Below are 272,637 nucleotides of genomic sequence, written 5' to 3' on the forward strand. Positions count from 1 at the left end.
CGCGCCTCACTAAATAACGTTCTAGCGTTAAACGTTGCCAGGTTCATATTCCAATGGCGGCCTGTCCGGAGCCAGTGATTCTTAGCACCCTCTGCAGCGTCGCAGGTCTGACCGCCGCCGTGGTCAGTTGCTTCGCAGCTGCTGGGGACTGAGGGCCGGGGTTTGATTGTGTTGTTCATATAGGAGGTTGTGGCCATGTACTGCACCAGGGTGGCCAATCCTGCTCTGGTGAGGGAGTGCGTTACCGGTTCTGGTCACCGGGATCAGGCCACACTCCAGGCCTGTTTATGCAATTTTATCAACACGCGGATTTTTTTTTAAACCGGTGAAAAATTGCCGGCACCGGGATTCGAACCACGGACCTCTTGCACGCGAAGCGGGTGTTCTACCTCTACGCCATCGCTGCATCGCTGCAGTTCTTCAGATACCTCGAAACATGCATCCAGAACACCATCGAGGCAGACGGCTCGCCAGAGTAAACGCCATCAGACGCAAGCACCATAACAACCCGCAGGCGCTCTACGTGGATGCAGCCAAGTATCCGGGCCGAAATGCCTTCGCCATCAGCGTCACAGAACACAAGGGTACGACACTGGCGTTGGCGACCATTCTCGCCAAACGAGCCGACACACCTGAGGAGGCCGCTATAGCACTCGCCACCCATACAAGCGAGCATGCCATAGTGGTTTTCACCGACTCTCAAACAGCGGCACGTAACTACATAAAGGGCAGGATCTCAACAAAAGCGATCAAGATACTGAAACGTGGCGACACTCCTCCCCCCTACACCTGCATCATGTGGGTTCCGGGACACGAGGGACTCGAGGGGAATGAAGCGGCACTCACCGCGGCCCGTGCAAGCGTCTACCGGGCCTCCCCGCACGAGATTCTAGGCTTGTCCCACCCACCCAAATCAGCGGAGGAAACGGCAACAATACCGCTAACTTATCAAGCACTACTGCGGCACTATCGCCTTGGACGCAGAGTATACCCTCCACCACATCCTAAACTAACGAGAAACGAAGGCACTGACTACAGGCGACTCCAGAGCAATACCTTTACCCATGGAAGCTTACTGCATCATTTCCACCCGACGCTATACAGCTACACCTGTCCACACTGCAACGTGCCAGACAGCCTGGCGCACCTCCTACCGCAATGCAAGAAAACCCGAGATACTACCACAGCGGCACAACTAGTAGCCCCAGCGGACGCAGACCCAAACCTCCTCGCTGAAAGGTGGGAGGCTGCGATCTCCAAGCCTGACCTGGTCGACCAGCGCGAACTCGTCGCCCGGGCCCGGAGGGCGATCCAAGCCAGAGGGTTCCTGGAATAAGGGACCCTCCCACCTTGAGTGACAAGTCACTGATTCAAATAAAGGTTTCGTTCTCTCTCTCTCACGAGGGGATATGTTATATAAGGTGTCACTGCCTACCGCAGCGCCATGAGAAGGCGCGCGCTTGGAGCCGCCCAAGGGAGAGGAAAAGGAGGATAGAATAAACGCAGAGGATGAGTAATGTCTCCATTCCTGTCGTACTGATTTAATATACACGATATAACAGTCACGTGACAGACAGCTGAAGTGAGGGTGGTCCAAAAACGTTTTTGACCAATCGCGGAGGGCTAATAGCAGAAATGGAATAGAAAAGTTTGGAATACTTTTACGTAATAGCGCCCCAGTTTCCTATAGTTAACATACTTGGTGCAGCAAGTGTAAAAAATACATGCACTTCCAATGATCATGCTGGAATCAATGATAAGGGAAGCTTAAGTAAAGTACAATTTAGTGATGACAGGCGTGTGCACAAAACAGTACGACACATAGCAAGCAACATTTTAACGGATCCTGCTTTACTTCTTGTGCTGGAATGGGAGAGTTCTGAAGCATTGGCTAAGAATGGGCACACCCGCAGTGGCATAAGCCGAATGACCGCATGAAAAAAAGTTAATTGAAGAATTCTTGAAATATAATTAGCCATTCTATCACTAGATCCGTGTGTTTTAGATATGCCCGTGAGCCAACATTACATGTCCAGGTTTTATGTAGGGAGCTTTTATTTTACCACGCAGAACTGAACTGAACATACCTGTTAAGCATTCAATGTTTTGTGTGTATATATATATATATATATATATATATATATATATATATATATATAAATATATATATAGATATTGGACGAGACTCCTGGCCGCGGCGACCATTTTTCGATGTGAATGATATGCAAAACAAACAAATAACGCTCGTGTATCGTGCATTGCACGTTATAAAGTGTTACGTCTCATCATGGCCATGGGTATTAATTCAACTTTTACCACGAAGCAAACCCACGCATTCATCAGCGCCTATCGAGAAATCCACGCAGCGTTAACGCCGCCTGTTGACAGGTCAACAAACGATCCTTCCATCGGACCCTGACAACCTGAGCTAATTGGTGAAAAGGACCAACATCGAATGCTACCGTGGGATCAGCTTCACCCTCGGATTCCGATGTTGCTAAATATGCGGGGGCGAAGGTACAACATCGGAGGCGGAGCTCGGCGGAATGGTGCGATATCATTGGCGGGATATTGCTACCGATTCGACGATTCTGGTCGACCACGACGCAGTCATCAGATTCCCTACTCCAGTCACCTAGGGAAGACGAAGGTATTAAAACGAAGACCTTTTGTACAGTGAGAGGCGCTGATGTGTTCTGATGCGAACTCGGACGCTTAATATGCTCCTGCATGGAGTGGGCTCCCGTATCTGGAGCCAGCGTAAATGAGCTAAAATAAACCCTTTTTCCTTCATGCCTGCTGATGGACGTATTCGTCGCTGGGCTTGGTGTATTCCTGGTCCAAACGCCACCTCGATCCGCAACAATAACCCGGCGAAGAAAATAAGGTGGCACGTAGTACCCAAGAATTTTTTTAATACTTCCGGACTGCAGCAACAGAAGCACCTATAACGGCCAAGAAATCCTGAGAGGGCTTGAAAAGAAAGCTGCGCTTTAAGAAGAATTTATGGGTAATCACGCTGGCAGTTGCAAGGCAGTCATGTATATTCTACGTGTTATAAATACGTCATAAATATTTTTGAGTAAGGTTACGCATACTCTTCCAATCGGCAACAACGTTGACGAGTGCACGTACACAGGTGCCACAAAGTTGTACAATACGAAGCGTCTTGTTCAGTTTGCCATAGCACTCTTGTCTCCGAATAGAGACCGAATGAGAGCACGGCGCGAAATCCTGGCGCTTCGTTTACGTGGACATTTAGATCTAAGAAAAATTTAAAAAAGTATCGGAGAAAAAAGTTTCTGGCAGTATCAATGGAATCGCGTCGTCGCTAACGCGAGGCAGGCCGAGGTACAACGTAGAAAACTGGAACGGGCTGGGACATTCAAACAGACACTCCAAGTGACCAGGCCGTCTCTGCAAGTTCAAACCGTTGCAGCAACGTAACAAGACAAAGTTCTACAAAGCTAATACACAAGAAATACTCTAACTGAACATCTAGTAACGCGAACGTGTGACAAACTGTGGCAAAATTCTGAACTCCTAGATGCCACAGAAACAATGCCGTGGTGTACAAGCAATATGTATCTCATGTCCGCGCAGAAAGTTCTAGTATGTCTTTTCGGGAGCTGTTCCTATTGGTAAGTCGCTTTATGTTGCTCTGTCCTTCGTGATGGGGGTGCCCCGGTGCTTCACGGCCTCCCTTGGCATACGCACCAGTGTCTCTTGCATGGCGCGCTTCCTATCCTCGCTTGTCGCGAGGCCGGAGCTCTTGCTGGGCGCTAATTGGTATTGCTGCCTAACGTCAATGTGGCAGGGCACAAGTTCGGCGCCCACCACGAAAAGTGACATGAAGGCGGCAGCAATGGCAAGCTGCAACGTTGTACGGCGGCCACCAAGCAGCGCTGGACTCATCTGGGCCAAGGTATCACCCAAGCGGCTGAAGGCGAGACCCACAGAGATACTAAGGCAGCGGGTCATGACCGGGTACGCGACGACGTATATGATGAGATAGAACGTAAAGCAGGCGGTTCCAGTTGCGCGCATTATAATTACGAGCGAATCACGCAACGCAGTCTGCTCCCGTAGGTCAGTGGCCAGGATGGTCAGTGTTACGGCAAAGACGAGTGCGGAGGTGCTAACGGTGTTCCTGTAGCCGAAGGTAGTAATGAACGGCGACGAGACCACGGGCACACTGAAGGCCACGATGCAACTCAACGCGGTTGTGGTTTCCCCGACGGGAAAACCGTCGTTAACGACGAAGGCGTCGAAGGCGTAGCTTATCGCAGCCCACATATAGCACATGGTAATGGTGCAAGCTCTGAACTGTGGGCTGCAGATACCGCTGCTATTTCCAGCCTCCCGACTACGAGCCTTAATCTCCGCTGCCTGAGCTGCCATGAGATCTCGGCAGTGCTCTGGGGAGACCTTGTTTATACTTGCCGCACGCAAAGCGATGCGCTCAGCTTCTTTGACGTGGCCGGTCTCCAAAAGCCAGCTGGGTGACTCATCGACGATGTAATAAAGTAGCAGGAGAAGGCACGTTGGAACCATCAGTATCAGCTGTAGCGTCGCCCATCCTGCCGCCATGAGTTGAGCGGTAAACAGCGTGATCGGTGGTAGCATCAACGCAGATAGCGCGATCATGATTATGTAATCAGGATATTTTTCAATCGGCGACACTTCATAATTCAGCCCGTACACAGGTACCACGGGGGCACTCGTGGAGACTGACACGACGGCACGCACACCCACGAAGAACTGGAAGTCATTCGGCATCGCACTAGCGGCGCCCGATATGAGGACTACGGGTACGGTGAAGAAGAGTACCACCTTGCGGCCGACGCTATCCGCGAGCGCTCCGACTGCAGGCAGCGTGGCTATGCTGGCAGCCGCGTACACGAGCCTCGCGACGTCGATGAGCCAGCGCCTGTCGCACACGAGGTTCCAGTGGCTGACGATGTTGTTGCCGTATTGGTCGAGGTCGAACTCCCACGATGCGCAAGGCACGATGCGAGCCGCATGGCCACCGTCCGGGGGATCGCGCATTGTACAGTGGCTGTGCTCGCCTTTCTCGTCCACCGGTATGGCCAGCTGTTTCCACTCGTCCACGCTGAGGTTCTTCATGGAATCGGGCCGCCTGCACCAGTGATCCATTACGCCAGCTGTTATCCTGAAGCTCTCGTAGTGCAGCCCGTAGTTGTAGAGTGCGATGACTGTGCCGAATATGTGTAGCATTTGGTAGGCGCCGTAGCCATACGGCTCCTGATTCCCTAACCGCTTCAGCGCTGGCTTCGCCAGGGCTGATTCGCCGTGCACAGACTGTGGAGTCATGGCCCGTCGGTCGTGGCGTGCGGCCATCATTGAAGCTTGCTTCTTCTTCTATTGTGACCGCGTGCGCGCAAGCTAATATGCACGAGCAAGGCCGTGTGGCACATGCCATGGATCAGCCGAAATGAACCGGGTACATGCACTTTAAGAAATGAGAAAGCTACTGTGGGCTAAGTCAATTGCCGCTCTTACTTCAATATGATTGCATTTACACTACAATAAACTTACATCGCTATACGGCGTTCCACTCGATAATAATCTTCATCACGCGTAAACTTCATTTATTTAACCTATCGGCGCGCTACTTTTCTATCAATAACGCTATGTCACGATAGCGATATGTCACGATAGCGATATGTGACGGTCGGCGCGTTGCATTCTTGATCAAAAAGCACTAGGCAAGCAGCGTTGACGAATGTAAACGCATTCAATAGGTATTGCTACGCTTAAGAAAAAAATTCTGAAAGGTGAACAATTTTTTGCCTCAAAGGCAGAAAGTTTCACACTCTTCAGAACTTACCTTGTGTTTCAGTGGCAACGAATTTCACAGCCTATTGGGCTTAGACAATGTATTTTAAATAATACAGTCTTACACTGTGTTCTTCTAGAACTGTTTTGTGTTGATGAAGGAAAACATCACAGTTTTTCTAGGTTCCTAATTCATCATATGCACAAGATACTTCTAATCGAGTGCGACAACTCCATAATCCGCGAGCTTAAAGGGACAGTAAAACGATACAATAAATCAGTTTAGACTAATGAAGCATTATTTGGGAACCCTGCAGGCAGTCATTTAAAAAGTATAGTTTGGTTGTTAGATGAGAAAATGAAGGTCCAGGAATCAGTATTTGAATTTCGCGCCGGAAACCCAGCGCCGGTATGTCAGCATGACGTCAGGGATACAAAAGTATGTTTTCGCGTTTGGGCCGCGTTGGCTGAATGAAGGTTCCCGAAACTTGCCATGTTTAATATTTTGTACCTTTTGAGCACAATGTAGTCAATCTGTACCGCCATAGATAATTTGTAGGCCCTAGAAGATGCCATCAAAATCCGTGACGTCACTGCCCCAAGGTGCGGGAACTAAAGTAGGCGTCGCCACCCGTATTTCGTTGTTGCGCTTTTCTGGCTTACCAAACGTGTTAACATTGTAAGTGTTGTTTTTGTTGTTGTAGAACGGTAATTTACTTATGCAGAGGAAATCATTTTTCACTTTAGTGTCCTTTTAAGGAGTAAATTTCATTTTGTGCTGCAGGGAAGCCACCGAAAAAGTGTTAGCCCTCTTGGCATTGGCTTGTCGGTCAAAGGAGAGTATACGGACCGGGTAATGCCCAATGCGTTTTTAATGCGAAGCCTGGTGCCAGGCAAACTAAGATATAAATGGTAGGCTCCCGTCTTGCCTCGTTTAGGGCCTCTGCAAAATGACAAAAAATTGTCCGAATGGGATCTAACTGATGTTTCGCAGCCCAACAGCCCGACACTCTAACAATCAAGGCAGACGATTTTTTCTTCCCTCCTTTATAGTATTCCTTGCAGAACTCATGACTCTTGCAGGCGAGTACAAGCAGATAAAAAAAGTTGAGCACAATCAACCAGCACAGCAACAGAGCCATGTAGAGCGAGCCGCAAAAGTTCGTATTCATCCTTGATACATCTTTCTCAGGCTGAGGTCAAGGTTAACAGGAAAGCTGAAACTTTTTTCGAAAAAAATGAGTTCCCTGTGGCATTCTACAATTTTGAGTCCACTGAATACGAATATCTCGTTTAAAAAGGGCGAAAACAAACGCAAGCGGCTGTTTTTTGCAAGGAAACGCCCACCAGCGCCTCAGGGCATCGCGCGAACGCCGCTGTTGCCCGTGATTGGTCGGGACCGCTTTGACGTCATTCACGGGGATCGCCGGATGGCGCCGCCGTTTCAGAGCGTAGCATGTTGTTCTGTTCTGGCTTCACAGCTGAGTTGTAAGCATTATGGAACGTTCTCGCTGTCACAGAGAGCTTGTATTTTCGTCGTACATGTTCGAACCGACAGCCGATACAGAAAACGATGGCGGCAACGGGCTCAACAACGATGTTGGGTGTGCCAACAGCGAGAGCGATGTGTGCACCTTCTCGCGTGTTGGAAATCTTAGCTGGTACATATGTCTTTTCGTGTAGCTGCACGTTCCAAAGAGGGGAGAAAAAACGCGCTTAAGTGTCACTGGGAACATGCTGCTGGAAGCATGCCGAAGCACTAACATCTCATTAGATTGTAAACACGGGTGCAGTTCCGCGATGTCATGCACCTTGCCGCTGCTTGTCTAAAGTTCCGTGGTTTTTGCGTGTTGACACACGATCGCGAACATAAGTGCCGCGTTTGCCTACTTCAAACTCTTCAACATTATCTGCCTGTATCACACTGGCTGCTTCAAACTCTTCGATTGGTGATGGTAGTGGAACAGGTTCATCAGGGGCTCGGTTCTCAAGGTGCTCTGCTTTTAACCTGAAAGAGTGAGAGGCATGGATGTCATGAACTTCAGCATATCATGCATATCAGCCAACATGACAACAGTTGGATTACTTACAGTAATTGAAATACTTTGTCAGTAATTTATATTTTGGATTAGTTGTCTAGTGATTAAGTAATGTGAAATATTTGGCGTCTGTAATTTCATGGCTAAATAATGTATTAATTGCGTTAAATATGCACCAGTAAGCTGGGTACGGCGCCAGAAGGTTGGTAGTGTCGTGAGGCGTGGTGGAGGCATATGGGGGGGGGGGGGGGAGGGCATGAATTGTTAAACGCAAGAAAACTTTTTTTGTCCAGCAGCGATGCTTGTATTGGGCTAGACCACGTCGAACACTGAGAAGTTCAATACCTCACAACGTTACTTCATTATTTGAGACCGTTCGCCTTGCCATGGGCGCGGCTGTGCCGACGCTCGTTATTGCGGCATTTCGCTGCTGGTAGCATGCTGTGAGTGTGAAATCTATGAACGAAGTTTTCACACGACGAGTTCAACTACTCTAACGCGAGCATGAAAATATTACCGTAATGCCTTATGTCGTGCGATTTGAACACGAATGCTGAACAGCTACACCTGCGGGCACCGCGTGGTTGGACGAATAGCAAATATCACTCAATGCGCAAGCGTACCCTTGGCCAGTTATTTCACCGCACCAAAAACAGCGCCGAACAAACAGCCGTAGTACAGTGTTCCGTGAGAAAGCGCAGTGGACAAACAGGCTGAAAACGGCAAGCACTTTGCACGCATGTGCATATTCCCGGCTGTGCATCCACCTCGCTTCGTCATAGGCCACTGTAAGGCCGTTTGTTCAACACTCAGGTGATCATCCGTTTAAGAAATTGCCCGTGTGCACATTAAAACCCTTACCTCACCCTTTCTCCTCTTTGCGAAGGCTGCTCTTGGAAGTGGCGAGGTGTTTGTCTTGTAGAATATAGACAGAACGACGCCGGCCTCCAGTCGCGCCCATTTAATTGGAATACCCATTGCCCGCATCGTTGTCAAGCTCCGATGATAATCGCTGTCGCGGTAATGGTCCGAACACAGCACAGTTGATTTCGTCGGCAATAAATTATCTCTCCACACCGCACGAACCCACTGCGCTGCAAGTTTCTTGTCCTTCGGGAACATGTGAAACACCACATCGTCTCGCCCGCCTGTGTTCGCACAGCTGAATGCTGCACAGAACAAGGGCACGTTGGGCGCCCTTGGCTGTAGGCACTCACGCAGCACAGAAAGGAAACACAGTTCACGAAAATCGCAAATGAAAACAAACGTGAGCGGCGGCAGATCTCTCGTAGAGTCGTTTAGTAAAGCGCTGGATGGAAAGAAACATGCCAGCACATGTCAGCCCACCGGTCCGGCAGTACGGTCCCAGGGGATGACGTCACTCTCGCCAGTTCTCTCATCCGGCTGCCTTCTCACCCGGCGCTCCGGGAAGCGATGGGGGCGTGTCCCGGGGGGGGGGGGGGCGCATATAGAAAGCGATTTCTGCCCCTTATATTGACAATACAACAAAATTTTCAGAACCGTAAATTAACAGGTCTGTTCTTCCCAACCCAAGCAATTCATGGAAATTGAAAACCGTTTCAGCTTCCCTTTAGATATATCTAAAGGGACCCTGAAATGATTTAGATAATTGCTTACAGACGCACATGGTCGTTGGGGTAGCACTTTCGTATCATTAAGTGATACATGAAGGTGCTCCGCGTAAAGCGTGTAATTTATTACAAGGTTTTAGGCATGTGCATTGCTACCGATTGCAGCGGTGCCGCTCCCCTGTGTTTTCAGCCGTCGCACCCCAAGCGGCGCGTTCGGTCCGATTGACGTCAATTGGACGAGCTTTCCGCTTGGCTAGCCAGGTCGCGTCATTGATAATTTTTCCAAATTCATGATGAAAAAGTGTTGTTCGCAATAGTTAGAATGCTGGCTAATTTGTTTCTATAAAGAAAGTAGCAGAAAGAGAGTACACAACGACAATCTATCCCTACTCTCAAGCACTTCCGGCACACAGCATGTGTCGTCTGCTCGTGTTAAAGCGTGCTGCCTGTTGACGCGAGCTCTGCGATCAGTCTTGGTCTCGAGCTTTCTTTACTTGAGTACCACGGTTCGCCCTTGTTACGTTAGCGGTTGAAAACGTAGCGATCGGCGATATGCCAAGCTGCCACATCGTGTCCCTCTGCAAGGCAGCAGATCAGCGGACTGGCTGCAGCGCATCGCTCTGTCGGTATACGATCGGCGCCATCATCTACGCGTTCGCAGCTGTCACTTCACTCGAGAGGATTACTACCCAAATAGAGAGTTTTCGCGTGTCCAGTATTTGGGTAAACGTTAGCTTAAGCGGACCGGGCTTCTTACTGGATGAGTGTAGGCGTAAACGTGAACGGCCTCCACGGTGTAGCCACCTGGTGGCACATAGCTCAACGAGAAAAACACACAGCTAATATAGCAGTAACCAAGTGAACGTTCCGACAGAACGCCACAGCGCACACTGCTTGGATAGCGGTCACGGGGGATTGACGGCCAGCGAGGCAGCTAGTGGAGAGGTTGACAGGCTTCGCGCGTTGGCTCCAAGACGACCGGAAGCAGCCGATACGACGTCACGTCATGACGCAGAACCGGTGAAGGCGGAGCTTAGCCCCGGTTATTCGACGAACGGGTTGAGGAGAAAAAGCATGGCAACGAAGGAGGGTAACATGTAATCGTCCGTAGCTCTTCTAATATAAGATGTTTTGCCTAAATTGTGGCTCTAAAGTTTTACTGTACATGTGCCCTAAGCATCCACAAAAAATGTCCATACCGTTTCAGGGACCCTTTAAGGGTAAACCACCTTACTAATGTAAAATACAACTCTAATTGACCGATTCACGGGTGTTAACGATCCAGGTCTGTAAGAGACGTCGTATTGGAGGACTCCTGAATAATTTTGACCGCCTGGGGGTCTTTATCTTGCACCTAAGTGTAAGTACACGATCCCTTTCGCATTTCGCCTCCAGCAAATTGTGTCCATCGGGAAATCAAGCCCGTGACCTCGTGCAAAGTACGAGAAATTGCCACTGAACCACCACGGTAGGCGAATACCAGTTTTAGTTAGCTTCAGTAACATGCCGGGACCGAACGTGGTTATCATGCACTCAGAAATCGGAGTCACAACTTATTCTAGGTGTCTACACAAACTTGTGTTCTAGTTGTTGCCTCGGGTTTTTTCACTTTCCTCGTCTGTAGTGATCATTCGACAGAGTGCTGGTACAAAATCTTCCATAGCTACTGGTTGAAAGCGTACTCGCTACGGTGTTCCTGTCACTGCATGCCAACGCCTTAGCTACATTCTTGATGTATAACCCCCAGGCTGAAATGCTATCTTCCCAACTGAATAAAAAAGCACGCATTTTCTTCAAACACCACATACACACTAAATACGAAAATTCTCGTCCTTAATCCATACTTCTCAACAACAAAGATCTACCTGGAATACCGCAATATTTTGATGCATTACCATTCTCAGGGGGCTTCACGCACTTTCGGGAGGCGAACTATCGACATCTATGTATATACGTATCGAATTCCTTTTCCTGCCTGCACGGTCACCGTGGTGGAATCGGTAGCGCATCGGGTTGCTGTGTTGAGGGAACAAAGTTCAAGACTGTCTATCGGACCAAATTGGGTCACTGAGTATATAAGCGGCAATGTGTACATATTTGTACAACGAACCTCTCGCCAACGTGGGTCGCTCAGTGTATGTGTCACTGGCTGTGCGACAAGCGAAAGAACAATCCTCAGCGTTCGCAGTCACCGGCGATCCATGCTTCGCATCTCGGGGCCACGCACAGACATCTCGGCAGTGCCACTAGATCGCGCAGTGTGCCCAGAAAGAAGCGTGAGAGAGGAGTCCGGTTGCCGCATGGCGCGTTCCTCAGCGTTCACACACACCTGCAGGATTTTCATTTGATAGGCCAAAAGCGCTATGCTAACTACGCAAGTACTGCATTGACAAAATATTTTTAATTACCATTTTAAATTTAGCCATTGCGTTATGTATTTATAGTTCATATTACTTCATATATTTAGGGTTAACCTATAGGTAGTTAATATACTTGTATGTACTAAATTAAAGACAATAGAATTTGAGGGTAGCTTAACTTTATGACCCTTCCAAGGCGTTTACGTTCCGAGAAATTCGTAAGCAATTATGGCGCTGAATGCGCGGTGACTTCACATTCAGAGGCCAAAGTCCCGACATAAAGATAAATCGCCAAAAATGTCAAAATGAAGCTTGTACCTAATAATACGCCCCAAATTAGGGTAATGTTATCTACCGAGTCGTAATAATTAAGGCGTAATTAGCGAAAGAATTTCGGAATGAAGCACCAACGAGCTTTTTAAAGGGTAGCGTTACTCAACAACAACTGTTGGCCAATGTCGGTGTTATAAATATGAAGAAAGTAATGTAAACGTTAAGTAAAACCCTTTATGCAAGAGTGATATCGTAATAAAACTCGTTAAGGTGACAGAAGTGACGTCGAGGTGTCTCAACAGCGGTTGACATCAAAGAAGAAAAATATTCTGGCGGTATAACCTCTCTTCCCTCTCTTACAGCTGACATGGAAAAACATGGGACAACACAGCACATGGTCTACTAATGCGGCTCATAGATCCCTGTCTTATTTCGGTGTCAACCGCGGTTGACTTGCCTGTCTTTCTTGTGTAATAACGGCACCGCTGTTGCGGTGCTACACACTGGTCACTCGTGCAGGGCCTGCTCGAGTTTCGAAAGTCTCGCGTGCAAATGCTGTGGAGCGAAATGTTCACGAACATGGCTCGGGTGAAGAAGCGCTTCAAGCTGCACGACTTCTTCATCACGGACACGTCGCTGGAGCAGATCTTCCTCAGCTTGACGCGGAAAGAGGCCAGCGAGGCAGCAGCTAAGGCGGTCAAGGCAAAGGCGCACCACAAGTCGAAGATCGCCTCTACGCTTGGAATTTGACTTGAGATCTGTGTAGTAAACCGCGTACGAGTTCAATATGTGTTACCATCATTTCAGTACGAACGCCGGTGTGCGTGTTCATCAGCGTTCTTTACTGAGTTCTCGGACTCTTGCGAATTCTGCGGGACCCTTTTGATCGCTGAGCTGTAAACAGTCCTCTGGCAGCAGCGTGAAGCGCGCCGGTGTCGCCAGTGTTGATAAGCTGAATTGAATTCTGGAGTTTCGGGTGCAGAAACCACGAGTTGATTACGAGGCGCGCCGTAGTGGAGGACTCCGGGTTAATTTTGACCGCCAGGGAATCAGTAACGTGCCCCCATGCATGGGACGCGGGCGTTATCGCATTTCGCCCCCGTCGAAATGCGGCCGCCGCAGCCGGGATTTGATCCCGCGACTGCGTGCTTTGCGGCGTGTTACCATAGCCGCTAAGCCACCGCGACGGGTGTTGATGAGGCGACGTGAAGAAGCCATGTCAGAAGAAGAAGTATTTTAATGATTGGAAAATGTAGAGAGGTCGGCCGGATAATGGAGCATCTGGCCTGCTACTCTACGTAAGGGAAGGGCAAGAGGGGAAGAAAAAGGGTCACAATGGAGGATGATAATGGCAGGCACGTACCCAGGATTTTTTTTCGGGGGGGGGGGGGGCACCACCTCCACCACCACCACCACCACCACCACCATCATCAGCATCATCATTATCATCATCATCCTGTTTTTTGTCCACTGCAGGACGAAGGCCTCTCCCTGCGATCTCCATTTACCCCTGTCCTGCGCAAACCGATTCCAACTAGCGCCCGCGAATTTCCTAATTTCATTGCTGCACTTAGTGTTTTGTCGTCCTCGATTGCGTTTTCCTTCTCTTGGTACACATTCTGTAACCGTAATGGTGCTACGGTTATCTAACCGGCGCATTACATGACCTGCCCAGCTACATTTTGTCCTCTTGATGTCAATTAGAATATCGTCTATACCCGTTCGCTCTCTGATCCGGACCGCTCTCTGATCCGGACCGCTCTCTGATCCAGACCGCTCTCTTTCTCTCTTTTAACGTTATGCCTAGCAATCTTCGTTCGATCGCTCTTTGCGCGGTTCTTAACTCATTCTCAAGTCTCTGCCCCATATGCCAGCACTGGCAAAATGCACTGATTGCACACCTTACTTTTCAATAATAATGGTAAGCTACCAGTCAGGAGCTGGCAATGTCTGCCCTATGCGATCCAACCTATTTGTATTCTTCTGTGAATTTCCTTCTCATGATCAGGGTTCCCTGTGATTAATTGACCTAGGTAAACGTACTCCTTCACAGTCTCTAGTGGCCGACTGGCAACCCTGATCTCTTGTTCCTTTGCCCCGCTATTTATCATTATAGTCATCTTCTGCATATTAATATTCAACCCTACTCTTACACTCTCTCTGTTAAGGTCTCCAATCATTTGTTGTAACTCGTCTGCATTGTTGTTGATTAGAACAATGTCATCGGCAAACCGAAGGTTGCTGAGATATTTGTCGTCGATCTTTACTCCTAAGCCTTCCCAGTTTAATAGCTTGAATTCTTCTAAGCACGCAGTGAATAGCTTTGGAGAAATTGTGTCTCCCTGTCTGGCCCATTTCCCTATAGGTATCTCCCTGGTTTTCTTGTGTAGAATTAAGGTAGCTGTAGAACCTCTCTATATATTCTTACGCGAAGGACGAGCCAGTAGGACGAGAAACTATTTACAGATTATATTTACAACAACGGATGCAGCGCTGACCAGTCAGATTCACAACGCGAGCCCAGTTCGTTCTTCCCCCTCTTTTCTGGAGTGATGGCGCCCACGCACCTCGTTCAAAGAAATACCACACGCATGTAGCAATATTTTTCAAGCTCTTTACGTAAGCGTTCTGTAGTCCTTGATTACGTAGTGCCTCTAGACTGCTGGTATCTCTACTGAATCAAATGCATTTTCGTAATCTATATAAACCACATAGAGAGGCTTATTGTACTCTGCAGATTTCGCGATAACCTGATTGATGACATGGATGTGATCCATTGTAAGGTATCTCTTCTTGAAGCCAGCCTGTTGCCTTGGTTGACAAAATCCAGTGTTGCCCTTATTCTATTGGATATTATTTTGGTAAATATCTTATATAATACTGGGAGCAAGCTAATGGTCCTATAATTTTTCAATTCTTTAACGTCTCCTTTCTTGTGGATTAGTATATTGTCTGCATTCTTCCAGTTTTCTGGGACCCTCACAGTCGATATACACTTCGTATAAATAGCCGCCAGTTTTCCAAACATTATGTCTCCTCCATCTTTGATTAAATGGACTGTTATCCCACCTTCTCCTCCCGCTCTTCACAGTTTCATGTCTTGCAGGGCCCTTCTGACCTCATCGCTAGTTATAGGAGTTTCTGTATCCTGTTCATTACTGTTTCAAAGTGAGGTATCGTGACTCCTCTGGGTACTGTATACAGGTCAGCTTAGAATTTTTCCGCTGCTTTTACTGTATCTTCGAGATTGCTTATGATATTATCCCTCTTATCTTTTAGTGCATACATCATGGTTTGTCCTACGCCAGGTTTCTTTTTTACTGATTTCTGGCTGCGTTCATTTTTATACAGCTTCTTCAGTGTTTCTCATGTTATAGTTTCAAATATCAGTTATTTTCGCCTTGTTTATCAGTTTTGACAGTTCCGCGAATTGCGTAACGCTGTGCGGCCGCCAGTCCCATACAACCACGTAGAGCGCAGGACTCTGCGATTCTAGACGTACTGCGCTCACAGAGAAAGGTTAGAAAAACACCCACATAAGCACAGCAGAGAAGTGGCTACGTGAGGCGGTTCGACCGATAACTGTAGAAGCATTCAGTAATTATTCTCCACTTCCGGCGGCGTTTTCTCTACTTCCTTTTTAAACAAAAAGATGTTGATCCATAAATATTCGCATAAACAACGGTTAACATTTTTATTATTCAATTTTGCTTGCAGTTTGTTTGTTGCGTTGGCTCTCTCCCTTTGTAGATCGCTTAATTTCTCAACTCCTTGCGATTTTTGTTTCCAGTTTCCAATTTTGCAGGAAAAGTGCTATACAATTAAGGAAAAACAGACGAGGTAACGGGCGACAGTCATCTTGCTTATGGGTTTAAGCTTTATTGCAGGGTTTCATGATGGACGCTCTTTCACATCATTTTATTTCCCACCTTATCTAACCCATATCACGTGTATATGGTTCCGGGCATCTGCCAGCGTCGCGGCGAGCCATAACTCAAGGAAATAATGAAGCAAAGGGAAAAGTTAAACGCAATTGGCGTTTTCTCCGGCCACAACTTGTTCCATGAGAATACAGACCAGCTGTGTAACAGCCGCATCCCTATCCTGGTCCCAGGATCAGCCTAAACAAAGAAGGTTGAACTAACAAAAGCAACAGCTATGCGCGTGACGGTTGAATAGATGGTGACAACTGAAAGCATCTCGAGTTGATCGCGCGGGTGCGGAATCTATGAGAAAACTGTCCTTCACCTTACAAGAGGTGCCGATAACTACCGCCATCTAAAAGGAGTGGAAAAGGCAGCATAAGGCTGACCGATGAACAGCTGCCAAGTCTCAACATTAATCTGGCGGCGCTTTCTGAATGTGTGAGGAGTGGTGGCGTGGGTGGGGAGGGGGGGGGGGTATGCCACTTGATTTCGGGGGGGACCCGGGCTCCCCCGGCACCCCCCCCCCCTGGGTACGTGCCTGGATAATGGGAAGAACGAGGTGAATGACACATTACACAACTGGTATCACAGGCGTGAGTCCAGGCCCATGTCACCTAGGAAACGTGAAAGTGCACGCATTGTCTCTGTCGTCTGCCAACTCTGTGGCCACGCGCCTAGCAAGAGGTCCTCCGACAGTGGTCCATTGTGTAAATGTCTCAATGTATCTGCCAATGTCAGTCTTTCTCGCGCATACTCAGGGCACACCACGAGCACATGTTCTATAGTCTCTACAGCGCCACACACTGAACAGTCCGGAGAGTCTGTCCTTCCAATAATGTGCAAATATTTGCGCGTGAAGGCGACGCCTAATCGCAGTCTGTGTATCAGGCATGTATGAGGGCGTAGAATTCACGTCAGCTTCAGCAGCTTCGGGCCCAAGCAAATTACGCAGGCGCATCACCGCTGTGTAAGTGGCCTTCAAAAGACAGGTGCGGCAGTATTTATTTTCCGTTTGCTGATGGCGCTACCCACAATGTGGGATCGACCAAGATTCGAGTGATAATAGAAAAAAATGCATTTAGTTTCGACAAAGAAAAAGCAGGAAAAATTTGGTAATGAAAGGGGCAAATCAAATGACTTGAAAGTAACAGTGTAATAACAATTCAACAGAACTGCCTTCAAATAATGAAATCCTTAGAACTGCAGAGCCCTCATCCCTGCGACAGCTTTCCATTGTTTCCCAAAAGCTGCAAAGGTAGGTTGTGAGAGGGAATAAATGCTGTCCAAAGATTTAGCAAAAAAGCCTTGCCCGTGTAGTTTTAGATAACACCCTCAGGCTGAAACACTCACATTGACAAAAAGACGGAAACCAAAATCAAGAATAGGGACGTCTATGGCCACCCGATACTTAGATAAACCATTTGAGCCACAGAAAGGAGTGTTGCTTCATTCGACATTACATAAGAGCACCACCTAATATAAAGCTCCTAACAACATGTAAGGCCATGCGCCACGGTGACCTAAGTGCTAGCGCTCGCAGCCAGCTCGGCCAAGCTGAGTTTAGAACCGCATATCTGCAAACAAAAAACTAAGGACTAAAGAAGACAGACAAGCACGTCGTTATTGAGAGTCCTTGTCTGTCTTCCTTAGTCCTTTGTTTTTTACAGTTAAGGCGTTCAAAAAACTATGTACAAACCAGATTAGTTAAATAAAATTCCAGCGTGGTTTCTTCGCCGCCACACCATCACAACAGTTCCATTGCACCCGAACACATCCAAGGGTGGCGGACTCGCCCAGTCATAAAAAGGCGTCTTCTTTTCCACTTGCAACATGATTGGTGCACTGGAAATGGTGATGACCAGGGGCCCTATAACGTAAAAGTATTCCACTATGTTGTTATCCCAATCTCCTGACGTCAAATTTGCGTAAGCACCGACGCAAGCACCGGGTGGTCAACCGCAGGGTTGTCTGTACAGACCAATCAAACGCTCTCCTCCTTCATAGGAGGTCAATTTTGTTTGCTTGAAAAACGAATAACATTGCCTACACTGAGCGGCTTCTCATGCCTAATTGGCTGACAAGAGACGAAGAGAACGCTCAAGTGGAGCGCTCAAGGAAAATTGATAACCGGATGAAGAGGGTTCTGCCAGCGTGTTCGTTTGGTCCGTTTTCGCTTTCTGAGATTACGGTAGCTGGTCGAAAATCGCGGTGGCATACAACTGAAGATAAAGAATGACGCTAAAATTGATCCTCAGCAAAGAAGTGTTGGCAGAATGAGGTCGCAAACGTGCCGAGAGTGCTGGAAAACGTTACACGGCCACGCAAGAAGTTTTATTATACGAAAATAAACCCATGCACTCCGGCAGGTGCGAGTAGCCAGCGCCTGAGCGATCGATGGCGGCCATCGTTTATTCCTTTCGGAACGGGGCAGCCTGCGGCTATTCAGAAGAAAATGCAGTTTTGTTCGGCATATTAATGCATCTTAATTGCGTACACGTCACCTTGACGTGGTGAGTTTTCGCGGTTTTGTGACGTCGCGTGACAGGCAGCTGAAGTGGGAGCAGTCCGAAAAATTTTGACCAATAGCCGGGGGCTAATGGCGAAAGGGTGTCGAATCAGAAATACCTGCTTTTGTTTTTTCGGTAAAATCATGCATAATCAATGTGTACACATCATATAAGATGGAGAGGTATCGCAATTTTGGTGACGTCGTGTGACAGACAGCTGAAGCGGGGGTGGTCCAAAAACGTTTTGGACCAATCGCGGAGGGCTAATAGCAGAAATGGAATAGAAAAGTTTGGAATAGTTTTACGATATAGCGCCCCAGTTTTCTACTGTTAACGTACTTGGTGCAGCAAGAGTAAAAAATAAATGCACTTCCAAGGCTCATGCTGGAATCAATGATAAGGGAAGCTTAATTAATTAAAGCACAAATTAGTGATGACAGGCGGGTGCACAAAAAAGTACGACACGTAGCAAGCAACATTTTAACGAATTCTGTTTTACCTCTTGTGCTGTGGTGCGACAGTTCTGAAGCTTTGGCTAAGAATGGGCACACCCCCAGTGGCACATGCCGAATGACCGCATGAAAAAGTGAATTGACGAATTCTTGAAATATAATGAGCCATTCTATCTCCAGATCCGTGTGTTTTAGATATGCCCGTGAGCCAACACAACATGTCCAGGTTTTATGTAGGGAGCTTTTATTTTATGTCGCAGAACCAAACTGAACATATACATGTTAAGCATTCAATGTTTTGTATATATATATACACAAATATATTGGACGAGACTCCTGGCCGCGGCGACCATTTTTCGGTGTGAATGATATGCAAAAAAAATAACGCTCGTGTATTGTGCATTGCACGTTTTAAAGTGTTAGGTCTCATCATGGCCATGGGTATTAATTCAACGTTTACCAAGAAGCAAACCCACGCATTCATCAGCGCCTATCGAGAAATCCACGCTGCGTTGACGCCTCCTGTTGACAAGACAACAAACGATCCCTCCATCTGAACCTGACAACTGGAACTAATTGGTGAAAAGGACCAACATCGAATGCTACCATGGGAACAGCTTTGCCCTCGGATTCCGATGGTGCTATATATGCGGGGGCGATGGTACAACATCGGAGGCGGAGCGCACGGCGGAATGGTGCGAGATCATGGGCGGGATATTGCTACCAATTCGCCGATTCTGGTTGGCCGCGACGCAGTCATCAGATTCCCTAGGCCAGTCACCTATTGAAGACGAAGGTATTAAAACGAGACCTTTGGTACAGTGAGAGATGCTGACGTGTTCTGATGTTAATTCGGACATTTAATATGCTGCTGCATGGAGTGGGCTCCCGTATATGGAGCCAGCGTAAATGGCGTAAAATATACCCTTTATTCCTTCATGCCTGCTGATGGACGTATTCGTCGCTGAGATTGGTGTATTCCTGGTCCAAATGCTACCTCGAGCCGCAAGAAGAACCCGAGGTGGTCAAAAATAATATGGTGGCACGTAATACCCAAGAATTTTATTTTTTAATACTTCCGGACTGCAGCAGCAGCAGCACCTATAACGGCCAAGAAATCCTGAGAGGGCTTGAAAAGAAACCTGCGATTTAAGAAGAATTTATGGGTAATCACGCTTATAAATGCAAGACAGTCATGTACATTTTACGGGTTATAAATATGTCATAAATATTTTTGAGTAAGGTTACGCACACTCTTCCAATCGGCAACAGCGTTCACGAGTGCACGTACACAGGTGTCACAAAGTCGTACCATACGAAGCGCCTTGTTTAGTTTGCCATTGCACTCTTTTCTCCGAATAGAGACCGAGTGACAGCACGGCGCGAAATCCTGGCGCTTCGCTTACGTGGACGTTTAGGTCTCAGCAAAATAAAAAAAAGTATAGGAGAAATAGGTTTCTGGCAGTATCAATGGCATCGCGTCGTCGCGAACGCGAGGCAGGCCGAGGTACAACGTAGAAAACTGGAACGGGCTGGGACATTCAAACAGACATTCCAAGTGACCAGGCCGTCTCTGCAAGTTCAAACAGTTGCAGCAACGTAACAAGACAAAGTTCTACAAAGCTAATACACAAGAAATACTCTATTTGAACGTCTAGTAACGCGAAAGTGTGTGACACACTGTGGCAAAATTCTGAACTCCTAGATGCCACAGAAACGATGCCGTGGTGTACAAGCGATATGTATCTCATGTGCGCGCAGAAAGTTCTAGTGTGTCTTTTCGGGAGCTGTTCCTATTGGTAAGTCGCTTGATGTTGCTCTGTCCTTCGTGATGGGGGTGCCCCGGTGCTTCACGGCCTCCCTTGGCATACGCACCAGCGTCTCTTGCATGGCGCGCTTCCTATCCTCGCTTGTCACGAGGCCGGAGCTCTTGCTGGGCGCTAATTGGCATTGCTGCCCAACGTCAATGTGACAGGGCACAAGTTCGGCGCCCACCACGAAAAGTGACATGAAGGCGGCAGCAATGGCAAGCTGCAACGTTGTACGGCGGCCACCAAGCAGCGCTGGACTCATCTGGGCCAAGGTATCACCCAAGCGGCTGAAGGCGAGACCCACGTTGATACTAAGGCAGCGGGTCATGACCGGGTACGCGACGACGTATATGATGAGATAGAACGTAAAGCAGGCGGTTCCAGTTGCGCGCATTATAATTACGAGCGAATGACGCAACGCAGTCTGCTCCCGTAGGTCAGTGGCCAGGATGGTCAGTGTTACGGCAAAGACGAGTGCGAGGGTGCTGACGGTGTTCCTGTAGCCGAAGGTAGTAATGAACGGCGACGAGACCACGGGCACACTGAAGGCCACGATTCAACTCAACGCGGTTGTGGTTTCCCCGACGGGAAAACCGTCGTTAACGACGAAGGCGTCGAAGGCGTAGCTTATCGCAGCCCACATATAACACATGGTAATGGTGCAAGCTCTGAACCGTGGGCTGCAGATACCGCTGCTATTTCCAGCCTCCTGACTACGAGCCTTAATCTCCGCTGCCTGAGCTGCCATGAGATCTCGGCAGTGCTCTGGGGAGACCTTGTTTATACTTGCCGCACGCAAAGCGATGCGCTCGGCTTCTTTGACGTTGCCTGTCTCCAAAAGCCAGCTGGGTGACTCATCGATGATGTAATAAAGTAGCAGGAGAAGGCACGTTGGAACCATCAGTATCAGCTGCAGCGTCGCCCATCCTGCCTTCACGAGTTGAGCGGTAAACAGCGTGATCGGTGATAGCATCAACGCAGTTATCGCGACCATGACTACATAATTACGATATTTTTCAATCGGGGACAATTCATAAACCAGCCCGTACACAGGTACCACGAGGGCACTCGTGGAGGCTGACACGACGGCACGCACACCCACGAAAAAGTGGAAGTCGTTCGGCATGGCACTAGCGGTGCCCGATATGAGGACTACAGGTACGGTTAAGAAGAGTACCGCCTTGCGGCCGACGCTGTCCGCGAGCGCTCCGACTACAGGCAGCGTGGCTATGCTGGCAGCCGCGTACACGAGCCTCGCGACGTCGATGAGCCAGCGCCTGTCGCACACGAGGTTCCAGTGGCAGACGATGTTGTTCCCGTATTGGTCGAGGTCGAACTCCCACGATGCGCAAGGCACGATGCGAGCCGCATGGCCACCGTCCGGGGGGTCGCGCATTGTACAGTGGCTGTGCTCGCCTCGCTCGTCCACCGGTATGGCCAGCTGTTTCCACTCGTCCACGCTGAGGTTGTTCATGGAATCGGGCCGCCTGCACCAGTGATCCATTACGCCAGCTGTTAGCCTGAAGCTCTCGTAGTGCAGCCCGGAGCTGTAGACTACGATGACTGCGTCGAATACGTGTAGCATTTGGTAGGCGTCGCACCCATACGGCACCTGATTCCCTAACCGCTTCGGCGCTGGCTTCGTCGGGGCTGATTCGCCGGGCACAGATAGTGGAGTCGTGGCCCGTTGGTCGTGGTGTGCGGCCATCCTTGAAGCTTGCTTCTTCTTCGATTGTGACCGCGTGCGCACAAGCTAATATGCACGGGCAAGGGCATGTGGCACGAGGCATAGATCAGCCATAATGAACGAGGTACCTGCGAGTTAAAAAAATGAAATAGCTACCGTGGGGTAAGTTGCCGCTCTTACTCTAAAAGTATTGTATTTAAACTATGACAAAAAAAATACGTCACTAGGGGTTCACGGCGTTTCAGTCGATAATATTCTTCATCAAGTGCTAGCTTCCTTTATTTAACCTATCGGCGCGCTACTTTTCTATCAAGAACGCTACGTCACGATAACATGCCTGTTGCATTCTTCATCAAAATGTACTAGGCACGTAGCGTTGAAGAAAGTAAATGCACTCACGAGATATTGCTGCTCTTGAGGGAAAAGCCCTGAAAGGCGAAAAAGTTTTTGCCTCAAAAGCAGAATGTTTCACTCTCTTCAGAGCTTACCTTGTGTTTCAGTGGCAATGAATTTTACACCCTATGGGGCTTACACAGTTTACCTTAAATAATACAATCTTAGACTTCATTCTTCTAGGTCTGTTTTGTGCTGATAGAGCAAAACATAACAGTGTTTCGAGGTACTTAATCTATCACACGCACAAGATACTTCTAGCCGGGAGCAATAACTCCATAACCGTCTAGGAGTAAATTTCCCCTTTGTGCTGCTGTGAAGCCACCGAAAAAGGCTAGCCCTCTTGGCATTGACATGTCGGTGATAAGATAGTACGGACCAGGTAATGTCCAATACGTTTTTCATGCGAAGCCTGGTGCCAGGCAAACAAAGATATAAATGGTAGGTTCCTTTCTCGCCTTGTTTAGGACCTCTTCAAAATGTCAACAAAATTTTCCGAACGGGATCGAACTGACGTTTCACAGCCGAACAGCCCGACACTCTAACAATTAGGGCAGAAGATTTTTCCTTCTTCTTTCCTTTAGAGTATTCCTTTCCAGTATTCCTTGCAGGACTCAGATGACTCTTGCAGGCGAATGTGACAAGGATATAAAAAAAGTTTGTATAAACAAGTTGTACAGCAGAGCCATGTACAGAGAGCCCCAAAAGTTCGTATTCATCCTGGATACATATTTCTCAGCCTGACGTCAAGGTTAACAAGAAACATTAAAATAGCTAAAGGGACCCTGAAAGGATTTTGATTATGTTATACAGATATACATGGTCATTTGAGTACGGCTTTCTTATCATTAAGTGACACAGTTAAGCACTACTCATAAAACGTGTAATTTATTACAAGGTTTTGAACATGTGCACCGCTGGCGATCGCAGCGGGGCCGCTCCCCTGAGTTTTCAGCCGTCCCATCCCAATTCATGCGTAAGGTCCGACTAACGTCAATTGGACGAGCTTTCCGATTGGCTAGCCAGGTCGCGTCATCGATAATTTTTCCAACTCCATGGTGAACAAGTGTTGTTCGCAATAGCTGGAATGCTGGCTAATTTGTTTCTATAAAGAAAGTAACAGAAAGAGAGTACCCAACGACAATTTATCACTGCACTCAAGCACTTCCGGCACACAGCAAGTGTCGTCTGCTCGTGTTACAACGTGTGGCCTGTTGACGCGAGCCGTGCAATCAGTGTTGGTCTCGAGCTTTCTTTACTCGAGCACCATGGTTCGCCCTTGTTAGGTTAGGTGCTTCAAACGTAGCGATCGGCGATATGCAAAGCTGCCACATCGTGTCCCTCTGCAAGGCTGCAGACGAGCGGAGTGGCTGCAGCGCATCGCTGTGTCGGTATACGATCGGCGCCATCATCTACGCGTTCGCGGCCGCCACTTCACGCCGGAGGATTACTACCCCAATAGAGAGTTTTAGCGTGTCCGGTATTCGGGTAAACGTTACCTCAAGCGGACTGGGCTTTTTACCGGCTATGGTATGGTATGTTATGGTATAGTATGGTATGAAGAACTGTATTTAGGTCTTGAGGGATCAGTCTGGGACTGATGCGGGCCGTTCCCACGTCGGTGCAGAGAGGCCGAGCCCCTATGCCATCACACGGGCCCTCTGGACAGCCCTGAGTTGGTCCACTAGCACTTCATTGTGCAGTATGCGCTGCCACCACTGTTCACGTCGAGAACCATCACCGGCCAACGCCAAGCAGCGCCAAAGCATGTGTTCTAAATCGAGCGAACCCCACACTTACTACTATAGACTGAAACCACGCAGTCCGGATTTATTTTATTCATTATGACCCGGTGAGCGGAGACGCAAATGTGAACGACCTCCTTGATGTAGCCTCCTTGGTGTAGCTCCTTGGGGGCACATAGCTCAACCAGACAAACACACAGTTAATATAGCAGTAACCAATTGAACGGTCCGACAGAATGTCACAACGCACACTGCTTGGATAGCTGTCGCGGGGGATCGACGGCCAGCTAGGCAGCTAGTGGAGAGGCTGACAGGCTTCGCGCGTTGGCTCCAAGAGGACCCGAAGCAGCCGACACGACGTCACGTCATGACGCAGAACCAGTTCAGGCGGAGCTTAGCCCCGATCACTCGACAAACGAGTTGAGGAGAAAAAGCATGGCTAGGAATGAGGGTAACATGTAATCGTCCGTAGCTGTTTTAATATGAGTTGTTTCGCCTAAATTGTGGCTCCAAAGTTTTACTGTAGCTGTACCCTACGCGTCCACAAAATTTGTCCACGCCGTTTCAGGGACCCTTTAAGGTTTACCACCTTATTAATGTAAAATACAACTCAAACTGACTGATTCATGGGCGTTAACGTCCCAGGTCTGTGAGAGACGTCGTAGTGGAGGACTCCTGAATAATTTTGACCACCTGGAGGTCTTTATCTTGCACCTAAGTGTAAGTACACGATCACTTTCGCATTTCGCCTCCAGCAAATTGCGTCCATATGGAAATCAAGCCCGCGACCTCGTGCATAGTATGAAAAAATAGCCACTGAGCCACAAAAGTATGTAAACGCCAGTTTTAGTTCCCTTCAGCAACGTGCCGGGACAGAACATGGTTATTATGCACTCAGAAATCGGAGTCACAACTTATTCTACATGTCTACGCAAACTTGTGTTCTAGTAGGTGCCTCGGGGATTTCCACTCTCCTCGTCTGTAGTGATCATTCGACAGAGTGCTGGTACAAACGTATTCAGCTTTTCTGGACACAAGGGTTTAGTTCGCGTGAATGCCACCACGTGGCGTACTCACCTTAAGCTTTTTAAACCTCCCGCGGTGACGCGTGATGACGTCAACCGAACAACAATAAAAAAGTAAAAGCTATTCCTGCGCATTGAACTTCGCCACAATGCTTGTCCCGCTGGCGTTATTAGTGTTCTCGATCAAGCGTCACCTGGAAATTACTCGTCATCCAGCGTTTACTCGCGACGATCAATTGTTGGTTCTGAGCTTTTGATGCGTTTCTTTTATTTTCTTCTTCTCTTTCCCTTTCCTTTTTCTTTTTTTTTTTCATTTTACGGAGTAAAGAAGCTAGCCTAACCGTCAGAAGCACTTCGGGGCAGCCTTTCATCAGTCGGCACACATTGTTACCGTCCGAACATCGCACAGCGCCTACTAGGGACGCCGTCGTGGACGGATTTTGATTTTCCCCTATCGAATTCGTTAAGGTGCACACACTTATGTCACTAGCGACTTTGCAATGTACACTCATGGGCTACCGCCGCAGCTGCAAATCTAGATGTGCTTAAGTATTAAGACATATACATGGATATGTTGGTTTTTCACCTTGACACAAAAGTCACGAAACAAGTGTTGAGCAAACCGTCCCTCTGTCGTCGCAGGATGTGAGACCGGGCTAGTTGGTATTCCATGCTAATGTGACTGGCGCAAGAGTGGACACGGGACGCTAAAGAGGCGACAAGGATAAGCGCAAACATCCAACTGGGCGCTTGTCCTTGTAGCGTCTTTAGTGTCCCCTGTCCACTCTTGCGCTATTCACTTCAGTCTGTGTCATCCGTTAGCGTGCTATGGCCGAAGCTGCTCGCAATATTATGTCACATTTACTGGGCACCAGGCCAGGTACACCCTTGGGTGCGACATAGACCGTACTCGCAGCTAGTTTTCAAAGTAGTTTTCTATGGCAGTTATCCATGTGCATGAAGCAAGAACGCTATTTAAAATTATTGTGCAGTAATATATGCGGGATTTGTATGTTCTCCACATTCTGTACCATGCTGCCGTTCCGCCTTTATTATATAGCCGCAATGTAGACTAGCAGCTATCGAACGCCATAAAGGCTATCCACATATTAAACCCTTAATGACCATCGGTTATCTTCCCTCCTCATTACATGTCCTGCCCGTGCCCATTTCTTTTTCTTGATTTCAACTAAGATGTCATTAACTAGCGTTTGTTCCCTCATAGAATCTGATCTTTTCTTATCCCTTAATATTACACCCATCATTCTTCTTTCAATAGCTCATTGCGTCGTCCTCAATTTAAATAGAATCCTTTTCGTAAGCCTCCAAGTTTCTGCCCCGTAGGTGAGTACTGGTAAGACAGAGCCATTATACACGGACTGGATTCCAAGGGAAGGGAAGCGTAGCAGGGGGTGGCAGAAAGTTAGGTGAGCGGATGAGATTAAGAACTTCGCAGGGATGACATGGCCACAATTAGTAGATGACTGGGGTTGTTGGAGAAGTATGGGAGAAGCCTTTGCCCTGCAGTGGGCGTAACCAGGCTGCTGATGATGATGATGCTGATGATTATGATGATGATGACATGTTCAAAGGGCTCACGCGCAACTCCTGACACTTAATTATATTCAACAGTTGTGCGACTGCCGAGGACATCCTTAACGAATGTTACATAATACATTACGAGGCTTTACTTTCCAAAACCACGATTTTATTATGAGGCACGCCGTAGTGGAGGATTCGGGAATATTTTAGACCACGGGATTTTTAACGTGCGGCTAACCCTAAGTACGCGGGTTTTCCCATTTCACACCCATTGAAATACGGCTGCCGCGGTTGGGATTCGATCCCGAGAGCTCGTGATTAGCAGCCGAACCCAATAAAAGCTAAGCAACTACGGAGGGGAAGGAATGTTGGCAGTAGGAGGAAGGTGACAACCGGCACGTGAGACAATTTGTTCCCATCCTCATTGCGCGAGAATCGGTACCATCAGTCCAAGAATGACACCGTAGAATGCACTGTATTCAGTGTGATGCAGTCCGCGTCCAATATTTCTAACCCGAATCATACTGTAACTACTGACGACCAGACATCTCGCTAATACGTGCAGTCGCTTGACAGCTGCCGAGCGCTGGCGTCAGCCACAGGATCTACGTGACCTTTATTCAACACTTACCAACATTCCCGCCTTATTTCGCACCATTGCGTTTCAGCTGAACTGCTTCAACAACCGATTTATTTGTGCCAGAATTTGGCCACCCTGTCAATGTTATGGTTTCTCATTTTTAAGTCATCTTTTATATTTAGGCTAATGCTGTCCTGAATTTTCTAGCGGTTTCGCCTTTCCCGAAATGCCCGCATTTTTTTCGGCTTCTGTTCATATTTTGGAGGATTTTTAGTAGACGTGGAAACCATTACGTGGCCCCCTGACCAAGCTGCTCAAAAAGTCATTTTATATCCCTGAGGTCTTGTGCAAGCTTCCGCCTTTTTGCCGTTCATCAACCTCCTGATTTCCCTGTCAACTGTATCCCGTTTTGACTACTCCAATCCCACGGAAATTGGCAACGATATAATGTTTATGGGATTAAAGCCATTTAAATTAATTTTACTGTGGATACGACAGCCGCTTTTGCTCACTATGAATGGAAATGTTGCGTTAATGAGCGCCATTCTTAAGCATTTAAATTGACAGCAAAAAATTACGCGGGTCCCATGTATGTGCGAATCGATGTAAGCAAAACTTTCTGTGTTTGTTGTCATTGTCACACGCAATCTCCACAGAGTAGACAGGCACTCTCTAATGAAATGCTGTCGATATATGCCGGATTACGCCTGCCATTGTGATGCAAATAAACGGAACTTTCACTCATTTTCTCAAAACTAAACGCTGAATGAAATGCGGACGTCATCCTAAACAAGATCAACAAGCGCCGTTGTGCTCGATCTTATGATGTCCCTATTCGTAAGCTTATATTCGTGATTTTTTTAGGGGGGGGGGGATGTATTCTTGAACCCTAGAAATGTCCCTCGGGCGTCTCTGATGTGCTCGTTTTTATTCCCAAGTACCCAATGAAAACTTTCATCGCTGCAACTTCACGATGTCCTGGTGGCAGGCCACTATGGCGTGTCGCTCAAGTATGACCACTCTGATTCATTAGGGTTGACATATACTATTTTGTGCGTCATACTTCGCCACATTCATTTTTCAAACTGTGCCAGAGCTCGAAAAGGGCGGCCAACTGACTACGTCCCTTTCCTCTGTTTACTTCCGCAAAGTGTGTGTTTATCGCTGTGGTTACCAAATACGCCCAGCGGTATGCTACCACTCAAGCCTTTCTGGCGGCTGAGCAACTGAAGTCGCAGGCTTTATTCAACATGGCGTCGACGTTCAATATGGCTATCCTTCCACCGCTTTCTCTCTAGTGTCGTCTCTTACACTACCCGCTCCTGCTAGACACAACACAAACACGCAACGACCTTAATGAAGTATCAATTACACGCTAGTTGACACGCTGTCGATGTATACTTCCGCTGAGCACCGGGATTGGACTGTGGTCCTGTCTATGGTGACATTATCCGTCTACAGCATCGCTCAACAACACCACTCGTTACTCATCACATTTTTTTTTTACAAGAGCATAGTGTATTTCCGCTGAATGTGCTTTCGGCTTTAGGGGGGACCTTGCACAACCGCTTATTCTGTTACGTTGACAGCGACCATTGTCGTCAGGATGCCGCCTCATTATGAGCTTCGCAGTCACCAGAGAGCACAGAAAGCTGTCTTTACAAACACACCACCGGGATTCGAGCCCATCTCCCAAATGCACCATCTTGCATTTGGGAGATGGGCACGCTAACTATTACGCTACCACCTTCCTCCACCAATTTCTGTTTATCTTCCTTCCCACATCATGCTTTTTGCCGCAGACGCAGGCAGAACGGATGCAGAAACGAAAAAAAAAAGTAAGGATTGCTTGAACCGCCAGCTGACACATCACCTTAACTTTGGCAGGTTATTCTCATTGGAGCGCATGTAGGCCTGCGGCTGCGTGCAGATTGTGGGTCGCCTTAGCTTTATTGTAAATTTGCTTTCACCGACTCTTTTGAACTAGAACTGAAAAGCCGGACAAAAATGAGACCTACCGTTGAATATTTTTTTCTTGTTTTCCAGGTTTAAACCAAAAACGCTCATTTACACATATAGGGATTTTTAAAAGAAATGGCATAAGGATACTATATTTCGAGGTCACGTCGTTTTGTAAATACGGGCCGGCACCACATATCGACGAAAGGGCATCACAGTGCCGATGCACACGGCAGGTTACTAAATGTAGAAAACAGGAAACGAGTGCTTTTCAGTTCTCGCAACATATTGTGCATAGAACACAAGGCACCCACTGCCGCAACATATTATTTTTGACAACAGTGACACAAAGTGGCAGACTGATATACTTCCTAAAATGATTTCATTTTATTTTTTTTATCGCAGAACTGCAAGCACAGGTTGCGTCGTGCGTATATCGCAGCCACGTACGGTGGCCGCGCTCCTTTTCCTCAAACAATGTGGCCCCCGGAGGCTTCACGCGCTCCCGTAGGTGGCGGATTGAACTGTCACTCCAGAAGGTTAAATACACAACCTCTTTGCATAGAAATGACGGCATGATTTTTAACATATTGTTGGCTTGGATATGTTTGGCACGAGGCCCAAGACCCTGTTTTCCAGCGCGTTCTTATGTTTGCGTTCGCGTCTCTGTCTTGAAGGGACGCGCATCGTAACATGCTGCAATGGTGCTTGCGTTGAGCGTATGTATGGCAAAAAACGCGGTTTTAAAATGTCTGTTCACCAACTTGTGCAGTAAACCCATGTTTATAGTATTCGCGCAGTATAGTAGTAGTATAGTAAGAGCCACGAGTATGGCATTCGTAACCGCAAGCGTCACGTTATGGTCGTAACTTGTCGGGACAGCGTAGTTGTAATCCACCGACCCTGCCACTAAGGAATACGTGGCAAGGCATGGCTGGTGAATAAGTAATTGCGAAGATTGGTTTTCAGTAAAGGTTTGTTACCAAGAACGGTGGGAGCTTATACTGCCGCAAAGGATGGATTCTGGGCGGTGTCTCCAATCATTTACTCGGCACATCACACATCTACACTAGAATTCAACTGGCTTCGCCAACTCTTGCTTATATTCTCTCGCCCCTATGCTGCGACTTCGCCTGCCACCCGGGCCGCAGCTTTTCCTCTTTGTCCCCCGCTTCTTTCCCAATTTGCTGAGACGTGAATCCACTGATGCTTGCTCCTCCTTTTTCTCAATAAATGAAAGCATTCATTCATGCATTCCTAAGTTACTGCAGAAAATAGCGTGTCTTTATCTCCATAATCACCCTGTCCCTAACCTGGGCTCTCCCATCGCAAAACAAAGTTGCTGTGTGTTGCAAATGGCTGGGCGTCACATAAACAATTTTGTAGGAATGGCCAGTAACAAGGCGGGCAATTTTCGGTGGGTGACGAGACAGTATATAGAAAACCTTCTCTGCCATATCCACACTCAGTGCTCTGCTTCGTGAGCTACTATTAGCCGCTACGACGAAGCACGAAATGAAAGAAACCTAGCTAGGCTGGTCGCGGGCAGCTCTTTTTGGATTCGTGATGCGTCGATTTAAAATATATATATATTTCTTATCTAAGCCTAAATGACAGCGATATAAGCAAGGAGAGTTACGGTAGCTCGTTGGCTTGGACTAACGACGCTCTTCACGCAGCACTATATGCGTGTTTGCGAACGGGAATAAAAGACAGGAGGGTAATACGCCTTCCTGAAATGAAACATTAAGAATAACCCTTTGTTTGGCGGTTGGACATATGTCGGCGGTCCCCGATACTAACCAACTGCAAGTCTGTGTCACCTTGCAAAGGAGAACTCAGATGAGACGTTGTCAAACGGATAGGCTTTTAATTATCATAATTATTTCTTTGTTGAAATTCCCATGAGGTGAAATCCGACTAATAAGCATTTAAATTCTCTGTGTTATTAAAACACCCTGTTAATAAAAGGTTGCTGTGCTTTAGAGCGCCTTAAATTAAAAATTAATTTATGAAAAATAATTTGATGTGGTAAATGTGTAAACACAGACGCAAGAAAAGGCCTAGTCCGTTTCCCAGTACTCATTTGATGAAGATGGAGCACCTCTATACTCTTAGGTTGTAGTAATGTCAAGAGCAAAACACTTCCAAAAGAGTCAGTCACGAATGTTACTCATTATAAGATGAGCTTGCGCTGGAAAAGAAAATAACACTCAAACATAACGATGGCTGCGCGCAAAGTGCTTCCTCTGATTGGGATCTACGGATCAAGGCGTCGGTTTGTTAGATTGGAATGCTCGTACATTGCAGCGCAATCTCGGGTCGTCAAATGTGATGGAGAATGTACGTCAGTATTCGCTTCACGCGTGATATCTGATAAGATAGCGATCTTTAGCTATTGAATCCGTGACAACATACTGGATATTAGAAACACATGCAGGTGCATCTTGAGCTAACTAATAACTTCGGAACTGTGGTTAGACGCTAAAAAAAGCCCCCCTAAAAAAAGGAATACATTTGCTTTCAATATTAGCTGAAACATAGTGCTTATGGTTTAAATAGGGCCCCCAACACTGCACAGCGGCGCCGACATACAGAAAATTCAAGAGCGAACCGCTTTCCAATTACTGGTATTTATCAAACGAGCATATCATGGTTCAATGTAGCCCTGTAGTCCAGGGGCCAGTTCCGCCACGGGTACTGTGTCGGAGCTCATATTTCATGTCAGCATTAATTGTCTCAAAATCACAGTATTTTTTTTAGATCTTATTATTAGACAGCTAAAATACATCCAGCGAAACCCTCACCTTAATATTTCAGTACTTTTCGTTCTAACGTACAGTCGCGGACAGAATAAAATGGACCACGGGATCTCCGAACACGTTCAATTCCCGAGCAGCCTGTAGCACTAACCAGTAAAACTGCCCACGACAACGTTGTTAGCATATTCTAGTCGAGGTCCAAAATGCAAAAACCAGATTGCGTTGTGATGTTGCGGAGATATTCAGCTTTTGCTTAGATTTGGTGGTTCATAATACTCTGTCCGCACTGTACATATCCGTGCTGATCCATATGTTACAAAGTACTGAATGTGTGCCCAATGCTTTCCTCCAGGAGGGAGGAGGGAGGGAAAGAGATAAGGAGAAGGCAGGGAGGTTAACCAGAATAACGTCCGATTTGCTACCCTACACCGGGGGAATGGGAAAGGGGAAAACAAAGATAACAAGGAAAGAGAGGAGGGAAGGAAAGAAGGAAATTGCGGTGAGTTCGCTGACGTGTGTGGCCTTACAGAAATTGCATTAATAGTCACAGATGGTCGCACAAGCCCGTCGTCCTTAAGTAGCACAAAAGTGCCTTCACCGCTTTATGGGCCGACGGGCGATGGGGGCGGTGTTCCAACAGCACCTGCACAGAAAGCGGCCGATTGTCCAGTTTTTGAAAATCTTTGGCAAGTTCTTGTCTCTCAGGGGTGTATCGTGGACAGCGGCACAGCAGGTGGTCGATGTTTTCTTCGGTGCCGCAGACCTCGCATGCTGCGCTGGCAGTCATTCCAATTAATGTAGAGTATGCCTTTGTGAAGGCAACTCCTAACCAAAGGCGACAGAGAAGCGTAGCTTCACGTCGAGGAAGTCCGAGTGGAGGTCGGAGTTGCAGGGAGGGGTTTAGTCGATGCAGTCGTGTAAGTCGCAAGTTTGGCGAGTTCCACTCGGTCAGTGTGAGACTGCGTGCCAGGTGTCGAAGCTGCATTGCGGCGTCTGTCCTCGAAAGCGGAATTGGAACGCTGTGCTCTTCGTGATGTGCTGTGCGAGCAGCGTTATCGGCGCAATCATTGCCACTGATTCCACAATGGCCAGGTACCCATTGAAAAACGACCTCGTGACCTTTTTGTTGGACATGATGGTAAAGTTTCGCGATTTCATATGTCAATTGGTCATGGCATCCGTGTCGGAGAACTGACTGCGTGCACTGTAATGCCGGTTTTGAATCACAGAACACAGCCCATTTTCTAGCTCTTTCACATTCGATGAATTCCAGTGCTCGACGCAGGGCCGTTAGTTCTGCTGCCATTGAGGTCGTGACATGCGATGTCTTGAAGCGTAGTGTCATTCCTCGCGTTGGTATAACCACGGCACCACCAGAACTGCACGACGTAGTCGATCCATCGGCATAGATGTGCACATGGTTCCTGTACTTTTCATGCAAAAGAAGTAAGCTCAGCTGTTTTAGAGCAGGGGCCGGTAGATCTGTCTTCTTCTGTAGTCCTGGAATCATTAGATGTACTTGTGGACGGCTCAAACACCACGGAGGAAACGCTGGCTTGGCCGCAGGTGCGTACCCTGAAGTAAACGACGCACGATGTGCACTGACAATGCCGCTAAATGTCGAGCAGGGCCTTGCAGCAGTGAGGCTTGCCAAGTGGTGGGAAGGGGTCCTAGCCCAATGCCTGAGATACATACGCAGCGTCTCAGCGGTAATGTGCGTCGTGAGTGGGTAATCCTGCGCACGGGCAATGGTTTCAGCCGTTGATGCACTGCGTGGTAAGCCAAGACATATCTTAAGGGCTTGGGCTTGAATACTATGAATCATACGCAGGTTAGCCTTGCAGGTGTTGGATATTGCAGGCAGGCTGTATCGCACGAATCCAACGAACAACGCCATGTACAGCTGTAACATAGCGTGTACAGATACTCCCCAACTTTTTCCTGCAAGGAACCTGAACAGGTGACAGATAGCAGTCAGCCGCTTTTTCACGTAATTCACGTGCGGAGTCCAAGATAGGTCTCTGTCAATTACGACTCCCAAGAACCTGTGACTTCTGCTGTATGGTATGATTTGCCCGTCAATAGATACGCCGTAAGCAGACATTCGCTTCCTCGTGAATGCCACCATTGCGCACTTCCCGCATGAAATTTCAAGTCCTTGTTCACGAAGGTAGCAGGATGTCATTGTGGCAGCCTTCTGAAGTCGAGCGCGAAGCTGAAGTCGTGTCCCACCTGATGCCCAAATGCAGATGTCCGCATAGATGGAAAGTCGTACGGTGCTTGGCAGGTTGTCAACTAATCCACAGAGGGTAAGGTTGAAAAGAGTCGGGCTAAGTACTCCGCCTTCAGGGACTCCTCGGCTACCGTAATGCTCGGATGTCGGGCCATTTTCTGTGTCGACATAGAATGGTCTTCTCTGTAAGTAGCTGCACACCCACATATACATCTTACCACCAAGTCCGACGGCTTCTAACGTGCTAAGGATGGCTTCATGGGTGACATTATCATAAGCCCCTTTAACGTCTAGAAACAGAGCAGCAGATAGTCGCTTACAGGCCTTTTGGTGTTGCACAAACGTTATCAAGTCAACAACGTTGTTTGTTGACGAACGGCCACGTCTGAATCCAGCCATTGCATCTGGGTAGATTTTATAGTACTCCAAGTACCATTCTAGACGTGTTAAAATCATTCTTTCCATTGTTTTTCCAACACAGCTGGCAAGTGCTATCGGACGGTATGAGGAAATGTCCAAAGGCGACTTGCCAGCTTTCAGAAGTGGAATGAGGCGAGTTGACTTCCATTCTTGCGTAACCGTACCCGGAACCGTACCAGGAAGCTGTTCATATTCCTTATGATGCCAGGAAACCGAGCCTGATGCCACCAACGCTCAGAAACCTATTCGGGAGCGCGCACAATGTTTTCGCACACCTTGTGGGATGTACCGTAGCGCCGAGGTGCTTCTTGTATAATGTATGAAAATTGGTTGTAAAGACAGAAGTGCAAGGTTTGGCCATGTGCTTAAGCTCATGAAGTTGATTTGTGCCATGAAAAGCCGGCCAAGCTTTCACACTTTATAAGAAGCCTGCAGCACCACCAATGTGCCGGCTGCTTTTAACTGCGCCAATGAAAACTATTAAACCAATGCAAGCATTGGTGACATCATTTTATCATACGAGTGTTCAGATTGGTAACCTCTAGATGCGGAGTAAGTTGAGAAGTTGTTTGCGTAATTAACGAAGCTACGTTAATTAAATGTTCAGTAATGGTTCTTACGTGGCTAAAGAAAATGAGCAGTTTGGAGCCCATCCTCGAGATTATGCAGCCAAGCGAAAAAATTTTGACTGAAAGTGCTTCTGTAAGAGCCATGTGAACAAAAATTTTCCGAGTAAACACCCTTGGAAGACGTAACTGACGCAGAAAAAGTACATCTGTAAAGTCACAGAAAGAACAGCACTTCGCGACGGGACACAAAGGAGGAACCACACACAAACTGCGCTAACTTTAAGCGCTGTTCTTTATATGATATGAAGCAACTAGACCGTCAGTCATTCTTTCCAAACCTGTAAAGTCAACCTGACCACATCTAGCCTTTTGTGATGCTGTCATCAATAGTATGGCCCCGTGAACATGTTCCCCATAGCCACATAGTCGCGTTCCATCTCGAAGGCAAGTATTTTAAAGTTTTAGTGTCAATACGGCAGTGGACGTGTGCCGCCGAAAGCTTGCTTCGTCGCAGAAGCGATGCGTGACGGAATGATGGTGCAGATTTAGTGCGTCGCTGGCATCAAGACAATGCGCTGCCGCCGAGGGAAGGAAGATAACGAATATGAACAGCGTGGTAGCTGCTCACGGAGCCGTGCCAATGGTGGCGGTGCCATCATGACGAAATCTGAGGCGGCGATATTGACGGCTGAGGCGGTTTTTTTTATGCGAAGCATATTACTAGAGCTCAACCCAGCTCCTCAGGCGCGGCGGTGTCGCCTTCAATACCACGTGACACCGTGACGTCATGACAGAGGAGAAACGGGGCTCCAACTCGCGCCGTCGCTCGCGGCGTCGCCTTCAAGGCTGACCACGTGACACCGTGACGTCACGACAGAGGAGAAACGGGGCTCCAACTCGCGCCGTCGCTCGCGGCGTCGCGGCGGTATATAAGCAGCTGCGCTTGCCTCTGCTAGACACTCACGAGGTGAGTTGCCTCCTAGAGACAGAGCTGCTCGTTGGAATGAGACGCGAAGGTTGCGGCGTGCTACAGAGACTGTTTCTAGGTGGCTTTGCTACGGCGCAGCGACTACGCGCCCGGCATCGGACGCGGTGAGCGGCGAGCAACGCAGCGTTCGGCGCGACAACGAAATGTGCGCCTGAGCAAGCGCCGCACGCCTGAGCCGACGCCGACGACACCGGCTTTTCTGCGACACGAGCTCATTAACGCTGTCGCGTTAAAATAAAGGCTAGTATGCTTCGCATCCTGGGCTTAACCTTAGCTAAGCCACAGCCAGTTTTTTCCTTTATTCCTTTTTTTTACACCGAAGTCGCTAAGAGTAAGCTTTAGCTCGGGCCCAACTCCGACGCGGCCTATTCAAATAGATGTAAAACGCCAAAACTCTTTTCTGAGATAACCCCTGGGCCGATTTTAATGAAATTTGCTGGATTCGGGAGAGAAAGGTAAATTCTAGTGACAATTGGAAGCGTAATTTCTATTTAAGGCTTGAATTTTGGTAAAAGATTTTCAAAAATTCGAACGCGCGAACGATACAGAAGCACGAATATTATAAATTAATAACTCTGCATTAAGAACTGATATTGCGGTTCTGTAAACAGCATCCTTTAGACAATTCAAAGCGGACAAATGCAATATGCCGATTTATATCTTACGTGAAGTCGTTACGTTGTGAACAAGGGTTGTGGAAAAGCTGTATTTCCACATTACTCATTTCTTTAGATTCATGCGTAATATATCAATTTTGACCGCTTTAGATGTGCTGTTAGATGCGATGTACAGAATTGTGATAGTTTTCATTGCCCAAAGACAGAGTTCTGAAGTTGATTGTTTAGCTTTCGGAAAATTTGCAATTTTGCCAATTTTGAATAAACAAATGATGACCTAAATCAAAAATTCTAAACCAACAGTCACTAGATTTTAAGTTTTTCTTTAATGTGCAACAAACCTGGTAAACTTTCATGCATTGGTTGTGGAGAAAAGAGAATTCTCCTTTTACATGTATTTAGATAGGACCACCAGAGCTAAAGGTTCCTCTTGAGGGCTATTTTCCCCACTATCGCGTCCACGTGTAGAGCAAAATCCCGAAGATAGCGTAATACCGGCCTGACCCGCAGCGGAGGTGAAGCATCGCCATACGTGGGCTGATCCCGAATGTAACGCCATGCCAGGCCAACCTGCGGCGTAGATGAGGCAGGCATTAAGCACTCCCCATATGTGGGCCGATCCCTAAGACAGTGCAATGCGGGGCCGACATACGGCGGAGGTGCAGTTCGCCATAAAGGGGCCCACATACACAGCTTTGCTGGTCATCTTTCTTCACAGAGTGCCTCCCACTCTGTGAAGAAAGATGACAAGCAAACTGAGATTTTTTACTTATCAGACATCAGGTCATCGACGGTGAAACCAGGGTAACCAAAGCCGTCCTCGGGCTCGACCTAGAAAGCGCCTTCGACAAAGTGACGCACTCTGCCATCCTACGCAGGGATCCCATCCAAACCTAGGCGAGAGGTCGTACGAACATTTCAGGCTTCCTCACCGGCAGAACGGTGAAGCTCAGAGCCGGAGACCTGAAGACGAACGAGAAGACATTAGGCTGCCAGGGCACTCCCCAAGGCTCCGTCATCTCACCCATGCTATTTAACCTTGGTATGATTCAAGTTGCCAAAATACTATACCTGCTTGAAGCACTGAAGCACACGATATACGCGGACGACATTACGCTGTGGTTGGACGGGGGCAATGATGCCCGCATAAAATTCACACTACAGACGGCCGTCGACACGATCGAAGAAAGCATGGAAGATACGGGACTGCGTTGCTCTCCAACTAAGTCGGAGCTCCTGCTTCACCAACCAATCAAAACGCACAGAATCAAGAAACAACGGAAACACGAAAAGATCGATATCCGCACCAGGGATGGTAACACAATACCGATGGTCAGCAAGATCCGAGCCCTAGGCATGACGATCGAAGCGCTCAGCAGGAAAGGAGACACCGTCAGCCGCATCATGGCTAAGGCGGCCAACGCCCCCAGACTTCTCAAGCGCGTTACCACCAAGAAGGGAGTCATGAAGGAGCAAAACTTCGTCAGAGTTATACACTCCTTCGTACTCTACCACATAGTGTACGTGGCAGCCTTCCACAAGTTGGTGAAAAGCGAAAAGAACAAGCTAGACATTCTAATCCGGAGGGCTTACAAGACACCCCTCGCTCTACCCGAAACTACCAACAGGAAACGTCTCCTCCAGCTGGGCACACACAACATGCTGGACGAGATTGCCGAAGCGCAAAGAGCCACTCAGTTGGAAAGACTGTCATCAACAAAGGCTGGCAGAAAGATCCTATGTAGCCTAGGCATCGGTTATCACGAACAGCAGGGACCAAAATGCTCCGTCCCCGACCATGTACGGTGGAGCATGCGGATTGACCCCTTGCCGAGGAACATGCACCCGGAATTCAACAAAGGCAGAAGACGCGCTAGAGCGAAGACACTGACGGCCCTGCATGCGGAAGGCACTGGCGCCACAAACGTGGAAGTGGCCGTATATGCCGGCCGCAACGGCTTCGCGATCGCGGTGGTCGACTCCGGAGACAACGTGCGGGCGACCGCCAGCACATCGAGCATGCAAGTGGAGGAAGCAGAAGAAATAGCCATCGCCCTGGCTATCGTAGACCGAGAATGCCACATGATCCTCAGCGACTCCAGGCAGGCGGTGAGGAACTACGCCAAAAGAAGAATTGCCCCAACGACGGCACGCGTCCTGCTCCGACACGCAGACCGCGACAAGAGGACTCGAATCAAGTGGTTCTCGGCGCACGCAGGACAAGCGTCGGAGAAGCATGCCAATCGCAAGGAAACGACGCACGCTCGAGCGCGAAGACAAACCGACCGCACCCAAGGCAACTGCTGCCCGCTATGGTCCAGAGCCAAAGACCAGATGACCAGCTATAACGAACTGACCAAGGCTTTCGGCTGGCCCGAAGACTTCTCCCGCCGCCCTGCAAAGAGCTGAGCAGGTCGCAGGCCGTGCTATTCAGGCAACTACAAACGAGAACTCTTCAAAGCCCCGCGCTATTGCATAGAATGTACCCAGAATCGCACCCCCATGACAAGTGCAGAGCGTGCTGCAGGGAGACGGCCACATTCAAGCACATGCTATGGGATTGCTACAAACATTCAAGCGAACCTAACTCAGGCCTAGACGTATACCGCCGCAGCTTGAGGAAGCAACGCGGAGCGACGACCAAGAAAAAAAAAATGGCTGTGGCTTAGGTAAGGTTAAGCCCAGGATGCGAAGCATACTAGCCTTTATTTTAGTTGTTGAACCACTGTTTAGCCTGGTGAACTGCTGTTGCTTGGCTATATTTGGTTCGGCTAGACGAAGAAACAACTCATGCATTACTTCTTCGCCTTCAAGAGTGGAACGCGACAGCGTTCCCGTCGACCCGCCAAGGGGTGTAAGACAATGGGCTACAGGGCAGCGACTACGCGCCCCGCATTGGACGCGGTGAGCGTCGAGCAAAGCAGCGTTCGGCGCGGCAACGAAATGTGCGCCTGAGCAAGAGACGCACGCCTTAGAAACAGCGCGTTTCTAAGGCAACACCGCATTCACTAGAGGCGCTTTTGTACCGCTTTGAAGCGTTGTACTCGTGGCTCAGTGGTAGCGTCTCCGTCCCACACTCCGGAGACCCTGGTTCGATTCCCACCCAGCCCGTCTTGCAAGAGTTGAGCCAAAGCCACTTCTCCTCTGTCGTGACGTCACGGTGTCACGTGATTTCATGGTCACCGCCGCGCCTGAGGAGCTGGGTTGAGCCCTCGTAATATGCTTCGCATAAAACAACTCCAGGCCATCCAGCAAGTCATCGAGGCGCTGGCTAGGCAGGAGCCTAGCGAACCGTCAACGGCGAGCGGGGATCCTCGCAGAGCACCCGCCACGATGACGACGTAGGCCACGTGCGAAGCGCGCCTTCGCGCTTTACCCGCTTTGCTGCAGGCTTAATAAACGTTTTCCCAATCCAATCCAACTACTTATTCGCGTTTTTCCTGCATGCGTCTGCGATGAAAACAAGAAGCAGGTATACATAGAAAATCTGAGGTGGCGGTGGCAGCTGGTACTGCTGAATTTAGCATGCCCAGCCCCTGCATGTACTTATATCTGCATTGACATGGGTTCGTGGCAATGTTAGCGACCAAAGCTTCACTTTTTCTGCGTGCTCTTGCGATTGTGAAACGAAGAATGTAGTTAGCATGCCCAGCCACTGAATGCAAATTGCAGCAGTTACGAGTGGTGGAATCCCGCTGGGGCTGATTGTGAAGAAAGCTTCCTTTCTCTGTCAACTCTCGCGATGGTGAAGCTAAAATGAGGAGGAGGCCTTACGGACACAACGTTGATGGTCACCATAACATAATGGATGGACGACCTGCTGAAAGGACAAAGCACACCAAGTTTTTAGCACTTGTCCTAGAGTAAAGCGCTACAATGGCTAGCATGCCCCCATGGGGATGGTAGACCGAAGTGCTTCTCACTGCTAACACTGGACTGATAATAAGAAAATACTCCGTTCGCAGACACCAAGCTGCACTGAAATTAGCAAAACAGTATCAATCAGTTTATAAACTGATAGTGTCAATTATCTGGTGTCCTTCTTGTGTGTGTGGAGGGCATAAAGGTCCTGGCAATCAAATGATAGTATCTTTGTTTTTGCTGCAGTTGCACACAAACAAAATTAGTTGAAGTGATCGGACAGTGATCTATCAGCGGAGAAGACCAACCCGCAAATTAAAAATAATTGCTGGTTTAAGATCTTCCCATGTACTTTGCGCTTAGCTACTATCTGCAATATTTTTTTTCTTTTTGTGCTCCTATGAAGAGGAAAACTCCACATTACTACATTATCAACAACAGTACACAGTACTGGGGCAACAGTAGTAGTGCTACAATACTACACAGTAGTATTGGGGCAACACGTTTGCGCAAAATGATTAGGTTTTCGGTCAAAGCACTGTGACAGGCGGGAAGAAATCGTTGTCATGCCTGGTCGAAACAATACCATCTGAAATCTTATTTACTTATACATATTTTTTGATAAATCACTATAACCCTTTATACATTAACTTGTATGAGTTGTATACTAGCTTGCCTCGTCAATCGCAAAAATGTATTCTCTTTGCGGGAGAAGGCTTTCGTGAAAAATGACGCAAGATAACAGTAAAACATCCAGCAACGTTCCTATTTATATGATTGACGAAATTGTGCACTGAGAACGTGTCGACTACCCTGCGATTGAAAGTTGAATTATGATCGTTGTAAGCTTGTGTTGCGTCTAGCATGAGCGAGTAGTGTTAGCGTTGACATTGCTGTGAAAGCGTTCAGCTTGGTCTGCGATTTGTTCTTGTGGATCTCCACATTGAACGTCGCAGTCGTCACGATGAGAGCGCTCCTGTGACATTAGTTCAGTGGGCTGGGAAGGCTCGAGTGGTAGCTCACCTTGAGGCGTATTGGGCAACAATTATTAATATACGTACTTTGCGATGACGGAAAATATGCAGAAACAGCACAAGTGTTGTCTAACTATTCGGAAACAGGCCCCCAAATTTCAATTGGCCCACCCCAAACATTAAGTAGGCCCACCCCCAAATTTCAAGTTGGCACACCTTCAAATTTAAATTGGCCCACCCTCAAATTTAGAGTCGGTCACGCCCGATTTTCTTTTCGCCCAGCCTTAAACTTCAAGTCGGCCCAATCCCAAATTTCAATTGGCCCACCCCTAATTTTCAAGTTGGTCCACGCACGAAGTTCCATAAATCGTCCTCCAAATTTCGAGTTGAGGCACCCCAAAATTTAGGTTGGCCCACCCCCATATAGCCCCCAAATTCAGAGTGGCCGACCCCGAGATTGCCCCCAGATTTAGGTAGCACCAACTCCATATCATTCCCAAATACAGATTGGCCTGCCTCCACAACACCACTAAGTTTAGGTTGGCCCACTCCACTACCACCTGCAAATCGAGCTTGGCCCATCCCCATATCCGCTCCAAGCTAACGCTGGCCCACACCTCGATCACCTCAAATTTGGGATGGCCCACCGCAAATCACCCACCAATTAGGTTTAGTCCACCCCTATATCACCCCCCAATTCAGCTTGTCCCAGCCGCACATCCCCCCCATGGTTAGGTTAGCCCGTCCCTATGTCACCCCCAAATTTAGGTTGGCCCACCCTGATATCATCCCCAAATCCAGGTTGGCCCATCCCCATATCAGTCCCAAATTTAGCCTGGCCCATCCCTCTATCACTTCAAATTTAGGATGGCCCACCGCAAATCACTCCTACATTTAGATTAGCTCATCCCCATATCACCCCTGATTCAGCTTTGCCCAGCCCCATATCCCCCCGTGGTTAGGATGGCCCACCCCCCATATCCCCCCAAATTTAGGTTATCCCACCCCCCTATCATCTCCAAATCCAGGCTGCCCCCCCCTCATATTCCCTCCAAACTTAGGCTTACCCACCCCTTCATCACCTCAAATTTAGGTTGGGCCACCCCCATATCAGCCCAAAATTCAGCTTGGCTCATTGCCATTTCACCCCAAATTTAGTTTGGGCCACTCCCATATCACTAACAAATTCAACATGGCCCCTCCCTGCATCACGCCCAGATTTATGCTGATGCCACTTCCGATTTCATGCCGGCCATCCCAACCCTTTTTATAAAGACCTATGTATTCATGTGGGAAATGTGTCAAGTTTTTTGGGGTTACAGACACGACTTTGCACGATTTTGCTACCAAATTGCTGGGTACTCGCCAAAGAACGCTGCGCATTAAAAGCAACTGCACCGAACGAACGACGCCATATGTTGATCCTAAATACTGACGGCTAACCAAGCCAGCTTCTCTGTAGAGCGAATGGGGAGACACAGCACGGGACATTTATTCAAATGGTTTTTTTACGGCCACACCTACGGATTCATACCACTTGGTTGTATGGAACACATTAACAGTAGCTATTTATCCACACACTGCACATCTTCTCCTAGTTGGTGCATTTCTTATTTGGATGAATCTTTAGAAATAATTAACGTTGGGGTAGCGACTCAGCTTAGCAAACCCTTTGTTCTGCACGAATGTTGCATAGGAATGGCACTGGCCATCGGGTGGCATTGTGGCCCAGGTGGACCTGATTCGCTCGGAGTACATGTGCCATTAAGGACAGGCGAAAGTCGAAGAAAACGGACCTCCCAGAAGAACGCAATAGGAATACCCATTTTGTTCTCCCAGGTTCCACGCTACAAAGCACGAAAGCTATTTTTTTTGGCATAACGCAAAGCTATGCGCATGCTTCTAGTTATGATGTCCAGTTAATAAAATCTTCATAAATGCGATGACTTAACAAATGAACACGACACTGCTATGTTTTAGGAAGGAAAAATATAAAACATAATATTTCGAGAGAACCACTGTAAAACCAGAACCGAAAGCAAATCATGAGTTTTGTGTTTCTGCCACCTGGTGGGAGACTATAAAACTAAGTCCTATGCGGCTTTAAAAAAAAAAAAACTGAGCCGCGGAAAAACCAGAACCGAAAGCAAATGTTGGGTTTTGTGTTTCTGCCATCTAGCGAAAGACTACAAAACTAGGTCCTATGCGGCTTAAAAAAAGAAAGTGCGAAGCAGGAATCGAACCGCGGCCACCGCGAAGCGAGACTAAAGGTGCGCTGCGATCCTACCACACGGCCGTGGCTGCCGAGGCTTCGCCCGGTGGTACGCTCATTTATTTATAGATACAACGTGAATTTTCATGACTGTGTGAGAACAAAAAACGCTTTTGGGAACAGTGTTACACCAAGTGTGGAGAGTCGAGATAGGCATCAATCGAAAGCTGAGTCTTCGGACTACATACGCTGCACGGGGTATTACGATAGAGGCAGTAGTGTAATCAGAGGCACCGTTCTCGCCTCGAAAATCGAGTACAAATTTTCGTCGTTTCCATAGGCTTCCATTGCTAAATCTTTAACCGCCGTGGGAAGAAAATTCTTACGTGCCATAGAGTAATGACTGCATTTCGCTCGTGGGGATTGTCTTCCGGAACACGTCTGTCACCCGCCTTTTTCGATAATCGACCTGCCGCTTTTATGAGTGAGTGAGTGAGTGAGTGAGTGAGTGAGTGAGTGAGTGAGTGAGTGAGTGAGTGAGTGAGTGAGTGAGTGAGTGAGTGAGTGAGTGAGTGAGTGAGTGAGTGAGTGAGTGAGTGAGTGAGTGAGTGAGTGAGTGAGTGAGTGAGTGAGTGAGGAAACTTTTATTCGCTTTTATTCGCGAAAAACCCGCTCGTTCCATTGAAAACGCGCTAGCTTCGTGCCGGGGCCGCTTGGGGCGCTAGTTGGTACGTTTCCACTAAAGCTGGATATGACCTTCCATAGCTGCTGGTTGAAAGCGTACTCGCGACGGTGTTCCTGTCACTGCATGCCAACGTCTTAGCTACATTCTTGATGTATAGCCCCCAGGCTGAAATGCGATCTTCCCAACTGAATAAACAAGCACGCGTTTTCTTCAAACACCACATACACACAAAATACGAAAATTCTCGTCCTTATTCCATAGCTTTCAACAACAAAGATCAACCTGGAATACCGCAATATTTTGATGCATTACCATTCTCAGGGGGCTTCACGCACTTTCGGGAGCCCAACTATCGACATCTATGTATATACGTATCGAATTCCTTTTCCTGCCTGCACGGTCACCGTGGTGGAATCGGTAGCGCATCGGGTTCATGTGTTGAGGGAACAAAGTTCAAGACTGTCTATCGCACCAAATTGGGTCACTGAGTATATATACGGCAATGTGTACATATTTGTACAAAGAACCTCTCGCCAACGTGGGTCGCTCAGAGTGTGTCACTGGCTGTGCGACAAGCGAAAGAACAATCCTCAGCGTTCGCAGTCACCGGCGATCCATGCTTCGCATCTCGGAGGCCACGCACATACTTCTCGGCAGCGCCACTAGATCGCGCAGTGTGCCCAGAAAGAAGCGTGAGAGAGGAGTCCGGTTGCCGCATGGCGCGTTCCTCAGCGTTCGCACCCACCTGCAGGCAATTCATTTGATAGGCCAAAAGCGCTATGCTAACTACGCAAGTACTGCATTGACAAAATATTTTTAATTACCATTTTAAATTTCGCCATTGCGTTATGTATTTATAGTTCATATTACTTAATATATTTAGGGTTAACCTATAGGTAGTTAATGTACTTGTATGTACTAAATTAAAGACAATAGAATTTGAGGGTAGCTTAACTTTATGACCCTTCCAAGGCGTTTACGTTCCGAGAAATTCGTAAGCAATTATGGCGCTGAATGCGCGGTGACTTCACATTCAGAGGCCAAAGTCCCGACATAAAGATAAATCGCCAAAAATGTCAAAATGAAGCTTGTACCTAATAATACGCCCCAAATTAGGGTAATGTTATCTACCGAGTCGTAATAATTAAGGCGTAATTAGCGAAAGAATTTCGGAATGAAGCACCAACGAGCTTTTTAAAGGGTAGCGTTACTCAACAACAACTGTTGGCCAATGTCGGTGTTATAAATATGAAGAAAGTAATGTAAACGTTAAGTAAAACCCTTTATGCAAGAGTGATATCGTAATAAAACTCGTTAAGGTGACAGAAGTGACGTCGAGGTGTCTCAACAGCGGTTGACATCAAAGAAGAAAAATATTCTGGCGGTATAACCTCTCTTCCCTCTCTTACAGCTGACATGGAAAAACATGGGACAACACAGCACATGGTCTACTAATGCGGCTCATAGATCCCTGTCTTATTTCGGTGTCAACCGCGGTTGACTTGCCTGTCTTTCTTGTGTAATAACGGCACCGCTGTTGCGGTGCTACACACTGGTCACTCGTGCAGGGCCTGCTCGAGTTTCGAAAGTCTCGCGTGCAAATGCTGTGGAGCGAAATGTTCACGAACATGGCTCGGGTGAAGAAGCGCTTCAAGCTGCACGACTTCTTCATCACGGACACGTCGCTGGAGCAGATCTTCCTCAGCTTGACGCGGAAAGAGGCCAGCGAGGCAGCAGCTAAGGCGGTCAAGGCAAAGGCGCACCACAAGTCGAAGATCGCCTCTACGCTTGGAATTTGACTTGAGATCTGTGTAGTAAACCGCGTACGAGTTCAATATGTGTTACCATCATTTCAGTACGAACGCCGGTGTGCGTGTTCATCAGCGTTCTTTACTGAGTTCTCGGACTCTTGCGAATTCTGCGGGACCCTTTTGATCGCTGAGCTGTAAACAGTCCTCTGGCAGCAGCGTGAAGCGCGCCGGTGTCGCCAGTGTTGATAAGCTGAATTGAATTCTGGAGTTTCGGGTGCAGAAACCACGAGTTGATTACGAGGCGCGCCGTAGTGGAGGACTCCGGGTTAATTTTGACCGCCAGGGAATCAGTAACGTGCCCCCATGCATGGGACGCGGGCGTTATCGCATTTCGCCCCCGTCGAAATGCGGCCGCCGCAGCCGGGATTTGATCCCGCGACTGCGTGCTTTGCGGCGTGTTACCATAGCCGCTAAGCCACCGCGACGGGTGTTGATGAGGCGACGTGAAGAAGCCATGTCAGAAGAAGAAGTATTTTAATGATTGGAAAATGTAGAGAGGTCGGCCGGATAATGGAGCATCTGGCCTGCTACTCTACGTAAGGGAAGGGCAAGAGGGGAAGAAAAAGGGTCACAATGGAGGATGATAATGGCAGGCACGTACCCAGGATGTTTTTTCGGGGGGGGGGGGCACCACCTCCACCACCACCACCACCATCATCAGCATCATCATTATCATCATCATCCTGTTTTTTGTCCACTGCAGGACGAAGGCCTCTCCCTGCGATCTCCATTTACCCCTGTCCTGCGCAAACCGATTCCAACTAGCGCCCGCGAATTTCCTAATTTCATTGCTGCACTTAGTGTTTTGTCGTCCTCGATTGCGTTTTCCTTCTCTTGGTACACATTCTGTAACCGTAATGGTGCTACGGTTATCTAACCGGCGCATTACATGACCTGCCCAGCTACATTTTGTCCTCTTGATGTCAATTAGAATATCGTCTATACCCGTTCGCTCTCTGATCCGGACCGCTCTCTGATCCGGACCGCTCTCTGATCCAGACCGCTCTCTTTCTCTCTTTTAACGTTATGCCTAGCAATCTTCGTTCGATCGCTCTTTGCGCGGTTCTTAACTCATTCTCAAGTCTCTGCCCCATATGCCAGCACTGGCAAAATGCACTGATTGCACACCTTACTTTTCAATAATAATGGTAAGCTACCAGTCAGGAGCTGGCAATGTCTGCCCTATGCGATCCAACCTATTTGTATTCTTCTGTGAATTTCCTTCTCATGATCAGGGTTCCCTGTGATTAATTGACCTAGGTAAACGTACTCCTTCACAGTCTCTAGTGGCCGACTGGCAACCCTGATCTCTTGTTCCTTTGCCCCGCTATTTATCATTATAGTCATCTTCTGCATATTAATATTCAACCCTACTCTTACACTCTCTCTGTTAAGGTCTCCAATCATTTGTTGTAACTCGTCTGCATTGTTGTTGATTAGAACAATGTCATCGGCAAACCGAAGGTTGCTGAGATATTTGTCGTCGATCTTTACTCCTAAGCCTTCCCAGTTTAATAGCTTGAATTCTTCTAAGCACGCAGTGAATAGCTTTGGAGAAATTGTGTCTCCCTGTCTGGCCCATTTCCCTATAGGTATCTCCCTGGTTTTCTTGTGTAGAATTAAGGTAGCTGTAGAACCTCTCTATATATTCTTACGCGAAGGACGAGCCAGTAGGACGAGAAACTATTTACAGATTATATTTACAACAACGGATGCAGCGCTGACCAGTCAGATTCACAACGCGAGCCCAGTTCGTTCTTCCCCCTCTTTTCTGGAGTGATGGCGCCCACGCACCTCGTTCAAAGAAATACCACACGCATGTAGCAATATTTTTCAAGCTCTTTACGTAAGCGTTCTGTAGTCCTTGATTACGTAGTGCCTCTAGACTGCTGGTATCTCTACTGAATCAAATGCATTTTCGTAATCTATATAAACCACATAGAGAGGCTTATTGTACTCTGCAGATTTCGCGATAACCTGATTGATGACATGGATGTGATCCATTGTAAGGTATCTCTTCTTGAAGCCAGACTGTTGCCTTGGTTGACAAAATCCAGTGTTGCCCTTATTCTATTGGATATTATTTTGGTAAATATCTTATATAATACTGGGAGCAAGCTAATGGTCCTATAATTTTTCAATTCTTTAACGTCTCCTTTCTTGTGGATTAGTATATTGTCTGCATTCTTCCAGTTTTCTGGGACCCTCACAGTCGATATACACTTCGTATAAATAGCCGCGAGTTTTCCAAACATTATGTCTCCTCCATCTTTGATTAAATGGACTGTTATCCCACCTTCTCCTCCCGCTCTTCACAGTTTCATGTCTTGCAGGGCCCTTCTGACCTCATCGCTAGTTATAGGAGTTTCTGTATCCTGTTCATTACTGTTTCAAAGTGAGGTATCGTGACTCCTCTGGGTACTGTATACAGGTCAGCTTAGAATTTTTCCGCTGCTTTTACTGTATCTTCGAGATTGCTTATGATATTATCCCTCTTATCTTTTAGTGCATACATCATGGTTTGTCCTACTCCAGGTTTCTTTTTTACTGATTTCTGGCTGCGTTCATTTTTATACAGCTTCTTCAGTGTTTCTCATGTTATAGTTTCAAATATCAGTTATTTTCGCCTTGTTTATCAGTTTTGACAGTTCCGCGAATTGCGTAACGCTGTGCGGCCGCCAGTCCCATACAACCACGTAGAGCGCAGGACTCTGCGATTCTAGACGTACTGCGCTCACAGAGAAAGGTTAGAAAAACACCCACATAAGCACAGCAGAGAAGTGGCTACGTGAGGCGGTTCGACCGATAACTGTAGAAGCATTCAGTAATTATTCTCCACTTCCGGCGGCGTTTTCTCTACTTCCTTTTTAAACAAAAAGATGTTGATCCATAAATATTCGCATAAACAACGGTTAACATTTTTATTATTCAATTTTGCTTGCAGTTTGTTTGTTGCGTTGGCTCTCTCCCTTTGTAGATCGCTTAATTTCTCAACTCCTTGCGATTTTTGTTTCCAGTTTCCAATTTTGCAGGAAAAGTGCTATACAATTAAGGAAAAACAGACGAGGTAACGGGCGACAGTCATCTTGCTTATGGGTTTAAGCTTTATTGCAGGGTTTCATGATGGACGCTCTTTCACATCATTTTATTTCCCACCTTATCTAACCCATATCACGTGTATATGGTTCCGGGCATCTGCCAGCGTCGCGGCGAGCCATAACTCAAGGAAATAATGAAGCAAAGGGAAAAGTTAAACGCAATTGGCGTTTTCTCCGGCCACAACTTGTTCCATGAGAATACAGACCAGCTGTGTAACAGCCGCATCCCTATCCTGGTCCCAGGATCAGCCTAAACAAAGAAGGTTGAAGTAACAAAAGCAACAGCTATGCGCGTGACGGTTGAATAGATGGTGACAACTGAAAGCATCTCGAGTTGATCGCGCGGGTGCGGAATCTATGAGAAAACTGTCCTTCACCTTACAAGAGGTGCCGATAACTACCGCCATCTAAAAGGAGTGGAAAAGGCAGCATAAGGCTGACCGATGAACAGCTGCCAAGTCTCAACATTAATCTGGCGGCGCTTTCTGAATGTGTGAGGAGTGGTGGCGTGGGTGGGGAGGGGGGGGGGGGGGTATGCCACTTGATTTCGGGGGGGACCCGGGCTCCCCCGGCACCCCCCCCCCTGGGTACGTGCCTGGATAATGGGAAGAACGAGGTGAATGACACATTACACAACTGGTATCACAGGCGTGAGTCCAGGCCCATGTCACCTAGGAAACGTGAAAGTGCACGCATTGTCTCTGTCGTCTGCCAACTCTGTGGCCACGCGCCTAGCAAGAGGTCCTCCGACAGTGGTCCATTGTGTAAATGTCTCAATGTATCTGCCAATGTCAGTCTTTCTCGCGCATACTCAGGGCACACCACGAGCACATGTTCTATAGTCTCTACAGCGCCACACACTGAACAGTCCGGAGAGTCTGTCCTTCCAATAATGTGCAAATATTTGCGCGTGAAGGCGACGCCTAATCGCAGTCTGTGTATCAGGCATGTATGAGGGCGTAGAATTCACGTCAGCTTCAGCAGCTTCGGGCCCAAGCAAATTACGCAGGCGCATCACCGCTGTGTAAGTGGCCTTCAAAAGACAGGTGCGGCAGTATTTATTTTCCGTTTGCTGATGGCGCTACCCACAATGTGGGATCGACCAAGATTCGAGTGATAATAGAAAAAAATGCATTTAGTTTCGACAAAGAAAAAGCAGGAAAAATTTGGTAATGAAAGGGGCAAATCAAATGACTTGAAAGTAACAGTGTAATAACAATTCAACAGAACTGCCTTCAAATAATGAAATCCTTAGAACTGCAGAGCCCTCATCCCTGCGACAGCTTTCCATTGTTTCCCAAAAGCTGCAAAGGTAGGTTGTGAGAGGGAATAAATGCTGTCCAAAGATTTAGCAAAAAAGCCTTGCCCGTGTAGTTTTAGATAACACCCTCAGGCTGAAACACTCACATTGACAAAAAGACGGAAACCAAAATCAAGAATAGGGACGTCTATGGCCACCCGATACTTAGATAAACCATTTGAGCCACAGAAAGGAGTGTTGCTTCATTCGACATTACATAAGAGCACCACCTAATATAAAGCTCCTAACAACATGTAAGGCCATGCGCCACGGTGACCTAAGTGCTAGCGCTCGCAGCCAGCTCGGCCAAGCTGAGTTTAGAACCGCATATCTGCAAACAAAAAACTAAGGACTAAAGAAGACAGACAAGCACGTCGTTATTGAGAGTCCTTGTCTGTCTTCCTTAGTCCTTTGTTTTTTACAGTTAAGGCGTTCAAAAAACTATGTACAAACCAGATTAGTTAAATAAAATTCCAGCGTGGTTTCTTCGCCGCCACACCATCACAACAGTTCCATTGCACCCGAACACATCCAAGGGTGGCGGACTCGCCCAGTCATGAAAAAGGCGTCTTCTTTTCCACTTGCAACATGATTGGTGCACTGGAAATGGTGATGACCAGGGGCCCTATAACGTAAAAGTATTCCACTATGTTGTTATCCCAATCTCCTGACGTCAAATTTGCGTAAGCACCGACGCAAGCACCGGGTGGTCACCCGCAGGGTTGTCCGTAGAGACCAATCAAACGCTCTCCTCCTTCATAGGAGGTCACTTTTGTTTGCTTGAAAAACGAATAACATTGCCTACACTGAGCGGCTTCTCATGCCTAGTTGGCTGACAAGAGACGAAGAGAACGCTCAAGTGGAGCGCTCAAGGAAAATTGATAACCGGATGAAGAGGGTGCTGCCGGCGTGTGCGTTTGGTCCGTTTTCGCTTTCTTAGATTACGGTAGCTGGTCGAAAATCGCGGTGGCATAGAACTGAAGATAAAGAATGACGCTAAAATTGATCCTCAGCAAAGAAGTGTTGGCAGAATGAGGTCGCAAACGTGCCGAGAGTGCTGGAAAACGTTACACGGCCACGCAAGAAGTTTTATTATACGAAAATAAACCCATGCACTCCGGCAGGTGCGAGTAGCCAGCGCCTGAGCGATCGATGGCGGCCATCGTTTATTCCTTTCGGAACGGGGCAGCCTGCGGCTATTCAGAAGAAAATTCAGTTTTGTTCGGCATATTAATGCATCTTTAATGCGTACACGTCACTTTGACGTGGGGAGTTTTCGCGGTTTTGTGACGTCGCGTGACAGGCAGCTGAAGTGGGAGCAGTCCGAAAAATTTTGACCAATAGCCGGGGGCTAATGGCGAAAGGGTGTCGAATCAGAAATACCTGCTTTTCTTTTTTCGGTAAAATCATGCATAATCAATGTGTACACATCATATCAGATGGAGAGGTATCGCAATTTTCGTGACGTCGCGTGACAGACAGCTGAAGTGGGGGTGGTCCAAAAACGTTTTGGACCAATCGCGGAGGGCTAATAGCAGAAATGGAATAGAAAAGTTTGGAATAGTTTTACGTTATAGCGCCCCAGTTTTCTACTGTTAACGTACTTGGTGCAGCAAGAGTAAAAAATAAATGCACTTCCAACGCTCATGCTGGAATCAATGATAAGGGAAGCTTAAGTAAAGTATATATTTAGTGATGACAGGTGTTTGCACAAAAAAGTACGACACGTAGCAAGCAACATTTCAACGGATTCTGTTTTACCTCTTGTGCTGTAGCGGGACAGTTCTGAAGCTTTGGCTAAGAATGGACACACCCCCAGTGGCACATGCCGAATGACCACATGAAAAAGTGAATTGACGAATTCTTGAAATAAAATGAGCCATTCTATCTCCAGATCCGTGTGTTTTAGATATGCCCGTGAGCCAACACAACTTGTCCAGGTTTTATGTAGGGAGCTTTTATTTTATGTCGCAGAACCAAACTGAACATATACATGTTAAGCATTCAATGTTTTGTATATATATATACACAAATATATTGGACGAGACTCCTGGCCGCGGCGACCATTTTTCGATGTGAATGATATGCAAAAAAAAAATAACGCTCGTGTATTGTGCATTGCACGTTTTAAAGTGTTAGGTCTCATCATGGCCATGGGTATTAATTCAACGTTTACCAAGAAGCAAACCCACGCATTCATCAGCGCCTATCGAGAAATCCACGCTGCGTTGACGCCTCCTGTTGACAAGACAACAAACGATCCCACCATCTGAACCTGACAACCTGAACTAATTGGTGAAAAGTACCAACATCGAATGCTACCATGGGAACAGCTTTGCCCTCGGATTCCGATGTTGCTAAATATGCGGGGGCGATGGTAGAACATCGGAGGTGGAGCGCACGGCGGATTGGTGCGAGATCATGGGCGGGATATTGCTACCAATTCGACGATTCTGGTTGGCCGCGACGCAGTCATCAGATTCCCTAGGCCAGTCACCTATTGAAGACGAAGGTATTAAAACGAGACCTTTGGTACAGTGAGAGATGCTGACGTGTTCTGATGTTAATTCGGACATTTAATATGCTGCTGCATGGAGTGGGCTCCCGTATATGGAGCCAGCGTAAATTATGTAAAATAAACCCTTTTTTCTTCATGCTTGCTGATGGACGTATTCGTCGCTGGGATTGCTGTATTCCTGGTCCAAATGCTACCTCGAGCCGCAAGAAGAACCCGAGGTGGTCAAAAATAATATGGTGGCACGTAATACCCAAGAATTTTATTTTTTAATACTTCCGGACTGCAGCAGCAGCAGCACCTATAACGGCCAAGAAATCCTGAGAGGGCTTGAAAAGAAACCTGCGATTTAAGAAGAATTTATGGGTAATCACGCTTATAAATGCAAGACAGTCATGTAAATTTTACGGGTTATAAATATGTCATAAATATTTTTGAGTAAGGTTACGCATACTCTTTCAATCGGCAACACCGTTGACGAGTGCACGTACACAGGTGTCACAAAGTCGTACCATACGAAGCGCCTTGTTTAGTTTGCCATTGCACTCTTTTCTCCGAATAGAGACCGAGTGACAGCACGGCGCGAAATCCTGGCGCTTCGCTTACGTGGACGTTTAGGTCTCAGCAAAATAAAAAAAAGTATAGGAGAAATAGGTTTCTGGCAGTATCAATGGCATCGCGTCGTCGCGAACGCGAGGCAGGCCGAGGTACAACGTAGAAAACTGGAACGGGCTGGGACATTCAAACAGACATTCCAAGTGACCAGGCCGTCTCTGCAAGTTCAAACAGTTGCAGCAACGTAACAAGACAATGTTCTACAAAGCTAATACACAAGAAATACTCTATTTGAACGTCTAGTAACGCGAACGTGTGTGACACACTGTGGCAAAATTCTGAACTCCTAGATGCCACAGAAACGATGCCGTGGTGTACAAGCGATATGTATCTCATGTGCGCGCAGAAAGTTCTAGTATGTCTTTTCGGGAGTTGTTCCGATTGGTAAGTCGCTTGATGTTGCTCTGTCCTTCGTGATGGGGGTGCCCCGGTGCTTCACGGCCTCCCTTGGCATACGCACCAGCGTCTCTTGCATGGCGCGCTTCCTATCCTCGCTTGTCACGAGGCCGGAGCTCTTGCAGGGCGCTAATTGGCATTGCTGCCTAACGTCAATGTGACAGGGCACAAGTTCGGCGCCCACCACAAAAAGTGACATCAAGGCGGCAGCAATGGCAAGCTGCAATGTTGTACGGCGGCCACCAAGCAGCGCTGGACTCATCTGGGCCAACGTATCACCCAAGCGGCTGAAGGCGAGACCCACGGACAGACTAAGGCAGCGGGTCATGACCGGGTACGCGACGACGTATATGATGAGATAGAACGCAAAGCAGGCGGTTCCAGTTGCGCGCATTAAAATTACGAGCGAATCACGCAACGCAGTCTGCTCCCGTGGGTCAGTGGCCAGGATGGTCAGTGTTACGGCAAAAACGAGTGCGGAGGTGCTCACGGTGTTCCTGTAGCCGAAGGTAGTAATGAACGGCGCCGAGACCACGGGCACAATGAAGGACACGATGAAACTCAACGCGGTTGTGGTTTCCCCGACGGGAACACCGTCGTTAATGACGAAGGCGTCGAAGGCGTAGCTTATCGCAGCCCACATATAACACATGGTAATGGTGCAAGCTCTGAACCGTGGGCTGCAGATACCGCTGCTATTTCCAGCCTCCCGACTACGAGCCTTAATCGCTGCTGCCTGAGCTGCCATGAGATCTCGGCAGTGCTCTGGGGAGACCTTGTTTATACTTGCCGCACGCAAAGCGATGCGCTCGGCTTCTTTGACGTTGCCGGTCTCCAAAAGCCAGCTGGGTGACTCATCGACGATGTAATAAAGTAGCAGGAGAAGACACGTTGGAACCATCAGTATCAGCTGCAGCGTCGCCCATCCTGCCTTCACGAGTTGAGCGGTAAACAGCGTGATCGGTGATAGCATCAACGCAGATATCGTGATCATGACTATATAATCACGATATTTTTCAATCGGCGACAATTCATAAACCAGCCCGTACACAGGTACCACGAGGGCACTCGTGGAGGCTGACACGACGGCACGCACACCCACGAAGAACTGGAAGTCATTCGGCATGGCACTAGCGGCGCCCGATATGAGGACTACAGGTACGGTTAAGAAGAGTACCGCCTTGCGGCCGACGCTGTCCGCGAGCGCTCCGACTGCAGGCAGCGTGGCTATGCTGGCAGCCGCGTACACGAGCCTCGCGACGTCGATGAGCCAGCGCCTGTCGCACACGAGGTTCCAGTGGCTGACGATGTTGTTCCCGTATTGGCCGAGGTCGAACTCCCACGATGCGCAACACAGGATGCGAGCCGCATGGCCACCGTCCGGGGGATCGCGCATTGTACAGTGGCTGTGCTCGCCTTTCTCGTCCACCGGTATGGCCAGCTGTTTGCACTCGTCCACGCTGTGGTTCTTCATGGAATCGGGCCGCCTGCACCAGTGATCCATTACGCCAGCTGTTAGCTTGAAACTGTCGATGTGCAGCCCGTAGTTGTAGAATGCGATGACTGCGACGAATATGTGTAGCATTTGGTAGGCGCCGTAGCCATACGGCACCTGATTCCCTAACCGCTTCGGCGCTGGCTTCACCAGGGCTAATTCGCCGGACACAAATAGTGGAGTCGTGGCCCGTCGGTCGTGGTGTGCGGCCATCCTTGAAGCTTGCTTCTTCTTCTATTGTGACCGCATGCGCGGAAGCTAATATGCACGAGCAAGGGCGTGTGGCGCGTGCCATGGATCAGCCGAAATGAACGAGGTACGTGCACATTAAAAAAATGAGAAAGCTACTGTAGGCTAAGGTCCCGCACTTACTTCAAAATAATTGCATTTACACTACAAAAAAATTACATCCCTATACGGCGTTCCACACGATAATATTCTTCATCAAGCGTAAACTAAAGAGAGACAGACAAAAAAGCATCCAAATGAGCATCAAAGCATCAAATTGAGCAATATATGGGGTAATGTCCCTGTGAGCTTAAGCTAAAAGGCGGAGATGAAGTGACCACCGCAAATGACGCGTTTTCATTTTACACAGCTGAGGACTCCTTTCTCTGTGAAAAGGGTATATTTTATAAAATGAAAGGTCTTACGGAAACCCGAGTAGTCGGGGAAGATCATTGTCAATAAAACAGACGGCGCCTACCAAGGTAGAGTATATTAATATAAAAGACGTTTCGGCTGTCGCATAGGAGCCTAGTTCACAAGGACAGCAACCGGCGAAGTACACTCGTTTAAGTACGTGTTATCGCGTGCTGCAGGTATCGCGCATATACAGGAGGGGGGTATCAGTACTTCTAGTAAACCTATGCGCAGAGTTACAAATGATGAGTTACCAAGTGGAAGCGTCAGACCTTTTTTATTTCGGTGGAGATCATGTACGCGTCATGCGATAGTTGATCTCGTACCCAATTAGACGCAATATACTGTACTTTGGTCAGCGCCATGTGCTTGATTGACACTGATGTCATTTGTTCTTTTACGCATTCGCTAAGCCTTCATATAGCAAATCAATGTCAACAGCTACATGAAAAGAACGCTAATACCAAGCTTCCTCAGGGGCCGTTCCTGAGTGCAAGCCAAGTGAAAACGCTGCGAGCTAACGTCAGCTTCTTCAAGCGCATGACATAAATCCATGTTGCACGCTGCATAAGAAAATACGCTGCGCCATTGAAAGCGTACGAGGCGATGATGCTATGCGAACAAACATAAGAAATTATCTGCAAGAGAACACTGAAGAGCATATGTAGCTTGTGCGGAACAAACTTTAACACATCAGTTTGTCAACATAGCTGTGAAAAATCATTCTGTCGTCTCTCTAACAAAAGATCTGCAGGTGCGTAATAACAAACGCCTTTGTTAGTTATGGCACATCATTGTGAAAACATGATCCGTGTCAGTAGTGTCTTTAAATACATCAAAATACACGTGCAAAAATAAGCTACTGCATGTATGCAGGTAATCATTGAAGAGTGAAATTTTTGACAAAATAAAAACATAGAGTATCGCGCTTTTGACGCTTCTTCCACGTGCTGTTACTCGACTGGCCAGCTCGCATTCTCTGTTTGCCTGAGTTAAGTACAATGTTTCGTCGACTGAATATCATATAATGAAAACCACTCGAGGCGAGGAAAATACACACTAAAATATGAGAACATTCCGACGATCGCAGGCTGCTAAGTACGAGGACACCCATGCGGTAAACGAGGACAAGCTGGTGAACGGTCTAATCTACCAGCACCAGCAACCACCTCAGGACGTCAAGCCAGCCTTGATGGTTTGCCGCCTACAAAAAGCGTACGGCTATACGGACACCAACGTAGTGTTGCGGGCAAGTCTTCCCGCTACTTTTGTGTACACAGTGAGAACGATAAGGAAATTCGAGGGACTCGATTTTTTTTCGTTAGTCAGGTGATTAAAACAAAAATACACATATGCAATGGCGGCAGGTGTTGCACCTCACACCGCCAATGAGGTGAGGGGTGCTGGCTGACACTCCTAGGGCTGAGCTTTACATATACTACAGAAATACGCGAGAAGGTTTAGGGGAGGATGCCCTCTGTTGCAGCTTCATTCGCAAAGCACCGCACGCGTAACTATGAAATTGTCTCTTTATTTACTTTCATATATGTTGTGCTTGTTCTAGATTTCAATTAAACGTAATTATATTCTTTTATGCTTTTCCTGGCTTCATTGCTGTTTTCTTCATCATTGTAACTTGTTGTACTCAGGAATTTAGCACATCGGTCGCGTTATTACCAAGACATGGATAGTACTTTAGGAACCCGTTTACTGTATGTCGATGCTGTTAAAGAATTAAGGCCTTAAAAATATTAATTTTACAGACAACAATGCATCGGTAGAAAATTAGCTGCAAGGAATCGGCTTACTTCAGTGCTAAGCTTCAAATAAGTAGCGTGTATAAATATGCGGTACAAGAGAGCTAGAGCTAGCGTGTTATATATAACATGATGATATTTTTTTTGCGTCTGCAGTTTTCAGCTCAACTATAAAACAAGCAGTCGATGTTCAAAGAAATAACGAGAAACGATAAAAGTGTTCAGAGCAAGGAATAGTTATAGAAGAACGTTTAGAGAACGCTTAAAGGACACTCTATGACTGCTAAAACATAATACTAAACGAAAGTACCTTGAAAGTTCCAGCATTACGCGCGGCCCAGTGTGGCCTTCAGTACTTGAAATACTCGCGACGATGCATGCACTTTCGCGTATCACCCTGTTCGACTGCTGTGTTCTCCATGGTGATTACCGGCCCAATGACGCTTTTCAAAGACACGAAAAGCATGCCGTGCCACGCACTTTTCATTCATTTCGTTCCGAAGATGTTCAGTTTAGCCAAACTGCTACACGAACACCGGATACATATGGAGTAAGAGCACAACGCAAACGTGGCACTGTGAGTATCCTGTTCTTTCAGTGTCCATGTAGTAGGGACGTTGCACAGAACTTCTTCATGACGACATACCAACGAGCCAAGCCACAATCCTGATCGATTCCATTTTGTGAACACTGTCGAAAACAATGGAAAACCTGTCCTGGGGTGTTTGCGAAGAGTAGCATCAATTTTTTATCACATCCAGAAATTTCTTTAGGTTGGCATTTTGCGGTTCAAGTAGGAGTTTCGACCTGTAAGTGTATTGATCTGAAAGAGCATAATGCGCATTGGCAGAACTTTTCTTTTGCTTTTTTTTTCTCTGACGGATATGATTGTTTCTCGTAAGAATAGAAGTCATAGCTCATAACATCTCGCTGGACCGGAAAATGACCCCAGTCTGTATGTGCTGCTGAATATGCACTGTTGCGTCTCAAAACGGCGAGGGTATTCTTGGTGTGCTTCCCACGAAGCGAGCACTTCACCAGCACCCGCCTAGACGACGACGGGATCCGGCGCTCACTATTAAAAAGAAAGGACGCTCCCTTCGGGGTGACACCAACCGGCGCCATTCTCTGAAAGCAGTAGCAGCTGTGAATGCCAGGCTCCTCAAATCGCTGCATACTGACTGTCGCGAAGAGCCCTCTAATTTATGCAAGGAGCCGACGTCAACGGCTGGCGTGGGAACAGCGTTGATCCCTGATTCTCGACTGCCTAGTCATTGCTTCATTGCGAGGACGATTGCGCAACAACAGGGGTGGAGTCCAGTAAGTTAGTGCACCATCGTGAGCATAGTGCTGCGAACACTTCGACCCTTCTGATTGGCGGGGAAACAGTATAGTCGCATTCCCTCGTCTAGTGACGTAGGAAAGACGACGGCTTAAAAAGTGGATTGTGGATGCTTTGTGTAGCCTGCCCAGACACTTAGTGGGATCAGACATGTAAATTGCCCCTACAGGGCGTGTGCTCTCATTTGCATGGAGCCAGTATGGAGGTGTAAGTATGTAAAATAGACCGATGCGTTTCCTTCAAGCTCCCTCTCATGCTCTCACCAACAAGGAACTCTCGGCGATTGAGACGGACGACGGCGTGAGTTCGCCTAGCTTAGTGCGACGCCCCAGTACAGCGTAGGCCAGCTACCATGTCTTTGGCACTCCGGCGGCGTCAACAAGCTTTCCTCTGTGAGGCGCGCGAGTCATAACAACGTACCCCGGAACCGGACCTCGAATGTGTCCTCATTTGCAACATCCTGGCACAGTGGCTCCACTACTTTCAGATCATGTCATCTTTAACTGCTCTAAAGCAAGTTCTACGCTGTTTACGTGTTATCCGTTTGCTTTTTGTCCAACCTTACGCCATACGCGGGGCATCCAGAATTGCATGCTCAAGGTGACGGCGTACGACGCTAATATCATTTATCGCTGATGGCGATGTAGGGCCTGAGCTTCACTGTGCCGTCTGGCGAGTGCTTCGGCCTCCTTGCCGTCAACGGGGCGGGAAAGACTACCACGTTTAAGATACTGACCGGAGAAATACTTCCGCATGACGGCGACGCTTTCATTGATGGATTCTCCATATTTCGCGACCTGTCTCAGGTAAGGAGGCGACCGGTTCATTAGCCCATCTTGCAAGCATGGTGCATACGGTTCCACAGACGTTATAAAGAATCAATTCCAGAGAACTTTGTGCAAACTGTTCTAAGGGATATTCTGCATATACGACGTTAAATAGTGATTTCAGTGTGTGGCAGTCGACAGCGCGATGGGATGCAGATGGCGAGTCCGCAGAGAGCTATAGAAAGAAACGGTAGTGAAGTGAAAAAGAGGGAGGACATGGAGGTTATTGTGTTTGTGGGGGTTTTTCAGCTACACTGCCAGAGGAAGGGAAAGCTGTGTTGCAAAAGAGCCCCGGTGTTGGAACAGAGTACCTGAACAGTTACGTTGCTGAATCCTTTTTAGAAGAAGCCGCATGATCTGTATCAAAGATACCGCAAGACCTGACTGGTTTTGCGGCCGCTGTACTTCTAGGAGTAGCATTGGGATAAGAAATAGCGCGTTGCATCTTTTCCAGAGAACACCAACATTTCCTTTATACTGCAGCCTTTTCGTTTTCGTTTCGTATCTACGTTTTTCTTTCCACATCAATTGTGGCCAAACGGGAATTACCAAACCTATATTGCTCTGCGGCTGAGACAGCGGTATGTTGCAGCTTTTGATGAGTCATCTCTAAGTGCCTAAATTAAACTGCTCCATAGACGAACGCGGTCCCTCACTTTATTCTACAGCGACGTGTGCCTTGACGAATTCCCGCTGGGCTGGCGACGACTCGCAGATTCATCGCTACCTGGGCTATTGTCCGCAGCGCGGCGGACTTCTGGATTGGCTGACAGGCGTCGAGACGTTAGTGCTCTACATTCGACTCCGTGGAATCTCGCCGACCAGCGAGTACCTCAACACGTTGCTTTACATATTTCACCTGGATGAAATCGGTGATCAACTCGTGGGAACCTACAGGTTCGCATTGCTACGCGCTTCAATCAGCCTAGGAATTCGATCCGTCCACTAGCTCCTCGCAATGGTTGCAACATATTGACAGGTGTAATTGTTTGTCTTTATCGGGCGACACGTTTAACCGCCTAACAAATGTTATCGTACAGCGCAGGACGCGCCAGCATGTATAGGAAGTTTCTGGAATGTTATCGATGCTTCCATCCGCTGCCTGTGACCGAACCTTGTGCAATCTGATCACATTTGTGCGCGACGCGAATGATGTAGAACTTTGGGGAAGGCACGCGGGTTTCAGCGATTACTCTGGAACATTCGACGACTGATGTATAAAAGCCAACGCACTTGACTCGCTGATCAGATTTTCGACGATCGCCGACCGTGTTAGCCGCTATCGTTGTGCTGTAAGTGTAGCCTGTTTTTGTGGGCACAGGCTCGCCCAATAAAAGTTAGTCTTTTCTTTCACAGTATTGCTACTGTGTTCTTCAACGTCGTCACCACGTGACAATATAGGGAACAGCAACGCATACAATTACGCAAGACAGCGGTAGAAGAGGGCATCTGCTTTCGTGCATTGTTCGGTTTCTTTCATTCAATACCGAACATTTATTTGCCAGGAATTGGACTTGTTGGACGGATATGTAACTGTCCTAAATTTACGTTGGAAATAAAGCGAACCACAGAGCAAATTGGCGGAAGCACCACCTACAATAAAGGTGGCGCGACCCGCAGTCAACTAGCTGCACACATCCCAACACGTATTTTCTCTGGTTAAACAATGCATCGACGAGAACTCATCCCTCTACAAGGTCGTATCAGCTTCTCACTGTGCCGTGATAGCAAGGAGAAACAACTGCCAACGATATTGCAAAAACACGAGAAATAGATGAAGGCGGATTCTAGACTTACACTATATGTGGTATAACTCACTAGAAGCCGTGGAAAACACATCACATGATTTTTTTTTAAATTTTCTTTGCATCGAACAAAATATTCAACAAATTAAATATAAGCGAACAATGTTCTTTCGATTATCAAAATTGCGGAACAGGCTGACCATCTAGCATACGTAACAGTAGCCGATGAAGAGCTCCTTAATTCTGGTCGCGAAGAGAAAGCGAGAAATATAAATTTTATCGGCATTTTGGGCTTCAAAATGTGGGGCCCTTAGTCCAGGGCTCCAATGGCCATGGTGATGTTGCGGGCCTGACGGATCAGTGCCTGCTGAACCTGCGGGTTTCCGTTTCCTAGCAGCGTTTCCCAGCTATCCGGGGTTGGGATGGGAACATAGGTCGAAACAATCTACAAGACTTGATGCTATTCATAATTTTGTTATAAAAGACTGCGCTGTCACCATAGTTCCTATTTTAACGTATTTGTGTTATTTGTCCTTGCGGAATGCATTATTTCTTTCTCAATGCAAAGTTGCGACCGTAGTTCCAATATTTAGGCCGGGAATCACTTGTGATACGAAGAATTACTACCCTTCGTCACACCTTCTTAATTTTTCTGAGGTTCTTGAGATGTGAATGTACGACCTCTTACATCATTATTTCAAACGAGAAATCTCAGCTTTAGAACATGATTTTGTCAAAGGGGGACCGGTGGGAAATAAACCTTCAATGAGTGCAGCGGCCCATTGCATTTAAAGGGCCCCTGAAACGGTTCGGACAAATTTTGTAGACGCGTAGGGTACAGCTTAAGTAGAACATTCGCGCCACAATTTAAGTGAAGCGTTACGTATTAATGGAGCTACAAGCGATTAGAAGTTACCCTCCTCCCCAGCCATGCTTTTCCTCCTCAGCTCGTTCGCCGAGCGAGCGGGGCTAAGCTCCGCCTTCACTGGTCCTGCGTCACGATGCGACGTCACATCGTCCATTTCCAGTTTTGGAGCCCGTCCCCGCCCGCGCGACACCTCTCCGCTAGCCGCTTGGCTGTCGACCCCTAGCGAGAGCTATCGAAGCAGCGTGCGTTGCGAGCATTCTGTCGTAGCGCCGAATGTGTCTGGTATCCCGTTAACCACAGGCAAGCTGGTCATTTCGGCAAATGACTGGATGAAATTCCTTCATCACGCTGATGAAGGAACTTTGGCGTAGACGTACATGAGCGGACTGATTGGTCTGCACGGTCCAGACACTTGTTGGCGCAGCGCAGTTGGCGCAGGCTGGCGCACCAGCCAAACAAAGCGCTAATATTGCTCTAACCAAGCGTAAAACATTTTAAACATTTATAAAAACAACGTGTTGATGATTACACTCCTGCGAAAAATACACACCAGCAGCAAAGAATACGCTTCGTTGCTGCTACTGTGTATGGTTGAGCTCAATGCCACCAGGTGGCTGCACCGTGCAGACCATTCACATTTGCCCTTCTGCTCATCTCGGCTCATCCCGTTACGGCACAGTCACGCGGCCAGACCCTGTCCCCTTGCGCTTGCTGTTTGCCCTAATACGGGACTCGCGAAACGCTATTGCGTTAGTAATCTTCCGGTGTAAAGTGACGGCCACAAATGCGCAAATCCTGGCGCGGATCGGATATAGCGGCAGTCCGATGCGCCGCAGCCAGTTTGCTCGTACGCTGCCTTGCAGAGGGACACGATGTCGCAGCTTGACATATTGCCAGTCGCTACGTTTGCAGTCCACAAGGCAACAAAGTCGAATCATAGTGCTCGCGAAAAGACTGAGACCAACTCTGACCGCGGAGCTCTCGTCAAAATGGAGTACGTTGTAACACAAGCAGACGATACTTGCTGTGTGCCGGAAGTGCTGAAGTTTACTGAAAAATTGTTCTTGTGCATTCTCTTAATGTTACTTTCTTTTTATAAAAACAAATGAACTAACATTCCAACTATTACGAAGATTATTTGTTTACCATACAGTTGGAAAAATTATCGACCACGCGCCCTGGTCAGCCAATCAGATAGCTCACCCACGTGACGTCATATGGGTAGGGGCGGCTTAAAATTCTGCCGAGCAGTGTGCTGCGATCGGCAGCGATGTGCATTTTTAAAACGTTATAATAAATTACACGCTTTACGCAGAGCACTTAGATGTGTCAATGAATTATCAGAAGGACCTACTCTAATGACTCAGTACGTTTGTAGAAAATCGTCAAAAGCGTTTCAGGGTCCCTTTAACCCCAGTACCCGCCGCGGTGGCTTAGCGGCTATCTTGTTGCGCTGTTACGCACGAGGTCGCGGGATCGAATCGCGGCGGCGGCGGCCACACTGAGATGGGGGCGAAACGCAAGAACGCCCGTGTAACATGCGTTGCTTGAACGTTCAAAAGCCCCAGGTGGTCAAAATTATCCCGGAGTGCCTCCATCGAAATGCTCCCATCGAAATGCGGCCGCCATAGCCGGGATTCGATCCCGTGACCTCGTGGAAAATCTATCTCGTGCGGCACGTAGGAGCGAAGTGTGGCGCGACCGCATGCCTCGCTAATCGGGAGATCACGAGAGCCAGCACGTGGGTGACACGTAGGTGCGATTCACAGTAGCCGCCGCAGACACACCTCCGCTCATGCAGCGCTTTGTTTCCACACAAGGGACGCGCGCTACTCTAGCGCCATCTCATAGCAGTGTCTCAGCAAAGCCTGTCTTGCACGACATTGGGCTTTTCATCCTCTTCCTTCGCTTTCCTCCTGACGCTCGTTTCACTATCTCCGTCTTATCCCCAGCTGTGCTCCGCGTTCGCCTTCATCCGTCCCCGTAGTCGTTCGCTCGGTCGCGAGGGACAACAGCGACGCTCTAAAATGTATTATTGCGATGTCAATTATACTGCAGGCGCCGTCACCGTGGCGTTCCGTACAAAGTCCAAGGGCGATAACACCATCACAGCGTGCCGGGTGCAGTGCGTGCGAGTGAAAACGCGCCTGGGGAGCCGACGATCACGACTCAATCTGGCGCGCAAAGAAAGGAGAAAACTGAGAGGAAAGGCGCCGTCTTCCGTCGCGCGAGAGGCCGTGGGGGCCTGGGAAGAGAGGGAGGAGGGGGCTGGCGTCGTTCGCCAGTAACAGCGTATTTTGCGCGCAAGGGGAACCGACGATTGCTGCTTAATCTCGCGCGCGCAAGGGAAGAAAGCGAGGAGGCAGTGGAAGGGAAGGGGGGGGGGGGCGTTCTACTCCGGCAGCAACAGCGTACTTTACGGGGTCGCGCGCGTCTTCTCTTTGAAAACGGGCCCCAACACAGGGCCCCCCGACCCCGCACGGTACTGCAGGCGCATCGCCGCCGCCGCTGCCGTGCTCGGCACGGATCCCCCGCCCACAAAAGCTACGACTGCATCGCAGCCTGCGCAATCCACCACGCTGAACCCACAGGGCATGGACTTTGGTGACGCTTCGCAGGGAGCATTGACCTGCGTGACCCCTTCAGCACCACGGCAGGACGAGGCCACCACCATAGTTGTGAAGCTGACAGACGGCTTCAACCTCTCCACAGTAACACCAATCGAGTTGAGCCTACAAATTCGTCGGGCGGCCCACCTTGCCAAGTTCGAGAGGCAGGACACAGTTGTGAAAATTCGAACTACCCAAAACCTCATCGCCATCGACTCGTACCGTGCATCGGCCACCACCAAACTGCTCGCCTTAAAGCCGTGGATGTCTGCGGAAAATCGCACCCTGTGAGTGCGTACTGCGCCAACGACCCACAGAACGCCCGCGCCGTCCTGCACGGTGTACCACTCTCCTTTTCGGAAGATGCCGTACAGGAAGAACTCCTTATTCCGGGCCGAAAAATCCTGTCTTTTCGGCGACTTGGCAAGACGGCGTCTCTCATCATCACGGTAGAGGGGCCTCAAATACCAAAGAGCGCCATCCTGTTTTCAGCGGTCTACCGGCTTTACCCACCCAAGCCGAAATGCCTTCAGTGCTGGCATTGTTACAGCCTGAAACACAGATCTGATGTCTGCCCCAACGCCTCGACATATTCGTGCTGTAGATCTTGTGGGCAACATTTCCCCCCTGGAACTGACACGTCAACTACTCCTCACAAGTGCGATATGCGCTGCTGCAACTGCGGGGGTGACCACCCGGCTACGGACGCAAACTGCCCACACCGCCGCGCTGCAGAGGAGGCACTTCGCCGACGCAAACCACCGGCGCGGATCAATCCAAATCACCGAGCAGCCCACCACCTCCCACGACCGCCTACTCGTGAAGACTCCAGCGTGCCAACCAGCAACCGGTTTTCGGCACTCGACACCGACTGCAGCCGTAGCCGTAGCCGCAGTCGCAACCAGAGTCAAAGTCACAACCGCAAGCCCAGTCAAAATGGGCCCAAACAAAAACCGAAGCCCGCCCACAAGCAGAAGATGGACTTCAGACAGAGCCAGACAGCTAAATCACAAAGTGATCAACACGATCCGCGCCGTCCTTCGTGGCCGCAACTATCGAAACCCAAGCCTGCTGGTGACGACCCTAACTGGCCTGCGCTACCCAACCAGCGACAGACGCAGTCTACGCCTTTAAAGGTGAGTGGTACAGCTCTCCCAGAAACTGCCCCCGCTCTGCAGCCATCCCCATTGAGCTCAGGCCTGCTGTCAGAGGAGTTAGATGCACGTATTCGTCACATCGTGCAACAAGCGATCGAATCTGCTATCGCAGCTATAATTACTGAACAGATACAACGCGCCATTCTGACCGCTCTAACCCCCTTGTCAAACCAATTTGCGCAAATTTCCACCCGCCTCCAACATATAGAGGACACTATGCACCCACACAAACGCCCCATCCCCCATAACCCTTCTAAATCACAACATGGCCACTAACTCTAGGCAAACACCTCCGATCCCAACCCCACCATCCCCATCTCTCACGATATGGCAATGGAACTGTCGTGGTTTCAGACGCAAGAAACAACATCTGCAACATATGCTATTCATGAAAACAGAACCGGACATTCTTGTGTTGCAGGAGACCCACGGTGCCTTTCCCCTCACTGGCTATGAACATTTTGTTGCTCCTAGTATTACATACAAACAACGGGGCACGTCAGACCCACTTACTCCTACAGTGACGGTGACTTACGTCAAGAGCTCCTTGCCCACAGTGCAACTCGACACTACGCATATGAATACATCGACTACTGAGCACGTGAGCACGAGGACAGACGTTCATGGTCACAGTCTAGATATTTTAAACTGTTATTGGACGCCAAACCAAAATATCTGGCTGTTATCAAGCTACAACCCCTCCCAGCAACGCTTAACACCTCACCATACTGTCCTAATCCTCGGAGACTTCAACTGTCGGCACCCCTGTTGGGGATATGACCAAACATCAGCGCTCGGCCGCAAGTTAGACACCTTCATGTCAAACTACAAAGTCTCTCTCCTAAACGACATTACCACTCCCACCAGGCTGGGGAACTCACGTGAGAAGGACACAAACCCTGATCTCACTTGGTCAATCAGCCGCCACAACACTCAATGGGAGAATACCCAAGACACTCTGGGGAGCGATCACACTATTATTGAGATCCGGCTTCCCTTGCGTACACAAAGGCCAAGTCGGACACCCCGCCACAAAACCATCTGTCTCGTTGACTGGAACAAGGCGCGTAAACGACTCGAACTGGATGAGATTGATGAGAACACTGACCCCACAGAATGGACAAACAATGTACTGCAGGTTGTGTCCCAACATGCTTCCCGCATTGCCGCCACAGAGGATCAACCCCAGGTCGACACTCACCTCTTAGCCCTCTGGGAACGACGCCGCAGACTGGTGAGCTGGTGGCGCCGTGCAAAGAATAATAGGACGCTCCACCAACGTATACACACCATAACTCAGGAGAGCCAGGAATACGCTGACCAACTGGCATCTCAACGGTGGTGGCAAACATGTGAAGACCTCAATGGCCAGCTTCACGCACCTAGAGTATGGCAAATCTTTCGCACTCTCATGGGCCAAGCCAAACCTCGCTATCCCCTCCAACGATATCAAATACAGACCGGGCGCTCCACAGGAGAAATTATCCAAGAACTGCGAGAGACATTTTACCCGGAGTTCAACCCACCACCACTTCCACCCTTTCCGCAATCACCAACTAAGCCAGAAGGGATTTACTCCGCATTCACACTCCAGGAGCTGCGGTCAGCACTCATGCAGCTCCGACGAAATACGACTCCGGGTCCGGATCAGATAACACATACCATGCTCCGCAACTTGCCCGAAAACCACCAGAAGCACCTTCTACACCTCATTAACCATGCATGGGAGACGGGAACCTTCCACAGTCATGGAAGGAAGCTTAGTTATTTTCCTGCCCAAACCTGGCAAACCTCCCAACACGCTTAAAAACCTTCGACCGATATCCCTCACATCGTGCGCGGGAAAATTGATGGAAAAGATGGCCCTGACGAGACTAGAATGGCACCTTGAGAGCCAGGGCCATTTCCCAGACACACTCATCGGCTTCCGCAGGCACGTATGCGCCCAAGACATGGCCCTGCAATTTACCACAGATGTCTACGATCACCCTAGCTCGGCACAACTCCGGACAATTGTAGGCGTGGATATCAAACGTGCCTTCGATAACGTCCTGCACCAAGCCATCATTGACAACCTAGCAGCCACCAAACCCGGAGAACGCATGGTTCGCTATGTCTGCGGCTTCCTCAGTGCTAGGCAAGTGCGCTTCTTGGGTCCGGACACCCAGCCATCCATGTGCTTCCCTATAAACCGAGGGACGCCACAAGGTTCCATTCTGTCACCGACTCTCTTCAACTTGGCGATGAAAGACCTCCCCGGAAAGCTCAACCTCGTTACAGGTTTACGCCATGCAATATACGCTGATGACATCACACTTTGGTGTGCCACCGGAAACCCAGGGGAACAGGAAGCCACACTTCAAACCGGCTTAGACATCGTCGACACCTACATACACCAGCTAGGCTTCACATGCTCCCCGGAAAAATCAGAGTACATCGTCGTACTGAATTCCTCTACGCGCAAAGCAGCTGCTGAACGCGTCCACATCACCTTGACTATGACCGGAGAACCTATCCCGCGCAGAAAATCCGTCCGCATCCTCGGATTTCTGTGGCGAAAAATGGACGTAGTGCGGAGTGGCTACGGCGTATTCTCCATCAGGCAAATCAGATCATACACATGATGACACGCGTAAGCAAGCGCCACACAGGCCTGCGTGAACACGAACTCCGTAAAATTACTGAGGCAGCAATCTACTCCCGAATCCTCTATGGCCTGCCATACGTTGCACTTACACGCACCCAGACCAAACGACTCGAGGCTTCTTTGCGAAGATGTCACTGCATTGAAATGGGTATTCCCAGGTACGCCCGTAGCATCGATGTTGAACGCGCAACCCTGCACAACACCTTGGATGTGAAGGTCCAAGCACACCGACAGTCTCAGCATCTCCCTCTGAGCACCTCGTCCCAAGGACGCGCCATCCTGCGAATGTTGGGACACGACACTTCACCCCTTCCACCTCTTTCCATCGACCATCCACCATGGATAACTATCCCTCGAGTCGAAGTCCGACCGATACCCCGGAATATGCACTCCGAACGCAACGCAGGCAGGCGACAGGCGCGGGCGACCCATCTAACTGATCCAGCGCATGACACCTACTATGTTGACGCCGCCTTCTCGCCGACCGCATCCAAGACGGCAGTCATCGGCCCTCAGGGTGACATCAAGCGTTGGCATAGCGGAGTACCGTCTCCTACCGACGCCGAGATCCTTGCCATATCGGAAGCCATTACTATTCCCCCTCACTCCACGCCAACCATAACCATTCGCTCAGACAGCCAGGAAGCCCTTCGTTCTTTCGCAAACAACCTACTTCCCTCTCATATTGGGGCATCCCTCGCGCTACACATGCAACAACATCCCTCACTACACGTCCTCTTGGAGTGGGTGCCGGGCCATCAGGGGATACAGGGAAATGAGCGTGCTCGTTCCCTCGCTCGCGAGTCTAAAATACCGAGCGCTCCTATTCCATGGCCTGACACCTATTGCGCCAGAATGCACCACGCTGAACACCGCAAGCAAAGCCGCGCTAGGCTCCGCGAACTGCGCTCGTCTGCATGCACCCTTCCGACCCCCGATCCCTCCTTCACCCGCCGCGACAGTTCCCTAATTCGTCAGGCTCAAACTCTAACATTGGCGAATGACGCCATGCAACACATTATTGAACAACGCCGCGGCCACCCGGCAGGAGTCCGGTTGCCGCATGGCGCGTTCCTCAGCGTTCGCAGCCACCTGCAGGCAATTCATTTCATAGGCCAAAAGCGCTATGCTAACTACGCAAGTACTGCATTGACAAAATATGTTTAATTACCATTTTAAATTTCGCCATTGCGTTATGTATTTATAGTTCATATTACTTAATATATTTAGGGTTAACTTATAGGTAGTTAATATACTTGTATGTACTAAATTGAAGACAATAGAATTTGAGGGCAGCTTAACTTTATGACCCTTCCAAGGCGTTTGCGTTCCGAGAAATTCGTAAGCAATTATGGCGCTGAATGCGCGGTGACTTCACATTCAGAGGCCAGAGTCCCGACATAAAGATAAATCGCCAAAAATGCCAAAATGAAGCTTTTACCTAATAATACGCCCCAAATTAGGGTAATGTTATCTACCGAGTCGTAATAATTAAGGCGTAATTAGCGAAAGAATTTCGGAATGAAGCACCGACGAGCTTTTTAAAGGGTAGCGTTACTCAACAACAACTGTGGGCCAATGCCGGTGTTATAAAAATGAAGAAAGTAATGTAAACGTTAAGTAAAGCCCTTTATGCAAGAGTGATATCGTAATAAAACTCGTTAACGTGACAGAAGTGACGTCGAGGTGTCTCAACAGTGGTTCACATCAAAGAAGAAAAATATTCTGGGGACCCTTTTGACCCTTTTGCCTCTCTTCCTTCTCTTATAGCTGACATGGAAAAACATGGGACAACACAGCACATGATGCACTAATGCGGCTCATAGATCCCTGTCTTCTTTCGATGTTAACCGCGGTTGACTTGCCTGTCTTTCTTGTGTAATAACGGCACCGCAGTTGAGGTCCTACACACTGGTCACTCGTGCAGGGCCTGCTCGAGTTTCGAATTTCTCGCGTGCAAACGCTGTGGAGCGAAATGTTCACGAACATGGCTCGCGTGAAGAAGCGCTTCAAGCTGCACGACTTCTTCATCACGGACACGTCGCTGGAGCAGATCTTCCTCAGCGTGACGCGGAAAGAGGCCAGCGAGGCAGCAGCTAAGGCGGTCAAGGCCAAGTCGCACCACAAGTCGAAGATCGCCTCTACGATTGGAATTTGACTTGAGATCTGTGTAGTAAAACGCGTACGAGTTCAATATGTGTTACCATCATTTCAGTACGAACGCCGGTGTGCGTGTTCATCAGCGTTCTTTACTGAGTTCTCGGACTCTTGCGAATTCTGCGGGACCCTTTTGATCGCTCAGCTGTAAACAGTCCTCTGGCAGCAGCGTGAAGCGCGCCGGTGTCGCCAGTGTTGATAAGCTGAATTGAATTCTGGAGTTTCGGGTGCAGAAACCACGAGTTGATTACGAGGCGCGCCGTAGTGGAGGACTCCGGGTTAATTTTGACCGCCAGGGGATTAGTAACGTGCCCCCATGCATGGGACGAGGGCGTTCTCGCATTTCGGCCCCGTCGAAATGCGTCCGCCGTAGCCGGGATTTGATCCCGCGACTGCGTGCTTAGCAGCGCAAAACCATAGCCGCTAAGCCACCGCGACGGGTGTTGATAAAGCGACGTGAAGAAGCCAGGTCAGCTTCAGCAGCTTCGGGCCCAAGCAACTTACGCAGGCGCATCACCGCTGTGTAAGTGGCGTTGAAAAGACAGGAGCGGCAGTATTTATTTTCCATTTGCTGATGGCGCTACCCACAATGTGGGATCGACCCAAATTCGGGTGATACCAGAAAAAATTGCATTTAGTTTTGACAAAGAAAAACAGGAAAAATTTGGTAATGAAAGGGGCAAATCAAATGACTTGAAAGTAACAATGCAATAGCAAATCAACAGAACAGCCTTCAAATAATGAAATCCTTAGAACTGCTGAGCCCTCATCTCTGCGACAGCTTTTCATTGTTTCCGAAAAGTTGCAAAGGTAGGTTGTGAGAGGGAATAGATGCTGTCCAAAGATTTAGTAAAAAAGCCCTGCCCGTGTATTTTTAGATATCACCCTCAGGCTGAAACACTCACATTGACAAAAACACGGAAACCAAAATCAAGAATAGGAACGTCTATGGCCGCCCGATACTTAGATAAACCATTTGACATACAGAAAGGAGTGTTGCTTCATTCTACATTACATAAGAGCACCACCTAATATAAAGCTCCTAACAACATGTAAGGACATGCGCCACGGTGACCTAAGTGCTAGCGCTCGCAGCCAGCTCGGCCAAGCTGAGTTTAGAACCACATATCTGCAAACAAAAAACAAAGGACTAAGGAAGACAGACAATTACGTCGCTGTTGAGAGTCCTTGTCTGTCTTCCTTAGTCCTTTGTTTTTTACAGTTGAGACGTTCAAAAGAGCTATGTACAAACCAGATTAGTTAAATACTATTCCAGCATGGTTTCTTCGCTGCCGCACCATCACAGCAGTGCCATTGCATCCGAACACATCCGAGGGTAGCTGACTCGCCCAGTCATGAAAAAGGGTGACTTCTTTTGCACTTGCAACATGATTGGTGCACTGAAAATGGCGATGACCAGTTTCCTACTGTTAACGTACTTGGTGCCGCAAGAGTAAAAAATAAATGCACTTCCAATGCTCATGCTGGAATCAATGATAAGGGAAGCTTAATTAAGTAAAGCACAATTTAGTGATGACATGCGGGTGCACAAAAAAGTACGACACGTATCAAGCAACATTTCAACGGATTCTGTTTTACCTCTTGTGCTGGAGTGGGACAGTTCTGAAGCATTGGCTAAGAATAGGCACACCCTCAGTGGCACATGCCGAATGACCGCATAGAAGAAACTAATTTGACGAATTCTTGAAATATAATGAGCCATTCTATCACCAGATCCGTGTGGTTTAGATATGCCCGTAAGCCAATATTATATGTCCAGGTTTTAAGTGAGGAGCTTTTATTTTATTACGCAGAACAGAACTGGACATACATGGTAAGCATTTAATGTTTGGCATGTAAAACTATATATATATATATATATATATATATATATATATATATATATATATATATATATATATATATATATATATATATATATATAGTCATATAATGAGAAGCCAACAAACACTGACACCAAAGTACAACATAGGGGAAATTGCATGAGCTTAATAAATGAAATAAAGTAATGATAAATTAATGGAAATTAAAGTGGATGAAAAAACAACTTGCCGCAGGTGGGAACCGAACCCACAACCTTCGCATGTCGCGTGCGATGCTCTACCAATTGAGCTACCGCGGCGGCGTTTCCCCATCCACTTTCTTGGGTATTTATGTGTACTAGTAGAACCCTGGGAGTGTTAGCCAGCTACCCCACTCACAGACCTTGGCGGTGGACGTGGAACGTCTTTTTTGCCGCAGGCGTCACGAGAACGTGATCTTTTTCGGGTGAAGGCAACTGGTCAATAAACCCACATATGCTACCTGAAGGCATCAATGTTGCCGGATTCGAGACCCTCGTTATGTAATAAACGAGAAGAAAGGGGGTTAACCGAAGGACCCGATATTTATTAGTCATATAATGAGAAGCCAACAAACACTGACACCAAAGTACAACATAGGGGAAATTGCATGAGCTTAATAAATGAAATAAAGTAATGATAAATTAATGGAAATTAAAGTGGATGAAAAAACAACTTGCCGCAGGTGGGAACCGAACCCACAACCTTCGCATGTCGCGTGCGATGCTCTACCAATTGAGCTACCGCGGCGGCGCTTCCCCATCCACTTTCTTGGGTATTTATGTGTACTAGTAGAACCCTGGGAGTGTTAGCCAGCTACCCCACTCACAGACCTTGGCGGTGGACGTGGAACGTCTTTTTTGCCGCAGGCGTCACGAGAACGTGATCTTTTTCGGGTGAAGGCAACTGGTCAATAAACCCACATATGCTACCTGAAGGCATCAATGTTGCCGGATTCGAGACCCTCGTTATGTAATAAACGAGAAGAAAGGGGGTTAACCGAGGGACCCGATATTTATTAGTCATATAATGAGAAGCCAACAAACACTGACACCAAAGTACAACATAGGGGAAATTGCATGAGCTTAATAAATGAAATAAAGTAATGATAAATTAATGGAAATTAAAGTGGATGAAAAAACAACTTGCCGCAGGTGGGAACCGAACCCACAACCTTCGCATGTCGCGTGCGATGCTCTACCAATTGAGCTACCGCGGCGGCGTTTCCCCATCCACTTTCTTGGGTATTTATGTGTACTAGTAGAACCCTGGGAGTGTTAGCCAGCTACCCCACTCACAGACCTTGGCGGTGGACGTGGAACGTCTTTTTTGCCGCAGGCGTCACGAGAACGTGATCTTTTTCGGGTGAAGGCAACTGGTCAATAAAACCACATATGCTACCTGAAGGCATCAATGTTGCCGGATTCGAGGCCCTCGTTATGTAATAAACGAGAAGAAAGGGGGTTAACCGAGGGACCCGATATTTGTTAGTCATATAATGAGAAGCCAACAAACACTGACACCAAAGTACAACATAGGGGAAATTGCATGAGCTTAATAAATGAAATAAAGTAATGATAAATTAATGGAAATTAAAGTGGATGAAAAAACAACTTGCCGCAGGTGGGAACCGAACCCACAACCTTCGCATGTCGCGTGCGATGCTCTACCAATTGAGCTACCGCGGCGGCGTTTCCACATCCAATTTCTTGGGTATTTATGTGTACTAGTAGAACCTTGGGAGTGTTAGCCAGCGCCCCAGCGTCACGTTCTCGTGACGCCTGCGGCAAAAAAGACGTTCCACGTCCGCCGCCAAGGTCTGTGAGTGGGGGCGCTGGCTAACACTCCCAAGGTTCTACTAGTACACATAAATACCCAAGAAAGTGGATGGGGAAACGCCGCCGCGGTAGCTCAATTGGTAGAGCATCGCACGCGACATGCGAAGGTTGTGGGTTCGGTTCCCACCTGCGGCAAGTTGTTTTTTCATCCACTTTAATTTCCATTAATTTATCATTACTTTATTTCATTTATTAAGCTCATGCAATTTCCCCTATGTTGTACTTTGGTGTCAGTGTTTGTTGGCTTCTCATTATATGACTAATAAATATCGGGTCCCTCGGTTAACCCCCTTTCTTCTCGTTTATTACATAACGAGGGTCTCGAATCCGGCAACATTGATGCCTTCAGGTAGCATATGTGGGTTTATTGACCAGTTGCCTTCACCCGAAAAAGATCACGTTCTCGTGACGCCTGCGGCAAAAAAGACGTTCCACGTCCACCGCCAAGGTCTGTGAGTGGGGTAGCTGGCTAACACTCCCAGGGTTCTACTAGTACACATAAATACCCAAGAAAGTGGATGGGGAAACGCCGCCGCGGTAGCTCAATTGGTAGAGCATCGCACGCGACATGCGAAGGTTGTGGGTTCGGTTCCCACCTGCGGCAAGTTGTTTTTTCATCCACTTTAATTTCCATTAATTTATCATTACTTTATTTCATTTATTAAGCTCATGCAATTTCCCCTATGTTGTACTTTGGTGTCAGTGTTTGTTGGCTTCTCATTATATGACTAATAAATATCGGGTCCCTCGGTTAACCCCCTTTCTTCTCGTTTATTACATAACGAGGGTCTCGAATCCGGCAACATTGATGCCTTCAGGTAGCATATGTGGGTTTATTGACCAGTTGCCTTCACCCGAAAAAGATCACGTTCTCGTGACGCCTGCGGCAAAAAAGACGTTCCACGTCCACCGCCAAGGTCTGTGAGTGGGGTAGCTGGCTAACACTCCCAGGGTTCTACTAGTACACATAAATACCCAAGAAAGTGGATGGGGAAACGCCGCCGCGGTAGCTCAATTGGTAGAGCATCGCACGCGACATGCGAAGGTTGTGGGTTCGGTTCCCACCTGCGGCAAGTTGTTTTTTCATCCACTTTAATTTCCATTAATTTATCATTACTTTATTTCATTTATTAAGCTCATGCAATTTCCCCTATGTTGTACTTTGGTGTCAGTTTGTTGGCTTCTCATTATATGACTAATAAATATCGGGTCCCTCGGTTAACCCCCTTTCTTCTCGTTTATATATATATATATATATATATATATATATATATATATGTATATATAATATATATATATATATCCATTTTGCGATGTGAATAATATGCAAAAAACGCTCATGTATCGTGCATTGCACGTGATAAAGTGTTACGTCTCATCATGGCCACCCGCCGTGGTTGCTCAGTGGCTATGGTGTTAGGCTGCTGAGCACGAGGTCGCGGTGTCGAATCCCGGCCACGGCGGCCGCATTTCGATGGGGGCGAAATGCGAAAACACCCGTGTACTTAGATTTCGGTGCACGTTAAAGAACCCCAGGTGGTGAAAATTTCCGGAGTCCCCCACTACGGCGTGCCTCATAATCAAAAAGTGGTTTTGGCACGTAAAACCCCATATATTATATTTATTATTATCATCATGGCCATGGGTATAAATTCAACATTTACCACAAAGCAAACCCACGCATTCATCAATGCCTATCGAGAAATCCACGCAGCGTTGACGGCGCCTGTTGACAGGTCCACAAACGATCCCTCCATCTGAACCTGACAACCTGAACTAATTGGTGAAAAGGACCAACATCGAATGCTACCATGGGAAGAGCTTTGCCCTCGGATTCCGATGTTGCTAAATATGCGGGGGCGAAGGTACAACATCGGAGGCGGAGCTCGGCGGAATGGTGCGATATCATGGGCGGGATATTGCTACCAATTCGACGATTCTGGTTAGCCGCGAAGCAGTCATCAGATTCCCTAGTGCAGTCACCTATTGAAGACGAAGGTATTAAAACGAGACCTTTGGTACAGTGAGAGGTGCTGACGTGTTCTGATGTTAATTCGGACATTTAATATGCTGCTGCATGGAGTGGGCTCCCGTATATGGAGCCAGCGTAAATGTTGTAAAATAGACCCTTTTTCCATCATGCCTTCTGATTGACGTATTCCTCGCTGGGATTGGTGTATTCCTGGTCCAAACGCCACCTCGAGCGGCAAAAAGAACCCGAGGTGGTCAAAAATAATATGGTGGCACGTAATACCCAAGAATTTTTTTAATACTTCCGGACTGCAGCAGCAGCAGCACCTATAACGGCCAAGAAATCCTGAGAGGGCTTGAAAAGAAACCTGCGATTTAAGAAGAATTTACGGGTAATCACGCTTACAATTGCAAGACAGTCATGTATATTTTACGGGTTATAAATACGTCATAAATATTTGGGGTAAGGTTACGCACACTCTTCCAATCGGCAACAGCGTTCACGAGTGCACGTACACAGGTGTCACAAAGTCGTACCATACGAAGCGCCTTGTTTAGTTTGCCATCGCACTCTTTTCTCCGAATAGAGACCGAGTGACAGCACGGAGCGAAATCCTGGCGCTTCGCTTACATGGACACTTAGGTCTAAGAAAAATAAAAAAAAGTATAGGAGAAAATGGTTTCTGGCAGTATCAATGGAATCGCGTTGTCGCGAACGCGAGGCAGGCCGAGGCAGGCAACGTAGAAAACTGGAACGGGCTTGGACATTCAAACAGACACTCCAAGTGACCCGGCCGTCCCTGCAAGTTCAAACCGTTGCAGCAACGTAACAAGACAAAGTACTACAAAGCTAATATACAAGAAATACTCTATTTGAACGTCTAGTAACGCCAAAGTGTGTGACAAACTGTGGCAAAATTGTGAACTCCTAGATGCCACAGAAACGATGCCGTGGTGTACAAGCGATATGTATCTCATGTGCGCGCAGAAAGTTCTAGTATGTCTTTTCGGGAGCTGTTCCTATTGGTAAGTCGCTTGATGTTGCTCTGTCCTTCGTGATGGGGGTGCCCCGGTGCTTCACGGGCTCCCTTGGCATACGCACTAGTGTCTCTTGCAGGGCGCGCTTCCTATCCTCGCTTGTCGCGAGGCCGGAGCTCTTGCTGGGCGCTAATTGGTATTGCTGCCTAACGTCAATGTGACAGGGCACAAGTTCGGCACCCACCACGAAAAGTGACATCAAGGCGGCAGCAATGGCAAGCTGCAACGTTGTACGGCGGCCACCAAGCAGCGCTGGACTCATCTGGGCCAAGGTATCACCCAAGCGGGTGAATGCGAGACCCACGGAGATACTAAGGCAGCGGGTCATGACCGGGTACGCGACGACGTATATGATGAGATAGAACGTAAAGCAAACGGTTCCAGTTGCGCACATTATAATTACGAGTGAATCACGCAACGCAGTCTGCTGCCGTAGGTCAGTGGCCAGGATGATCAGTGTTACGGCAAAGACGAGTGCGGTGGTGCTCACGGTGTTCCTGTAGCCGAAAGTAGCAATGAAGGGCGTTGAGACCACGAGCACAATGAAAGAGACGATGAAACTCAGCGCGATTGTGATTTCCCCGACCAAAACACCGTCGTTAAGGACGAAGGCGTCGTAGGCGTAGCTTATCGCAGCCCACATATAGCACATGGTAATGGTGCGAGCTCTGAACTGTGGGCTGCAGATACCGCTGCTATTTCCAGCCTCCCGACTACGAGCCTTAATCTCCGCTGCCTGAGCTGCCATGAGATCTCGGCAGTGCTCTGGGGAGACCTTGTTTATACTTGCCGCACGCAAAGCGATGCGCTCGGCTTCTTTGACGTTGCCTGTCTCCAAAAGCCAGCTGGGTGACTCATCGATGATGTAATAAAGTAGCAGGAGAAGGCACGTTGGAACCATCAGTATCAGCTGCAGCGTCGCCCATCCTGCCTTCACGAGTTGAGCGGTAAGCAGCGTGATCGGTGATAGCACCAATGCAGATATCGCGATCATGATTACATAATCACGATATTTTTCAATCGGCGACAATTCATAAACCAGCCCGTACACAGGTACCACGAGGGCACTCGTGGAGGCTGACACGATGGCACGCACGCCCACGAAAAAGTGGAAGTCATTCGGCATGGCACTAGCGGCGCCCGATATGAGGACTACAGGTACGGTGAAGAAGAGTACCGCCTTGCGGCCGACGCTGTCCGCGAGCGCTCCGACTGCAGGCAGCGTGGCTATGCTGGCAGCCGCGTACACGAGCCTCGCGACGTCGATGAGCCAGCGCCTGTCGCACACGAGGTTCCAGTGGCTGACGATGTTGTTCCCGTATTGGTCGAGGTCGAACTCCCACGATGCGCAAGGCACGATGCGAGCCGCATGGCCACCGTCCGGGGGGTCGCGCATTGTACAGTGGCTGTGCTCGCCTCGCTCGTCCACCGGTATGGCCAGCTGTTTCCACTCGTCCACGCTGAGGTTCTTCATGGAATCGGGCCGCCTGCACCAGTGATCCATTACGCCAGCTGTTAGCCTGAAGCTCTCGTAGTGCAGCCCGTAGTTGTAGAGTATGATGACTGCGCCGAATACGTGTAGCATTTGGTAGGCGCCGTACCCATACGGCACCTGGTTCCCTAACCGCTTCGGCGCTGGCTTCGTCGGGGCTGATTCGCCGGGCACAGATAGTGGAGTCGTGGCCCGTTGGTCGTGGTGTGCGGCCATCCCTGACGCTTGCTTCTTCTTCGATTGTGACCGCGTGCGCACAAGCTAATATGCACGGGCAAGGGCATGTGGCACGAGGCATAGATCAGCCAAAATGAACGAGGTACCTGCGAATAAAAAAAAAATGAAATAGCTACCGTGGGGTAAGTTGCCGCTCTTACTCTAAAAGAATTGTATTTACACTATGAAAAAAAAATTACGTCGCTAGGGGTTCACGGCGTTTCACTCGATAATATTCTTCATCAAGTGCTAGCTTCCCTTCTTTAAGCTATCGGCGCGCTACTTTTCTATCAAGAACGCTATGTCACGATAACATGCGTGTTGCATTCTTCATCAAACAGTACTAGGCACGCAGCGGTGAAGAAAGTAAGTGCACTCACGAGATATTGCTGCTCTTAAGGGAAAAGTCCTGAAAGGTGCAAAACTTTTTGCCTCAAAAGCAGAAAGTTTCCCACTCTTCCGATTTTACCTTGTGTTTCAGTGGCAATTAATTTTACACCCTACGGGGCTTACACAGTTTATCTTAAATAATACAATCTTATACTTCATTCTTCTAGGACAATTTTGTGTTGATAGAGCAAAACATAACAGTGTTTCGAGGTACCTAATCTATCACACCCACAAAATACATCTAGCCGGGAGCAATAACTCCATAACCGTCTAGGAGTAAATTTCCCTGTGTGCTGCAGTGAAGCCACCGAAAAAGGGTTAGCCCTCTTGGCATTTGGATGCCGGTGATAGGATAGTACGGACCAGGTAATGTCCAATAGGTTTTTAATGCGAAGCCTGGTGCCAGGCAAACAAAGCTATAAATTGTAGGTTCCTTTCTCGCCTTGTTTAGGACCTCTGCAAAATGACAACAAAATTTTCCGAACGGGATCGAACTGACGTTTCACAGCCCAACAGCCTGACCGTCTAACAATTAGGGCAGACGATTTTTCCTTCTTCTTTCCTTTAGAGTATTCCTTTCCAGTATTCCTTGCAGGACTCAAATGACTCTTGCAGGCGATTATGACAAGGATATAAAAAAAGTTAGTATAAACAACCTGTACAGCAGAGCCATGTACAGAGAGCCCCAAAATTTCGTTTTCATCCTTGATACATTTTTCTCAGCCGGACGTCAAGGTTAACAAGAAACATTAAATTAGCTAAAGGGACCCTGAAATGATTTTGATTGTGTTATACAGATGTACATGGTCATTTGGGTACGGTTTTGTTATCATTAAGTGACACATTTAAGCACTCCGCATAAAGCGTGTAATTTATTACAAGGTTTTGAACATGTGCACCGCAGGCGATCGCAGCGGCGCCGCTCCCCTGAGTTTTCAGCCGTCCCATCCCAATTCACGCGTTCTGTCCAACTGACGTCAACTCGACGAGCTTTCCGATTGTCTAGCCAGGTCGCGTCATCGATAATTTTTCCAACTCCATGGTGAACAAGTGTTGTTCGCAATAGTTGGAATGCTGGCTAATTTGTTTCTATGAAGAAAGTAACAGAAAGAGAGTACACAACGACAAGTTATCACTACACTCAAGCACTTCCGGCACACAGCAAGTGTCGTCTGCTTGTGTTACAACGTGTGGCCTGTTGACGCGAGCCGTGCGATCAGTGTTGGTCTCGAGCTTTCTTTACTCGAGCACCATGGTTCGCCCTTGTTAGGTTAGGGGCTTCAAACGTGGCGATCGGCGATATGCAAAGCTGCCACATCGTGTCCCTCTGCAAGGCTGCATACGAGCGGAGTGGCTGCAGCGCCTCGCTCTGTCGGTATACGATCGGCGCCATCATCTACGCGTTCGCGGCCGCCACTTCACGCCGTAGGATTATTACCCCAATAGAGAGTTTTAGCGTGTCCGGTATTCGCGTAAGCGTTAGCTCAAGCGGACTGGGCTTTTTACCGGGTATGGTATGGCATGGTATGGTATGGTATGGTATGGTATGGTATGGTATGGTATGGTATGGTATGGTATGGTATGGTATGGTATGGTATGGTATGGTATGGTATGAAGAACTGTATTTAGGTCTTGAGGGATCAGTCAGGGACTGATGCGGGCCGTTCCCGCATCGGTACAGAGAGGCTGAGCCCCTCTGCCGTCACACGGGCCCTCTGGACAGCTCTGAGTTGGTGCGCCAGCACTTCACTGTGCAGCATCCTCTGCCACCACTGTTCACCTCGAGAACCATCACCGGCCAACGCCAAGCAGCGCCAAAGCATGTGTTCTAAATCGAGCAAACCCCCACACACTGCAATAGAGTGAAACCCCGCAGTCCGGATTAATTTTGTTCATGATGACCCGGTGAGCGGAGGCGCAAACGTGAACGGCCTCCTTGGTGTAGCTCCTTGGTGGCACATGGCTCAACCAGACAAACACAAAGTTAATATAGCAGTAACCAATTGAACGGTCCGACAGAATGTCACAACGCACACTGCTTGGATAGCTGTCGCGGGGGATCGACGGCCAGCTAGGCGGCTAGTGGAGAGGTTTCAGGCTTCGCGCGTTGGCTCCAAGAGGACCGGAAGCAGCCACACGACGTCACGTCATGACGCAGAACCAGTGAAGGCGGAGCTTATCCCCGATCACTCGACAAACGAGTTGAGGAGAAAAAGCATGGCTAGGAAGGAGGGTAACATGTAATCGTCCGTAGCTGTTTTAATATGAGTTGTTTCGCCTAAATTGTGGCTCCAAAGTTTTACTGTAGCTGTACCCTACGCGTCCACCAAATTTGTCCATACCGTTTCAGGGACCCTTTATGGGTAATCACCTTACTAATGTCAAATACAACTCTAATTGACCGATTCATGGGTGTTAACGTCCCAGGTCTGTGAGAGACGTCGTAGTGGAGGACTCCTGAATAATTTTGACCACCTGGGGGTCTTTATCTTGCACCTAAGTGTAAGTACACGATCCCTTTCGCGTTTCGCCTCCAGCAAATTGCGTCCATTGTGAAATCAAGCCCGTGACTTCGTGCACAGTACGAGAAATTGCCACTGAACCACCACGGTAGGCGAATACCAGTTTTAGTTGGCTTCAGTAACATGCCGGGACCGAACGTGGTTATCATGCACTCAGCAATCGCAGTCACAACTTATTCTGGGTGTCTACACAAACTTGTGTTCTAGTTGGTGCCTCGGGGATTTTCACATTCCTCGTCTGTAGTGATCATTCGACGCAGCGCTGGTACAAAATGTTCCATAGCTGCTGGTTGAAAACGTACTCGCGACGGTGTTCCTGTCACCTCATGCCAACGTCTTAACTAGATTCTTGATGTATAACCCCCAGGCTGAAATGCTATCTTCCCAACTCAATAAAAAAGCACGCCTTTTCTTCAAACACCGCATATACAATAAATACGAAAATTCTCGTCCTTATTCTATAGTTTCTCTACAACAAAGGTGAACCTGGAATACCGCAATATTTTGATGCGTTAGCATTCTTATAGGGGGCTTCATGCACTTTCGGGGGGCCAACTATCGACATCTATGTATATACGTATCTAATTCGTTTTCCTGCCTACGTGGTCACCATGGTGGAATCGGTAGCGAATATGGCTGCTGTGTTGAGGAAACAAAGTTCAAGACCGTCTATCGGGCCAAATTAGGTCACTGAGTATGAGGCAATGTGTACAGATGTGCACAACGAACCTCTCGCCGACGTGGGTCGCTCAATGTGTGTCACTGAGTGTGCGGGAAGCGAAAGAACAATCCTCAGCGTTCGCAGTCACCGGCGCGCCATGCTTCTCGTCTCGGAGGCCACACACGGAGTTCTCGGCAGCGCCCCTAGATGGCGCAGTGTGCCCAGAAAGAAGCGTGAGAGAGGAGTCCGGTTGCCGCATGGCGCGTTTCTCGGCGTTCGCGGCCACCTGCAGGCGATTTGTTTCAGAGACTATGCTCGGGCTTGAAAAATATATGAAAAATGAAAAAAAAGAGAAATATATTTCTGCGATCTGAAAAAGAAAGACAAATTATTTCATCTTTGAACTGGGCGTAGCTCCGTATTCTGCGCATTACCTCGGAAGTGGCAGTGGCATGCGGCGTGGCGTAGTCTACCGCGGTCGCCACGAGCCCTCTCGCCGCTTCGACACTCAGCTTCTGGCCGGGGCTTGGCCCTCTTAGCTTTTCCGCTGTGTAGCTTCCAGCGCGTTAGCGGAGGCGAAACGAGAGACAAAGCCGGGTGTATGTGCGATAACGCCACTTATAGATGAAGGATTTGAAAGTTTCCTGCAGCATAATGTCCGTGCGACAAGTAGTTTTATAGTGACGCCATTCTATGATTAGTTGGAGAAGCGCTTCAAGGCCTCTTTAAGGTGCGATCCTTTCTGCCAGGTGACATAGTAAACGGCTCTGCAGGCGGATATATCCCAGAAAACCGTGACAGTGTCGTTGTTGTTCTTGTTGCCTCAAAACATTGCTTGTATCCGCGAGTTTGCATTGCTAATTCAACCACTTGTTTCTTTCTCTCCCTCTCTCTCTATTTCTACCATATTCTTCTGAATTTCCAGCACTTGCACACACGTTTACTGGATTTGTTTTCCGCATGAAAGTTGCGCGTGCTCCGCGCAAGGAGCTTTTCGCAAGTGCAGCTTGCATCCAAGAAGATGCACGATTGTTTAAAAATCACAATGCTTATTTACCTTAGTATCATCTGCCTGTATTCTGGGTCTGATTTCTAATTAGTGATTGGGGGTTCTTTTATGTACAAGCTATATAAAGTATATCTGAGCATTTCCTACCTGAAATAGATGTAGATGTAGATCCTAAGCGAAAAGAAAAGGAAGACGAAGAACACTGTCGCCTGCGAGTCATTGAATCATTCACGAGTCCGTTCACGATGTCCTTCGAGGTCGAATACCCTCGACGAACAGGCGACGCAGATGCCGCGGCTTCCATCGACAGCACTGCGCCACCTGCTGCCGCACCGACAGGGCGCCGCCAGAAGACCCAAGGTCCTCCGGTGACAGTGCAGCCGGTGCTGTACAGCAGCGCGCTGGCCGTAAGTTTTCGATGCTGTTCTCGAGCACAACACAGTATGGTGTAAGGGCGGAATGTAATGATACATTCGACTGTTCGGTTTCGAGCGCTGTAGGACGCTCTCGTGCTGCGCTTTGCATTCCACTTGTCGAAATCGAACGATCGGAAGACATTATCCTAATTCATTCAGAGCGCCGCGTTTTACCCTGAAGCACTCGGACGCGTTTTCACCTTCTAGCTGGAAGCTGTACCGAGACCCGATAGAATTCAGACTACGTGGCCCCTTCAATTGTTCTGGGAGCAGGTGATCATTCGGCTAGGGCATGCATGCTTTCAATAGAACTCCAATGTCGAGAGGCCTCGGCATCGCCTACTTTTGCTCCGTTTGGCCACCTTCTTCATTTCCTCCTAACAATGCTAGCTAGCTATAAGTGTCATGATACGCCACACGTAACTCTGTGGCGTATTTATCCCACAGAAGTGAAAAGATTGGGGGCGCTTAAACTACGCCTTTATGAGCGGAACGCGCTAGCATTCCAAAATCCCTGACTGTTTGTCATGCTTCCCGGCAACTCTAACGTGCGCAACCATAATGTTTACCAGGAAACGCTGGCCGCGTACGCTGTGCACGAAGGCGGGCTTTCTGCTAGAAACGCGTCCTCTTGCGTGGGCCGCTATGCGGCGGAGGTGAGCGCCATCTTGAGGTATAGCAAGGAACCGGGCGCGTCGCTCCGTGGCCTCCAAAATACTCACGCGCCGCTGCGCGCGAATGACGGAAGCCGTGGCCGGTCTATGTGTGGCAGAAATGCTGGGAAAGGGGTTTATTTGACGTTTCGCGTAACAGAATTATGTTTTCTCGTATAGCCAAATTACAATCCGACGCTATCATATCTGTAGGTTGTGCGTAAGTCGCACTTTTCGATTTTTCTAGGTATTTTAGCTTGAGAATTTCCATTAGTTTAGTAGCTTCCTTGCGCCACATGGAGGGCCTGGGTATGAGTGGTTCGAAAATCATTTTGTCGAAATGAGATCCGACGCTGGACGCCGCACGCCGGGTGTTCTGTGACATACGGCATTTCACGCTATCACGTTAAAATCAAGCACTCGGGTGGAGCAATTACCGGCATTTCTTTGCAAGGTTGGATCCCTCGGTAGTTAACAGCCTTCCTTTTATCCCGCTCCTCAGGCTGTGCCCTCACTTAGCCTGAAAGTGCTTTTGAGTATGTAAGGAGCACTCGGCACCTGCTTGCATGGCACGTTCACCGTTCACGTTCACCTTACGGAGCTGTGCTGGTGTTGTCTGCAAACATCATGCAGGCTAATATTGTTTGGCTAGGTTTTTATTTCTATGTGCATGATTGCGTGAATGAGTTCATGAAAAGTGTATGAACTACCTAAACAATCTCTGAAGAAGAAGGAAGAGATCCTATACACGAAAAACGGTAATACTTTTGACGGAACCCAAAAAGAATGCATCAAAGTAGCACGTCACAAAATTTGAGGCTATGCGCCCACTCCGTGAACACGCGTATAAATGAGCTATTTTCCTGCTTCACTTGTCTTTGGAACATGCGAATCGGCAAATCGATATCCTCTAAAGCGAAACAAACCTTACGCCGTTGCACGACAGTCATTTCCAATTTTTTCAGGCCTTGGCGGCATCGTCGCCACCATTGGTAGAGTACGCAACGCCCGGCCGCGCACTCGCATCGTCCGGCGACGGCGGCGACAATGGCGGCCGCAGGAGGCGGAGCACCAACAGCGACCGTCAGCGCATGCGCGCGGAGATTCTGGCGCTCGCTCGATCCCCGGGCTGCTGGCGCCCCCTGCTGGTCTTCGTCTTCAGCCTGGTGATCGGGCTCACGCTGGCGGTGGCCGCCTACGGAATCAGGGGTTCCCGCCTGCACGCTAGAGCGATGCCTCGGCACGGGAACGGCACCTACTAGGATGTAGCAGGCGACCGCTGTAGAGGCTGCTGGCGCGCCGCAACCGCCCATGGTCAAGATGGTTAAAAATGATTTGCCTGCACGAGTTTGCGTGCCATCAGCGGTCAGGTGTCTCGGATTCTTTCTTTTTCTTCGAAATAATTTGTTTGTCAAAATAGTAGTAAAGTTGATGAAATCGGCAATTCTGCTCGAGTGCTTTCATTTACTTCTGGCTCCTTGCTCGCGGCGACGACCACACGAAAATTGGCAGTCATTAAAGTGGCCACCGCGTCAGTCAGTCAGGGGACATCGTCGATCAGCGCCAAAAACCACTCTCCTCCTTTTTATGCACGTAAAACCATGTGTAAAGTTCACGCGTCTTTTGTTTAAACACGTGAGGGTTGCGTCTTCCCAATTGATATCATGAATTTGCGAGAGTATTTATGACTGATGTGAAAATTTTTGTGCGCTGACTCGTTACAAACAAACTAAATGTATAGAAGCTGCGCAGTGAGTTACGAGGCAGCTGTAGCGGGGGGCTTCACAGTAATTCTCACCCCCTTGATTTCTTTATTGTGCACTCAATGCAGGGTACACGACCTTCTTTTGGTTTCCACCTCCATTTCAATGCATCAGCCGCAGCCGTGATCAAAGCCGTGACCGCGTGCCCAGAAACATTACACTAGTCACTGATCGAGCTACCATGGCAAACAGGTTCGACACGGCTTGCGAAAATGGCAACAGGAGGAGCAAGGGGATTGCAATTTGAAGAACAAAAGTCAATCGAATTCGGCATTACAAATTGCTCTGTGCCATGATATTTCAGTTTTTCCAGAATAGTCTTTGTTGATAGGATTTCGAATAAGCCTTTTTGTTACTGTTTGTAGCGGTCCGCGTGTAGGTCGTAAGTGATTCTACAACCGAGGTACTCGCGCTCATTCCTGCACGTCCAGCATCACCGCTAAACCTTTGTGAATAATTCAGCCTGTGTTTCAAATGGCTCTGTGAATTCCGAAAAAAGGTGAGAGAGAGAGAGAGAGAGATGGCGTATCCTGATGTCGAGACAAAATGCCAGCTTCTGACGCTCAATGTGAGTAGAAAATACAAGTTTCTTTTTTTTTCTGACTTCCTTGAACGCCAGTCATTGCCTTGATCGCCGCTGTAGAGGTTTGCCTCGTACGCGGAACCTGCCTCCTACGCCGTACGCTGGAGGTAGGTTTGCAAGGGAAGTCGGGGAACATTCGCGGCGAAGCGCTCAGCATCTGCCCACAGACGAGTAGTAAATGCGTGTAAACTTTCCTTTTTGCCCTTGCGTCCAAGGACTGACAAGGCTATATATTCCGACTATGGTGGGTTGTTTTGCGAAGAGCGAGGGTGATTGACGCCTGCTGGGTTTCTCGAGCCTGGCAGGTTTGGTCCGCTCAGTTACCGCGCTTTATTTATCTCAGCGCTCGCTCGACCTCTCCCGTTTTGTCTGGAATGTGCGTCCGCGCTCTTGCGCTCGTGAGCAATCAGTGCTGGCTGGCATGCAGCGTGACTGACGACGACTGAAAGGATGACACTAGTCGTTTTCTGGTTGTGTTCCAAATCAAAGCTTCCGGCAATTTCTATAATGAGCTGTACTCCTGTTGCTTCTGTGGGGCGACCAGGCCTTCGAAACGCTCGTGTCCAGTGCAGCCTTCGGGAACGATGAGCTGAGCCGAACTTAAGGCAGCGCTATAATGAATCTTATACACTTCGAATGACCGTTGCCGATGTAGCTTTCGCGCGGATGCGTTGGTGCCAGGGGGATGGAAACAGAAGAGAAACTAGGAGGGAGCATGACGCCATGCAGCCAGCTATAGCTGGGCAAGCCAGCCTTCTCTGACGCCGGGTCGTTACGATCTCTTCAGGACCTGTCTACGCAATGACTCTTGGGGAGTATGCCCTGTAGGTCCTCAACGGTTTCCTGGTCTATTAAAGACACTGTTTGCTTGACGGTAGCTATTAGTGGTGCTCTCGTCACAGCTGACCTGTGCCGCTTGCTCTCCAGGCTACTCTCTCCCGTTCACTCTGCATGCTCAGCAGCTAGAGATCACCGCTTGCCCACCACTTGGTGAGGGCTGTCAAGATTGGGGGCTCAATCCCATCGCTCGTGATCCGTTGTCAAGATTGGAGTCCGGCATGAATTCGAAGGTAGCTGGCCCATGCCGTCGTCCAACTTATCCACGCTGAGTTCGTTGATGAAGGGAAGGACTGCTTCTCATCGAGAACGAGGAATATGGGTTTATTTACAGTATCTACATCAGTCTAGCATGACTGCGAGAGAAAGTGCATCCGTCTAACATGACTGCTTGAGAAGGTGTATCAGTATAACATGACTGATACCCTTCCTGACTAATACATGACCTTCCCCGATACCCAGGTGACGGAAACAGCCGCCTCCTTGCGCGAGGGCTCACACACACACACACACACACACACACACACACACACACACACACACACACACACACACACACACACACACACACACACGCACACACGCACGCACGCACGCACGCACGCACACACGCACAAACACACACACACACACACACACACACACGTTCACGTAGCTCGTCGAGGTCCGACTGTATTTCCAGAACTCGGGGCTTACTTGAAGAACGGTGCGTGGGAAGGGGTCTCCGTCGACGTTCCCTCGGCATCTCCCCCGCTCATAGCAGATCAGGTCCGCGGTGGCGAGTGCAGGCACAAAGCCTGCTTCGTCAAAATCGGCTCCAGCGACGGAGAGTTGAGGACGCGCGTATTGTTCTCGACACACAGTCGACTTAGTCACGCCGTGGCTAGAGATTTGCGGCGACGCCCCAGGAAAAGTTGACGCCCGCGGTCGCAACTGGTTGGCAAAACTTGCACGTCAGCGGGCCGTTCTTAACAGGGCATATTTGGCATTAACTTTTCATTTATATTTTTATCACTAGGATTCAAAATGGTTATGTGGCAATCCCTCCCATCTTTTGCCTTCATCCGAGTTTGCTGCTCACCTTCGATGCGTTCGACAGCAAATGTGGATGTCAGCAGTGTCACTGCTGGAACCGCGCACCTGCATTTATGGCACGTTATGTCATAGACAAATCTACCGTAGATTCTGCGTACCGAAGCGTACTGACGGAATTTTCAGCGTCTAGCGTGATGTCCGACAACTAAAGAAGTAACACAGGGACCCAGACCATCTTTCCAGCTAGACATTATTCTGCAGAGTGAGTCCGAGTGAGCGTGGCTGAGTAGAATTCTGGCGAGTGTGCGTCCCAGTGAACCGCTAGCAAAAAAATATTATTTGCGAGCGAGTGTGAGTTAGTTTCTTTCATTTCAGTGACCTGTGACCACATAAACCACCCTAACCCAGCGTAACACACCATTTTATGCCCTTTGTTTATTCGCAGGCTTTGGTCACCTGAAGGAAGGTTTATATGTGCAACATAGATTCCATTATGTGCTAAGCACCATTTCACCATGTGGTTCTATATAAGCACTCAATAAACGGGTATTTACGAGAAAATGTCCGGTAATATTTGCTGTGAAATTTGTAACCATTATTTTGACTCTGCATTATCGTTCATTTACTGCCTTTATTTGCAAATCTTAGTTTTTATGTTGACGCGTCTCGAAATTTTGTTGCAGTTCATAATTTTTGTGTATCGTAGCCTTGCATTATTAACGTGCTTCTGCTATCTTCTGCCGGGGACAGTCGGACATGTCACTGCAGCTCGGACTGTCCTGTTCTACATATTATTAAAATTTGACGCCGAAATAAATATTATTATTTTAGGTCCTCCCGTGGCGATAAGTGTAGGATTTCTACGCGCCCTTCCACGAGGGGTGACGGAAGTGTATGTTGTTAGGCTTGCGATGATTTCTGCTTGCCGAGCATAGGGCGACATCTTCCATAGGCCAGCCTAAATAATATTAAGCATTCAAACACAAGTAAATTTTCGCCGCTACGAATGAGCGCGAACGCCTTGCCGGCGGCTTGGAATAGCAGTATATTGGTAGTTAGCCCACGTTATCAGGCACTCTCCGCTTATTTACATATCTTTGAGAACTATGTAACGAAGCTGCTAGAGCTCCATTGTCAAACAAAACGATTTCGCCAATGACACGTCTCCTCGAAGAAGGAATGTTAGGAATACAGAGAGAGAGAATAAACGTGTAATAACCTGGATCAGTGAGAAAGAGTGCTTCTTCTTTCACCCAAGGCGGGTGGCCTCCTCAGTTCAGGTAGCCATTGGCTTTTGCTGCTTCCCAGGCCTGGTTCACCAGCTTGCGCTGGTCCTCCAAATCCAGGGCGTGAGCATGGCCTTCCACGAGCTTTAGCGGTCTTCGTTTGTGGTTGTGTCTGCGGTTGCTTCTTTCTCCGTCTTCCTTTGCTTGATTATTTCTTTCTGCAAGGGCAGGACACCCCATCACCCTGTGACGAAGGTTGTCGGGCGCCCCGCAGGACCAGGAAAGGTAGGAGAATTGGGTTGCGTGCATTCTATTCGTTATAATGTCGCGTCCATAGGAGCACCATGGAAGAGACAGTCGCTCAGCGGCGTCTGCAAACAACGTTAGGAAGAGAGAAAGAAAGAAAATGGAATTTGTATTTCCAACGGACATCCCACGAAGAATATTTTAAGGGGCCGTGAAAAGAAAGCACCGGCATCAGTGAAAAATCTGGAGAGAACAAGAGGACGAATCTCCCCATAGTGGGTGCGGGCCAGTAGTAAAGCGAAACCGTACCAAATGAGGCAACAACTGTCAAGGCACGTTTTTCAGAAATCAACATCCGTCCGTGTCTTCTTTTTTTTTTTGCGCTGCCGCCTTTTCAAGTATGTACCAACACGCCCAATTCGCCACGTTAATTAACATCGATGTTTGGAGAACAGCTCTCGAGGTTCGAAATGGCGCAGACCAATAAAGGAGCGGACTGTCAAGCTGCGCTTCTCCAGGGTTACGCTAACCAAAAGCTGTCGTTGGTTCGCACTTCGGTGCAAATCACTCGCCTTAGCTCCTGGGGTCACTGTGCAGCCTCTAAATCTACTAGATACTAACCGTGTTTTTACAATTTTCTCCATGTTCAACATTTCCAGCCAGTCATTCAGGACGTGGCCGGTATTGGAGTCAACGAGGAGCAACAGAGGGCGAAAACGACGGTATTCAGATACCAAGATTAAGTGGCACGCTTTTCAGTCTTTTTCTTTTAAACTCTCCCCATGCTCTTTTACGTCACTATGGTTTTATCTACGATCGTAAGCACGAATTCCCTTCGTTAGTCCATTCAACCGGAACCACAGCCGCTAAAACCTGCAAGAACCGAATCATCTGTCGGACAAGCGAACGTGCTATCGCAGAAGACGAAGAACTGCACGAACGGTCGCGTGCCTCCTCGTGCCGATTTTTCTGGAACCCTTCCTCAGACGTTCCAAGCCCAGATCTCGGAAATGCAAGCCGCTCAGCCTCAGCAAGGTGAGTTGAAGGCTGCTCCAAACTTCTTGCTGCGTGTTGTTTTTCCGCAAGAATGTCTCTTGTAACCCTGGTGACGACGGGACTGGGTGAACGCGCGCAAGGGAGCTAATTTGAGGGCTCAGCAGCTCTGCCATTGATGGTTTATCAAATCGTAGCCCTTGCATGGTGCCTAGACTGTTTGCTGGTGTTCTCAGAATACACATGATGTGGATGACGAATGCGGTATAGATTGCAGTTTAATTAAATTATGGGCTTTTACATGCCAATTAAACCACGATCTGATTATGAGGCACGCTGTAGTGGAGGACTCCGGAAATTTTTTTTCATTAACGTGCACCTAAATCTAAGTACACGAGGGCTTTTGTATTTCGGCCCCATCGAAATGCGGCCGCCGTGGCCAGGATTGGATCCCGCGACCTCGTGCTTATAGCAGCGCAAAACCAAAACACTAAACAATCATGGCGGGTAGATTTCATTTCACTGATTTCGTTAGGGCTGCAAGTTCTCATTACATGCCAATCAATACGATTTAGAACAGACTTCACAGGCACTAAAAGGATGCAGTTTGCCGGAAACTCCATCGTATGTCATCTCATCTGGACGCGTTTCTGTTAGAACGTACTAAATTGCAGAAGTGTCGCCATTTGTCAGCTGGTAGAAAAGGCAAAAAAAAAAATAATTGCGACAGATCCAACGCACCTTGTTGAAATCTATGTACAGCTGTGTTTTGTTCAAATGAATAAACAGTCGAGAAATCTGTGTTACTTTCTGCGTTACTGCAATGCGAGTGCAAGGTCATACCGAGGGCCTTCGCCCAGAAACCACGTCATCCGCGTTACAAGCCATCCAAACGTGGCCCTTTCGCACGTGCTCGGGTGCGTGCGCATATTCTCCCGCACACCCGTGCTACGTAATGTGACATACGGGGTGATAATCTGAAAGATATAGTGGTGTTGGCACGGATACAGCGTATGTACGATGGTGGCCTAATGGAAGGAGCGTCTGGTTAATGTGTTGCGGGACCAAATGTCGGTCCAGCCTTCGCGCACGTATTTATTTTCGTTTTGTTTAAGTGTGAGCTATTCATAAAGACAGCAAGAGCACCCAGCAGCTGTCAGGAACTTCCGGTAGAGTTCGCAGGGAAAGCTTCGCTTCAAATATAGCTCCAAAGGTTAAATAAAAGCCGATTATCGAACTACGGTAGGCTATGTGGTACCAACACATGTTCACGCACGTTTGTGCACGTCTGCGAAATGACAGGATCGCGAGCACAGCGTTCTAGAGTGCACTGCTGCAGCAATTCTAGAAAGTAGTTTCATGTGTGAAGGTTAATTTTTTGCCGCTCCTCGTAAGAGCCAGTTCTTTTAGCGTAATCTGACAGTTCCATCGACATAACAAAATCCAATTTTTTTTTTCGTATAGCGCCATGACTGCACAATATATGTTGCCCCACAGGATTCACCGATCCTTCTCTCTGCTCTGTACTACACTGTTCATAGCCTGTCATTTTAGTTGGCATAGTTGGGAAAAATCTTGTATGCTAAGGCGAGAGTACTAGTGGAATTTCATAGCACGACGTCATAGATAGACTGAAGCACCGTGTGCGCCAACTAGAAGCGTACGCTATACGGTACGAAATATCAATATGGCAAATTATTACAGGCCCACCGTGGTGGTGCAGTGGCTTTGGCGTTGCGCTGCTAAACCCGAGGGCGTGGGATCAAATCTTTGCCGTGGTGGCCGCATTTGGATGCGGTCAAAGTGCAAAAAAAAAAGAAGGAAAGAAACAAACCTTGTACCATGCGTCGGGGCCACGTTCAAGTAACCCAGGTAGTCAAAATTATTCCGCAGTCCCCCACTACGGCGTGCCTCATATTGATATCGTGTTTTTCGCACGTAAAGCCCCACAACTTAAATTCATTATTGCATAAAAGTAAGGCCCAAGACACGTGCCCTCTTCAAATTACGTGCGCTGGTTCGTGCGCTCCCTAAGGTGTCAATGGCGCATGGGAGAAAAGACGCCGCAGAGATGCAGGAAGACACGTGCCTCTGTGCTGGGCGAACGCATGTACGATCGGTGTCGGGCCTTAGTGACCCGACACCGATCGGGTCGCTAAGGCCGTCACTAAGTGACGATCGGTGACCTTAGTCGGAGAACAGCGGACTCTCGATTTCCGAGATAAAATGATTACCTGTCGGACACAAGTTCGCCCGAAATGAGGTATTTCCTCTGAAGTAAACCACTTGAACAATTCACTACAATTTTTGTAAATATCACACATCTTTCATTGGAATTTCGCTCAAGTACGCAAGACTTTAGCGAACAAGTATTAAGATAGCCTATATCATACCCAGATACCCACACAGTTCATTCCCACAGAGTTTGCGCGATGTAAGTGGAATATACTTGCAAAAATTTTCCTCTTACTTGAAGTGGAACCTTTGTGAAACGAATCTCCTTGAGCGTCGACTCTTCCTTTGGTCGATGTCCTTGCCACTGTTACTGTTTGTCACTCTTAATGTGATTACAAATAAGTCTCACAATGGAAGTGGCACATCTTAATCTCCTTACACAGGTTCCAGCATCCTAGAAAGTGAAACGTATAAGAAAAAAAATGCTCCACTTACTCGGAAGAATGTATAGGCGACGACAAAAGGGGTATGTTGCTCCGGCTCCGTTGCTCCGGCTCCACGCAGCGGGAGCCGGAGCAACGGCTAACTGCATCGCAACGCCATCTACAGGCAGCATCTGGGATCGAGACAGCCAATGGGTGCCCTTTATTATCTGCAAGCATGTCGCTTGACTCGTGTTAATGTTTCGTGCTTCAGCTCGCCAAAATGCCGAGCGACGCCGCTGCAGTAGCAATCTGCGTGGAGTACACCACTTTTGTCGGCGCCTGTACATGTGTCTTCGATACTGTCAGTCGTGCTTCACGACGGCGAGTGCCTATCCGAATGACTCCCCTCCCTCAGAGGAGAATGTGCGTCGGCACCCAGAAATAATTTGTCGATCCGCAGGCCCCCCTCCAGCCGCAGCGATGGACCCTTCTGCGTTTGACCCTTCAGCCCGCCCCGCACCGTCCCCTTGGCGGCAACTGCTAATGTTGGTGTGGAAGAACGTCTACGTGAAGCGGCTGTGTCGCCGCTACACGACTACGCTGCTCGAGATTGTGCTGATGGTGGTGCTCCTGTTGGGGATCCAGGAGAGCGCCGTGGTGCGCGAGCCGCTGATTCGCAAGGGCGACACCATCTTTTCGCCCATCAGCCCAACCACCTTCTGGGACACGGAGCACGACATGGTGCAAATCAAACAGGTTCGCCACTTGTTTTGAGACAATATAGATGGATGTCCTACAGGGTTCAGCAAGCACTGTGCCGAATCGTCTTCCACTACGTTGCATCCGGGAATTCGCTTCATAAGCGGGTAGGGCGATCTCTCGATCAATATACGCATAAAAACGTCAATTGAACGTGCAAAAATGTGGGGTATCACCAAAAATGAAGATGCTTCCATAGATTTTCAGTGGCATGCGTCACACAAGGTATGCATTTCTTTCTCGTTTGTTTTTGTTTAAAATGCAACCATATATGAGCGAATGAATAGTAATACGGCAAACCTGAGACAGAATTCATTGTCAGACGATTCGCTCGCAGCAGCCTAACCTCGAATACCATTCGCAGGTTGTTCTGGCACTAGTTAAAGAACACGCAAATCGACAAATTTATGGTGCGGACCAACAAAGGGCCTGATAAAGAAACGGCAGATTGTGCAAGTTTCCAACCACGGAGATCAGGTCGAGTTATATCAGCTGTCAGAACGAAACGGGGGGTAAAAATAGAAATGAAAAATTATTACACTCGAAAGATTGAGGAATCAGTAAATACAGTGAAAGCTCGTTAATTCGAACTTCAATAATTCGAATTTATGGATAATTCGAACTGTACGATTTGGTCCGGCCAAGCTCCACAGAAGTCTATGTATAAAAACGTTCGTTAATTCGAACGCGAGAAGGTTCCCTCACGGATAATTCGAACTACGCTCGCCTGGCACACGGCCAGAGAAACGCGCCTACTGCCTACACACAAGGCTGTATTGCCTCCGAAACGGAGAGAACGGCGAGAGAAGGCAAAATCGGAAAAAAATCTAACCGACGCGGGGACATCCAGAAGGCAGCGGCGGCTGCCGCCTCTCCGTTCTACGTAACCTCCGAAACTTCTAGCCCGTTGCGAATCTCGGAGGCTTTGCAAATCTTGTACAGCTGCTAATGTTGCGTGGATATGGCACGGCAAGCGCCAAAACACAGCGAATCAAGTACGTCGCAGCTGCGCTTGCAATCAAGAACCAACGAATCAGGGCCTTCGCCGCCTTCACATGTTCAGCGTCTTTGTCTCTGCAGTCTTCATCAGCTGTGCACCTCTGCTTTCAGCTTAGGAGGTATCGGCCGTCGCGATTCATTGTGATGGTGTTAAGCCTCGGCTAACGTTCGTTTCGGTGGATATCGGTGGTGTGGCACAGTCGGACCCAGAGCTTCGACTTGATCACTTTCTGACACGCCAAATTTCTGACATGCCCTACTGCTTCCAAATTGCAGTGTACTGTTGCTCTCCTTCACTTTCGTTAGTTCGAACTTTCGTTAATTCGAACTGAAGCGGCTTCCCCTTGCGGTTCGAATTAACGAGCTTTTACTGTACTAGGAAACCATGAAATTAGCAAGAGGAAGGCTTGGCGCTGGCAGGAATAAGATATGCAAGGAGAACAGGGCAGCGGTCGCCAGCAATCTTGAGGGTATGAGGTCAGTAAAGGAAAACTACACTGTACTGCATAGTGTGCAGAAGAGTCACGTAGCTACGATTAGAAGTAGCTGCAAATCAGAAATGGAAGTTCCGTGTGCAACCATGGGTGTGCTTATAATGGCTTTCCGAGCACACTTTTCTACGTTACGGGAAAAAAGTAACCGATTACAATGATAATTACCTCTTTCAGTAATATAAATGATTACAGTTCCTAATTACTACCCCACGAAAGTAACGGAGCACTTAATAAAAGGTAACCAGTTACTTTAACGTTACCTTGCTCCCTACTTTTATTAACACATAAGCATCTTCGTCCAACGGACTGACCTTAACCTCTACATCTTACCTCGCCAAAGAATAGGAAAATATTCGATTCGATATTTGAAGGTAGTTTTTCTCCTTAACATTAGCAATCAATTCGATTAAAAAATATAGCTGTTCGAGCCCGCCCCTCTTCCTCAATCTCTCGAAACTAAACACGCACCCTGACCATCTTCAGATAGCAGCGCTGACACGGGCTGACATAGCGATGAGCGTGTCCTACGTCTCTAACTGCGGGGTCCAACATCAGGTCCTCACGGTCTGGCAATGTAGACGCTGCAAGCCGAAAACGGTTATTGCCAACGTGTGTACCCCACCTAGAGACAGGAAGGCAAAGTTCGACGTGCTAGTGACGGCCGCATTGCGCAAAGTGAAAAGCCACGACGGGTAGTTATCCTAGGGGATTATTGGTCCGCATTCTGATTGGGCCTATGATTGAGGCACACCTAAGGGCCAAAGGCTAGCCGGCCTCGAGGAGGACCATGAGCTTGTCCTGCTGACGCGACCGGATGAACCAACCAGAGCGGGAAGCAGTGTAGTAAAGGACACCATACAGGACCTAACTTTCAGCAACAACGACAGAGGCGTTACCTGGACCAACCTATGGGAAGACCTCAGACATCAGTAGTGTCTCAGTTAACACGACGCAGGTTCACCATAGATTAAAAAAAGCAAAGATAACCGATTGAACAGTTTATAAAGAGAAACAAAGGCCGACCACACCACCTGATAGAGCTGCAGAATGGATGGAATTCGTCAGGAGTGTACACAGAACGCACAGCACAGGAAATCCCGACAACTATCGAAACGCCGGCAGTAGACAGGCACCTCTACACCTGTGGGGAGCGTTCAAGATCAGGATAGCTAGGCTTGCGCAGGAAGCCAGTGATAACGCGCAGCAGCTGCAATATACCAATTGCCTTCAGTCAATGCACTCAATGGAACGCTTAGCACAAAAGGAACGTGGGCTAGTCTGCGCAGTATGATAGATGCGACAGGAACACTGAAATTAAATGAATACGACGGCGCGATCGATGCCTCCTCGCTCGGCCTCCTCCTCAAGAGGAAACTTTAGCTCGGGTGCTGCTATTTAAATACATGTAGAAGGGGCATTCGTTTTTCCCCGCAACAACTGCGCCAAATTTGACGATGTTTGTTGCATTTAAAAGAAAAACTTAAATTGTAGTGACTGTTGGTTTCGAATTTTTCATTTAGGCGGTCAATTCTTTATCAAAAATTGGCCAAAATCGCAAATTTTCAGAAAACGGAACTATCAAGTTTAAGACTCAGTAACTCAGCAATGAAAAATGATATCACAATTCTGTGAATTGCATATAATAGTAAATCTACAGCGGACAAAATAGATATGTTACACACGAATCTAAAGAAAATTAGTATTATGGAAATACGGCTTTTGCAGAACCCTTGTACACAACGTCACCAATTCACGTAAGATACACATTCACATACCAAAGTTGTCCACTTTGACTGTTCTAATAGTTCCCGTTTACAGAGCCGCGATATCTGTTCTTGGTGCATAGCTATTAGTCTGTAAACGTCGTGCGTCTATTTTTTCCAACTTTCAAATTTTTCAAAAATATTTTAGGCAAAAGTCAGGCCCTAAATCGAAATTCCGTTTCAAACAGACACTATAATTTACCTTCTCTCTCAAATGCGACAAATTTCATTAAAAGCGATTAGCAGAATTATCTCCGAAAAGTGTTTCTCCGCTTTACATGTATTTGAATAAGCCGCGTCGAATTGGGCTCGAGCTAAAGCTCGAGCTAATACATGAATAATAACTGCATTGCCAAAAATGCTGCAAACGAATTCTTGAACGCTACGCACTGTCAAAACAAGTAAAATATGTATTTTTTCATAAAAGAATATTCTGGTATGTGTCAAAAATTGTGCCCAAAGAAACTGATATCAATGCTTCCACGTTTTTTGCCTATTTAATAAGTAAAGAAAATATCACACGAACTTTAGAACTATATCAGTTCGAAACCAGGAAAGCCGTGCATACCGCTGATCTGATAAATGAAAAGGCCATGAAATGAAAAAGTTGAGGACAAATATGTTAATGAAATTTTGTCATTCAAGAACTGTGTTTGCATGCTTGTATATATGCAATGGCCAGTGAAAAATCTCAATGACGCTGTCATTTGTTCCAATGTGTTACGCAGTGACGCTTTTTCGCCCTTTATCAAGCTGTATCTTCGCAATTGTATATCTTATTGTATCTTCGCATTTCTGATGTACGAGTGCAAGTCAAATAATAGCTATGCACCAAGAACTGATATCGCGGTTCTGTAAACGCGAACTATTAGAACAGTCAAAGCGGACAACTTTGCTTTGTCACCGGTTGTGTATCGTTAGTAATTGCACCGAAATTATAGTCGCAACAGAGAGGACGTATAAAAAGCAGGAGTTCTGCAATATATGCGAGGGCGAGTCAAATGAATGTGAGCCAATGGGAATATATGACAGACGGGGTACTTTATTTAAAAGTAGACTTCATGAGAATTTAGACATTTGTCCCATTGACTAAAAGTCGCGCGATTCCCGTCTCGTAAAACTCCTTGGGTCGCTGCTTCAAAAAGTCTGCAACTGAGCCTTTTGCGTCATCGTCCGACACGAATGTGGTTCCCTTGAGCTGTTTGTTCGGTTGCCCCAAAATGTGGAAGTCGCAAGACAACAGGTCTGAGCTGTATGGCGGTTGCTGCAGCGTTTCCCACTTGAACTTCGCCAGTTTTGTATTAACCACATCAGCAAAATGGGGACGGGTATTGTCGTGGAACCAGGTGAGCCTATTCGTCGATTTGCCATGCAGTTTGTTCTTGATTGCGGCACGCAGCCGTTCCGGCGTTTCATCATATCGGAAACAATTGTTAGTCTCTCATGATTGAGCAAATTCTATCAGTAATGGCCCCTGACGATCGAAAAAAACGTCAACAACACCTTTCCGGTGACAATGACGGCCTTTGCGTTCTTGGGAGTGGTAAATTCGAATGTTTCCACTGTAAGCTTTGCCGTCGTGTTTCAGGCTCGTAGTAGTGGCACCATGGTTCGTCCCCGATCACAAATGCAAACAAGAAGCCGTCATCCTCATTGCGATACCGGATTAGATGAGTCAAGGCAGCGCCAAACTTCTCCGTCTTCTGGCGGTGCATCAAAATATTGGGCATCCATTGCGCACACAAGAGCCGATAACCGAGGTGCTCATGAATTATGGTGTGAAACGAACTCTGACTGATTTTCACACGGTCTGCCAGTTCATCGATGCTTATCCTCCATTCTTGTCTCATCTGCTCGTCAACCTCTGAAATTGTGTGGGGGGGGATTGCAAGATGGCTTTGGCCCGGTCTTGGAATGTGCTTGCAACTTCCCCATCCTTCTTTGAATCGTTTGCTTCAATGTTTCACAGTGACCAATGAACTGCAATGTTCAACGTACACGGCGGCTATACGGTGACTAAGTTCTTTTTTGGGAAACACCTTCAGCTGTCAAAAATTTTGCGACACCACGCTGTTCTGCTTTTGGAGTGTCCAATATGCCACGCAACCATGTTAAACCCAGTGTATGAGAGCATTAAAGAACATTTATCCTCACACATGCGTGCCACTTTTGTAAATGAGAGATGCCGCTGTGCTACGCGCATGCCTCGCAGATAATGAACCGAACCATTACAGCACGGCGTGGGTAGGCTTACTTTCATTTGACTTGCACTCGTACATCAGAAACGCGAAGATACAATGGGATATACAAATGCGAAGACACAGCTTGATACAGGGCAAAAAAGCGTCACTGCAAAGTTCACTGCACGTATACACGAAACCACGCCACAAGATATTTAAATATACGTATGAGTATCCAATAAATCTACGTATCTAAGAAAAAGTCACTGTATATAATGCGTCAAATAAAGCAAATAACCATGTTGCGCAATCACAGATTCACAGAATCCTAGATTCCGCCCCAATTCCATCCACTCCTCCCTATCTGTGGCGCGCGACGGTAGGCGGCGCGCTTCCTCCCCGCCTTTCTTCTTTGCGCACACGAGACTGAGCCACCATCGTCGGCTCACCCACTCCCCCCCCCTCTCCCGCTTTTCACTCGCACATACAGCATGCGGCGCGCGGTCACGAAGTTATCACCCTTGGACTTTATACGAAACATGAGGGCGACGGCGACGGCAGGAATGCGCCTGTAGTGTCCATATAATTGCTATCGCAATAATATAGTACGAGTATTCGGCAACTGAAGCGTCCCGTGGCCCACACTTTCCACAAAAGAAGAAGCAACAAAATCGAACTTTCACGATGAGACAATTCGCTGTGCCGCAACAATGTATTTTTTTCCTTCTGTGGGGCGAGAGCACCGAAATGAAAAAACCACATAGGAAAGTATGTTGGCCACAATCGAATGCGTACTTTGGGCACCTAATGTGGCTACGGAAGGAATCTCGAAGAAAACATGAGACGCTTCGCCCACTGAGAACCATACTGCTCGGTATCCTAAACTGGCGAGAGAAGACTTTCCGGAGAGGTTCAGCTCAAGCGAACGCGGTGCAATCCTTCGAGTCCCCACAGTGATGGCGGCGAGCGACCATTGTTTCTTTTTCTCGTCTGATAGCCAGAAAACGTCCAAAACTCTGCCAGGCGAAAATCCACTCGGCCAGAGCAAACCGAACGCGCACCGAAGTGCGCCGCGCGGTGGTCGGGGCCACGCGAGAAAAACGTATGCGCTCTGGCTGGCTCTGGTAGCCCGCCGGTATGGTAGCGAGAACAAAAAAAAAATTGAAGAGGCTCAATGTGTACTCGCGAATAAAAGTCAAGGTAGAAAAAATAAATAAGAACGTAGTTACCTTGGCTGGCCTTAGTGTCTTGACATGGGTGTTTCGGCGTAAGTTAAAAAAATGTTGATATCTTTTTTATGTGACATGGCGGCACAAATGAACCACCACAACGCTTCGACTCATTGAACCTCGCTGCGTGCTTTGTCAACTTGTCTGCTAGTGCGTTGATTTGGCTTGTCTCGTTGTATGTTCCGACGTAAGACTTTAGAAAAGTCAATGGACCTTTGGCGTCAAATGTTTATAACAACAATAAACCCACAAAGTTCCGCAATTGAATATGTAAAGCAAAACTTTGGAAATGTCAATGCACCTTTCACATCAAGAGTTTATGGAATTTATACCCGCGAAGTTTTGGAATTCACATCCATGCGCTCCATAGATTCCGCGGCCTCAGCGAGATGCCGCGGCGAGCCCGCTCACCATCAGAACGCCCTTGAAAACTTGTGGTTGAGTGGGGCTGCTTGGCATTATGTGACTCCCGGTGCATGGGCGTTGCCGCGAAATCCAGCCCGAGTTCGCTATCTTTGCGGTTAAATGTATTTTCGAGCGTCAAAAAGACATTCTAGACAAAATCCAGAATGATTTCCGGCGCTGGGAGTTGCTTTCGTCGGCGGTGCATGGACAGCACTAAAAGATCTCGGGGAGGGGGGGAGGGAGGTGAGGTTGAAGCCCCATAAGCCCCCCCCCCCCTAGATACGCCCCTGGGCACGTATGATATGGTGAGTTGGACGCAGCCGCAACGGTCTCGCGGAAGAAGAAACTATTAGGCTGGTGCAAGCATTTTCGATTAGCCGCATCACTTACGGCCTCCGTTCCAAAAACCCAACGAAACTGAAATGAAAAAGGTGGACACCCTTACCAGAATGGCATACAAATCTGCTCTGGGACTTTCGAACACAGTCAGCAGGGAGCGCCTGGAGCGGTTGGGTATCTACAACAAATATAAGAACATGCCGCGGCAATTATGATATCGCAGAGAGAAAGGCTGAGCTCTACGCCCCAGGGCCGCTCTCTCCGAACACTGGGATACAACCCTCGACCCCTGTTCTGCGGAGGCGAAACAGACTTGCTGTCTCGAGATTTGAGGGAGCTCGTCCATGTCTCACCCATACCAAGAAATATGAGTGCCAGGTACCACGCAGGCCGCAAACAGGCCAAGACGAGTACTCTGCAGAAGCGATTCAGCAAGAATCCGGCCGTCTATACACGGACGCGAATGCAACACCCACTGGGAGGTCTACGCGATCGCCGCAACCAACAGAGTCACCACGATGACCGCTGTGGTTAACACCATCGCGGTATGCACAGCCGATGCAGCAGCAATAGCGCTTGCGATACGAGACGCCGACTTCAAAGGTCAGTCGGCTCATGTGCTTACAGACTCGCAGGCAGCGTGTCGACTCTCCATGCGGGAAATGCTACCGTGCAGTGCCCAAAAATACTCGACTCACGCCTGGACTTAGATCGCGGCATTACGTGGTGCCCCGCGCACAACGGAATGAGCGGGAACGAAAGGGCAAACAGCATAGCTCGAGGAAGCAACGCTCGAGCGGCGGCCAGAAGAGGAACCTCCGTTCACAAAGCGCGACATATAGGAGAATCAAAGGAGGTAGAGACGGACCTATGGCCCTCCGCAATCCAAACTGAACAGAAGACAAGTACTAGAATGGCGTCGCATACAAACGAATTCATACCCACACCTAAACTCTTACACAAAAAAGCACTCGAAGTATTACACAGACACCTGACCGTGGTGCGGCGCAAAACCCGCGCCGTCCCACAGAACGCGGGAATGTACGGTTAGGCCAAGCAACGTCAACTCACCTTTTCTAAAGGTCACGGACTTCATACGGCAGTGGGAGGCACTCCTCACAAGCGAGAACAGGGGAAGCCAGTTGGCCTTACTGGACGAAGCTCAGCGAGCCGCAAGAGGCTGTGTAGCCCTGCACTGAAGGCCCCACCCAGATTTGCCATAACTGCAATTAACTGCTCAGTAAAGCTTTTCCTCCTCACCGAACGAAAGAACGGACGCTCACCGCGCACTTGTGCACATTCTCTGCGGCAACAGCTGATGGCCGCGCTGCCACAAGCCACGTCCAACGCGCCGAACAATACAGCGGGTAAAATTTTCGGCAATCATGGCGTCGCTGGCGTGGCGCATCCCTCTTCGCGGGCTGCTGCCTGGCGCTGGAAATGCCGGACTATATCCACGCCCCTCAGAAAAATTTGGAGGACGCTTAAGCTTCGCCTTCAAGAGTGTAACGCGATAGCATTCAAAGATCCCTGACTGCTTCTTACGCTTCCTGGCAAATACAGCTAATGCAACCGTACTGCTTACCAGGAAACGCTGGCGGCGAACGATATGCACGATGGCGAACTTTCTAGTCGGAACGCGGCCTCTTGCGTTCGCCGCGATGTGGCGGAGGCGAGCGTCATCTGGACGTGTTGCAAAGAACCGGGCGCGCCTCTACGTGGCCTCCGAGATTCGCGCGCGCCGGCGTGCGCAAATCTCGGTTTCCATCGGCGGATTATGAATGGTAGAAACGCTGGAAAAGGATGTGTGAGTTTACGCCTAACAGAATTATGTTTTCTCGTATATTCAAATTACATTCCGACGCTGTCATGTCTGTAGGTTGGGTGTAAGTCGTGTTCTATTATTTTTCTTACGTATTTTGCTTTGAGAAATTCAATTAGCTAAGTAACGACATGTGTGCACATCGCGAAAGACGAGGACTGAAGGAACACAACACAAGCGCCTGTGTTGTGTTCTTCCTTCGGTCCTCGTCTTTTGCGCTGAGCAGACATGTCGATATTCAATCACCAACTCGCCTAAGCTTCCACCTTATCTAGCTCAGTAACTTCTTTACGCTACACGGAGGGTCTACGTGGTTGGGTATGCGTAAAGCCCCTTAAACTTCGTAAAGTAGTGCCACGCTTTGAAGAATGCCGCCTCCTCCTCCAGCGCTCTGGTCGAAGCCGACGCCGCGTCGCTATTGGCCTAATGGCATCACGTGGCCCCTTGCGCCGGCTTTGTTTGTTTACAGTCGCGCTTCAGTGCCATCTTTGCTCGAGAAGCGGCGCTTGTTGGCGGCATTCCTTCCGTTCCTATTCTGTGTTGGTTTGATCTTGCGAACGCCTTGAAGGATGTTTTGTGGCAAGTGCAACGTCGCTTCACGTAATTTTCTGTTACCATGACCTGCTGCGCGTTCGGATGCCACTATAGTTTTAGCAAAGCCAAGAATATGTTCGCGATACCGTCCGGTAAGCGCAACGGGTTAAGAAGAAAGACATGGCTTCACCAAATCGGGAGGGAGAACTTCCGACCAATTTCCTCCGCGCGACTATGTGATGTAAGTTGTGGCTCCCTCAGAATATTGTATGTGCCAGGCTTGCGTATTGTGCTGCAGGCAATAACGTAGTAGATATTGCACAGTTCACTGTGCATGTTGTCATTTGTACGCACGCTTTAACAAGATTCTTACGCAACGTCTGCTTTGCTTATATGCGCACTACGTGGTCGTGTTAGTCATATTTGGTGCGCTTAATTGTTTTGAACGCCAACCGGCATGAGTTCGCGGGCGTGATAACGTGATTACGAAATTTTTAAGATTCAGCGCAGTCCTTCTGATAAAATTTCAGCCTCGATCATGAAAGCGCCTCAGGAGAGTAACTCTCTGCCTTTCGTGGTTACTTACTAGCCTTCTATAGATAGACTGGCTTTGTTTGCCACATTTGTTCGTGTTCCTCGTTGGCGATCGCCCGGTGGATTTGCGATACAGAGGCACCGATGAAAAGCGTGCGTGCTCTCCCGAAACCGTGTTACGCGGTGCGTTCGTCGTCGAGCGACCGCATCATAGGTAATTGAGGCGTATGTGCTAATTCGGGTGAGCTTTAGAGTGTGCGAAGCTTAAGATGCGGCGGTGGAGCACTCGCAAAGAAAACATGCGTTCGCCCGCCCGTTCGCTGGCTGGAAGTCGTTTGCTCGTTCGTTCGCGCGCTCGTTTAGTCGTTTGCTCGCTCGTTTAGTTCGCGCGCTCATATAGTCGTTCGCTTGCTCGTCAATGCCACTATTAGTTTCTACAGTCACTATGCCTAATTGAGGCGCGCTTGCTGTAGGACACTTAGGCTGGTGCGTTTATTTACGCAATGAGACAATAAATGGTGCACACGGACTTGTGACTGCAAAGGCAAATCTGTAATGCATCTATGCTGAAAATAAATTGTTAACTTGCATCTCGAATGCCGTTTCATATCATTTTACCCTATGGATAAATCATCATTTCACTTCTCGCAATTTCGGCCGCGTCATGGCGGGGAGATTTTTCACGCGATCATGACTTCACTATAATAAAGTCATGTTTCGCAAATGTTACTTTGAAGGGAGTGCAACCGTCCTCAATGCATGCACCTCAGTGCAACTCGGTTCGCGACACGTACGTCACTTAGTAAACGCACGAACCAACGCACGATGAAGTGTTATTCGTGATAAGTCATTAACCTGAAAAAATTACTGAAGGCCACAGTGGTCTTGTTTGAGATTGAGTCAAGCATTGTTATCGCGCTCCCGCTTCGCGCACGAATACTAAAAACTCATTTTATTTTCTTGTGTACGCACAGTCCCCACTCGATGATCGGCACGTGGTATTTCTGTCGGCGTTGAGACACGAGAAACATAATAGCACCAGCGCCCACCTCTGAGGCTTTGCGCGCGCTTAGATTGGCAGGCACGCACGTTGGCGGCACTGTAGGTTGTAATACACTTTCGAACCTCCAGAGCAGTGATCTCCGTCAGCCTTTGTACGTCATAGCTGATACACGCCGCGAATTCACATGGTAAGGGCGGCGCGGATTATTTAGGCTGAGGGCTTGCTGGAAGCCAAGAGCTTGTCATTCGATGGTAAACGTGTTATTTACAACCATTTGCTACAAGATCATGCGACACGCCCTTGACAAATGCTGCGTACCTAATTGTAGGGCACACGATGCATTCGCAGTCGTCAACGCACAGCGTTAACACTCCTTTAGGTACTTTTTTAAAGAAATAGTTATCAAAAAATGAAACAAAAGCTGCCGTTACCGAATTTGTAAAAGCATCCGACTAGAAATTCTATGCTGTACACGAAGTTACGCGGAGCTGGAAAGCCAACGTGAACGGCTAAAGAGCACTGCCTTGCTATGCGTGCATTCACTTTGCGAAAGGTCGTCTGCTGCGCTCGAGCATCGTAGGCGGCGCCATGGTCGAGGAGGGACTGTGAAAGAGAGGAGAAACGAGGAGGAGTGAAGGCGGAGGAGGAGAGTGTCACTACTTTACGAAGTTTCAGCGGCTTTAGGTATGCGTGGTTTAGTTTGCATGATTCGGAATGATTTTTGCCGAAACGACGGTTGACAGTTTCTTTCTCTGTGGGTCGACGCTGGACCCCGGATTTTCTGCGACAGGGGGCCCTTAACGCTTTTACTTTAATACATCCCTTCTCTCCAGCGCACACATAGGGCGAGTTTTCTTTGTCGCTGCAGACTTCTTCACGATGAAACGGAGGAAGATAACGGAAGAAAACTTTGAAGAGTCATTCTTAGTGAAGATAAACATCGTGTGAAGGGCTGCAGAGGATCCATTGAAAGAGCAAGGCCCGTTCGTTCTAGTTACTGTATTTGTGCAATTAAGAAAAGTAGTGAGGAAAGTAACATTAACAATCGTTTACTTCTTAGTAATTGCTCAAGTACTTTTGTGGGGCAGTAATTTGTAACTGTACTCAATAATATTTTTAAGGAGGTAATTGTAATCAGTTACGTTTTTTCTGTAACGTGCACAAATGTGCTCAGATGTAACCGTTGCGTGGACGTGGATTTGGGCACGAGCTATCGCTGTCTCGAAAGCGTAGCTTCAGCTTCGTGCACCTTTCTCAAATGGACACTAGAGGAATATATTAAGAACAGCTAGATTTTATTAACAAATTAATTAGTCAATCAAATTTGTTCTTTTCAAGAAGAAGAGAAAGCTTCTTTAATAACGAATTTGTCATTCGTAACAAACATGGGCTTGTGCAAATGCCAAACTGACAAAAATTTAAAAAAAAACAAAGTAGGGCCTACCTCTTGTAGATTATGGTACCTCTCATGTGAAGGCAGCGCTGGCTGATTCACAGAAAGGGGCTGCAAATTCCATTATTGCGAGACGCATCGGTTTCTCTGTTCACAGCCGCCAAAGCCATTACCACCACCGCCCCCTACAGCCGCTGAGACTTAAGTGTCCGCATCCGACGACCTGAACCCAAGCAGAGTTGCAGAGCCTGGATAGCGGCCGCCAAGCAGAGTGCTCCGTATATAAATAACCCCGGCATAGCGGGAGGTCATGCGGACATTGTGTTACCTCGTTCGTTTTGACGCGGGCGGTGGAAATTCAGAAGCAGCAGCGGGACCTTCGGGGACAATTTTCTACACGATAAAGTGGCATATCGGTGCACGGAAAACGATTATGGACTTCTAGATGAATACTCTATCGATCTAGTTCGACTCTTTCTCTATTGTGCCTTTAAATGTTTGTCGCTTCCTCCGGCAGGTGTTGTATGCGCCCACTGACAACAGGTACTTGTCCCGGCTGACGCGTGAAGCCATGAAGACGCTGCACGTGCCCGGCGTGATGGGAATGCACTCGGAAAAAGAGCTCGTAGCTGCCATGATGCTACAGAACCGGACGCCCGTGCACACCGTGGGGCTGCTCTACGGCAACGTGAAGCCCGGCGACAAGTTCAGCGTGCCGATTGACCTGCGGATCACCTTTTTCGGCAGCAGCCTGCCTCTGGACGTGCTCGTAAGTTAAACTGACTTTGATGTCGTATGTTTTTTATTTCGTAAAGATTGACGACGACAATACGAAACAGATCTATCTGCAAAGTTAACGCACTTGTAGAATGCAAGGGGAATCTGAGCTATCGATCAGAACTTGGAGCGCTCGCAGGAGGAGATAACGTTTGCCGGGGATTATGTACACTAACGGAAAGAATAAAACGACCGGGATAACGCTCAGCCTATGGACCTCGCCCTTTCGCAAACATCGTAACGTCACGGGCCACTCACAAAGTGTGGAAAGAGATGGCAAAGCAAAGCATTTACCTCGCGCCAAGGCTGGCAAGGCATCGGCTGCTTTGCAATGTGTCCGACTACTTGAGTTCGATGCTGGAAGCTGCACACCACGCTTCAGATATGCGTCGAGAAGCACTTCGCCTGCGGCGAGCAGTACTTTAATCATTTCCTCATAGATGGTTGAAAAAATGGTTCGAAGTTTTGGCCGAACGTGCGACTCGGTAACGTAGATGTTTACCTCGTGCACCAGCCTAGACCATTCACTACAGAAGCAATGAAATCGTACCACTCGCTTAAGGCGTACGGCTTCACCATGGAGGGACATACGTGGACGTTTGGTTGAGTTCACCGAACATTGAGGCTGCAGGCGATTGACATCTACGATCGCGATCAAGAAGCTAAATCACGATAGAATGGATCCGGATTGAACATCATCGCGATCGCAAATGAGGCAGGAGGTTTGAATCCTCGTCCGCTACAGTATCAAACAATTGTTCACATAGTTCGCACAAATCTAATGCAGTATGCTAAGTGCTAGCTACGCGGCATGTGTTGTTTTGATTATGTCAACGTGAACGTGGCCGTATTTGTCCCGTCGCTTGTGAAGTGGGGAAATAGCGTGGCAAGACGAAGGCTGGCAGAAAGACAACACAGGCGCTGTCCTCTTTCTGTCAGTTTTGGTCTTGTTGCACTGTTCCCATTTCGCAAAGCGTGCAACACCGACTATCTCAGCGTCACTCACTGCTGCTGTTAATTTGTCCAGTCAATTGCCATCGGTGTTCACGCTATAGAACATCATCATCCAGCAGTAAAGAAGCAGTCCAGTCAACCGTTTCTTTAACAGCACTGCGCCAGCGCCGGCCAGCACCTCCTAATGGCGCGAAGTGACGAGATCGATAAGAGTAGCGTATGCGCACAAAGTTAACTCGAAGTGCAAGTTGCGTCTGCTAGGCTGCTAGGCTCTTTCTACCAGCCCGACGCAGCACCTGCCACGACTAATTCGGCGCAAATCCCCCCCCCCCTCCTTATTAAGTATATCATAAGCGTGTACCCCTGGCTTGCGTCCTTCCCTCTCAATATTTTTTTTTGCGCTGCTCTTGCGCACATGCACAGGAAATAATGAAAAAAAAACGTGCCAAGCTGCAATGCAACTGTATGATACCTATTTAGCGTGCTTTGTACTTGCTCTCAACGCTCCCAAAACAGCCGCTTAGTTCTAATGTTGGAGAAAAGCGCAAGTGAACTTCACAGATAGTGTTAGCGTCTGAGGGGTGCCGTTTGTCACGACGCATTGCCTGCATCCACGTTTGTCGCCGCTTCTAGTCTCTCGAAAGAAAAAAAAAACATACCAAGTATTCCCGTACCGGAAAATAGGGGTGAGCGAAGCTTGTCCTTCGTGCACCTGACCTTCGTCACAGTTAAGCAACCCACAGGTTACGGTGCCGGATTGCTTCAGCCTCCCGCTGTCTCATCTCGGGATCTTCTCGTTGCTTTCGGATTGCCTTAGCTCGGGTGGCTCTAAAAGCGCGTTTACAGTCCGACGTTATCGGCACGTGGGCGAGCGTCGCTCGACGCCGGGCGCATCGGAGTGCGTTGGCCGCGTCCGGTTGCGTTGATTGCGCCAGTGCATCGAACCATCGGAAGAACTTTAGACGCCGTTGTTCTCGTCAACGTGACGTAACGTGTGCGCGCGCTCCCGCTACGTTGGACTATATTTAGCCCTTAACGGCTGGATCGGCGTGCCGATGGCTAGCCCTTCCACGGGCGCGTTCACGCTGCCGCTCGTAGTACGCTGCCCGCTCCTCGGGGCAGCGCCCAACGCATGGCCGACCCATCCGTTTTTCGAGCCTGAACAGAAACGAAGCCGGCGCAGCGCGCGCGATACCCTTTCCTGCCCTTTCCCTCCCCGATGGAAGGGAAACAGTTTTGATTCGTTGCGCGCATGGTGTGAGCGCGCGCCTACGCGGCTGGAATCCTTGCTAATGACTCGCGATCCGGCGCCGCCACAGTTTTCAACTCATCAAACCGTCCTTTCCCGCAGCTGCCCTGCGCTGGGAGCAATTGGGTTTTTGCGTAACCAGACCGCTGCCGAAACTTGTGAGCCAATAGAAGCTTCACTTGAAAAGTCGCAGTTTCGTCCGAAAGGCAGAGCATGGATTGCAATAGCACATATGTGGACAGCTATACGAAGTAAGGGTAGTAGTTTTATCCGCTGCGTAAACTTGTAAACATAGGCACACTAACTAAATTAACAAGCATGGTGTCACGCGCGCACAAGCAAACATGAACACATAGTACTCGATGACCGCGGAAGCTCGCTGTCAAAACGCTGGCGTGAGGAAACGCGGCAACAGCTGCGAGCGAAGTGACATTCGTGTTGTCTATCTCTTGAACGCAGCGTAAACGCCGAGAACAATGCATATAGAATATAATTAATTGACAGGAAAGACGGAGAGGTCGACCTGAGCTAGTGCGCTCTAGTCTGCTACTCTGCACTGGAGTAGAGGGAAGGGGAGTGAAAGTACTTAGATGCGTGGTGATAAGTGGTGAGTGCTTTGTATGTGAGACAGTTGCCTTGCTAGAGCCGCTCATCGAGCTTGGTGTCCTATAGAAACTTCAACAACATCTTAGTTGCACACATTGAAGTTGCAGTGTCAGGCCATGGGCCGAGGATAGCTTCCTCCGACAGTGCTTGCCTGCCAACGCTGGCTAGGAAACTTTCCAACGTCCTTCGCTCCGGCATATATGCTGGACAGTCGCACAATATCTCATTCCAGTGTTTCAGGCATCTGGGAGTGTTCACAATCAGGGCTGTTCGACTGGCCGAGAACGAACAGCACGCACAAAGCTACGAGCCACCGACGCACCTACACTCTGCGCCCAACGCAGATCGCTCTCGAGGTACGGCCGCGTGACCGCGCGCAGCCGACACATGCGCAGCTGCAGGCGGAGTTGTACGCCGCACCTCTTTCCCCTCCCCTCCTAGTGTCTCGCATCGTTGGGCACCTCGCGCACGACGGAAGATGGCGCGCTTCCTCCCCGCTTTCGTCTCTCTCGCGCGGGCGAGATTGAGCCGCGCTCCCCAGCTTCTCTGGCAAGCCTTCTCTCGTACACCCGGCCACAAAATATTACGGACCATGAAATCTGAGAAAAAGCTGACTATCTCTGCAACCTCACAACGCAGCCTGGTATTTGCATTTCGGGACTCAACTAGGATATGCTAACAACATTGTCGTATACAGCTTTACCGGCTACATCTGCAGGCTGCTCGGGGATTGAACGCTTTCTGAGATCCCATGATCCGTAAACTTTTGTGGCCTGGTGTACATACAGCGTAGGCGCGCGGCGGCGGTGTTATCGCCATTGTACTCCATGCGGAACCTCAATGCGACAGCGATGCCGACGCCCACGCCAACGATAGAAGTGCGCTTGGAGTGTCCATATAGTTGCTATAGCAGTAAAAAGCCCATCGCACTACCTTTTTCGTGCGACCTGCGCACCCCACTGCGCAACAACTCGCCCGGGTCCGCGAACGCGAACATGCCACAACAACAGCGAAAAATTCTCCCCGTATACACGAAGCGGGCAGTATACGCCAAGGCGCGTGATTTTGGCCACCAAACTCTACCGCGTATATCGGATCACGTCACCGACTCGTCGTAGCGTAGGCCGGAAGTGGTATATTATCGCATGCTTGCGTGCTTGCCGCCAATTTTCCCTCACCATAGATTAGTCGGTAGCTGTCCCGTCATTAGATTAGCAGCCCAGCACGCACCGCCCCGACAGCTGACGAATGGGTTCGAGATTAAGTGCGCTTGCTTTAAACGGGCGTGCGAGGGTATATAGGCTCTGGGGCCGAATTCACAAAACTCTTCGTTCATGAGCGTTCTTTGTCATTGGCCGTCAGCTTTAGCTAAATATATTCCTAGCATCAGGATTCGCTGAAATTTTCCCTGATGAACAAATCTATAGTAAATATTTTTGTGAGAACCAGCCCTAAGGTGCTATGCGGGATGCCTCGAATTTCGCGCTCGCCTGAGTTTGCTCGATGGTCGTCAGTCAACAAAGATGGCGCGGAGCGCCTGGAACAAGAAGACAATAGAGGTGTACGGGCCAGCGGGCGAGCGTAGACGGCAGCGCAGTGTCGCACGAAAGGAAGAGTGTTAGCTCAGCGATCTCTCGCTCAGTTTATTTTTATTTATTTATTTATTTATTTATTTATTTATTAAGTACTGCTAGCCTGAATTCCGGGCCTTAAGCAGGAGTGGGTTACTCTTCGGTACAAATGTACCTGAACAAAAAAAAAGAGCACACATACAAACAAATGGAACTGGAGAAAAAGTGAATGTTGTGTGAAGTACGGCACTGAATTATATAATTTCAAATGGTAAAGTGTTATATATATGAACACACATCATATCGCAATAGTAGATATATGAATACACATCAAGACATATTTGACAAGTGCGTTGCTCAACAATTGACAATGTGAAGGAAACAAGAGAAAAAAAGATATTTGGTTCGATGCGTTATACATGTCAATGCGATGCACAATATAAAGAAAACATAACTGTAAAAACATCAAAATAAAGAAAAGCGGGAGATAAGTGCGACGCTTTCATGAAACGTTGCTAGATCATTGGTGAAAAGACACTATCATTTCACATTTTGAAGTGCGGCAGTGAAAGTGGCAACAGAAGAGCTCTCGATTATTTCTCTGGGCAAACGATTCCAATCACGGATGGTACAGGGGAAGAAAGAGTTCATGTAAGTGTTGGTTCTACAATAAATTTCGCTAACTTTTTTTGAATGGAAAGAACGAGTGGAACGCTTCGTAAGAGGTTTCAAGTACGTGTTTTTGTCGATACCAAGGTTATCATTGTATATCATGTAGAATGTTTTTAGCCTTTCGCGGTACCGTCTTGTTTGAAGGGATTCTAGATTTGCAGAAGTTAATAGAGCAGTCGGCGATGTTTTGCTGCTGTACGAATTAAAAATGAATCTAACTGCCTTTCGCTGAATGCTTTCTAGTTTCCTTATATTTATATTTGTGTGCGGATCCCACACTGCTGCAGCGTATTCGAGTGTTGGTCGTATATACGTTTTGTAGGCCAAAAGTTTTACATCGCTTGAAGCTTTGGGAAGTGTTCGCCGTAAGTAGCCTAGTTGTCTCATGGCTTTCTTGTGTATGTATGTGATGTGATCATTCCATCGAAGATCGGATGTAATAGTTACCCCTAAATATTTGTAACTTGGAACTACAGATAGATTGTTACCGTTGATGCTATAAGTGAAAATGAGTGGGTTCATCTTACGCGTAAGTCTCATCGCTACCGTTTTGCTGTGGTTTATTTGCATCTGCCACGAAGTACACCAATTTGATATTTGGCCTAAAGATTTGTTAAGAGAAACCCGGTCGTCAGAACTGTGGATTTCGTTATATAGAATGCAATTATCCGCAAATAAGCGGATTTTTACCGGTATGTCTTGAGCAATGTCGTTGATGAAGATTAAAAAGAATAACGGCCCAAGAACAGAACCTTGGGGGATACCTGAATGAACGTAGGGAGAATCTGAACTGACATCGTCGATGGACACTGATTGCTGCCTAAAAGACAAGTATGCTGCGATCCATGCAAGGAGGGAATCGTTTTTGAGTATAGGTCTTAGTTTCGAAAGAAGTTTAGGATGTGATACACGATCAAAAGCTTTCTCGAAGTCAAGGAATATGATGTCAACCTGACCAGATTTATCCAACGCTGCGGTAAAGTTGTGAATGCTCTCTAGTAGTTGCGTTTTTGTAGAAACTCCGCGTCGGAAACCATGCTGGCGACTATCGATTATCTTGTTATCTTCAATGAAGCTGGAAATATGCTTAAAAATGATGTGTTCGAGTACTTTAGCGCAAGTACAGAGAAGAGAAATTGGCCTATAAGAGGTAACAATGGAAGGATCACCTTTTTTGGGTATTGGAGTTATGCTGGCGCATTTCCAATCACGTGGAATTTCGGCGTGTGACAGCTATTTCCTAAATATTAAACATAAGAATTTTGCGCACCACTCAGCATATCGATGTAGGAAAGCGTTAGGGATTCCGTCTATTCCAGATGATTTTTTGACGTCTAGTTTGAGTAAAATTCATAGTATTCCCTCCTCACTGATAGTGATGTCATCAATTGGTGGTACTGCTTCAAACGTCAAAAAATGTGGAACGATACCATCGTCGTCAGTGAACACCGAGCAGAAGTAGTTGTTAAGTGCATCAGCCATTTCCTTCTTATCAGTTCTAGCCGTGCCGTTAATTAGGAGACTCGCGATAGATTTCTTTTCCTTCGGAGATAGATGTCGCCAGAATTTTTCCGGGGATGTAGAAAGAAAACTTTTTAAGGACACATTTTGATAATAGTCCCTTGCCCTCTTTATGTCGTGCTTTAGTCGAGTTCGCAGTTCAGATAAATTATGGGTACTATCAGCAGAGGGGCGTCGCCGGTGCTGCCTACTTGCTTTTTTTACTTTTCTTCCCAGTCGAACAATATCTTTTGTTATCCAAGGATTCGTAGTACGTCGCTGTCTTCGCTTCCAAGGTACAAAATTGTTCATGCATTGCCAGACCGTTTCTTTGAAAAAACACCACAGGCTGTCGACAGATATGTTGCTTGATTCGTACCGGGACACAAAATTAGAAAATGAACAATCTAATGTATCTAGTATGTCGACATCGCTTGCCTGGTTAAACAGGGGTATTAGCCTATCTTTTCTCTGTTTTTCAGGCACGACGTTAACTGGGATTGTGAGACAAGTCAATTTGTGATCCGATATCCCCTCAAAAAGATGCACTGTCGGGTTTCGTTTGAGCAGTGTATCGTTAACGAGGAATAAATCTAAAACAGAAGCAGTAGTTCCATTGACGCGTGTTGGTAGCTTTACAAGTTGGGTTAAAGCATGGAGGAGGACAATGTCAACGAGAGGCTCAGCGGAAGCAGAAAGTGCATCAGGGAACTCGTCTGCCCAGCTGACTTCTGGAACGTTGAAGTCTCCGACTAATAATAAATTGCTCTTACAGTTTCTATGTACACACAGGAATTCGTTAAGTTTCTCAAAGAAAACACTGGGTGAATTTGGTGGGCGATAAAATGCCCCAACCAGAAGGTGGAAATCCCCTGAAACAAATTTTACTATAACACAGGGTGGTTTATGGTCGAGCGTACAGGGTGAGGCTTCTCCGTACAGGGTGGTGACACGTCCGCTTGTGCCGCCATATTGTGTCGGAACACGTAAATGCATGCTATGAGGGACAGCTGGAATTTTTGCTGTTCGCTCGCTGATAGAGCAAAAATCTGTAATTTTCGCAGTTTGAATGCCTAAGAACATTACAGTACTCGTATTTACATGTCACCTTAAATACAGATGGAGCCACTTAGACTAAAGCATTACAAGAAGTTTCGAGCCCAGCAGATGACTAGTCGTTTCTGACGCACTTTCGCTTACGCTCGCAAGTCTGATTCGAAAGCATCGTTAACGCATATGATGTATACTTAAAGGTTATCCTTCAGAATGCCTGACGTAACTTCGCCTAAACTATAGCTGAGTAATGCCATGAAAAGGTGTAGCACTAAACGAGGGGAATAAATACGGCAGCGTTGCCAATAGCTCAAGGTACTGTGGTTATCGAGATACAAATCCTGCTCGTGAAGGGTAATAATGGTAAAGAACACATAGCCGAAAACATAACATTAGCGATGTGCAAGAAAACTAGCTTGGTAGCGGTTTCGATCACGGCCGCAGCTTGCGAAACTCAATGAGGGCAAAATGCAAAAACGCTTGTGTACGCAGATTTAGGTGCACGTTAAAAGGCCCCAGCTGATCAAAATGATTTAGAAGTCCCCCACAGTGCTCGATAATCATATCGTAGTTCTGGCACGTAAAACCCCAGAATTTATAATTTTTCTAAGTGGAAAGCAAGGCACGCGATCTCAGTCCTGCGGCATTTATAAACACTGATAAATGAGCGCCGTAGTTGCAGACATCTAGCTTAAAGTACAAGTCCATGCGTTCGGCTTGTGAATATTTCCGCTCCTGTGGTATAGTATATTTCCTGCTTGTATAATGCCTAAACGTTCTGCTGAAGAACACGATTGTTCTTACGTTATGTTATGCAACAACCCATAGATGACTACAGCAAAATGTGAGAAAGAGCAGCAAATAGCGCTACATCTCACCAAACGAAAAGGAAAAGTTTACTGACAAAATATACAGATATCACTTCAGTAAAACTAGAGAAAGACCAACTCGGAATAACTGAGACGTGTTTCAAGGCACTTTCCTGAATGCACAGGAGGCCAAGCACATAAATGTGAGAGCATTGACAAAACAAAGCTCGTGTAGCATGCTTCCTACAAACATGAAAACCGATGAGACAAAGATTACACTTGCGGCGGTTTTACTTCCATATTCCATCCCCCTCGTTACATCTGAATGGGACAATGGGCACAAGTGTAAATGGTGGGCCGTAGCACGACAGAACTCCCCGAGAACATTTTCTTAGCATTTCGATGCTCAGTGCATGCGGTTGTCCGAAATTGAACATAGGGTTCGAGCACGCTTGTCATCGACTTGATTAAATGACTGCGACGGCAAACGCCTAGTGCTTCGGAAAATTTCCTGAAGAGAATTTCACACGAAGACACGCATTTAAGCATGATGGCTTAGTAGAACAAAGTGCTTGCAAACTTTTTCCCGAGTTCTCGGTCGCGGGAAGATCAAGTCAAAGGTGTCGTTCTTTCGTTTAGTTGAGGCACAAATGTGTATAGCAAATGGGAGTGACGGAGCGTTTTCAACTACAAAACTGTCACGCACTTTTCATCTTATGTCGGGAGCCCAAAAGGTGAACTTAGCGAAGACGTCCGCAGCACCGTGGAAATTACAAACACCACGCAAAACTAAAGCGCCACACTGAATTGTGCACGCACAAGTACGATCGCTTCAACAGCTTCGACAGCGGCGCGGGCCTGCTCAAAGGGTGTGACCTGTGTGACCAGCCGGGCGGAAGGCGGCGCTCACTTCGAGGCACCCTAGAGCGGAGTAGAGCAGAGCGTTTTGTTGGGCCGCCTGTCGAACAAGGTTGGAGCTACTGTGAAAAGATCAGTATGCTCGCTTCAGGCCCTCGATCGCAGTCATCCACTTCAAATCATCGCCAAACGGTTTCGTTGCCGAAACCTCTCGCAGGATACAGATGTCCTCTGCAGTGGTGAAACACATCCTGAAGCTTTTTCATCTGCAAGCGCGCCAGATTCAAGACGAGGCCGACGACCTACCGCTGTTCTTGCAGGTGCTCGCCATGTTTGTTTCGCAAAAAGGTTGGTCCGCTGCGCGCTCTTCTCCTGGGGAGAGGATACCAGCCAGCGAGCGGCCCACTTCGTAACAACCCAGGCAGCCCGAGCTGCGCATGCGCACATGCGCAGTGGCGTCTCTGCTCGCCCACTCGGCCCGCTGGCCCGTAAACCACGTAAACCCGCTGAGCTATATCTCTCATTAACTGCCGAGATAAATCCACGTACGTCAACACGAGCGCGCCTTGTCATGCCGCATCCTCGTATCAAACACAGAAGGCTGGGCAAGGTTACGCGCCAGCGCCGCTTTTTGTTGTCGACGCAATATCGCAATATCGCAATTCCCATGAATCTCGCGCTATCTATATACACACTCGGCGCAAACCACTTGCCATGCTTTTCTAGTGTGCGTCATGGGCGGGTCTCCTCCTTCGGACGTTATCCATCCATTTGCAGTCGGATGCGCACAGTGCAGACGGGGTGCGTTCTATAACGCCAACCCTTCCCTTTCTTCCGAATACATTGAGGGATAACATTATTTCTGTAACTTGCGCATATAATGCACTGGGTGAAGCAATAACCAAATGAGAGAAGGCACCGACGGTTTGACCACGCGACTCCTTTTTCTGCCGCCCGTGAGGTATACGCCCAATCGAATGTAGATAGGCCAGTGAAACTGGAAGCGTGCCGAACGTTGAATTTTATGTCTTCATACGATTAGCTCAAAGACCGATGGAACTAAAATGTTAGGCCTAACCTTAAGATAGCGGTGTGGAACAGAGAGCAAACGGGGATAGCCAATATTCTAATTGACATTAAGACAACCGGATGACGCGGATCGTACCTTACACCGTGCCATGGTCTTTACAGGTCCACTACCCCGAGCGGATCCTGTCTCAGCCGGAGGGACCATCAGCCGAGGAGCGCTTCCCAGAGATGAACACCTTGCTCCCTATCATTGGGACGCTACAGCAGCTGCACCTGGAAATGCTGGTGTCTCGGCACAACCAGTCCGGGCACTTGCTGCAGCCCGTGGTTCTGCAGCGCTTCCCTTACCCGAGCTACATCGAGTACAAGGACACGCATAACTACGCACTGGTGCTGACCCGGTTCTGTGTCGGCATGCTGATCCCCTTCGCTTTCTTCGTTGCCATGCTCAGCGAAGAGAAGGTCACAGGTATGACCGAGTTTACTGAATAACTGAGCGAGTCTTCTGCGGTGCCGTGCTCCCGTTGTTTGACGCGCAACACTAGGCAAAAGCAGGAGCCAATACAAAACGCATAGCGAAAGACTATGTGCTGAACGTGGCGGACTCGGGCTGCTTAGAGTTTCGCTAAGACGCACTCTGAATCATCATCATCATCATCATCATCATCATCATCATCATCCTGGTTACGCCCACTGCAGGGCAAAGGCCTCTCCCATACTTCTTCAACTACCCCAGTCACGTACTAATTGTGGCCATGTTGTTCCAGCAAACTTCTTAATCTGATCCGCCCACCTAACTTTCGTCGTCTGATTTTCACAAGGGGAAAGGGAGGGGGGGGGGCAGTATTGGAGAGAATAGATAGTCGAGGTACGTGGTAGATAATTTAGAGTCGTGATAGAGAAGTCATTGGAGAGACGTGATATCCTCATTATCATCATCCTCATCGACGCAATCGCTATCACGCAGGCATGAAAGAGATGCTCCGGCTGGTCGGCATAGGTGACTGGGTGTACTGGTCCAGCCACTACCTGAGCGTGGCCTTCGTGCACGTCATCATAGCGACTCTCATGATGCTGTTCGTGTGCGTCAAGAGGAACGAGGAAGGGCGCTCCTTCATCCAGTACAGCGACCCCATGATCGTGTTTTTCATCCTGCTGTGCTTCGGAAGCTCATGCACTATGCACGCCACGCTACTGTCCATGTTCTTCAAAAGCCGTGAGTTAATGCAGTGTATGTCTGCAGCTGCAGCTATACAGGGTGTTCAAAGTTAGACTTTCGGGGTTTAAAAAAAATGCGAACAGGAGTACACAGAAGCCATTTTCTACCTAGGTTATCGGCCAGGCGGTCGCAAACTGTGAGGGTAATTGTCGTCGTAATGTCAGCATTTAATTAAATTCAATAATTACCTTTTTATTTACTGCAGTTAGCATGTATGTTTATGTTGAAAACTCAGAGGCGGTGCCATTTGTTGACTATTCCATTTTGTATAATTTTAGTAATGCGCCGGCGTCCTGACATATGCACGTCTGAAATTTCAGCCCAAGCCGTCTAATTACGCATGCGAGGCCCCTCCCTAGTGTGACGCAGTTGTTTCGTATGGCGCTTCATCTGACAAGAATGCGGGGTGATGGGCGAAGGTGATTACTTTTCGTTCTCGGCCAGCGTCGCCATTTTTGGCCAGCGAAACCGAAGAATGACTGTGCGGGTGACGTGAGACGAGCGCTGTTTCTTAGAGCAATTGCTAGTAGAGTGGGCGACAAGACGCCGTGTCGCTTAAGACTTCTTATGCTCTCAGGTGCAGCAATACTGACCTGCTTTTTTTTATAATAATGAAAGGTTTGTTTGCAGAATGATCGAAATTGATGCCATCTCGCAACATAAAGCGACAGCGTCAGCTGCCTTACAGCAAATTATTAATCGCTTCAGTTTCCAGGGCGCCTTGCACATGTGTAAAAAGAATTTACCACCCTGGATTGTCAGCGTTTAGTAAACGAGTGGTAACGGCCCGAATTCTCTATGTAACCTTTTTAAAATTACAACGCATCTACCAGTCCTCATGCCAGAGCATGAAATTGTGCCAAAGCAGTCAAATTCATATTTATTTAGTTACACACAGCTCGGATTCCGGCATTACTTCGGAAGAAGTGGGATAAAAGAATAACAACTACAAGAAAAAAAAACAATTACAGTGTAAATTTATGTCCCACATACAAACAAAACGTACAAACATTTTAGAGATTTGCTTCAAATATACCATTGTTTACACAATAGTAGTTTCGAGTGATATGAAACCTTATTCAACTTAGAATTATGACAATGGCCAAGAAGCCAACGGTATAAGAATGTTCGAAATGCTTGCCTTCCACCGCAACACACCACATGAACCGCTCTCGCGTCGAGTCCAGAACTCTGCGCAGCAGTTCCGAGTCGAAGCTTCTACAGGCGGTAACTATTCTCATCTTCATGCCGTTGACATCAATGGGCTCAACTGGGTAAATGCGATCTTTCACGTAGCCCCACAAAACGAAGTCCAGTGGAGAGAGATATGGGAATCATGGCGGCCAAGACATCTCTCCTTCGCGTCCAATCCACTGCCGTGGAAAGTTAGTTTAATGAGTTCTTTGCAGTGGAGAAGAAATGCGGTGGCGCCCTGTCATACTAGAACCAAACTTGCCGCAGTTCGTTAAGAGGGCGACTCAAGGTAAATTTGTGGACGACACCAGCAAGAATTTCATGTGCATAATTCTTTCCATCAAGGTTCCCTTCGAAGAAGTGAGGACCAATGATTCCGTCCTCAAGTATGCCATTTCATACATTTAGACCGCAGCGAATTTTGTGGTTGTGTTGCGGCAGTCAGTGAGGATTTCCTTGCGACCTGTAGTGAGCATTGTAAATGTTCACTGTGCCGTTCCTGCAAAATCGGGGCTCATCAGTCCAAATCACTCCTTGCACGAAATCCTTGTTTTGGTAAATTTTCATTAGGGCCCAATCACAAAAGTCTGCCCGTTTCTCAAAATCTGCCTCACTTAGGTCCTGATGAAGACTCACATGGTACGGATGAAAGTCATGCTTTTTTGGAACGTTGTGCACTGTTCCCACGCTTTTCCCGCATTGTTTAGAAATATCTCTGATGCTTACATTTGGCATGGCATGCACGCAGGCAAGGACGTCCATTTCAAAGTACTCATGAATGATGCTCTTCTTGGGCTGTCTTTTTGGGTGAACTGAGCCTGTTGTGCGAAAACGTATGAAAGTGCTAACAAATGTTGCTCTGCTTGGTTCTCGCCAATCCGGTTAGCGAGACGCGTACAGACACATTGCTAATGAGGCATTGCCCTTCATCTCCGCCATTTATAGCACTACATCATTTTTTTTTCTGCCGTAGAATAGTAGCTCGAACCAGACGAAGCTGCCATTTTTCAATGCAGAAGGTCCCAACGCAGGGCTTGCTTCTTTCAACGGCCCAGCTTAGTAGAGGCAATCAGTGGCAAAGGCAAAGGCACATAATGGAAGCTCAGGGGTTCACTCGATGCGCCTGCAAGGCGATGCCTGATCTGTTCGGCACTTTCGCAAAACCGCGAAGAATAAAAAAAATCGTCAGGCATACATCAGTGAAGTGCACTACTCCCACCAGCGGTTCTATAAAGTAAAACTATTCCAATATGTTATTATTCCAATCTCCTGACGTCAAATTTGCGTAACCACCAACACAGCATCGGGCGGTGACCCTCACGATTGTCTGAAAAGACCTATCAAACACTCTCCTTGTTCATAGGAGGTCACTTTTGTTTGTTTGAAAAACGAAGAACATTGCGTACACTGAGCGGCTTGTCTTATCTAATTAGCTGATTATCTGATTAGCTGACAAGCGGCGAGGAGCACGCTTAAGTGAAAAGGGATTCTATAGGGCCGAACCACTGCACTGAAAATCGATAGTCGGATGGAGAGGGTGGTGCCGGCATCTGCGATTGGCCGGCTTTCCCGTACTTAGCTTGCGATGGCTGGTCGAAAATCGCGGCGGCATGCAACGGAAGCATAAGAATGACGCTAAAACAGATCCTCAGAAAAGAAGAGTTGGCCGAACGAAGTCGTAAACGTGCCGAAAGTGCTCGAAAACGTTACACGGCCACGCAAAAAGTTTTATTATACGCAAATAAACTCATGCTATCCGGCAGGTGCGAGTAGCCAGTGCCTGATCGATCGGCGCCCGCCATCTTTTATTCCTTTCGGAACGGGCATGCCTGCGGCTATTCAGAAGAAAATTCAGTTTTGTTGAGCATATTAATGCATCTTTAACGCGTAAACGTCACCTACACGGGGAGCTTTAGCGGTTTTGTGAAGTCGCGTGACAGGCAAGTGATGTGGGTGCACCCCGAAAACTTTTGACCAATAGTAGGTGGCTAATGGCAAAAAGGCGTCGAATTAGAAATAACTATTTTTCTTTCGATGAAATCATGCATAATCAGTGTGTACACGCCTTATCAAATGGGGAGCTATCGCGGTTTTCGTGACGTCGAGTGACAGAGAGGCGAAGTGGGGGTCCGGTCCAAAAAAGTTTTTGACCAATCGCGGAGGGCTGATTGCAGAATTGGAATAGAAAATTTTGGAAGAGCTTTACGTTATAGCACCCCAGTTCATAGTCGCCCTTCTATTTTACAGCAGTTTTTCAGGCGTAGGCAATACAGTGTCCTCAAATCACACGCTTCGGACAGGTACAGCGCCTCCGGAACGTCACTGGCAACTCAGGTGCTACCTGGCAGCTATCACCTTTGTTTCGTGCTTAGAGCTTGCATGACTTTGAGCCTCCGAAATGCAAAAATAAATAAAACCAAAGCTAGTATCGTAATCCTGCACTTGATTGCTTCGACAGTACGTGTACGGTGGCACCGCGCTCTGTCGTCAACTCTGCAAGACATTGCTTCAGAAAAAGAGCTCAGCCAAGACGCCGCGCAATGTCATCCTTCGGTTTCGCTGGCTACGAACGAAGACGGTGGCCAAGAACGAAAAGTAATCACCGTCGCCTGTCACCCCGCATTCTTGTCAGACGGAGCGTCATACGCAACAGCTGTGTCACACTAGGGAGGGGCCTCATAGCGGGTGCCGCCGTCTTGCATGCGTAATTAGACGGCTTGGGCTGAAATTTCAGACGCGCATATCTCGGGACACAGGTGCGTTACTAAAATTGCGCAATATGGAATGGTCACCAAATGGCACCGCCTCTGAGTTTTCGATATAAATATGCATGCTAACTGCAGTAAATAAAAAGTTAATTGTCGAATTTAATTAAATACTGACATTATGACGACAATTATCCTCACAGTTTACGACCGCCTGGCCGCATAACCTAGGTAGAAAGATGGCTTCTGTGTACTCCTCTTCACATTTTTTTCTGCACCCGGAAAGTCTACCTTTGAACACCATGTATATGAGCACGCTTCCACGTATCAATGACTGCTGGTTTGTTCTTCTACAAAGCGGGCACTACGCATAATATAGATTTAGGGATCAGACTGAAGCTCTCAATTTTTTTGCTCAAGCTGACTGGCTCGTTGGAGCTGACTCGTTAGAGCAAAAGCGAGACCTCCTGCTCTGAGCGCAAGCCTCGGCTGTGATGAGTTGGACATCGGCAAGGTTTCCATGCAGCTACCAAGAACACGGCACTAAATCAAGAAAGGGATTTCTAGCTGCAGGCGAAATCGCTATTGCGGCTCTTTGCTAAAAGGGCGAATGAGAAGGCAAGTCTATGTAATTTGCCGATCATTTTAGCTTCTGTTGATGGGCGCTCCCACGGGCAATTGGTCTTTCAGTTGGTTTAATCGAGTGGTTCGGTTACTACAACAAAGCCTTTAAAGGGGGCCATCGCATGCCCAGCCATATCGTTTTTTTATTCCAGCAAAAAATAGAGGTATTTTTCACATAATGCACAAGTTTCAGAGCTCTACGAACTATAATCATTCTAAAATTACACGCTCCAAGCTCTCTCCATCGGCAGCGGCCGCCATGTTGATCTACGTGTGTTGTGGAGAGCCATGACCCTCTGAGGGTTGTTTGCAGTGCACAGACCATCCGGTTACTCTGCAATGCTGACACGACAGGTAGATATTCTCACACTTCAGTAATAAAGGACTAAAAAAAAGGTTTTGGGGTTTTACGTGCCAAAACCATCATCCGATTAGAGGCACGTAGTCATGGGGCACTCCTGAAAAAATCTGACCATCAGCAATGGGAGCGGTCAGAATATTGTTTTGTAGTGTAACGTTTACGCAAATTTGTGTTTGTATCATGTGGTAATCGAGGTCATCTTTATTTGTGGTGCTGACTAGAAAAAGAAAAGGCAGAGACGAGTCAAATGCATTGTTTTTTACTACGAAAAACGATGTCATCAACTCATGGCCGCGTCTCGAACTCCGAGAACCCTTGACAACAAGGTAACCTAATTATAGATAACAAGATACACGGGAGCTATCTCCACCCATTATGGTTGTCGATATAGACTGGATCAGTTTACTTTTGCATAGACCTGCTACTGTCGCTGTATTCTAAACGAACATTCCGACCAAAACGAGTACAAATCCCGCCTTGGCTGTATATGTTCCGCGACCAACGTCTTACAAAGCGTTTAGATGGAATCGAGCAACTTTTCTCGATTCTAATACGTCAGTCAGTAATATTTAAAGACAAGGGACACCGTTTATGAGCAATGAACAATCGAAATAAAGTAAACTTCCCGCCGCGCGCTCTCTCGCCACGGTGAAGCGATGCTACGCGCTCCCACTTTCGACGCAAGAACGATCCCAGCGCTGGCGTCTCCATTGGTGGTCCTCGTACCCATTAATTAAGCGGAGTTGGAGGCAGTTATTGCACTGATGCGCGGCTTTGTCTCTCGTATCGGCCCACTGGCCCGCTGGAAAGCTACACAGGGGGGATAGCAAGGGAGTAAGGCCCCGACCGAATGTTGGGGTACTCTCGTTTTATTTTTCTTTAATTACGGTGCTACTTCCGATTCAGGCAGGCGCATCACTCTCACTACGCGAGATTGGTATTCGGGGTTTCTAGCGTCTGCAGACACCACCCCTGGATCTAGGTCAAATTAGAGACCAATCAGAGGACGCGGCTCTGAGACCGCCTCGCCAAGCAGAGGGCTCGTCGTGGCATGCCGTGGCGGGCGCGGTACCTACACGCGATGCAGCACGCTGAGCCGATCACTGCGGCCACGCGCAGCCATTGTGTGCAGCCCGGAAGTGCACAGATGACTACTTAAATTTTTTTTGTGATGGCAGAGTTTTTATATGTTTCTTATATTATACAAAATTTTAATAATGGTATCACTGAAAACGTCTTCGCGATCATGAAATCTGCCAATACTTGTGGAGCCCGGATGCCTGCTCGCGAGATAAGTTGCTGATGACATTACGAGGGAGATAGCTAGCGATTTTCTTCTACTCTTTTTGACACGAGTTTGCAAGTTCCCTGCAGCCTGAAGTGCCATAGTATTTGGCTCACATGTTCACAGGAGCCTCGTCTACAACATTTTCTAACTGCGTTCAGAGGGTCTTTCAGGACCACAAACGTTTTGCAGGCAGATTGTTCTTGTAGTATCGCTATATTAAACTATAGGCAATGAGAGGGATTCAGTCTTTTTCGTTGTGATATATTCCAAGTAAATAGCTCAAACGAAACACGCACTCGAGAAGGACACGACACATACGCACATGTGTCACTACACGTGGTCCAACCTATCGTTGCAGTCGCCCTGTGAAGCTCAAACCTTCCGTACGAACTGTCCATGAATGCTAGCCAAAGCAATAAGTTAGGTGGTACAGTTGCAGAGTTCCGAATTTCGATTTCCACACATTTACGCTTGTGGCCCTAAAGCATTTGCTTTATTATATTCTGTCGGCCAAGCCTGCATTTTCTTACGTGCAAGACTGTGCACAACTGTCATTTACACGATGAATGCTTCCAGAGAACAGTAATTATAGCGAATATTAATTTGCCGAAAACCCATTATATCAATAGCGCGGGGAGCGCACATGGGTGACACGCGTTCGGAGTTGTAACAAGTGACACTCCAGCACTTTCAAAAAGAGAGAAAAGTTCGCAGTGAGATGGAGGTTTGAAGTGACTAGATGTAGTTGAACAAAAGGTTGTTCGAACAAAAACTGTGGTCGAACAAAAGGTCGTTCGAACAAAAGGTTGTTCGACGACACTTCCGAAAGAGTGTATATATTACGTCCCCGACACTGTGCAAATGCAGCTCTACCCTGCTTATAAAACCACGTGTTTCACAAACTCCATATCATGGATCATCAATATCAGAATGGCGCATTGACACCTACAGCTCGGAATATTGGCAAAGGCACGATTTATTGATTGTAACATTCTTTATTATACTTCCAGTAATGAGAAGACTAATTGTAGTGTCCTAACTCTTCAACATACTGCGCAACATCATCCTGTAGCATAGCTTTCCTTTGAGTTAGTTGCCCAGACAAACGGAGACGAAGAGACACACATGACGCTCGTCCTGTCTATGTGTGTCTGTTTGGTTTTTTTTTTTCACGCCGTAATACTGATAGCAATTATTCAGTGACGCGGAAGATTCAGCTTATTTTACGCGTCTGCATACTTCGCAGACTGCACCTCTTTGCCTAGAAATTCCCTGTAAGTAATATGCGTTAACCGAAAATAGGCATAATTAATGTTGATTTTCGGTTAGCCCATACTTTCATGGTCTGTTCGAATGGTCCTGCCTGTATAGCGTAGACGCGATGGGGAGCCGTTCCCGGGCTTGCGGATACCACTTTCATCTAGCGCTGTTAGCTGGACGTATTGGCTATTAGCGCGGTCTACTGTATATATAATCACATTGTTACGGGTGTAAATACAGATTAACATACATTTACAAGCTATTTACAGAGGACAGCAAAACAAGCAAGTTGGCGGATAATCCATACACTTAAAGCTTCCCGCCATCATCTTCCCCACGAGGAGCAACGTCGTCGTCCTCGTAATGCCCGCAGTATCGTGACATTGGCCTTCAGTCCCGAAAGTGTCGACCCGACGCTCGCTAGAAGCTGGTGGGCGAAAGGTGGGCGTAAGTAAGTAAAATTGGTCACTCGTGGCAGTATGCGGTTAGGGTCGGAGTATCTCGACAGCAGCTTCTCCGAAAGGTCAACGTACCGAGTCGAAGACCAGAGAAGGACGAGGTCACCCGCAATTATGCAGGCGGGCCAGTGGTTGCGGTCGTGCAAACACGTCTGACGTTTTCGCTGCGCAGAAAGACAAAGACGGGCGATCTGAAGTGCCTTTCCTGCTGTAGCAATGGAGTCGCGAGCATACTCAGTTGACAACGGATTGCACTCAGCGGTCAACTTACGTACTCAGCTGAGTTGACAGTTAGGAGCACATAAACAGCTTACCAGTCGACGTGGCGAACAATGTTTATGCCGTCGCGCAGCACACAGTGCCGTGGCCGGTGCCATGGTGTACTGGACGTTCAGCTGCGTCATGCCGTTCCTGCTTCTGGAGAACGACGGCGGCCAGGGTTACCACTTCATCAGACGCTGGCACAAACTCGCCACCTGCGTCTTTCCCGGCATGAGCCTGCACTGGAGCTTCCGCGTGCTGGAGCGCTTCGAGAAGTTTGGTGAGCGCTGCGTTTCCCATTTCCTCGCTCCTTAAAGACTCGAGGACAGACATTTCGCAGGTCAAGCTAGAACTCGGGGTACAGGTCAGTAATGCCAAATGTCATGTTTCTGAATGCGTGCTTCGGACTGGCGGGAGCTGCAAAGGAAGCGGATAGAGAAATCTTGCAGAGACGCCTACAGCGATGTCGGAGTTTGACAAGTTCATTACCTGCGTTACAACATAGAGCAGTATGGGTTAAAGCCGAACAAAACACTAATGAGAACACCGCCAAACAAATCACATCACTTATTGGGTGTCCGTTTCGCTTACGAATTTCGCAGTGACTTTTGGAGCCAACTGGAGCAACTTCTACGACCGCAGCGCCACTCCAGACAACGTGACACTGGCAGAGATCGTGTTTATAGGCCTGATATGCGACTGTTTCATCGTGTTTGCAGTCTGGTACCTAGACAACGTGGCGCCCGTGGGTCCAGGAATCGCCAAGCCTTTCTACTACCCGTTTCAGGTGCTCGCTAATATCCGGCGCGGGTGGCGCAACCGTTTTAGCGTTTCGATTCACGGGACGAGGTCACAGACTGGTTTCCATGTTACTATGGCTACGTCTTGAAGACGTGCATTTAAAAAAATCTACATTCTTGAAGATAGTAGTCTGTCCCATGACTATAGCAGCCTTATCCTTAATTAAGGCTATAAGATAATTTATCTTAGACGACAGCCAGTTTAACCTACACCTATGATTACAGAAACTTAGCAATAATTCTAATCACCTCGTGCGGAACAATATATCTGACACGAGGGTCAGACAGCGATTACAAGCAACGATCTTTTTTCATGCACGTTTCGGGACGTCTGTCGCCTCTATCATAATGTTATGATGACAGGGGCAACATCATATTCTCGCCATGGTATCAAAGTAGGCAACAAAAAAAGAGAAAAAACCTAATTTGCCTTCATCAAAGCAATTTTCCTTGACCCGTAACAGTGAATATGTAAGCCATTGGGCAAATTAAGCACCCTTTATACACCCATTAGGATGCTAAAGTAGTGTCTATTGCTGAATTCGCACGTCCTTGCCTAAATGCCCTTGGATGCGTATTACTTTATGTGGCCTAATTTATTCTAGAGGACATCTATATGTCTTCGTAGTTGTCGCAATAATTCATATTCTTGGCAAATGATGAGCCATAACTCGCTAAATGTGCGTAGTGCTATTAGTAACTTTGGTCGTATTGATGATAGAGTAGGCTGCACACTGGATCACGATACGTTACGCTATCACTCGCGATGTACAAGTGAGCTGCAAGCAAGCAATGTGAGAACGTCTTGGCCTTTGTTAGCTGCTGCATTGATTCGTACCTCCCATTGATATAATTGATCAGATTACAAGGATTCACCTCGCGAGTACCTTTCCCCATGGCCTACCTTTCCGCAGCACCTATTCCACCCAATGAGGGAAGTAAGCAGCTGTATTGCAGCAGTCATGAAGCCTTTGCGTCAACTTGTTTTACGAAGGACATATTGTAGGTGTTACTTTCCCAAGCACTGTTTTAACAACCGTGGCTTTAACAATATGTAAATCTTGCACGAGAAACTCCACCTTTCAAGTTTCTGCCGTGGGCCATGAAACATTGGGCAAAAAATGCACAATAGTTTTTCAACGAAAAGCAAAACTAACATTTTTGCTAAGCCACATAAACATCGTCAAATTATTATCATTATCATCCAGCAATTTATTTACACTGCAGGATGAATACCTTTCCCGTCGATATTTATTTATCCCTGGTTTGCATAAGCACCATGCGTGCAAATTTCCTCATTTCATCGCATCACACCCGCCGTGGTTGCTCAGTGGCTATGGTGCTGGGCTGCTGAGCACGAGGTCGCGGGATCGAATCCCGGCCACGGCGGCCGCATTTCGATGGGGGCGAAATGCTAAAACACCCGTGTGCTTAGATTTAGGTGCACGTTAAAGAACCCCAGGTGGTCAAAATTTCCGGAGTCCTCCACTAAGGCGTGCCTCATAATCAGAAAGTGGTTTTGGCACGTAAAACCCCAAATATTATATTATTATTATTATTCATCGCATCACATAGTTCTCTGCCGTCACCAATTGCGATTCCCTTCTTCTGGCACCCATTCTGTGGATCTTACTAGAACACCGGTTATCTGCTCTACGCATCAGATGGTCGGCCCAGCTTCATTTTTTCCCCTTAATGCCAGCAATAATTTCGGCTACCTGTGTTTCCCCTCTAGTCCACACCACTATCATTTAACGTTAGACCTTTTAGATTTCTCGTTCCGTTTCTCCTTGCGCGATCCTTAACTTTCACTAAAGCTTCTTTGTTAACGTCCAAGTTCCAGCCCCTACGTAAGCACTGGTAGAATGCAATGAGTGTAATACTTTTCTTTTCCCGGACAGCGGGAAGGCGGTTGGTCATCACTTAATAATGGCTCCCGTTTACGCTCCTATCCATCTTATCCTTCTGTAAACTGCCTTCTCGTGATCAGGGTCCCCTGTGAGTATTTGGCCTAGATAAAGGTGCCCTTGCACAGATTATGGAAGTTTACTGCCAAACATAAATTCGGATATCGAACATTACCTTTGTCTTCTGCCATATTATATTCAACCCTACTCTTGCACATTGTCCGACACGATGCTCAATCCTTTGTTTTAGGTCATCTCCAGAATCGTTGAAGACAATGTCATCAGCTAATTTTTGAGACATACTATGCCTTGGAAGTTAGTTAATACTAATATATTACACGAATTTATACATAAGCTAAACATACGTAACTGCTGTACAGAAACACTGCGAAACTAGAACGTAGCAAGACAACTAGGAAATACACTAAGAGAAGTCACAATCTGTGTACGCATTGTAAATGTGCCATATCATACAAAAATCTTATAAATGGGGCTGAACGAGGAAGGAAGCTTTCAGGGTTGTGTTGTGGTCACAGTGTTCGACAGTATTTGCATGGCACCGGCTCCTGACCCCGTACGCAATTGACAACTAAAGAGAACCAGAGTGTCGGGCAGGGGGACGCCTGTGCCAAATTGGGTGGTAATTCATTTGGTGTTTTGTGGCGTAAGGACCGCCAACTTAGATAAACGGCCAATTCCGGTTTTTCATTAAGGTACATGTGAAACGGAGAATTGGTCTCACTAGAAAACTGCTGATATCATCACAATAAAATTTATTGCATGTAAAAGGCGCCGCTGAAGCCTATCGAATGTAGAAAGTAGAATTTTGATTCAAGGCCCGGACCTCCATTCTTTTACAAAAATTTGGCGAAACTTGGCAACACAACCACAAACTAAACCACCATGGCTACATATTTATAACTGCAATTACGGAAAACAGACATGGCAGTTTTGTAAACGGCATCTGAAACGGACAACTGTTATAAGAGACTTTGCACCTTGCGTGAAGCATTTACAATGTTTATAGGATTTTGCAAGTCCTAGAAACGAATCAGGACTTCTTTAGTACTCTAGGTGTCGGAAAAAGTGCACTTCACAGAATATTTTATTTTTTTATTAGTGAGATACAGTGTTGCAAACATAAGACAGGTATATTGTCTTTTATCTTGCGACTTTCAAAAAAAATTTTATTGATAGCCTAAATTACAAATCTGCTTTCGCCAGCCAGCAGATATTAACTTTTCTTTTAAATGCGTCGAAGGTAATCGAACTCTGCAGTGGACGTCGCACAACACAATTTCTCCGTTCCCATATATTTCTATAGGACGCTATGTGATAGAGCGTTCTATATAAAAGTGTATGCCCTTGTGAAGGTTACGATTCTACGAGTGATAAAAGTGTGCGCGGTGGAAACCCACTGGCTTTTATGTTTTGTGCTACTCGAAAGCTGGCCTGAGACAGAACGTGCACAGCACGTGGAGGTCAGGTGCCGACGCTGCTATAGTTCTTTTTCATCCATGATGTGAGCAACTAATTAACCCGCGATGCAGATGAGCTACTGGGTTCCAGCTATCATATCCATTACGCCACCAGCCATGACCACGGTCGAGATCCTCAACTTTCAAGAGGATCCGAAGGGCCTGCCAGCTGCAATAGAAATTGTGAAAGTCAGCAAAGTAAGCTGGTCACTTGATGCACACTCGATAAGAATGCTAGTACTGCGAATGAGAGTCATCGCCGTCACCCTTGTTTTCACTGAATGTTATGTATGAACTGTCAGATTAACCTATCACTGGAAGCCTGAAGGAAGGCAGAAAACTAGGCCGAGTGTCGCCTGACCATCTTGAAGTCTAACAATAAAAAAGTATCAATTAAATGATGATGGGAAGTACGCCCACGTGATAAAAAAGTGTGATATTGAGCCAACGAGCGTGCGGAACATATGAGGGAGGGTAGGTCTGAGAGTGGATGGCGAAGGCAGATCAGGCGAGGTATTCTGTGAGAGTCCACCTAGCGGACATGTCCGTTTCATCTGCTGTTGAAGCGCTGATTGGCTGTAGCGCCTCTCTGCTGCGGACGCGCAGCTCAGGCCAGCCAATCAGAAGGTCAACAGCAGACGAAATGGACACAGCAGGCGAAATGGACATGTCCACTAGGTGGACTCCTACAGAATAACTCCCCAGGACGGGGCCGTTACTAAAAGCTATTACGTACCAAATAATTCCTTGAAAAGCCCGGCAACCACAAGCGGGTCTATTTCCCCAAAGTCAACGCGCAAGTGTGCCCCCGATGGAAAGAAGAGGTGGCGTCAGAACAAGTATTTTATTTCATGACTAGAAATCAGACGTGAGGCGAACGCTGACTGCGTATTTGCTTGCTACGAGTGATAGAGAAATTTCGTAACTTCATTTTCCCGATGGTTGCTCGAATGGACATGCTTTTGCATGGTGAATACCGCGTAATGTAAATTCGAGCACGGGTGCATGCCCTTGCTGCGTATTGCGGTTGTAGCAACGTAAAGAAGTTAAGTAGCGAGATGGGGACGTCGGCGCCATATCTGACGCGTTGAGGTCAAGTAGTTCCAAATGATATGTGGGACTCGCCAGCCACAATGACTCCGCAGCTATGCTGTTCTGCTGCTTAAAATGACGTCTTGGATGTCACCGTCCATGGTGGCCATATTTGGGCAGTGAGAGAATGTCAAAACGCTAAGTCTGGCGAAATTGAGGTGCTGGCTGGAGAATCCTGCAGTCAGGTGAAGTATGAGTGCCAACTACTACTGCATCTTAGACTCCGCGCATTGCTTTGGATAGTTAAAAAAAACTGTAATAAAACAGCATACCTTGCATGCTTCACGCCCACACTCCTCTTTCGCATAATTGTGCCAGATATTCCTGAAGCAATATCTTGTCATGTCAAATCTTGCAGATGTCATGTCAAATCTTACGCCTTTGTTAACTTATGTTAGGCGTCTGTTTAAGAGGCTGCTGTTCATGCACCCCTAAGCCTACTGTTTCAATGGCGTCTATAGGATTACGATGAGCTCATCGCCATCCAAGACGTGACGCTGAAGATCTTCGAGAACCAGGTCACGGTGCTACTCGGACATAATGGCGCGGGCAAGTCGACGCTATTGAACATGGTCACTGGTGAGACCCCTCGATGCGGTATAAGGCTTCTGGTGTAGACGTACGTGTACTCGGAACGCTGAGCATTAAACCGCCGTTATCAGTCTGATATTACACGCGTGCCCATTTCACTATTCGGGACCGTATACTCGGCATAACGTTACGTTTTTAGCTTAATTTCGTGTTCCACACCAATGACCGACTTCTGGAGATATTCTTTCTGGAGCACTTGTGTGGTCGTCTCTTTTGTCAAGGATGATATGGGCGTGCAGTGTTCCCGATGGGATGGTTATCTGGCAGTAAGCCTTAACAAAAAGGGTTCCCTACAGGAGTTATGGAGATCATTGTTGTGGCACAAGGATACATTGCAAGGAAGGAGGAGTCGTGTGAGCGAAATGCGATGTGATGTTAACGTGGTTATATAGCACATGCAGCTTACAAAATGAGGTACCGCAAAGCTGGGACGTTGTATTGTGTAGTGCTAGGAGCACCTTGTGCTAAAGGCCAAAAATGCGTTTAGTTGCGGATGAGAGACTCAAGCAGAAACAGGAAAGCAGAGCCACGTTTACAAGGCTGCGTATTGGCTGTGTAACGTGAATTTGCGCGTGGTGACCATTTGGAATTGTTCCCTTCTGCCTAATATTTTATTTTTGTGACCGACCACTTGGTGGCGGCTATTACACCTTAGTACGGCTGTTACACCTAAGTCTGCGTGAGACGACTGAAAGCATATCATATAAGACAACCAGCTGGCGCGACGGCGCACACCGGAAGTCCAGCTTGCACAAGCGCCGCGAGCAGTCTCCAGCTGAGGCTGAAAGACTATAGAATGCGCTACGGGGTATTGACGCGACCAGCTTGTGCTAGCATGGCGCTGCTTAACGCTTCGTTGCGGCCATTCTTGTCGACCATGACGTGTTTGGGGAGGCAAGCGAGCGAGTATATAGTTCACAGCAGACACATGCTGAAATACACATGCCGAGCTCCTACGTTGATATTCCTCGCTGGCGAAGACCGCATGAAGTGTGTCAGGACGAGTTGGAGCTGGGCGGGAAAACTGTATTGCATGATGAAATGTCATGACAAAATCCATGTAGTATCACACTGGTCCGTCGATCAATACGCCAAAGACAAGTAGTGGCCACTCATAGAGCAGGTAAGCTGAACAGCACATGATAGCAGCTTGCGTATGAATGGACTGCCAAAGCTTAAAAGGCAACGTGCCAAGCCAGCATCTTCTCTTTTGAGCGCAACCTTCAGTGGGTAATAAAAGCACTCGAGAAACCCGTTGCTTACGGGGCAATATGTGGTCATCGTTATTTATGCAACACCTATAAGAGTTAGATGCGTGCGCAACGCTGATTATCATTTGTGGCTGTGCACTGATGTGAAGCTCGAAAGAATAACGAACTGGGCAATCCCAATTCTCGAGAAACTTGCAGAAAATATCCTCAGCAGTAATAGCCATTAAAGGTTAAGGCTTAAGCCGGCGCGCAATATGATAGATACACGTATGTAACAGCTAGCTGACATCACGGCACGCTAGCAGAGATCCAACAATGCCGGCATCACGCAGTGAAAGAGATTGGTCGGCATGGGAAATGGACCGCAGGCTGCTATATTGTGACGTTGCATATTGTGCCACTTGCACGTGGTGCAGGGACGGGTCCTATTGGGAAATTGCAAATGGCGTGGTTCAAGTTCATTAACCATAATATGCTACCACGAGCTTTCATAGAAAGAAATGCAGATTACACGCAATTTGTGAATTTCGTGTAACCAAAGGCTTGGTGAGCCATTAAGACGAAGCGGCGCATCACGATAAGAGATACACAAGGTATTTTGTTGACAAGTGCGCCCCCCAAAAAATCATGGTACAACCGCTCTCTGCCAGGCGGTGGGCCTTGCAGAAACGTAACACTTCCAACCAATCACCTAACCTTCAGGCACCACAAAGAATGGTTTACTAAGCACAACAACCATTTGCTGTCCGCTACCAGATAACGCTACCTAGGCAATGCAGAAGTATCAAGTCTACGACCGGTTGACGCCACATTTCCACGCATTTTTTTTTCTTAACCCGACGAAGATGTCACTCTGTGCTAGGCGCGCCGTTCGTGCCTGTGGCTATGGCCTAATCATTATTTACGTTTATAGAACATCAAGCTAGGATGCTGATGTACCTATGCCTGAATCCCACCACCGCGGGCATTTTTTTATAAAGCGACGCTTTCTTTGCCTGTCATCCTGTATCTGGGCGTTCGTTGATCGGTCGCTGGTCGGGGGTTCTTGACCAGTATAGACGCTCCCCTCATTATAAAAGAAGTAGGCGTTGATGGTGGGCTTCGAACGCGAGTAAAGAAGTATAGTAGTCCGATATGATACGCATTAGGTCATAGTCACAAGAGAAAAATGCACTCGTTGCTCTCGTTGGCATGTTCACTACTTGGCGAAAATGCAACATGCACGCGCAGGGGGTTCACCTGGTGGTGGGTTTCTGAGGCTTCTGGGCATTTCCAGGGTAGCGTCACCTGGCGGCGGCCGAAAACGCAAATACGGAAGGTACACGTTGCACACGGTTTCATCATCGGTTGAGCAAGAACCCGAAGCGCACTGAATAGTGGCGTCATGCGGCAGCGGACGAAAACTGGAGACAGGATAGGTGCTCATTTTATACGGCGGCATTTTCGTCGGCATTTTATCGGTTCACGAAGAATCCAACGCACACTGAAGGGCGACGTAACCTAACGGTGGAGTTTGGAGGCTTTTCATTGTCTGGCTGGCGTTACCTGGCGGTGGACGTAAAACGGCGGTGTGAATGAGGCCTAAGGCGGACTTTGAGATGCTGTGACTAGTGAAGCTTTCTTTGAAGCGTCTGAAGGTTATGGGCATTTGTCGCTGATAGCACCGCTGCAAAGTCCGCCGTCAACTGAGAACGGTTCTGGGACGCTTCGTCGGTGAAATCCGCTGTCGAATTATTATAGTGATGCGCCGTTTCGTCGTACCGGCTTACCTGAGCTTCGCTTACACCGATTCGCACAGTGCCTGGGATTTATCATTTTTCTGTATAGTGAAGAGGCGTCTACTCGGTTAGGCAAGAACTCGACCATCGATGGAACGACCAACGCACCCCAAACCACGGTATGGTGGACAAATGAAGCTTCGCTTTAAAGTTAATGTAGGGTACTCTGGCCAGTACCGCGGTCGCTCATCTACTTGCTTTAAGAAACCCTGTCTGTGCTGGCATCAAATTCCCACTGTTTTTCTCTCGTGTATCTACTCTGGTACCACCCTGTCTACCCGCCCCATTTCATCCACTCTCCTCTTTCACTTGTATTGCGAACGTTGATACGCTTTACGCGACTAGTGTCACTATATATGCTCCCAAATTATACGTGACAAACATGGCACGCACTCGCAGTCGTGTTAATACGATTTTGTCCAGCTTTCGACCCTTTTGTAATGCTTGCTGCTAGACTAGTAGGTTCATTCTGTATTCACTCTGTGTTAATTCTGTGTTAATTCTGTTATCATTCTGTATTCATTCTGGACTATGGTGAGCAAGAGCAAATGGGCATATAAATACGGGGAGGAAAGGACATGGTGAGTTCTTACAACTATCCTTCATAGCACTCACCTTGTCCCTTCGTCCCCTTATTTTTATGCCTATTTGCGCTAAGTGCTCATTGTTCTTGTGGTCTGTGATACTTCCTACACTTAGACTTCCCCTCTACTTAAGCCGCTCTCTTAAACAGACAGTGTCTTCCTCCCGACAGTAGCACGAAGCTACAAAAGAAACTCGCATGGTTTCCCCGAAAGCGGCACATCTTGGTAGGTCCCTTTGAAGCTTTGAAGTTCCTTTGTAGCTTCGTGCTGCAGTCGGCTGGGCCACAGATTTTACTGTGCTGAACCTTAATATGCCCTAGTTTGCTTCCTCTTTCTTACCTGTTACGAAGGCAACTGCCATCATGCCTCACACGTAAGCCGTTCTTTTCGTGAACTTGTTCTCGCATACAGCTCATCGGCTACGACAAAACCCCTCGCTTCGCTGAACGCGCTGTTGCGGGGAATATATGGTTTACAAAGGACTTTGCACGTTTTATCCATCGAATTCTACGATCATCAGGCGTCAGACGTTTTGTTTGAAATGTAAAAACATCGTTTTGACGTTTCAACTACTCAGATGTACCATAATATATGAACTCCTCAAAGTGATGCTTCTTGGCTTAGGCAACCGAGCAGATAACAAAGCGTTGTCGATGTTTTCGAGACTGGCAGGCAGTGCTCAATGACATTGAACAGAAAAGCATGCTTACTACTGCGTAAGAAATTGGCACACGGCTTGTCCACAATGTTGTTTCTTTGCCTGTTTCTTGTACATTTTCATTTATTCATGGAAGCAGACAATAAGCCTAACTTTTGCAGTTCACGTGCCGTATTATTTTTGTGCTCATGCTTGTGGGAAATCAACCCAGAATTTCAGAAATTCAGTAAACTTTGGAGATGAAGGGCTTTAGCGAATGCCTGTAGCCAATTATTGGAACAGTGCTTTGCGGATAAGGGGACTTTTTCTGCAATGCAGAAACGCTGAATTTGCACTGCCACGTAAAACGAAACTGTCTAATATTATGTAATTAGTGAATAATGCCAATCTTCATTATGGTGCCTTATGTAAACTAATATCCCAAAACTGACTGTAGCTTCAGAGACCGCACCAAGTATATAGTCTTCCTAGACTAAGTGGCACCGAAACCGTATGCAGCGTGTACCATGAAGTAATAAAATGTATTGATACATTATTTGCCATAACATTTACGAGTAGCTGACACACGATGTTGGCGGCCACCTCGAAAGAATGTTTTACTTTAAAAAATTGTCTGTTCATTTTCATTGCACTGTTTTCTGCAGGAATCTCTTAGTCTTCGATGAAACTCGCATCACATCAAACCACAGCAAATATCATGTCAATAGTAAATGTCCTGATTCCAGTCAATTCGCTTATCTCCAGGATTCACAAAATGTAGCTCGGGCAACATCGTAGTTGGCGGCTTTGACATCACGACCTGCACAAGGGACGCCCGCGAGAGCTTTGGTTATTGCCCTCAATATAACATATTCTTCAACGACCTCACGGTTGAGGAGCATCTGATCTTCTTCGCCGCGGTAAGTCAGCTTTGTTGTCATCTTTGTTGTCGTATCGCCATGCATCGTAGCCCAACTCGCTCATTTTTTTATCATACGCTTACTAACAATGGAACGCTGGAAACTTATGAAAGAGTAAATGCGTGTGTGTAAATATTGAATGATGTAACTCGCAGAGTTGTAAACACGTCCTTGGTTTTCAAAGTGTAGCGTCTTAGCTTAATCAGAAAGGGAATGACGAATACGGTTCATAATAGAACGAAGCGGAGTAACTTTGTAGAGTGTAACATACTTTTATTGCTTTGTCAGAAGTTTAGCCACTACTGATCGACTTTTCAGAGCAGTAGGTTAAGTTCGAGCCCCCTGTGAAGTAATAGTTCATTGAAAGCTTGTGCGAAAGCAATGGTCTGGGCCGGTATTTTGTAGCGATGCCTTTTTCCGATTCTATGCTTTTTCAGGCTTTTCGCGCTTGGCCACTGGTCAGAGCGACGGTCTGCCCACATTATCAACGCGATCAGGCGGCCGTGTGTGGTGGATGATAAGAATAGCATAGAATAAGGCATAAGGCATCGCTACAAAATAGCGGCCCTGGCCTGTATTCAATTCCATTTCCGAGAATTTTCCTGCATCTAAGATATCATCGGAGTTTCCGGACCGCGAGATCATAGAAAACCTTTACCTTCAGAGCAGTTTGCAACCGTAACCAATAAGATTGTACACCTCTCAGATGTACTGCGTTTGGCTAGACGTCTAAATATCAGGATGTGTGCTCAGGTTGCGGATATATTCGACTTTATCCCTCTAATGTTGTGGTCCGTAGACTTTGACGACTAGTGTACCTCACTCTTATTGCACAAAGTGTAAGCGTGCTCCATCGATGCGCGCGATAATCTCGAAGGGTGACAAACAGGTTATTGAGTGAGGCAATCACTCAGACACGAAAGAGTTGCGCGCACTTCACTGTTCGCTAGGTAAAAATGTTGTAATATAAGAATTGGTTGTGCCGCATTGCTACCTCTCTTGGAGCTGCGTGACATACTAGGCTACATGCCACTTGTCGTCATTTACGCGTGCGCATCACAGATGAAATTTATTTATTTATTTATTTATTTATTTATTTATTTATTTATTTATTTATTTATTTATCTATCTATTTAGTTCATCACGAGAATGAACAGGTCGAGTATTTAAGCTACAAGAGCTTGACTAGGCCACGGCCCCCACATATACGTTAACAGGGCAAGTGCACATAATACAAATGGTGACAAAGCAGCTGCATGTAAAGAAAAAAGGTACAGTTTCATTTTAACGAACAGAAATACAAGCTGAGATACAGATCATGTAGCTCTATTTCAAGCATACGATATACAGAAAATATTTATAAGTCGAAAAAGATAAAACAACGAGTGCAGAACCATTTGATATGAAAACTATGTTAGCCAGTGCATCATTGATGCAAATGCATACAGTAATAAGTTCTGACAAAGGTGTTATGTGTGGGTCGATGTTACTAACAGGTTGGGCAGTTGATACGAGAATAGCTACGTCCTATAGCTTGTGTGGTGGGTTTGAAATCGCCATGAGGAAGCGTGTCGTGTATTATAAACAGCGTAGTCAGGGTGGTGTAATGCTTTGTACTAAGCATATTGGGCTTTCCCTCTTTTTTGAAGTGAAGTATAGGATGCATATTGTACGCTGTGAATACATTACATATGTTGGCATTGTGAAAAACATGCTTTGAGCTTTGATTTGGTTCAAGGTGAAACATCAATTTCACGGATTTCTTTACGGTGTATATATTCTCGAGGTTGCTTTTAGAAGCATATTGGGCTTTCGCTCATTTTTGAAGTGAAGTATAGGATGAATATTGTACGCTGTGAATACATTACCTATGTTGGCATTGTGAAAAACATGCTTTGAGCTTTGATTTGGTTCAAGGTGAAACATCAATCTCACGGATTTCCTTACGGTGTATATATTCTCGAGGTTGCTTTTAGAAGTCCTACCCCAAACAAGATGACAATAGTTAACATGCGAGCAAAATAGAAAAATATATATTACATAGCTTATTTAAAGAGAAAGTGAGTTCTATAGTGATTTGATTGGCTAAACAACTCGCGCTAATTTGGGTGAAATAGAGTTGACGTGACAATTTCATAGCATCATTTCGTGAATATGACACCAATAGACCTAAATGAATCAACAATTTTATTTTATTAGCCATTTTTACGGTTTTCGTTATGAGTATTAATTACCCCGTTAGATTGAAGATAACTGCTTTACTTTTGTTAGCGTTTACATGAAGCCTGTTCAGCTGCATCCATGTATACATCTTTAGAGCTGTATTTACTTTTTTTTTCAGCCTTTCGCAGTTAATCCCTCTGTAATACATATGGGTGTGGCCATCGTATGTGCAATACACATCATCGTTGCCTATATTTGCTATATCATGTCCACAATTTGAATAGTTGTAAAGACCACTATTCAAATCCACTTGAATGCCATCTAATTCAAGTTTTGTTTTTATCAATGAGGCAATATATAAACAATCGAAAGCTTTGAAATCTACAAGAACATCGACTACTGTTTCTTTCTTTTCGAAGAGGCTAAGAATATTCGTTTTCGTGGAGAAGTGCTAGCGCAGTGGACTTCTTTCCGCAAAAAACCAAATTTCCATTTAGTAATAAAACTGTGTTTCTTTATATAAGGCGATAATCGGGATAGGGCAACTTTTTCGAATACTTTGACGAATACGGGAGACAGAGATATAGGAGGGTAGCTTGCCAGACAGTATTTGTCGCCTTTCTTGAGAATTACCATAACTTTACCGATTGACGTTTTGGTCGGGAAGCTTGCTTTTAGGAAACATACTTTAAATGGGCACGTCAAAAGAACAGATAGAATATTTATTACCAATTTAATCGATTTGATTTAAAGGCCACGTGTGTGGCATCCTAAACTGTTCTTCAAGCTTAAAAACGCTTCCGCAACTTTAGTGTCACCAACCGGCTCCAAAAGCAAGCTGTCTCAATTGGAACTATCGTTTTACGGATATGTACTGGCATCGCGTAGCGGCTCTATCAAGTCCACGTAGTCGTGGCACTGTTAGTTGCGCCGGAACTTCAAGCGCATCCGTGCAGTGTACGGTACAGTCACGACGGCGCGAACAGTTTGACGCTAGATGTCGTGCTGCCTTTTTGACACCGCAGTCCCTATTGCGGGGACAAGGATATGTAATAATGCATCGCATGCAGCCAAGAAAGCTGTTGGAAAAGAGGGTTCGAATGGCAACGTGGCGGTGAAAGGCAATGTCTGGTAGCAAGGATTCTGCATTTGGAAATGATGCTATCATAATACGAGTGACAAGAGTGAATGCACCTGCTTGCAATATTTTAACTGCTACCTTTTGTGTGTACTTGACAACGAATTAAAATTGAAGAGGCAGTGCCAGTCTGTACTTGATTAACAACTCATAGATAAATAGGTTGGTCGCCAAGAGAAAATCGACAAGACATCGAACCTGTACCTCACACTTGAGCTCATGGTGCTGACGTTACCTTTCCGCACACGGAGTTTGTTTGCCTACTATTGTGAAATTATTTGAAAACCACTGCAGAAATGAACAGAGTATTTCTTGTCGCCAGTCACCACTCTTATCATCGGCGTATGACGCAGGTCAAGGGCACTCCCTACCGGCACGTGCGGCTGGAAGTGGTCACCCTTCTATACGACTTGGATCTCATGCCGTACCGTTCAGAACTGGCCGCCAACCTTTCCCTAGGCTTGCAGAGGCGCCTGTGTATAGCCGTGGCTATTGTGTCCAAGCCAAAGGTAGTGCATTGCTGCGCATTGTCATCTGCAGGCAACTGTACTTCCTAGTGAGCGGGCGTGGGGAGATCTACCTGGGTGGCTGATTCCAATATCTATCATGTGGAGGGAAGCGGGACGTGATACTTAAGCAGAACGGGAATTCTTACATATTTGAAAGGTGAATTGGAATGCATTACATGGCCAAGACAATATATGAAATGTAAGTAAGGACTTACACTCATGCTCATGAATTCGCACTTTTCAACGTGCACTCACACCGTCCACTGGAGGAGCCATAAAAACGTAATAAGTGGACTCTCTTTAAACAGAACCTCCAGGGACCAGGCAAGTTGGTTCTGTTTATCAGGAGTTCCATTTGCTGATAGACAATGTAGAGAGCGTTGCATGAATACAAAAGCAACCAACCAAGAGAATGGTGTTCATTTAAGCGGCAGTTGCGTTTAAGCGATTTCCGTTTATCAAGATTACACGTACATACTCTATTAGTGAGCGCAACCTACATTCCATGAATGGCGAATTCCGCGCTTTGCTATGCATTACTGACGATAGTGGCCGTTTTGTAAGGAGTTGAAGCGAGGACACACTGGTGTTGTTGATACGCCATTAGATGCGCATGGTGATAAAGCCTGCCCCCTTTCATCGATATAAGTTCGTCTATACGTCATATCATTCAATACAAATTTGTTACGTGCAGACCACTCGGTGTCCCACAAAGTCGGCTTTGGCATCATTTCGCTGTCTTTGAATTTACTGTACCAAGAAAAAGGAAAGGAAAGGAATGTAGGAATTCGGAGAATGTGGCTATGACCCTGCTAAACATATGTCATGTATAGCCAAAGTGTATATATTTAGTTGTGAAAACGTACCGTAGGTACCGCGCTAAGCAAACCGATTATCATGCCTCATATTGTGTATTCTGCTCCTCGTCACCCTGGTGTCGTATTAGTGTCCCTGCTGTAACATGGCACATGTCCTGTCGCAGACTCGCGCTCGAGATCACGCTAGCATAAGTGAAATGAATGCGCGATATTAGGTAATATTAATCATAATACTCTTGTAGCGTACGTGATCAACCGGCTGAAAGAGCAGCGAAAATTTAGCTGGAATATTAACGCGGCGGTTTCATATTCATTCGGGCTAGCCGCGAATTCCCACTTGAAAAGCTGAAAGTGTCGTGCCCACAAAGGGGCATCGCTTTGGTTATATCCTACAAAAGATGTTCTTTAAGGAAGACCAAAATTGGCCTAAAAATTGCATTTTCAGCTTTCTCAATCGAACGCTTCCAAAACCCTTAATTTCCACAGGATTCATTCTGTAAAAACACCAAGACCCTGTATTTTCGTCCGTTTGATCCCAATAAAGATGCTTTGGAATCTTTTCTCTTGATTGTTCAAAAGAAGAATTTCTGTGCCCTTTGTGTTGTGGAGAAGCAATAGCTCTTGTTCTGATTAGGTTATCGCTTTATATATATTTCCCCTGAAAGATATAGATGTGATGTGTCGTTCAAAACTTGCTTTCCATGATCGAGGTGGGCATTTTCTGTTCAGTCTGACAACCTAAAACTTGGCTTCAAAATGACCTAAAACGACGACTTATAGTTACGACACACTATTAACATCCAGGTTTGAATCCGTGTGCCGTATTTTGCTATTAATTAGCTAGTTAGGCCCTAAGCATGGAGCATCCTGCTTTGTATATCATGTGAAATATTTGTCCGAGAAAAACAATAATTCGGTTTGTGACAGCAGTAAAAATACATTAGCTGCGTCGATTTCATTCAAATTGTTTCAAAAGATAATAAATTTATTTGAAGAGCCTCGTCCCCCCTTAGACGTCGTTGGTTTTGTTTATTTACAAATTCCTCGTGGGCTTCTACCCGGAATGCCTTGTAAAGGGATCAGTACGTTGATAATGGTGATATATAGAGCATGTGAAACGCAATAAAACCAAAATAAATGTTACACAACGGCCGTAAGGGCTGAAAAACGCTAACATTATAATCCAAAAAAGAGAGACGTTAAAGAATCGAAAAATTATAGGCCCATTAACTTAATCCCAGTGTTACATAAAATATTCAGCAAAATAATTTGCAATAGAATAAGAGCAACACTGGACTTTACTCAACAAAAGGGAACAGGCTGGCTTCAGGATGAGATAGTCTACAGTGGAAAACATCTATGTCATTAATCAGGTAATCGAGAAATCCGCAGAGTGCAATCAGCCTCTCTATGTGGCTTTCATAGATTACGGAAAGGTATTTGATTCAGTAGAGATACCAGCAGTCATAGAGGCATTACGTAAGCAAGGAGTACAGGCCGCTTATGTAAATATCTTGGAAGATATCTACAGAGATTCCACAGCCACCTTAATTCTACACAAGAAAAGTAAACAGATACTCATAAAGAAAGGGATCAGACAAGGAGACAATCTCTCCATTGCTGTTCACTGCGTGCTTGGAAGAACTAGTCAAGCTGTTAAACTGGGAAAGCTTAGGAGTCAGAATCTACGGCGAAAATCTCCGCAAACTTTGGTTTGCAGATGACATTGTTCTGCTCAGCAAAAATGCAGAGGAGTCTGTTCAACAACAATGCAGACAAATGCTTGAGGACCTTAACAGAGAGAGTGTAAGAGTAGGGTTGAAGAATAATATGCACAAGGCAAAGATAATCATGAATAGCCGGGCAAGGGAACAATAATTCACGATCGCCAGTCAGCCTCTAGAATCTGTGCAGCACTTTTACCTAGGTCAACTAATCACAGGGAACCCTGATCATGAGAAGGAAATTCATAGAAGAATAAAAATTGGTGGATCGCATACGGTAGACAGTCTCAGCTCCTGACTGTGAGCTAACCATAATCATTGAAAAGGAAGGTGTACAATCGGTGCATTTTACGAGTGCGTACATATGGAACAGAGACTGGAGACTGACCAAGACGCTTGAGAAAAAGTTAAGGACCGCGCAAAGAGCGATGGAACGAAGAATGCTAGGCGTAACGTTATGAGACAGAAAGAGAGCGGTTTAAATCAGAGTAAACGGGCATAGCCGATACTCTAATTGGCATTAAAGAAGAAAATGGAGCTGGGAAGGTCATGTAATGCGCAGGTTAGATAACCGGTGGGCCATTAAGGTTACAGAATGGGTGCCAAGAGGAGGGAAGTGCAGTCGAGGACGGCAGAAGACTAGGTGGGACGATGAAATATGGAAATTCGCCGGCGCTAGCTGGAATCGGTTGGCGCAGGACAGGAGTAATTGGAGATCGCGGGAGAGGCCTTCGTCCTGCAGTGGACATAAACTAGGCAGATGATTATGATGATGATGAGCGGCCGTAACAAAAACATCTATCGGTTATTATGAAACTTGTGGTTTTGCAGAAAAGAATATTACGAAATGTTCTTTTTCCCACAAATTCTTCAGCTTTCTTACATATAACCAGTATGGTCAGGAACAAGGGCGCCAACGTGCACCTGACTGAGGCCCTGACCTCTGTATAAGTTGTGCTCCAACGAAGCGGACATTAGGACAATGAATGAGGAGAAACGGCGGCAAATGGCGGGGATTTCAACAAAAGATTCATGAGGCAAAGTCGCGAAAAAAATGATACACTGCCATCTAGGAAAATCAAGTACAACGATGCAGAAACAGAAAAACATGGGCACATACTTTAGGAGCACGATTTGGGTCAATAAAAAAGTTAGCGACAGTTCACTTCGTGAGCGCGGTTGGCGCGCTAGCATATGGATGCTGTAGCGCACACGAGGCTATTGGCCCTCGGTGCTACAGTGACCGCATCACAGACCGTATTCAAGAAAGGGCTCGCGCGGCCGCGCCATACGCAGCAGCCGCCACAGAGTAGAACGTTCCGTTGCAAACATTGACCGGGAACACTCGCTGTCAAAACGCTGGCGTGAGGAATCGCGGCAGCAGTAGCGAGCGAAGTGACCTTCGTGCTTCTAACGCTTCAACGCAAAATCAGCGGTGAGACCACAGCGCACGCAACACTACGAGCCGTCGCCCCACCCAGACTGTGCCCTCAAAGAAGATCGCTTCCAAGATAAAGCTTGCTTGACCGTGAGCGGCCGAAGTAAACACCCCCACTTCAACCCCACCCCCGATGCCATGGTGCAGTGCGCGCGACAGAATACGGCGCGCTTTCTCCCCTTGCGCAAGCGAGATTGAGCCGCCATCGTCCGCTCACCATCGCGCGCTTTCACTCGCACACACTGCGTACGGCGCGCGAGGACGACGTTATTGCGAGACATCACCACGAGACGAACCCACTGCGTATGCACCGCAAAGCAAACGTCAACTCGGCGCGCATCCGCCTACCTTTCTCCTTCACTTCGCTCAATGTTGCGTACACATTCCTGTAGGTGGCGGTACTTTCCCGCCCGCTGAGCGCACTCCTTCCTACTATCCCCGGCGCGCGATTTTGTTCAGCTCCAGGTGCCTTCATCGTTCGCTTGCTTCGCGGCCTCAGACAAACGCCGCCCGTTTGAAGAACTGGCTAGTTACAGTCGCGCGTAAAGCGAACCGTAATGAATCATATCCGTAGTACTGCTATTTCAATTTTAACGCAACTTTTTGCAGCAGTACGCATCAGGAAACAAGCGTAGGAGTCAGGAAGCAAAAGCAAACATAGTTCGTCACTCAGGCTGACATGCAAAACACTCTACCGTATTCAACGTGTTCAAGCTGCCATGAATAAGCACTCTAAGCGTAAAGAAGTTGCAATGGGATTTCGCGAAGTAACTTTGATTTTAGCAATTAACAGTGTTAACAGTGTTATAGGTGGTTAATATTGATTGTCAGGGTAGATATGAGTATCAACAAGTTCGCCTCAAGGACTTCATTGCGCTTTCATTTTTCATAGTTCACAGCAAGCTGGGAAGGATTGCAGTACAGGGCACTACTTCACTCAGTGTTTCTTGGCTGTACTGCGCTTTCTTTCGCTTTTGTTTTATTCACTGTCGGCCATCTCCCTTGAAGCATGGGAGCCCGATACCTCTTGCAAACTTCTGGGTGAGGGAAGGAACGTAGCATGGTTTTCGTTCCCCCTTCTTTCTTGGCGTTTTCTTCTCTCATTCTAATCCATGAACGAAGTTATTTATCATGTCGTCCATGGCCAGCGAAGGAATGGCGTCAACAGCCTGAATTAACCATATCTGAATATTTGATGAACTACTTAGATCACTTTGCTTAAACTTCGAATTCCATCTGGAATCTCAATATGCGAGACAACCCTATTGGTCGGCTGCGGTTTGGAATACGATTTACACAGTATTATGCCTTCCGGATTTGAAGCACCAATAGCGCGGTGGGTTATGAATGGTAAAATAATGTTCTTGAAGGCAGTTCTGACTTGGCTTGGTCGGTACGTCATTTTTTTTAATGCATTCACCAATGAGGCTGATTGGGGTATGCGTCGCTATCACTTTTATATCACTTCTGCAGCTCTATGGTGCACGCGCTGAAACGTTTCATTCTTTCAGATGGGCTTACATATATGCCATCACTGCAAGGAATCTTGATGTCTGCTAGATTTGTAAGTCAGCGCTGTGTATAGCCCTACTAGTTTTTATTTTTTCCAACGAAGATTGGGCATATATGTTTGCTTGTGCTTATTAGAGTTAAGTTTAGGAAGCGTGGCTGGCGGCTGTGCTAGTTTGTATCGATGACAGACCCCTTTCGCAACTGATCATTTTGTGATGCCGAGCTGACCAGTCGTCTCAGCTGAGGGCGACGATACTGTTAGGTTCCTAATGGCGACAGACTTGTGTACATACTTCTATATGCCTTAGCTGATTGTTGCTCATTACTAGTCCCAGTTTTTTCTTATAGTTGACCCCTATTTTACAACTATTACTCTTTCGCTATGGTGGCAATGTGCTAACATATAATCTCCCACTGCTAAAGCAGAGCATTTGGCGTATTAAAGGCAGCTCAAGACGTGCATGGGATGGTACACACTATCACCATCGCAATGATTTCTACCATTCTACGGGCGATAACGAAGTCGCAGGTTCAATGCGACCCTGAAATATTCCTAATTTTGGGAGCGAATTGAAAAGAAATAGTACTTTTGTGGAAATATGCAGGCGCACAAAGGCTATCAGATCAACTTTACCGGATCTCTTTAACGTCGTGGGTCTCAGATACGGGAGTTTAAACCCAATCAATAAATGAGCGCCAGTCTTAGACAAACCGCACCCGCAGGTGGTCATCCTAGACGAGCCCACGGCCAACATGGATCCGGAAGGCCGTCGTGAGATGTGGGAGCTGCTCCTCAAGATACGCCGGTACTGTTCCGTCTTCCTCACGACGCAGCATCTCGACGAAGCCGACGTGCTCGGTGACTGGATCATCGTCTTGGCGAATGGTCATGTCCGGTGCGTGCAGTATTTCTTTCTGATGTGGCAGCCACGTGGAGCGCACATCTGTTTTATTTTTAGCACGTCGTATTGTGCATCTACACATGGTTTGCACTTTTTAGACGGAGCATGATTAGGTTCTGTGGTGGTTATCACCCGAACTAATTCTCTCCTTTAATGGGGCCATGGTGGTGCCGCAGCTAGTGAGCAGCGTGAAACATATCTGAATGGCCAAGTTTGCAGGTGCTGCCACATTGCATCTGGTGCAAATGGCCGCCGATATTAACAGTCCACACCTGCAACTTAAGCTTCGCAGTTTGTGATTTGACTGTGGCCAGGTGTTTTTGTTATGACAAGTAAGAAATAAATGCCACATGAGTTTTCTGAATCAGCGTAACCTTTTTAAGGACCTGGGGCAGTATTCAGTTTTTCGTTCGTAAGGACTGTTTCCTTTGACTGGTATCCTTCACGTATATAATGTATCCGACACAACAGTTTACTGGTGTCGGTCCGCAGGGACGATTTTATCGGGTTAAATATGTGAATATGTCCAACTTTATTTTTTTCTAGCGAAAAGTTGTCACGTCGGCGTTAGCTTGTGGGTGTATATATGGACGTTCAGAGGCAAGCTTGAGCTGCAAGCGCACCGATGTGTCGTCTCCTCGCTTTGTGTGCCTTCCCATCTGTGCGCTGTTCGCTCACCAGCGCAATAAAAATAACTTCTGACGCGGTGTGTTCTCTGTTCTTGTGCCCAAGGAAAGTGAACTAGATAAAATTGCCAAAACTCTCTTGTAAGGACACAAAGGCAACCGTTTGCGGAGGCGAAATCAAACTGAATGTAAGCACTCAAGAACAATTGGCTCTAATGCCAATAAGATAAAATAATGACTAGCTGGTTGAGTTTGCGGCCGAACAATTGATCGGTTCGTGTAATTTGCGCTCGACTGACCAAGTGAGACGGAGTGACTTCCTGATCGATAGATTGGTTTGTCATTTGATTGTATAGCTGATTAGATACGCGCCTCGCTGTTTTCATTGACTACTTTGTTTATCTATCCTATCGATAGGTGTGCTGGTTCCCCAGCATTTCTGAAACATCGCTTCGGCACGGGGTACCACATTATCATCAACAAGGGGCCGGAAGGTTGCGATATCACATCCATTGAGACTCTTCTCCGCAAGTACGCGCCCAAAGCCAAACTGGAGAGTGACTCGCCCAACGAGGCCGTCTTCATTTTGGGACAGATTGTCTCCACACGTCTCATCGTCACCATGTTCAAGGTGACTCTTGCATCGATAAATGACGGTGAAAGTTTACCGCTTTCTCATATAGCTGTAGCATGAAATCATTAAATGTCTGTGAAGGGTAATCGTATAAGACATCATTGACCGCCACCAGCTATTGGAGTAAGGCACTGCAGATTTTAAATTTCTACACCGATGAACCCAGAAATGTGTATACTGCATTATTTTCCGAAGTTAGCTTTTAGCAGAAACGGCCAGTAATCGATGTCTGGATGGTTTATAGTAAATGATGACGATTTCCGAAGTCCTCGCAGTGAAGAACCGGCGATAGGGACTACACTATGAAAAGGTATGTAAGCTAGTTGCTCTCAGGACAGAAATTTGGTTACATTTACAGGTTGTTCTTAAGTCAAATTTAGCAGAAGACAATACATCGGTATCTTGAAATGATTCTCGCAACGCGCATTATTTTATGAACATAATTTCCTGATTGTCTACATGCGAAGTGTCTAAAAATACGGTGGAGGTACGCGCGAAACCGTCAGGTCATGTGTTTAGGTGCATTCATTGCGCAGTTTTTTACGCTACGTTTATAACGCAGTTTTACGTGAGCTGTCTGGCGCATGTCAAAGCAGTGCATTAAGCTTACCTATGCAATTGACCCGCCGATGCAATAGATGTGGCTGTCTGGCCGCACTGAGGTTCCACTGCTGGCTATGACCTTGCCTTGTGAAATGTATATTGTTCACCACGTCATATAAACTGCCGCACACGTTCTTTTTTAAGGAGGAGACGTGGTATTGAAGCCAGGTAAACAGCGCAGCAATGCGAATTTCTATCGCAACGCTAACAAACAAAGGCCAACTTAGTATACATTCGATAACCGTAACATTAACCACTGACTGCAAACTGTTGAGTTTTCTGCCGCATGGTCTTTGTGGATTTCGGTGTTTCTTAAGCCTGATTCTTGTGCACCTTACGCACGGTCTACTATAACATAAAGGAGCGAGCCCTCAGTCACGATGGCAGTGATTGCCAACGAAGCAAGCTACTGCAGATACATACTCCTTCACACTTGAGCAGAGCCCCACCTAGACGTGTTTTAGGTACACGTAGAAGTTTGAAACTAAGTGTGTACGCACATGGCCGAGTATGCTTTTAAACCTACGTAGACGAAGGACATCCCATACGAGACCGTAACACGCGCTACCGATTTACAAGTTTTTTTATTAGTGGTCTAGCACAGTCTCCCGAATAAGCGTCAAGAAAGAACTGCTTCTAAGTCACATAGCAAACGGTGCGGCAGCAGCCACTCGCGCGTGTTTGCAAACGAAAGCTGAAGGTGGCTTAAAGAGCGGTCAGCCCAGCTAACTTGTCACTGAAGAGTTGGGCCTCCCAGCTTTAGTTAGTTAAGGTTTGTTTGTGGATTGCAGTGCTGACATCGGCTGTTCGTAACTTTCAAATGCTCCAACTCAGACGCTTTTCCACCACTCAACCACGTGCATGGGTAGTGGAGCGTAATTGGGCGAGCACGTCCAAAAGGTCGGGACTTTCCGAGTAGAACTGTAAGCGGGCGTGGTCATCTTTAAGCTTCCCACAATTATTAAAAAATCGCCTGTGGCAGATGGTAAATGGAACGCCCACGTATTTCGTCCCAAGCTTTGAGAAATAATACCTAAAAACTGGTGTCACCCGAAGAACTTCATTTCGAGTGGATACGTCTTGCAAACTCACGCTACGATTCGTAAATTTCAGTATGTGCCTTAAAGTAATTAAATAAAAATTTCATTAGTGATATGCTTAATTAGTCGAATATGTGTTTCATTTTCTCGTGCTAGTAATGTCCGCCTCTTTGAATAATCCAGCTTAAGGACAATAATTATGATATTCTTGTCCTTGAGCTGGAATATTCGAAGTGCCGCGCACATTACTAACATGAGATTTCGAAATGCGTATTAGACTTATTTACAAAAAGATAACAAATTAACGCCCCACATATTTACTTTATGGCACATATTGCGATTTACGATATGTACCCGGTGAGTTTGCGAGACGTATCCACTTGAAAGGAATGTCCCCAATTACACCAGTTTCTTAATATTATTTCTGGAAGTGTGGACGAAACGCATGCGCGGTCCGTTTACTTTTGTGGTTCGATGTATAAAAGAGCGTTTTGTGTGAAACCTTAGGTGGAACAACAGTGCATTTTTACGGCGACTTCAATGGCGTGCATCTACAAACTGGTGCCATTTAAGAAATTCATTTCTATGGATACGCCGTTCAATCTCACCAGCTCCAATTTGCAAACTGCTATGTTCTGTAAATTATTCAACTGAGAAGTTAATTAGTGTATCTTTAATTTGTGGAACACGTGTTCTGATTTCTCGTGCAAGCAATGTCCGCCTGCATGAATAAACCAGCTCAAGTACTTGAACTGTTTTCTGCGACAGGCGATATTAAAAATTTCTGGTAAACTTAAAAATTGTCACTCCGTATATTGCATAGTTTAGGTGTTCTTAACGTGTGTACAGTGTTACTTTGCTTATGCTTGTTTTGTATGATTGTTTAAATATAATAAGTGCTTGTTTCGTGTAAGCAAGTAGTTCCTGGGGAATTTATTACAATTGTCACGAATTCCGGCAGACTAGAGACAGACGTGGACAAGTTGCACGCACGAAAAGCGCTTCTTTTTTAATTAAAGAAAGGACGTAATACAACAGAACTGCAAAGCAAGCACTGCAACCGCTTAGGAACAAGAACATATACAATATATACACTCCTATAGTGCAAAGTCCTGACCGTTCGGACGTCCTGGCTCACTCGTGTCGGTCTCAGAGCAACCGCCTTAGCACAGGACTGGTCAGGCAGTCAGGAGGCTGCTGTTGCATAGGACGGTCGGGATCTGATGAGTAGGACGTACCTCGCGAGTAGCGAGATGCTGAAACCTGGGCTTGCCTCCGTGGGCACAGGCCGGGGCCGGAACTGCAGCGAGAACCTGCCCGGGTTCTGCTATGCAACGTCGCAGCACTCTAAGGGGACCGCGCGCCGGTGCGTTGCCGGTGTGTCCCCTTCCAGACCAGGCCTTGTGAGCCACTTGCGACTGTTTTCCGAGTAGCAGGTGGAGACACGTCCGCGCTTGCTGAGGGCCACGTCACTCACTCACCTGCTACCTCATCACATTATCTTTTTCTTCTTTACTTTCTACTTGCAGTCGCGTGACACCTTTCTGTTCTTTTCTTTATTGGTCGCGCGCCACTTCTCTGATTTTCCTGTTCCTTTATTTTTTTTGCCAAACGGCTTCACACCATGCGCACGGGGATCACTTGTCACTCATACGACAGGCCTCCTTTCCAAGAGATTTCTAAAAACTTCACCATTAACACTTTACATACGATGCGTTCGCACGCATATGATCTTGAAGTGCACAGGTGTCCATTGTTCTACACCAACACTTAACCATTTGACAATAAAATTCAACGTATTTCTGTGCACGTAAGAGATAGCTCACTAGAAAACACAACGCAACACAAAAGTATGGAAGCTGAGTGTTCCTCAAAGATGGTCTCACCACTACCGATACAACACCGAGCAAAATTAACGATCAGCCTTGACACTACTCTGCTTCGACCATTCATAGCTACATAACCTACCTCAACCTCACTCCTTTCCATTATGTATACCCCAGCAAACTCAACAAACGGCAAAGTACTATGCTAATAGCATCGTTTGCTCTTTCACGCGCAATCGGGAAACACTCTTCATTTTTTGCTGTTTGATACTGCTAATCTTGTTTGGCCGTATCTTACAAACCCCGTAAGGTATACCCTGGTCGCATTTTCCACTTAGCGATGCCGTATATAGAATAGAAAATGCTTCCAAATTTGTTCATTCCTACTTCACGGGGTTCTCGTAACTACAGTAACATGCTTTATAGGTTCAAGTGGTAAACTACATAATGACAACTGCACCATAAAGAAGCTAATAAATAAGTAGAGCACGACGTACATAATTTTTCATATCAATTATGCCAAAGCATTGAAGAACTCTGGTTCTATCAAACGAAAGCAATGCTCCCTATTAATTTCTCGTGTTTTTTACCTACACTTCAGAACGTCATGTATAATTCTCTATCCTTACTAAATCGCTGCGTTTTTAGGTTCTCATTACTAAAGTAGCTACCTCGGTCGTACCACTTTCAAAATTTCCATGATTTTCGGTTTTCTGCCTCGTTCCCCTTTGTTTCCTACGTGCCCTTTCCTTCACCTTGTTAAGAATGGCGAGCTGCGAAACAAGATTGCCACACAGTTACGACAGGGCGACACGACGCGCACCTCCCCCTCTCCGTCGCTGCAGCTGGGAGGCGTTCGAAGAAGCGGCCTTTGTGCTGAAAACTGCCTCCTTCCTCCAGCCCTTTCGACATTGTGACGGAACTAGTTCGGTGTATGAACAATGATTCCGTAGTTCTCCAACGTGGAGCTGATTTGACACGCATGGACAAGCTGCCGCGGGAACGACGTATTTTTATGCTTCTCACGCTTCGGCGTGGCGCAGAACAACGAGCGACCCTCGATCGGCACCGATAATTCCCGGAACGGCAACCCTCCAACGCCGTCGTTTGGGCTTCGGAATGTGTGTGCCTTTGTGTCTGTAAACTGATCTGCAGAGCAGCGGCGAGTTGGTGATGAGTAAACGAACAGTCGCCGCGTCGTATGACCGGCGGATCGAGTGTATAAAAACTGTGGTTGTGCGAATGCTGAGGACACTTCTCTTGAGCAGTCATGTTAGACTGAGACACTTTTCCCAAGCAGTCATGTTAGACTGATTTAATTTCTGTAAATAAACCCTTTTTCCTCGTTCTCGATGAGAAACAGTTCTTCACTTCATCAACGATCTCAGCGTAAATAAGTTGGACGACGGCATGGGCCAGCTACCTTCGAATTCATGCCGTACTCCAATCTTGGCAAAGGACCACGGACGATGGGATTGAGCCCCCAATCCTGACAACTGGCTGACAGCGGTGAGATGGACTTTGCGACATGGTGCTGTATCTGCGGTGAGTGCTTGGTTTTTGCTTTGACTCTCTAGGCTTCATTTTGTGGTTGTTCTGTTTAGAACAGTAGGGCAGCTAGATTGTTGTGTGTTAGCTAGGTTGTGTTTTCCTAGCTAGATTTAGAGAGCAGAATCAAGGCAGTAAAGCAGCAGTCATGGATTTAAGGACACTGCTGAGAGACGAGTTGTTGATTGTTGGTGAGGAACTGGGCCTAGATGTACGCAAGGAAATGCTCAAATCGGAATTATTGGAGCTAATTTCCAATCAGGCCAGTGAGGAAGATATTGAAATGGGAATGGAACTTCTCAAAAAGAGAGAGAAACGGGAAAGAGAAAGAGAAGAACGGGACAGAGAAAGAGAAGAACTGGACAGAGAAAAGCGAGAGAGAGAGGAACGCGATAAAGATCGCGAGTTTCAGTTAAGAAAAATGCAACTTGAACTTGAAAGCAAACGTTTGGAGTTGTCTCAAGGAAGTGAAGGCGCTCTGGGATGATCAAGTGAGGCAGAATCGTACCGCATGGACAGGCTATTAAAGCCATTTGAGGTCGGGACCGACATAGGCTTGTTCTTAAGCAATTTTGAAAGGACTTGCGAAAAGATGAACTTCGGCCCGAGTACATGGCCACAGCGGTTGTTGTCTATGTTGCCGTGTGAGGCGGCGGAAGTAATCGCCAGATTGAGTCTGCAGGATGCATATGATTATGCAAAAGTTAAGGCTAGTCTCCTGAAGAAATACCGCCTTTCAGCCGAAGCTTTTCGGCAAAGGTTTAGGAGCACAGGCAAGAAAGATAGCGAGGGCTATCCGGAGTTTGCATATAGCTTAAAGGCCAACCTAGTCGAGTGGCTTAAAAGCGCGGAAGCGTACGACAGCAGAGACATGATCATTGAATGCATGTGTTTAGAGCAGTTTTACAAAACCATCCCCCAAGCTGTGAAACTGTGGGTGCAAGACAGAGGTAATGTAAACACTGTGGAAAGGGCGGCTGAATTAGCCGAAGAGTACGCAACCCGCAGAAAGTTGAACGTCGAGGAGGGAAACTGGGACGGTCGAAATGGACCGCGGAAACCATTTCCGTTCAAAAAGGGTGCGCAAACTAGACGATCAGAGCCTGTAGACATGGCGGAAAAGCCCGCAGAAAAGAGCGAGGAGAAACTTAACGGAGAAACCGCACAAAAAGAACAGAAAAGAAAATTCGAATCTGTTAGACCAATTCGCTGTTACAAATGCCACAAACTGGGACATATAGCTGTAAACTGCGAGAAGTCTAGCGTAGTTTTTTCCTACGTGGAGGAAAAAGATGAGAATATGGAACTTTTAAGTCCGTATCTCCACAACCTGCAAGTTAATGGAAAACCATGCCGAGTGCTAAGAGACAGTGCCGCCACGCTGGACATTGTCCATCCGTCTTACGTGATGGTAGATGACTTCACCGGAGAAGTAGCATGGATAAAACAGGTTGTAGAAGAACACAGCGTGTGTCTGCCCATGGCCAAAGTCAAAATCAGTGGACCATTCGGGGAGCTAGAGACTGAGGCTGCAGTTTCCAAATTTTTGTCACTGCAGTATCCCTACATCTTTTCGAATCGTTCGAATCAGTTACTGCGTGACAGAGGGCTCAAACTGGGAGAGGGCATAGTACAGGCATTGACGCGAGGCCAAGCTCGTAAGATCGCGGCGCTTTCGGCTGAAAATGCTCAAGCTCCTCCAGCGCAAGCAGAAAAGGGGATAACTTCAATACCCGAATCCGAGCTAGGCCCGAGGGACAAAAGAACAGTTGAGGAGAGCCTGCCAGCTGACCAGCTCAATGAGAGCGTAGCACTAGAGTGTCAGAGTTCTAGCCTGCAGGAAGAGCAAGCAGACGCGCTCCCAAGCGAGACAGGGTCGTTATTATCACCGGCCTCAAAGAACTTTGATCAACTCTTACGCGTGGATAGAGAGTCACTGGCAGCTGAGCAAAAGAATGATGAGAGCTTAGCTAGATTACGTGACACAGCTAAAGAAGGCATTGCTAGGCGCAACGTAACGATACATGAGAGAGGAGGATTGTTGTATCGGCATTACAGAGATCGAAAGGGTAGGATTTTAGATCAGTTACTCATACCTACTAAGTATAGGGAGGACCTTTTGAGTCTTTGTCATGGAAATGGGTGGTCCGGCCACCTAGGCATAAACAAATCAAAGGAAAGATTGCTTATGGAATACTACTGGCCTGGCTGTTTCAGAGATGTAGAAAACTTTGTAAGATCATGCGACGCCTGCCAGCGTTCTGGTAAACCAGGAGAGACTTGGAAAGCTCCACTGAAGGTAGTGCCCTTAATAACAGAGCCTTTCGGACGACTTGTAATAGACACGGTGGGGCCTCTTCCAAAAACAAAATCAGGCTACAGGTACTTGTTTACCATGCTGTGTCCGGCTACCAAGTTTCCAGAAGCAATCCCTTTGAAAGAGCTCAGCTCCACCGAAGTAGTAGACGCGCTTTTGACAGTGTTTGCACGAGTTGGGTTTCCAGCCGAAATTCAGGCAGATCAAGGGTCAGTATTCACGAGCGCACTGACTTCCACATTCTTGCAAAAGTGCGGGGTAAAGTTAATACACAGTTCTGTCTATCACCCTCAGTCAAACAGTGTAGAGAGGTGGCATTCCGTGCTTAAAGGGAAGCTGAAGCGGTTTTCAATTTCCATGAATTGCTGGGATTGGGAAGAACAGACCTAATAATTTACGGTTCCGCAATTTTTTTTCTTCGTTTTGTTAATATAAGGGGCGGAAATCCTTTCTAAATCACCCCCGCGGACACGCCCCCATCGCTTCCCGGAGCGCCGGGTGAGGAGGTTACCAGAGGAGAGAACCGGCGAGAGTGACGTCACTGGCGGGGACCGAGCTGCCGGACCGGCGTGCTGGCATGCGCTGGCATGCCTCCTTCCGTCCTGCGCTTTACTGAACGACGCTACGAGAGATTTGCCGCCGCCGCCGCTCACGTTTGTTTTGCGATTTTCGTAGACTGTTCTTTCCTTCTGTGCTGCGTGAGTGCCTACAGCCAAGGGCGCCCAACATGCCCTCGTTCTGTGCAGCAATCGGCTGCGCGAATACACGCGGGCGAGACGATGTGGTGTTTCACAGGTTCCCGAAGCACAAGAAGCTTGCAGCGCAGTGCGGTGAGGAGAGATAAGTTCGTGCCGACGAAATCAACTGTGCTGTGCTCGGACCATTTCCGCGATAGCCGGATAGCCTTACGACAAATGCGGAAACGCGTTGTTGCTAGCGTTGCTATACTACGTTTCATACATCAGGTGCAACGCTGTGGAGGCTTGAGATACTTCTTGCAGTGGCTGCGTTCGCACTTAGAAAAAGTTCGGTGTTTCTTGATCCGATTTTTGAGAAAACTTTTCATATATAAGCTCAGTTCTGAATGAAAAAAAAAAGAATTTACCCATAGAAACAATCCGTGTACTTATACGGCTGCTAACACGTCCTTTTAAATCAATTTTCTTTTCGGCATTCTTTAATTGCAGCCCGTCGCGGCAGCTTCACGTGCATGCTCGCGCGAGCAAATGCCGCTGGCACGCTGCGAACCATAGACGGAAACGCGCGCAGTAATAAATTTTGGTAACCGGACTTCGTGCGTAGCTTCCACAGCGTTGCACCTGAGGTATAAATTTGAGTATAGGCTTGCCTAGTGACATTCGACGTACGGTTGCAGTTATCATGTTTACCACACGGCGGTGCTAAAACTGCCTAATATCTTTATGTCAACACTAGCATGGAGCGCGCATACCGATTCTTGATCGAGCCACAATCGCAAAGTCGTCGAACCATGTTCTGAATAGTGCACATATAATCCCCCTGACCATCTCGATCTGGATGTGTATGATAAGCAACTTCCATGACTGTACCTCGCAGCACTGCATGTGCGCGCTTTGAAACGCGGCACTTATGTTCGCGATCGTGTATCAACGCTCAGAAAACCACGGGACTTCATACAAGCAGCGGCAAGGTGCTTGACATCGCGGAATTGTACCCGTGTTTACAATCTAATGAGAAGTTAGTGCTTCGGCATTCTTCCAGCAGCAAGTTCCCAGTGACACTTTAGCGCATTTTTTCTCCCGTCATTGGAACGTGCAGCTACATGAAAAAAAAAAAGCATACGTAACAGCTAAGATTTCCAGCGCGCGAGAAGGTGTACACATCGCTCTCGCTTTTGGCACGCTCAACATCGTCGTTGCCGCCGTTGCCGCCATCGTTTTTTGTATCGGCTGTCGGTTCGAACATGTACGGCGAAAATACAAGCGCTGTCTCGCTGTCCGAGACAGCGAGAACGTTCCATAATGCTTACAACTCAGCTATGCAGCCAGAACAGAACAGCGTGCTACGCTCTCAAACGGCGGCGCCGACCGGCGACTGCCGCCACTGACGTCACAGCGGCTCCGACCAATCACGGGCAACAGCGGCGTTCGCGCGATACCCTGAGGCGCTGGTGCGCGTTTTCATGAAAAAACAGCCGCTTGCGCTTGTTTCCGCCCTTTTTGAGCGAGATATTCGTGTTCAGGGGACTCAAAACTGTAGAATGCCGCAGAGAACTCATTTTTTTCGAAAAGTGTTTCAGCTTCCCTTTAAGCGAGTTTTGCGTGCGCTCTGTTACGAGCACAAGGAGGACTGGGAGAACTGTCTGCCGGCAACATTGTTTGCTTTGCGAACGGTTCCACATGAGGCGACAGGGTTCTCGCCAGCAGAACTAGTGTATGGGAGGACACTCCGGTCTCCACTGAGAATGTTAAGAGAGATGTGGGAGGAAAGAGGGGAGAGTCCAACCGTGGTTGAATACGTGCTAAATTTACTGGAACGGCTAAGCGCAACCCAAGAACTAGTCGGAAAGAACATGGCACTAGCTCAAAAGAACGCCAAATTCTATTACGACAAGAATGCGAGGCTTCGTACGTTTAACGCCGGAGACCAGGTAATGATCCTCAAACCTTCAAGAAAGAACAAGCTTGAAGTTCACTAGGACGGGCCCGTTAAAGTGTTGCACAAACTTTCAGATACCAACTATGCTTTGAGAATGCCCGGTCGCAGGAAGGAAGTGAGGATATATCACTGTAATTTGATGAAGCCGTACGTAGAGCGGAGCGGAGTCGTTAACTATATCGTCAAAGAGCCGGATGGCATTGGTACCAAGTTTAAGGAGTATAGGGCAACCTCCAACTCTGAAATTGGCCTAGAAGAAGTAGTAGAACACTCGGTAAGCTCGCATGCTCTAAGACCCGAGCAGCTAGATGAGCTAAAAGGGGTGTTAGGGGAATATCTCGACAGATTCAGCGATCGGCCGGGTAGAACCGAACTGATAACGCACGAAATTGAGCTGACCTCTACCGAACCAGTAAGATCAAAACCTTACAGGGTGTCTCCAAGACAGAGAGAGATTATGGAGGCAGAGATACAGCGCATGCTAGAGTTGGGAGTTATTGAGCCCGCTGAGAGTGACTACACGTCACCGCTAATACTCGTAGAAACCCCTAACAAGGGACCCTCGTCCGTGTGTTGACTACAGGAAGTTAAATGCGATCACTAGGGATCAGCTGTACCCGATACCCAACATTGAGGAACGAATTGAAAGAGTTAGCGCTGCTAAATACATTTCAACTATAGATCTCGTGCGGGGGTACTGGCAAGTTCCCCTTTCAGAAAGTGCCAGCCGCTATGCCGCATTCATCTCGCCTGTAGGCACTTTTCGCCCTCTCGCACTCAGCTTCGGGCTGAAGAACGCGCCGTTTAGCTTCTCTAAGTTAATGGATATTGTCCTAAAAGACTTGCAGGAGTTCGCCTTACCTTATCTTGATGATGTGGCCATTTTTTCGGACAGCTGGGAACAACACGTATCGCACCTCAAACAGGTGTTCTCACGGTTGAGGGAAGCCGGCTTAACGATGAAAGCGGAAAAGTGTAGGTTTGGTTGTTCGCAGGTTACTTATCTGTGCCATGTTGTCGGTCAGGGCATGAGACGGCCGGCTGAGCTGAAAATAGCGACGACTGGAGATTTTTCTCAGCCGCGCACGAAAACGGACCTTCGTTCATTTTTGGGACTTGTGGGGTACTATCAACGGTACATTCCGAATTACTCGCAATTGGCAAGTCCATTAACAGACGCCCTCCGAAAGGGAGCACCGAGTAACGTACACTGGGATAAGGACAAAGAGAACGCTTTCTAAAGTTTGAAAACGCTATTGGTTTCTCGCCCTGTGCTTCGCGCGCCAGACTACACAAAGGAATTCATAGTTCAATGCGACGCAAGCGACAGAGGTATGGGCGTGGTACTTAGTCAGGTCGGCGACGATAACGAGGAGCATCCTATCCTCTACGCCAGCCGTAAACTAAATGTAAGAGAGGAAGCCTACAGCGCTTCAGAGAAGGAATGCGCTTGTTTGGTTTGGGCCGCCCAGAAGTTGTCGTGTTACTTGTACGGAGCGAAGTTCATCTTCGAGACCGACCACTGTCCTCTGACGTGGCTCAATCAAATGTCACACAAAACGGCCGCTTGCTCCGATGGAGCCTCACTCTCCAAGAGTACAACTTCTCCGTTAGATATAAGAAGGGAAAGTTGCATAGCAATGCGGATGGTTTGAGCAGGCTAATTTGAATTCTGCGTTTGAGGGTCCCGCCTAAATTTTAGGGTTACTAGTGTTAACTTTTATTAAGCGAAGAAGATCCCCTCTCATTTAGCAGGATTCCCTCCATGATTGCTGAATGTGTCAGCAGGAATTTGCTTCAGAAATTGGCATAGCGAAATGCAGCATTTTTTTGTTTCTGCACTTATGTTGTTCTTTTTTGAAGCCTAGCGAGTCTAAAGTGAGAGCCAATGCACGTCATCTCGGCGCAGAGCCGTGTTGTGGGGTTCGTTTTGCAGTTGCCTGTCCTTGGATGTTTTGGAGCGGTGACATCAATGCACAAGTGGTCGCTGCGAGCCAAGACATCAATCCCCCCCCCCCCTGACCAGCAGCCGTTCTCTTCCTGCCTAGCGGTTGTCAACGCTAGACAGTCGAGACTTTCCGGCCCATGGAGGCGCTGTTAAGAATGGCGAGCTGCGAAACAAGATTGCCACACAGTTACGACAGGGCGACACGACGCGCACCTCCCCCTCTCCGTCGCTGCAGCTGGGAGGCGTTCCAAGAAGCGGCCTTTGTGCTGAAAACTGCCTCCTTCCTCCAGCCCCTTCGACATTGTGACGGAACTAGTTCGGTGTATGAACAATGATTCCGTAGTTCTCCAACGCGGAGCTGATTTGACACGCATGGACAAGCTGCCGCGGGAACGACGTATTTTTATGCTTCTCACGCTTCGGCGTGGCGCAGAACAACGAGCGACCCTCGATCGGCACCGATAATTCCCGGAACGGCAACCCTCCAACGCCGTCGTTTGGGCTTCGGAATGTGTGTGCCTTTGTGTCTGTAAACTGATCTGCAGAGCAGCGGCGAGTTGGTGATGAGTAAACGAACAGTCGCCGCGTCGTATGACCGGCGGATCGAGTGTATAAAAACTGTGGTTGTGCGAATGCTGAGGACACTTCTCTTGAGCAGTCATGTTAGACTGAGACACTTTTCTCAAGCAGTCATGTTAGACTGATTTAATTTCTGTAAATAAACCCTTTTTCCTCGTTCTCGATGAGAAACAGTTCTTCACTTCATCAACGATCTCAGCGTAAATAATTTGGACGACGGCATGGGCCAGCTACCTTCGAATTCATGCCGTACTCCAATCTTGGCAAAGGACCACGGACGATGGGATTGAGCCCCCAATCCTGACAACCTTCCCGCGGTGAACAAGCGTGCAGGCTAATTAGGTGACAGACCGCCCTTCCTCGCCCCCTTTTTCCAGCCCTCCGCGCAACTCGGTTGCGTGGGAGCTCACGCATATATCTCCCCCCCCCCCCCCCCATCCGTCCCGTCACCTTCATATCCCCTCCCCGCGCCTATATGCAACTCGGTTGCCCGAGAGCCCTCGCCTTTTCCGGTGGCGCGTTTTACCGCCTTGCCTAGACCAAGTCCGACCACCGCCGTACCTCCGACCTACCACGAAAACGGACGATAGATCCGCCAGTTCCGCCAGTGGGATTCGAACCCACACCCTCCGCATTACGCTTCCGTTGTTTTACCCAACGAGTCAATGGTCAAAAAGACGTTTCACATCCGCCGCCATGGCCACGAGTGGCGCTGGCTAACACTCTCAAGGTTAGATCTCGCACACGTGCATAAATACCCAAGAACGTGCACGTGGTAACAGCCACCGCCGTAGATCAATTGGCAAAGCAACGCACGCGTTATCCGGAGAGTGTGAAGTGCGGCTTTTGCTGGCGGCAAGATGTTTCTCGTCCACTTTCCTTTCCCTTTATCTCATAATTTCTACGCTTCAAATAAAGAAACTGATCATTTCCCCTACACCTTGCTTGGCTTCATTATCTGTTAGCTTTATATACTTATTTGAGGTAGAAAACTTGTAAGTTCTCTGCTGTATCAGTTGGTCTTGCACTCCGCTACATTTATGCCTGTCCCGAAATTTAGTGTACACGAAATCGCTAAACTTTCGGCGTGTACCTTCAGAGGTATGTTAACAGGGGTTTTAAGAAAGAAAATAAATCTTCGTTCCAGGACTTGGAACAGCGCAGCAAGGAACTTGGCATCGACACTATCGGCGTCAGGGTGACTACGCTCGAAGACGTGCTCGTCCAGGTCGGCGAAGAGCACCACGATGCGAGGCAATTTGAGATCGGAGAGCAGCACGCCTCCATGTTTGCTGTCAAGGGTAAGTTCTCGCGTTCACTCTTCGCTAAAATAAGAACCCGAGCAACTTAAGTACGCTCCGTGCACTATCCGTGCGACAGTAGTGACGTGCCACTACGCACCATGTGGGACGAGAAATTGGGCGAATCGACTGGCTACAGTGGTGACTGATTGGAGCATGCCATTTTGCCGCAGCGCAGGAACTATGCTAGACGGCCGTAGCGAAATTTTTCCGTGGTATGTTAGCTCGTATTCGGGGATACTTGAGCGGAAATCTAATTCCCGGTAGTCTGTCGCTTTTGCATTCCACTTGCCAGAACGCACTCACTGCGGCCGGGCGTCGAATGTATGACCTTGTGCTGGGATGCAGAACTTCCTGACACGAAAGTCAGCTGAATCGCGAAGCTCTACGTGAGTGCGCCAAGTGAGTGTGTTCAGAGCGACGAGTATATCGTACGTTTAAATTGAGCCACCGGATAACGTTCGAGCACTCGAAGCTCAAAGAGACCTTTCGAACACACCGAAGTTCGTGCTTTGTAAGTTGGTTGTTCGCTCCACTATTCCAGGCCACCAGCCCTGTCCACGAGTTTCCACGAATTCTGCCGCTGCAGTTCTGTTTTTAAGGGGTATCAAGAAGTGGTGTGTCCTCAGGATTGCACAAACAGTTTAGAGAAGGCGGGGGCTCATAGCTGCTGTTAATAGCTGTTGTGTTCAAGTACGAGTCATTAGAATCAGCAGAGTATTTAACTTCCGCCCTTCGTGCTCTCAATAATCCTCCCCCACGATGTAATAAGCGGTCGGCATTGCCACGCTCATCTGTTGTGAGAAATTGCCGGCAATTACGGCAGACATTACAACCAGCTTGCTAAGATTTATATACCAACGAAGCTGTGGCATACGGCCCTCAGAAGGAAGCGCGCAAGGGCTCTCAAACGAAATTGCACCTTTTTGCGTCGTGCAGTTTGTTTAAAGTATTTTCAGGAAAAAAAGTATGGTGCGCAGTAATCTGCGCACCGCACTTATTTTAATTTTTTTTTGCAATTTACAAATTTGGTGAGAGGCCTCTTCATGCCCGAAAGCATTTCCTAGCCGTTATCCGCTATGTTTCGTTGTCCGCCATGGAATAAATATGTCTTCTAGTTATGGTGGAAAACTATACGGGGCAACAAATTTAAGCATCCACAGGAAAGGGGCCGTGTTTCATTGCTTTTGCAATAAATAACTTATGCAAGCGCTCCAAAGCGTTATACATGTGCCCAAAGAACCGTGTAAAGTGTTTGCATGCAAGACTAGGCGAATAAATATCTGACGCCCATTTATTTAGAAGAAACAAGGGTTACGATACGGCTGATGTGTCCGCAAACCTTTAAGCGCCTGTGTTGGTCGCAGTGTTTGCAGTAAATCACTGCGTCGATAGAAAGCGTTATAGAAGCGCTTTACACCTATATTTTTTGCAGATTCGTGCTAGTATGTGATGCCACGCCGAGGTTAAATTTACAGGAATCGTGGGGACTGTGTTTTGGTGTACTATGCGGAAGTAAGTTTACGGGCGTGTGTCTTTTTGTGGCGTCTATCTCATATCGCACTGCCACAATGAACTGGCCCACGGAAGAGAATGGCGGCTGTGGTGTTTCAGACGACCTAGTGAAGGTGATGGCCACCACAGTGTCCGAGAATCCGGGCCTGCTGACACAGATGTGGGCCGTGCTTGCCAAGCGCGCCACGTGCATCTGGCGCGAAAGGAAGCAGTCGCTCTTGAGCTGGCTGCTGCCTCCGCTGCTGCTGACGGTGCTGTTCCAGCTTGAGTACATGGCGCTGCGCCGCAGCAACTGGGACGTCGAGCGGGTATCCGACACGCTCGCCTTAACGTTCCCCGACGTGGTGCACTATGCACAGGTATGTTGCACCGCCTGTCCCCATGACTATACCGCGCTCGGCTTCTAAAAGCCGTTTGCGTGCACAAGAACGATACATGTAATTAAACAGTGAAAGGTTGCAAGTAATAGGGCAAATTGTGCACGCGTTGTGCCACACATAAGGTATGCACAGATGTCTTTTATTTTAGTAGGGTCTATAGTCAACACGAGCGCGGAGCTTAAATTGTGCGACCCCCGATGTAAGTCGTTAATCAGTGCGCCGTAAAGCCAAATATGCACTCGATGCTCTGCAGGAATACAAACTTAGGAGTCGTATTTGTTAGTGTCGACACTTGGTTCTTAAAGGATGCAGAATCTGGTCTTCATTAGCAGAACCCAGCAGTTAATACGTAAGTCATTGAAGCCCGGGTCACGTCACAAACCACCCGTAAAATCCGAAGCCACGCGTGGCTAACTGTCGTAGATCAGCACTTCCATTCACTCAAACGATACAAGTCATGATTCAATTCCGGCAGGAATGTGTGATATTCTCCGAATCTGATTAGTTCATCTTTTTGGCTCATTATATACCTCTGGATTTCAGAATTTTACACTGTTAGCCAAATGTATGTGATGATGTGCGTCGCGCAAAGTATCATATACACGAATGAGCGAAGAATTTACATGATGACAATGACGTTGATGAAAACTACCAGTGATAATACTCTTTTATGTTACCCCTCTAACGTCCGTGTCGTCGACAATAACGGCATGTCTGTCGAATATCTTGTCACATTATGAGTACATCTCACTGGAGCGTGCTCACGTTGTGAAGGCGGTACTTCCAGATGGTGATGCGGGGAGACACGGCTATTGATTCCTCCTCTTTGCTATCCTTCACTTCCTGTCTCACCCACACTGTGGCATTCCGGATGGCTTGGTTGGAATGATTGCGTTCACGAGCATTAGTCCAAGGCTCCTAGGGTAACGTCTACGCCATCAAGCCCAAATAATGCTATGGCAGGGCCGTCCTGAAGCAGTAAAGAACTGGTCTGATGGCTAGATACATTTTCTTCCCCATGGCGACACTGAAATGCCGAACATATAACGGCACCCGTGATATAGCAGGCATGCGGTCAGGCCAGGCCGATGAAGATGGTACAAGGCAAAACTCGAGTGGGTACCTATGAATTAGACTTGCTATCAATATCTGTGGCAGTAAAACGTATTTGATTTCTGTTTGGATGTCTTACAGGGACTCGTGCAAATCAAGCACCCGAAGGATGGAAAGTTCTTCTACGACTACATACTGCCTCAGCTGAGCGCAAGCTCCCATTTGCTGCAAACCATCGATCCAGACATGGACGTTACCGAAAAGGCTCTTAATATGTCGAAATGGAACCTGCGTTACTATATATTTGGCCTGCACTACGGATTTCAGTTTCTAGACGAAAACAGGTAAAAAATATATATTTTTTTAAAAGTGCCGTTTTGAATCTTTTTCTTCAGCGGCGAATATGAGTCCGGACGTGACTTCGTTGAAAGGCCTAGCGAAGTCAAAGAGGCGGCGATTCCAAAAGCTACATAGTTTTTTTTACACGAATTGCCGATACAAGAAATGGTTCTCTGCTAGTCAACCTACCATGATATGTACCAAACCTGGAGGAGTGACTTCAAAACCTTAATGGTGTCGTACACGTATTGCCAACACCGCAAACTGTGATTGGCTCATCGCAGTATAATGGCATTATTTAGCAGAAGGCATGGCTGTGAAGCCAAGCAACTGGTTGCTTTATTTTGTAGGATGATATAGGCCGCCAATGGAAACTGACCCAGGCAACGTATAACACCCGAACTCTCTCGAGTGAAGCTAGCTGAGCAGGACTCTGAGGAGCTATCAGGCATTGTTTGGGAAATCAGAACTGTTGAGGCTTATACAGTGCTGACTAAGGGCCTCCTCTGCTATATAGTACTTCCAGATAAGGAGCATACGGGGCAGAGTTCCTAATCCGTAAGGACATAGCGGGCAACATTGACGAATCCTACAACATTAATGAAAGGGTAGCAGTAGTCGTAGTAAAACTTAACAAGGGGTATATATTAAAAGTAGTACAAGGCTACGCTCCAACTTCCGGTCATGACAATGATGAAATAGATCGGTTTTACGAAGATGTTGAATTAGTGATGAGAAAAGTACAAACTCAGTATACTGTAGTAATGGGCGACTTCAATGCAACTGACTGGTGAACAAGCAATTGACAACTACGGCGTCAATTAAAATAATGGGCTACTTCAAAGCAAAGTGGGGGAAAAGCAGACTGGTGAACAAGCAATTGACAACTACGGCGTCAATTAAAATAATGGGCTACTTCAATGCAAAGTTGGGGAAAAGCAGACTGGTGAACAAGCAATTGACAACTACGGCGTCAATTAAAATAATGGGCTACTTCAATGCAAAGTTGGGGAAAAGCAGACTGGTGAACAAGCAATTGACAACTACGGCGTCAATTCCAGGAACGCTAGAGGAGAGATGGTGGTAGGATTCGCAAGAAAGGAACCAGTTGCGAATAATGAACACCTTCTTCAGGAAGCGTTGCAGCAGAAAGTAGACCTGGAAAAGCCCTAATGGTGAAACAAGAAATCGATTTCGTACTTCGCCGATCCCAGCCTAGTGCACGATGTAGAAGTGTTAGGTAGGGCAAAGTGCAGTGGTCATAGGTTAGTGAGGTCTAGGGTCGATCCATCACAATTTGAAGAGAGAAAGAGAAAAATTTATCAAGAAGAGACAAACCAACCTAGATGCAGTAAGGGTAAAAGTAGACCCATTCAGGTAGGTGCTTGCAAACAAATATGCAGCCGTAGAAGAGAGAGATGAAGATGACATAGAGGTAATGAATGAAACCGTAACTAGGCTTCAGAAGCAGCAGTTGAAGTGGCAGGTAAGGCACCAAGGCAACAAGTAGGTAAGCTGTCCCAAGTAACGAAGGACATAATAAAGAAAAGACAAAGTATGACAGTGTCCAACTCTAGAGATATAGAATACGCGGAACTGTCAAAACTGATCAAGGATAAAATAAGGGATATTCAAAACTATAAGGTAAGAAATACTGAAGAAGCAGTAAAAAAAATGAACGCAGCTAAAAATCGGTGAGAAAGAAACGCGGCCTAGGAAGAGCCAGTATATATGCACTGAAAGATAAGCAGGGTAATATCAGCAATTTTGAAAATACAGTAAAAGCAGCGGAAGAATTCTATCATGGCCTGTACAATACCCAGAGCAACCACGATACCTCCATTCGGAGCAGTAATGAACAGATTACAGAGGCTCATTCTATGTGAGGAAGTTATACGGGCATTGCAAGACATGAAACGGGTATAAGCGGCTCAAGATGGAATAACAGTCGATTTAATCAAAGATGGAGGAGACATCATACTTAATAAGCTAGCAGCCCTGCATACAAACTGTCTCGTGACCTCGAGTTTCAGAGAACTGGAAGAATGCCGACATTATAATACACAAAAAGTAGACGTTAAAGAATTGAACAATTATAGGCCCATTAGCTCACTTCCAGTAGTGTGTAAAATATTTAGCAATATAATTTCCAATAGAATAAGGGCAACACTTCAGTCAACCGAGAGAACAGGCAGGTTTCAGGAAGGGATACTCTACAATGGATCACATTCATGTCATCAATCAGGTAACCGAGAAATCCGCAGAGTACAATCAGCCTCGCTATACGGCTTTCATAGATTACGAAAAGTCATTTCATTCAGTAAAAATACCAGCAGCCACAGAGACATTACGTAATCAAGGAGTACAAGACGCTTACGGAAATGTCTTGGAAGGTATCTACAGAGATTGCACAGGTACCTTATTTCTCCACAAGAAAAGTAGAAATACACTTATAAAGAAAGGGGCCAGACAAGGAGACAATCTCTCCAATGCTATTCACTGTGTGCTTAGAAGAAATATTGAAAGCTATCAGCTGAGCTGGTGTACGGTCGCTCACTGCGATCTCCCCTTCGCATGCTTCGAGACTCGTGGGAAGGCAGGTTAAACTAGGAAGGCTTAGGAGTAAGGATCAGCGGCGAATATATCTCGGCAACCTTCGGTTTGCAGATGACATTGTCCCTTTCAGCAACACTGGGGATGAGTAACCGTAACAGCGAGTATAAGAGGGGTTGAATATTAATATGTAGAAGACAAAGATAATGATAAATAGCCTGGCAGGGGAGCAAGAGTTCAGGATCGCCAGTGAGCCTCTAGAGTCTGTGAAGGAGTTCATTTACCCATAGGCCTATTACTCACAGGGAACCCTGATCATGAAAAGGAAAGTTACACAAGAATAAAAATGGCTTGGAGCGCATACAGCAGACATTGTCAGATCCTGACTGGAAGCTTACCATTATCATTAAAAAGAAAGCTGTACAATCAATGCATTCTGCAGGTGCTAACATATGGGGCAGAAACATTGGAGACTGAGAAAGGAGCTCAAAAACAAGTTAAAGACCACGCAAAGAGCGATGGAAGGAAGACATTTAGGCGCAACGTTAGGAGACATGAAGAGAGCGGTGTGGCTCAGAGAGCAAAAGGAGATAGCCGATACTGTATTTGACTTTAAGAGAAAAAAAATCGAGCTGGACGGGTTATGTAATGTGTCAGTTAGTTAACCGTTGGACCATTGGGGTTACAGAATGGGTGCCAAGAGAAGGGAAGCGCAGTCTAGAACGGCAGAAGAATAGGTGGGGTGGTGAAATTAGGAAATTCGCAGGTGCTAGTTGGAATCGGTCGGCGCAGTACAGGGATAATTGGAAACCGTAGGGAGAGGCCTTCCTTCTTCAGTGGACATAAAATAGGCTGATGATGATGATGATTCATTCATCACAAGTGCCAAATATCGCAAACTACGTATAGTATTCGTCTGATGCTCTGACACTTAGGTCGAGTGCTGATGGCTCCCCTTCCACCGCAGTCTAGTTCAAGTGTCTGGCTTGAACCATACCGTTATCTCCACCTGCGTCATTTGATCACCCTCCCTTACATATAACAAGGTTTAATTTTGTTTTTCTGTTTGTTTCGTTGTCTGTGGGAATAGCCGAACGGAAAAAATTGGCACCAAATTCTTCCCATGCCGCCACGAATGCACTCGTTTCCTCGCGTGCGTGTATAAACCTGAACGTCACCTTGTCAATATCGGATACTCTCGGTGCATGCCGGAATGCTTGCACGGCGAGTGTGACAGTCAACTTCAAAATGGAATCTAGTCTGATCGAAAAGAATCATGAAAAAAGAAACTGTCACCCACCAAGAGGAACAATCATACAACTCAAGTCTCGGTCACGGCACAAAATCGTTGTTCACAATGAACGGTCCCTATTTCTTCACATCTATTCCGCGAGGGGGCAAACCATCAAGTGCTTAATAGTCCCTTCACCTTGTCAGAAGTCAGTTATGTTTTTTTTCAGACATGCTTGAACTTTCACTCGCTTGTCCACGACTTTGGTCACTGCTCATCTGTAGAAGCATCTGCAGTGGGTAAAGGCTCGGGTAAGACTCGCTTAAGAGGGCTCCACAGCGCCACGCTTGAGTGTAGCTCTCAATTGCAGCATGGCCCTCCTTTAGATTACTGAATACGCAGCTATGTCGCCTTGGAGTAGGTAATAATGTGGTTGCAATATGTCGCGCTACATAGAGAACGTGCGCAGACAAATGTTATTGAAACGGGCTCATGGGATAGTTGGTACTATCCCCATAAGTTCAAACACGAACAATTCAGGCATTACTTCAGTGTGTTGTTCCGTTTCATGTTTACCAGGGCTTGTGTAACAGTGGCTTATTTCAGACTCCAAAGAGACCGATTTGGACTACTACGTGCTTAGAAACCGGCTACCGAGGGGGATTACACGTCCCATTTCCATGTCATTACGTGTAACGTACAGGAGTTCTGATACAGCTGTGTAACGTACAGGAGTTCGCGCTTCGATTTACGCTGATGATACATGTTCATGCTTACGCAGCCGAACAGACCACGAAACGAAACAAGTCATGGGAAGTGATTCGATGAAGAGAGGTGCTCGCTCACAAACTAGCTGAGGGAGCACTTGACCACATCGTCTCATTCAGCTCACTTGCCTAGCATAGTTGCTTTGTTTCCTTATCGGTTGCTCCTTTTCGTAATCAGTTGCTTAGCTATGCCGAGATGTTGTTAGCTCGTGCGATGCTATTGTGCACGATCGGCCTACCATGACAGGTAGACCACGTTCGGCAAGTCGATAATTGATGATCATCTGTGCACTGTGGTCATAAAGGCATGAACGAAAAGAATGGCACAAGCACGCAGTGCCATGCACATTTGTCATTCTTCATTTTGCATATCGTCCTTGCATGCGATGTACCTAGTGCTTAGCTATGCCGAGATGTTGTTAGCTCGTGCGATGCGATTGTACACGATCGGCCTACCATGACAGGTAGACCACGTTCGGCAAGTTGGTAATTGATGATCATGTGTGCACTGTGGTCATAAAGGCGTGAACGAAAAGAATGCCACAAGCACGCAGTGCCATGCACATTCGTCATTCTTCATTTTGCATATCGTCCTTGCATGCGATGTACGTAGAGCATGGGTGTTTATGCATCAGTTAGATACCTAAATATTGCTCACAAGGCAAGGGCCACTGTCCCAGCCGCGCTCCTCAATGGCTGTGGCCAAACAGCTCCAAACGCTGCTTTACTCTGCATTGCCGCGCAGTGTTGACCACGTCGTGTTTGTCTTCCCAGTACCCTGCTGTGGTACAACGGCGATATCCCGCAGTGCGCGCTGATCATCACAACGATCTACAACATGGCGCGCCTGAAATACCTCACCGGCATCGATGACGCCGTTATTCGCGTTAAAGTGAAGCAGCTGGACTACGGCTCCAAGGTGGCGGAGGACGAGAACGTGAAGAGCCAGAACACGTACCGTGACCTGCTACCCAAGGTGCTGCGGTCCATCTTCCTGCCGTTGGCATCTAGCCTCATGTGCAGCAACTTTGTGCTGCTGCCGATCACCGAAAGGGTGCAGAAGGTGGGTCGCTTAACGCGTTCTGTTCAAATATAAGCCACTGCAACGCGAAGACAAATCTCAGACATAAGGCGTAAACGAGAGCCCCGCCGCCACGTCGCGTGCTTCGACTTCCATTGCTAAACAACGAGCGGTCAAAGTGAGTTGAAAGAATGCAATATTGGAGAGAAGTACGGAATGGATTCACGCCAGAGCGACATTTAGTGGATCGTAGCGTTGTGCTAAGTGGTTAGTTTGGTGATTCAAAGCGGAATATAACGAATATCGTTTCCAGATATTAAGAGAGCCTATGACAACGTTGAGAAAGGGTTCCCATAGAATATTTTTGAGGAGTGCAACTGCAACGCAACTGTAGGGATAACCAGTTACAAATCATATGGGAATGTTGAAGAAGCACAGTATACTGGAAATTCGCCGAAGTACTGGAGTAAGGATGCCCTCTATTCTGATCGCTGTCACGCTTTACATTAAGGATGCTTGAATAATAGTAAATTCGGCTTTCTTTACACACGTAAGGTGCATCTGCTGCCACAAACGGTTTTTCGGCCCACGACACAGCGGTACTAGCGAAACTGCAGATAATTTATAGAGGCTTACGGACAAGTGCGACGACAATACAAAATATCTCGACCTTCATTTTAACGCAGATAAATAGAGGATCGTATTCTGTAACGACGAAACAAATAATGAATTTGCACCAATTCAACAGGAATTCATACCCACAGTCGAACGTATACATACCTGTGTGTGCCCAAACGAAAAGAAATATCTACTTAAACAACCACCAAGGATGACGATGAAGAGAAAGCGGAACGCTGCTATGAAGAATGATAGAGGCTTTTGTGGCCCAATACATTTGCGGTAGTACACGGAAATTAGAAACATGTAACAGCATCAGTGCTAGCATTTTCAAACGCCGTAATGTGACAAATTACGATAGGAAACCTTCTCGTGCTTCGAAGTTAAGCAGATGGCGGTGGTCCACTGATCATTGGGCACCCATGATAAAACAACAAACGAGGCACTGCAATGTTACGTGGGCGTCAACTCTCTGGAATTCAGAGAAGAGCACAGGAAAACTTGTTTTGAGGAGAGCCGTAGAAACAAGGTTATCAAATAAATGGGCACTGAGAGGTCAGAAATATTCGTGCTTCGAAAACGTGATCACGTAATCAAAAAAAGAGATCGAAAATGACGTCGGCGATATGCAAGATAATAGAAAGCGCAAATAGGCAACCCGGAGTCACCGACGCAAAACAAGCCAAGATGGTAAAATGCATGCAAAGGCTTTAGGACGACGTTAAATAACAAATAACAGGAAATTAGTCTGGCTAGCCAAATGACAAATACTTGCTTTTGGGGCATGAGCCATCTACCTAAGCACAAGCTCATAAAGCCGCTGCCACTTACAACATGGCAAAATCTCTGAGGGCTTTAGAAAAAATTTTCAGACGATCCAGCTCATTGCGAAGACATTATTGCGATAGCAATTATGTGGACATTCCAGGCGCATTTCTATCGTCGGTGTCTCCGTCTTCATGAGGCTCCGTGTAAAGTTCAAGGGCAATAAAATCGTCGCCGTGAGCCGTATGCTATGCGTGCAAGGAAAGCGTGCGAGGGTGAGGGGGGCGAGGGCGGCTCAGTCTCGCGTGTGCGAGTGAGGAAGGCGGGCCGGTAGCGCGGCCTCTTCCAACACCAACTAGAAGAACAAATAGGTGTATTGCTCCTCATACAGCGCAACCACAACAAGAAACTGGATTGTGTAAATAAACGTGTTGCTCCTACAACTTCCTCGCGGTCAAATTTCTTTTAAACTAAATGCATGCTTGTTCTTAAGGAAAAAGAAACTTCCGCACGGTGCACCTGGGAGACAACCTCTCTTGAACAGCGCTCCGTATTTCTATCAATCCACGCCCTCATGTGACGTCACGGGGAGAGAGGTCGGGCCTCAAGAGGAAGCTTTACCTCGGGCCCAACTCCGACGCGGCCTATTCAAATACATGTAAAACGCAAAAATGTTTTTTTTTTCTGAGATAACCCCTGGGCAAACTTTAATGAAATTAATTGCATTTGAGAGAGAACGTTAAATTCTAGTGACTGTTGGGAGCGGAATTTCTATTTAGGTCCTGTATTTTGTTAAAAAGATTTTTTTTTAATTTGAAAGCTTGAAAAAAAAATAGAAGCATGAAGTATACAAATTAATATCTCTGTATCAAGAACAGGTATCGCGGTTCTGTAAACGGAATCCATTAGATCATTGAAAGCGGACAAATTCGGTATGTGATCTTATATCTTACGTGAATTCGTTACGTTGTTTACAGGGGTTATGCAAAAGCCGCATTTCCATATTACTAAATTTATTGACATACGTGTGTAACACGTGAATTCTGTCCGCTTTAGATGTACTATTAGATTCAATTCACAGAATTGTATTATAATTTTTCATTGCTCAGTTAACACAGTTGTAAACCTCATAGTTTCGTTTCTGAAAATTTCCGATTTTTGGCAATTTTTAATAAAAAGTTGATGACCTACGTCGAAAATTCGTAACCACCAGTCGCTAGATATTAAGGGTTTTTTTTTTTTCAGTGCAAGAGACCTCGTCAAATTAGGTCCAGTGGTTGCAGAGAAAAACTAATTATTCTTTTACATGTATTTAGATAGGAGCGCCGGAGTTAAAGCTTCCTCTTAAGCTTTGCTAGAGGGTGTTGCTTCGTCCCTCTCGCGCGAGGCATGAGGGTGCGGCGAAAGAGGGGAGGGGGCTCTTCTCCAGCGGCTGCTGGGGTGCAATCTTGTACGCGTCCCAAAATCGAACGGAGGCGGTCCGTTCTTTACGTCACGAAATCGGCGGTCCGTTCCGTTGCGTTCGTCCGATAGCAGACGACACGAAATGATTGAAATCACGCCACAATTGACGTCATGGCTTTCGTCACGGTTCAAATGGACCAATCGTGTGCGGTTCGGTGGAACGGACCGCCTCCGTTCTATTTTGGAACGCGTACAAGATCGCACCTCTGCTTTCGCTGCGGTCGTGCGGGCGCCGTACCTTGAAAGCGATCTGCGGCGTGGCCAAAGTACGCGCCCGCGCGGGCCTCATCTTCAACGCGATCAGCAATGTTTGCAGAGTGCACGTAGTGTAGGTAGGTTGGTATGCGCTGTGCTTTGGAGGTTTTGTTCGCGTTGAAGCGAGAGATGCACGAAGGCCCATCCGGGGATCGCTGCTGCTGTTGCGATTCCTCACTCCGGCATTCTGACAGCGAGTTTCAGCGTTCACTGAGCGGGATGTGTTCATGTATTCCTTGTGCGTGCGTGACACCGTGCTCGTTAATTTAGTTAGGACATGTTGACGGACTAGTTGGTTAGAATCCATGAGTGCTTGGAGCACTCGTGGATGTGTAGGCGCGACTGAACGAGGACGTAGAAAGGAACTGACAAACAGAGACAGCGCTGTATCTGTGTGTCTGTTTCTTTCTACATGCGCGTTCAGTCGTGCTTGCATAGTATATATTGGTTAATTGAGTTAGTAAGCGAATGTATACAAGTTTATACGGCCGATAACATTATCTTTACTTTGTATAGCCATCTATTAATTTGCTGTCGCAATCGGTGCTTCGCGTTTCAGGAGTAGCAGCGACTTTTCATTCCTCCAGCCAGGCGCCAAAAGGCGACTACTTGTTGGCAACCTGATTGAAAGAAAATATTAGAAATCATCATCATGCCCATCATTATAAGTTTCCTGTACGGCTGAACAGAACGGGATATTGGGAGAACTGCGGAATGGTTCTAGAGGTCACATCCACATAGTCGACAAAACGTGTAATCGCACACAGTGTAAAAATAGCAAGGTATGAGAAAGGCTGAATTTGTTGTACGCCAACTTCTTACGAAATTACTTTAAAGCCTTTAGCAACACTTCACATAGTAACAAACTCTTTCGTTCTTTTCTTATTTTGCAGGTGAAGCACCTGCACAGCATCGCAGGCATTGGCTCGTTCCTCTACTGGAGCTTAAGTTTTATTTCCGATTTTGTGTTTTACATGGGCACAGCCATCTTTGTATTGCCGCCCATTATCTATTACCAAGCGAAAACGCTGAACTACAGCTTCATGCGTAAGTGGTCAACGAGCGTGCCTGAGTTACATTTCTTTCGAAAAGAAAATCGCTGATGATTACGATACTCCCTAATGCGAAATTTGAGCGCAGCTCTATAAGTGTTTTTATTTCGCGATTTTTATTGGCTGGCACGGACTGCCTGTCTCGTGCGGCACGCTGCAATTGGAGCGAAGTGCGGCGCGACTGCCTTGCGAGCTGGCTCTCGCAGATCGGGATATCGCGAGAGCCAGCCCGTGGGTGACGCGTGCGCGCGATTCACAGCAGCAGCCGCCGATAGACATTCCCGATGACGCGCGCTGCTCAGGCGCCATCTCGTAGCCATCGTCACCGCACTACGCTTCTCACGCTTTCGCCACACCCTCCTCATCCGCTTTCTGCCTCATGGTCCACTCCCTCCCCCCCTCTATCCGCTTTCCTCCTCGCGTCTTTTATCCACCGCTGCGCTCCGTGGTCGCTTTCATCTTTCGCTGTGCTCGTTCGCTCGCTTGCGCTGAAGTACGACGCCGAGACACGCCGACGCCAGCCGCGGGAATGGGCGCCCGAGAGCTGCGCTCTAAAGAGATAGCTTCTGCGGTCTCGCCACTTGTTGAATTGACGTTCAAGCTGAAAAAAAACGGGGGGGGGGGGGGGGGGGGACGCGAGCTCGGAACACAGGTACCAGCACTTTGTAAAAAAAAAAAAAACTTTGAAGGCGGTGCTTTTGCGGTAATACGCTATGACGCCTCCCTCTAGATGGACGACGTACTCTATATTTTCAGCAGCTATGGCCTGCATGATTAGTGTCACGTCTAGGAGACCATATTTTTGAGCAGTGGTTGCCAAGTTCCCTTCGACCATACAGTTTCGTACAATATACTGGAAGAAACTCTGGCGCTGTAATCGTTGATCCGCCATGGGAATGATGGGAAGCACATGGATTTGTCTGATCTTCGTGGTTGTTAATACAGTAGTTTATGAGTTTGTTCATTACGCTGTGTGTGCCTTTATTGTCGTAAATTTCAGAGCAATGTATACTTTTCTGAGTGCAGAAGACGCTGCGAACGCACACAATTGCTACTAATTGCAACGATTCAGCTTGCCGAGGTGGCCAAATCGAAACGGACCAAGGGTCCCAAGGCACTGGCTTGCCCGCGCTAAATTCATAAGAGCGCTATATGTCGCTTGTCGGTGCATGCGTGCCTGGCGTAGTGGTTTCATCATCGGGCGTCTGTGCTGGATGTCCTGTGCTCGAATCCCGGTGTCGCACAATTTTAATAATGTTTATTTAATTATCTATTACGCAGTACATTGTTGAATATGAGGTGTTTACAAAGTCTCGAAGTCGTTTGAATCCAGAAGGACGAAGGTTATGCAAATCCACGTACATCCATACATAATTCACATGCTGGCTCGACAGCCCCCACTGCTGCTCCCGTGGACAGTAGCGCCAAAGTTCTCTCTAGTAATTATTGTATGAAATTCTATGCCTTCGACCAGATGGGTTGCGCCGAGTGCCTACGCCAAAAAGCGGCGGAGCTTGCGAGAGTCTCTATCCCGCGTTTGCCCGACCAAAATTTCCCAGCGAGACATGTGACGACTATTTTTCTGGGGAATCTTAACACCTTTGTGGGAACTTCTTGCTGGGGAATCTTACCTCATTCGTGCCTCAAGATGTGCCTTTGCGCAAATACTGTGGAGGAGGACGCGTTCTGCTTTGTGGACCGGTTATACATCCGCAAAACATGATCATAGTGGCCGATACAGAGTGTGTAATGGCGAAGCGTCAGTATTTTGTCGTCATTGGTTAGTCCCCGTGTCACGAGGGCACACGAAACAAGGTTTTCCGATTGGCAATGCGTCCTTGCGCTCATAACCAGGGGCATTGCCATGGGCGACGTTAGGAGTACGTGCCACATGGACACGCTGTGTGTATGCGCGGCTCAGCCATGAACGACAAGTTCAATATAAGGCGCAGTTGAATATTGAACACTGAACACATTCTCCAAAGTAACATTTCACTATTCATTGGTCTGCGGCCTCTAAAGTGGCATCTACCAAACAGCGCTTGTTAATTTAGTTAGAACACGCTGGCGGGCTAATTAGCTTGAATCGATTATATAATGTGTTAGTGCAACTGAATGAGGACGTAGAACGAAACAGACACAGAGAGACAGCGCTGTCTCCATGTGTCTATTTCTCTGTACGTCTCTGTGTGTCTGTTTCTATCTACGTCCTTGTCCAGCCGCGCTTATTCATTATATCATTGTTAATTTAGTTAGTTAGCAGATGTTTACAAGTTTATACGGCAGATAAAGTTACTATCTTCACTTGGTATAGCTATCTATTAGTTTGCTATCGCAATCGGTGCCTCGCCTTTCAGGCGAAACACGCGGCTTTTCTTAAAACAGCGTTCCCCACACTGCAGAGGGTTGTTCCGGATCTAACTTGACACACGTCCTGCCTCGACAGGGAGCGAAGTGCAACTTACGGTGGTCCAGAACACAGCGCACTATACATGTTGAGTCAGATCATAAGAAACCAACAGTTGTTTATTCTAACGGCCAGACAACCGTACGTCTTAAAATCCTTTCTTCCACCGTATTTTTTTCAAGCTCTTCTTTTTTTTTCTTTGTTGTTGTTAAACAGCTCGGCTAAATTTAGCTGGGAAACCCTATAGAGCAGATATTTCACTCTGGTTACGCAACTAGACTTTGCCTCCTCTTGGCTCCCGTGATGCATCACATCTCGTTTGCGTTTCGTGCGCCTAGAGTCGCGTAATTTTTCAATCGTGCTTACGAGACGCGTGCTTCTATTTCGCAGAATGGATCTTCTGTTTGAACATCCTGCACGGCTTTGCCGCTCTGCCGTTTATCTACCTATTCTCCTTGATATTTTCCCATCCTGGCGTTGGATTTTCCAAGATGGCGATATCGACGTTCGTCATCTGTGAGTTTTACCATCTTTCCTTTGGCTCCGTGATATTGCAACATAAAAGATTAAAACTTGAATTCGAGTGATTTGCAATGCTGGTAGCTGTGGGCTTTATATAAGGTTGCTTGCACGACCACTTGAGTGAAACTAAAGAAGAACGAGTTTATTGAACCGTTAGAATTGTTGCTCAGGATTAGAGCTGCCACTTTCGCACGCAAAAAGAATATTATCAATCGCAAAGCACGATTAGGTCTCGCACTATAACGTTTCACACTACCGCCTCCTGAAGCTCCCTGTGTTCTGCCCCTGCGTTTTCTTTTTACTGCGACCGCAACAACATGGACACTCCGGGCGCATTCTTGTCACCATCGTAGCCGTCACCTTTTTGCAGTGAAATCAAACGAGCAGCGCAATCTGGGCACCGTAACGTGCAATTCGCATGGCTGAGTGGAACTAGCCTCCACTACTGTCTATTGAAAGCGTGTGTGGCCCAGGCTTGAACCGTTAGTAACCACATTGCTGAGCGCAGCATATAAGGGTAGGATTAGCATTATTAGGGCATCTCATGCGCATTCGCTAACCGTTTTCTCGCCAACTTAGGCTGGGTCGTCCACGGCTTCATTGTATGAGTACAGGGCTGCTATGATGATGAAACCGCGTTAGCAAACAATAGTCTGCACAAGTTTGGTCACGAGTATGTGGCATTGCGAATGAACGACTCATCATTTAGACCATGAACGCGAACTTTCTTTTCTGGGTATGTGACACTGCTCATGTGCCGAAAGAGGAGAGCGAAGTCTCCCTGTTCATTCAAAGTTTAATAACGCTACACGCAAATTTGCGTTCTGCGAGTGAACGCCTGGAAGGTACACATTTTTCTGATAAGCGTATGAAAACTTCCGCAGCTGTCCAGTGAACAGTCACCTTATCATACAGGCAACACCAGGAGATATCTAGAAACACAGCGAAAGAATGGATGTGGTCTCGTGCCACTCCTGTGTCTATAAAACATGGCAACTAAAACAAAAGGGCTTTATGGGGCCAAGTTTTATACGCAGGAGTTACACTCGCCGTGTAGCACTCGTTCCTGTTTAAGCGTTTGTCCAGACGTCCTTACTATCACCTCTACTTAGGGGGAAAAAAATGTCGCTACCTAGATCATTCCAAGCCGCTCAAAGATCGCAGCTTGAAGCGATTGTTTAATGAAAAATCCATTTGTCGTTTGGGAATCAACACTTCCGAAACTCTTCTGTGAGCGCCCTATTACTCATCAGCTATTTCGAAAGCTAGCTCTACAGACCGACTCCTGCCAGATGCGTTCCCGCAGGGCGCTTCCTTCTGTGTGAAGGCATGAGGGGTACTCCGTTTACCCTCACTTGTATCACAGCGTAAGTGAAACCAGCTATGCGTCACATTTGAATAAACATCTTTGATGTGAATTTGGTCACTGGATACGTGCCACTGTGTGAACAGTGAACGGCGAATTCCCTTGATAAGCCCACGGTAGACTAGTTCATGCAATTTCGATTTAGTTTACTGCAGTTCAGTGGCACTTCTGGTTCATACAAAACAAGCCCGGCGGCACTTTTGAAACGATCCTTGCATTACCACTCCAGCGAGTGCAGAGAATGTTGGAAGTGTAATTGGCAGTGAATTCGTTCTGTGCGAAGCGTTCACAGGGTGTGTGAAACAAATGGCTACGTGCGGACGACGCCATGTTGCACGAGTGCAACGAGCAGTGAGGCGCAGCATTTCCTGAATAAGTTCAAGTGCAGGCGTATGGGAATAAGCCTCAAAGTGACGTGGCTCAGCTACACCAGTAGGCTATGTGATGCTCCATCCGTCGTTGATTAAATGAGTCATTCGCTCTGTCATTCAAAACTGCTATGACACAACTAAGCCGCTTTGTCTGAATTTGAGTGCAACGCAATTGCCGTGTCCATTTCTCGCCGTGCTTCTATCTTCTTTTGCGGCGGCAACTACCTTTGTCACCATTTTTTCTCCTTTTTTTTTTTGCAGCTTTGCTGGGCTGCATGGCGTCGGTGTTTATGGAGCACTACGCGTTCACCCTGGACAGCTTCCCGCTGACGGTGGTGATAGAAATAGTGCTACAAGTTCTGCGATTGCTGCCTTCCTTTTCGTACTCCAGGGGCATGACGAAGCTGTTGCAGCTTGCCAGTGAGAACTTCATCTGCCGCATCGGTGGACAAGTGCTCGAGGCCGCCTGCTTCGCCAAGACCGCCGAGTCAAAGCTCTCGTTGAAACAATGCTGTGCGCGTAAGGCTCTGCATCTATATTTTCTTTTCATAGCCGGCGCGATTATAGTTAGCATGGTAGCCAGAAATTAGCTAGCGGCCATGTTTGTGGCAGGACAAAATGCTGCTTGTAGCGTCATAGCGAATTCTCAGCGCTGCCTTTTTACCTTTGCACAGATATGCACGAACGCGAACTGCGGTTCGCATGATACCTCTAGAACAGCCGCTGCCATTCTGTACATTACAGCAGTGTCGCAGGACACATAGTACAATAATGCGTGCTCGATGCAAATAGATTGCATGGCAATTGACGCAATGACTGAGTATTCCGGGAAGAGCCGCTACATTCTTTTCCCTAACATTATCCACAATTGTACAACGCTTCCGAAGCAACATAACTCCATGTGCAAGCGTTTTATAAGTGATTCTCAACGCTACCTTCCGGCCTGTGCGCAGATATGGACGACCCCGACCCGGAGCAGTACGCAATCAATCCACTGGATATCCACCCGTATTCTGTATTCTACGAGATGCTAACGCTCGTTCTTGAAGGTCCTGTGCTTTTTATCTTTTTATTATTCCTTGACGGCTCCTGGCTCCCTCGTCTCGACCAACGACTGAGTGAAGCAGCGCCTGAACAGCGACTCCGACTCGAAGTCCATCCTGGTGCTCAAGGCCTCGCCGCAAACGTAGGCGGCAGAAAGGTACCTTCGGTTTTACCTTTTATGCGTTGCATATTGCAATCACTCAATTCAGCCCTTGGGCGCGGCCGGGCAGCCACCATTGGCCTTTAGCGCAACCACGTGACGTGACGTCACGACAGCCGGAGGAAAAGCTGGGCCCCAACTCGCGCAATATGCAACGCATTCTTGGCTTAACCAAGCTAAGCCTGGCCATTTCTTTTTACCTCAAGTGGTCCAGAAGCGTCCAATGTGTGTCACGAACTATACAGGACATCACGGAAGGGAATTGCAGGAAGGAGGGGGGAGGGGGGTGGCGAAATGCCGAAGGTGCTCAAATTCATCCTCCTCTTTGATATTAACGTCTTGGTGAGGAGCTTACCTGAAGTTTATTTTTAAGTTAGGAAAGGAGTACGAAAAAAATGGGTTGTTGCGATGTAAACGTGTGCTCATATATCCGATTTCATTGGCAGACCTTGGAATACGTTTGAAAGGTGCGTTTCCCTTTCTTTGTCTTTTTAATAGATGGATCTTCTATGAATTGAGCATATGTTCCTACTACAGATACTTTTTTTAACAATATGCCACATGAAATGCTAATATGAATTGTCTTTCTTGAAACAAAAAAAAACACATTGCCCAGTTCAGCGCTGAATGTTACTTACCTATGTGTAGCACAAAAAGCGCTTCACTTCGTAGGCTAGTTACTGTGTATTCGAGCGGTCTCTAGATTAACGGATCAGATAGGGTAGGATATGTATGGTCAGATGAGGGTACGCACACAATCACATACTTTACAGCGGTCATGGGCTAGTGGCTACTATGACAAATTGTCATGCTACAAGTTATCAGAACTTCATGCTGCCATTAGGAAGCTAGCAGAAACTTATCCAGAGCTGGTGCTGCGTTAATTCTCAATGATAGCAAACCTTCTTCATATTCGTTCAGGCATGGGCATGTTTGGTACTCGAAATTATGCGTTATTTTTAGTGCACATGTTCAAAACACTGGAGCTGTCTGTGCCACATCTGTTTGTCTTCGAGTACACGCACTGAATGATATAGTGGATGCTTAAATCAAAAAAAAAAAAATACCGGGCAGCTATATTTGCGAACTTGTGACTTCGTTACCTACGTGAATGCGCAATGTTCCGTTGAATTCGCGATATTGCGTCGAACCAGTACCGTTGAGAACGAAGAGGCCAGTTTATGTGTAAAAGGAGAACGGTCGGTTTTGAGATAGTGCAGGCTGGTACCTTTCAGCGAGTACTGCGTACCCGCTGGTACATATACTGGTATTCTCCTCGAGGACACACAGTGGCGCCATGTGCTGGAATCTTTCCATAACGTAAAATGCGGCATCACGTGATACCGGTTGCGAAGTGTTCGGCTTCTCCAGTGGTTCAGCCATGGTTAATTGCGACCGTTTGCATGTTTGAATCCTTGCCATACAAGGATAGCAAACCTTCTTCATTTTCGTTCAGGCATGGGCACGTTTGGTACTCGAAATTATGCATATGGCAAGACCTTGGCAGCAAAACAACTTAGCGCGTACATTCGTCTCGTGTGTAGGGCAGCAGCAAGCGAGCAACCCGATACTTTATTATTGGTTATTCAATTCGCGCGATCTTTCATACAAGTAGCTAGCTATGCGCGCTTTTGCCGCTAAACAGCACTATTCACGGCATTCGTAGCGGGAAGTACGGCTTGCCATTTTCGCCACAATTATCGCGGGGCGATGATTTACCACCTGTCCATTATTACGCGCGGAACTTCAACCACTTGTATTTTTGTCTCCCCAATCCTCGCTTCTAGCGTTTGCGCGCATGCAGGTTGCATGCTTCTCGGAGCAAAGTGCTTTGACTGATGCCATATAAAACGAGCACGCTTGAAGTCCATTTTCAGCGAACGTATCAGCGAAGCATATCGCTGCCGCTGCGTTTTGGGGTACGCGTGAAAATTCACACCGGGATCGGTCGGATACGTGCGGCAGTGCGGTATCAAGCAGTAAATCATGCTGTAAGGGTGGGCAAGTAAATGAAACACGTTATCTGCAACCCTACAGTCGAAGCTTCAGTCGCCCAGCCAATGAGCTACGTTGGCTGCAGCAAGGGCGCGAACGCTAGTCACGTCATGTTACTTTGTATGCCGTAGCGACAGTAGCGTCGGTATCTCCAGTGGTGGCCCTCGAAGCTAATGAGCCTGTATAGAGTGTGGTTCTTTGCACGTAACGTATTGGTGGAGGTGCGCGTTCCCCGTCCTCGTCGCAAAGTTTCGAAGTGGCACGTTATTTCGAGTCTTCCCCCGTAGACCCATGGTAAGAAATCTCGCCTAGTTTCTTACCTCAAACAAATATAACGAAGTTTAACCTTTTTTTTTTACAATAGAACAAACCGCGCTGGAGGGACGCCAGCACTTGCATTTCATACACTAGTATAACAATAATACACATTCGGATTAAATGATTGTACTACGATTTGCAGGCGAATACATCGCAGAAAATGTTTTTTTCGAATATCGTAAGGAATTGGATGGCAATCGACATGAGCGCGAGCTTTTATGTCTGTATGTATATTTGTATGATACTCTCGTATTTGGTGAGCACCAGGTATCAGAATAATTTGTACACTTAAGCCTTAAAAATGTATTTTTTTACTTTGACTTTATCTCTCGACTGTTGAAATACTTCAAAGCTGCATTTTTTTTTTATTCAGCAATTAGAGCGAAACTGTTAAGAGCTATAGTTTCCCCACTATCGCGTCCGCGTGGAGAATAAGATCCCGTGCAATGCTGGGCTGTCCAGCTGCGGAGGTGACGCAAGCGTTTAAGCACTCCCTACATGGGCCGATCCCGAAGATAGTACTATACTGGACCGACCCGCGGCAAAAGTGAAGCAGGCGTCAAACATTACCCATACGTGAGCCGATCCCAAAGATAGTGCAATACCGGGCCCACACGCGGTGGAGGTGAAGCAGGCATTAAGCACTCCCCATACATGGCCATTCCAGATAATTCCATAATACATTCCAGAATACACTCCAGGTAATTTTTTTAATGTCCTATAGTAATGCGATGGCAATTGACGTGAGCGCTAGCTTTTATGTCTGTATGTGTACTTGCATGATCCTCTCGTATTTGGTGAGCACCAGGTATCAGAATAGTTCATACACGTAAGGCCTAAAAATGTATTTTTATTATTCTGACTTTATCTCTCCACTGTCGGAATATTTCAGCCTTCATTCTTTCTTGTGGATTCGCCAATGTTCTGAAGGACATTCTCTGCGATTCTGAATCTAAATATAGGCATATACTTCCCAGAGAAAACGTCAGAACCGAAGATTATATCAACTTCTTCACAGGCTGCCAAGCGCGAAGACACGGACGTGTGCAAGGAAGACAAGCTGGTCACTGGCATACTCTACCAGCGCCTGCCGCCGCCACAGGGAGTCAGCCCAGCAATGATTGTCTGCCGCTTGGAGAAGGCGTACGGCTACGTCGACACCAACGTGGTGCTGAAGGCAAGTTTTATTCACCGCTGCCACTTTCACCAAGCTGAAATGCATAGCGGTAGATATGGTAATATCCCCATTGAAAAATTCGTTTGCCCCATAACTCCCATATCCAATAATTTGATTTGAACATACAAGATCCCCTGTAAAAACTCGGTTCTTCTATGTGTCATATGATGTTATTGGATATAAGATTTATGGTGAATACGGGAATCTTTGAGAAGGGATAGCTGATGTCTATTAATGTAAAAACGATCCTGTCGTTACCCGCCGCGGTAGCTTAGCGGCTATGGCGTCGCGCTGCTAAGCACGAGGTCGCGAGATCGAATCCTGGCCGTGGCGGCCGCATTTCGATTGATGCGAGGTGCAAGAACGCCTGTGTCCCGTGAATTGGGGGCATGTGCAACTGCCCTGGTGGTCAAAATGTATCTGAAATCCTCCACTACGGCGTGCCTCATAATGAAATGATAGTTTTGACACGTAAAACGCCAGAATTCATTCATTCATTCGATCGTTCGTCCCTTTACCTCACCGCCAGAGATTCTTGATGTCAGTACCAGTGGCAATTGCGGTTGCAAGCATTGAACAGGCACTCAAACTCTGTTCTTTAAACATAAATTAAATTGTTAGATTTTACGTGCCAGAACCACGGCATGATTATGAAGCACGCCGTGGTGGAGGACTTCGGATTAGTTTTGACGACGCGCGGTCATTTAACCTGCACCCAACAGGGGAGATTTTTTTTTCTATTTCGCTCCTATCTAAATGCGGCCGCCGCGACCGGGGTTCGATCCCGCGCCCTCTGGTTTAACATCGAAACGCCAAATCCACTACGCCACCATGACAGGTCACACTGTTCTTTACAAGTTTCTATAGAATAATCGATGAAATGAAATTTCTTCAACAACTTAACGTAAAGACATGTCTTAGAAATTTCATCGGAACAGGGAATGGGAATAATGTTAAAATAATATTAAATTCAATATTGTTAGTATTACTAAATAATATTGAAAGTGTAGACGCACAAAAAAACGTCTGGCAGTTTCTCCCGAAGAGCGAAGCACTGACAACGATAGCAAGGTTTAGCGTTCCTCTTGAACTCCTCAACGATACGCAAGTCCGACTAAACGGACGCGACATAATGCGGTTGAGCCGAAATTGCTGGCATCCTTAAAAGCTTTAACATGCCGTGTAGGGCTTGTAATGGCATCGCACAGGCGCCTCTACGCGGCCCGTCAAGAGCAGGGCCAATCAATTGTGACCTCACTTTCATGTTTGAGCACTGGTGTTGTTTTGCACGTTTAATATCTAATGGCGTGATAAGATTTCTGATAAAAGGAATGCACTGTGAACTTTATGTGTCATGTTATTTGCTCTTGGCCTGTCAATCAAGAACGTAATATCTGGCATAAACAATTTTAGTGACTTAATAGCGTATCATATATATGACATGAATAAGCATATAGCGTACATGTACCTTCGCGCAGCCCCACGGCGACGCAAACAACGAATGCGATGGCGACAATTCGATTCGAGTGCCCGTATATTGCTATATACGCATTTCCGCATATTGCGCGGGATGGGCCCATCAAGAACGTCCCGTAGAATGCACGGCTATGTTGGAACGCTAACACGCCGTAAAACGTTTACGTAGCCGCAGACAATAGGACATCGGAGAGGGAAGCATGATTGCAATAAAAATAAAAATAAGTAGGAGGGGGCGATTATTGGAAGTTTTTAATACGAATCCAATATTAAGCACTCACTATCGGTATTCCAAAATGAACTCTTTGGTATTTTCGATAGCCGAGACTAACCAGATAATTCGCAGCATTCGACTCTTAATGTTCGGTTATGGTTCTCCGTCTGCTAAATCAAACGTCGTAAGTTACCTGATGTGCAACGACTAAAGTGTTCGAAGAAATGCAAATCAAAATTGGTAATGCAAGCTTCGTTTTCGATTTCGTGGCGGAAGCACACATGATAACCTCTGACTTTTCCTTGCACTATTTAATTTATAATGTTATTTGCAGTCTGGTTATGTAGCATTTTATCCCTTACGCTGAAAGCGTAATGTTTTTCTTGCAACGGGCCCTTTCACGTGCTTCTATGGCGCACAAGTCCTTCAGCAACCTTTTCTTTTACTGCGATAACGATTATATTGGCACTTCAAGCACATTTACGTCGCCGTCATCGTTGCCGTGACACTTTGCATATATATATATATATATATATATATATATATATATATATATATATATATATATATATATATATATATATATATATGCGTGTGTGTGTGTGTGTGTGTGTGTGTGTGTGTGTGTGTGTGTGTGTGTGTGTGTGTGTGTGTGTGTGTGTGTGTGTGTGTGTGTGTGTGTAAGCATATGTATGCTATATGCCTAGGGTATATTGCTACACTGTTCTATCAATAAAGTTGCTCGTACCAGGCCTTACGTTGTATGAGTAAATTACTACTGTGAAGTTTGAGAATGGCAGGACCGCAAACATATGTAGGTAAATAATATTCACAGCGCATGCCTTTTACATTTAATCTTCTCAGTCTATTAAATATTAAAAGTGCAAATCATCACTTCTCTTTCGTTAAAGTGATGACAATTTACTAGCGCGGATTTTTACTGGCCGCGTAGTGGCGCCAGTGCAATGTCATTACAAGCCCTACGAGGCGTATTGAAGCTCTCAAGGGTAAGAGAGAGAGAACAACTTTATTGAAAATGCCTGCAGAATCGGTTAGGCTCCCTCCACGCAGGAAGAACAAGCTTTTACCGCGACGCGGCCACTACGTCAGTCTCGTGCGTTGTGCTCCTCGAGGTCTTGGTCCCTTGTTACTTCCGCGGGTCCGAGAGGGCCGCCGCCCCCTTCCTGGGGGTGCTGCCCCACTTCTCGGTTTCGCGCGGCCGCTGCCTCTCTAGAGCTGCCGAGACCTGCTGCACGGCCTTGAGTTGTGTCTCTTGGTCATAGCTCCTTGTTGCAGCCTCTAGCTGCGGCGGGATCGTCGTCTTCTCGCGTATGTCGCGTCTTCGTTAGTCGGAACCACGTATAGTTAGAACACCGTCCGAGAAGTCCAAGCGCAACGCTAAACCTTGCTATGTTGTCATGCATGCTACGTATGTTGCACCTGGCGCGACTTCCATGAATATTTGTCATTTTCTTTACCTTCTTTCAAGTAGTTCGGCTGTAAGGTGAACGTTATCGGTGCTTAATTACATGTTTCCCTAGCATGCACAGTGCTGAGACCAAGCGATGTCTATAGTGCGTAAATCTGTATACGCCTGGAACTACTCTTGGGGCCGAGCGGTTTTGACGTCGCAGATCTAGTTTTGCAATGACGAGAGCATGAACTCACTGCTTTGTTTCCAGCACCGGTATGCTGAACGCAGTGTCACTGTGTCACCGTAAGATCATGTAAATTACAAGCTTGAAGTTCTTGGTGGTGGTAGTCAAGATTATGTGGGCAGCGTGATGGCGGAGAGGGTGAACGGCAAGCAATGTATTACTGTGCATGGCCAGGGTGAGAGCTCAGAACGTTAACATTTACTTCGCGAAACTTCGCCCATCTTTGCTCGCACATGTGCAGGGCCTGAGTTTCACCGTAAGACCGTCCGAGTGTTTCGGTCTCCTTGGCGTCAACGGTGCTGGTAAAACGACTACGTTCAAAATACTCACGGGGGAGATACTTCCGCACAATGGCGACGCCTTCGTTAACGGATTCTCAGTCGTGAACGAGGTGACCCAGGTGAGCACACATGCCTGAACAACAGTGCACCTTCTAACCTACACGTGAGTAACTGTGTACGTGAGCCTTTACTCACAAGAATCGGCAGCTATCTGCAAGAAATTTAATGATTGCGGACAAATATGTCAAGATTTTCTCTCGGGGACGTGCTCCTGATCCAGTAACCATAGGATGATACTTGAGCGGTCAGAGTGATTCACGGACGTGATATGCGGTTAATCCTTTATTGCGACACTTCTTTGTTTAATTTGGGTCTTGCGAACATCAATTACAACTATGTCGTCATGTGGCTAAATAGGCGAAGTGTGGCGAAAATGGCCGGCAGGCAACATATACTTGCCGGTCTTGATGTTTGAAACTGGGTTTAGCGATCAAAAACATGCCGAGCTACCTCGTGTACCTTTGACTCGGTTTTAGTTTCCACACTCGCTCAAAAATCGTCCGCCTTTTCTTCACGCCAGCAGGTGTTGGAAACACGCCTTCACTGTCAAGCTGGGCTGATAATAATGCGATATACCTTCTTTTACCATGCGTATATGCTTCCCAAAGCCGATTCTTGGGCAGATGAGCGTCATGGAAAGTCACCGTTGCCACGATGTACTTTCTGTTATTCCATTTGATGTGTTTATATCTACATAGTGAGATGCTGCGGCTGCCGATTAGGTCTCCGCATGGTGTCTAGTATAAGTTTAAATTGCGGTTAGAGATATTTTTGCCGCTGATGCTTGGTTGGTGCCATATTAAAATGCGGAGAAATAAATAAGTGACATCTTCAAAATCGTGTGTAAGTACTCGATAACATCACTCGGACTCCATAAGACTAGACCACTGTAACATTCGTGGTGCTGGTCTCGTTCTATGTTGCGGCCTGCATATAATATTGCCCCGCTTGCCGCGATATCTTTTCCTTTGCCGCTCCCTCATTGGCTGCTTACCACACAAAAAGCGCGTCACTGAAGGAATAAACGCTATTGTCTTCCTGGCGTTGCGGGGGTCGTCTCTTGTTTAGGTTGGCCGTCCTGCCGCCCTGGGCGTCTAGACGCCGAATACGTAACACTACCCACGAGGGTCGCCAGAGACCAAGGGCCTTGTTGTCGGTGGCTCCCTTTTTTTTTTCGCATGGCGACACAACGCTAAGCGCGACTCCTCAGTGGAGCCGCAGGCATCCTCTAAGCTGGCTTATTCAAAAAATACATGGCGAAGGTGATATATTTGCGAAAGTGATCGACACATAATACGGTACCAAACCTCGCGTACGCTGTCAAGAACGCTAACGAGCTAGGAAGCGGATATTCCTTAGTGGAGCCACATTCACTGTAGAGGTTGCGTCAACGCTGGTTACGGACGTGTGGCGTAGTGAACATCCTCTTGATGCCCGCGTGATCACACCATCTGCTATGCTGCGAGGCGCTGTTTTTCGACAAAGGAACGCAATGTTCAGACTGCGGTCGCAACGTTCGTAAAGCGCATATCTGTCATATTGACCGAAGGTGGCGTCAGTATCTCAATTGCTGCTAGTCACTCACATTGGAAATCGCATCATCATTATCAGCCTATTTTTATATCCACTGCCAGGGTACGAAGGCCTCTCCCTGCGATCTCCAATTACCTGTCTTGCGCTGGCTGATTCCAGTATGCGCCTCAAAATTTTCTAATTTAATCACCCTACCTAATTTTTCTGCCGTCCTCTACTGCACTTCCTTTCCCTTGACATCCGTTCTGTAAATGTAAGAAGAGAGCAGATTGGGTGAGGGAACAGACGCGAGTTAATGACATCTTAGTTGAAATCAAGAAAAATAAATAGACATGGGCAGGGCGTGTATTGAGGAGGGAAGATAACCGATGGTCGTTAAGGGTTCTGGACTGGATTCCAAGAGAAGGGAAGCGTAGCAAGGGGCGGCAGAAAGTTAGGTGGGTGGATGAGATTAAGAAGTTTGCAGGGACAGCATGGCATGTAAACACGTAAAAGTGCGTTCTTGTGCCGATCTGAGCTTCGCAATGCCTAGAAGTGCTATACCGCATGTTGTCCTCGAAGGGGTTGCACTCCCTTACGTCTCGCAACAAATCCAAGTCGTTTTTAGAAAAAGGAAGGCGCCCAGATACCTTGTCGGCGTGTTTGGCTGCCATCTTGCAATGATGCTCTCACTTGTTCAAGATCTCGCGAGACCGCCGCGCGGAGCTCTCTACGTGCGCAAAGAACGCACGCAAACATTTGAGTCTCACGTATATCCGTGATACTCACGCAAACCCTTTGCGTTCTGCGCACTCGCACTGCTCACACGTAAGAGCTCTACCTACGCAAAGCATTTACGTACGTGGAACTAAAACTGTCTAACGACGGGGTCAATCGACGTCCGAAAAGTCAAGGAAGCGACACACACAAGTAAAATGAGCAGTGCGTACAGCCCAGCGCATGCACGTAAAATGCAACGCAAGTCACTACTCTCAAAAGTCTGCGATGCTTTTGATGGTCTGACGATGAGGCGTTGCTATAGATTCCGGAAGTAATGTGACTGGAAAGAAAATCAACCGAGAATGCTGCGCTGATTGACCGTATCGTGCTCGCGGTATCTGTTTCTGATATAAAACTAGTGGACTTCTCAACAAATACGCTCGCGGCCACCACGGCAGATGTGCGTTCGGCGATGGCAGTCCGACCAAAATGCTTACGTTCCTTGCGTTTGTGCTTAGGTTTCTTGCAAAATATCTGTTGATAGCGTCTCCGATACGAGCGGAGCTTAAGCGGCGTGACGCGTTATAAGCGAGATGGTCGCGTCTGAGGCACTCGACGCCCTCTTTGCCAAACGGCCGAGCTGCGAAAAAAATCTCTTCGCCTACTCTCCCACGATGTACTCAGTGCGTGAGCTTTGTTGACAGACATTTGGAATGTGGACATATCTGTATAAGCTGCAGTCTAACTTGGAAACTAAAATTGCAAGTGCGTATGCTGCCCCCGTCAAATCGGGGCTCGTTCTTTTTAATGCGTGAGCTTTATAGCGCTACTTTCGTCGGAAATCTGTCCGTCCGTCTGTAACGCGTGACTCGATGCTCTCCATAGCTATACATGGAGTAATATGGGAGTATAAAAGTATAAAAATGCCTTCCGATTACGTGCAACTACACAGATTTGATATATATACATATATATATATATATATATATATATATATATATATATATATATATACATATATATATATATATATATATATATATATATATATATATATATATATATATATATATATATATATATATATGGTGTATTGTTTTACTACACCAAATTGTTCAAAATTGTCTGCACCGTAACAAGTACTGTTTATTTTTACGCGCAGTACTACGTAAAAGCTCACTACAGCATTAGGGCTGTCGTCCGAAAAAAATGTCCCTGCCGCGTATTTGCACGTCGCGGAAGCTACTCGGTGAAAGAAGGAAAAAAGCATAGAATGAAAGGTACTATGTACTGAATCATCTGCTGAATTAAAAGCATAACAGCTTGCATAGCTGTCAGCTGCAACATACTGCCAATAACGAGTTTTGTGTCGTAAAAGTGTATGGTATGAACACGAAAACATTTAATTATGTATTTGTAAAAGATAAACATTATGATTGTGCTATATGCCACAGGCATTTTTCTTTAATTGGCGTGGCAATAAAAAATACCCTGCATATTGACTATATATATATGAGCGTTTTGAAAGAATGCTTAGACACTATCTGATAAATCCTACTAGGGAGCTTCTGCGGCTTTCTTTTTTCTATCAGCATTTGACCATGTTGCAGCGATGTATACATACGGACGCAACGCATACTTTTCCCTCATCAATATTTCAAGCAGCGTCGTGACAAAGTGTGAAAGCTACGTCACACCTCGCAGTTCCGTCGCTACCTGGGCTACTGTCCGCAGCGCGGTGGACTTTTAGACTTGCTGACTGGCATGGAGACCCTGATCTTGTACACCCGGCTGCGTGGCATCCCGCTCACCCAGGAGTACCTCAACACGCTGCTCTCTATTTTTCACCTGGAGGACTTCGCAGACCAGCTTGTGTCGAGATACAGGTGCGCTTAACTAACAGCCTTGGTCTTCATTGATTTGTATATTTCGTGAATCTAGGTGACAACTTGGCAAAAAAGAAGGGAAGGCAGTAATAAAAAAAAGAGGTCGTGCAGCAATTCTGACAATCGTACACTAATGCGTGAGCGTTCCGTGGCTGCACTGTTACTTCGCTTTTGCTTACTTGCTTTTCCGAGCTTGTGCGGGTCTATACATCGCTTTTCTGGCACCAAAGAAATGGAATCCGTGTACTGAACGGTGCGGAGATGAGTTGCCAGAAAGCTGCATGGCTCCTTCGACACGATTGTGTCAACTAGGCAGGAACGCCTTCACAATCGGTTTCACGACAGGTGTTTCTTTTTACAGCGAAGCTGTATACCTCTACCGTCCAAGGAAATTTTCGTGTCGTAAGAAAAAAAAAACTCCCTATGCGTGGGCCGATCCCGGCTACAGTGCGATGCCGGGCCGACCCGTGGCGGAGGTGAAGGAGGCGTTTAAGCATTCCCCCTATGTGGGCCGATCCCGAAGATAGTGCAATACCTGCTCGACCCACGGCGGAGGATAAGCAGGCATTAAGCACTCCCCGTGCGTAGGCCGATCCCGAAGATTGTGCAATGCTGGGCCGACCCGCGGCGGACGTGAAGCAGCCGTTAAACACTCCCCATGCATGGGCCGACCCCAAAAATAGTGCAATACCGGCTTGACCCGCGATGGAGGTGAAGCAGGCGTTAAGCACTCCCGATACGTGGGCCGATACCGAAGATAGTGCAATGCCAGGCCGACCCGCGACGGAGGTGAAGCAGGCGTTAAGCAATCCCCATACGTGGGCCGATCCCGAAGATAGTGCAATGCCGGGCCGACCCGCGGCGGAGGTGCAGTTCGCCATTCACGGGCCCACATACTCAGCTTCGCTGGTCATCGTTCTTGACAGAGTGGAAGGGCACTGAGCTTTTTCTTAATTGTATTTTAACTTTTTTTCCTTTTTATGAGCGTGGCGCGGCGACGAAGACGCTACCAATATTGTTTTAATGTCCCGAATAATTTATCATCATCATGTACCGATCAGTTATTCTTATACTCAGCAGCCCCACAGCAGGCTTCTCTGCAGAAGTGTTGTAATACGGGAAGGTAAGCTTTCAAGGCGGCTGGACGAGAACAGTTTTCTCTGTGATAATTTGTTTAGTTACAATTGTTCCTTATCGCTCATAATGCTAATATTCATCTATTACACTATTATAATGACTAAGTGTCGTAACTTTCCATATTATGCATTTTTGTGCACATGCAAGGAATTATGCTTTTCACGTGACAGACGGATGTTGCTGGGATACACGCCAAAGAATGCTTATGGATTAAGAATAACTTCTCACTGAGCCCACAATAGAATCACAAAATAGAAAGTTTGTCGTCCACCCGATAGTAGCCGAAACAAAACAGGCCATACAGACGTGTTTTGTATGGGGACAAACTAAAAGCTTAGCAGCTAAAAAATTTCGCCGATGATTACGATACTCCCTAATGCGAAATTAGAGCGCAGCTCTATACGTGTTTCGATATCGCGGTGTATTGGCTGGTATGGACAATGTCCCGTGCGGCACGTTGCAGACGAAGCGAAGTGTGGTACGACTGCCTCGCTAGTCTGGAAGGCGCGAGAGGGAGCGCGTGAGTGACGTGTGGGCGTGTTCATAGCAGCCGCCACCCGAAAGACCTCCCAGATGACGCGCACTCCTCTGGCGCCATCTCGTAGCCATCGCCGCCGCACAGCGATTTCATTCTCAACTTTTCGCCCTACCCTCCTCCTCCTCTTTCCCCCTCGTGGTTCCGCTGCACCCTCCTCTTCGGCTTTCGTCTTCACGTTTTTCGTACCCCACTGCCCTCCGCGTTCGCTTTCATCTTTCGCTGTGCTCGTTCGCTCAGCTACGCCGACGCCGACGCTCGCCGGAGCAACCGGCGCAGCAAAAAAAAAAGAAACTGCAAATTGCTCTGGGCATGGAAGCCGGGACCAATGTTTGTCCCAGGCAATCACGCTTTTATCTGATCTAACCAAACTAGCAGATCACAGAGCGAGGCTGAATTAATCGATAACTCGAAGCGCAGGAACACAAGACATTGCAAGTCAGTGCTGCGGAAGCCCAAAATAAGAAGGGAGAAAATTCGCTATAGCGCTATAAGTAGTCTCAAAACGCAAAGCACTAAGAGAAAATTATACAGTCGCAGCTGCTCATGTTGGAATCTGGTTTCACTTTACGAACACCAGTTTTGGCAGGGTGTGAAAAATTGGCATGCTGCAGCGCAAACTGAAGTCATTCAATGATGTAATCAAAATAAAAATTAGAATATAGCAACCTTTCAGTCAAGGTTAAAAAAAAGATCACGGTAATGAAGCTATATGCTTTATAATGACGCATAACCTCAGTCTCCCCGGAGGGATCTGAAAGAGTTTTAAACTCGGAACCGGTCCTGAAGAAACAAGACATGTTTAAATACAGGTGTTATTGCCGCCTAACTTAGGTATCGGCGAAAAGGAACAGAACCAGAGTTTGTTTAGAAGATATAATTAAATGCGGTCGTTCTGGGTGATCCTTTATTTAAAGAGCAATTTAGAGATTAAATTGATCTTTCTGTGGCTCGGTTCTCGCTCAAGTTTCTGTGCAATATTGAATTTTGGCCTTGATTTTTTAATGCTACCTTAGTTTCTTTGCTTAGTCTATTCGAAAAAAAGTACCATTGTTGTGCAGTGACGTGCGTTTCACCCTTAAAAACATTAAAAAACGTTTGGCGTTTACAAGTCCTTTGATGTGGTTCAAGTTTCCCAGAAAAACTATATTTTATAGTTCGAGTCGTTCAAAATAACACTTAATACTGTCACTAGCATTGTATATTTCTATAAAAAAGTGGAAAGGCACCTTCATCCAGGGTTCTCGACTTAAGTGGCGCTCAAAGCATGAGGGCTCTGACGTAACCTGTTAGCTTCCGTCGTATTCTGTTCTGCAATCATCGTCTTCAAGATTATTTTCCACTATTCACTGGGGGCGGGGAGGAGGGGTTATGTAGACATCGCAAGGCGTGCAGACAAAACCAAATCTGCATTCTTTTCTTGACAAGTCGGAAAGTAACAGGTACTACATCTCATTGATTTTGACCCCGCACCTACGCCAGATCTGTTGGGTAAAAAGGGTCATGGAAATTACTATATCGCGTTGAAGCGGCAAAGCTTTAAGAGAATGACGCTGGCTATGATGATGAATCGCAGTACGAATGGCAGAAGGCGCTGGCTGTGTGAAAGCTGGTTGCATGGCAGCAACGTAGGCATACGAGGTCGGCGATGTTGGAGGTGTACAGCTCGCAGCGCAGGCCGTCGAGGAGAGTTCCTCTTTGGTGATGTCACGCAGGCCAGGCACCGTAAATTGATATTCACTGACGGGAGTATTGAGTAGGCCATGTGCTTGGAGCTATTCGCGTATGACATCCCGAATCAGCATACGCAGGTCTCTATCCGGAGAAAGAAGTGCTTCACAGGCGTCAGGCTGTAAACGGATGGCCTGCAGGGAGTCCAGGAGTTGGGAAGTCGCGATGAGATCGTCAACGGTAGTGCAATTCTTGATCGACAGTGCACTGAACCTTTAGGATCTGAAGAACGCGATCGAATTCTCTCATGGTAGCGTCAGCACGGCGGCGGAGGGCGAGGACGTCTTCAGTATAAGAGGTGTATGTTTCACCGGGAAGTTGCGAGCTTCCGTCGAGCTTTTTCTTGGCGACCTCAGAGCAGACGTTTGGGCTGCTGAAAATCTGCCAATGCTGGTGTCTCAACGCCACCCAGTCAGGCAAGGTTTTCTCGTGGTTAAGAAACCAAGTCTTGGCAGCATCAGTGAGGTAGAAAGCGACCTTTCTGCCGCAAAATTCGCAGCATGATCGCTAATGGCGTTCCGCCTGAGCACACTGAAGCCCTTAGACGCATTGTCGAGTCGTATCCAGTCATTGCGACTTCGGTAATAAACCTTTGGGCCAGATGTCCGTTCGAGGGTGAGCCGAGGATGGTGGCTCGAACTTTCACGCGCAGGGGAGAAAAGCGGGGAGGAATGGCGCCGTCTTCCATCGCGCGCATCGGGCGTTCTAGTCCTGCGGCAGCTGTGCATGGCGCGGCTGGGTGTGGCCGCGCTGGCCCTATCTTGAAAGCGACCTGCGATGAGAACAGAATCTAGATGCGCCGGGGGCTGATAGCTTCGCGTGCGCGGTGTTCTCGCTGCTTAGTTCGTGTTAAGGCGAGAGGCTGCACGAACGTCAGTTCGCCTGCTGCTGCTGCCGTTCTTCCCCACGCCAGCGTTTTGACAGCGAGTGCCTGCAGTAAAGTTAAGAATTTATACAGCCGGTAACACTACTATCCTTAGTTCGTATCGCTGTGTAATTAATTACCATCGCAATCGATGGTTCGCATTTAAGGCGAAAGGGCGACTTTTTATCTATTCGCGCGAATATACTGCAGGCCTGAAAATGGCCCGTGCAGGAGGGACATCAAGTAGGATATATATCATTGTCAGAAAAAAAAACAGTCCAAATTGAATAGTTATACAAAGATAGCAAAGCAAAACAAACATGCTAAAAAAACCGCAGACAAATGCTGAGTTTCTTCTAAAGCTTTCTGTAATAAGACGATAAATAAACGTCCTAGGTCGATACAAAAGAGACTTAATATGTTCAATAGAGTCAGCCGTGTAGTGACGTCAGATGTAAACTGCTCCATTCAGAGGTGGTGCAAGGGGGGAATTATTTAAAACAATTGCTTTTGGTGCAGAATAATGATTCTGTAATCTGATCGTCGTCGTTATCTTTTCATACACAGGAGAGCTGCTTTTCGGTCAATGGGAATAATTGTTCTGCAGCGTTATTGAACGATCTAGGCCATAGAATTTGATGTTAATACAAAATACCTGCAGGAACAAAAGAGCCGGTAAACGTACAACTTCATTAAGGAACACTGACGAATTGCGATCACATGCTGAAGTTTTAAGGCACCGTCTGAAATGCATATTGTCACAAGAATTTGTCGACTTGGTTCATTATGAAGGAGATATAAGAAACTGAAATGTCAGGCCGCCATTCTTGCCATAAGGTGAGTTCTACTGCCAACGTAGTCACTTTGTTTTTGTTTCGACTACTGTCCTGAAGCGACATTCTTTTCCTGCCCTCTTCAATATGCTGTAGTCATGGGACCATGTCATCTTTCCGTCACCAACTTCGCATTTTCTTTTCTTCGTTTTTTCTGCTGCGCGTCGCACTACCAGTGGTGGCATTGCGCATTCTGCATTGTATGATTTACCGAAGCCGCGTGCCATAATCGCTGACGTTGCAGGTAGGCAGTGCGTCTGGCGTCGAGGCCTTTATGCTGCGTGTGTGTGACCTTGACTCTAGTTGGAAGCGGGACCGTCTGGAGTGGAAAGGCGCGCGGGCTTACGTTCGAAGTTTCAACTGTTTTCGCGCAGTCTTTTTGCAGTGCCATAACCTGGTAAGACGCAAAAGCTTAGATATCACATGTAATTTTTTTAATGTGGGGTTTTGCGTGCCAAAACCACTTTCTGATTATGAGGCACGCCTTAGTGGAGGACTCCGGAAATTTTGACCACCTGGGGTTCTTAACGTACACCCAAATCTAAGCACATGGGCGTTTTCGCATTTCGCCCCGATTGAAATGCGGCCGCCACGGCCGGGATTCGATCCCGTGACCTCGTGCTCAGCAGCCCAACAGCATAGCCACTGAGCAACCACGGCGGGCCAGTCACACACATGGAATTTCGCGCACTCTTCTTCGCGGGGAAGCACTCCTTTCGATCGGAGAATAAAGCTCACATGCATAAATGTCCCCACTTGAGAGGCATTGCTTGCCAACGTCATCAATAATATGGCACGTGTCTTCGGTAAATCACTAAATGCAAAACGCGAAAAAATTCCATTGGGAGTGTGCCACTCAGCAGAAAGAGAAAGAAAAAAATGCGGGGCTTTGTAACGCAAACGCCGAGCGGATATCCGGCTGGTATAGGAAAAAGCATGGTAGGTGTGCCGCTTGAGGACGCTAGTAGAGGAAAAGGGAGAGAGTGTGTGATGGATTTGAATCCTGTCTCCTGGCAGCATCGTAATGCGACGTTGCAATTTCTCTTGCCTGCTCTAATAATAAACCAATTTCAAATATTCTTGCAGCAAAATGCTCAGAACAAGGTTATTTACAATCTAGAGGGTATTTATTATCAACATTTCTGGTATTGCCTGGGGAGGGACGTCTTAAGGGTACTGAAATGTCAGGCCTGAAATTCTAGCCAGAAGGTGAGTTCTACTGCCAACGTAATCACTTTGTTTTTGTTTCGACTACTGTCCTCAAGCGACATTCTTTTCTTGCCCTCTTCAATATGCTGCAATTATGGAACCATGACTGACACACACAACATGTGTGTGTGTGTGTGTGTGTGTGTGTGTGTGTGTGTGTGTGTGTTTGTGTGTGTGTGTGTGTGTGCGTGTGTGCGTGCGTGTGTGTGTGTGTGTGTGCGCGCGCGCGCGCGCGTGTGTGTGTGTGTGTGTGTTTGTGTGTGTGTGTGTGTGTGTGTGTGTGTGTGTGTGTGTGTGTGTGTGTGTGTGTGTGTGTGTGTGTGTGTGTGTGTGTAAAGTGTTTTGTTTCAGAATGCACAACAAGAAATGCAATCTTGATGCGAAATGTGAACAAGGAAAACCAGCAGTAAGCTGAAAAATATTTTTCTTCTATAACTGTTCCAAAACATGCAGCGGTCTGTACATTGCTTTTTACGAAAATTGGCTTCGCCACGTATTCCAGCGTTTGTACTTCATTAATGGTTTCCTTGTTTTCACGCAGAACAAGCTTATGACTGAGCGCGTTGACCGCTCTGAACATTTCTAAGGCAGCTAGTGTGGGATCCGATGCCTTTACGCTTTCGAGAGTTGTTGCTCATTTTTTCCCCCTTCAAATAAACTTCCTTTAGTTTTCTTATTCGCGTGATCGCGCTCATTTTTTGAAAGTTCTCCACCTGTCTGCCGTTAAAGAAGTTCCTCTCTTCCTTCACCAATAAATTTGTTTTTTTACTGAAGCGCCCAATTTCCAAGGAAGCGAAGCATTGGCAACATTGTATAGCACTGGAATGTCGTTTATCTATTGTCATTTCTGGGACCGCTTCTTCACCCGTTACCTAAAACTGGTTATGGTAATAGTTAAATAAAATGGGGTGCTTACTAAGAGCGATGGCAGAGGGAGCAGCGAATTGGGAAGCAGGAGCCCCACCAAACGTCTCCATTTCCTGACCATTCGTCAGCGTGATAACATTCTCATGACGTGATGTTCGGTGCCAAAGAAATGTAGCCGAATATTACTTGTTACAACACCGAGATCAAAATGGCTTAGTACGCAGTCGATGGGCATTGTTCTTCTGACATGCATTCTGGCGCATAGCAATACAGCATGCTGAACAACGTGTTATCGCCTGTATGCTGTACGAAAAAGAAAAAAAAAGACCCAGACTGGAAGAATAAGACCAGTACTCTTCACGGCCCGCTATACTTCGTATAGAGCGCACCCTTTGTAGCCAAATCTAGTAAGTAAAACAGATTCGTTCATGAACTATGCGTGCCTTCTGGAACAATTTCTGAAGGTGGTAGGCCACTATACTGCGTAAACTTAAGACAGAAATAAGCCAGTGCGTGAAATATATTAGGACCTTCACATTTAAATGTTTTTGTGGTTGTTCATAGGTGCAATGAGGCAGCGTCTCGGTCGGATAACTTGGGTGGCTGCTTCTATGTCTTGCCGCATTTGCATGTTTCTGTGTCTTGCCACATTTGCATGCCTGCTTCTATGTCTTCACATTTGCTTGTTTTTGTGGTTCTTCATAGCTGCAACGAGGCAGTGTGTCGGTCGGATAACTTGGGTGGCTGCTTCTATGTATAGCCACATAATTCCCGCTTTCCATCTAATCTTGTTTCTAGCACAAAACACCGTAAGCTCAGTTTCAGCCACGTGGCCTTTGCGCTATATAGTTCGCTCGCTGCATTTCCAAAAAACCCAGTGGAGGATGACACAGTTCATTTGATTTATTTGACTGTGAATAATTTTCCGCGTAGTCATGCTACGCCTGTCTCCGCACAGCAATACAAGTGCCACTCGAAACTTCCGTAACGAGAGGGTTATGTGTACGCGCTGAGTGTGCGTATATTTTGCAGTGCCGGCAACCGGCGCAAGCTGTCCATGTGCATCTCGATGATCGGCATGCCTAACGTGCTGCTGCTGGACGAACCCTACGCCGGCGTTGGGACCACATCGCGGAAGCGCATCGTGAATTACCTCAGCGCACTCCAGCGTGTGGCCAAGATGTCCATCGTGCTGACCTCGCACAGGTAGGTGCTCTTTCTTCTTCAGTACTTTCTTTTTTCACTTTCTGAGCGCATGTCCATGTGGCATAAGAAAAGCGTGTGATGGATTTTTATTAACGCTTGTAACAACTTGACATAAACTGCCCTCAGCTAAGCACTATATAGAGAACACAACTTGACATAAACTGCGCTCAGCTAAGCACCATATAGAGAACACGAAACAGGCCAGCGGTCACATTCCCGAATACAGCGATTAAACGCCAGCATCACGAAATATAGTGGGAACAGTATCCTACTGTAAGATATTCAAGCTTCTAGTGGTTGTACAGAAAGATGCAAAGCAGTTAATCCTCAAGAGAATTTCGTGAACATTAAACGATTACGGTGGCCTCACAGCAATAGGAACTAGAATTGTTGGACTCACACTTGAAGTGAAAAGGGAGCTGTTGAGAGAGTGCACGTGAGGAGAAATAACTATGATAGCGGCGAGCATTGTCTGGCATCATCGAATAAGATGTCCTGCTAGAGTCTGTTCACATATAAGCATGTGTCATAGCCAGAATCGAGAACATTCTTAGTTGTTGACGTAGCTTCGAGAATGTATCATTGCGCTTGCTATTTGCGTACAATCAGAATACAAAAGCCTAACCTTGCTATTGAAGTAACAATAGCAACAAATAAACACGTTTAGCCAGCCAGGGAGTACTGCACAACCAAGGGGAACCCCTTCAAATTACTGTATTAGAGCTCCTTAATGTAATTACACAAGGTTAAGTAGACTGGAGGCGCGCACAAAGGGAGAACAGAAAAAAACGTGGGAAATCACATTGATAACCGATTTTACTCCGTCATTGTTATGAATTTCACTTGTTGAATTTATTCGTGAGATAATCGAAAAATGAGGAAACTAATTTATGTCTCTTTTTGTCGATGTGAATGCCCAGCCTTTCGGACGTGGAGTTTCTCTGCAACCGCGTCGCCATCCTGGGCAAGGGAAAGTTGCAATGCCTCGGCTCCGTGGCGCACCTCAAGGATAAGTTCGGCAAGGGTTACACCATCACGGTGAAGACGTACCCGGATAAGAAGGAAGACATACTCTACCATCAAGACGTGGCACATGCCGTGCTCAAGAACTTCCCCCATGCGGATCTCGTCCACAGCTTCGAGGTGAGGATGTCTATATATATATATATATATATATATATATATATATATATATATATATATGTATATATATATATATATATATATATATATATATATATATATATATATATATATATATATATATATATATATATATATATATATATATATATATATATATATATATATATATATATATATAAACGAGATGAGAGGGGGTTAACCGAGGGACCCGATATTTATTAGTCATATAATGAGAAGCCAATAAACACGGACACCAAGTACAACATAGGGGAAATTGCATGTGCTTAATAAATGAAATAAAGTAATGCTAAATTAATAGAAATTAAAGTGGATGAAAAAACAACTTGCCGCAGGTGGGAACCGAACCCACAACCTTCGCATGTCGCGTGCGATGCTCTACCAATTGAGCTACCGCGGCGGCGTTTCCCCATCCACTTTCTTGGGTGCTGGGGCGCTGGCTAACACTCCCAGGGTTCTACTAGTACACATAAATACCCAAGAAAGTGGATGGGGAAACGCCGCCGTGGTAGCTCAATTGGTAGAGCACCGCACGCGACATGCGAAGGTTGTGGGTTCGGTTCCCACCTGCGGCAAGTTGTTTTTTCATCCACTTTAATTTCCATTAATTTATCATTACTTTATTTCATTTATTAAGCACATGAAATTTCCCCTATATTGTACTTGGTGTCTGTGTTTGTTGGCTTCTCATTATATGACTACATATATATATATATATATATATATATATATATATATATATATATATATATATATATATATATATATATATATATATATATATATATATATATATATATATATATATATATATATCACCTCTTTGCCGGGTTTTTCAGCTTCCAAAGCATGCCAGGTAGAATCGGACTGTGGGCGCAGAAGCTTCGCAGTGCTTGTGGGTTAACCTTCGTACGTTCATGCGTCTCTTCCCTTCCTCAAAGCTATATGCACTTGTCACAGCGGCTGCCTCCAACTGCGAACGTTATTGGTGTGTCTAGGTTTGACGATGGCATTCATTCGTACTGGGTCTTAATTACTTCACTGATCTGTTGGGGAGTCGAAACCATCATTTCAACAATGGCCCGCTGGTGTACCCATTTGTTCATTTAGGCACTGCCGAAGATCAGGACCTCGGCCATCGCGCACTTTCTCAACAAGCGTCGTTAAACACAGCATTGTTGCATGAAACCACAAAATCCCCAGAACGAAAAATAATAAATGGCCAAACTGCGATAGGTGACCTAACTACGCGCAATATATTGATTGTAAATTTCACTTCCTTGCATCACATGGCAGCAGATGACAATAACGTCTTTGCTCGCGCACAGGGCTTTCTCGAGTTCCGGATGTCCCGAATCCAAATGCTGTGGAGTGAAATGTTCACGCGCATGTCTCGCATCAAGAAACGCTTCAAGTTGCAAGACTTCTTCATCACAGACACATCGTTGGAGCAGATATTCCTCAGCGTTACGCGGAAGGAGGCCAGTGAGGCAGCCGCCAAGGAAGCCGCCAAGGCGATCGAGCCCACGGTCAATCCACTTGCGACTACCATTGGGATATTATGAGTGGCTCAGTAAAGCTCATGCTCCCTACCTGGGCCTCGTCATGAACAACATAGGTTTTGATATAGCCGCCTATCGCATGCGGATTGAACATGAGTGCGAAACAGCGATAGGGTTTTGCACAAAAAGAAAGCACAGACATAACGTTCTATATCGTTTGTATTCACTGTCTCGACGGGGTAGACCAATCGCCATTAGGGCGTTTCAAGATAATGTTTAATTTACTGCAGCGCTTAAATTGCTGCGGCATCTTGAGAAAAGCGGTGGTAGGGCATATAGTACTTCAATTAACGTATCTTGTCACTTGCGCCGAGGTTCTTGCGCAGCTCAAGGCTAGTATGGAGCTTACCACTGCGGCATCCCTCATAGGCCAAACGCATCTTCAAGACGTTCGTCCATTGACTTTTGCCTCTTGCTTCATTCAAGGTTGCCACTTTTTAGTAAAAGTTGTGCTGAAAGCAAACATAGAGGCATCTACAACAGGAGCGGCGTAATAACTCTACCCTATGTCCTTCCATGTAGGTATCTCGGCGTTGCATGGGATGTCGTCGCGTGGACGCATATTGCCAGTCCAATTCCTGGACAGTTTTTATAACCCATTTTTGGCTATATTTGCTGTCACGGTAAAAATAAGTTCAATTTATTCTCCTAAATATTGGTAAGGCAGAATGTGCAGGAATGAAACGGCCGAATAATAATCGACCTTAGCATTGTCGTTAACGTCGTACTCCTTTCTGCATACACCTTTCTTAACGATTCTTGTCCCGTCAACCTGAAAACATCGCCTTCGTCCTCGTGACATAATGCGCCGATGTTTCACAATGCGAATTCGCATGAGCAGCTATTTACATTACGGCATAGTTCGTGAACATAAACATTGCATGGTATCAAAGTTCTGACCTGCGCAGTATAATTATGAAACTGTCCCGTGCATATAAAGATAGCAGAGACACTTGAATGAATCGCGCTTAGTTTTATGGCGGTAACCGCTTCACATATATTTCTAACACGCGTTTTGGAACTGCTAATCTCTGTATGAGATGATGATGATTATTTGACATACAAGGTACATTAAGTAGTCTTATCATGACATTAACATCAGTCAAGGGCTGCACTCGTATCACACTGTGGAAGTTGCAGTAGACGTTGATTACGCAGGATCGATTGGGATCCCTCGAAGTCATGCGGCGGCATGGCTGTGCAGTTCAGCAGCTCGGTGCTCGCGTGAATGTTTACCGCCCGATGCTCAGGCGCAGCATGCCCGCGCACGCTGATGTAGGCGGAGTACGTCGATATAAGCGAATTGGCGCGCTGCAGCTCTGTAACAGTGCAGCAGGCACGCTTTTGATTTTCTGTCACATTCCTTGCATAAAACGGTTATGCTTTTGATTTTTCTGTCATATTCTTTCACATAAAACGGTTATGAACTCTCTTCAAGATCTAAATGATACATTTGGCTCATGCTTCCACACAAAACTCAATTTCGGGTTCGTGGCTTGTAGTTGTTCACCTGAGTGGTCGTGGTGCCTACCCACAGTGGGGTATTGGCCGTGAATCGGGTGGTTAATCTTCTTTGTATCGCTGTCTTCGTTGACATTGTTCAAGCTGCTGTAATCGTCACCGATCATCTTCGGGCCAACTGTTGCTTTCTTTGGTGACCAACTAAAAGTTTTCCTTTCGTTCGCATAGGCTGGGTATTTTGTTATTGTGGGCATTACAGCAATATGCGAATCGTTCAAGGAAAGTTCGCGTCGTGGCTTATCATCGGAAACGGCCTGGCCAGGGAGATGCGGCGTGGAGGTGGCGTGCATGGCAAAGAGGAAGATAATGTTTATTGCCGCTGTTCTTATTGTAATTGGAAGTTAGCCTAGGCACATGAAAAGTGTGCTTAAAATTCCTAAGCTGAGAGAAAATAGGTGAAGGGTAGAGGGGATGGGTGATTACGTCAGCGTCACGTGACCACGCGCCGTCATTATCTTCGCTCGTTGGCTTAAGCAGTTCTCGTCGTCACATGCATCCCACTCCTAAGCAGCCAGCTATGGCACATGAGGACGCGTTCGCTACTGCGGCGGTGAGACAACGTCGGCAGGCCGATGCAAAGAGAAAAACGTCGGACTGCCGAAACGCCCGAGCAAAGCGCCGCTTGCTTGGAAGTTGCTCGGGCATCGAATGTGCGTCGTTTGTAGAAGGCGACAGGGAAGGGTGCAGAGCTCAACGCCTTGCTAAAGTGCGGCCAGGACGTTCTGTGGCCGTGAGCGCTCGTCAGCCTCTGCTGCGGGTGTACGTGGGTAGAAAACTACTTGACGCAGGTTCCCAAATAAGCACAGGTGGCCCCCGGCCAAACACGACACCTTCTTTGGGAATTAGCTGTCCTGTGAAGCAAAACCATGGCGTGCTAATCCCGTCCAACCCAGTTGGCACGACAAAATCTTGTAAAAGGGTGGCCTGGGCCACTGCGGCAATCACCGTGTGGTATTCTCAAGCGCACACGTCGTGGGGACGCCCTCATGTTGGGGACATAATCCTCTTTCCAAGTGTTGAGGTCCCCTAATGGCCGAGCACCGAAAGGTACAATCACACTTCTGTGGGCCACGTGCTCGGTTATTACAGTAAAACAAGACTTTATCGGTAGTTACTCGGCTGAAGCTGCAATGCACCTCCCACACCTACGGGGGTGCTCTACAATAACGCCGTCTTGTGTTTTGCCAAGTAACACCTAGTGACAACGCCTAGAAAGCTTTATAGGGCCACTTTCGAGATGAGCCTCCCCTCAACTAGCCCAGCAGCAGTCCGGGAGGACATCTATTCCCATGAGGAAAACTTGTAGGTTTCCAGCGGCACTGGAAACCTATTACATCTCATATACAAGGCTCATCCACTACTACACCAGAGGGAGCAGTGCCCACAAAAGGCCCCGAAGCAACGGAAAAATTAAACTTGAACCGACCGACCGACCAACCGACGGACGGACGGACGGATGGACGGACGGACGGACGGTCTCTCTCTATCACCGATGTATCAATAAAAAGTGGCAGTTTCGCCCGAAAGGCCAAGCATCGATTGCGATAGCAAATTAGTACACAGCTATCGGAAGTAGGGATAGTAGATTCATCGACCATATAAACTTTGAAACATTCGCTTACTAACTAAATTAACGAGCATGGTGTCAGCGCGCGCAAGCAATCATGAGTGAGGGAAAGGGTGAGGGAAAATTTTAGAGGAGGTTTGGCGAGGACGCGAACTCGTCGCGCACCGGGCTAGTCCCACGTCGGCACCGGCAGGTCTAACACATCGGCCTGCTCACGGGCACGCCGGACAGCCAGGATTTCCCTGTCTAGAGCGGGGCTCCGCAGAAGCTAGTCCCACTCTTCCTAACTGAACTTGGGGTATCTCGACCCGCACTCCTAAAGCATATGTGCTAGAATGGAGGTCTGCCCGCAGGACGGGCAGGCGTCGTCGCTATATACGTTGGGTAAACTTCGTGCACAACATCTGCGGGCTTGGAGCGACGCCTGTCACCGGCAAAAGATGCCGAGAGCGAGGGCTATACTAATTCATGTACAACGAAATTAGGAAGGCCCACTAAGCTTCAACAAGACACTCCCTCACCAGAACACGAATTGACCTCCCTAGTGCAGTATTCGGCGACCCCCTCCCACATGGCTCACTCAATTACCCATTGGCCCTCAGTCCCCAGCAGCTGAGGAGCACCTGACCAAAACTACGGTCAGACCTGTAACGCAGCAGAGGGTGCTAAGAATTTCTGCGGCCGGACAGGCCGCCAATGGAAACTGACCCTTGCAACGTTTAACACCCGAACCCTCTCGAGTGAGGCTAGCTTAGCAGGACTCTGAGGAATTATCAGACATTGTTTGGGATATGGTCGGCCTTAGTGAGATTAGAAAGGCTTATACATTGCTGAATAACGGACATGTCATCTGCTATAGAGGTCTCCTAGATAAGAAGCAATACGGAGTAGGATTCCTAATCCATTAGGACATAGCGCGAAACATTGACGAATTCTACAGCAATAATGAGAAGGTAGCTGTAGTAATCAACCTTAATAAGACGTACAGATTAAAGGTAGTACAAGCCTACGCTCCACCATCCACTCATGATGATGAGGAAGTAGATAAGTTTTATGAAAATGTTGAATTAGCGATGAGAAAAGTGCAAACTCAATATACTATAGTAATGGGCGACTTCAATGCAAAAGTGGGGGAAAAGCAGGCTGGGAAACAAGCAATTGGCAACTATGGCGTCGATTCTAGGAACGCTAGAGGAGAGATGCTGCTAGAATTCGCAGAAAGGAATAAACTGCGAATAATGAACACCTTTTCCAAGAAGCGTAGCACCACAAAGTGGACCTGTAAAAGCCCCAATGGTGAAAAAAGAACTTAAATTGACTTCATACTTTCTGCTGATACTTTCCCGGCATAGTGCAGGATGTAGAAGTGATAGGTATTGTAAAGGGCAGTGATCATAGGTTAGTGAGGGCTAGGATTCGCCTTAATTTGGAGAGAAAGAGCAAAATAGGTCAAGAAGAAACAGGTGAATCTTGAGGCAGTAAGGGTAAAAGCAGACACATTCAGGCTGGTACTTGCAAACAAATGTGCAGCCTTAGAACAGAGAGATGATGATGACATAGAGCTAATGAATCAAACGGTAACTAGGTTGGCTTCAGCGGCAGCAATTGAAGTGGTATGCAAAGCACCAAGGCAACCAGAAGGCAAGCTCTCCAAAGTAACAAAGGACCTAATGAAGAAACGACAAAAAATGAAAATGTTCAACTCAAGAGGTAAGACAGAATTCGCGGAACTGTCAAAGCTGATCAACAAGGCGAAAATAGATGATATTCGAAACTATAACGTGAGAAAGACTGGAGAAGGCGTAAAAAATGGACTCAGCCTGAAATCAGTGAGAAAGAAACTTGGCATAGGACAAACCAAGATTTATGCAATAAAATATAAGCAGGGCAATATAATCAGCAATCTCGAAGACATAGTAAAAGCAGCGGAAGAATTCTATACTGACCTGTACAGTATCCAGAGGAGTGAGAATACCTAAATTACAAACAGTAATGAACGGGATACAGAAACTCCTCCTATAACTAACAATGAAGTCAGAAGAGCCCTGAAAGACATGAAACGAGGATGAGCGGCAGGAGAAGATGGCATTACAGTCCATTTAATCAAAGATGGAGGAGACATAATGCTTGGAAAACTGGCGGCTCTTTGTACGAAGTGTCTATCGACTACGAGTGTCCCAGAAAACTGGAAGAATGCAAACATTATTCTAATCCACAAAAAGGTAGACGTCAAAGAATTGAAAAATTATGGGCCCATTAGCTTACTCCCATATTATATAAGATATTTACCAAAATAATCTCTAATAGAATAAGGGCAGCACTGGACTTTAGTCAACCAAGGCATCAAGCTGGCTTCAGGAAGGGATATTCTACAATGAATCACACCCGTGTCATTAATCAGGTAATCGAGAAGTCCGCAGAGTATAATAAACCTCTCTATATAGCTTTCACAGATTAAGAAAAGGCATTTGATTCAGTAGAGATACCAACAGTCATAGTGGCATTACGTAATCAAGGAGTACAGAACGCTTACGTAAATACTTTCGAAAGTATCTACAGAGGTTCTACAGCTACCTTAATTCTACACAAGAAAAGCAGGAAGATGCCTATAAAGGAAAGGGTCAGACAGGGAAACACAATCTCTCCAATGGTATTCACTATTCATCTATTCACCATTCAGCTATTCAATGCTTTTCAGAAGTATTCAAGCTAATAAACTGGGAACGCTTAGGAGTAAAGATCGACGGTGAATATCTCGGCAACCCTCAGTTTGCCGATGACATTTTTCTATTCAGCAACAATGCAGACGAGTTACAACAAATGATTGAGGACTTTAGCAGAGAGGGTGTAAGAGTGGGATTGAAGATTAATATGCAGAAGACAACGATAATCATAAATAGCCGGGCAAAAGAACAAGAGTTAAGGATCGCCAGTCGACCTCTGGAGTCTGTGAAGGAGTACGTTTACCTAGGTCTATTTATGACAGGGAACCATAATCATGAGAAGGAAATTCACAGAAGAATAAAAATGGGTTGGATCGCATACGCATACGGCTGACATTGCCAGCTCCTGACTGAAAGCTTATCATTATCATTCCAAAGGGAGGTGTACAATCGGTGCATTTTACCGGTGCTGGCGTATGGGGCAAAGACTTGGAGAATGACAAAGAAGTTTGATAACAAGTTAAGGATCGCGCAAAGCGCGATGGAACGAAGATTCCTAGGCATAACGGTAAGAGACAGAACGAAAGCGGTTTGGATCAGAGAGCGAACGGGTGTAGACGATATTCTAAATGGCATCAAGAGAAAAAAAAATGGAGCTGGGCAAGTCATGTAAAGCGCAGGTTAGATAACCGTTGGACCGTTAGGGTTACAGAATGGGTACCAAAAGAAGGGAAACGCAATCGAGGACGACAGAAGACTAGGTGGAGCGATGAAATTCGGAAATTCGCGGGCGGTTGTTGGAGTCGGTTGGCGCAGGACAGGGATTTGGAGATCGCTGGGAGAGGAGGCCTTCGTCCTGCAGTGGACATAAAACAAGATGATGATGATGATGATGATGGTGATGATGATGATGAAACTTCGTGCAGAATGGCCAGACACGTATATGTGCTGGTCTGTAAGAGTCTAAAAGAAACGGCTTGCGCATTATTCAACTTGGGGTGATGGGGTGGAAAGACCCTTCTAGACATGGAGAAGAATTTCATAACCTCGTTCAGTAGCGAGAGCCTCCCTGCGGCCGTAGGGGGGAGGGGAGTCGGCACTCCTTACAGAGGAAGCGCGGCCGGTGAGGTCGCGCGCACCCTCGTGAGCAGATTCAGTCAGGTTCGGGAGAGCCACCGCGACCGACCTTACGTGAGCGAGAAACCACTGAATAGAATGGTAACGCGCCCCTTGCCTCATCTGCTTATGTTGCCTCAGTGCTTACAACGGATGTACGTGACTCCGATGTGGCTCAGCAGACCTCTATTTCGACGAAAATTAGACGATGAGTGGGTGGATGACATGGAGCTTTCGCCACAGCTTCAGAAGAGATGTAAGAGCTTCCAAAGCTCATTACGCCATCGCCACACTTGGCGAACAGCGTATAGGGTGCTTGTATCTGTCCAACGTATTATTTACCACAGGACAGGGGGTCCGATACTTCACGTTGTTTGTGCAATCTATAGATTTATTCTTGTGTGTAATAAGGCACCTTTGTTTTGGCCTAGATGCTGTGACGGTTATTTTGCGGGAGTTGCCCAATTTTTCAGGTGCAGAGCAGACGACTTTGACGTTGACGCACTGAGCGACCTTTTTCAGATTGTGCACAATTCTATGCATGTATGGCACTAACGCAATTTTATGTCTATCCCGAGTTGCTACATCTTTGTTTTCATTCTCCACGGATGAAAAGCTGCGCAGCGGGCCTTCAGACAGGCCTATGCGTTAACGAATGAATGAAGGAGCACAAATACAGTGCTGACCACGCTAAACAGCGATGGCTTTCCGCTCACTGCTACATATTTGGATGTAAGCCAAGATGCAAAAAAATGTATCATTGCAAAACACAGTGATCGTGTCACGCGTGAATTAATCGAAGCGGGAAAAATTCTTTGCTTCTGACAAGGAGGTCAGCTATCTCGGGCTATTGATGCCGCGTTGAAATTTGTATGGCTTTGTCCCGGCGTTCTACGCATCGTCGGTGTGATAGCGTGTGGCTATATCTATTCATTTAACATACCTGCAGGGCCAAAGGCAATAGAGAGGGAAGTGGGTTACATGTGAAACTATATATATATATATATATATATATATATATATATATATATATATATATATATATAGTAAAGTGCTAGTTGTTGGGCAGCTTTAATGAACATATCTTTTTTTTTCTGAAGACAGCTGCATTATCGGCTGTTATTAACGCTTTTAATGTTCCTTTCATTTCAATTTCGCTGCATATTTGTATGTATTTGTGGATTATGTTATGTTGGTGCCACATATTCTGCGGCGCGCCTCGAACTGCTTCGAAAGCAAGAAGCCAAAGAGGCGGCCTTCCTGATTACAAGCCTCGGTTGGAACACACACATACACGCATAGTGGTACCACCGATGGCCCAAAGCCTGTTCCACGATTATTCCGCCCCGCCAACACGAGAACTCGTAATGCCTACTCGCTTCGGGAACTTGGAAAGCAAGCGCCATCCGTCAAGCTCGACCCCTCACGATGCGTTGGCTCGTCCGTGTACATATATGGGCAAGCAGCGTGACGAGTGTGCGGGACGTAATTTTGAGAGAAAGCGGTGAAGCATTACGTTTTGAGACGTGCTGCGATCTTGCAGGCCGTTATTTGCCGGCTAGCGGGAGAGAGAGAGAGAGACAAAGAGAAGGGAAGGGAGGACGGAGAAGACCTTGGCCTGGTGTTCGCAATTCTTCAGTTCCTGCTACGAATCCTCCCGCACTTGGCAGCAGTGCGCAGTGCGGAGAATAAGAGGGATCTGGCGCTATGTCCGTCATCATGACGTCCGCCGGCGGAGGGACACCCACCACAGATAAGCCGGATCAGGGCAGGGGAGAACGTTCCGGATTTTAAGAGCTGCCAGCGGCGTCTTTACAGTCAAATCGAAACAAACGAAAAGAATGCAAAATTTTCTACGGCGAGCATACGCTGCGTGTTTGCAAGAGCCGTGTCCGCGCCGAGCGATCAAGCTCATGCTACTAGAAAAACAGAGAAACCCATTAAGAAAGAAATATGAATGCAAAAAAAAGGTTCGGGCGTAGCTCCGGCTGATTGCGCGTGTGTGTGCGTGTGTGTGACCTGGAAGTACCCAGGTTTATTTTCTTTTGTTGGTGTTCTTCCACGAACGCAACGTTCCTGACCTATACATCCTCCTTTATAGCTAACTGTCCGACAACAACGCTCGCTTGGGAATTTTTACTTGCACACGAAACGCCTCTCGCTGTGAATGCGGGTCACCAAGGAAACTCATCCGCCCGTTCTTGTACGTGCGTGTGGTTCTCTTGTGTGCGCCTTTCGACGTTTATCCACACTTGCTTCTCTGTTAGAGCGTAAATTGCTCGCCGGCGGCAGCTCGCACCGCCCTCGGCGCCACAGCGCACCCGAGGCGGCAAATACAAAATCCGACGCAAGGGCACACCGCTACGGAAAGGTGAAGGAACGGGCGGGGCAGCGGAAGGAAGCGCAGCCCTAAGAAGCGAGAAAGAAGAACACGTGAAATCAAGCGACCTGCGCGTGCCTCAAGTGACGGCACTTCATCCTCGGCTCTTCAGGAATGCGCGGCGGGCGACCTGTAACGGCACCCCCAAATTAGGAGATGCCGTCATTCCTTTCCTCCTCGCCCTCGCGATGCATCGCAGTACTGCCAACAGGCGAGGCGTGCTCGCACCTCTATAACCACTCACATATAAACAAGAGAAAGAGAAAAAAAAAATGAAAGCACTCAAAACGGCAGGTAGGCAATATAGCGGCACGTCAGATCTCTCTTCCTCGTGTCCTCCGAGGATCGCGCGTCGCGGAACGAAAGCGAGGGAGAAGCGGAGGGCAGGGCGTGCGCAGATCGGCGAAAACTTGGAACTTGCGCTATCGGCTTGTTCTAGGAAAAGACTCGTGCCAGAGCGAGAAGGCAGGAAGAGGCATGGCAAAAGTGCACGAGCGTGTTTCTGGGTAAGGAATATTGGTCATTACGTAAGTGAGACACTGTGGGAGGTAAAAGAGCATGTGAACTAATTTCGCCTAACTGTCTCTTATAAGGTGTGATTATGTAAGACAAAAGGAGCCTGGCGCGCACATACACACACGCACGCGCGGAGAGAAACAGCTAGGCTACAGACAAGCGCGCGCGCCCACACGCACACACACACAAACACACACACACACACGCACACTGGAATCGCTGCGACCACGGAAGTTGGTTCCAATTTGCCCGTTATTAGGAACGTAAGAAGCCAGAGATCGATATGAAGGACGAAGCTGAGGACCGAGCGGAAGAACGTATGGAATTCCCCAGACCCAGTTGCTTCCACAAAACAAGAAGAAAAAAAGAAATAAAAAGAAAGGAAGTCTGTGCAACGGGGCGAGGAAATGCAGCGTACGTGAAGGAAGAAGTAGCCGGACCAGCCGCGGCCATTCGTCGTCTGCCGCCGTGAGCGCGGTGACCCAGAAATCAAGAACGATGCGCTCTAAGTGCCATAGGTACATATGGCTCTCAATGCTATGGGGCAGGGGGGAATTCCACGTCCGTGCTCCCGGACCCGGCGGGCATCGCAAGGCATCGGCAAACTTGGCGCCGTCTTCGCCGCTGGCCTCAGTGCCACCGTAATCTGAGGCTTTCTGCGAGCTGCCATCTCCGGGAAGAGGGAGGGAGAAAGGGGGGGGGGGTGCGGAGCTCGCTTCCGCAATCGAGCGTGTCGGGCCAAGGGCGCGCCCTGACATTTAGTTTTTCGTCTTCCCGGTCCGTTTTTCTGTAGCGCGAATCCTGTGTTATGAAACGATGCGGGAGGCCCGTGCTCCCCCACGCAGTCTCGGGCAATAAATACCACAGGCAAATCTCGTCCTGCGATCGCTCAGACGACGTCGGAACCATGGGTAGTAAGTGAATTTTTGTACGATTAGTCATGGTTTCGTGGTCGAAGCAGATTGCAGCTTCTTTTTTTGTTCTTGGTAGTGTGTTGAAAAAAAAAAACGTTATCTTTGACTCGAACAAAAACGTAACCGAAATGACATTTATTATTCTATTTCGTTGTGAAACCGAAATATTTTTGATTTTTTCTAGGTTGTAGGGGAAGGTCGGCAATCCGAAACAACTTACGTTAGGCAACGTCAGAATTAGCGCGTATCTCATGGTTCCGCATAAGCGCGTATCACAGGCAGGGATAGTGCGAGCGATAGTCGGGCGAGCGCGCCACTAACCTAAACCTGCCGTGCACCAGCAGGTGGGCATCGTAGCAAAATCCAGAGCCTGCGCCCTCAAGAGCTTATCTTCTCGTTTTCTACGTGTACAGTGCTTTGTTACCGAAGTTTTATTGTTCTATTATGTTCGTATAAGTTCGTTTTATCGGAACAGTGGTCTCGAATTTCAGCGAGTTCACTCTATGACGTCGTGCTTTTGAGATCCTGCTCAGTGCCTTGATTCAAGGCACTGAGCATGATCTCAGAATTCGTAATTCACTTATTGAGCAAAATAAAGAGTGTGTCTTTATCCTTACTTTGCATCGAAAGTTTTTGCATGGGAACGAAAAACGTTATGAACCGTTACGGATCATTATTTTTTTCGTTCCGGAGTAGAATCAGAGCGCAAGGCTTTTCAATGGAGCTAAACAAAGTACACAACCAAAAACATTTCGTTCCGACACCGTTCTTCATAGCGGTTTAATTGGGCGGCGTCCTTGCCTTACAACGTTCATTTACAGCAGATAAATGCTTTGCATTTACAATTAATTCGTTTGATTGCGTTATTTTCAATACATGCGTAAATCATATGACACTTTTGATCACGTTTGTCGCTAACTTAAGACAATGTTCACTAAGTATACCCTCATCACGTGTAATTATGCGTTGTATTCTCAACGAGTGTTTCTTTTTACGTTCTAGAAACCGCGTCGTGGCAATAACTAGATGGTAATTGGCGCTAACGCGTGCCATACGAAAATATCGCTAAAAAGAAAAGAAATTCGAAAACATTAAAAGAATTCATAATTACCTTAGCACGATTTACAGAGCAAATAAGCGCAAACCACTCAAAAAAGCATCGACATGGCGAGCGCAAATTATTGGCTGAGTTGAATGTCGCCTTCGTGTAAGAAAGCACACGTCTGTGCATTTGATAGTCTACGTGTGTATAGATAAAAAGAAATAGCACATCAATAAACCGCAGTGTGGTCAAGAAAGTGTATCTCTGAGCTGTACGGTGAAGCGCGCTGCGAAGACCACCAATATAGGTGATCAGACGCGAAGCAAATATTAAGGGACAGTAAACGAAAATTTTATTTCGATCTAGGGCGATAGAGTATTCGTTTAAAAGTGTATCATCTCTTTCTGTGCGCTAAAATGTCAATTCATTGCGCAGAAAATTACTCTGCTCTTGCTTTGCCCGCAAGTGTGTTATACTATCATGTGCCCCTGTTAGCGTGTCAGCAGACGCGTGCGTGCGAAAGAAGGAGCGTATAAAAAGTGGCCTCCTTTCAGGATATAAAATTGTTGTTGAAACTTAGCGCCTTGTGTGTGTTTCTGTTCTTCTTCACGTCCTTGCGTTATTTGCACCGTAAGAAAAAAAACTTCAAAATGTTACACCAACAAGCCCAAATTTCTACACTACTGCCAAAGGCCCTGCTGATGCTCCTCAATTTGAACCGCACTCGCCGAAACAGACGAGTTGACGTAATCTCCGCGTCAACTCCCTCTATGGCCTTCTGTCTGAATAAGAAAGTGCTAACGTACCTCACAGGAGAGGTGCATAGTCCACAGCAGGAGGCGCCACTTCGCTTTTTTTTTTAATCTCTATTCTCGCTTACGAAAGTTACGGCCGTTCTCGAAGGATATCAGGAATTTGTTTTTACGGAAGGCTAACCTTTCAACGTATCTCGACTTGATATTTTTCTTTTATCATCATCAGCATCATCATCATCAGCCTGGTTATGCCTACGTAACCGCCTCATCCGCCCGCCTAACTTTCTGCCGCCCCCTGCTACGCCTCCCTTCCCTTGGAATCCAGTCCGTAACCCTTAATGACCATCAATTATCTTCCCTCCTCCTTATATTTCCCATGCCCATTTCTTTTTCGTAATTTCAACTAAGATGTCATTAACTCGCGTTTGTTACCACACCCAATTTGCTCTTTCCTTATCCCTTAACATTACTCCCGTCATTCTTCTTTCCATAGCTCGTTGCGTCGTCCTAAATTTAAGTAGAACCCTTTTCGTAAGCCTCCAGGTTTCTGCCCCGTACGTGAGTACTGGTAAGACACAGCTGTTATACATTTTTCTCTTGAGGGATAATGGCAACCTGCCTGTTCATGATCTGAGAATGCCTGCCTCTTATCTGAGAATGCCTCTTCCATTATCGTCGTGGGTGTCACTGGTACTGTAGAAATCTCTATAGAACTCCTCAGCCACTTGAACTATCTCGTCCATATTAGTAATGAAATTTCAGGCTTAGTCTCTTAACGCATACATCTGATTCTTGCCTATTTAGTTTATTCTTCACTGCTTTTAGGCTTCCTCCGTTCCTGAGAGCATGTTCAATTCTATCCATATTATACTTCCTTATGTCAGCTGTCTTACGCTTGTTGATTAACTTGGAAAGTTTTACCAGTTCTATTATAGCTGCAGGGTTAGAGGCTTTCATACATTGGCGTTTCTTGATCAGATCTTTCGTCTCCTGCGATAGCTTACTGGTATCCTGTCTAACGGAGTTACCACCGACTTCTACTGCAGACTCCTTAATGATGCCCATAAGATTGTCGTTCATTGCCTCAACACTAAGGTCCTCTTCCTGAGTTAAAGCCGAATACATGTTCTGTAGCTTGATCCGGAATTCCTCTGTTTTCCCTATTACCGCTAACGCATTGATGGGCTTCTTATGTACCAGTTTCTTATATCCCATTTACTGCCTTCTAATTCCTCCAATGGCACTGCTAGACTCGCCTCATTTTTCTTTAGCCTCCCTTTAAACTCCCTAGTCGCCGCTCGACTTGTCCCTATTTTCATGAGCGGCTTGCGTTTATTTACGCTGTCAGTCATACCAACAAAATGCACCAGCTAACCCACGAAGATGTCCAAGTCCTCAAGGCCACTCGAAGCCAGGAGGACGAAGTTTAGGCAAACTAACGCAGTCCGCGTCATTTCCGTTCTGGCAGTAAATTCAGCTGCACTGCACAAGACACGCCACAGACACTGGGGCTAGATTTTGCTGTATTGTTTGTGTTATAAGGCGCCTATAGGACTTTCCACTCTTCTCAAAGAAGTGTTGCATAAAATATTATATAGAATTTCTCACAAATTTTTTTTCAAGTGTCGCACGTTGCCATTAAATACTTGTAACCACAACGCATAGTCCTCCTTAAAACACGTGCAATGTTGCACGCCTGACTAACTTGTTTTATAGGTGCGTCGAGCTGCTTAATGTATATCGGCCGGCAAAGTCACTTCAGTGATACTGCGTATTGCAATGGTTACAGCAAACCTAAAAGTATCCTATTCTGCAGTTTTACGTGCCAGATCCACGATATGATTGGGCGGCACGCCGTAGTAAGGCACTGCGAAATATTTTGGCCTCTGGAAATTTTAACATGCACTTAAATTTAGGTACACAAGCGCTCTTTTTTTTCATTTTATCTTCTCCTGCGACATGCGACCACCACGGCCGGAATTCGAACCCGCGACTTCGTGCTTAGCAGCTCAACGCCATAGCAACTAAGCAACCACGGTGGATGACGGTTACAGCATTTGGCTTGCGGGCGTAATAATGAATTCGAACCCCGCTCGACGACAGATTTCTTGCCCGCTCAGCTGCATTTTTCATAACGGACGGACGGACAGACAGACAGGCATCATCCGCGATGACGGTGTTTATGAGGTAATAACGTTTTTACAGCTTATAATAACTGTTCTTAGCGGCCTTGTTAGCGTCAGGATTCGTCATTTGACTTAACATACTGGAAATATATTGCAATGTTCAATTTGCATGCAATTTTATGCTTGCTCTCCAAGCGCTTTGCCACTTCTACATTTTTTTCTTTAAGCCGAAAGCTTGTGTCAGCAGACCTGGCCGCCGGAGTGTCCGCCGAAGCGTCATCACGCCATATGAAGACAGATTAAGGACAGAATAAATAATGAAAAATGACTGATAGTGACAGTTAGTGCATGACAAGGTTATAATAGAGATTGGTAGAGGTTAATAATCACTGTTAATGATTATTAACGACTACTAATGGCTTGTAATGACTACTAATGACTCCGAAATGACTAATATATTTAACGACGGCTTGTAATGACCACAATTGATTAGAATTAACTAGAAATGCCTAGTTATGAGTAGTAATTACTAAAATGACAACTAACGACTTGTAATTACTACTAATGACTCTGAGATGGCCAATATCACTAACGACAACTTGTGACGACTACAATTGATTAGAAATGACTAAAGATGCTTATAAATAACCAGTAATGACTAATAATTACTTAAATGACTTGTAATGACTACTAATGACTACAATATGGCCAAGTTGTCTAACGACAACTTGTAACGATTACAATTCATTAGAAATGACTAAAATGCTTAGTAATGACCAGTAATGACTAATAGTGACTGAAATGACTTGTAGTGACTACTAATGACTATGATATGACCAACATGTCTAACGACGGCTTGTAATGTGCACAGTTCATTACAAATGACTAAAAATGCTTAGTAGCGAGCCGTAATGACTAAAAGAAGGAAGAGAAAGAGAAGAGGCGAAGAGAAAGAGGTGAATGATAAGAGGAGGAAGAGTAGGCTTTCGCCGTTCAATTCTTAAAACAGATCTTAAGAGACCCTGTAATTTTTTCCTGAAGTTTTATTGTTGCTGATTTTTCGCGTACGCCTTGGGGATGTTTCTGTTCTGCCTGTGGGGGCATGTAGAAAGACAATTGATGTACCTGCTTTGGATTCTGTAAAATTATTCTTGCTTCAGAAAAAGTATGTTTTTTTATCAAGTGTGCACAATCCTGCAGAAATTCCTTGCTGTAAAATGGTTGAGGTCTCACGCGAAGCGCTTTTCGCTTTTTATCCCATCCCCTCCATTTGAACTTGCGGCTTGAATGTCTAACGATCTTGAATTTACATCCAAACTAAATGTGCAACAGTGGATGTTCAGACTCGTTGGACATTCGGCTTCGTAGGCCATTCCGTTGCGCTGGTCACGTAAACCGTAGGTCGTTCCGTCTCGTTGGACATTCAGGCTCTTTCATCATAGCGTACGTACGTACGGGAAATAATAGTTTTACAGCTGTTATGAATCACTATCGCCATATCTATTTTACAGCGAGTCTAGCAGCGACAACTCCCAAAGAATTACAAGCGAGGCATACACGGTGACAAGCAGGGCGTGCGATCGCAGTAAGTTCCTGTTCCGGGTTGTAATGATTAAATCGTGGCGCAAAAACAGCACGAACGGCAAGTTGAATAACGTCAACGTTTGGTTAGTATACTGAAAAAGAAATGGAGGAGTATTTTTAAAGGCATCGTGCTCGGCCTTCTTTATCTGTGTTTTGTCTTTTGCGCCATTACTTAAACCAGGAGCGGAGACTGAAGATGGCTATCGTAGTTGACGCCCTTGTCCCGCGTGAACCAGAAGCACGTAATCTATTAAAACAAAATGGAGAAACCGGGCTACCCGTGCGGGCAAGACCACTCGACGTTTCGCCTGGCAGGCAATGAGAAACGACTCTCGCAGTCAGGGCGTGGACGTGACCTTAATTGGTGATTGCTGGTGCGTGCGCGTCGAGCGTGCCGGAGCAGCGCACGCTTCGCATGTTGTGTGTACGCGAAGCATTACCCACACGGGCAACTCATTAATGTTGATCGCTCGCCATTACCTCGTTAGTAAAAAAGATAATCTTGTTGACGGTGAAGGCGGATCCAGGTAACGGCCGGCGTCGGTTGATCTAGAAGGCGATAGTGCACGCACTGCTGTACGGTATGGCTTGCTGTACGCTGAGCCCTGTTGGGAGGGTGCGGCCTGTGTAAGCGCTCGTTTCTAAAGGCGGCGTTTCGGTGAGCAGCCATGGGTGCGGGCGGTCGGCTGCGCAGCACCTCAAGCGAAAAAATGTACTCAGCGTACCCTTCATACCCTCCTCGTATCCCGTAACGTGAGCCTGACCTTGCAGCGACAATGCGGAAGAGAATTTCCCGGCCCTTGACTGCGTCGTTGTTGGTACTCAGTTTCGGAACAAGATTCGCATCGTTGGTCACGAAACCCGAGATAACTATGTCGTAGTGGAAGGGCTGGAAAAAAAACTGAAAGCAAAAGTTGGAAGTTCAATTTACTAAGGGCCTCCATTTCGTTTACCTCACTTGAATACAGCTCTATATACACTTAGAATTCAGCATTGCCTCCTGTTTTGCTGCTATTGGGTTTAGTGCAAAAGCACCAAAGGAAAAAAATAGAACACCCGAAAGAGATGGAAACTACCATACTCAGATTTGAGTAAACTACTCCTTAGAGTGTAGTGTCCCCTTTCCGCTCAGTTAGCGCTCAAAGGAAAGCCGCTGGGTATTTCCGTTCACTACGACGCCGCTTTCGCTTTAGTGACCTTTGATATTGCGACTGCTTGGGTGATATGGCTCACTTCACCGAGATCAGCAGTGAACAAAGTTGAGTATTCGCCGTGTTCAGACTGCCAAATATCAACCACCATTACGCATACGTGGGCGTCTGCCTATTTCACCTCGTACGTTCGCAGTAAGATGGCTGTCTGAGTATCTTAGTGGTCTCCCTAACGACGCAAATGGCATACATGTTTTCAGCCAACAAGAACATGAAAACGTCATTCATTCATTCGTTCTGCTTTATCGCGCTTCAAGCGACCAAATAAGCAAGGATGCAGGCTTGCAGCAGAATGCGAGCATGAACGTCCTGCTAGTGAATTTAACCGGGCGATGAATTTGGCTAGATGGGGCACGTTCATTGTTATTGCACTCTGTAAGTCACACACAAATTGAAACAGATGAACACAAGAACAATGTATGCTAGTGCATTCTTCAGTGAAATATATCAGGAGAGAGAGAAAGCGAGAGATGAAACATCCTTTTTTGAAAAGTCACTGCTGGGTTCGAAAGGGGAATGGTGTACCAAAGAGAATTCGGTATGCTTGAGGTGGTGTAAGGCCGTTGGTGTAACTAATCGGGAGCTGGTCTGTCTGCTGCGTAGTGTGAAAGACTGTATGCACTGTCGTAGACCTGTGCAGTTACAACTCATGTTTCTTCTGCTATTAAGACTGCTGTTAGCTTAAATGTGCGCTACGTAAAGCTTTCCTACCTGTGGAGACGTACTTCGGCATCTTTTGGCATATATGAAAGAGCTTTAGCGTCGCGTTACTTGTCTACTGTTACCGTTACCCGCGTGGGCATGCGCGGATCATATTAGCTTGCCTGAACACTGTGGTACTACTGCAATGGCGACAACGGTTTAGTAACGTTAACAATAATGCTAATTGTTACGCTAAAGTTTCTCTTCCATTATTCGCAACAATAAAAGCGTCTTATGTTGACTGAAATCAAGTGTCGAATAAGTGCAACACTGCAGGAAACCCCAAGAATACGGTGGCTTCAGTAAGGAGTATTCAACAATGGATCGCATCGGTGTCATCAATCAGGTAATTGGGAAATCTCCGGAGCAGAGCCAAGCTTTATATATGGGTTTCATAGAAAACGAAAAAGCGTTCGATTTAGTAGATACTAACAGCCATGGATGCATTGGCTAGTAAATGATTCAAACTCGATCTTTTCGACGTTATTCACTGCATTCATAGAACATTAAGATCAACAAGCATCACCTCAGCAAGTTGCGGTTTGCAGATGAACTTTCTGTTTACCAATGATGAATATGGCTTCAACAAATGATCGACAAAGTGCGATTGTAACTTCGAAGGTTAATATGCAGAAAACACAGGTAATGATCTATAGCGTGGCAAGAAAACAAGAATTTGTGATTTACAGTCAACCACTAGAATCCGTGCCGGAGTAGGCGTATCCAGGTCATTTACTTACTGCAAACCCTGATCATGAAAAGGAAGTTGAAGGGTCAATAAAGACAGATTGGAGTGCGTACGACAGGCATCACCATATCCTGACTGCGAGGTTATCACTGTCGTTTAGAAGAAAAGTGTACAAACGTCGCATTCTACCAGTACTAACTTATGACGCTGAAACTTTGAGGTTAACACTAAGGCTTGAGAAGTTCAAGACTGCGCAGCGGGCGATGTAAAAAACTGATTAACGTACCATTAAAGGACAGGAAGACAATTGTGTGTATAAGACAGCAAATGCGGATAGCACGATAATCATGTTGGCATTAAGAGTAATAAATGCGATTTGGCGGGCCATGTAAGGCGTATGAAGAGATAACCGGAGGTCTATTACAGCTAAAGAAATGGGTGCTAAGATAAGCGCCGTCTTACGCGGCAGAGCAGTAGGAGCTGGTGTGAAATAAAGGAATTTGGAAGGGGGGGGGGGGGCAGGCATAATTAAGATGGTGTAAGCTCGCGCAAGACAGAATTTATTAGAGATCACTGGAAGTGGCCTTCGTCCTGCAATACACGTATAAGATTATGATGATGATGATGATGATGATGAAATTTTCAGCCAGTGGTCTCGCACTCAGCTTCGATGAGGAAAATACCTCATCACCGTACCACTGTTGCTCATTCGCGCACAGAAAATTTCAGGATTGCAAAAGCAGGCTAAGGCCGTCGGAACGTTCACTTATCTTTTTTTTTTCCTGCGAAAACAGCTTCCCCTACCTTGCACATATTGAGATTAATCGACTAGCGATTTCCGGATTGAAAAGAAAACTTTAAACAGGAAGAACGCGATAAGCGATTTGTTGTCGGATCCCCACTTGGCTAAATACGCACTTTGTCTTCCCAGGCACGTGGAGCAAGATCGGCGTGCCCTAGATAACGCCGCCTAGAACCCCCCCCCTCCTCCTCCTCCTCCTCCTCCTCCAACCACCATTCACGATGACGTTATCCACGTTTCGTCGCGACGTGACCTCTTCGGCAGTACGCATACCGTTGCGTGCTGCTGGCTGCCGCTCGCCCCTTTCCGTGCCACAGGTGCTGTCAGTAATACACGCGTGGCCCAAGACACGTGAAACAGGGGCTTTTATTGAACGACCATGTAATAGCGGTTTCGGGATATAGTATAACGGTGTGCAGTGTAGTTGTGTTTAGTACTCTTAGCTGCAGTGAGGCTGCGTCGGAGTCTGAGGCAGGGAGAACGAACAGCCCGTCGAGGAAGCATGTCCCTGTTGTCATACGGATCACGTGCCAGTGTTGTGGGCGTTTCTTCGTGGAGCTTATCCTTATCGACAAGTTGTAAGCGGCGCAGTGTGTACACTAAACACGAAACCGGGCGTGTGTGGGTAGTGTTGTCTTTGCACGCTGTGCAGACACTACAGATTGACGAAAAAAATTTGTGGTGTAGCCCGCCGCCACCTGTACAGTCGGACAATGTTTAACAAATAGGAACGCTGCGTTGGTTGGTAGATAGGAACGCATAGGAAGCTACACTCGATCCTTTTAACAATGTTGCTGTGCTACAGCAGGTATAGAGAGGTCTGACATTTATATTAGCTAGAGTCGGATAACTCGGAGCACGGACACGCTAGAAGTATTCTTTCAACCGATACTGCATGGACTGCCTCTAACTTTTCAATACAAAAATACCCAGTATAACTGCAGTCAACAAAAAGTTAATTAATAAATCTTAGTTACTTGGGCCACTGACAGCGATAATTCTCGTCTCACTTTGTGTCCCCCTGGCCACATAACTTAATTACACAGGTGATCTTCGTGTGCCTCCCAGTGCCTAATTTGAAGAAAAACGTAAAGCTTAATTTTGAACAGCAGGTATACTATAGTATACATGCATAATACCCTATGAACACGCATAATCGCCACTAATTGCAGCGGTTCAGCCTGTCTAGGTGGCTAAATCTAAACGTGCTCGCTTAATCACGAAAAATCCATGGGGGTGTTCTATGCCGCTTGCGTCCATGGCGTGATGGTTTCCGTATCGGGCTCCTGTACTAGTTGTCGTGCGTTCGAATCCTACCGTCAAGTAACTTGAATGGTGTTTATTTAATTATTTACCAAATAGTACTTTGTGTAACTTGGCAAGCTACAAGTTCCCGAAGCCGTTTGAGGCGATAGGGATGAAGTTTAAGCAAATGCATGTATTAACCATTATTGCCATGCTGGCTGAACCGCCCTGCTTGCTTAGACACTTGTGCCAGAGTTTCCTCTAGTCATTATTGTATGAAACTCGATGGTTTCTATCTTGAACGGGTGTGTGGGGGCAGCTTTCTGACAATATGTTGGCAGTCAGCAGCAAAACCGGCCGGTGTCACTAAGACGTTACTTGGTTTCTTGGCAGATTTCAGAGGCTGGACGCGGCGGCATCTCCCGGATCTTATCATCCCTGTCGTCGGTCGCTGGCATCACGGACGCTCTGCGGCGCATGCGTCCTCTGCATTTCACGGTCCTATCCGTGCACGGCTCCGCAGCATCCCCTGGTGCAAGATAGCTCAACCCGGTCCGCCTGGTGTCTGTTGCAGCGTACATAAGGCCTGCCTCCCCGGTGCTTCCCTACAGTCAGCGGCAAAACCGGCCGGTGTCACTAAGACGTTACTTCGTTTCTTGGCAGGTAGGTTTCTTAAACTGCCTTTAGTACGTACACATTTGGCTGTTTTGCCGCTGACTGCACCGCACTGCCTTCTGCGTGTTCTGCAATGTCTTCTGTGTGTTCGGTATGCGACAAGCCGGTAGAGGGCAAGTTTCTTGTATGTTCCGGTTGCAAAGCAAGTTTCCATTTAGGGAAACACTGTTCCGGGATAACAGACGGTGTTTACACCAAAATGTCCACTGTTAAACGTGAAACATGGACGTGTCAGACATGTAGCTCTGGTGCTGGTTCCAGTAATAGCGATGGCTCACTCGGCCCCCACTTTTCGTCTATTAATACCAAACTTGACCAATTAACCAGCACTGTTCAGACGCTCATGGTAAAGGTTCAGGAACTGCTCTCTTTCAAGGCAACCTGTGAAAAGATGGCTGATACGGTGACCGGCATTCAAGCCTCTATCGCTTTCCTTTCTGAAAAGTATGATTCTATGCTCTCCACTGTGACTACTTATCAAACCGACGTGTCTCAGCTACGGGCTCAAGTGGAGTCACTTTCCGGTACAGTCGCCCGTCAGGCTGAAATCCTAGACCAAACAACGATGCAATTAAACGTACTTGATCAATATGGCAGACGTTGCAATTTCGAAATCCATGGCCTCCCTTTGAAGCCTGGTGAAGACTTAAAGTCCTTCATGTGCGACTTAGCTGGACAAGTGCGCCTAAGTAACTTCCAGGAAGATGAAATTTGCAGGATACACCGTTTACCGACCGGGAATAAATCTAGCTCTAGCCCTCCTATCCTTGTGCAAGCACGGAACGCTTCAGTGAAAGAAAAATGGTTTCACGCTCGGAAGTGTCTCTCGGATCTTGCTCAGCCGGAGAAGTTTCCTCGTCTGTTCTTCAACGAAAACTTGACACGGTTGAACCGGGAGCTTTTCCGGTTGGCCCGCTCCAAAGGAAAGGAAAAAGGATATAAGTTCGTGTGGACGAGTAACGGAAAGGTTCTAGCAAGAAAATCTGAGGGAGCACCTTTCATTCGAGTTGAGAAATTCTCGGATTTGGATAGGATTGCCTAGACATGGCTGGCATAGAGAGTATGCAATGCACTGATTTTGCGGATGTAAATAGTTTTTTTTCTGATGCCTCCACCAGCAGTTTCAAAGTTGCGCATGTGAACATTCGCAGCCTTCGGAAACACTGGAATCAGTTTTATGCCATCATTTCATCATCTCGCCTACCGTTCGATGCTTTTGTACTTACTGAAACAAATATTCCTGCCGAGAGCATTCCACAGTATTCATTGCCGGGTTTCCAAGGCTTCTCGTACACGCGTCCAAGCAGAAAAGGAGGAGGCATTGCAGTTTTTATAAGTAACAGATGGGCAGCTTCACAGTTAACGTTTTCCTTTTCCCAAGCTGAAGTGATATCGCTACGCTTGAGCACACCTATTTTTTCGGTGATTCTGTTATCGGTGTACCGACCTCCTAGTTTTAATACGCGGCTTTTCTTATCCGAACTCGATTCCACATTGTCAACCTTATCGCTCGAGGAACACGTGTGTATCACAGGTGATATCAATATTGACCTTTTGCGTCCTACTGTAGGCTTGGTCGCAGATTACCTCGATAGCCTTTCCAAATGGGGCTTGGAATGCGTCATTTATGAAGCGACTCGCGAGGAATTTCTGGCTGGTAAGCTCACTGTGTCCTGCATTGATCACGTTATCGTTCGTGCTCAAAATCTAGCCATAAAGTCCGCTATTGTAGAAATTAAGCTTGCTGACCACTATTTCGTTTGCGCCTCAGTGAGTTATCCAGATACTGCGACAGCGCCCACAGATTCTAAAAAACTAATTTCAGTGCTTGATCCGAAAATATTTGATAATCTTGTGGCTCAATATGACTGGCAATCTTTTTTAGCAATAGAGTCTCCTGCTGCCATATATGATAAACTCGTGGAAGTGTTCAAAAACTTAAAAGATAGTGCTACCCGAACAATACATATCAAACAACGTAAGGTGGATAACAAATGGATGTCGTCTGTCATACTCGCAGCAATAAAACAAAAAGACTTACTGTGGGCCCAATGCAAGCGTGCCCCGAATTGTGCAGACTTACGGGCCCAATTTAAGCTACTCAGAAACAAAGTTACTGCCATGATCCGCTCCGCAAAGCGAATACATTTTCGAGACAAATTTAAAGCCGCTAGTCACAGCAGTAAGAAAACATGGTCGTTAATTAACAGCTTTAGAGGCACTAATACGCGAGCTGATATAATGAATTATTTTCCTTCTAATTTATCCAGCGGCAGACAGAATATTTCTGATGAGTTTAATAATCACTTCTCTCGTGTAATGAGAAACGCCATCCTGCAGGTAGATTCTTGTACTTTGCGTCACAGCATTAGTGAATCGGCATATCTGCCTTCAATTTCTCAGGAAGAGCTAAGATCGATTATATTCAATTTAAAATGTAATAAATCTCCTGGAATTGACGGCATTTCCATTAATGAGTTGCGCAGAACATATGAATACATCCAAGAAGTTTTGCTAACCCTACTTAATCGCATAATTTCAAGTGGTGAAATTCCTGTAAAACTGAAAACAGCGAAGGGTATACCTCTTTATAAAAGCGGTGCACGTAATAAAATTGAAAACTATCGCCCCATTTCAATTCTGCCTTCTATCGCTCAAATACTTGAAAAACACTTATTGTTAACAATGACAAGCTTTCTGGACGCCCACAGCATTTTGTCGCCTAGTCAGTATGGTTTCCGACCCGGCAAAAGCACTCAAACCCTTCTGGAAGATTTATCCGATCAGTTGAATATAGCTTTCGATAATAACAAAGTTGCTTGTGCGCTCCTTCTTGATTGTAGCAAGGCTTTTGACAGTGTTCATCATGATCTGCTGTTAAATAAGCTTTTCTTGTTAGGATTTCGGGGTGCTTTCTGGTCGTTGTTAGCAAATTTCCTTCGGGGTAGGCGTCAGGTCGTCTCAGTTGGGGAAGTTCATAGTGCATTCTCCATTATTAATGCTGGAGTGCCGCAGGGATCTATACTCAGCCCATTATTTTTTAATATTTTTGTAAATGACCTCTCTAGCGTGATACCTGTTTCTCTTTATCAATACGCCGATGATACGATGATCGTAACTACCGCCCACAGCTACCATGATGCGATTGCTTCTTTACAGTGTGCCGCCACAAAAGCTATGGATTGGTTTCAAAACAACCTAATTACTATAAATATATCTAAGACGCAATTAGTCTGCTTCCATAATCCTTTAAGGAGGGTAGCCCTTGACTATCCTCTTGTTTTGCATTCTTCAGATTGTTCAGCTTGTTCTTGTAGACCTTTAAAGTACTCACCTGTTGTAAAATATCTTGGTTTATATCTTGATAGCGACCTTTCTTGGAACAGTCACCTTGCTTACGTTTGTAAAAAGCTTCGCGCCGTATCCTGTCTACTGTACAATATAAGATACTACATGCCCTTATCAGTAAGGAAAACTATAACACATGCTTTAGGCTACAGTCTACTCCGGTATGGAATAACAATTTACGGGCACTGTGCTGTCCGCTGGCACAACAGAATAAATGCGATACTTCACTCCCTCTTAAAAAACATATCTTATGATCTGAACCTGAATGCTGACACAGACCGTTTCAAAGTACTTTCGATGCCAAAATTCAATGATCTTTTAATGCAAACGGTTGTTTTGAAACACTTCTGGTGCAGTCAATTCCTAGTTCCATACACAGCTTCCCGATGCTTAAGGCCAAGGGACCCCTTTTGGAGGCCACGTTGTTCCACAAGGTACGGCACTAGAGCTCGGGCCCATTATGTGCCCACCTACTTCAATAAATTACCGCACAGCACATTTTGTGCAAAAACGAAATATAAGTTAAAGAGACTACTAAGGCGTGTCTGTTCGTAAAGGCGTACTTGTTCCATTTCTTTACCTTTACTGTTTGTGCTTTGTGCATATGGTTGTGCCATTCCTTTGCACCATGACGGTCATTCTGGTATATGGTTATGCATCCTCTCACGGTAATTTTTGTTCACACGCATTGCTGTACTTCTGTGTTTCATTATGCTCAATGAAATTTCTTTTCATAGACACTGTATCAATTCTAATAACCTTTTTTGGTGTTTGTATACTTGAGTTCGCTGCTTATAACTGGTATATCAATGTACCGTGTATGGTTTTGCTGCCTGCCAGGCACTGCCGCTCAAGCCTTCAAAGGCTTTGGCAGGCGTGTATGAATGTACTGCTTTGATTATTGGCAATAAAAGTATTATTATTATTATTATTATTATTATTATTATTATTATTATTATGTCACGTTGGTGGTTCGCGAGCCCTAGTGGTGTCGATAAACGTACAAAATTGTGTGTATTCACCTATTCGTTATATTGCGCCAGGGGTTTTTCGGGACACGAAACCGGAGGGAAGAACGGAACGGAGTAGAAAAATTTTCCCCGGGCATTTAGCCACAGAATGCAAAGCATTAAAAGAAAAAGGGGTGGTCGAAGCTTAAGACATTTGCTAGCCGAACGTTCGAAACATTGCCATTGCAAGGTCACCGAGGTTTAAGGTGTGCAGAGGCGGGATCGTCTTCGGGCGCTTTCGCAAACACGAAAATTGTCCCGGAAAGCGAAGATATATAGGCTGCCTATCAGGGTGAGTCCTCGCTCTAGCTTATATATTTCTTTCGCACGTCTACAAAGTTAAATACAGGGTGATCAATTTTAAGTTTTATCGAATTCTTTTAAATATCGCCGGTGCCAGATACCATAATTCTTGTATTTGAGCTGGATTATTCGAAGGGGCGGACATTACTGGTACGATAAATTGAAACAAATACTAACATAATTAAACATGACTAATTAACCTAGTAATTAGTTACCACACGGCGCGTATTTCAATTTACGGATTGTAGTCGGTGAGCTTGCAAGGCATATCCCCTTGAAATGAACTTCGAGGATGACACCGGTTTCGAGATATTTTCCAAAGTGTGGAACGAAATACTTGGGCGTTCCAGTTACTTTAATGCTTCACTGCATAAACGAGCGTTTTGTTAAAAAAGTAAGTCGAACAACAGTGCATTTATAGGGAAGGTTGATGGCGCACATCTCCAAACTGGCGTCATTCCGAAAATTCATTCCAAGCGGAGACGCCTTGCAAGCTCGCCGGCTGCAATTCGTGAATTGCAATATGTGCCGTAAAGTAAATAATTAAATGAATAATTAGTGGATTTTGATTAACTAGCTAAATGTGCGTTTTGATTTCTCGCGCAAACAGTGTCCGCGCCTCCGAATAATTCAGCCCGAGAACTACAATGACGTTATCTGCAATAGGATATTTTTAAGAATGCCATAAAACTTGAAGTTGATCACCCTGTATAAATCCTTAGGTTTTACGTGAAAATGCCACGATCCGATTATGGTGCGCGTTGCGACTGGTGATTTGCGGGGATCAATTTTGACCACTCGGGGTTCTTCGACGTGCACCTAATGCACCCTGTGTAATAGCGTTCTTGCATTCCGGCCCCCTCGGAATGCGGCCGCCGCGGCCGGCATGAAACCCTGAACCTCGTGCTCAGCAAGGCAGCGTCCTAACCACTGCGCTACGCCAGCGGGCCTTCCTCGCATGTATGTCTTCGAGAATGCATGTAACAGCCGGCGTGAAGCGCGTACAGCCGGGCGATCTTTATCATTCATGACTCCTCGGCTACTCATTCGCGACTAACTGACCCCTCGTGCGCTGCCCGCAAGTATAATGGGGCCGGAAGAGGTGCACGAACGCACGAGGCGTGCGAGAAGGGCGTACGACGCCGTTCCTGGCAGACTCGAATGCGCTTGCGTGATTCATCGTCCGCTTAGCGCAAGTCATGCATCACTCCGCCTGTATTCACGCTTGGTTACTTCGTGGCGTTCGGCCTCTTCCTTTTTATTTCGTTTTGCCGGGTTCGTAGTCTCCGGCGAAGTGGCCGAGCACATGCAGACACCGAAACCGGCCCAGTGATCTAACGTCTGTATGCAATTCGAAGCTATCCACAAACAAATACACACTGTCCAGCGCCCAGCTGGTATACATTCGCATGAAGCAGACACGCTATGGCTGCCGTATAGGGGTCCTCTCGCAGTTATTGTCACGCGTAACGAAATATGCAAGAAGCGCAGAATCGATTCGTGACCCTATGAAATGCTGCCACGGTTCGCGGACAGCTCGATGAGCACAAATGCAATCTGCAGTTGGCATGCGACGTTGTTATAGTGAAGACGTTGATATATGATGTGCGTCACAGGATAACATTAGCCGTTTTGGGTACTGCTGTCATAAGTTGACTCAATTCCTGAAACTTTAGCCCGAGTGAGTAGAGAAGTAATAAAGATCACAGATTGTACTCGGCACGTCAGCCTTAGGTCCACAGACGGTCTGTTGAAGTGCGGTAATGGGAAATCAAACGCGAAACATCAAACGTAGAAGCGGCACAGCTCAATTGCCCTTTATGATGTCCTCAGTACCAAAGTTATTGAACACGGAGGTTCGCTCTGTTGCATTAACTGAATATTGTGTTGAAAACCACCAAAAGAAAAAAAAAATGCGGCGGATACTTTCACCGCCTTCAGATCGCAGGGTTCCCTATTCATGGCACAAGTTTAAGGCTTTACATTCTCGGGAGGAACATTTTAAATATCATTTCCCTTTCTCATCAGAGTAATTAGATATAAACAGTTGTTAATTTAAGCTGCACCTTTTGCAATGTTTTTGTTTCGCAGCATGCGAAATTCACGCTGCGAAAGCTAAGCAGCTGACAGCGCGAGACTGTGGACCTGTGCCACAAAGAGAATTCGCCCTGCTGTATGCTCCCTCAATCTAATTCACTTTTTGGCAGAATTTTATGAAGTTGAGCTGTTTCTGGTATTTTTTTTTTCAGTGATACCTGTTATGGGCTCACCCCTCTAATCGATTTTATGTCCGCTGGTGTCCAGGTGAAAATTTCATAGACGAAAATTGGCCGTCAGTGTGGTGCCTGGACCCAGCCGTAACACAGGCCGACCCGCCATGATTGCGTAGTAGCGGTGGTGTTGCGTTGCTAAGCACGACGTAACAAGATCAAATTCCAGCCGCGGGGGCCGCATTTCGATGGGGACGAAATGCAAAAACACACGTGTACTTAGATTTAGGTGCACGTCAAAGAACTACAGGTGTTCAAAAGTTTTCCGGAGCCCCTCCCCCCCCCCCCCCCCCACTCCCTCATTGCGGTGTGCATCATAATCAGATCGTGGTTCATGCGCGTAAAACTTCATAATTTGTTTTAGTTTCATCAACACTCGCTGATCCTGAAGGCAAAGTAAAATATGTCACTGGCTATCTGATCCTGATGCGTGGGCATGGTGTCTTTCCTCGCGACGGTTTTGATGCGATAGCATTAAGCAGGTTCCAAAGGCAGTGTACGAAGCGTGGATAGGGCCGATCCTGACACCTGCCGCACTACACATATATTGTGCTCTTTACAAAGGTTTCTAATGAGCACGGGCTGGTCCAATTGCCAGTGCACGATATGGGCCCTCGCAAGAGTCTTCAAGCAATAGCGTTACGCGGTTCAATACAGCTTTCGGCGACGAAAGGACGTAAGCCCTAGCCGGAACAACTGGTGATGTGAGAACAATGGAGCGAAGGAGCAGGCTGTAATTTGACGTGGAGAGGCAAGTGACAGGAGGAGCGGCGGCTGTTGCAAGTGTGGGGCGGACACGTCAGATTGCGCCGTATATATGCTCTCCACCACCCTACTTTGTGTGGGACAGTTATCAAGTGATAACTTGAAACTGTAAGAGCGCACAAAGACGAGAACGTCTTTGTGCAAGTAAACCAACTAGCCACGTTGTCCTACCTGTTGTACAAGTGATAACTGTTGCTCATGTAGACAAATATGTTTTTATATAGTTAGTTTACTGGATGAGGTGCATGGTTTGTTGGATAGCGATAGCTTGTCGTGCATGCACCGTTGTGTGTGTGTGCGTGTGTGTGCGAGTGCGTAACCACTGTGAGTCTTAACGTAACGAAATTGCAAAGTGAATCCGTATAGTAAAGGAGTGCGGATTGATTTAGATCACCTGGGGTTTCTATAACGTCCACCCAAATTTAAGCACACGAAGCGGTTTTGCATTTCGCCTCCGTCGGTATGGGGCCACTGCGGCCTGGAATCGAACCCTCTACCTCGTTCTCCACTTGACCATTGGTGGTGTTATGGGATCGCACGCAGCGGCAGGTTGACAGCACCAGTAGGTCAGTACTTCACGTGTCATATTAACGCACGCATGACTATGACGTAGAAAAGAAAAGCCAGCCCAATGTTGAAAAATAATCACCTATCGATAGGATCTCATAATGCTATCGAAATAGAGGCAATCCAGTGAAGGAAGGGAACTTCCAAGCTTCTTTTTGTTTAAATATGCCAAATGTTGCATTAACGAAATTAGGTGCTAGACGCAAATCCAAAGCTATTTTTCCCGTTCACAAGGTAAGGCCACCCCGAATGCTCCTTAATGGAAGCGCTAAGTGCTTCCCAAAACAGCGATTGCAGACTGGAGAAAGATGATGGCACGACGACTACGGCACGATGACGTGACGACGGTTCCTAAAAGCTGACGGCCGACGGTGGCGTCGCGACGATGCTGGCCACGGCAGGAGTGCAACGACGACCGAACGACGCCGAGAGCTCTGAAGACGGTATTCGACAGCCGAGGCAACGCGGATCCGCAGTCGATCCGTATCGTAGGATTAAGTTGCTTTCCTCCTTGACGAGCGCTACTGCCAGGGAAACGAGATAAGCGTTAACGTGATGTCGATACTTGTGGCGAAGGTTAACTGGAGAGCCCTTGACACGCTATCGGTACTATAGAAAGCGAATCGCCCTTGCTTCAACAAGTACGGTGGCTGACCATTCCCAACCGTTTGACCATGATGACATTTCGAGATATTTTCGACATGTCCAAAACTGTTCGGAAGGCTCAGAACTGTGTAAGATTGCAGGAATTTTGTAAGTTTACTTGCAGCGTTCATTTATGGAAAAACCCCGCACAACATGTTCATACAGTGTGCGATTTCCAAGGCCTGAAAAGTTAACAAAAAGGCCTCCTTAGAGCAGCCATGCAGTCTCGAAGCGTTTTTACGTAAAGTCAGTGTATAGGGAATCTTGAGACAGCATTCTTATGAAGAACGCGGAAAGTCAGGTAGCAAGCTACCGTACTCACGCCCGCATAAGCGACCCGCGAACTTAACGCCCCTTCCCCACGCTACATTCGGCCGACGACTATATACGAAAGAAAAAAAAATGAGCAGGCGCAATATATATTGTACGATTGTTGCGTCACATTACTGTGAAACTGCGTACACGCGCTTTAAATATGCACTTCTGGTGGTCACGTTTCAAGTGCGCGTGCATGGCCCAAAACATGCGATAGCGTGCGCACTGCGCCTTCGAGACTAGGTTACGGCCGACACATCGGGCGCAGAAAGCACCGATGCGGTCAGCGGATGCGACTGGGTGCATCGCCAGTATGCACTTCCGCGCACGTGCCAGCACGGCGTAGACGATTTCTGACCATCCTAGATGCGCACATGAATCAGCTTCAATGTTACCCATCCGCCCGACTTAAGGCAACCCGATTCGGTCCAGACGTTTCACTGCTGTCTTCAGAAGGGTTATCCACATGCGCGCACTAGACTAGCTAATAACCTAACCAGCCATGTAGCTGGTTCTCAGCTTTTTCGGCCATTGCAGATTATTCGATAGGGAAGAAAGAAAACATGATGCAACTGCAGAAGTAAAGTTGTTTGGTGCCGAAGGCAAGTCCACTATATGTATCTTGAGCCGAACACCCAGTTCCAAGATGCACATCACTAAAATTGCTGAGAAATGCATTGATGTACCGCAGAACCTTTTTCGCACGAAGCGTTCCTTGGTAAGTGAGGGAAGAAACTTCGTGGGACACCAATGCAATTAGTGAGAAATTTTATACGCGAATATCTCGAAACTGGAGCGTATTTAAATTCTTAATTAGCGGTCATTCGTTGGCCATCCATTCATCGGTTTCGCTGTTTCACAAGTGCATCTGTGGATTTCTTTCGCTCTTTTAAATAGCTAAGCTCCTCAGTGAAGCATCCTTATTATGGAGCACTCACGTGCACTTCAAGAAATCTCCCAAAGGCAACTAAAGGTACACGTAGTACTAAAGTTTGACAATTTCACAGTTGTGTTACTTGTTTGACAAATTGTGTGCTGGATGTGTGTTTCATTAGCTACTGAGTTTGTTTGAAAATAGGAAGGTCGTCCCCGCCGCTTGTCCGTACAGAAAAGATTGTCGTTACATTCCCGACCCTGTGACTTCTGCAGTGGGCACATTATGTTGCGCGTTACGTTCTTCTTTGCCATCTTAAGTACAAGATGTGATCGAAGCTGTATTTGTGACGTAGAAAGGCATAACAGGGTAAAGCTAATGAGTCAAAAATTGTCAGCGCACTTTTAAGTGTCCGCCGTGCACATTAACACACTGACTGCTCACCGAAAATCCTCGTCAGATCTCTAAGTTTGCAGGGCCACATCGTCTCCATGAAAAGAGTCGTGATTAGGATGCAACAAAGACATCTTTCGAATCAAAACTTTAACTGATAGAGTTCTACAAGTCGCCCACCCCTCTCCCTTTCTGTAACTAGTTAACATTATATGACCCCGTAGTTTTTGGGACGGAACTTCAATAACGTAATGTCAATAACACAGATCTTGACCGTGGAAAGTAAAGCATTCGGTTCAGTTGAATTCTTCTCGTTCACGCTTCAGTTTGTACGTCGACAGCACGTACGTTGAGCTTCCTATAGTGCGCACGTGCGACGACCACTGATGGGAGATTACAAGCCCGCTTTCTTGCTCTCTGATTTCGATCTCTGACCTCCCCGCCCCCCTCCTCCTCCGACGTCGTTGTTCCGTGTTTACGCAACATGCAGGAAGTGCAGAACGCGTGCGGCGCCAAGTCTCCGGAGCGCCGATTGCGTGGGCTTGCCCCGCAATGTCTTTTGCTCTCAGCGGGATGCTAGGTGGAGGGTGGGTGGGGGTCAGAGCCGGACAAATATTGGTAAATAGGAGTGCTTGCCGACGGCTACTCTGATCACGCGCATGTCCCACGGGGGACCTCGTACCATTCTCCACTGTTACGTAACACAATCTGGCTTCATATCACTGCAGCTGCTCAGGAAATGCAGTTGCTGGTATATGTCTCTCTCCGTAGTCGCGCACGTACAACACGGCTTGACCGTTCAAGGAAATGGAGGACGTTGCCCCGTTATAGCAACGCCAAACAAAGCACGCTGCGGGGTACCAACAGTGCTGGATTAAGATCACTGGTGCGGTGTTCAGTGAGCAAACATCACTTTAGCAGGACGAACATGTTATTTTATTTCGCCTTGTCATTGTTGCCGTTTATGTGTTTTACTTTAAGGCCGGTGATCGCTCTGACCTAGTTGCTCGTATTATCACTATTTCGTTTCAGATTGCGAGGCGTTCAGTGTACCGGGTTATGTCTGCTGTGTCAAGTTACGAATGTTGTGCATCAAGGGACCGCGTCTAATCAAATTGTACGCGCGCCACGAGTTCTATGGTATACAGTCTCGAATCGGTACGACCATCGTCCGAAGACCTGTAGTGTACAACGCCGGGCTGGTCAAGTCGCCTGCGCGCAACTTGTTCGCCCAGAACCCCACCACGGAATTCTTCTTTATGGGAAATAAAGTCACCGATTCATTCATTCATCTATGACAGCATACAAACTCCTGCCGATGAGCAAAACGAGAACGAGGTAAAAGCCGGAGCCAACATTTCGACAAGTCGTCTTGTCTTTTTCAAGACGACATGTGCTTTCCTCGGCACACTATATATAGGTAGGGCTCTAAAGGGGAGGGGGAGTAAGGCGGGTGGTGAGGCAGTGACCGAGGGTCGTTGCCTCACCCACCTAACTTATACAAGTAAAGCTACTTTTCACTTCGTTTGTAACTATTTGCGTTGCTGTTAATATTAATGTCACTTTGAAGGTACCTGCATGTTTTGCACCTGCGGCGACAACATGCTTTTATTAAAGGGGAATGATGTTGGCTGACTTTTGCGTGCACTAACATTCAATTTCACTAACGTGCACTAACAAATTTCCGTCCTGAACGAGAAAAAAATACAGAGAATCAAACATTATCCATAAGTTTAAGACATTGCAACCAATAGGCATAAACGTTTCAAATGGAGCTTTAGAATCTAATCACTATGCTAAATTTCAAGCTATAGGTAACAAAACAGTTATTTGCATTTAGTTGCTTAGTGAGCTTTTTCCCTCCCTTTCTTTTTTTCTTTTATTCATATATCTATTCAATTTCAGTAATTTTCTTTTTCACTAGCACCGTTTTCGGCCGCTCCATTTATTATCTCTTTCAGAGAGACAATAAGCCGCTGACCTCCAGCGAAGCAGATAATGAAAGGGTGCATTGGACACGGCCGTTGCGAAGCCAGCTGACACACGGCCGTGTTCCCGGCCGTGTGCACAGAACCTCTACATTGTCAATTCTAACCCTCGCCGCTAACGCGCCTTCGGTCGTTGCCTCACCCGCCCGCCTTACTCCCTCCCCCATTTAGAAGAACCCTACTTACATACAGTGCGCCGAGGAAAGCATACGTCAGCTTGAAAAAAGTAAGACGACTTGTCAAAAGGTTGGCTTTCACTTTTACCTTGTTCTCATTTTGCTCATCGTCTTGAACTTTCATGTCCCGCCTTCGTCATGTTTTTCCTAAACTACTGCCGAGTCATTTGGTCTGACAATCGCCGATTGCACTATTGGTGTTCTTTATTTTTTTTTTTCGTTAAAACTGACGGTGGCGCTAAAAAGGACGCACACACGATGAAAAGACGACACGACGACGAAGAAACGCGTTTCCTCGTCGTCGTGGCGTCTTTTCATCGTGTGTGCGTCCTTTTTAGCGCCACCATCAGTTTTAAAGAATGCATCACCAACTAACCCAGCACCAAGTTTTATTCAACTATTGGGGTCGGCACTGTGGCTGCCAAGTTTCAGCCGGCTCTTTGGGCACAAGTTGGATTCTCCAATCAACAGTTTTTATCTCCCCAGTTTGTCGCTCGTCCGCCTAACTGCCTGACCTCATCCTTCACTACATTATCGAGGCACATTATTTGCGCATTCTCTACAGGTATTAGGAAACAAGTTTCCTGAATCCTGGTGTTCCCGCGGTGCAGTAGCACATTTTTTTTCGCAAGCAAAGCTTCCCGTAGGTACTCTGCATATAAGCGTTCTAAATCGCTCGCATGCTTTTAAATCTGTAGACACGTTTTTCTCAGTAGCCGCCCTTCTGGCAACATCTGGTGCTTTTCTTTTTCTTTATCGTTTACAGATGGTAATGGGGTGGGCAAGGCCACTGCATCGAGAGGTGGGCGAACGATCTCACAAGGTTCGACCTTGTCTTAGCGTCCAGTCATATTTGATTTCGCTTAATCTCTACCTCATTCAGTGAGAGTGACGTGCTATATCAGAAAAATCGCCTCAACATAAACGTCCGCCACATGATCAACCTACCACATTGTTCCCGCTTTATTATTGAGGTTGTGGTCAGATTATAAGCTTCATCATTTCGTGAATTCGAGATCTGATATTGAATATTCAATGTATTTAGTCATTTGGGTTTCCAATGCATAAACTGGCCTAAACATGTTCTGGTGCCATTGATATAGGTGACGCAAAGCCACGATACAGGGAAATAAATGAATATGACACAGTGTAAAGGAAGAAGTGAGTCACGATACAGCGGAATAAGATTACATGACTCATGTGAGCGATATCTGCACGTAAACTTAGGTCTGAAGATTCAGACATTTACATTAGAAGAAAATCTAGTAATACCACCGTCTTATTTGTTCATGAGAAGCAGATGCGTACCCAAGCAGCTCGCGGGGAACATTCAAGTTAAGGTTCGGCATCACCGAACTTTCAGCCTCGCTCAAACTGAAACTGGCACATGGCATTGAGGTCAAAATTGTTAAGCTCATTCATCGAAATTTCCACAGTCGCTAAACTACGGCATGGTATGGTATGAACAACTTTATTTAGGTCCTGAGGGATCAGTCTGGGACTGATGCGGGCCGCTCCCACGTCGGGACAGAGAGGCCGAGCCCTTCTGCCGTCACACGGGCCCTCTGAGTTGGTCCGCCAGCACTCCACTGTGCGGCATCCGCTGCCGCCACTGTTCACCTCGAGAACCATCACAGGCCAACGCCAAGCAGTGCCAAAGCATGTGTTCTAATTCGAGCAAGCCCCCACACTTACTACTATAGACTGAAACCCCGCAGTCCGGATTAATTTTATCCATGGTGACTGGGTTAGGGCACGTTCGTGTCTGCAAAAGCCTTAATGTCTAGCTTACCTCACTTTTTTGAAGTTGAGATCAGAACCTCGTGAGGCCGCCGACCAATGGCTGCACCCATGCCATTCGAGCGAACGTAATCGAATAAGGGACACCAACACGTCGGTCCACAGCTGTTCAGACCAGCGCTACCTGGACTTACAGAAAAATAAAAAAAAGAGAGAGAAGAAATCAACAGTCACGGCTACTAATACGCGCCCCTAAACAGCGTTGACGTTCCTGTGGAATAAGCGCTGCAGTTCCCGTTCTCACGTATACGTGTTTGCCCGCTAAGGTCAGTGCCACTCTGCTACCGCGCAAGCCGTCTCTACACTGCTCCTTGTCCAGCCACCCTCGTATGCAATTAACGTACCGGCCCCTCCGCGCGCTCGGCTAGCGCTTCATAATTGGTGACCTGAGTGTAATGACCATGGGGGCGACGTGCATGCGATCCCTGACAAAGATGACTCCTCCGCGCAGACCTGCCGGCGACGGTACCGCAGCGTATACAAACAAGCCCTGCGGGCACGTACAGGAGCCCCGACAGCCAGACCGTAATCCTCTGCGGCGAGCCAATCTGGTTAGGAAGCGCCGGAGTCACCTTAGACTGCAGACGAGCGCCAGCCGATAAGGGTGCACCCGTACTCTACCACTGTTGGACGCGTATCTGCCTCAGACGGCTGCGGGGCCATTTATAACACCGCGGCGGTGGCGAGGATATACTTGCCTGTTAGCCCGCGAACACTTGCTGCAACGGCTTCTGTGCGCCGTTGCTTCCCAGCTAGCGCACTGACCGCGTGCGCCAGATTTGCGTCTGCTTGTCCTGGGAGCTTGGACCGTGTTTATGTACGTATGCAGATATGATACAGGAGGAGCAGCTGCAGGCCTGCTACGCTTGCGCGGCTGTAGGCACGGTGCGCAGCGAAATACAAAAAAAAAGGCGGGACTACCGAGCTCTTGCATCATGCCAACAAACCCTTATTGGTGCAAACTTATTCGGTAAATCGTGGGACTTGATGCCCCCTCATCTGCGTAGTGGCATATGCGAGGTGCGTCGTAGTCGAAGGACACCGATCAACTTTGACCACGTGATGTTAACGTTGCACCCAATTCTAACTATAAGGGTATTTTCTTTTTTCATTTCGACTCCACCGAAATATAGCTGGAAGTCAAATCAGTGGCCTCGTGCTCAGCGACAGGAGCCCATGGGTACTGATCCACCATGGGCCGCAAGGTAAGACTTACTCCAATTTAGGATTGAGGAGGAAAGAGAAAAGCAGGAGGCAGGCAGCTTAACCAGAATAAGGTCTGGTTGGCTACTCTACATCGGTGGAATGGGCAAGCGGAAAACAAGGATGGCAGGGAGAGAAAGAATGTAAGGAAATTAACTGTGAGTTCGGTGACGTGTGTGGTCTAATAGAAATTGAATTAATAGTCACAGACGTTCACACAAGCCCGTCGTCCTCAAGAAGCACAAAAGCGCCCTGACTGCTTTGGGCCGACGAGTGATGCAGGCGGTGTTCCAGCAGCACCTGCACAGAAAACGGCCGATTGTGCAGTTTTTGGAGAGTGTTAGCAAATTCTATAAGGTAAATAAACTGTCGCGCCTTAGTAACCTAAGAAAACTTAATTTACGAGCATCGTCGATATCCGCTGTCACTCTAAGAGAGAAAAAATGAGAGGGTGGGAGGGCCGGGTTGGGGGGGGGGGGGGGGCATCCACTGTGAAATTAGCAAAGTTAGGACACAAAAGGGAGACTGGACCTCCACACTGCTACCCGCGCTTACAAAGCATCAGTCGTGGGCTTTGGCTACTGTGCAGTAAAAAAATATATATATTTTTGAACTCGTAGTTTTTAAAGCCTGTGCCTCATGCGTACATTGGTCAAAGTGCATGGCCTAGGCCCAACTCCATCACATAAAGTTCGTGACGATAGGGTCAAAATTAAACATACAACAATCAATTACCGCTATTTGATTGAACCCAACGTTTTGGAGCTTTTCGAAAACGCTGACGTAGCTTCGGGAATCGGCCAGAAGCTTTTTGCGCATCTCGTTTTATAGATCCGAGACACTCGGCCAGATGTTTGATTTGTATAAATGCAACGTAATTACCATCATTACCAGACGAAATATGCCCGCAGCCGAACAAACGCCTGTCCCACAGATGTTCTACCTCTGTCCAAGCGTGAATCGAACCCATCCGAGGCCGGAAAATGTCCTCCATTTCACCGCCAAGCAATTATCTGCGGCCTAAGCCTGCATTTCCTTTTCTCTGGCTCCCGTCCTGCTACATTGATGTGCCGGTAGTTATCCTTTCTTCCACGGATTACATGACCTCCTCCGCTTCACTTCCTCCTCTTTATCTGAACTATAACTAGGGTTCGGGCACCAAACACGATTAAGTTAATTTAGCCCATTTCTCCCGTTTCTTTGGCTGCTTTCTAGTTCGTGTACTCGCCTCACTTAGCACTCACCCGTATAAGGCACGGCAAAAGTGTCAAATCGTCGCACCACCAAAATTGGCGCTTATTAGTCCTCATCTACGACACGACGCAACGGTGAGCCTCGACTTGGCACGGTTCCTTTCCTCCTCCTTGAATGCTACACCGTCGGGCCGCAGTGACCTGGCGATGAGCTGGCAACATGCAACTACCATCATCGCTTATTTTGGATCACTTACTACGCACGCATGTGCGTGCGTGCGCGCGTGTGTGTGTGTGTGTGTGTGTGTGTGTGTGTGTGTGTGTGTGTGTGTGTGTGTGTGTGTGTGTGTGTGTGTGTGTGTGTGTGTGTGTGTGTGTGTTTGTTTGTGTGTGTGGGGGGGGGGGGGGTGAAATGGCAGTAATGGCAGTAATTACCGTCCCACACTAAACACAAGCAGCCTCCGCATACGTTAGCCGTACAGATCGGTGGGGCTAACAAAGCAGACATCGAGAAATTTTGAAGGGATGTTTTTGCTGATACAGTGGTATAGATTAACGACATTACGCTACATCCAAGACTTGTAGGCGTGTAAATCGCGGCAGATTTGTTAGGTTGTCATCTACACAGGCGGTTTGCTTTGGTGAGATCTTTAGAGCAGAGATGGTGTCGTCAAGGTATGACACCTGACGAGTGAATCTTTAGAGCCAATTGTGAAAATTCTTTCATCGGCTCACCATAAAACTTGGTGTGAGGGCGAAACGTGATAGCAAATGCCGGGGAACCATTCCGAAGTGTCAGACGTACAAGCTGCTATGCTATGTTTTATGTTCGTTTTAGATGTGCTATGAAAGTAACTGTAGCTGGCACAGCGAGTTTTCGTTCAACGACCTTTCTCTCTCCCATATGAGCCATTTAAGTGTCATTGACTGTGCAGAACTCCTTCGCAAGATAATCTCAGGTTCGCCAGGCTGAAATTTATTTGTCCTGTACTTGAAGAAAAAGTTGTTCGGCAGGTCTACTACACGTAAGCGCAAATATAGAGCAAGAAGAAAATGCTTAGAAAGCAAGGACAGAAAGAGGCGAAAAGAAGAGGCTAATTATCTCTCGTGCGAGAGGGAGGGGTCGGTATATATAACTAACGACGCTGAAGGCAAGCAAAACGAGCTCCCGTTGAGAGACCGTTACGCGGGTCGATTCCGCGTTATAATTCACTTCTAACAACCACTCAGGAAGTGGGCCTGCATACAGGTTTGACCGGTGAACACTCTTGCTTATAGCGTTGTCTAAGCCTATCTGCGTGGCACTGCACGGTTTCATCACTGATTAACTAGTCGTGATTACAAGATCTGATTGGCCAACTATATCGGACACGCATCCTTTTCTCAATTACGCGTGACAGCTGTGGTGTGCATACACGTGTAGAGAAGGTGGGAAAGAGACAAGTAGAAGGCAGGGAGGTTAACCAGAATAACGTCCGGTTGGCTACCCTACACTGGGGGAATGGGAAAGGGGGAAAACAAAGATAATAGGGAGAGAGAGGAGGGAAGGATACATGTGTAGACATGAAATGGCAATTAAGGTAAGGCGTGTTCTTGTAGAGTGGGGCTGCCCAAGCAGAGGTGTCCTAAGCATCAACCGATCCCGTTTCTTTCAATTGCTTTATCTCGCATTTCGCGAAAATTAGCACAGTGTTGTGCGTATCATGACGTCACAAAAATGAGAAAAATGACTTTCGTGGATTGACTGCGTAAAGGGAGATAACACACCGTTGCAACGTTCCTTGCCGCTCGCTGCCCTTACGACGACTGCAGCTTCCCAAGTTCATCAATGAAATGAGCACGCCAAAAGAGGCTCTTTCGTGAAAAAGCCAGACAGAACCGGCTATCTAAGGGTTCTCTAAAGCGTCCACGCGACTGCAGGTGTGTACATCGCAGAACGAACCGGCTACTTAGTTTGCGTCAGTTACATGAAAGGTCAATCGCAGTGGTGCTATACTCATAGAGTTAATACAACGTACATTGTGTTTCTGAATCATGGTGGAAGTCTCTCGGAACTTAGATACGACAGAATAGACGCACACGGGCGCTAACAAACAAGCCCGCAGCCACACGACCATACATAACGCGACATCAGCAGGTTGTGTTTCTGGGTGAATTGTATCCCGATGTCTGTGTAGCCGACGCTCATTGACAAACACTACCACTGCCACAACGTGATGACCAGATCAACTGTTTTTGCAAGTGTGCTGCTGAGCGCGTCGCAAAAAGTGGATTTAGCCGCTGCAACGAGTGGCCCGCATGCATGACCGACCGCTCGGTTGGCTCTGGGAACTGCGAACTTCTACCATGGTCTTTTCGTCGAGCGACCAGGATTGTACATTCAAGTCTATATAACCCCGGAACTATATAACTATATAAGTCTGTATACTCCTTTCCACACATAGCAGTCAACGTGGTGGAGGCTATGCAAGAAGTTCGTTCAAGAAAAGTTATCACTCCGCGCGTTCTGTCGATGCTTCGCTGTGCGCCAATAGCGTTCGCTCGCGCGAGCATGCACGTGAGGCTCCTTGCGAGGGTTGCGAATGAAAAACCCTTTAAGAACAACACGAATAAAGAATGATCTAAATCAACGCATTATTAGCCATACACCGTGTGCACAGTGCGTTTCTTTCTAAGGATCAAAGCTTGTTTCATTCAATACTGAGCCTACACAAAGAACAGTTGCGCACGATTGCGGTCAAGAAACGTCGAACTACATCCAAGTGCGCATGAAGCCACTGCAAGAAGTGTCTCTAGCCTCCACAGCGTTGATTTCTATGTATGGAACGCAGTACGCATTAATGAGATGCACGAGCACGTACTGTATATAAGAACAGACAAGAGAAGCACCAGGTACTGTCTGACAACTATAAAAAAAAATGGGTCGTCGGCAAACGCTTACAACCCGATGATAAAAAAATGGCTGTGGCTTAGCTAAGGTTAAGCCCAGGATGCGAAGCATACTAGCCTTTATTTTAGTTGTTGAACCACTGTTTAGCCTGGTGAACTGCTGTTCCTTGGCTATATTTGGTTCGACTAGACGAAGAAACAACTCATGCAGGCGAGCGCACGAGCTGAGACCCGGCTATGTAGCTACGCGGCCGCAAGCGAGCGCACGAGTTGAGCCTCCGCTTTTGCAGCTGTTATGACGTCATATGGTAGCTACGCGGCCGCGCGCAGCGCAGCAAGGAAGAGCGTGGTTGTGCGGCTAGGATGCTTCGCATAAAAACCACAGCAGCAGCAACGAGACATCGGAGGCGTACTTCCTAGGCTCACGGGTGCGAGACCGGCCGGGTTTCCGCCCGAGCGGATTGGAATCCCGGGTACTCGGTCGACCTTGCAGCGGCCGCGAGTGAGAGACGCGCCGGCAGAGACAAGGGCTGCGTGGGTGGCACGGCGGCGGTGAGCGCTTGTGCGTTTCCGTCCTCCCGCGAACGCGCGCTTGCGTCTTCGCCCGGTGTATCCGCCACTCGCGCCGCCGAAGACAATGAGGCCGACTGGCGCGGTGTTCCGGACTCGCTGGACCAGCGCGGCTGACCAACATCACCACCAACACGGACGGACTGCACTGCGTCCGACGGATGAGGGCCTCAGCGCACGCACACACGCGCACATATAGACGCGCTCTCGCGAGGTACATACGTACACAGCGAGATGATGCTTCTAGGGTACTCTTCTTCTTCTTTGTTTTCTTTTTTCTTCTCTGTCCTTTCTTTTCTCTGTATACATATATATTTTTGTCTTTCTCGTCTGCCGATCTTCTTTCACCCTTCATTTCCGACGCGTTCTGTTGTATTCTTTTCCTGTCCGTTTGGTTGTCATCTTTGTTTTTCCTATTGTCCGTTTACTCGATTCCCCACACCTGAAGCGCAGGAAGGTGATATTAGCGGACGAAAGCTTGAGCCGTTCCGACCCGCTTGAGGCCTGAGTGGCGATGGCGGGCGCGTCGGCAGCCCAGCTCGATTTGGGGCAGAGCGCCCGCAACGCTGCGCCCGCTTGTCGGCGCTTTCGTTTTGTGACACGTTCTGTGTAACTGTGCCATGGCGATGCCAGATATGTGTATCTGTCGCAGAGCGGGACTCGGTCTGTAATGCCACATCACCTACATCTGGTCTTGTCTCACGCTCTGTTGGCGTCGTGCTTCGCCCTAAAATAAATAAAATAAAAGGAACTGTAAGAACGATGGACTCGCGTACTCTTTTCAAGCTTGAGTCAATTAGGTGCGGCAAGCGCTTCGCAGGAAGGAGTTGTTTTCCCTCGCTCCGCTTCCCTCACTGCTTTGGCGTTGACTTCGTCTTCACTGCGGCGTTCGCAGCGTATCAAGACGCCTGTTTATTTTTCTGTGTTTTCTTTATTTACATTTAAGAAAATTTCGGTGCCAGCAACTCCTTTCCTGTGACGTGATAATCGTGCTAACAGCGGCCAACATAATAGAAGCAATGATTAAAGAAGGCGACATCGGTTCCTCGGAAGGTGCAAATGAGGACAGCTGCAAATGAGTTGTGCCACATTTTAAGCGCAACACTCGCGAACACGTACGCAAGAGCCATGGAAACACAAACAACGAAAAAATAGACACGAGACTTGTTCTAGCGTTGATTCTTTTAAAGTTGTGTGCAAGATTTTTGCCTTTGCACCCTCCCCCCCCCCTTGAAATACCCCAGTCGACACTTAACACGCCAGTTATGATATTGTTTCATGCTCTTGAAGGTATGCTATTCGTATCTTGAAATTTTGTGCTTTGCATTAAGAATCCTAATTGCGGATCTCCTTCCGTTCGCTCACGATGGTCATTTGAGTTGGGGAAATTAGCGTGGCGTTACACTGCTCCCACCTTTTTTTTTGTTTTCTTAGTTGCGCCAATCATGACTGTTTCAAATTAAGAATGTTTCAAAGTTTCGTATCCGTATCTCCAGATATACATCTCTCTAGCTTCAATATCTAAATGTACCCGTTCACCCCGTGATGACTACTTAGTCTTGCAAAGATATTGTCACGGTGTTTCTTGAGTGCCGTCTGTGACGCTTAATTGCGTCGATTACGGCTGTTTCAGGTCGTTGAGTATTTTCTATTGCTATCTCCAGATCTGTGACGTTGTTCTTTCTAAGCCTGTCTGTACCCGTTCACGCATGAAGGCCATTCGAAGTTAAACGAAAAAGCGCGAGCTACCACGAATGAAGAAGAGCGCACGCGGCATGCGGACACGCCAATCCGAGCGATTGCTGCCTGCCTGTGCTTTCGCGCGGGCTATAGGCCTCCGTGAACCGATAATGACGACTATAGTATCAAGGATACCGCCTATATTTTCCACCTAGATAAGATTAACTGTAAGGAAAGCCTACACAATACCATTTACTGCCCGGTGAAGGGGGCGAATGGGTTACAAATGCATAATAAATGTTTAATGGGACCTTATTTATTTTTTATTTTGGTATTATATATAATCAAGCTTGCTGCAAGATAAAGTAATTTCGTGCTGGGTTTCCACGGAGAACCCTGGCGGATCCCCCTCCGTCGGTACACGCCATACTTGACAGGCAACAAAAAAGCAACCGCAATAACAACAACAGCACAATCAGACGCACCGCTAGTCCTTATGCCAGTTGTTACAATTAAGACTACCAGCAAGTTCCGCAGTTTGTCAACATCGCTTAGCTGTAGCGTGCGTTGAATAATCCTTGATTACGCATGGTTTATGCCTGTTTCGGTCAATGGTTTTATGCATTCATGCACCTCTCAAAGCATGTCTGAAATAGCATCGCTCGGAGTGTCTATTTGACTAAAGAATACCGATAATTAGACATGTTTTACTGAGAAAATGACCCGCTTTTTCGTTGGAAGGCGTCTGATCGCCATTAGGTAAAAGTTTATATACATGTGGATACTCGTACGCGAATCCATGCATCAGGCCTCCCAAACCGCGATACGGGGGCAGTTTCCGACACTGCTACATAGTTTCAATCGATGCTTCAAAATGCGTCCGATAGCAAGCGGAATATTTGCGCAACTAGGCGAAATGCCGGTCAAGAAGACGAAGGGAGGGAAGCTGAAGCGCAGAGTTCGGGGGGGAAAACCCACTGGCCCGCGCTCGCTCTCCCAGTGACTCACGTAAGCTAACGATCCATTCGCAGGGCCTCCTCCGCACGGTCGCCGCTAGGCTCTGACACCGATCCGGCCGTGTTCACACTGGCGCTAATAGCCCGGGACGCCACCTAACAAAACCGAAGGAACGAGGCGGAAAAAAAAAAGAGTACGGTACGCTAAAGAAATCTCTCGCGCGCAACTGACCACTTCTCCGACCCGCATGCCCGTCCTATATTTTATGCCGGCCGCGGCCACAGATATATAGACGAGCGGATCTCGGGAGTATCGAAGAGGAGGCATCGATTGGTCCCTTTCTTTCTTTTCTTCTTTTTTTTTACCTGCTTTCTCGGCTCACGCAACAGGAATATCGGGCGAGGAGCGAGCCAGCCAGTCAATCGCGGTCGCTTTCAATGAATGGAGCCAAACTCGCGGCCGGGTGCATACGTTCTGCGGCGCCGCAGTCGCGATATCCTGTTCGAGATGCGGGGTGCCGCCGAGAGAAGCCTCCTCATCCTTGCGAGCCACCAGATGCTGCGCCACGAGCGAAAGAGATTGCGAGAAGGCGCGTGTGTGTTTCCCCGGCGACCTACCTATCTGCCTGCACCTGCATATGTGAGCCACGGCCGTCCTCCGCCGTGGTGTGAAAATCTTCTTCGGCAGGATGCTAAGCGATCGGCGCCCGAAAACGGGAACGACCAGACACGCGCTGGTCCCTTTGGCCTGCTCCGCCTCGTTCGCCTTCTTGCTTCTATCGTACTTTTTTTTTTCTGGAGAAAAGTACAGCTATGCGCAGCACGCCCCATGCGGTGCGGAGCTGACGCGACGGCAGTGGTGACGCCATTTGGGTGTTGCGCTCGCTCGAAATGCGCGGGGAGTTGGGAGTTGCGCGGCGGGAAGCGCAAGCAGATTGCTCGGGCGCGCGACAGAGCACATCGCAGCGGCGCGCGCTTTCAGTCTTTCATGCACCGTCGCCAGCGGCAGCAGCTCTGACGGGGGTACGACTGGGGATCGCTTCTTACCAGCCTCCCCCTCCTCCTAGTTTCTTGCCTGAGAAATTTGCGAGTTGCCTACCTGCTGTCTTTCTGCTCCTTTTTTGCGCTAAACGCGTCGTCGAATCGCGGCTGAGCCGGGCTGCGCTGTCGGTGTGTGCGTGTGCGCGCACATGTCTGTGCGTGCGCGTTTACGCCATCGCGACGTCTTGAAAAGAAGAGAGAAGGAGATAACGAGGTAACACTCGAAGTCCTTGCGGGCCATTACACCTTTCTGGCAGCCCTCTTTAGTGGCCCGCTTTCTTTTGCCGCGGCACCGAAGTGGAGTGAGAAGCAGGATGCGTCGATGCGCGCAGGGTATAGTTTTCTCTCTGGCGTCGAGTTCCCTCTTCTTTTTTTTTTCTTTTTACGTTTTCTTCTTCTGCACTTGTGTTATCTTTCTTTTGGGTTTCTGTTACGTGACGCTTGAAGCACCACACCCCTTTACGAGGATGCGCGCGTTTCCCCATTTTGCATCGCTGAGTGTACACGAAACTAGATCTCTCCGGTTGGCCCGAGCTCGTTCTGCTGATTCTGGGCTAGCGATACGCTCACCCGCAGTTTCGTATGCATCGGCGCCGAAGCCGCACCAAAACGGACCGCCGTCGTTCTATTTTTCTTTATTTTTTTATTTTTTTATGTTTTCAGGCTCTGCTAAGCGCGGGTGGAGGCGACTGTACTCCCTTTAAGAAGAGCGGTGACCTCAGTGGCCAACGTCGTTGCCTTACGTTTTCGTGCGGCTGTCGAAATCGATGGCGAGGTATTCCCAAACGCCGGGTTTGCAAACCATTGCGTAATTGAGGCCACGCAATCAAACTTTCGTCACGGGGCCGAACAGCGCCAGGGGCATCATTATGTCTCGGGGCATGCTGGATGATTTTCTTTCTAACTAATTCGCTCGTACAGTGAATATAGGCTACAGCCAAGGAGCACTTCTTTGGGTGAGACACAAAATAAGCGAAAACGACATGTGGCTGACCAAAAAAAAAAAAGATTGAATTACGGGGTGTTACGTGCCAAAACCACTTACTGATTATGAGGAACGCCATAGTTGCGACTCCGGAAATTTGGGCCACCTGGGCTTCTTTAACGTGCACCTAAATCTAACTACACGGGTGTTTTCGCGTTTCGCCCCCATCGAAATGCGGCCTCCGCGGCCGGGATTTGATATCGCGACCTCGAGGTTAGCAGCCCAACACCATTGCCACTAAGCAACCACGGCGGGTCTGCGGTCAGACAAACGTTTCCATAGCTATGTGCAGCACTTGTTTTTTTCTGTCATGCCCTTAGTGCGCAGTTCCACGCAGTGTAACCAGTTTACTGGCCTATCATGGAAAAAAGAAAAGAGAAAATGACGAAACTGGTTGATGGGAAATAAACGTTTGGGGGTGTTAACGGGCATAGTGTTTATTCCTTGATACTCATCTGCTCCAATAGTTCCGATGATTCGTTGTTAGAGTTTCGTCGCTCTTCCATGGTATTACTGCCCAAGAAATGCATCTTTTCTCGCCGTAGCACTGCAAAGGCGTCTACGTTGCCTGTGATCAAGAACAACTTGATGTGCACCTTCGTGTACAGGAGCAGTTATAGATATTCCTCGACGTTTCTTTTTTGTCAGGTGTTGATCCCTTTACCCAGTTCTTCCTACGCGATCTAGCAGACCAGAGGTACCCCTGGTTAGCCTCCTCGACATTTTTTTTTCTTTGCCGTATCTTCTTTTATCGATATCCCCGTAGTCTTGTCGCTTGAAAAAGAAAACAATGCACTGGAACGTTCAAGTAAGCTCATTTTGCTGGAGTGATTAAATGAGCATACAACCACTCGATTCTTGGCCCATCCAACACGTGGTCGCATGCCATGTTTTGAAGGCACAGGGCCAGCGTAGTTCTGCCGGAGCTCAAAGGGACCCCTGTCAAAATAGAGAAGAGCAAACTAAGGGAAGCGCCGCAAGTTTTTGGTGACAGTGTGGAAAGAAAGCGGCTCTGACGAGGGTAGGCGTAAAAGTACACCCTAAGATAAGCACTAAATCAGTTTAGAAAACTCTGTTCTCGTTAATTTCCCGATAAGTGGCCGACTACGCGAAAAAAGAACGTCGATATCCAATTCTTTTATATTTTTATTCTTCTAACCTTGCGTCGAAAGCCCGACGCCGAGGCCGTCACGTCAGTGTGGCATCACATATTTCCAAGTATTGTTTCGTATTTTGTGCCACTGTGACTCAGTAAACGTTCTTCAAATAATCAGAAGGCCCTTATAGAGCCAATTTTTTAGCCTTTGCCGATAAAGAAACTAGCTAGAGCTGAGCAGAGAGCGCCAAATTTGTGAGGTTATGTGTTCGTGTTTGCCTGTGCGCGCGTGACACCGTGTTTGGTAGTTTATTTTGTAAGCGAAAGTTTACAGCAGGTTATGCAGTTGATAAAATGGCTACCTTTACTTCTTAAAGCAGTCTAATTATTTGCTATCGCAATCAGTGCTTCGCCTGTAAGTCGAAACTATTACAGGCTCGTGGCCTCGATGATAGGCTCGCGGCGTGGCACAATAGTCTAGAGAGGGAGAGATGCTGAGTTGAATAAGTTGTAGGAAATATTAGCTTTGCGTATTGGCTGACATGCTGTTTCACGCGCTGGGTGATAATTATTGTACGCATAGCGATCACACAAACAACACATACACCCCCAGTTACACACATGCACAATAAAGCTATTCGCTATGCTACTCCGCAGAAAGTCAGGCTACGATCGTGACCTAACGCAAGGTTCATGAGAAAAGATTGAGTGAAGCAATGTTAAGTCCGAAAGGCAGAATAGTGACACAGATTGAAATTCCATGCATATTTGCATTTTAACTGAAAGAAAAGACGCTATGTCGACAAATTTTCTTGCGTATGCTACTGATTATTTTTCAAACATTAGGCTAGAGACTTCTTGGGATGCCAGTTCAGTAAGCGATGCACGTAGATTCAAGGCAAAAGGAGACACCGGAATCGGCAAACATAAGATCTTCTCACCATATTATGTTACTGTTTAATAACGCAGACTAATGGGCTAGGTCTGTGAAATGGTTCACAATAACTCCGCGCTGATAAGACGTAATTATAAAAGGTACATCGGTGATGCATGCACCACATGATCGCAAGATTACGAGGCGTCCGCCGATCATGATTTGTATATTGTAGTAGTTGCAACATGAGCGTCGTGTGCGACAACATAATCGTAGAGCAGCAAAGTAAATCGCTTCCAAACATCACACTTCGGGATCCGCATCGTTGATTCTGTCCTATTCAGACATCATGACATCTCCGCGATGTACGCACCACGAGTTCGCAAGTCGACCGGGCGTCCGTCGATTGTGATTTGTAGATTCGTGCGCTTGTGGAAACCCGTCCGGATAACTTTTACGACGTGTGTGCCGTGTATACGACAACCCGATCGTATGGAGCAGCAAACAAAATAGGCTCGGCAATTCACGATTTCTCGCCGCTGGCGAATTTCACTCGCTCCAGTTGCCATAACACGTCGTGCGACGGGCGGTGCACGTGCGTGTCGTCACCGTGTCACGTTTACAGCGTCGGCCCAGAAACGGGGTCGAGAGCGAAGCTCGAACAATGGTCACGGCGGCGAACTTTCGCGTCGAGAGCGGCGGCGCGCGAGTTCACTCCGCAGAAAGCCGTCGGCCGAACCGGCCCGACTCTTTCACTGCCGTTCGCCGCGCGTCTCAGTATGGCTTTCGTCGACCTCACAGCTCATGTGCAGTGCGCTGCGGCCGCGTTTCGTTGCTCGAAACACTCTAGAGCATTCAGCGCTGGTCGATCGATAGCATTTGTGTATAGCGGCGGAAAAGCACACAGTGATGCTCTCTGAGTTTTCGAGGGGGACCGATGGTACTCATCAAAATGGTGCAGACGGGGTCATCGTAAAATGTCTGAGATTTACTTTCTGCACTCATAGCTGACTGATTATACACACACACAGTCTTACACATGCACGCACGCACGTTCGCAGACCACGCAGGCACGCGGAAGCACACACATACACGCAGACGCACAAGCGCGCACGCACACACACTCACGCCACGCACGCATGTACAAACAAACGCACGCACGCACGCATAAGCACGCACATATAATAATAATAATAATAATAATAATAATAATAATAATAATAATAATAATAATAATAATAATAATAATAACAATAATAATAATAATAATAATCTTTATTATATCCAGTCATCTCATGGTTACAGATCCAGCCCGCATAAGCAACATTGCTTGTGTGCGAGGCTGGGCAGTCAGCTGGTAGTACTCATATGTGTACAAATAAATTAAAATAGGAAAAAAATGACATTGCAAAAGTGAACAAAAGATATTATTTGAACAAAAGATATTATTGCATCAACAGGGAAAAAATACACATTGACATCAGAGATGAGTTCGCAATCAGGTTCGTATGCTTCAAATCCCGAAGAAAACTTCAAAGAACGTGCGCATTACTTATCACCCATGACCTTAATTGTGATTTTAAATGTGATACGCGCGCACAAGCACATGCATACACACATACACACACAAGCACAAAAATATGCGCACGCACACACACACAACGCACGGACAAGCACATGCACACACGCACCGACACCACGCGCACAAACACAAGCACACACATTAACGCATCTGCGCGAAATGCGTTAGCACAAAAGTTATTTACAGTCTCATTGAGTCCCCTTTCCCATGCGAAGGCTACAAGTGCCTTAAGAGGACACATTTCAGAGCCAGGAAAGTGCCACGGTTCTATAACGTGTTCTATCACCACCACGTTTATTGTCCCTATGTTCCTCGATGCAAGATGAAAGGCAAGAACACTTTAATTGGTACCTGCCTACGTTAAATCTCAGGTTCAATCAGTCGGTAATCTTGCCGGCATCGTGTTGCTAGCTTTCCGAACTCTAATGTATTCTAAGTGCAACGCATATCATAAAGAAAACCGCCATCAAATTAACACGTAGAGAAAAGAAAAAATATTACAGAGACAACTGCAAGGCAAGCACTTCGTCCCAGTTAAAGCGTCGATGAACGGGCAAGCCTCCGGAATGCTCATCGTGTAGGAACCATGAGGATGCACTGTTGACGAGTTCAGTGTATCGAGTAATCAAGCGAGCGCACTTATAAATCATAAGTGTAGAAAGTATTGCATGTCTTTAGCGCGTGTGCAACTTTCTTGCATGTGTCAGCGCAGCTCAGCGTTGCCCCATGTTACGCTAACATTTCTCTGTTTGCCGCTTCGCAAATACCGACCTGAATTTCGGCGCATCACGCATGTTGTCGTTTGCTTTAAGAGTGCATTGAGGCAGAACTGGCACAGTATAGCCACGACTACCGTAACATTCGGCACTTAACCCCTCATGTGAGCTTTGCGGGTATTGTGCAAACGTCCCAAAGCTAGTTGCATGACAGCTGCTGCGTCATCGCTCGATCTCATGCCATCTATATGCAAATCACCTTGCACTGCTGGCACGCAGCTTCTACGGGGTATAGTTTAGCCCGGTCGTTGCTCTGGAACGGGCATCATTTCATTGTTGTACTTGCTGCGGAATCTCGGGAAGCGTTCGCACCGCGGGCGCCGCCACCGCCGTCGTGCTGTCACGGTATCAACGGCGCATGCGCAGCCCGCGCGCGGAGGATTAGAAAGCCTCCGCAGTAGGGGGCACATTGCGCTTGGCTCAAGAAATTACGAAACCAAGGGGACGATCCATCATGGCCGACTTAATCGGCTCTGCCAGACCCTGGGCAACGTTCTGGCTGCCGTAGTTGGCATCAGTGTCGTGCATACACGCAATAAAGTGCCCCGTGAGACCCTGCCACTCACGAATGGAAAGTGCCTGCCTTATGCGTCCTAACCTGTTCTTCATAGCCAAAAGATTTTCTGCTCGTGATGCTGCTTGGTCCCCTGTGATGACTTGGTCTTGATAAATGCATTCCTTCACTGGTTCGAGAGGCTCACTATACCACTAACAGACAATTGTTCCCTTGCGATGTTATTGAACTCTTGTTTTCCGTGTGTTAATATATCAACATGTTCATACACTTTGCTGGTTCAGGGCCTCAATTATTTACAGTCGAACAGCACTAAGCCTATATCCAGGTTTACAGAATTTCCGAGGCATTTTCTTTTTCTAGGACTCGCGCATAGCTTTCTTTTACTCATTATTCCATCACCTCAGATACTCTCGGAAAACTTTCTATAAAGTGGAGCGGAACTAATGTCGCGACCGGGACCAAAACATAAGACGCATAATACGGGCGTAAGAAACGCTCAGGTCCCCACATTTCCGGACCGAATCGGGCGTTCCCCAGCACTAGGCAAGCATGTCCCCACCGCCAGCCAAACAACCTTCTCAGAACCGCACCCGACCCCCGAGCAGCTTTGCTGAGCGCATCTTCTCTTCGTCTGCCCGAATCACCGCCGGGCTTCGGCAGCAAAAATAAATATAAAAAGAAAGCCGCGTGGCTCGACCCCTCCCCCTCTTCCAACATCCCCTCTCTCACCTGCGACTCAAAGAGGGGAACGGCGACCTTTAACGCGTGCCCTCTCTGCACCACCACCATCCCCCTTCCCCCCCTCCCAGCTCGGGCGCCGTTAGTTTCTGGGTTTCGCCGGGGAGCATCACCGCTACCACTGCCTCTTTTTTTCGAGGTTGAAAGTTCAAGGCCGTTTGCTTATGTAAGACAGGTCGCTCCCAGAATGGCGCGCGGGCTCCAGCTTCTTCCAGGCACGCACTCACGCACACGCACACAAGCACGCGGCAATTCGTACCGCCGCATCGCATTAGGTAGGCTTTTGTTTTTTTCTTTAGGGCGCGCTAAGCAGCACCGCATCCTTCTTTCCGCGCGCATCGAGTCGCAGCAGCTACTCCGCAAGGGAAAGAGGACGGTGGAGAAAGAAAGAGAGGAGAGGAGGTGTGGAGAGCGCGAGGCCGCTTAAAAGGCCACTGCGCCCGATACGAGACCTTCCAAATCTGACCGACATCCTCCCGTAACGGACGAGACAGTTTTGCGAGGCACCTCGCATCCCTACAGGCCTGCTCGTTCGGAGACCGCACGATTTAGTCAGTGACCGGAGGAGACGCCAGCGACTTTGTTCAAAGCCACCAGAGAACTTCGCCGCCTTTGCACAAGAGGATAAGCACCTCGGACGAGAAGGATTCGTCCAGATCTCTGACTAACTCAGGTAAGACATCACCGAGTACCTAATGGTGGGCTCAGCGAGATCGCACACAAAGTCGGCGTGGTTCTGTAGTTGATGATTCAGTTTACTCTTCTCTTTTGTGCTGTTTAAAGAACCACTGAATCTATGAAATTTAGTAAGGAAACCTTGCACACAGCGGGACTCAATTGAGCCGTATTATGCAACTGTATCTACGCACAGCTGAACGACGTTGAAGCGACGAGACGCGTGCCCTGGATATGGAATACTTAATCGGGTGACCTAGTTGGTCGACCACACGAGCACAGATCAATGCACCCTCACGTGCGCCATACCTTTCACTTCGATGTTATCATATTTGGGAGACAAGTACAAGGTATAATGTTTTGCGAAGTACTCAGTCAATTTTATAGCATCGTTTCTTGCTTCGTTGTTTTCTTGGTATTGGTATTCATAGAATCATCCGCAAGAAGCTACAAAAATTTTGAGCTCAGCTAACCTCTGGCACTTCAAAAGCGCCTTGTGACCTCAGTTCATTGTCTAAGTTCTTCACGAACATTACTCAGCATACGCTTAAAGGAAGTGCCACACTCAAACTTGAACTAAATTCGTGAGCTTAAAGCGTGTCGGGAGCGTTGCGACTTCAGCTGATAACCGTCATAGTGCTTTCCAAGCAGTCCAGAGTGCATGATCTCTGTGCAAATGTTGCATACGCGTTATACTTCCTGGATATTTCCGGTCTGCCGAAAATGAGCCTACAATAAAAGAGATTCCGCGGGTTATGAGGAAATGACCGCTACTACCTCGCGCGCGTTTATCTGTGATATGCTGTATAAAATGCGAATTCTATTTGAATCCGTGCATCCGTGGGGATTTGTTCCGCACATATGATCCAGGGTATGGCTCTGGTTCCTTTGTAATCTAGCCCAGGGTAAAGTACCTTAGATACTTCGTCTTAGAAAGGGCACTGCGGGTAAGCTTATGCCCGGCCTGCAAAGTACAGCAATCTCTAGGATTACAGCAAAATCTAGTGTGCGGTTTTGTGGCTTCAAAAGTACCAAGGTCATATGACCACCTCTCTCATTGGTCCTCCTCCCCCCTCCACCTCGCCCCCGCCTCCGCCCCTCCTGTGCGAGATCAAACTTTCTTAAATTAATTTACAGCAGGCCATATCGAAAAGCTGTGTTCATTTCTTTATCTCAGTATCCCATTTTGTCGCGCAACATTTGTAGTGTAAGTAGAAGAACTTCCAAATTTGAGATGTTGTATTCTTCAAGGATACACTCGACTTGGGTAAAACGACTGTTAGGCACATACTTTCAGCAAGCGACTAAATATATAGAGAGAGAAGGACATTCGAGGATTATACACCTCCTCTTTGGATTTATTACACGTGCACACCATGCCCACACGGATACATACAACACTCGCACATAATATCGACCACTGCGCAAACTGGATATGAAAGCTGAGAAACATACTTGAAATTTCACTTGAAGACAAGTAAGAAGCACCAAGTATTTCAGCGAAGAAATGATTAAACACTGATGTTTTGGCTACATATAAGGGTTGCCAGTGCTACATGAACACCAGGTCCTCGTAATGTCAGGGCCAAGACCATACTGAAAATAGTGAGCTCTCGATGTCCTTGTAACTTCAAGTTTACGTTCTAGTGCAGATCTTCTTGAGCCGACACACGTTCCTCGCCATTATAGTTTTTTTTTGTTGCTCCCGCATCCCTCCCTGCACACAGGGTAGCCAACCAGAATTTTCTTGGCTATTCTGTGTGCCCACCTTTCTTCTTTCTCTCTCTCTCTCATATCTCACTCACTCTAATACAACAGGGCCTGATATCTGGGTATCGAAGAAAGCCTTTCATAACCCTTTATGGACATAATCTGCATCATCGTCCCCGTCTAGCTTGACCTTCACCATTCGTCTCATGTCTTTTTTTTTCTTTAATTATTTCTTTGATTTATAACTCGTCAGGTGCCCCGCGTAGCATATCGTGGGAAGGCTCAAAGTAAACCTTGCAGTTTGCGCAGAAACTGCAACGATGACTCCGGGAATTTATTGTCTCTCGCAAAACGTGCTCAAGTACATCGGGCTTCTGTCTCGGGTAGCGTAATGTCTTCCGTCTCGTGGCACCCATGCCGAGGTACACCAAAAGCACGTGTCCCGTATCTAGCACATCCCCAGGAGCAGAGTGCGTGGGACATTTTTATTGTGAAAGTTTAGTGTCTGTCTCCTTGATTTGATCCCTCAATGCTGAAGTCGATACCAATGTCCGGGGCAGCATTGCCAACCGAGTTTATCGCTTTTCCAATACATATATTACTGTCTTTTTCTGTCGTCGCGTCACTACTCGACCGTGTGTCGATGCTTCGGTGACGACCAGCAACAACAAAATGAACAGTCAGCCCGTGCTACCGCGAATCACGTCGACCTAATGAGCTTTCTTGTAACGAATGCGTGTGCTTCCCCATTGCAGCTTTCCGTGCGTGTGGACATGAAGACTCAAACGCTCCTGTGCCTGTGCGGCCTGTCGCTGGTGCCTCTGCTGCTGAGCATCGAGGCGCGAAGTCTAGCCTCGATCAAGGAGAGGAGCGACAACCAGGTGACCGGGCGCACGGGCATGCTGTCGCGCTTCGAGCCGCTCATCTCGAACATGGTGGTACCCTTCCTGGTGGCCACCGGTGTCGTCAGCCTGGTGCGCATGGTGCCCTCGGTGGTATCGCAGATACCCAACGTATTCGGCTTCGCCAAGCGCCACGGCTACACGGAGCTGCCCCGCGAGGTGCTCGAGATAATGCAGATGCTCGACGGAGCAAACATCAAGTACGATGTGGTGAGTGCTTCCGGAGGATCGGCTTCGATTTCGACTCTTTCCCCAATGACGGACCATCAATTAAAATGACGCCGCTTCAAGTGTGCTCGAGGGTAAGGGTACGGTCACTAGATGGCAGAGCATGGCCGTAGGCCAGTCGTGAGATCTCTCAAAACGCGTCACAAACGAGATGACCAAAACGAGTTTGGTGGAGACCCTTGAAACCAGAGATGATATATAACCACCTCTCATCTCAGCCCAGCAGTCTGATTATACGTACGTTTAGGGAGAGTTTCTCTTTTCACACTGGTGTTGACATTGCACGCTTGAGCTTTGGTTCAGCGTATTCTGTTATACCCTGTTGTTATAACTTTATACGTATATAAGGGAAATCCGAGATCTGCTGTGAGAAAGCAGGAAGCACCGTTCGGCTAAAAGGTGTTACATCACACTCAAATTTGGTAAATCACGCCAGCATTGACATGATTACATATACGACTCTTTGTCAGGTGCCTTTGTGCAAAAGTAGCATTACTGAAGATTATCCCACGTGCGCAAAAAAATCTTTTTGGTGCATATTTTATCCTTTCTACCAAACAGTGAAGTGTTTAGCCGTAAACCGCAGCTCTATTAAGACTGCGGTAGTAAAGTAATGGGCACGCATGCGACCGGGTAAGCTCAAATGTCGTTTTCGAATTATATGACATCATTTTATTCTTCGTCTTAAAGCCCTGAAATATTCGTCTAATACTAGTATAAGAATGCCTCGAGATGTGGCTCAGCGGAGGTAATTTTGTAAGATAAGAAAGTTCGAAAGATCTATAACAACATTGGTTGTCTTCCTGCCTTCCCCTCCCTCTCTCTAACTTATCTTTCTATTCCCTCTTTCCCGTCCCCCAGAGTAGGGTAGCCAGTCAGACGCATTTTTGGTTAACATCCCTGCCTTCTCTCGTTGTTTCCTCCTCCTTTAGTAAGAAGGCTTTACTCTTGCATTGAACGTAGACGTGAAGTCCTTCAGGGCATTTCACATTCGTCGATGGTGGTAGAGATTTCCCCGCCTCCTCTTCTCTATAGCCCGTCCCCCACTTCCCTTACTTCAGAATATAGGCTACGAGCCCGTTCATTCGCCAAAAAAAATTAATTTCCTTCGCTTCCTGATAAAAATTCGTTCTTTCATCGTTTCTCGTGTTATAATTTAGCTCAAAGGGCGATAAAACTTCTACAAACATAATACTGCGTCCCTTGAACTCAGCCTTCCCGTATACCTATAGTTGTTTTTGAGCCTTTCTTGCGCTCTTCCTCGTTCCAAGATGTTATATTTGAGGCCTAATACTAATCATCTTGCGTCATAAGATAAGGATGTATTCCAGCTTCTTGCAAGAGTCTAGATCGGCATCTCTGCATGTTCGCTGGAGTCAACGGGTTTTCTGCCCTGTTCTCTTATTTTTAGTTTTTTGCTTTTCTGCCATCTGATTTGTCACATTGAGACCATGACGCGTTTACTTTTGGAAACAAGGTTCTACTCTTAACAATGCTTCCAAACCTTCTACCGTCAGCGATGTGGGAAAGTTTCACGCCTGTGGTTGACCCACCTTTCGCGGAGTAGCACCTATTGGGGTAAACGGGTTACGGAAAGTCGCCCAAGCGTGACTTCGGCGCCCGAGTAGTACCTCGAAAACGCCTTCGCAAGCAACGAGCTAGCTCTTCGATAATGACTCGTCCAGTGGCCTCTAGGCCACTGCACGGGCGTTCACGTCCACCCCACGATCGGCGAAGCGTGCTTGCCAGCTTCAGCTTCTTCCACTCGTTTTGTTTGAGCTCGCGCTGCCGGCTGACCTGGTTGGTATGGCACTGCTGGAATGAAGCGAAACGTCGGAAGGACTAAGTTTTAGGGAGATAAGAGTTGTTCATGCTTCCACCCCGGGTTTCCTGCTCCGTCTCTTCCATATCTCCCTAAACAAAGTGAAGGTTTTGAGTGTTCGTATAAGTAGAAATTGCAAAAATGCATGAAATATAGCTCACTAGGGTTGAGGATTGGGCGAGTTCGTATTGCATTCTAAAACTGGTACAACCCAAAATAGAAAGGAAGAAAGAATCCGAGCCGGCCAGATGAAAGTACAGAGCGCTGACTTCCAGCTGGAAGTCAGCGCTCCGTTCTTTCTTCTGGCAGGCTCGGCTTGTTTCTTCCTTTCTATTTTGCGCTGTACCAGTTTTGGAACGTACAATACAACTGTATCTCGATCGAGCTTCTAGTGTTTCCTCCGCCAGCGATGAGAGATTGATAGCTTTCGTAAGTTGACTCACACCTTTTATTTTTTCTTATTACTCCATTTTCGTCCAGCAGCAACAGCAGCCTCAGCAGCACGTGTACCACACCACCAACCAGCGGTACCCCCTCTACCACCAGCAGCAGATCTACAAGGCCGCCGCAGCAGCCGCCACGAGCAGCTCCAAGCCTCACAGCCAGCAGGGCTGAGCATACGCCACTCACTGTACCTGGAGGGAACGGGTAGAAAGCAGCCAGTGGCTGCGATCAGGAAGACGGTGCTGAGGGGAGGGGGGAGGTGAAGACAAACGCAGGACAATGTATAGGAGCACCAGGATGCGCATAGGGGCATTTTCAAGTCACGTAACTGTAGCTTTAACAGCACGAACGACGATGCGCGCGGGAGTATAGCATGTTCGATTCTCGGATTGGGGATCTTGGTAGCCTTTCTCTGTTTGTGCAATTTCGGCTGGCCGAAACAGCGTCTCTCATGTAGTGCGAACTATCACACACTGTCCGAGTGCAAAAGGCGAGTGACAAAGACAAGCACGCGTTGACTTTCGGTTGCCTGCCGTGTCTCGTATTTTATGGTTGAATGATGTCACGTATGTTAAAGTAATAGCGCGGGACGCGTCATCCTTAGTGTGGGGTCCCATTGCTCAGAGGTCAACCTCACACGTACGTACGCTCAGTTTCTCCAACATTTCTTTTTTCTTTTTTGCTTGCCCGCGAGCCAGTGATCATTTCACTTGACAGTGCAAACAGCGCAATCTTCCGATATACTGCAAGAATGATTGTCAAGACATTGTCATTTAGGCTTCTACAATTCTGAACGTCATGCGCCATGGTGCAACGCGTTCTGTTGTCGCCTGCTCGAATGATCGATCAAGGAAAGAAAGTGCACGTCTGTTTTTGCAGTCTGATACTAGAAATATTTTAACACATTCCGAATACTCTTACAGAGTATTCTCTCAGGTAAGACAGTACAACAGATAGCGACGATCACGGTCCTTGAAATGACACCAGTTTTGCTTTCATGGTTGCCATGCAACGAACCACCTTGCTGTAGTTATTGCATTGACACTGTCATGGATAAAAAATGTACAGAGCGACTGCTTAGCATGCATGCAGCAAGGAACGCGGTACTTGCTCTTCACAGCACATATCTGGAATAGGTTCTAAGGGCTTGAACCCATAAATTTTGTCGGGATGGTTTCATAACACACTGTCTTGACATACAAATTGGAGGATTAGTTTTCACATCTATTCAAAGGGCTCGAGATGTGGTATTTGTACGACACTGCTATACGCATGATGCTGTATACTTGAAGGTGTTTAAAAGGCGTAATTTTCAAGGCATGACCCACAATATATGTGTTACTAAGGTTCCTGCGGTCTACAGGCCTTCACGATAGACTTTAAGAACGCCGCACCCCGCTCTATAGTGTACGCGGTTTGTTTGTGCTCGTCTCTCTTTCTCTATCTATCTCTCCTCTTCCACTCTATTTCGCTTTGTATCCCCATACTCCTCCCCCCCCCCCCCCCGTCCAAGGTAGCCAAACAGAACTACCTCTGGCTAACCTCCCTTCCTTTCTATGCATCCTTTCTCCCTCTGTGTGTTCCAGGGATATTGTCCACAAGACATAAAGTGCTCAGAGGTTCTGGGATACGGACAGATCATCCCACAGACCATGAACCATTATTTCTAGACAATATGGTCCCCAGGCCACTGATGCAGCTTCTCTGCGCAGAAGGACGGTACACGACCGTAGTATGCCGCACGGCAAACTGTGCGGACAAAACGAACAAAAACACGTACAAAAAGATGTTGCGGGATTAAATTAGCGTAAATGCTCAACGCGTTGACAGCAAGCGGTACCTCACATTCAGTGACCCAGACATAATGCATTCAGAGCGGTAGAAGTATCGGCTGTTACAACTGCGTGCATTTTAAATCAATAGAAGCTGTTACATCACTTGCACAGCGGCGGCACTTGCATTTTATTGTATATTTCCTTTCAAGTTGAGAAACAGCTGGGCTGAAACCATTAATGCATTTTGTCCGTGACGTCACAAGTACTATAGTAATCCCACCGTCCGCATTTGTATGTGCGCGGTCGCTTTTCTGTGCATTATTGTTTCATATCGTGCTGCGCGTCCTTGTAAATAGTCGTCGTTATTTATTGCACGCGAAAAATGCAGCAATAAAGGTTCCCTAATCAAACGGACCAATCTTGTTGATCTTGTTTTATGTTCCTCTGCTTTGCCGGCTGAATGAACGTCGTGAAAGGGTCTCCTCACGGTTCAGGTAAGGTAAACTATTCCATGAGCTTCCATTTACTCCTGCTAAAAAAGCGTGCAATTAGGCGTTTTAATAAACATATTTATGATCAGAAATTGCTTGGAGTTCACACTTCATTAAGAAGGATGTCGACATGGAACAGGAAAGTGGTTTGAAACATACCCGATACGAAAAAGTGGTGGCAAAGTCGCTAAGAGAGACATTGGCTTTAATTAATAAACATAACTGAAATTGTCCGATGACAGGAATGAAACAGAGGACCTCTAGCACAGCAGCTAGCTTTTACTTATCAAGCTTGCGTTTATCTCAATTCATATTGCCACTACAGTTATGATTCTTACGCTTCATGTAATATTCTACCATGGTGTTATCGCATCCATTGCTTCGCCGTTATGGCGAAACTGGGATATTTTTATATAGTTTTCTTTCTTTCACAAGAAGCAGTTACATTAGGCAAGCAATGTACAGCTACAATCATATGATAAAATATCCAACAAACTTCAGCGCGGAACCCTACGCTGTCGTGCGGCCAGAGGAGCAGAAAACTTATTCGTAGACAAAGAGAGAGAGAGAGGGAGAAAAATTTAAGCATAAAAAAATTATGCGTATATTTAGAGGTAAATGCGAGATAGATGAGTTAGCATTACGTCGCACCTCTTTGAGGCCCCGGATCCATGATTCAAACCGCGTTCACCGCACTGCAAAGTGCTGTTCGCGTGTTCACTCGACAAACGTCCTGCCTCTTCTAGGAGCGAAGTGCAACTAACAGTTGTCGGAAGCTGAATTGCACTGAATATATATATATATACTTTCATCACCTCACCTAATTTTCTGCCTTCTACTGCGCGACCTATCAATTGGCACCCATTCTGTAACTCTATGATGGACATGGCTGCTGCAAATATGCCAATGAATCAAGGTAGCACTGGATTTCATACAATGCTTAGTGAGATGCCTCAGCTTCCACCTAATTCTTTGTGGACGTCCGTCGGCTGGTGAAGTGCAGGCGACATTGTCTTCGATGAAGCGTCGCTCGGTATCTGGGCAGAACGTGTTCCCCTTTAAGTTTCGTTTTTCTGGAAAGGTATTATTACCCCTATCACCTTTGTTATTTGCCGTTGCTTTGAGAACTTACATTTCCCAGTTTATTTTTCGCGATGGTGGCATTGTGCATGACCCTAACATGACCCATAATCAGTTGGCCCAGAGGAATGGAGGCCAATCATGTTTATTGACGTTGACTACAAAACATTTAGGGCTGTTTTCACTCAGCGCTTGCAAAGTGTGATGCCTTTCTTCATAGGACATCATCAGGTGTGCTAAGTCCCTGGCATATATATACACATAGTCTATAGTTTGTTACACGTGACATAATGACATACACGTTGACGAGACCGACATGTGGGCTCTTGGCATCACTAGATCAAGATAAGGCATCCGACCGTCTTGAGCATGGCTCATAATTAGCGTACTGACAGCGTTTGGCTTTCCGTCATACTTTGCTGAGCTGCTTAGGAATACAAAGGCTTACACTGTCTTCACCCTCTGTTCCTACTTCTGGAGCGGCTCTACTCTGAGCTACGGTCTTTCTGTCAGATGAGTTCTTTGGCAAAGAGGAGTTTCTTCGGCAATGGTCATCCCGTTTCCTGTCGGTGACTGCTCGACGCGTTCAGCTTGATTTTCGTCCGACCGGGCGGTAACGCTGAGTTTAGTGTCACCTAAACTCACCCCCCCCCCCCCTCCTCCTCTGGCTTCTGGATCGGATTGGCGCGACTCGCTACGTGTTTGCGCGCGCTTTTCCGAGCGGAGATTGGTGCCCGCCTGGTTTATGCACTAGGCTTTTATACGATCGCTTGTCGCTGCTTTCCTTTCCTCTGGATTGATTCGGCGCGGCTTGGTGCAGGCGCACAGACTTGGTGTTCGCCTGCTTTTTGCACTGGGTTTTCAACACATCGCTCGCTGCTCGCGCTTTTATATGAAGACGAAGTGAGCTTCGCTTAGCGCGGAAGTGCTGCGCCGCGGGCGTAGCATGTATGTAGGCGCGCAGCAATGCCGGGAAACATTCATACAAAAGCAAAGGGTCAGAAAACTGCGCTTTGTTTATATATCGCGTCGCTACAATAAGCTGTTGTTTTTAACCATTGTCCTCTGTCAACTTGGGGCCCTGCATCCTTTATGTTGTCTGTGAGAAGGGCGTGGTAGCCAAAATTTACACCTTGGCTTTTTGCCTTTCGCACCTATATTTACTGGCGGCCCTCAAGTACCCTGCTTGAATAAGTTAGTTAGTTAGTTAGTTAGTTAGTTAGTTAGTTAGTTAGTTAGTTAGTTAGTTAGTTAGTTAGTTAGTTAGTTAGTTAGTTAGTTAGTTAGTTAGTTAGTTAGTTAGTTAGTTAGTTAGTTAGTTAGTTGCTCGGCGGTATGTATTCATAATCCATTAGTGTCAAGAGCTCACGACCTTAAAGAGACCTTCAAGCACTCTGGGCTCGACAATTTGTTACAAAGTGGCAACTGCCGTACCAATTTACAATGAACATACAACCGTCAGAGTTTTGAAGCGAAAGCGTCAAATGGCCGATCGAGCGAAAAAGCCGGCGCCTGTCAAACAACAGCTAAACAAGCTGTTACTAAACAGTAACAGCTAAACGGAACCTATAGACTCGCATAGCTAATGGCTGCGGTGCCACACCACGAGCGCACCCCAAGGAGTTCCCATTGGCTGCGACGCCATGTTACCAGCTGCGCCTCAACGGAGCAGAGCGGGCGTAAGGGAACACCTGCTGCCGCAATAGCGCGCCAGGAGTTGGTGAGGGGAGAGTGGATCGCCGCGACGCCATGTCTTCCTCGCTCTAGCTCTTGGTACGAGCGCTCCTCGACAGAGCAGAGCGGCAGAACAGGCGAAAGGAGGCACCTGCTGCTTGGATGCTAGCACGCTAGGTGTGGCGTGAGGGGAGACGGCATCACCGCGACGCGTCGACCGACGGACATCGCCGCGTCGGTAGTTTGCAGCATTGGCACCGCAGGCTGTTGCTGCTGGCTGGCTCGGGAAGCACGCACCGCTATGGTAGATTACTCGCTGCGCAAGGAAGAAGAAGTAGAACAAGAAGTATATCTGTTTGGTCGCTGTCTTCGTGTGGTGCTCCGATTTTTCTGGGTTTTTTGACGTTTACAGTCAGCATTGACGACAAATGTCTAACGAGACGTCGAGTAAAGATTCAGTGGCCAGGGGACTTACAGGTACGACATTTCTTTTTTGCGGACCCGGCTATTACCCTGCCGCTACGGCGGTCGAAAGCCGAGAACATCGTCACGAGCCTTATGCTCGTCCAAGTATAGCAAGCCATATGAATGATGCTACAGGCCGTAATGGAAAGTCTGTGGCCTTGCAGGCGTCACAAAGCTTCATAAAGCCGGCACGTTTTGTTATTCACAACTCGAAGTCAGCTTCGGGGACTTCATGAATAATGGCTGATGGTGAAGCTGAGAGCAAAAAACCTCGTCTAGAGGACAGCAAGTATGATGATGCAACATCGAATTATGAGCTAAGTGATGAAGAAGAGATGAGTGAGGATGCACCATTTATTTTGGTCACCTATCAGAAAAAACGAGCAAAAGGCATCCTAGTTGTCTTTTGCCCAACTAGTGAAGCTACCACTTTTGGGCAAGTGAATCCAAACCGAGTGTCTGTCGAAATAGCTTCCGCTGCCAAGGAAAAAGTACAGTCTTTCAGGACCACCAGAGATAGAAGTTTCAGTGTAAGCGTTGCTTTCTTAGCATACGCAAAATGCTTTTTGATTCCCTCAAATGTAGGCGGCCTGGAAGTCAAGCCTTTAATCCCAGAGCCATACACGCGAAACGTTGGGAGAGTAAGACATGGGCCTCTTCAGTATACAGATGAGCCAGTCCTAGACTTCTTGAAAGATGCAAGAGTTATATCGGCACGCAGACAGATAAAGTATTACCGCCAGGAAGATGGAAAAGTAAAGCAGATCCACTTCACACAGTAATTTTGACTTTCTGAGATGATCGCCCTATTCCAGGAAGAACTTACTTGAGTTTCACCAGTCATCGTGTTGAAGAATATCTAGGACCAGCACTTCACTTCTATAATTACCAGGGATTTGTGCCCGCGGCGGAAAACTGCCGCAGCATACGTCGATGCAAAATCTGCTCAGAAGACCACAAGGAGTGGCCACAAGGAGGACTCATGACCACATCTGCTCATGACCACAAGGAGAGCAAGTTACTCCTTCAGCCTAAGTGTGCGAATTGTGTGGGGAACCATGCCGCCTCCTACTCAAGCTGCCCTCAGAACATGGCGGCGGCACAAATGTGCCGACATGAACTTATCAGCCCCAAATGAACCCACCCCAAACCTTGAGATTGTTCATCCAGTGCAAGGTCATCTACCTCATTGGGCACCGGAACAACTACATACAAGAGACCCAATAAGCTATTCCTCCTCAAGAGAACAACCAATAGTGCAATCAAGAGACCAACCAAGAGGATCACAGTCAAGTGCCCAGTCCTATGCATCAATGCAGCGGAACCCCAGACGACAACAGGCAGGAAGTAATACACAAGAAAGCTCCAATATTCGCACACATTATTCTCAGCGACTTTGTACATCTACTGCAGAAGTAACGGCAGCTAATAGCGAAAACACCACCACATCGGGGACACAATTGATTTTGCCAATGCTTTTTACAGCTCTTGAGGCAATCCTATCGGCTCTGCCGGAAGCAAACAACCTACCAGAAGTGAAAGCCTTGTTGCATCTTGCAGTACTATTTTGTCAACAATCAGGGTCAAAACTGCGGCAAGCAGTGCACGAATAACCGCTACAGAAATGTCCCCATATTTCAGTGGAATGCCAACAGTCTTCGAAGGAAGTGTGCTGAATTTCGTAAACTGCTTGTACAATATAACTTTCCAATACTTTGCATTCAAGAGGCGGGAACCAATGACGATTTTCGCCTCTCGAATTATGTGATATACAAGACTTCTCGTCAAGGCGCTGTTAGCAGAGGGCTCCTGTGCGTCAGAAGGGACCTGCCATCTTTCAAATTCAGTCCCGTGATTCAGACTTTCTTGTATTCATCGCATGTAAAGTATCCTTTGGTACGCTCTTCATAACAATGATTAATATATATCTACAACCTTCAAGCGGATTTCAGTACAAATGCTAGTGGATATCTTCAAAACAGCTCATTCTAATGTATTTATATGTGGAGACTTCAATGCACACAACATTATCTGGGGCAGTGATCATTCTGATGCACGTGGTAACGTTATTGAGCGCGCCATATATAAGTGCAACTTGACTGTTTTAAACGATGGGTCGCCAACATTTCTTCGCGGAGCGTAGATGCTGCATAGATGTTGGTAACCCTGTGCTCACATGCTCTAGTGAATGGTGCGGGATGGACAACAGATATGGACACGCGTGGAAGTGATCATTTTTCCATCTTTGTAAATCACCCTAGCATGCACTATGACATCAGCGTTTACAGCAGACTAACCTGCCGGCAAGCTTTTCGGTACCGCCTAACGGATCAAATTAATCAACATGCAACGGTGGAAAGAGTTTCAGAATTTCTGCACGATAATGTGAACATATGCACAAAGAAGGTCTCAATTCCAAAAGATTGTGCTGCAGTTGACGGAGATTATAAACAGCTAAGAGCCATCAGACGCCGATCCGAAAGAGCGTAGCGACGGAGCGGAAGTTTAGAAGCGT

General features: G+C 47.2%; 7 protein-coding genes across 9 annotated transcripts; 3 read left to right on the forward strand and 4 right to left on the reverse strand.

Moving 5' to 3' along the window:
- Positions 1 to 3,651: 3,651 nt before the first annotated feature.
- LOC135907661 (solute carrier family 22 member 6-like) lies at positions 3,652 to 5,334 on the reverse strand. The gene has a single exon (XM_065439365.1). The coding sequence runs from the start codon at positions 5,332 to 5,334 to the stop codon at positions 3,652 to 3,654; it is 1,683 nt and encodes a 560-aa protein (XP_065295437.1).
- A 14,732-nt stretch (positions 5,335 to 20,066) lies between these two features.
- On the reverse strand, positions 20,067 to 22,467 carry LOC135907655 (beta-alanine transporter-like). The gene has a single exon (XM_065439355.2). The coding sequence runs from the start codon at positions 22,465 to 22,467 to the stop codon at positions 21,316 to 21,318; it is 1,152 nt and encodes a 383-aa protein (XP_065295427.1). The 3' UTR covers positions 20,067 to 21,315.
- A 32,235-nt stretch (positions 22,468 to 54,702) lies between these two features.
- LOC135907195 (solute carrier family 22 member 6-like) lies at positions 54,703 to 56,454 on the reverse strand. Its single transcript, XM_065438884.2, has one exon. The coding sequence runs from the start codon at positions 56,452 to 56,454 to the stop codon at positions 54,703 to 54,705; it is 1,752 nt and encodes a 583-aa protein (XP_065294956.1).
- A 22,060-nt stretch (positions 56,455 to 78,514) lies between these two features.
- LOC135907188 (beta-alanine transporter-like) lies at positions 78,515 to 80,400 on the reverse strand. The gene is made up of 2 exons (XM_070532309.1): positions 80,303 to 80,400; positions 78,515 to 80,188 (listed from the first exon to the last, which is right to left on the reverse strand). The coding sequence occupies exon 2, from the start codon at positions 80,173 to 80,175 to the stop codon at positions 78,658 to 78,660; it is 1,518 nt and encodes a 505-aa protein (XP_070388410.1). The 5' UTR covers positions 80,176 to 80,188; positions 80,303 to 80,400; the 3' UTR covers positions 78,515 to 78,657.
- A 4,785-nt stretch (positions 80,401 to 85,185) lies between these two features.
- Positions 85,186 to 87,501, forward strand: LOC135907183 (uncharacterized). Its single transcript, XM_065438857.2, has 2 exons — positions 85,186 to 85,398; positions 87,026 to 87,501. Exons 1-2 carry the CDS (start codon positions 85,237 to 85,239, stop codon positions 87,320 to 87,322), a joined length of 459 nt encoding a protein of 152 aa, XP_065294929.1. The 5' UTR covers positions 85,186 to 85,236; the 3' UTR covers positions 87,323 to 87,501.
- Positions 87,502 to 92,657: 5,156 nt separating this feature from the next.
- LOC135908031 (phospholipid-transporting ATPase ABCA3-like) lies at positions 92,658 to 206,968 on the forward strand. Of its 3 annotated transcripts, XM_065439794.2 has the most exons (27): positions 92,658 to 92,785; positions 95,804 to 96,099; positions 109,315 to 109,566; positions 120,038 to 120,344; positions 120,843 to 121,091; positions 129,337 to 129,525; positions 129,848 to 130,032; positions 133,503 to 133,628; positions 134,984 to 135,101; positions 140,089 to 140,243; positions 143,898 to 144,053; positions 150,269 to 150,441; positions 151,491 to 151,704; positions 165,353 to 165,506; positions 167,121 to 167,380; positions 168,596 to 168,798; positions 174,119 to 174,407; positions 178,361 to 178,514; positions 181,317 to 181,442; positions 183,447 to 183,704; positions 184,139 to 184,386; positions 187,721 to 187,879; positions 191,469 to 191,627; positions 195,505 to 195,686; positions 203,896 to 204,069; positions 204,990 to 205,212; positions 206,562 to 206,968. In XM_065439794.2, the coding sequence occupies exons 1-27, from the start codon at positions 92,761 to 92,763 to the stop codon at positions 206,796 to 206,798; spliced, it is 5,271 nt and encodes a 1,756-aa protein (XP_065295866.1). In that variant the 5' UTR covers positions 92,658 to 92,760; the 3' UTR covers positions 206,799 to 206,968. The 3 variants fall into 3 exon arrangements, with proteins under 3 accessions (XP_065295866.1, XP_065295869.1, XP_065295874.1); XM_065439797.2 differs by lacking the exons at positions 92,658 to 92,785; positions 95,804 to 96,099; positions 109,315 to 109,566 and adding an exon at positions 112,622 to 112,739; XM_065439802.2 differs by lacking the exons at positions 92,658 to 92,785; positions 95,804 to 96,099; positions 109,315 to 109,566 and adding an exon at positions 114,406 to 114,605 and having other exon boundaries at positions 206,562 to 206,966.
- Positions 206,969 to 240,936: 33,968 nt separating this feature from the next.
- Positions 240,937 to 266,826, forward strand: LOC135907170 (uncharacterized). Its single transcript, XM_070537062.1, has 3 exons — positions 240,937 to 241,006; positions 261,997 to 262,353; positions 264,674 to 266,826. Exons 2-3 carry the CDS (start codon positions 262,015 to 262,017, stop codon positions 264,806 to 264,808), a joined length of 474 nt encoding a protein of 157 aa, XP_070393163.1. The 5' UTR covers positions 240,937 to 241,006; positions 261,997 to 262,014; the 3' UTR covers positions 264,809 to 266,826.
- The last annotated feature ends 5,811 nt before the right edge of the window (positions 266,827 to 272,637 follow it).

The sequence above is a fragment of the Dermacentor albipictus genome, chromosome 1, assembly GCF_038994185.2.
Source record: "Dermacentor albipictus isolate Rhodes 1998 colony chromosome 1, USDA_Dalb.pri_finalv2, whole genome shotgun sequence".
Taxonomy (NCBI): Eukaryota; Metazoa; Arthropoda; class Arachnida; order Ixodida; family Ixodidae; genus Dermacentor; species Dermacentor albipictus.

What these genes read in the sequence shown, in the direction of transcription:
- LOC135907170 (XM_070537062.1), top strand. Translation starts at nt 262,015, where the DNA reads ATGAAGACTCAAACGCTCCTGTGCCTGTGCGGCCTGTCGCTGGTGCCT. An exon ending in CAAACATCAAGTACGATGTG is followed by an intron (nt 262,354 to 264,673) that starts GTGAGTGCTTCC and finishes ATTTTCGTCCAG; the next exon opens with CAGCAACAGCAGCCTCAGCA.
- LOC135907195 (XM_065438884.2), bottom strand. Translation starts at nt 56,454, where the DNA reads ATGGCCGCACACCACGACCGACGGGCCACGACTCCACTATTTGTGTCC.
- LOC135907655 (XM_065439355.2), bottom strand. Translation starts at nt 22,467, where the DNA reads ATGGCCGCACACCACGACCAACGGGCCACGACTCCACTATCTGTGCCC.
- LOC135908031 (XM_065439794.2), top strand. Translation starts at nt 92,761, where the DNA reads ATGCAAGCCGCTCAGCCTCAGCAAG. An exon ending in GGAGCGCTTCGAGAAGTTTG is followed by an intron (nt 129,526 to 129,847) that starts GTGAGCGCTGCG and finishes CGAATTTCGCAG; the next exon opens with TGACTTTTGGAGCCAACTGG. An exon ending in ATCGTGCTGACCTCGCACAG is followed by an intron (nt 204,070 to 204,989) that starts GTAGGTGCTCTT and finishes GTGAATGCCCAG; the next exon opens with CCTTTCGGACGTGGAGTTTC.
- LOC135907183 (XM_065438857.2), top strand. Translation starts at nt 85,237, where the DNA reads ATGTCCTTCGAGGTCGAATACCCTCGACGAACAGGCGACGCAGATGCC. An exon ending in TGTACAGCAGCGCGCTGGCC is followed by an intron (nt 85,399 to 87,025) that starts GTAAGTTTTCGA and finishes CAATTTTTTCAG; the next exon opens with GCCTTGGCGGCATCGTCGCC.
- LOC135907661 (XM_065439365.1), bottom strand. Translation starts at nt 5,334, where the DNA reads ATGACTCCACAGTCTGTGCACGGCGAATCAGCCCTGGCGAAGCCAGCG.
- LOC135907188 (XM_070532309.1), bottom strand. Translation starts at nt 80,175, where the DNA reads ATGAAGAACCTCAGCGTGGACGAGTGGAAACAGCTGGCCATACCGGTG.